Below are 217300 nucleotides of genomic sequence, written 5' to 3'. Positions count from 1 at the left end.
CAGTCGAATACGACGTCGTAGGTAATGTATATTAAATGCACCACAATGTAATATTTATTATACAATGTATATTACATGCATTCGAATCCGTTACGTAGCATACAATGTGCAGGTTATCTTAAACGTGGCGGTGTTATGCAGTGCGCACATCTTTCAGAGCGTGCAGCCCTGCTCCTCAATCCGCTTCAAACAAACACCACTCGCAGATGTCACCGCCGAGCTGACGGGAGAGACAACTGTCGTGTTTACATGTCAACTTCTCCGCCGTGATCCCACCGGACACCAAGCCCAGGCACCGGGGCTCCCTGGATAAAGTGGAAAGGCACCGGACCTCAACCCCTATCTCCCACCCCCTTCCTGAAAGGTGACCACGGGACAGAAAACAGCAGGTGGCACCTGAGACGCGGTCTCAGCGTGTGAGGTGACACGCTGCCTCACTCTCACAACTTTTTGACCGTCTCTTTAATTACACGAACCTGTGTGTTACGTATGTTGAACTTCTTTCACACCGCACGTGGCCGACGGCGCTAATCGGAGGTATAGCGGGATGCTTTTTGTGTATAGTTTGTTGGCATTCTCCACGCGCACCTCCGATTAGCACGGTTCAACATCATACATACATACATCATATATACAGCATACATACATCATGCATACATGCAGGATGCTGTTGTGTTGTAATGGTCAGCAGACTGGATTCGCAATCCGCGGGTCACTGGTTCGATCCGATTTCTTGGTGCGGCAGTTGTGTCTGCTTATTCTTCTTCCCACTTAATATTTCGCCTGTGAACTCGCCAGTATACACGGGTATACCAGTTGGGCTATCGGAAGACCCTGTGGTGGGGCAAAGTGTGGGTAGCCCCATCTCTGCAAACGGATATCGTCAAAGAGTGCAGTGTGATGAAGTATGGACAAATAATCCCCGCGGCCCGCAGAACGTGAAGAGGGCCTCATCCAGCAGTAGATTGACAAAAAACAGCACTCGGTATATTACCGTACGACAAGGTTTTTGTATTATACATGTCTGGCTGTCCGCCTGATGATGCTAGTTGTAATTACTGGCGAAACGTCGTACTCAGATTGTAAATGTTGTGGATTTGCTCTCCAACACACCGGTGTGCTGTACTCTTGTAGTGACGTATATTGGGTCACTACGGCGTTTAGCGCCAGCTACTGGAAGAATAGTGCAACAGTGCGTGTTAGAGCCTCTCTCTGGCATCAGAGTATGTGTGGCATGGTTCTGGTGACAATCAGAGAGAGGGCAGTTTAGGACGTGACAGTCTAGGTGAACCCGTGAGGGCACGTGACCAGGACAGGATAATGAGGGGGGGGGGGGGCAAAAGGTGGCGAGAGGGACACGTGATGTATAGCCCAGAACCTTCCAGTTGGATCTGTAAGGGGGCGTGGCCGAGGGCGGAGCCAGGCCACGCTCAGGGGCATAAAAGGGAGGACCCGAGAGCCGATCGAGGCTGTCTTCTGGAATCAACCCGTCGGTGCTACGTCTCTTCGATCCTCGGTCTTTACGCTCGTCATCGTGGGTCAGGCAGTGTGTTACTGACTCACCCGGTTATGTAGTTACCCTGTTGTGGTCTAGTTAACCAGTGTACGTTTATGTAGTTACCCTGTTGGGGTGTGAGAATAAACGTGTTGTCTCCAAGTTCGAGTGTATGCCTCCGTGGAGCCCACTACACGAGTAACGAATTGGCACGTTCTGTTTACGTGACAGACCTTACGAATTGGTTGTGTCGGGTGGTGGCCGGTTTAACGACACATTTATATTTACGAGATCTAACCCAAAACAAACTTGTACTATGGATGATATTGGTCGCGAAAGCCTACTTGTTAAACTGTACATGTAATTACATATACTGTATCACAATATACGGACAATCCTCTTCCTGCCCCTTCAGCGGGTCCTACAGACTTGTCAGGAGGAATCTCACGTCAGTCGTAGCCGCGTGGATTTGTTTTCAGATCACCGTTCGATGGTCCGATTGGGGCAGTCGTTCACGAGGTGTTTCCCGGTCTGAGATGTCGCTCCACCACCACCACAGTCACAAATTGGGCTCTCGTTAATTTTCCATTCATGGAGAAAGTGACCCACATCTTCCATGGAGTGTCCGGATCCGATTGCAGGAGGACCAGATCTTCCTCGGTAGGTCAGATCCGGGCTGGAGGATTGTGGGGTCGCTGATGATGGATCTGCTAAAGTTATGCCACCTTGGGTGGTACTGACGAGTGAAATATCTGGTCTATAAATATCTGATCTCGGTTAAAAAAAAACTTTTTTTTCCGGATTATCCGACTGCGTGTCGTTAATCTCTGACGACATGTGCGTTATAAGCGGCGTGAACGAAGTTCAAGATACTTACACACATGCATGAACCCAAAGCGACATTAATGAATGATTTAGGTGTGCGAGCCGGCAATGGTTTTCCCGCGATATCTTGTTCCATGGTACGATATGATTTTCTACTTAGTTGGATTACATAAAAAATGTGTATCGATAATGTTATGTTATATGGCTTCATTCATGCAAGCTGCAGGTCAAAACGCAGCAGTAGAATGGGTTACGTGCTGCACGGAGGAGGTACGGGAAACCAGAACCGGCAATACCAACAGTTGCCCAAGCTCTGCGAACCTATATTGGGATACATTTTGATTTAAAGCTTTCGTGACTGCAGGGATTCATATTCTCGGTTCTTTCGGTAAAGTCACCACGTAGAAGGGAAAAATGGAGTGCCGTTTCAGTTTTATATTGGGATGTTTGGCCAACTCGATCTGTGGGAGAAAGCCGGAGCACCCGGCTCAAACCCAGGCGTGCGAGGTGGGGGCTGGGGGCTGGAGGGAGGTAACATTCAGCATACAGATGGACATTAACCCACTTGCTGTACTGACAGCATCCCCTGGCATGCCAGGGGATGCTGTCATGCCCACGGGTGAGGAGTTTCAATGATCATCACAATTCTAAAAACATTACGGAATTCAAGTTCCCCGTAGCCTTGAAATTGTGTTGTTTTTGAACTGTAGTTAACTCAACAAACGTAAGCCTACCGTAAGTATCTTCTAACCGTTACGACTTCACAATTTATAAAAGCTTATAACGCACATGTTGTCAGCGATTACTGCCACGCCGTCGAAAGCACTAATGGATAAAATAAAATGTATTCAGAACAAATATTATTTCGTAAATGTGACCAGTAAAATCTTAAAAATGAACAAAAAATCGTCATCACACGAGAAAATAAGATGAACAAACGATAATCATCATATCACGATATTTTGCGCAAATAACGATACGATTCGCGTGGACCTAATATTGTGCGATATATCGTAATATCTCATTATTGTGGCAACGCAACGACCAATGCTTTTGTGAACGTATGTTTGCCGTTTCAGGTTTGTACCACCAGGTGTCACCGCAGCCTCGGATTTGAAAATATTTGAAAATTCATCGGCACATTTGACTTCTGTGAACGTCTATGATTCTAGATTTGAAGCTTTCGTGACTGCAAGGATCCATACTCTTTGGTTCTATTCGGTAAAGTCACGTAGGTAAAAAAATAAAACAACAAAAATCACGACGTTTCGGCCACAACACAAGCGGCCTTCATCAGGTGAAGGGACCAGACTGTCTCGAAGACTGCGCTGGAGTGAAAAAAATAACGTCGTGATTTTTATTATTATATTCTTAGCTCTTTCGGTAAATTCACGTTGAAGGGAAACAATAAAATAATAAAAAAAAATATATAAAACAATAAAAATTCTCACGACGTTTCGACCATAACACAAACGGTCGTCAATTTAGTCGTGATTTTTGTTGTTTTATTTTTTTGACCTACGTCACTTTACCGAACAGAACCAAAGAGAACGTCTGTGATGTTCATAATATGGAGTTTGTTTTGAGTTAGATCGTGTGAATTTAATTGTGTCGTTAAACCCGTCACCACCTGACATAGCCAATTAGTAAGGTTTGTCACGTAAACAGAACATGCCAATTCGTGAGCCCAAACATATCCTCAGAATGTCTATTGGTTAGCTAACTCTGAATGGATTCAGACGGTCTGGGTCTCATCAGTTGAGCCAGGCTTATTAGATGCTGCTGGATTTACTCAAGCCTCACTGATTACCAGACTCAGAAGGTGGGTCGAAGCCACTTCAGAGTTTACTTGCTAAAACAAATATTGCTGGCTAACAGTTATTCAAGAATATGAATATAAATATTCGAAGACTCATATGCTGATGGACTAAAACGTGTTATTCTCGTGCAGAGAAGAACGACTATCTTAGAACTTAACGGCATCGCTATGTCGGATGGTGGAGGGTTTTACGACACGAAAAAAAGGTCAGATCAGCCACATGGCCTCACTCAGGAAAAGTGGAGGACAATCTTTAATAAGCGTAAGTAACCGAAGTAAAAGTACTACGATGGAGCATAGTGCACGTATCAGGTGACCCTTACAAAAGAGGGGTTGCTGACAACAACCGCTAAACCGGTAACCGTTTGCACAACAGATTTCCAAAGGTCAAACAACGGTTATCGTTTTCAGTGGAATGACTGGCGTGAAGGCGCCTATCGGCACGTGCCAAACCCTCAAACGGCACGGCGCCCTAAGTCACCTCGTGGTACACCCCCCCCCCCCCCCCCCATTTTATAAGTTAAAACAAAGACACAAAGATCGACCCGCTTAGTTAAAGCAGTTTAAACGGCGTCCACAACCCCGCAAGCTCGCGGAAGAAGGGCATCCGCTAGAGGGAGCTCTTATGGGCTTAGTTTGGTCTAATCTTCAACATCTTGGAAGAGTCTTCTTTGGTTCTTTCGGTAAAGTCACGTAGAATGAGAATAAAATAATAAATTGATAAAATAAAATAACACAATAATATTCTCACGACGTTTCGGCCACAACACAAGCGGCCTTCATCAGGTGAAGGGGGCGAGACTGTCTGGTAGGACAGCGCTGTCCTCCAGACAGTCTCGTCCCCTTCACCTGATGAAGGCCGCTTGTGTTGTGGCCGAAACGTCGTGAGAATATTATTGTGTTATTTTATTTTATCAATTTATTATTTTATTCTCATTCTACGTGACTTTACCGAAAGAACCAAAGAAGATGAATCCTTGCAGTCACGAAAGCTTTAAATCGAAATCTTGGAAAAGGTGGGAGAACGGGGCCGTGCTTAAATGACGTCACGCAACTGGGGGGGGGGGTCAGACATTTGTGGCAATGTGTGACGCGGGGGGGGGGGGGTGAGAAATGTGACGTCACATCAAAATGCGCAACTTTAAATAAATATAGACAACACGTTCTACTTAATTAAATAGACTTTTTAATAAATGTTTTCTCCTACAACATCAGAGCAGAGTGCAGCGCCACATTAAATACGCACTACAATGACAATAGTTTAAAGTGACTTGAAGCATGTTTTTTGGGGGGGGGGGCAGCTTTGTGACGTCATATTTGAGGGGGGGTCTGACTTTTTGTGACGCCGTGTGACGAGGGGGGGGGGGTCAAAAATCGTCCAAAATCGCGTGACGTCATTTATGGACGTCCCCTACCCATATTTTGCCAATTGACGAACTGGGGCGCGCTCATTGAAACTTTTGGGTGGAACAGAGGCGGCGGAGAGGGAGGGAGGGGGATGATTTAAGAAACTTGCCTCATTGTTTCATCCGCCGTGCCAGGAGTTGGATCAAACCCGGGTTGCAATGGCAGGCATGAGGCCCGCGTGTGTGTGTGAACTCTCTCAATTGCAACCACTGAGGGCAAGCTCCCTTCGTTTCTCAATTAAAGGGCTGAAACCGCTACGTTTATTGCCGGACATTCTTGTACGTGCAGCAAACCGGTAACCGTTTTTCTTTCTCTCTCCCCATGACGCGATTACCGGTCACAAAAAAAAGCTAATCTATGTTAACAACCCAAATGTATTTGATCTGGTTAAATAAATACATTAATGCAAACCAGCCATTTGTCAACACCAATCTACTACAATCATGACCGTAAAGTGCCTCATATGTATTCCGAATGTACATATAGTTGTACATTCTATGCAGTTAACATGAACAATGAGGTGGGTTATGATTCACCGCTCACTGTTACCTCGCAACGTTTTCGTCTGACGCCGATATACCCTGTGGATATTTTGAACATTATTATCGAGTTATGGATTGTTATACCATTACGTGACTGCGTATATGATAAGCCGCGGGGGGGGGGGGGGGCTGAGTGCCGGGTGTAACAATGGGGGTGCCTATGATTCAACGCACACACAAACTTGTTGCGCAATGTTGAGCGACGTCTGTGGCCCCACGGTGCGACCACGTTGAAGGGAACTGCTAAATTGCGCTTCTCGATAACACTTCGCAAGTGGAACCTGGGACATCCATGGGGCGGGAAGGTCGAATTTGAACAGCACAAGTAAACATAACACGCGTGTCCTCCCCACCTGCACACTGACACACGGGGCGTTAGGTAATTCCAACACAACGAAGACAGCACATTTAGATGTACATAGTGGCTCGACACGCCGCATAGAAAAGAATGTGTTTATTTAGAGAGAGAGAGACAGTTAGTCGTAGGCAGAGGGAAGGAACTTATTACTATCGAGCCAGGCCCTGAACAGAGACGGGGAGTCGACAGCATTGACGGCTGGGGGAAGTTGTTCCAGACCAGGGGGTCGACAAACAATACCACAAGAAGAGACGCATTTTGCGAATAACGTCACCAAGCCGCCTTTGAAGAGACGCATGCGGCCCTCTGGTCCAGACCATGGGCACAGCATTGGAGAATCAATGATGTGTGGAGTATGTATATTCAAGTCCATTTGACAACTTTACAGCGTTTGTGCATTTAGCCCTGTCCGTTTGTCTATTTGTCCCACTATCCTTCTGTCTGTGCCGCTATTAAGAACTTGCCCAATAGAAAGCCGGCGAGATATTAATGAGAGAGAGAGAGAGAAACAAAACGATCACCCAATTGATCAAAGAGTCACGCGCTAAAAAAAACCTGGCGAGAATAAAACCAGAGCTAGAAGGCTCGCCCTGTCGGTCGAGGCGATGGCGTCATTACGTGTGACATCTTGCGAATCCCCACGTTGTGGGACGACGGTACAGTCGTGCACGGTCGTGTTTCTGAGGGGGTAACAGCATCGATCATTATAATTCTTACACACGCCCAAAGTACAAGAGCGTGCTGAAAGCTTTCTATGCACAGAATCCATGGGCATGCATTCGTTTTCTCTCTTGCCTGCTTGTTTTATCCATCACATTATCCATTGCATTTGTTGGGTCAGCAGCGAAAAGGAAACATAGCCACTGTATATAACTTTGTGACATCCCAAAGTCCACGAACGGGGACCTCAAACTAGCTTGGACTTGTAGTGGGTGGGTGTGTCAAAGGAGTTAACACGGGCAGCCTTTTTTTTAAACAACTTTATAACACCATTACCTTCCAAATCCTGTACTTACATCATCGTCATTAATCATCAGTCATCATTCTTGAACAAAATCGCCCTGAATGTGTCCGAATCTGCAGGATCTCGGAAGCTACGCAGGTTTGAGCCTGGGTGATACTTGGACAGAGCCTGGATGGGAATCCCACGCATTGTAGGCTTGGGCTGCCAGGTGGCCAGTGGATGGAAGCACAGCAGATAATTATTGAATGTCTCTGTGCGCACTTTGAGCGCGATCCTCCTGTATATGTAGATTTTCTCCAGATACTCGAATTTCTCTCCCACACATAAAAAAAACACTCATTACTGGAAGTGGACAAATATCCCATTGCAGGACCTTCTTTAAAAATATTTCTAAGCCTCGGGAAATCCTGAACGAATCACATTATGAGTGGTACTAATCATGCATCACAGCACTTAAGATCCCAAAGCGTCCCAGCCAAATACGTATGTTTTTTTTTATTATGTCATGAGCAATGAGAGAAACTACCTAATGGATAATGTATTATGGGTAATGTATTATTACTTTTTACAAGTGGCCATCATCTATCAGAGTATTTGCATCCCGATACAAACGTCAAACAAATGATTACAGTGGTACTTTTAATTGATGCAATTAAAATTAAACGGTCATGCTGTGACGTTGGCAAACGTGACAGTTTGAATTATTTTTTTATCGATGTTTATATTCTCTTGTCAGGTGGACTTTTTTCCCGTGTGCCCTACTAAAGCGAGTTCCCCATTTTGAGAACGTACACGAAGATCTGTTCTGTCATTCCACTGCTGGATGTGGGGTCTACCCCGTGTGATAATATGACCACCACCACCACGCTGATCAGTGCGGGATTGTGGAAGGCGGCACTCTCAGAATAGATTAATTTTGTACTTCTTTTCCCACCGTACGTAGCCAACCGCGCACATCGGAGGTGCGGTGGAAGGGAAACAAACCAAACGTTAAAAAAATCATATTCTTGGTTCTTTCGGTAAAGTCACGTTGAATCAAGAATATGAATCACTGCACCATTGGAAACCTCATTTGCCAGTAACAAAATATAATAATTGTTTTATTACCCTTTTATCTGGCAACAAAACTGACACCTTTTTTTACAAGGAGTCATGTTTACATTGACCACAATACCTGCGGTCGGAACGCAAACAAAAAATAACAACTCTGAAAATGTATGAGGCTCTAAAGAAAGCTGTCTCGGGTGTAGACCAATCAATTTCAAGGACAGTGCCACATACATTATCAGAGTTGTTATTTTTTGTTTGCGTTCCGACCGCAGGTATTGTGGTCAATGTAAACATGACTCCTTGTAAAAAAAGGTGTCAGTTTTGTTGCCAGATAAAAGGGTAGAAAACCATTATCATGAATCACTGCAGTCACGAAAGCTTTAAATCAAAAGTAAAAAAAGCAGTTCTACATGGAGGTGGGAGCACAGAAGAACAGGACAACCGTGGCTATTGGAGCTCTGCAATGCACCAGCCATGTTTTCCCGCAGCCAACTGTAGCACACAATCTGCCATGAAAGAATGTTCGTGCCTTATTTCCATACAGAAGTTGACATCCGTCATGAAATATAAAGCGTACACCGTTGTTAAGAAAACAGGGACGAATGACTGATTGGAAAGATAGCAACTATTGAAGACTTATTCAAATACAAACCTGACCAACGAGATGGGACACTCGATAAAAAAATTGCTCCTTTGAACTTTGGTGACATGGCTGCAAAACGTGGTATGCATAAGCTACATTCAGTGGTTTAATTTTGATTGTAATAAGTCCAATGACTTAGACAAACTATTTGGTGGTGATTCTGCGTTGGCAGTGGTGCACACGGCACAATTAACAACAAAAATCAACAGATTTGTCAAAAATACCGTGGCCTTAAAAGGGAAATATATATCATAGCTGACGTTTCGGCCAATGGCCCTTCTTTTACGTGCTATGTAGGGTGAAATGTTATTGCTGAAACTTCGACTGTTATATATTTTACTTCAGGTCTAAGTCCGTAGTGTTATTGACGAACGCGTTGAGTTTTTTTGAGTAATTTACACACGAGTGTTCCCAAAACCTCAATCGCATCTCTTTAGCTCCACCTGCTGGCTCGGTGTGTCGCGACCAACGGGTTGCTAATACAGCACGCACACACACAACTGCCTGTGATTGCAGCAATCTGTCACGTGCAGCTTTCATTTTAAAACCTCATTCATTGTCGTGGACGTTATCTGCACAACCTAATTCAGATCAAGTCTCCCGTAAATCGCGTGACTTACATGTTGGGCCACGCCTACCGTGAATCCCTCCCCTCCTCGCCCCGCCCCCTGTGAAAACAGACACTGTCCCGTGCGGCATCGTGACCTTCATGTCGCCACTTCCTCGCTCATCTCATCTTTCCCCGTGTTTCAGTTCATTTTCCATCCCTCTCCTCTTGTTTTCCATTCTTTCTCCTCTCTTTCCCCGTTGACGTTCCGTCCCCCCCCACACACTTTATAGCATTAACTCTACTCAACTTCGCGCTGGTGTCATCACGGGTACAACGTTGCCAGTATTGCACGATAGATTATCGTGGTATTGCTACGAAGTAGCAACCATAAGCTACCGCAAATCCACCTCGCTCCTGCACACGGACCGATGTCATCGGCTCGTCTCGCATCGCAGTCGCGCAGCGTGACCTTGTTGATGAAAGTTTTCAGTTTTCGTTTATTAGGTACCAGCTGTACTACCCGGCTTCGCCCGGGACTTGGATTCACCACGCCCGCCGTCTTTGTCTCCCCACTGGCGATGTTCACACACCACACCAGTTACTGATATGAGGTTGAGTCGACCTAGGGGAGGCCCAGGACCAGTTGAAATAATCGTCACCGGTGGTGGCCGTGAGCGGGACTCCAACTCGGGTCGCCGGATTTGTAGCGCGGCGCGCTAACCGCTACGCTACAATGCGTTACGCTTCCACATGCGTGGGTCACGTGACAGATTTGACGTCACAGCTCACTTGCCGTGCATAAAAAAATATGCATTATTAAGCTCCCCCTCCCCCGCCCAAAAAGTGTATTTTAATAATTTTTGCATGGTGTACAGTCTGGAAAGTACCCACATGGCAAATTTGCAATTTGTTGCATGTCGGGAGGTACACTAAACATTTTGAACAGACACACATAATCACAGCTTTGCCTTTTATACATATGGAGATGGCCCTGTGAGCCACGCGGCTCTTGACTCGGGTGCAACCGCAACAAACAAAAAAGACCGAATGTCGAAACGAGTCAGGAGTTTGCTGGTGCTACGTCGATTCTGCCCAAATGTCACGCACCCCCACGCAGAAGACTGGGTGGCCGGTGCGATGTGTGATCAATACTCTTATATTTTTGTTTACCTGGAGAGACAGTTATATATGAAGGAAAATGTCTGATTATATATTCCATTTAAAGTGGGGCGCGGGGAGGGGGGGCATGAACAACTTGGTGGGGCGTGGGGGACTGTTTACCAACTTTAATTTAACACTTTATAAGGGTAACAGGGGCTGCTGTAGGGGGCTGTTAACGTAGCCCGTGAGTTTCACCGACTGATCCACGACTGCAGGTCACAGTACATCATGTTGTATATCTTCCCAGCTCGCACTGCCAGACTTTAGGATTATTCCCCCTCCCCCCCATCGCCTCTCTATCCCCCCCCTCCAAAAAAGTATCTTATCACCTAATTATTCAATGCAAGTAACGTACGAACACTTATCTATTTACAAAGATTTAATTTAAAACAAAAACGCCAACTCAACACATTCCTCAATAGCAACGTGGCCTTAAAGGTCAAATAAAATGTATAATAGCCGACGTTTCAGGCAATGTCCCTTCTTCGCAGCACTTTTTTTAAGAGTGCCGTTTGTTGCTGGCCGTTTGTTGTTTTTGTGGCTAATGCCACTGCAGTGCTCAGCAACCACGATATATTTAAAAAAACACACACGCACAGCCGAAACCCCACGCAGACAGCGAGGCTGATGTCATTCTCCGGTCCGGACTCGCATTATCATAATATATTCATCATCATCATATATTCATTATCATAATATATTCAGAGCGAGGCTGCAGGGAATTTGCCAAAGTTCTTTGCATTTTTCCTCTCGTGTTTGAGCCGAGCCGCGCTGCATGCGGCAGAAGAGGGGCGGATTGTGTGCGTGGCTGTAACCGAGTACTGCATGACAGTCACACACACACTCACACGCGGCTCGCTTGCGCTGTTTGCTTTAAAACCCACACAAAACCAACTCGAACCAAAGCAGCCTCCAAGTCGGGTAACCACATCGACTCTACCAGTCAACAGTAACGATCGTGAACGAGGACGGGTCGACAGCGACGTTGCCCGAATACCGGTCGCCTAACTTGTAAGTCGCGATCAGACTTTCGCGTCTCGCGATGGCATGTCGCCGTCACCTGTGACAAGACGCGTTGCACAGGTAAGTCGCGCGCAACACGTGGAGGGTGGGATGGGAGTTTGCGTGAATTGTTTGGCGCACATGCGGAGTCGCGTCGAGCGTTGAAATCGGTAAAGTTGTGCTTCGTGGGGTAGTCGGTTGTGGTCGACAGCTGTTGGCGTCGTCGTTGAAGAAGTTATCTTGTGCGTATTGCGTTCGTAACATCGTCGCCAGTCGTTCTGCTTTCTCTTTCGGAGCCAAATTGTTGTTTACAATTGATACATCCCGCGTATATGTATACTGTATATCGATGCGTGTGGCAACGCTTTCTTTGCTGATGCACTTGCCCGCAGTCATAATAACAATGATAGACCGTGTCAAGCGTAATATGAGAGGGGGAGCGGTGGCGCAGCGGTGAGCGCACCGCGTTCAGTTGCCGGCAAACCCGAGTTCGATTCCAGGCCACGGCGAACATCAGTGGTGGTCCAGGATATCTGAATTGGGCCCGGGAACCCCACAACCCTACCCCCGTTTCAACAGCTTGTCCTGATGTGGTGAAGTATGGTCGACCAACCCCCATGACGTGCGCTTCAACAGCAGTGGATTTCAATGTAGCCTCATGCGGGTCATCGTCCAACATCTGTCCACTGCTGGATGAAGGCTTCTGCAAGACTTTGCCTTCTCTCACGTAACAATCCGACCCGGTAAAGCTGGCACGCGGACTGCTGTAGTCCACCGCTCCATCTCCCGTTGAGAGGTTCTCATCCAGCGGTGGATCAAACAGAAGGGGGCCAGTGGATCATAATGAGGATAACGTAAAGTGACTTAGTGCCGCGAACAAAAAAAGTTATTTGCCTGCAGTGATCTTATCAGGTGCACTGTCCGATTTTGACTATAACCCATGTAGACCATTTTAAACATATAAGTCAACGTGTGTATGGCATATACTGTGTCCTCTTGATTATCCCTGCTAATGATGGGGCGAACGGATTATTCAAAATCGCGGTTAATCCAAAAAATGACATCAAACTCCGCCCCATGGTTGTAAAGATATTGCAACTACTGTACTGTAGAGACGATCACGTAGATTTGGGATTCACTGGTCGACATTTGTTCGGTTTAACTCCGTGTGATTTGTAATTAACATTTTCAAGAATAACAATATATAACCAGTTTTAGATTCTTAATTTGGGCTTAAGGGAAAATCCACGAGTGATAAATTCATATAAAAATCTCAGGGTGCGCGGTTAATCCGCAAATCGGATAAACCGCACACCGATCATTATTGAGAGTCGACTGTACTGTAAGTTCTGACTCCACAAACGTTTGACTCCACAAACTTAAAACCCCAAGAGACTTATCCCCAGGCGAAGTCTTTAAGTCAATGGCTTATTAAAAACACGTCACTCAAAAAGCACCGCTGAAAACAAAAGTCACGACTTAAAAAAGTACAGCAGACACCGTGGCACGTTGGAAATGGTGTCAGCTTATAACATGTCGGTTTTACACACCGAAGATTACAAACGAAAGTTAGCCAAATTAATACCGGCCAGATTCATAGCAAGTCAAAACGGCTGATATGTTCTGTATTGTGCTATGAATGGGTTTTTTTTGCATCCTAGTTAATACTTGCCATCTTAATACACATGTACACTTGCACCTTATTCCAATCTGAATTGTATTCTACATTTGCCTAAAGAAAGTTTGTTTCAATCAGTGTGTAACATTACCTGCTGTGACATGAGTAAGAAATGTGGACAATATGGTGCAAAAGCTGAAAATATTGCAGAGAAAGCATTGCGATTTTTAAGGATGCTTGCATTGACATTGCAAGAGGCACACGCGGATTCGAGAGTTGTGAAAAATAGAGACATCGTCTTGACCTCAGGCTGGCAAGGCTGATTCTTGGACAGAAAACTTCAACACCATCCATTATAGTTTAGTTAGTTTCATAGTTTCATTTATTTGGTATAGCCCTGTGAGCCATTCGGCTCTTGAATCGGGTGCAACCGCAACAAACAAAAAAACATGAACAAGAAAACATCTTAAAGTGATTATGTGACTGTGCAAACAGAAAATACAGGAAAAAAATATCAAAATATTCCTGAAATAGCACCGTACACCAACGCTGTGTGCAAAAATCCCAGTGGGATGCAATTCAAACAACAACAACCACAAGACAACTAAGATTAAGGCCATCAGTGTAACTCCGTACTACAATAAACAAACACATGGCCAAAACAAAAAAAACGTTTTCGAAATCACCAAATAAAAGCTATGAATGCAATGTAACAGTGATCATAGGGACTGTGACCGAATTTTTTACAATAAACTACATACATAAATTATAACACCAAAATCTAGAGCCATATTTTAGGCCACTGAATAGCAGTGGCAGCTAGGGTTGTACAACTCCTCTATAGCAGTTTTGAGTGAAGATCTCATAGGTAGTGATTCAAGTTGCAGTTTATTGGCAATAGCATTCCAGACCCTGGGGGCATCAATAGCAAAGGCCCTTCCTCCAGTTTTTGTACGGCAATAGGGAATGTGAAGCTGGTAAATGAGCGAAGACCTGAGGTCAAATTTGTTCTTTGAAACAGAGAGGAGATCCAGTAGGTAGTCTGCGGATTTTTTTGTAAGTACATCGTGAATAAATAAGATCTGGTGCACAAGCCGTCGAACATTAAGAGATGTTAAGTTTGACCCAATGAAGAGATCACAGTGGCGAGACCTATATGGGCAGTTCAATGCAAATCTTAAGGCCGAGTGATAGATGGAATCAAGCTTCTTCAGTACAGTACTTGGGGCTGATTTATACACGATGTCACAGTAGTCAAGTAGAGGCAGTATGGTAGCTTTTATCAATTCCAAACGGAACATTGGGGGGAAGCAGTGCTTGTGTCGATACGGAAAACCAATTTTAATTTTTGTCTTTTTACCAATATAATCAATGTGATCTTCAAAACTAAGTTTTGAATCCAGGATGACCCCAAGATACTTATAGATCTTGACTTGCTCTATTTGACAATTATTCAAGTAATGTAATTGGGGAAAAATAACTTCCTGCTTTAGTCCCGGAGAGAAGCATAGCTCCTTGGTTTTGTAGGTATTCAGGACTAGTTTAAGAGCAACTAGCTGATGTTGTAGTTTGTTGAAATCACCCTGGAGCTTAGCAATCACGTCATCCGGAGAGCGGCCAGCAGTAATCAGTATCGTGTCATCTGTGCCCCTGCCGCCACGGCCGCCTCGAACTCTGCGACGACGTCGCTGGCCGTGCCCCAGGCCTCCGCTACGGCGGCACGGCTCAGCCAGAAGGCGGCATGGGCACTGACGCCGGGGAAGTCGCTCTGGAGGGCGGCCACGCGGCCACGCGCCTCCTCCTCCTGCAGCACGCCCTGCCGCAGGGCCTCTTGGAACCCGAGGATTCCGGCCCTCATGGCCTCCGCCACCTTGGCCTCCTCCTCCGTGTGGGAAAACCAATTGGGGAAGCCTCCATCAAGCAGTGGATAAGTCCGTGTCGAGGGGCGCTAACGATAAGAGGGTTTTTTTTGGGTTAGATCGCATAAATATAAATATGTCGTTAAACCCGCCACCACCCGACACAGCCAAAGTATGGTTTGTCACGTACATAAAACATGCCAATACGTTACTAATTCAACACACGGGTATGTTGGAGAGTAGACCCACAACATAACCAATTGGAGCACGACGTTTTGCCGTTAACTACAGCCAGCTTCATTAGGCAACACCCAGAGTCGTGGACAAATCCTCCTGTTTCCGTCTTAAGTAGAGGGTCTCTAGTGGTTGGAGGGAATCGCATGAACCCTTAAAATGCGACAAATCCGAATTGAAAAATGCAATTGATTGTTAAACACGTGGTCTGAGATGCGCTTCGAGCAAAGGCAATCAAAGTTAATCACGATGCATTGAGTCAAAGAGCCAAACGCTACATCGGCTTGTATTCTGTGTTACATGCTGTCAGTAGTATCTGCATCAGCATACGTAAATAAAGCATGCCCTCTTTCCTGATTGAACTTGCCAGGTGATATAAGCAGCATATACCAGATGTATTGCACAAGTGATTACGGTCCCCTGTTCCTCCATAGACCTCGAATTCACCCATTGTACAGCCCTCAGCTGTGCAAAGAACTTGAGATTGCAAAAGTGGTAATATTGCATGTTTTTTTTCAACCATGTTGAGAATGCAGTGGTGTTGACGTGACATTGGAGTTGAAATTGCAACGGTGTTGAGATCGCAGTCGCGTTCAGATCTCAATCACGCTGAGATTGCAGTCATGTGGAGATTGGAATGACATTGGGATGGCAGTGGTTTTGAGATTTCAGTGGTGTTGAGATGGCATTCCTCTCTTCGGAAATATTGCTGAAATTGCACTTGGTTATTTCGACTGTCAGTGTGTGCTGTGTATGGTGGTGGGGGGGAGTGGTAGTGTGCTGGTTATCACGCTGCGCTGTACTACGAACTCCGCGAACCGAGTACGATTCCTGCTAACGGCCAACACCAGTGTAAACCGGTCCCAGGACTCCCCTAGGTCAACTCAGCCTCAAATGAGTACCTGGTGTGGTGTATAAACGTCGCCACGAGGGAGACAAAGGCGGCCGGGCGTGGTGCTGGCCACCCACCCTTTCGTGTGTAGCGCCGGCCTTCATAGGTGCTCGCTAACGGCACTTGAACCAACAGTTTGGTCGGGCTACACGTGGGATCTTTGTTGTGTTAACGTGTCAACGTGTGCTGTGCGTGTTTGGATCCTACGGGATGGACATTTGCAGTGAAGACAATGGAGTCTCCGCTGGATGTTCTGTCACGGGCTGCCTCCCTCGTCAACTCCAGAGCGAGTAAGTAAACATTCAACCAATAATTGAACTGCCTTGACAATCCCACTTGCCGCTGTGGGCGGTCGTGAGTGTTACGTGTCCATAACGTCACTACGCTGCTCAAATGGGAGTGAGTGAAGACTGGATCCACGACTGATTCAGATGGCATTCGCCACCGACGTTATCCGTTGGCGATAATGTAACTGGGGTAGTCGGGTTCGTACTGCAGTGGGCTAAGCATGGTGTCACCGCTCCGTGCCAATTAAAGATTACTCTAGGTCAATTAAACACACTCGCTCACTGTGCCACTTCAATGAAATGCCTTTTGTTCAACCAGGTGCGACAGCTTTTGAAATGCAATTTTCTCTTACACAAGGGATGTCTTCTGTAACCATGGTAACTTTGGTGAAAAGAATATTCGGCCAATTACAGTCTTACACAAGTAACAGCCATGAATATTTAATAAATGTTCAATAAATGGATATGGCCGTGGTGTAATTATTTGCACACTGGACTTGCAATCCAGAGGTCACTGATTCTCCTGGCATGGCAGTTGAAAAAATGGTGAAAATTTCTCGCATCCCCCGTGCCTTTTGTCCACCTGGCAGCCGTGCATGGGTGCCTCACATTCACTCGATTGGCAGGTCATGTGCTAATTGGGGACATGCAATTTCTCCAAGACATCTGGCCAGTGTGGAAGAGTAGGCCAAACTACCCTCATGAGAGGCTCTCTAGAGCTTCCTGTCGTGCCAGGTAGTGGCATGAGCAAACAATTGCAGGGCTGTACCTTTTCACATTCATGTGTGACGGTAGCCGATCTCTCAGCAGCAAAGATGACCACCGTTAAGTAAAAATAAAAAAACTATATTTTTCTTCTTATAGCATCGGGTGTTTGACGAGCATGAAAGTGCAGGCCAAACAAAGTCTTTAAGAGGAGGGCTTGCGAAAGCTTCTTCGAGTGGAGACCCTTCCATCAGCAGTGGCATGGCCAAGCAATTGCGGGACAGCACATTTAAAAAAATAAATGCACCCTGTTTTGGTTGCATAGACATAGTGGATAATTTGAACCAAAAGGCAGTGACTCAGTTGGTAAAGCGAGTAAGCTTATAATGATGAGATTATGAGTGCCAGCGGTACAGGGTTTATATCTGCACTGTTTTGATCTGATCATGGGGTTTAAATTGGGACTGCTATCCACCTCTTGATTTAAAGCTTTCGTGACTGCAGGGATTCATATTCTTGGTTCTTTCGGTAAAGTCACGTAGAAGGGTGCTGTGGTTTTCACACCTGATGATGATTGCTTGTGTTGCAGTCGAAACGTCGTGAGAATTTTATTGTTTTATATATTTTTATTTTATTATTTTATTGTTTCCCTTCTACGTGACTTTACCGAAAGAACCAAGAATATGATACTATTCATATTTCCATGGATCGAATCAGTTTCAGTTGATCCAATTTATTTATGTAATTGGATTGTCATGATTGATAACATTGCAAATTATTTTTCGACCACATTGACTGTTAGGAGAAGGATGTCGGTTTGGGCAGGACACATCTCTCGAATTGATGATGGCCAATGGTCTAGACTGAAAATGGAATTGCTCCCAGCAGGAGAGAATGCACCCAAGAGGGAGACATCCATGGAGAAATAAGATAGGCTCATGATCATGAGCTAGATGGATCGTTGCACGATAAGATCATGGTGGAATTGCGAAGACTTGGAGCAGTCCTTCCACGTGCCTACAACAAATAAAATTACGACTCCTGCAGCTATTTTTTAAAATTCTATATGATCAGATAAATAAAAAGTAAATCAGGATGGGATCTGACGTTGATCGGGTCATATTCTTATCCAATCAGCTCGATTCACCGAACCTCTGGCGATTTTTTTGCTGCAAACATTTGGTCGGTCAGACTCGGAATTCAACAGAAGGCCCTTCCGTGTTATTTGAGGTCAAATCCCAGCCGCGGCTGAATGAGCACCATCTTTGACAACCGTCACCTGGTGGCTGCCCTATGAACATTATGGTCCCTGCCATAGAAATATGGATATATTTTTGTTACACCAGAAGCAAGACCTACCAGACCGACATGAGCACCGCCTGCTGTCATCTTCAGCGTGGGGCCACCTTTTCTTTGAAGCAGCGGAAGTGAGCAGAGAGAGTTTGTGGCTGAAAAAGTTTGTTTTAATGAAAGTATTTGTGATGCCTGCGTGCGTGTGTGCGTGCGTGCGTGGGAGTCACTGTGTAGTGTCGTGGTTAACGCCACGCCCCGTGCTTCGAACACGGCAGCTCGAGTTCGATTGCCGCTCACAGCCAACACCGGTGACGATAATCTGAACCGGTTCTGGGCTTCCCTTAGGTCGACTCAGCCTCAAATTAGTAGCTGGTGCGGTGTGTAAACATCACCACTCGGGAGACAAAGGCGGCCGGGCGTGGTGTTGGCCACCCACCCCCTTCGCGTGCCGTGCCGGCATTCATAGGTGCTCGCTAACAGCACTTGCCCCAACAGTCTCTTAAGGCTATACGGGGGGTCTTTGGCTTTTGTTTTTGTCTTTTGGGAGCCACTGTAGCACACCTTGGAGACACACGATACTGCAGACAGCCACGCACGTGCGATGCGGAGCAGTGAAGCTGTCAAAACAAATACAATCCACACGCAGCTCGCTTGCCTAATGCCGCCAGGCAGCTACCACCGTCGAACCTGGAGACCAGTTTCATACATTCCAGCGTCGTTCTCGTGAGCCTGTAGCAGAGAAGGCGTTCCACCTTTAAGCGAGCAATTATCGTACCCGCCACACCAGCGAACGATCGTGAAAAAAAAAAGTAGTGACTTAATCCTCCTCGAATCAACGATTACTGTATTGGGGCTGGGTGGATTATGCACATTGCTCAACCGTGTCATTCATGCTTTTGTGTTGGCTTAGGCTGTGCAAAGAGGGTGTCGTTTTAACACGCTTGTGTTCATCCTTTTCAAGTAAGCATTAACAATTGCATTCGTACGGTACTCGAGTTAATGCAATTGTTAATAATAACGACCACGAATGTAACTTCTGTGGCCCTTCCTTCGACAGTCCACTGCTGGACGAGGGCCTCTCCATGCCCTGTCGGTCGTGGAGGTTATTTGACCACACTTCGCCCCACTGGTCAGTGCGGGTCGGTGAAGTTGACACGTTGGAGCACAGAAATACCGTACAACAATGGATGTTGCCACACTGCTGCCCACCATGCAGCCCCGCAGCAGCTGGAAACAAACCACCTGCTGTGCATGGACGTCGCCCATCCGCGCACTATCCAGGCTCACCTCTGCTTAACCCCTGAGATCGGACGCATTCCGAGTGATTTGGTCAAAGGCAATAATTACAGTACGTAGTTCCAGTGTTAATACTAGTTGACAATCTTGTGTCAAACTACTGCTGGATGAAGGCCTCCTCACACTGTATTTGTTGTATTTTTTACCATACTTCACCATTCTGGTCAGTGCATATTCGAGGATTCCCAGGAATTGTTCAGATAAAAATCCCTCTCCCCCCACCATGATCGCTGTGGCTGGGAAATGCCCTCGGATCACCCTCGAATTCATAGTGCAGTGTGCTAACCGCAGCACCACATCTCCTGCTATGTATTTCAGGAAAGAAATGTATACAATATGAGGAAACTTTGCCTTTGAACTTTTTTTTGCTCTGCAACAGCCACCTGCTGACACTTTGAGATTACTGTAGCCCATTATTATCGACGTCTGCACGCAAAGCACTTCTCAACAAAGTATGTCTCGTGTTCTCTCTCAAAAAAAGAGAGTGCAATAACTTGGCCGGCATTCCCAAGCATCGGTGCATTGTCAGTATTACTTTCATTTGCCTGCTGTCCTACGTGTGCAGCATATATATAGTTACATGAAATACAGTTTATATGACGTTTAAATAAGGCGATTATTGTAGAAAAGTGGAATTCTGTGAAAAGAAGGGACCTCGCCAGCCACCATTACCCCTGGCTTTTCCCACCTCCCCAATTTTTGCTGCCACAAACGAAATCCTGGTTGACAGGTTTTTACAACACAGTGGCCTCCCGTCAGCTGCCAAATTACAGTAACCATAATATTTTTGGCACCGTTCTGAATGCCATGCAGGCTCCACAAGCAACGGCCTGGGTCGAATGTAATTGGGCCAATGCATTTGTCTCCACAAAGACGTTGGTCCAACCCAGGATAGGGTTGCCAGTTGTCCAGTTTTTCCCAGGATCGTCCTCCTATTGAAGTAGTTTTCCTGATACATTACAAGTCTCGTTTTTTTTCAGTGGTAATATAATGATACACCACAAAAAAGACGAGTCATTTACATAGAGTTCTGTAATTGGCTGAATATCCATAATGTCCCACTTTTTATGTACCCCAGAGGTGGCATTCCTAACCGTGGACTCATCATGGCCAGCAGGTGATGAAGGATTGTAGCTGTGTTATTGTGGGCCCTCTTTGGTGAGCTGGCAATAAGCCCGGTGAAGAAAAATGTGGTGCCCCAGTACATAACAATCTTGGCTGGGTGCCAACATCTCTTCCCATCCCCTATCACCATTATCACAGAGAGCAACTTTGCCCAGGCCTAAGATTGTAGCCAAACTCAGCTTCTGAATTCTTGTTTTTTTTATTCAATGTTTTTATTTTGGATAAGACCAGAACGAATAAAAAAAATATATATAAATGGAATAGGTGTCTGATATATTTAATCACGAAATTACATCGCGATGCACCCGAACCCTACACAGAGTCGGTTTGATATTTTCTCACAAAACCTTGCCCTTAAATAAGGAAAAAAACATTATTTTACATTGTTGGACCCTCCTGAGCTTGGGGCCCTAGTACAGTTGTGCCTCCTTTTCCACCCCCTGGCTGGCTGGCACCACACCAAGGTAGTCCTGGCACGGTGGGTAATCCAGGCCTAGCGTGAAGCAGAAAATCAATGGTAGGCTCGGAGGTTTATTTTGTTCCAAAGACTTATTTGACTTCTCAGCGTGACAAACAAAATAGCGGCAATGCAGTGGGGCCAATACGCCAACACGGCTCTCTGGAATTTGGCTCCTTTTGACTCGAAATGCTGTCCCTCTTACGCACACTGTTTGGAGAGCACACACATGCCCGTAACAAAGCCACGGGGTTTGATTTTCATTTAAAGTGCAATCGGTCTTTCCACTTGACGAGAACCCTCATTGTGGCTATACAGTGAGTGGTTAGGTGTGCTGCGGAGGGATCTGGGGGAAAAAAACCTGGGCACGCGAATGTTGCCGTAGCAGTAACGCTGAGCAGCGGTCAGTGCTTTTCCGTTCTAAATTCAGAAGTAACGTATGTTGAACTTCTTTTCGCACCGTACGTAGCCAACCGTGCTTATTGGAGGTGCGGGGAAGGTAAAAAAAACTAAACACAAAAACGCACTTCTAAAGAAATGCGTTTTCAAGCCAGATGACTTAAAAGTGCACAGCTCCAGTGGCTGCCTAATATTTGAAGAGCAGATCGAGTTTAGTTATGTTGTAATGAGCGTCATCGGGTGCAGAATAAACTTTTTGTTGATCCGCGGGACTGTTCACGACGCGTCCCGGTTGTGTCAAGTTCACCCGGTGGCTGATCGTCTCGAGGTAATCACCATCAGCCAGCCACTCGTGCACCAGGTGCCAATCCACGTCGCCCGTGGGAAGTCCAGGCGCGGTTTACGACCGCACCACTACTGCCGAAAGTGCTGTTAGCGAGCACCTATCAAGGCACGCGAGGGGGTGAGTGGCCAACACCACGTCCGATCGCCTTTGTCTCCCCAGTGGTGACGTTTACACACCGCACCAGCTACTAATTTAAGGCTTAGTCGACCTAAGGGAAGCCCAGAACCGGTTGAGACCGGTGTTGGCTGTGAGCGGCAATCGAACGAGGTTTGGCCAGAGGAGTCTTCGGTTAGGATCTGCGCTGCCCCAACTGGTGCTGCCAATTTTCATCTAAAGTTATGTTCGATCCCAGAATATCTATTTTTATTAGAAAGTACCAACCCGTACTGCCGCGCGTGGTGAGGTATGACTGGCATGGCATGTGGAGGCCTCACTCCACCAACGGAATGAGAAATGCTGGAATAAAGATGTATAATTTGTACTATTATATAGCCACCCACACTGACCAACACAGTATGGTTAAGTATGGATCTTCAAACAACCCCCATGACCGGACTTGATTTGAAGATTGACTGACCGTCTGTGTTGCTTTACATGGTTTCCAAAATTTTGCTAAACCCTGTTTGTCTGGTATGCTTCTCTCTCTCTGTGTCCCCTGTTGTATGCGTCAGTTCCCCCTACTTGGGTGTTTGTATATACATCTGAGGTTATATGTTTCCCCTCTCTCATAAATTTAGCTCTTCTGTACCTGATGATGGCTGCTTGTGTTGCAACCGAAACATAGTACGCTATTATGCTATTTTATGATTTCTTATTTATACGTGACTTTACCGAAAAAAGCAAAGAGTAACCCCCATGACCGACATAGCGGCGTGGGGAGGCTTGCATCCAGCAATAGATTGACTAAGGACTTCACATCATGAGCATATTCTCCAGATGATACGATGCTCTGGAAAGTAAGAAGCACCCGGGGTTAATCAAGTTTCCCCCGCGCCTCCGATTATCACGGTTGGCTATGTACGGTGCGAAAGAAGTTCAACATACATCCTAAAGTTATGAAAAAAATATAGCCATGCACGCACACATACCGGATTATAGGACACACCTCCAACTTTTGCTTTAAAATTACGGGGGGGGGGGGGGGAAATTGCGATCGTAATCCTGAGACTTCCTGTATTGCGATCACGGAATTCATTTGCGTACATGTACCATTACTCATGTGGTACTCATGTGGCCCATGCAAGTTTACCTATTATGTCAAGTGCTTTTGAACACAAAGAATGGACGTAAGTCCCAGGGCGTGCTGTGTGTGTAGTTATTGTCTCGCGTGCCAATATCCACAACTTTACAGTACATTCCGCCGATGAGTAATTGCTTTAGGGCTGGGCCAATTGGAACTGTAAGAAGGCGTTCTGTTAAGTGCTCATTGCGGTGATGTAATGATGACATTGTTTTTTGATCTGACCCGCGGTGAAGGGTACTGTAACGTATTACTGGGACCAGGTAGGGGTAAGGAAGTATAAAATCGATTGACTTGCTGTTTGGATGATAATTTTCTCGATTTCTTAATTTCAAATTCATCCAGCATGCTGCGAAAATTTGCCTATAAACGGTGAAGTGATATTTTAGTAATGGTCCTTAATTTACCCAGAGAAAAAGGCTCATTGAGTCTCAAGAATCCTTTGCACGAGGGTGCTGGATTCAGTTGTTTGGCCAATTACATTATTTGAGTGTTTAGTTTTAGCGGTGAGGAATCGAGAGTACCCGGGTAAAAGCCACAAAAGCGAGGAGTATAACACGCTGATCGACCACTGGTCTACTGCCTTCTGTCGGCCACCTCATAGCCCCAAGTCTGGTGTGGTATTCCGTAGTAAATCATCTCTTAGCCAAGCATCAACGAAGCGTATCTCTCCCGTGTTCGGTGCTTAAACTGAGCCAGAGCACCGTACTGTAGTTCAACGTATTGCTGCACATATCGTAAAGCGGATGTGTGTGCCAAGTTTGAGACAGACAAATAAAAACCCGCCCCTGTAAAAGCTTAAAACGCAACACATATACGCGACTGCATTTAGATTTATATTAAGTACAGTATGGTGATTATGGGGTGGTATTTGTTAACGCACTGTGCTATTAACCTGGGGAAAAAAAGCTGAGTTTTGATTCCTGGCAATGGCTAACGTCAGTGGCAAAAGTTACGTCTGAACTGGTCATGGAGCCTCCTTTCACGAACCCAGACTTACCGGGGTGGTGAAGTATAGCCAAATAACCCCCCTCCCCACAATCTAAAGGAATGCGGAGGCCTTCACCCACAATGCGTTGACAACGGACCGTAACTTAATATTAGTTTAACAGCAATAATATGTGTAACAAAAAAATATTTATATTTTGTTGTTCCTGGGTAGTAAGTATTATTTTGTGATTGCTTATGCCTCAAAAGTACAGAAAATGGCTTTTATTCTCCACAAACTTTGCTTTTGTGACCAGGACAGTGAAATTTTGAAATGTACCTATTTTCAATGAGTAAACGTGGTGTGCATTTGTGTCATTCCTTCACTTAAAGTCCTGGTCACAAAAGCAAAGTTTGAGTGGGCAATAATAGCCAGTTTCTATACTCTTGAGGCATAAGCAATTAGAAAATAACACTTACTACCCAGGAACAAAAATCGTGTTACATATGATAATTAATGAGTACATTTGTCATTCGTGCCATTTTTTTTTGGCAGCAACAAGTCGGGCCAAGTCCGCAGTGTGACCCCCCTCCCCCCCCACACCACGAGTGTGTATTTTCACGGCTCTTCATGAAGCGTACAGGGGAGGGAGGGGCCTGTGCGTCGGCCCGCCGTCGCAAAACTGCTCCGCTGTGTTTGAGAGAAGAGCGACCTTTAAGCGCGCTAACGTTTCCCGAGCGCGGGCGTTGTTTTATGACCAAACAATCGATGAGACTGTTTGGTTTTTTTTGACATTTTCTGGCCGTCACGTCGCCCACCGCCCCCCCCTCCCTCTCCCGCGTGTGCGGTGCGTGCTCTCACGAACGACTGGGAGCGGCGCACGATGGCTTTGTTCAAGTCATGCGTGCGGGAGGCACCTTTGCGCGTGGGATCTTGAATCAGAATATTTATTTACACTGGAGGAATCCAATGAGCTATGAAGCTCTCTTTTTTTCACAGACGTCAACTTGGAGCAGGTTCTAACGTTACAACAACAAAAGTATAAAAACGCGAGAAGGGATTCCTCTACTTACGAACTAATTAGGTTCCAGAGGTATGTTCGTAAGTCGATTTGTTCGAACTGTACTGTTAATTCCAAACACGTTGTGAGGAATGTACACTAAACACTGGGAATGGCTTTAAACGCTGTATAATCTCATGTAGATGCCACTGGTTCTTCACGTTTTGCAGATGTAGATCCCACTGGTTATTCACGTTCTGTAGATGTAGATCCCACTGGTTCTTCACGTTCTGTAGATGTGGATGCCACCACCGCCATCTATTGCGTGGTGGTTGAACTTACGGCTCTTGGTCCGAACAGGAATCTTGGACATACGGATGTGTGAGTGCAAAGTACAGGAAAGGAAAACAAATCACCCAAAAACATACAGGCAAAAACTAAACCATCCCCATCCTACCAGGCAAAGCCCACTGAGGTACTAATCTAGTTTTCAGAAGCAAACTGGCCGTGGTGGAATGGTTAGCACACTGGACGTGTCGTTTTGCTCATGTTTCCTCCCTGTGCTACCATTGCTGTAAATTGTTTTTATCTGGTTTCCTTTTTGTAAATTTGGTGACCCACCAGTCGCTCTTGCAAAGGAGACTTTACCTGGACTCTGAGTTCTCACCTGGTTAAAACAAAAACAAAATCTTGACTCCAACTTCCAATGCATAGCTTGATGGTTTGAATCAATATTCTGGCATGGCTGTTGAAACAATGGAAAAAATCTTCCTTCTAAAATCCTCCTGCGTTTTGGTAGGGGTAAAGGTAAGTGTACTCACACTGGATGGCGATCGTTGAAGAGTAGGCCAAATACATTGCAGAGGGTCTCCCTTAAGCTCCTTTCAAATGGAAGCAATCGCGGGCTGCCCCCTTTAACGTTTTACCACCAGCTCATGAAGTGCTCGCTTCTGTACGTACGTTGAACTTCTTTAGCACGATACGCAGCTAACAGTGCTAGTCGGAGGTCCAGGAAATCGGGAGGTGCGGGACGAGAAGAATGACGAGAATGATCTCAAGGGGGATGATGTTTACACGAGCCCCAACTCACTGCCCCTGTTATTAATGTTTGTGTTTGCTGCCATGGGTTGCAGTCATGCATGACAATGCATAACAATGTGGATTCATTTAGCGCCTGATTGTGACCAAATCTCATGACGCCGTACAGAAACAGAGGGCATATTTACTTTAGTGAGAGGCGTAGGGAAAAAAAAGGTCTGTGTTTGCATGAACGTCAGTAGTGGCAGACGAGTTGATGGCATTGGTGGCTGGGGGAAGGGAGATAAATCCAATTGGGGGCAGCAGAAGAGAATGAGCGACCTCCCACTGAGCAAAGGTGGACTGGGGGCTTTGACAGAAAGGAGTGGAGGATACGTGGAGATTAGAGTGAGATAATAGGGGAGAAGTAGGAGAGTGCGTGGGGGTGAGTAGAGCGAGATCAGGGGAGAGGGGTAGGAGAGTGAGATGAGAGGGGAGATAGGTAGGTAGGGGGGGCGTGAAGATGCGGTCGAGTGAGATGAGGGGAGAAAGCTAGATCGGATCTTGAAGTCTGGATAGGAAACCCAGTGGAGGAATTGGAGCCAATCAAGAAGTTGAGACAAATGATGACTACGATATACCGAGACTGCTTTTCCGCACTTTGTTGCTGTGCGATGGGACTGATGAAAGATTAAAGCAGCGTAATGGCGAGATATTACTTTACCGTACAGTAATTGGCAATAGGTGAATGCATCATGAAGATTATTTGGGATTGGTCTCCAAGTGACCGTGTATAAATAGACCCCAATAATAAGTGGAGCTGAAGTGGAAAGAATGGGTCACGTTTACTGAAAGGACCTTACTTGTATCGGCCACTGGGAATTAGCGAGTAAACGGTACGCACAGCCCCGGCCAGTGCAGCCGTCATGCCACCTAAATTATAGCCAATTATGAGCCAACGCCTTGTTTAGTAACTCATTAACGAGAGGCACAGCGATCACAGATTGACGGTGATGTCATATGGAAATGGCTCTGGGAATGACCAGTCACCACAAGCTTAAAGGGTTTTTTAACGTGCTGACGACTTCTATCCATAGAGCTAGGCCGACATTTTTTTTTAATAACAAACCGAAAAAAAAGATAAAGGCGCGGCCCTGCAATTACCTGCTCATTCCACTGTTGCAGCAGGGCCTTCACTAGAGGGAGCTCTAGATAGCCGCTCTAGAGGCTATTTTGCCTATTGGCCAGACGTTTTGGAAGAGGTGGAAGCATCCACACGTTAAACCACCGCACACAACCTTGCCTGATGCACACCATTTAGAATACTGCTGCGTGGACAGAGGTGGTGGTGTGGCAGGGGTGGTGGTGGGCCGAGCAGGGGCGAGGCGAGAGATTTAAGAAACGTGCCCCATTGTCTCTCTCCTGCCGTGCCGGAAGAAGATCGAACCGAATCGGTGAGCACTCGATTGTAAATCCAGAGCTGCGATGACCATCACACCACACACTTGTGTGGCAGCTTCCCACAAGATCGAAAACCGCAAAGCACCGTGCCGTGTGGACATGCGCACGCGGCTGTGGCTGGCTGGTGGCGGGTGTTGGCCGCGTTATTAATCACCGTGTAGACTGAAGGAGCAGTTGGGGGTGGCGATGCCCGCTGCTCTACGAGCGCACAGTCAGTGTTGCTACGCCAGCCGTAAGCTTCCCCGCGCCCCGTCTAACGAGCCATTAAGACTCAGGATAGAATGCCAGCGGCGCACACACTCAATTAAGGATCTTATTTACGGACCCCACCGAACGTAACGTCGCCACTGCCAGCCTCGGCGGCGGCGCGACACGCGGAGGCGAGAATTCTGGGCCAGCGTTAAAATAATCTGGTGACAAGAGCCGTTTAATTCGCCATGTCCCCCCTCACACCGAGTTGCTATGGGAGCCTGGACACATTCCCACAGGTTTGTGATGTGCGCTCTGAGAAGCCTCCCACACCCCAGACTCGCCCCCACCCACCCCGCCACCACTTTACTCTGTCCTCCCACCGCCCCAGTCTGTGTGTGTTTTTGTTGTTTGTTGTTGCTGTTGCTGTCGGCCGTTAATCGCACGTGACCTTTGCTTCATTGCAGAGAGGCACAGTCGCTATCAACAATTTACACAGGTGCCAGTGAGCACGACACGCCAACACACGCAAGATTGCTTCGATTCCTCCTGCTCCACGGGAGGTTTCAATGTCATCTACACTACATGCAGCATTTGCTACGTGGCAGACTTTTCATCGACTGCCTGGATACGAGACGTAACTTGGGCTGCTTGTGTGCATTCGGGACCTCCGATTAGCACGGTTGGATACGTACGGTGAGAAAAAAAGTTCAAAATACATTCGTGGCTGTTACAGCTTCGAAATAAAATGTACGGCCCTCTTGTTAAGCCAGTCGCTCGATGAAAGTGCTCCTCCATGCCACGCCAGTTATTAGGGGTTCATTTCAACATATTTCACCTTGCTGCTCAGTGTGGATTGGTGAAGGGAGGGCAGCATAGACACATGAGCATAGAATACAGTACAACAATGGGAGTTTTCCGAAACGGCTGTTCAAAGTATGCCTTTTTAAAATTAAATATGCAATTTACAGCCCCTCGTCAATCCACTGCTGGATTAAAACCTCCCCATGCCACGTCGATCGTGGAGTTGTGTGATGATATTTCAACGCGGCGGTCGGTTGTGCCAATTACAAAGGGTGGTGGCCCACGACCGCTTTAGATATCGCCTCTGATGTTGGCTCTGGTGGGAAGCTTAATTCAAGTGGCCGGGTTCATAGTGCAGTGAGTGCACTAACCGTTGCGCCACTGGTTCCATCGCACGCACTGTTTTACTGCGCAGCAAAATTGGGAACACGTGCATGCCAAAGCACTTAATGTGACCCACGTGGACAACAGGCTCGTAGAGTTAATGTCACTCGAGAGAAAGATGTATGTTTGTGACCATTATAATAGATTTACGCTGTGCTGTGGAATAGATAGAGGACAAATATATAATAGGCGACGTTTCAGGCAATGGCCCTTCGACATAGAAGACAGATAGGCCAGAGAGATTACGGGAATTATAGTTGGAGACTGCACTAAACACCATGGGGCCCTGATAGAACTTTAGCCTCATAGCTATCTCTCCAGCGGAGTGTTTCTCAACTCCAGTCCGCGTGACCCCCCCCGCCACCCCTCCACGGTCCAGCTTTCCGTGGTTACCAACCATCAGGTGCGTGTAGTGTGAGCAGAGGCTTACGTTGCACGTGAACATAAAAGTTGGTGATCACGAAAAGGATGACGGTGGAGGGTCGGGGGAAAGTTGAGCCACACTGGGCCAGAAGGCCTTTTTTTATTTTGAATCGCTGTCTAGATTTCCATTATACATGGCTCTGGTTGTTTAATAGCCATGTTTATATATATAAAAAAAATCCCTGCTTTTGTTCCATGCAGCCTCTGTATACCCTCGCTTCGCCATGTAACATGCGTGCTACCGCAACGGCTGTTACGGCTGGTTCGCCATTGACAAAGCAGCTTCTAAGTTGATTGAGTGGACCTTACACCGAAATAAACGGACCGCTTTACCGACTGACTTTCTCAGGTGGGGTTTTCACACAAGCCAGGGTAGAGCAAACTCAGTAATGCATACTAAAGCGAACTGTTAAATAAAGCTCATAAAATTCAATAAAAAAATGACGATAGCATAGCATGGGTATTAGGGACCGTGGGAAACTCACGCAGTAATGGACTGATGAGGGCATGCTGATGTCAAGGGTCACTTGTGGAAGATGCCTTTGACAAGACGAATAGCCTACGAGCAGATCACCTTAAATGCACCCATGGTCACCAGATCTCGGACGCTAAGTGGGCTTGAACTTGGTTAGTATTTGGATGGGTGACCAGGTGTTGAACGCAATGCTGCAATGAGGTGGCCAGGAGATGGCAATGAAGCCACGGCTTCTTGGGTCTGTGTAGAGCTTCATTCACCCCTCCTATATGGGGGTTCTCTGCTTTCTTTCCACATGAAGCCAAACACTCATTATATAATTGGCCAAACATACCAGTGAAGTAAATGAGTCTCGAGTATCAATAAGGATTTCCTGAGTTAATAATTATTCTCATATTTCCATTTATTTGGTATAGCCCTGTGAGCCATTCGGCTCTTGAATCGGGTGCAACCGCAACAAACAAAAAACTAAAAACACGAACAAGAAAACATCTTAAAGTGACTATGTGACTGTGCAAACAGAAAATCCAGTAAAAAAACATCAAAATATTCCTGAAATAGCACCGTACACCAACGCTGTGCAAAAATCCCAGTGGGATGCAAGTAAAACAACCACAAGATATCTAAGATTAAGGCCATCAGTCTAACTCTGTACTACAATACACAAAAACATGGCCAAACCAAAAAACGTTTTGGAAATCACCAAAATAAAGCCATAATGCAATGTAACAGTGATCATAGGGACAACAGTGATCAATATGCTATCAGTAAATTCCTTCAGGGGGAAAATGTATTGAAAAAGCCGAATCAATATTCAGGAAATATAGGCAAAATACGCATTTTGTCTTTATTTTAAATAATTTATTTCAAGAATTAAAGAGACATTTTAGCTGCAACTCCCCACCAACAACGGAGTAAACGGCGGTCAGATTATCTTTTGTCCTTTATCTCGACGGTTTTTCTTCCCACCCCCACGCCCCGCAACAGATCACCCGTGTACCATATAAAAAGCTGCGCCCGTATCGCTCACACGCTGTTATCTTTTCCTTAGCTGTTGAGTCATCTGGGGGGAAATCCCCCACCCCCTCCTCATGCGATAATTACGTACACGTGACTTACTGCACGCCACACACACCCTTCACATCATCCTGTGGATTGTTCTCAGCTGAAACGGACTTTGAATAGAGGGTACGGATATGGTAACCAATTCATCGGACCACACGCCGTTAGCCAACCCATTGCGGGCAGTATGCGCATCTTATGGTTGGGTTGATTGAAGAAGGATTGAAGCTCTTCAGGGTGAAATGGTGGCAACAGTGGTTGGCGCACTTCATGAATCCGGAGACCTGAGTTCGATTTATACGCGTGACTTAAAATAATTTTAAGTTATATCTGAAACGGCACCACCACCGTTTCACCAATCCAAATTGACCGGCGTGATGAAGTATGCTCAAAGAGCTCCCCAAGAGCAACACGATGTGGAGAGGCATTCACCCCACAGTGGATTGTGAGCAATTGTGGTGCTCAGTGGCACCCCCCCTCGTATTTGTGGATTTTCTCCAGATTATCCGGTCGCCCACGAGCCCAAACACTCGTCAATGGTGTTGGCCAAACATCCCGATGTCACGGCATCCTCTGGAAAAATAAAAATAAATGTAGTGAGGCTTTCCTGGGTAAATGATTGGTATCGCGGTATTATTTAACAGTATTAACACTAATAACGTACTTAGTTTTTCATATTTCAATGGAAATATATAATATGTTCATTTAACATTAACACTACTCTATAAGCTGATATGTTGGACAGAAAGTTTGGGTTCGCTCCCAAGAAGGGACATTGCCATGCAAATTCGCTCCCAAGAAGGGACATTGCCATGCAAATTCGCTCCCAAGAAGGGACATTGCCATTCAAATTCGCTCCCAAGAAGGGACATTGCCATGCAAATTCGCTCCCAAGAAGGGACATTGCCATGCAAATTCGCTCCCAAGAAGGGACATTGCCATGCAAATTCCACTGCAAAAGTGATTGAAAGCACTTTTGAGGTCTTCATCCACTGCTGGATGAAGACCTCATCATGTCGTGCCAGGCATTGGTATTGTTTGACCATACTTCACCAAGCTGGTCAGCTTCATCAAAGCAGGTGTGGGAGGTCAGGACCGGTTCAGACATCGCTCGCCATTGACGTTGGCCATTGTTGGGCGTCAAACTCTGGGTGGGCCCGGGTTTGTGGGCACGGCTTTGCCGTAATGACCATGCCAATACTGCGTAATTGTTCAGTTATGAACACTGCCATCGTAATTAGTACAGTTCTGACAATTAGCCTCCCATGCTCAGTAGCAAACCTGTGAGGTTTACTGGTACAGTAAATTGACATTTGTGTAAACAGCGCTTCGGCCAACAGTTGCCGAGAGCTTCAGATGAAACGGGAACAAAAACATGAACGAGCGTGGCCATTGGCAGTGCAATCTGCGGGTACAATTTTTCAGAGGAGCCCCGAGGCGAGTTTCGAGTAGCTCCGTACGCATTTGCGAGGTTCGCCGCCTGCAATTGTTCAGTTGACCTAGTTTATAAAGTTTTGCGCGCGAAGCCAGAGTTCGTTGCTGGGTGGCGTCGGATCAAAGACGCGATGCTGTCAATAAGTAATGTGCAGTGGACTTGTGTGGGGCGGGTTAGTCGTAAGGGTGTGTGTGGGAAGAGTTGGAAACTTGGGGGACATCGAGTGTGCGTGGAAGAGTGTTGAGCGGTGGTGCAGCGGTAGAGCGCTACGAATCCGGTGACCCGAGTTCTATTCCCGCTCACGGCCAACGTCAGTGACGAGTATCTGAAACCGATCTTCCCATAGGTCGACTTCCCCTAGGTCTACTCAGCCTCAAAATGAGTACCCGGTGCGATGCGTAATAGATCGCCACTGGGGGGGAGACAAAGGCGGCCGGGCGTGTTGCCGGCGCTGCTACTCGCCAACAGCACTCTGTGCCCCAAACAGTCCGTCGCAGGCCTACACGGGGGGGGTTCTTTTTTGGTGTTTTTTGGAGTTTGAGAGACTCGGGGTGGAAGTGAAGCGAGGGGCATTGTGAGCGCGCGCGCGAGATTCAGAATGCACCTTCATAGGCGGCTCGCCGACAGCACTTTGTGCCCCAAACAGTCTCTCAAGGCTATCCGGGATCTTTAGTCTTTGAGTGCACAAGGCACACAGGCAGGTATCATGTCAGGGCTGGTGTACGTATGGGGAGGGGGGTGTTCATGTGCTGCGGGTTGCCAGGCCACTCATTGCCGTACTGTACGTACATCCTGTTCCACTCGGGGGCTTGCCGAGCAAAGGGATGACATCATTCGACCCAGCCCCTCTTGTTGGCTCATTGGAGCAAGACATGAGAAATGCGGGGTTTAAATTGGTTAAAGCTGTGTAGGGGTTGTTTTTTTTAAGGCTCCCATGCGTTAGAACTCATCGGCGATGTGGGAGCGGCGTGGTAGTCGGTGGAATTTTGCGTAATAATAACTACAACCTCGAGTGACTGTGTTCGACATTGACGGGGCGCTCCTCTGGCGACGGGCCCCGCGTGTGACTTTGTCACGTAAATCCGTCTCAAAAAAGTCCGCTTGCCTTCAACATACCTTGCGCATTATCTTCAACGTATCGTGCGGCACGCGCGCGTTAACAATGTTACGTCGCGTTACCGTAGGCAAGGTTTTCAAAATACTTCAACCCATACCCAACGTGGGATGTTTCTGATCAGCTCTTGCTGAAATGTGTTGTTAACCCCACGGTGGATTTGCTTCTTTAATTCCGGCCTAATTCCCCGCAGTGTTAATCATCAAACTTTGAACCGCATGTGCGAGCATAGATGCGGCCGTTGCTAGCGTGGCTATGGGGGTCAAAAGTCGCACGTGTGCACCGTATGTTGAACTTCTCTCGCACCGTACGTAGCCAACCGCGCTCGTCGGAGGTGCTAACACAGCACTTGCCTGCAATCATTTATTTGGTGATGCTCCTGCTGCATTGACAGTGGTGCATGAGCACCAATTAAAACAAAACATGTAAACATTCATCAAGAACACCCCGACCTTAAGAAAACATAAAGTACGTGAAGTTTCGAGCGATGGCCCTTCGTGGCAACATACAATGAGGATAGGGGTTGGTCATGTACTAACATACTAATTAGCAGCGGCTTCGTCACGGCACTGTTATATGTAGGCCTTCCCCACACCGCATTGTCGTAGGGGTTGTTTGACATGAGTTAACCACACGTGACCATTGCAGGTTGGTTGGTGAAGGAGGGGTAGTATTAGGCCTGGTTTAGATATCACCCACCCATATTTTTGCTCATGACAATATATTCGCCACTGATATAGCCATGGCCCGAGAATTGGAACCCAGGTGGCTGGGTTCATAGTAAAGGTTGCCACCTGCCCAAGTTTGACCCCCAAGTTGTGTGGGAATTTGCTTCAGTGTTCAGGTGTTTCCTCCTTTCCCTCCACATTTATAAACATGCTTTTGGATCCGTGGTCGGTAACCAAAATAACAAGAAGAGCAATTTTTTTCAAATTCGGTAAAAAAAACCCCCATCAATATTTCACGAGCCGCAATGCACGTGAACACGAGACGGTGATGGCCCTCAATAGGTTACGCGCCACGACGCCCAGCCACTTAAAGAGCCGCTTGCCGACCCATGATTTAGAGTATTTGGCTGCAATAAATTTCCACACAAACCACTTGGTTGAGCTATTATTTGTGGCGAGGTCACTTCTGAAAAAGAAGCTAATAGCTAAGTGGGCTTTACTTGGTGAAATAAACAAAAACATTGTTTTGGGGGTGATTTGCAAGCCTTTCCTATACTTTGCACTCCCATCGTGTATTCATATTGTTTGTTGTTCTTGTAACATTCTGACCCACCCCTACTGGACATCGGTGAAAAAGAGCTTTATAGCTCATCGGATTCCTCCACTATAAACAAAGATTCTGATTCTGTACTGAGATCTGGTCCTGGTATTGTGCTGAACTATATGACAGTAGACTGCACAGTTTTGATACAGCTAGGCTGAGTAAAATATAATGAGTTTTGTTTGTGGAAAAGATGGCAAACCATAATACGATTGCTCCAGTAGCAGGGTACAAGGCACTGCAATGCATTTTACATTATACCCTGATGTTTTAATAATATCACGGTATGATGGCCCTGCGATGTTTTACCGAGCTATAGAATTTATCATTATTATTATCATCATGGCAAAAATAATAGCCCACATGACCTGAAGAGGAGATAACTCCATTTCAATGCTTCATCTTGAGCGGTGTGTTAATACGTAACTGACATATAAATGGGACTTTTAATGTCCTGATAAGGGCTTTCAGATTTCCAAGGGGCAGCTGCCCCAAAAACAGAATACTTCTGGGAAAAGGAGGAACCAGTGGCAACCGCAGATCCACAATGTGATCTTGCTGCTAAGATTCAGAATACACTGTGCGGCTTCGGTCGTGTGTATATGTACAGTAGTTGCGTTCTGTATGGGTTGAATACAAAGTGTTCATTCAGAACAACTCAGCAGGTTGTGACAAATACAAATTAAAGTGTGTGCATAAGTTGGCCTGTTGTAAATGCCTTACTGATGTTGTTATTATTGTTGGAAACACGCGGTGACGTAAAAACACATTAACGAACATAAACAAATGACCGTATGGTAATTTGTATGGCGGGAGCATATAATATATGCCTTGTATAATTACCATATTATATCTTTTGATATATTGCCTTGCTGAATTTGGAAATATTTTACAGAAAGTGCTGTTGCACGTGCCATTATTAGGAGATTAACGATGCATTGCTTGAAATGTGTTATTAGACTCGCAGTGTGTGCATCGACTCATGCGTGAGGAAATAAATTATTTTCAAGTTCTGCATGGTGTATGAAATTAGCGCCAGTGGACCCTGCAGCCACAGGAGACGCTATATTCACAGTTGATAAAAAAAACGGATAAAAAACTCATCGTTGACCTACCGAGCACATAGGTAAACATTATTTAGCGGTATTGCTTTGGCAGTGGTGCAAAAGCACGCATCATAACTCAACACATTCGTCAAGAACACTGTGGCCTTAAAAATAAAAATATAATCGGCGACATTTCGAGTAATGGCTCTTATTCACAGCACATCCAGAAGGGCATTGCTCAAAACGTCGTCTAATCGATGTTTATTTTTCTTTTACGGCCGCATACGTAGTAATCTGCAACCTTTAGATTACAAATGCATATCTTAATGACATTGGTCATTCGAAAACTCCTACCCAACTCGGGTTGCTGCTGAGGTACCATACAAAAAATAATTTCAGGTCATATCGTATAAAGAAGACCATCTCATTATACCAGAAAAGCAGAGAACTTCATGTAAACGCTTTGTTTTTATTGGTGTGTACCGTAGAGTATCGTTGTGATACGCATAAAAGCCGGGACTTTTAATCTCCCCGGGAAGACTTGCACATTTCCCAGCACAGAAGATGACGATCTTGGGAAAACCAGAACACGTGGCAGTGCTACCCATAACCTTTAGATTCTAAATGCATGTGTTTTTCAAACTTTGGTCGTTACAAAACAAAACTAACCAAAAACTGAAAAATCAAGTAGGCCACTGGTAGATTACCAACTCGAGAGAATACCGCGTGTGCGAACTTAGTGGGGAGTCACACCTGATGGCTTGGTTCACCCCGTGAGCCCAAGTGGCCCCCTGGCGTTGGTCTTGGATCAGCAAATCTCTCCACAAGCCTCTCCGCTTCCACTATCAAACCCCATAAAGCCACGACGGCCAACTAACGACATCAGTGGGGCAGTACCGCCGCCGGTGAGAATGGCTCTCTTAAACCAGTGTTGTAAGGTCGCGCTCATATAACACACAAAGCGCTTGCCACAAGTGAAACACCACAATACCTTGCTGATCCTCGTCAAGGACCATAAACCATCATCACGTGAACTCCGGTCACACTCGCAGAATCGGCTTTTGGCTGCGAGCCGTCGAACAAAGACGGTCACTACGTCGCGTGCTTTCAGATGCGCTTCTGCGGCCGTCTGGAACGCCTCTTCCTTCCAATATTAGGAAGCCACTGGAGCTATGCACTTTAAAATTGAGATTGAAAGTACATTTTTAGAACTGCTTTGTGTGTTCAGTTTGTTGTCCTTCCCCCCGCACGCAGGATTAATTAGCATGGTTGGCTACGTACGGTGGAAAAGAAGTTCAACATATCATCATCATTAGACCTCCTTTGCCAGTACCAAAACATAATAATAGGGTTTTTCTCCTTTTTTCTGGCAACAAAACTGAAACCTTTTTACAAGGATTCATGTCTGCATTAACCACAATACCTGCAGTCAAAATGCAAACAAAAAACATACTATGATAATTATGCATTGTCCTTGAAACTGATTGCCAGAAAAAAGGGGAAAACCCTATTACTAAGTTCAACATATATACGTACGTAAAATTAATAGCCCAGTGTGTGACTTGCAGTCACCAATCTCAAACCACGGACCATGTAGTAAAGCCACTGCCCGCTTCGATCACCCCCCAGCAGCATCGCAGATATTCACCATGAGGCTACTCCTGAAGTTGCCCATTGGCTCAATCACCAACCTGAACGTCGGTGGTGAACTCGCTACCACACGAAAGGCAGCAAATCTGGATATTTTTGCGTTCAAGTCAGTCAAGTAGATTTTGTCAAATGTCAGGTGAAACTTCTTTCATATCGTCTCTGCCGATAGGGGTCACAGGAAGAAAAAAAATTCGTGGTGTGTGTGCTTGTATTTTTTTTCCACAAGGTGGCTGCATTGTACAGTTTTGATGCGCGTCTGAGAAGTCACCCGAATTCCCTGCTCTGGTGTTGCGCACATCAAAGGCATTGTAAAGGTTAGGGGAATTAATTCGGTGGCTGGTGCTGAAAGGCAATTGTGTGCCTCCATTAATTAAGGAGGCCTGTTGAATGAGAAAGCATAGCAACACCACTCACCCCTGAACTCATTATGGCAATTTATGTCAAATCATAAGTGTGGGCACCTAACCACTGGTCACATATGTAAAAGATATACTCTACATAATACATATATACATTCTAATTCGTATAGAATTAATGTTGGATGAAAAAACTACAGCTATGTTTATCGTGATATTTTATACCGTCTTATTTAATACGGTGCAGCATTTTGTTATGCGGAAGTATTTAAAAAATACAATCTTAAATAAAGACGTTTACCGATAAGGTTGACTTTTAGCATCCTTGCCCAAGTATAACGAGCGCTCTTACACACTGCCACATCGACGGTGCAGGTGCAATGCTGTGGATTATTGAAACGCTGAAAGGTCACCCAAACACCAATGACCAGGAGTTCAAAGTAGAACGGTAGGTGTGAGCTTTGTAGTTGAAAATGAGGCGGATTCATTTTGAATGCAAACAAAACTTGGAGATTCTGCACTGCTTTAATAAACGGTTTATTCACAGGGAAACATGGCAAATGTTTAATGCCTTTCAGATGTGATTGCAAGTCCTTTGAACATGGCAATTGTTGCTCCACGCTCCGTACAAAGCGCTCTTTTTTTTCGAAACTGACGGAACTTTTGTTTTCTCTGTAGAAAATGAACTATATTGTTTGCAGATGCTTCAATTACACAGCCTTGCGTTTCAGCTGCTAATGACTCGGTACACATTTGAAAGTAATTTTGTGTCATTGCGCGTTTATTGAGAAGCGGGTTTTTGTTTGTTTAGGAAATTGTTTTATGCTCCAGAGGAAAGAAAAAAAAACTGCACAAAAAAATTTGACCTCGTTATTATTTCACGAATTGTATCATATATTTCTGATGGATGTTTTGCGTGCGGGACTGGTTCGAAGTGGTGTATATATAGCCTATTCGTAATGATCTAATAGGTGCATGTTTAGCTGGAGGGTTTCTGCTTGCTTTTCTCTGACATGAAGGCAAAAAAGATCTATGTAAAAAAAATATTTTTTATATTATCGTTCTAATGATGAACTTTATGCACACTTTATTTGAACAAAGCGTTCACCAATTTCTTACTAACCTGGTAACTCTTGCCGCTGCACAAACAGAGGGATATTGCCACCTTAATAGGAGTAAAATGTACTTGGGCTCACGCGCACACCGTTTTGCGAGCACATCACACCTCCTCTATTGTTTTTGCGTTGGCTGCCAGTCAAGCAAAAAGAGGATCCTGCTGCTGCTGACCTACAAGTCTCTCGATGTGTTAGCCGCAGAATATTCGCAGAAACTGATCCATTTTTAGACTCCAACGATCTGCCTGAGATCTTCGGTTCGCCTTCTCCTCAGCACTCCGAGGCCAAGGCTCCGTTCTTGGGGTGATCCCGGCTTTTGCCAGTGCAGCTCCCAGACTCTGGAATGTTTTGCCTTTGCTAATAACAGTCAGAATCCATTAATATATTTTAAGTCTGTCGTGAAAAATCACCTATTTAAATTGGTCTTTACCCCCCCGCCCCGCCTAGTTCTTGCCGTTTACCCTGCAGGTTCTGTTTATTTCCTGCCTTGCATACACGGCGACGCATTGGGATCTACGGATGAAATGCACTTTAAAACAAACGTTAAATAATAATAATAATTATTATTAAATCGCGAGACGAGACGATGGTCGACGGACGACGGCAAGGGTGACGGATTTGAAGCCAAAGGAGAGAAGCGCGAACGAGCGAGGAGATGGAGCCGAGATTGGTTCATGCGCAGGAGTGAGCTCTGGGCCGTGAGGGATGATGACGGAGTGGGCAGGCCTTCGTCCAGCAGTGGGTAAGCAAGGGCCGATGATGATGATGATGACACGGCGTAGAGTTGTTTCAGATTTATTTTGTTTAACCGGGTGGGAGAAACCAGGACGAAGTCTCAAGTGCAAGAGTAGCGACTTGGGCCACCAAAATAGCAAAAGCAAAATAACAAAAAAGTTTAAATAAGTATAAGCAATGAAGCAAATAGAATCCAGAAAGAAAAACAAAATGCCAGGGGGAGGAACTCCAAATAACAACAAACGACCGATGGCCTGGCCAGTAGTGCCCATGCACACCTGCAGCAGCACAGTGCGAGGTAATGCTGGTTGCGTAATGCGAGAGAAGACGCCACAGCGGTGGCAGGGGCAGCGCAGTGGGGACATTCCTCTCGCTCGCGCGCATTTGGAATAACGCGTTTGGAATACCAGGAATTGCCGGCGTATTTGGAAGGCCACAGTTTGCGGGGTAGGGTTAGTTGGTTTTGGTGGGTGGTGGTGGTGAGCGGGTCTACAAGGGGGGGGGTAGGGGAGGTGTTTGTCATTCAGCCTAACCCTCTTGCCCTTTTCCCCACTCCTCCTACTCTCACTCCCCACCCCGCCCCGCAGTTTCCCAAACCTCATTTTTTTCGAGCAAGGCTCTCCCTTTCTGGCCATCCAAGAATTCATTAGCTTGCTCTTAAAGAATACCTTTTTGTATGTCTGTAGAAAGGGATGACATCATGGGTTTGTTCTAGCTTTGTGTTAAGTGTCTCTTGTTCATTTTTAGATCAACGAGGGGGGGGGGGGGGTAAGTGGTTGTCTATTGCATTCTCTCTGGCGTGGAACTCGAGTTTTCGTGCAGCCTATCAGAGCGTTCCCCGTCCGTTTACCACATGTCATATCCATTCTCCGAATGGGTGAATCCCGTCTAGTTATCTGCCATGCCCCTTTTCTCCGATGCCTCGAAGATGCACTGCAAGCGACAATGACGAAGACGACGATGATATGCATGGACGAATCTAACATGTGTCGTTAAACTCCGCACAGTGTCAGAATCAGAATATTCATTTCTAATGGAGAAATCTGACGAGCTATAAAGCTCTTTTTCACATGTCCAGTAGATGTCCCCGCGTCGCATGATTTCCACGATGAAATTTGCAAACAAAAGTATTGGTAGCAAAGTGTGTTCCGCTCATCATCCTCAAGTGGAAATGATATGTCCAAGCAATCCCAGGAAATAACAAAACATTATCTCGGGTTTGTGCTCTGAACCTGAGATTATAAGTGCAACTTGTTTTGGTGGAGGGGGGGCTCAGAAGCACTCAATGTGTGAGGACGCTGCATGTGTGACAATATGGGGAGCGGTGGTGCAGCGGTTAGCGCGCTGCGCTTTGAACACAGCGACCCGAGTTTGATTCCCGCTCACAACCAACAACACCAGTTATGATTATCCGAAACGGTCCTGGACCGCTCCAAGGTCGACTCAGCCTCAAATGAGTACCTGGTGTGGTGTGTAAAAATCATCGCCACTCGGGAAACAAAGGCAGCCGAGCGTGGTGCTGGCCACCCACCCCACTCCCTCCCCTCGTGTGCATTAATAGGTGCTCGCTTACAGCACTTGCTCGGACAGCCTGCCAAAGCAGTGTTCCTCATTGCAACGCCCACGGCCTTGAGTGCTGCCCCCGACAATACACAACATGTAAAAACACCCCCATCGCCATCGTGCTGTTCAACCCCGAATGGTTTCAACATGGTGTGGCAAACCTTCACACACTGATGCTGTCTCATCGGCAAAAGTGTCCCGCCGTCCTCACCGCCCGCCCGCCCGCCCTTCTGAAATTGAGTGAAGAACACTTCGCTAAAGGCAATATATAAGAGGGATCTTTGTTTTGTCTTGGTATCCTTAAGAGAGGCGTGTGTGGAGGGAGGTGGATGCAGAGAGCTGCCCGTGTCACCCCCCCTTTCTTTCGCTCAGCCAATCGCGCGCGCGCTCCTCGAGTCGCACGGAATAGCCCAAAAATCTCAACGCAGCCGCTCCGCTCTCTCAATGCCCGATCCTTCTTCCACCCACACGGCAGCTGGAAAGAGGCGGAGTGAGACTGCAGGACCGGGGAAGACACTTGCAAGACCAGGGAGCGGGTGGTCGAGGGGGTCACTAATGCAGTGGTAGTGCGACAAGGCTCTAAAGGGAGGGGGTCGGGGGCTAACTCGGTTTCTACAAAATAATTCGTGGGGAAAAAAAAAGTTTGATATTTTCTCCGAACAGTCGTCCGTGCGTGGTCTTTGAATTAAAATATTTTTTGTCGGGGGGGGGGGGCACAGGCGTCTCACTCCATTCTCGGGCTGTTGCCGACATGGGGGGGCGGTGATGGTTGTGAAGACTGAAGAGTGAACAGTGCGCGACCACCGCTCTTCACGAGGCTCCCTCGTACCGGGGCTGGCGATTGGCCACGCTTTCAAATCTCACGAACAACGTTCGATTTTTTTTCTCACGCGCGCGCGCGTGTGTGCGTGTGCGTCGGAGGCGGCGGCGGGGGTGGGGGGTGCGGTGTGAAAGCAGCGGTAGTAAGACTGGAGATTGGTGGCAGTTCTAGCCACGCAGATAGGGAGTTGAGTGGCCGGGGACGGCTGCTCCTCCTGCAAGGTGACACGCTGGCGCACCTCCAGGACATCCGCTGTCTCTTTGAGGCGGCGCGCTGCACCGCCAAACTGCCCGCCAGCCTCGGCGACATGGACATCTTGACTCTGCTCGACACGATCAAGAATGGGAAGTTTGCCCTGCTCGGATGCTCAGGTGAGGTTGTTTGCTGCTGCTCCTGCTGTTGTTGTTGTTGTTGGGGAGCGGTGGTGCAGCGATTAGCGCGCTGCGCTTTGAACTCGGAGACCCGAGTTCTATCCCCGCTCACGAACACCCAACACCAGTTATGATTATCTGGACCGCTCCAAGGTCGACTCAGCCTCAAATGAGTACCTGTTGTGGTGTGTAAAAATCATCGCCACTCGGGAGACAAAGGCAGCCGGGCGTGGTGCTGGCCACCCACCCCCTCGTGTACCGTTCCGGCCCTCATAGGTGCTCGCTAACAGCACTTGCCCCAGCAGTCTGTTAAGGCTACACGGGGGATCTTTGTCTTGCTGTTGTTGCTTGGGAACACAGTTCGTATAGATCGCGTCTCTCCACTCCCCCTACTCATCCCCTCGTTAAGAACCTCGCAGGAGCGGGGCAGTAATGCGTGATGATACGGTGTTTGCTATCACATGTGGACAGCTTGATTTGGACAATAATCGGCGCCCCCTGCAATAGGCAATGGACGGACATCGCGCATATAATAGAACCTGAGATGTACAGGGTGGTCCGAATGTATTGTGACCCCAAATGAAATGACCTCGAATTTCGTTTTACCTTTGCATATTCATTTATGTTTTGAATAAACCGTACTTAAATTAGTTTCGAGTTTTTAGATAATTGGGGGGGGGGGGGGGGGGCGTCACAAGACATCTGGACCACCCTGCACGTTCCACCCACAGCGCCGTGTGGAAGTCATCCGCGAATTTGCCCCACTCGTCTGCAGAGGAAAATCGCAGATGAATCCGCGGGTACGAGGATGAACTTGCCGTGCCACGCCGCTTGTGAAATGAAATCGTCGTTAATCGGACGCCGCGCTGCGTTGCGGGACGGGAGCAACCACGGATGATTGCGGATAATCGGGAGTTTTCACGCTCCCCGAGAGTTTCCTCGGAAAATGAGTGACGGGTAACAGGGTAGCGGATAGCTTGCGTATCATGGGCCGACGCACACGAGCAGGCCCCGTGGTTACTGCCGATTGTTCCAGCAGCTTTCCGCAAACCGTGGACCACTGATGGAAATGAAAATGCGATGCAGTCAATGCACCCCGGAGTAAACCCGTCAGCCTCCCACACGTGACAGACAGCACACCACCCATGGCCCCGTGACCAACCAAGTGTGTGGCCTTTTGATGTAGTTTGCGTTCAAAGTGTGGCCACGGGCTACGGGTTTGCCAGTGGATATCAACGCTTATTGGAAGTTTCTGTGTGTTTTTTTCTCGGAAAGGTTTCAGTCTTTGAAGCGCCGTGTTGAAGATGTTTCCTTTTGATGAATAAAACAATACAGTGTACAGTAACGTGCGTGTGTGTGTGTGCGCGCCTGAGAAAAAACAAATAGTGAATCCGTGCCAAGTCTATTGAGTGTCATGGCGAATTACGCTGATGCGTGTTGTTACGGTGAAATTGGCTAATTGGAGGTAATTGGCGGGGCTCTGCACCCCTTGGGAAAGGGATAAGGGATGATGTTGATGATGATACCATCGGTAAGGTGGAGAGGCACAACAAAGGGTTCTAAGGAGTGGTGGACACGTTGATTAATCTTTTAGACAATGTGGAGATGCAGACCGATGCCGCCCCCCCCCCCTTCAAAAGCCAGCCACAGGTGGTGGCAAGCTTGCCCGAGGACAGGAAGGTCTGCCGATCAAAGACAGGAGGCTGTGCTGCACTGTGGCTTTGAAAACCCTTCTGGTCTGCGGATGAGTGTGGGCGGATTGGCTGCACATTAAAGGTTGCTTTCAGTGGCTTCAAATATATATTTTAAATGTTACGGAAAATTGCAGTTATGCGAGTTGCCGTCTTCCAAAAGAGGACATTTCACCATTGTGTTGACAAAAATACACTCGACGGAATGGAAATGCAGAATGCAAGCAAACGTCGTTTAAAGTATCCCACATATGGTGACTGTATAATAATTATGACAGTGAGTTCCGTGATGATGGACTCACAATGCGATGAGATGAGGAGGCCTGTTTGGTGTTTATCATGCTCGCGCACCACTGCCAATGCAGGCCATTAATGTGTTCATTAATGATGCAGCCGGGGACACTGCCGCGGTCTTAACGGTTAACACATTGGACTTGCGATCTACAGGTCAATGGTTGGATCTCTCTGCGTGGCAGTTAGAGCAATTGGCAGATTTTTGTCGCGAAATCCCCGTGTCTCTGTTCGCCCAGCGGTGTAAATGGGTACACCACCGTTACGTTCATCTGCAGGTCGGGTGTGGGGACTGCCACTTCATCCAAGACGTCTGTCCAGCTTCGAAGACTCGGTCAGATACCCACGAGAGCGAGCTCCCTCGAGAGAGCTTTCTCGAGTGAAGACCCGTCTGCCCAGCAGCGCTATGAGCACGCTCTTGCAGGGCTGCGCGTTTACCCTTGCGACGTCACTTGCCCTCGAGTCGTACGTGGGCGTCGCGTGCGACTTGCGTGGCGTTTCGCCGCTCGCTCGGGAAACCACACGTGCTCACGCCGGCCACGCGTTGCATTTGACTGTGTTGTTGTGTTGGTGTGGTCTGGGACTGTTCTTGCTGTTGTTATGCTGCTCTTGCCGAAGCTTGGAAATTGGTGTACTCATGCAATTCGAACGTTGCACTCCTATCGTCTTTTTGTATTATTTGTTGTTGTACCTTTCTGTCCAGGGTCTCACCCCCCTCCCCCCCCTTCGCAGGACATTGTGAAAAATAGCTTCATAGCTCATCGGATTTCAACCAGGGTAAAATAAGCATTTCTGATTCCGATTCCGTTTGCACCCTCTGCCAGCAGGTCCACCGTTGCCCCTCCAGCGGAATGGCATCGCCATGCCCTCCCGACCCGAGCTACCCCACTTGGGTGACGGCGACGGTGGCGGCGGCGATGGGGTCAGGATGCGCCCTCCCCCGGTGGAGGTGGACGAGGACGAAGTGCAGGCGCAGCCGCTGGCGCTCACCATGCACAACAAGCCCGCGGCGCCGTCCTCCGCTCCCGTGCCCATGGTGACGTCGCCCACCGGGGGAGGCCCTCCGGCGAGCCCCGGCAAGCGCAAGTTCACCAGGCCGCAGGCAGACGGCGTCTCGCAGCAGGGCAGCGTGGAGAGCGAGGACGAGGAGGACCCTGCCACCAAGGCCAGCCGCCTCATGCCACTCAACCTGTGAGTAGTAGCATGGCCGGGCTGTGTTTGGACATGGACAGGCTCAGGGCTGCATGAATAGTCGGGGGCGGGGTGCCAAAGGGGAATGTTGTCCCTGGTCTCACACTATAAAGAGGGCACCACAATGAGCCTGTTGTTGGTTTTTTCGGTCGCTAATAATGGATAAGGAGGTTCCACGTGGCACTCTGCCATGGGCCTCCCAGCCCTGGGCCTTCAGGAACCTCCCGGTGGCCCTCAGTGTTGGGGGGGGGGGGGAGTAACCTTGTAGTGGTTCCAATGCTGGTTTAATAGATTTGAATGCTGGCTGTGGTTTATTCGGATGATTCTGCGAAAACCCACATGAATACCAGTGGCAATTAGTTTGTAAATGTGTCCTAAGGCTTCCCCTAAAGGTCATGATGCACTCGGATAATTTTCCGACAATCGTTACTGGCAATCTTCACCGGCAACAGTTATTCTCGGCAGAGCTCGCATGGCGCCGTTCCATATTGCTTCAAGTTTGACGTAGTACAGGCTTGAATGTGGCCAGCAATTGTTGCCCTATAATTGCCTTAGTTAAGGCTTATGGCTATGATGACTTATTTTTTCAATAGTTTTTATTATTTACCAGGTAAGGCCCACTGAGCTATGTAGCTTTTTTTTCAGAAGCGACCTGGCCACAAATGATAGCTCAACGAAGTGGCTTACCATCATGTGGAAATATATAGCAGCCCAAATACTCTAAACGCATGTTTCTGAATGGGTATGAAGAAGAGACTTTTTTTCTATTCGTGTATTCATGTCACCCACTCCTGTAGCCACTAGAGGCGCTATCTTTCACTGCAATGTCACTGAAAGATCTTGAATCAAATTGTGACACCAAATAATTATTAGGGTGGGGGCGGGGAGGGGTGAGATGTGGAGGGAAAAACCAGAGGACCCGGAGATAAATTCACACGACCACGGAAAGAGAGAGACACGCAAACTCCAAATATACAACAGCTGTCAGGGTCGGGATCGAACCCACGATCTCCTGCATACCAGGTGAGATAGTTAACATCTCGCCACCGTGGCTAGTTGCTAGCTGTGTGCTAAACATTGGCACTAGGGAGGCAAAGCCAGCTGGGTCGCGCAATAGAATGCAACAGAATTAGGGTTTATAAAGCGTATAAACACAGCGGCTGGATCTCACACGTGTGCGCTTTGAAGGTTTCGCGATTTGCTTGCGAACAGCGTTTGTCCCACTGCTGTGATTACCCAATGGTTACAATACTAATAATAAAAGAATAGCTTTTTTTAAATAATTGTATCCAACATGATGAATTAACTATAATTCATCATGTTGACAGATGCGGGTTGGTGACATGGTGGGGGGTTCAGTAATGATTCAGATATCACTTGCCACTGATGTTAGCCATGGCCAGGAATTGAACTCAGGTCACAAGTTGCGCTAATCATGTCCCCACTGCCACCCGTTACGATTTCACGTGTGATCTATAAATCAGTGATTAATTTCACGTTAATGCAGCCGTAAGAAAAGTGGCAGAGAAGGAAGAATCAATGAGCTAAATACCTTGGGTGACTTTAAGCAAGGAATTTTAAACAGCTCAGCCATGCTAAGAGGCCACGCAATATCAGTAGCCACAGCATTGCGGCGCTTCAGTGTGTCCAGTGTCGAATGGCATTGGCCAGGGATTCCTCACATAACTCTTGTCTAAACGCCTCTTCAGTGTCAGCACTGCGAGGTGCCCAGGCACACAATGACGTCTTCCTGAGCGAGTGCGTGTGTTTTGGCAGGTTTGGCTAAATACGCTGTTGCCGCTGTGTTCATGTTCACATCTACTTCTGAATGAGTGCTAACAGTTCTGAATATTGTTGGTACGTCACACGTTCTAATCACGTGCGCACAAAGACACAGACAAAGACCCCCGTATAGCCTTAAAAGACTGTTTGGGGCAAGTGTTGTTAGTGACGGCTGGCATGGCACATTAGGGGGTGGGTGGCCAGTACCACGTCCGGCTCCCTTTGTCTCCCCAGTGGCTATGTTTACACACCACACCTGGTACCCATTAAGGCTCAGTCGACCTAGGGAATGCCCAGAACCGATTCAGGTAATCGTCACTGGTGTTGGCCATGAACGGGAATCAATTGTGCAAGTGCACCCCCCCCCCCCCGTGACCTCACACATTCCACGTGCGTGCGAGTGAGTGCGGGTGAGTGTGCGCAAACGTTGCCCAGTGCGGTGGCGCGTCTTGAGTGCCAGTTTCTCGCCGTAGAAATGTAACGGCGTGCTCCCTCCCATCCACGCAAGCAACAAACAAAAAAACGCGAGGTCCAGCGAAAATATTCTGAGTAGCCATCGGCCGCTCGGCGAAACGCTGCACTGTATCTTACCGCAAAGCGCTCGCCGGTTCTCTGCAGGTTGGGAGGAGCTGTGAGAGTTCGGTAAAAAAATAGTGCGAGTGTTGACGCAATCATTCATACCTGTGCGTTACTCATAAGATTGGGCGGTGGGGTGAGCGATGTCTGAACTGGTCCCGAGTTCCCCGATCGCCAAACCCGCGATGACCCAGCGTGGTGACGTACGGCGCACCGAAACGGCGCGGGAAGGCCTTCATCCAGCAGTGGATTGACAAACGACTGTACCAATTTCTACGCGAGAGAGGAGCGGTGGTGCAGCGGTTAGCGCACCCCGCTGGTTACCCGGTGGCCCGGCTTATGATTGCCGGCCAGGGCTAAACATCAGTGATATATGAAGTAGTCTTAAGTCAGGGCTTCGCTTCACCCTCACTTCGCCGTCGGACGTGGATGCGCCAACATTTTTATTTTTTTGGAATCTCTCGGCTCGAACGCCGGTGAGAGTGCGCCTTGCAGGGCACGCGAGCAGCGGATTACTTTAACGAGGCTCCTTTTCCGCGACAATATTGCGCCTAACAAAACTCCCGACTGTCGCATTCACAAACCATATTCTGTGATAATTAATTTCGAACGGACCTGCACAAATCGGAGGGTTTGGAAAGGCTCTCCGTTGTCAAGGCTGCTGCAAAGCGACATTTGCATGTGCGCGCGCTTAGCTGCCTGTGTGCGTTGGAGCGCGAGCAAAGAGTTTGCAGCGCGTGTGGGTATACGTGTGTGTACCCGAGCGTATGTGTACGTGTGGTGCGAGTAAAGACACATGTGCTTGGAGGGAGGCCCGAGTTTGGCTTGCGGCCCGCAACAAACAAGGCCCCGTTGAGGCTGACATTAGAGAGCTCCTTCTTCGTGAACACCTTTTACATTTCAACAAGTTTATGGGCCACACGGTGGCAAAGTTGGGCCGGTCAGGATTTGGATTTATCGAACAACAGCACCGCAGTTGCCATGGTAAAAAGGAAATTATTTATTTTCTTGGTCTGTAACAAAAATTGTATGAAGTTTATTTTATGACCGGATTTGTTCCTCTGTTTTTTTACTTTTTTTTAAACCATGGCATCGAGTTATGTTTTACTGCTCGGCCGATTTTGGGTTTAGACATTCAGGGGAGTGGAAAAGTGTTGAGTAGTAAAGGCTCCTTTGTTTATGGTTCGTTGAATGCTCAGCCACACAGGTGATTGGGTCATTGCTGTTTGATTGGTAATTGAAGTTACATTTTCTAAAGGGTTTCAATAACGATTTTGTTAACACATTCGTCAATAACACTGTGGCCTTCGTAGGAAAATATAATCGGCAACGTTTCAAGCAATGGCCCCTCTTCATAGCACCAAAGGCCCATCGCCCAAAACGTCACCTATTATATATTTCTTTTGAGGCCACGGTGTTATTGACGAACGTGTTGAACTTTTTTGCCGATTGTATTTGTGTACCGCTGCCAATACATCATCACCATATAATATATGTTTTACTGGTAGGAACGAAGTTGTAAACTGAGTGTACCAGCCTTCAATAGATTAATGTGTCCGTCCATCAGTCCCCTTTCAATACTTTAACGAAGTGAAATCTCGTGCTGTTGGGTGTAAAACAAATTCCAATGTTCCTACCAGCCCACCCTGCAGTGACCTGTTAATGTTACTTGCAACTGTTTACCCAGGAAAGTATCGTGCGAGTCTCAAGATTCGTTTTTAGAAGGGTCCTGCATTGGGACATTTGGCCAGGTATCATGAATGACTGCTTGGCTTGATGTGGCAAGAAACTGGAAAATCCGCAAAGAACCAACCAACCAAGTGTTGGAGGAGTAACGCTCAACACTCCCACCTCCGGGCAATTTGAAAACTAAATCACGAATAGCTTCGGAAATGTTTGTGTTTGAAAACACTGCATATCGTGGAAATAGAATAATCCAAAACGTTAGTGTGACGTGGGGTCCTGGACCGCATTGGGAACCGTGGTGGGGGGGGGGTTACGGTGAGGTGTGGTCAAATTTAGTTTGGATAGTCCGTGGAGCTTCAGCGTAGCTATTATTTTGAAACGTGAGTCACCTAAAGCGTACATAGTTTCCATCACACGGCTACTCACAGGTCTGGCACAACCCGAAGTGAAATAGTGTTTTATTTATTTATGGGGGGGGGCAGCAGAGGGGTTGGTTTTCCTCCTCCCATATTATATTTTCCTGTCAATGCGCTGACAGACTGCTAAGTGACTCAACCTTTTAACAACGTCGAGCACTTTGCGAAGATTAAAATGTCGCCGAAGCTGCGCATTGCGCTGACTGATACGACAACACAGGCGTTTGATTTATTTTTGCAAAATAAAATAATTATTTTAGTCCTTTTTTTGTTTAAAACGTCAGCTTTATGGGTTTTTTTTTAAATGACGAATGAACACGTTTCTGAAGTGGAACAACATCTAAACCGTTAAGCGGCTGTACCTTGTCAGAGCAAGCAGATGATGGGAGTTTAATCCAATCCATGTGTACGTCTCGTCCTGTGCAAAAAAGACGACAAATTGCCTTTCCTGGAGGATAAATGAATTGGCCCGCATAAATGAGTGCGTGTATGAAATGTCCATTAGAGGCTGTGCATCATGTGGCCCTAACTGCTGCCCGGGGAAAGCGGCGCCGTTGCTAAAAAACAAACGCGGAGCGGCCAAGGCAATGCTGATTGTTCACATTCGTCGGGGATCACCAACACGTGCGGCGAAACTTTGCCGCGTCCGTTAACGGTGACGCGAGATGGCGATTTGGCTTGTCGCGTTTGCACAGCATCTGCGCAAACGAAAGTCCCGCTTCGGCGTTTAGCTGAACTCCAAGCGGTATTCATCACAGCGAACCGTGACAGTTGTTCCACTGGCAACCGATGTCTGGGATGTAATTTTTCTTTGTTTGCCTTAGGGTCTCCCAGCGTCTCCAGCCAAAGCAATGCCGTGGCCCGTTTAAATGTGATCTGCACCGTTCTGCCGGCGATTACGCTTTTCCTTGCCGTGCGCCATCTGTACGTGTTTTGTGAGAAGCGGCTTAATGCCGGGTTGTCTAACGACGACACATCGATACACCCATCGATCGATACTGATTCATAAGCTCAGGATGCTTGCATCGATTCAAAAAACACAAAACTATTTTTTATTTTACCAGGTAAGGCCCACTGAGCTATGTAGCTCTTTTTCAGAAGCGACCTGGCCACAAATGATAGCTCAACTAAGTGGCTTATCATCACGTGGAAATGTATAGCAGCCAAATACTCTAAACGCATGTTTCTCAATGGGTATGAAGAAGAGACGTTTTTTTCTATTCGTGTGTGTTCTGTGGGTTCATGTCACCCACTCCTGTAGGCACTAGAGGCGCTACCTTTCACTGCAATGTCACTGAAAGATCTTGATTCTTGAATCAAATTTTGACACCAAAGAATTACTAGGGGGCGGGGAGGGATGAGATCATTATACTCCATGTAGTCCATGCGTCCTGACCAGATGATTCACTTGTGGGTATCACCTGGGGTGGCACCACTTTGGTGGGCATCCTTATAAAAAAGCCGCTTTGCTCCATGGGTCCTGACCAGGTGAAATACAGCCTCGAGTGGTTCCAATTTCTCTCTGTGGCCAAACGACAGTGAATTATTACGTGACAACCATTTGAAACGAGCGGCGTTATCACATCACTCGCTCGTATTGTTTACTACCTTAGTTGGGTACTAAACGTCTGCTCAGGCCCAATGGACGATAGTTGTAATGTAGGAGAGATCCTTCAGACTTAGTGCATTACTTTGGCCCATTAAAAGTAAATTAAACAAATTATACAAATAACCACGGAGCTCACTCAAGTGCCCTTGGGAATTACTGTCATCGTTGCCAAAAAGATGAACCCCCACCCCCCCCCCAGCGAGAATTACAGCAAGTCACGGAGTGCACTTATTTATGTAATTCCAACTGCAATGCACCCAGCACTGAAAACAGATGCCGCTAACTCAATTAGGTTTTCGCGTTTCATTTACTTCTGCAAAGGCCATGTGGTTTTGTTTTCGCCACTTAACGTTGGTGCTGTGTACAGTGCGTGCATGCGTATGGCACCATTCCTGAAGATGGGAGCCAGAAAGGTGCACACACACACACTTTAGCATTTTTTTTTTTACGCCGTTAACGTTTAATGAAACGCATTAACTATTACTTAAGTACACGCTTCCGTGGTGTTTATTGCCGGTCACTGGTGCTTTGGAGCCTGTGCTTGTAATTTTTATAAAGAAAAAAATATATATTTACGTTCCGCTTTAATGGGAAATGGTAAGTAATTTTGTAGGTAATTTGTCCATTCATTAATCGAGCTACAGCCCAATGAGGTTCCATCACCACCTTCACAAAGGATATATTTTGCATATGCTGACGTGCAGAAAATTACTCGTAGAGCATTAACAAAGTGCGCAGTGTCCTTCGCAATATTTTTTTTTCACTTACCCTTATTGACACACGTGGTATAGAGACGTAGAAACCCATGGTACCAGGAGTTGATGGTATGAGGCTTGACTATGCAAGTCACTGTTACTGCAATGACTTGTTCTCTTAATTGTACACAGCTGTCTAAAAAAAGAAAAGAAAAACTCCCCCCCCCCCCAATCGGAGACTGTGAAATCCTTCTCCACGCGCCCTTCTCGGTGGCACTTTCTTGCGGAGTTATGACCGCCGAAACGATCAGGGCTAAATTAATGAACTGGCAAATAAAGCCACTGAATTAGTGGCACGTTTTAGAGCTTTACAAATTAGCCCAATTTCCTCCCCACCCACCACCATCCCCCCTCCACCCTCCAAATTGATTGTTGCCCCTGAAAAACCGCTGACCCACTGTGACCCGTAATTTTGTAACATAATCTCTCATTACTCTAACTGGAGGGGCTTACGTGCCTCATTCCGTGAAAAAAAAAGTAAATAGTCGGGTAAACCCGATTAATAAGTCCACGAATCAATAAAGTGGATGAATTAAACATGTGCCCGATGTGAGCGTGGCAATGCAAGGCTGCTGGCAAAAATATGTCCGCAGTTGCCAGCTTCATAACAAAAAGGGGGCTTTGTCTGCATTCACTGAGGTGTAATGTTGGATTAGTGTTATCTTACCGTTTCCCAAGTGAACATGCTGGGTTTTTTTTTTTTACAAAATGCAATCGCGTTGTGTTTATCAATGGTGTTTTGTAACCTGGGTTGTGTTCTTTTTTTAAATGAAAATTTATCCCATCAGTTTAACGTGCGTGTTGTTTTTTTTTTTAAGTGCAAAACATCACTATCTGAAGATAAATTTAACTCATTTTTAAATCGTTTACCATTGATCACATTAAAATAATTCCGGTAAGCGGAAACATCAAAGGCAACTTCGCCTCGGCATTTGCAGCGGCAAGCTGTTGTTTAAATGACGCGGCAGTCTCCTGTTAAGAAAAAAAAAGAGTAACGTTTGTAAATTTCGCGCGACGTAAGAATCCGCTCGTAGCGGGTTTGCGCGGCAGCACGTTGCGTGGCGTGCCACGAACGGCACCACCGCCCCCCCCCCACTACTCCGCGGAGTTCCCCCGGGCTCCCGGTGACTTCTCGTGCCTCCTCGGCGCTTGGCACCGCGCCCAAGGGGGGCGGCAGTGTCGTGGGAAACGCCATTTTGGTGTGGCGCAAATAAAATAAAATGTGTCTCTCTTCCCAACTTCGCACTGCCCCCTCCCCTCCACCGTAGCCTCTCGTCCTCCCCTCTCAGTCCCTCGGGTCTCACGCCCCCATACTTCGCCAATATTAGCTCCACTGCATGCCCACCCACTACTCCTGCTCAAACTCCCAGCCACTAAACAACAACGACTTACATTTATGGGTCCATAACGTAAGAAACGTCCCACCAACCCAGCCCGCTGCTTTTACCCCCAAAAGCCAGCAGATTGTCCACTGTGTCATGGAGCGGGGTTCCTCTTGTCATGCCCGTCAAGTGTGTCCCCCGTGTGCTCTCTTCAGCATGCATGGGAATGGATATGTGGGGGAGCCGGCCTTTTCAAAACAAGTTCACCGCTTGCAAGGTTATTTTTTGTTTTTATGGACGGTTCACATGTACAGTTTGTCCTCGCATTTGGCTTATGTTTAGGAAAGGTCAAGCGTGTGTGTGTGCGCGTTTTTCTTTGTTGGTGTGTATGCACGTGCGTCAGAATGTATATGTTTTTAAAAGTTGACGATTGCTGTTTAAATATGCCCGGCTCATATTTTTTTATAATTAGTTTGTTTGCTTTACTTTTTATTTATGCAGCCTTTGATGAATGGGGGATCCGAAGTTTTAATAGTAGTGATTATTCGCCCTCCATCTTAATACAGTATTTGTTTACATTTATTTGTGTTTATATATAAGTCTTGTTTATTCACTCTTTGGCAAGCAATACTTTTTTAAATTTGTGGGTTCAGGGGTCGCGTACGATCCCATTCATTGCATACGGCATATACGAATCGAGCATAATCATTGCTCTCACGCACAATTGGTTACTTGTGTCGTGAATCTATTTGATCAACTCATCGTAGCGCCCAAGACACATATCAAACACTTTCATGCCGTCACATTCGCAGTGCGCGTAGCGTGGGTTGGCATTGAAATAGGGCTCCCTAGTACCGTTTCCGTCCTTTTGGTAACCACCTGCGCCTGTTCTTCCCGTGGAACCCGGTGCAGTTTCACCGCCTGTACACTTAGTGACTATGCCTATGGCATCTCCATGCCGTTGTAGGTGGCTGTCGTCAGTAAAGCAACCACAGCAAGTTGTACTAAATGACGCCTTTTCACGAAACAGTTTTTACTGCATTAAATCGCACACGATTGTAAAAAACAAGAAAAAAAACTAATGCCAGTCAGTTCTATAACGGGGTAGTTGCACTCCTGAACAATACCGCGTTATGAAACAAACAGAAATCGAATTTATAATAGATAATATCGAGTAAAGCACAGTCCACGATAACACGAGATGAGTATGCAGGCTGAAGAAAGACCGAGGTGCGTGGGTAGCATCAAGAAGCATCCAGCAGAATCCCGCCTTATGTGATGCTGCACCGAGGCAGCCGTACAATCTCTTACTCCGACTCGCGCCACTTAGTTCTGATCCAATTCGCATCCGCGTGATAAAAATATGTGTTCCCAAATGCATCCGTCGCGTTGCATCCAGTGCGCGTTGTGAAAACCACGCGTGACAAGAGAACAGACAGCGCAGCTGAGTTAAAAGGAAAAAAAAAACCGATCGCTAACGGCCCCGGCGTCCACCCGACCTTTCGGCAGGAGCAAGTCGGCGAGCGTGGACTACATCCGCGAGCGGGAGAAGGCGCGAGGACACAGCCCGCTGGTGCGCAGCGCCTCCCTGCCGCCTCGCCACCTGGCCGGCGCCGCGGCGTACCGCTACGCGGGGCCCTCCAGCAGCCCGGGGCTCGCCGTGTCGCCCAACCCGGGGCCCTCCAGCCCGGGGCTCGCCGTGTCGCCCAACCTGGGGCCCTCCAGCCCGGGCGAGGCGGCACGCTCCGGGGCGCCGTTCCTCCGCGCCGGCACCCTCCCCGCCTTCCTGCTGCAGCAGGTAGGCGCGCATTCGCTGCCACGCTGCCACGCTGCGATATTTAGTTAGGAATTATTTCTATTTATGTAGTAAATACCTCGCCGGTTCAATCCCGACTCCTGCTGTATATTTAGAGTTTTCGTGTCTCTCTCTCTCCCCGTGGTCGCATGTATTTTTCTCCGGGTCCTCCAGTTTTTCCCTCCGCAGTTAGAGTCAACATCACACTTTCAGAGTATGTGGCTGCAATACATTTTTCCCACGATCAGCCACTTTGTTGAGCTATCATTTGTGATAGCCAGGTCGCTTCTGTAAAATAGCTATTTAGTCCAGTTGGCCTTACCTGATAAAATAAAAATTGTTGTTATAGTTTAATAGTTAGTTATAGTATGCTTGTTTTTATTATCGGTCACGATTCGATTCACAAATGACAGTTGTTTGTTTTATGCTCTTGCCTGCATTCAGAATGTGTCACTTGTCGAAGCATATAAGACTTGATTCTTGCATGCATGATTGAATGTCTGCTGGGAGCATAAGAAGGAATATCAATTCATGAGTCAATCCCTGTTTCTAGATGCCTGTGGTGTGGTGTGTTGGTTAGGGCACTGCACTCCGAACACGGCAACCTGGGTTTCGTTTCCCGGTCTCAGCTAGCACCAGTGGCCAGAGTGATGATATCTGAACCAGTGCCATGTGTGTCCCCCCCCGCTCCTACCACCATCAGCAACACCGCACCAGCCAGTGTGGCTAAGTATGTTCAAACGATCAACATGACCGACACGGTACCGTGAGGCCTTCAACCCAGAAACGGATTGACGTCGGGCTGTTAACAACTACTCCTGCGTATTGCATGTGTCGGTGATGAAAAGACCTACGCTGACGTTATTTCCATCTCTTTCGCAGATGAGGCCGTCCGTCATCACCTGCGCCCCGGGCGCGTCGACGCACCGCAACAACGGGCGCCACGTTTCCAGGCCGATCTCCGTCTCCAATGGGCTGAGCACGAGCCACCGCCGAGAGCCCAGTGGTGAGACACGTGTGCCTGTGCACTCCCGTCTCGGAGACGTTCGGTTTTCTCTCTTCCGTGCCACAGCCTTCGTCTATAACCGCAAACAATAATTGCTGCTGCTGTTCGAAGCGAAATCCTGGTCGGGGCACCCAGTTCTCAACTTCGCTGCGCTTGATAGAATTCAGCGTAAAGCAGTCGGGTTGACTGCTGTATCCAGCACGCACTGAATTAGCACCTCCTATTAGCACGATTGGCTACGCACGGTGCGAAAGAAGTTCAACATGCACACGTACAGAATTGACTACAGTCACCCGCTCGCTCGGTCAGTCGCCCGCTCATAAGGCTTCCATTGCTACAACCGTGGTTACTGTTTGTGTGAACTACGCTCGTTGATTTCTCCACCTGTGTTGGTGACTCCTTCTACCAGACATTCACCGTTTCATCTCATCCATACTGCATTCAACCACCACAACACTTCTTTGCTGACCCGCCCATACGGGACGTCTGTGAAATAGAGCTTCATAACTCATCGCATTCCTCCACCAGTTAAAATCAAGATTCTGATCCTGACTTCTCTTTCTGCCTTTTCCCTCTCACCGTGCTCGACTTTGGAATTCCCTCCCCACCCATCTCTTTCCCCAAGTTCTCAGCACCGTTGCTCAAGTCACGCGGCGACACGTCAACCCTTACCTAGTACGCACATTCAACTGCGCCATTTGTTTCCGGCCGCTTTGGCCCTTTGGTGCCTTCGGCCCCGTGCTCAGCAAATGTGCTGAAAAAAAAAGCAAATAAAGCCCCCAGAATGAATGGGGGGTGGGGTGGGAAAGGAGGTCACACGCTCTCATTCGTGCCTTCGTCTCTCGTGTCAAACTGCCGCCTATTTGAGTTCATTTCCATAGTCTGCGCGTGACGCAGCGGAGAGGCAGCACTAATCGGGAGGGCACACAAATTCATCTCGTGGGAAGGGAGGGAAAAAAAAAGCCGTGATCTCCAACATGTAGATTTGCTGCAGGCCGTCGCGTGGCGTAATTGAATAACCTCGCGGGCGATTGAATATGGGTAAGGTTAATGCCGAGGCACATCCGGCCAGTGTGTAAATTCCCAAGTGGTCTTCCCAATAATTGGCGCGGCATGCGCTCTACGCAAGTTGTTAGACTTATTTATTTATCTATTCGGCATGTTTTTAATTTGATGCAATCTGAAAGCGGCACCGCACCCATCTGCGTGTCTGAATCTGTCCAAGGCACCCTATAATTGTTGTACGTGTGGAAAACAAAAATCAATTGACCTCGGCTTGGAAAGGGCTTCCTTTAATTTTGTTGTGGGAGGGTACTTCCTTCCTGCCTTTGAGCTGGAAAAAAATTGCAACGAAGCTTCTCACAGCATTTCGACAAACATTCGGCATGGATCTGGGAGCTGGGAAAACTACACAGCTTGCTCGTACGCCGGCGTGGGACCAAAGTGGCATCGTACAAAAATCACAAGATTGATTGTCTTTGTGCAAGTTAGGTTTTACCGATTGCTAAAAATAAGAACAATAACGATGCAACTCTGCAATTACTTGCTGACGCCACTGCTGCTGAAAGGCCTTCCTCTGGAGGGAGCTCTAGAAAGCCCTTCCAGAGGGTATTTGGCCTACTCTTCCATCTTGGAAGTGGTGGGAGTGCCCACACTTTACGACACCACACGCGACCTGCTGCTCGACAGAGGTGTACAGAGGTGGGGATTATTCATTCAACGTCGGTCGCAGACGCCCTCTGGTTTGGTGCATTGAAATCCATCCTGTGCCGGGCCAGTAGGAGGCCTGGGTGTGGAGATATTGCATCTCGTACTGGAGGGAGCCCTAGGCAAGGCTGGACGCAGCCAGCCCCAATGTCAGTTTAGGCGAGGTTCAGGGCATTTTGGGGACCCACAAGGCTCCCCGGAAGAGGAATAATTAGGAGGGGCCCTGAGGAAGACGTGAAGTGCTCAGTTGAAGAGCTCCCACCCCTAAGAGAGTCATGGGTGTGCCCAGAGAGGATGGAGAATGCTCTTTCTTGGATGAGCCAAGCGCGGAAGAAGAGTCTTTCGCATATGCTCTTCCTGCCAGGGGACGCAAAGATGCTGAAGATGGGGGCCTAGTGGATCGCCTCGGGGTGAAATCCCCGGGCCCCCTCCATCGGAGAGGATGCTTCACAGCTCATCGGATTCCTCCTGCAGTCTTAATAAAGATTCTGATTCTGATAAGGGCAAGAAGCCACCTGTTTTTGTAAAAGCCGGTGGCCTCCAGGTTCGCGGGTGTGCCCATGGACCAGCACGTGCTAGATTTGGTGAGAGCACGCGTGGGTTAAACCAGCTCCGGATTTCACGGTCCCCGAATCAGCGGAGTAGCCGTACGCTCTCACAGGAGATCAGAAGGAAGTCCTGACGGTGCTTCCACTGGTGGGTACTGCAGTGGCGAGCAGAATTATGCTACGACAAGCCTTCGGTCATAGCCAGGTTCGTCAAACTAGGCTTGGACAATGGGGTGCAGGATTTTCTGTTGAGAGGAGGCGTTTCTACGTGTGGTGTGGAAATGGAAGTGTGAGCCTGGTGTACTCTAGGGAAGGGCCCGGTTGCCTGCCTGACCTCGCCGCGGCATGTCCCAAAAGTGCTCTCTCTCCGAGTTGTTCCACGTGAACCAGGAGTCGTTTTTTTATTTTTTTTTGCCCGGACACTTTCCCTACGCTGGCTTTGGATATTCGGTTATGGCATGAGGCTTCTTACTCGAGAGGTCCAAGGCCCGGAGGAAGGCAGGGGCAGTTGCTTGTGCTGCATGGGGCAGCAAAGCAGATGGAAGAACTGCGTCTTAAGCAGACAGGGGTTGGCTTCCTAGGTGCGGGAATGCTCGGGTGGTGAGGTGTCAACCCCACTCGAAAAGAGCCAAAGCGGGCCGGCAGGGCAGGAGTGCCTCGAGCGGATGTGTGCAAAGCAGGAGTGTGGACCTCCCGGCAAACATTCACGAGACACTGTAGGTGGGACTCGTTGGTGTTTGAAGAGGGCAGGTTCGAGAGAGCTACCCTCTGGGCAGCTGTGCCTCTTACAGGGGAAGCCCTGGTGTCGCAGGTCTAGCGGGGAAGCGAGAAAAATATATTTCCCCACCTCCGTCTAAGCTCTGTTGCGGCGTCAATTGCACCAAGCCAGAGCGAGTTGGTGACCAGCTGTGAAAACCGGGCTGAACGTGAGAGTATCAACAACCCCTGTGTTAGAAACTTGCCCAATTATATCTTGACTTGAAGCTTTCGTGACTGCAGGAATTCATATTCTTTGGGTCTTTCGGTAAAGTCACACAGATAGGTTCGACGTTTCGATCGCAACGCAAGCGGTCGTCATCAGGCATGCGTTGCGATCAAAACGTCGTAGTTTTTTGTTATTTCCTTTGAACCTGTCTACGTGACTTTGCCCATTGATCTCAACTGCCGCATCGAAAATCAAACTGGCGACCTCTCGGAATGCGAGGCCCGTGTGCTCGCCATTACACTTTATAGGGCAGCATCAATTAACGTTGTTCACGACGCTTGATTGACACTGCAGTGCTACCCTGTGCTCCAGTGCAAGTATTGTTTACAATCTTGGGTTGCGTCCTGGCCCTTGGATGTCGTTTCTTTGCCGTGATGGCCAAAGGCGGTCTTGTTGATTGGGACACGTCAGGAAACGTAAGCTCCTCCGTGATCTAGTTTTGATGTTGCGTTCACCTCTCTGCCGATTTACTCGCCACAAAATATCCAGATGTTCCAAAAACAAAGCCGTCTCTATGACTTCTTGGTTAGTCAGCGTGCATGTGGGATCCATTTGTTTATAAGCCAACAGCTCCCCTGTGTGCCAGGGTGATAAAAAACAAAATCCAACCAATGCAGCTCAATTCCTTAAAGGGGCAAGGCACGGTGGAAATAAAGGAGCCCTTCATGAGCACCAGCACAAGGCCACCTGGAGTGGAGTATTTAATAGTTTTGAGATGCTGGCGCGGACGATTGGTTAGCGTCACCGGGGTTCGCAATACAACGGTTGTCAGTTCGATGTCCTGGCACAGCATTTGAAAGAATGGGGCACATTTTTTAAATCCCACACGCCGCCTCTGTCCGCCCAGCAGTGTAAGTGAGCTACACCACATTCAGTAGATCGGCAGATCGCCATGTGGTAAAGTAAAGTGTGGGTACTCCCACCTCTTTTAAGGCTGCTGGCCGGCGTGGTAGAATAGGCCAAAAACCTTCTGGAAAGGGGCTCTCCAGAGCACTCTGGAGTGGAGGCCTTTCTGTATGTATCTATGTATATTGCATTGTTTTAGCCAGCCACGCTAAATGGAGGTGCGTCGTGAAGGACAACAAACTAAAAACAAAAAGCAGTTCTAAAGAAATGAGTTTTGAATCTGGATTTAATAGTGCACAGCTCCAGTGGCTTCGATTGATTTCTGTCCACGGCTAGCACCGGCAGTGGCGTGAGAAAGGACTTTCTGAGCTGAACTTTTGCACCTTTACCTATTAATAGTTTTGGGGGCTCCATTTGGATCTCGAGCCCTCGAGACATGTTAATGTGTAAGCACAAAGGGACATATTCGGTTTTGTTTGTTTAAACCAGCCAGAGTAATATGCCGCATACTTGCACAGTTGTGCGTTGCCTTCAATTCCATATTAATGTGGCCAAGAGACACGTCCTCTGCGGAGATGGAGCGATGATATCGGCCCATTTGCATGCTGCTGCATGGCAGGTTCACGAGGGATGGAGACAGCTCGGAACAGCCTTCATCCAGCAATCGTTTGAGCATGGCTGATGATATTGACGAGGAGGATGAATGCGAATGCAGCCAGATTGTCTTTTTTGTCGCATTGATAGTCGGCGCAGAAACGCCCGACCAAATCTTAACTATTCTCTTTGTTGCCAAGCAACCTACAACTCCCAAATGCATTCGCGAGCATGCACAGTTTACAATCGGGCTGCCAGGATCTGCCGTCTGCTCCTCGTATGAGAACGAAATCATCACAATAATATGGGCCCCTGAAAACATGGCCAGAGCCAGGCAAGTTTGGGAGCAAATGCATTCAGCCTGGAGGCACCCAAATATTTTTTTACAAACATCCCAATGAAAACCGTCAGCTGTTGTGTTGGCCACAGTGTGTTTTATATCGCGGGAAGGATTTAATAGTATAAATGACAGTACTCCGAGATATCGCCAAGCTGTAGGAAATTATGTTACGGGAATTATTTCGTTCCCCTTTGCCAACAACCACTTGGCAATGGACGGATGAGCCGGCAGGATAAAGAAGCCGCGTGTGGGACACGTCAAAGCCGCTATTCTTTTGGAGAGTTGCGCCTCACAGCAATCTGTCTCGCGATATGGGATTCTCGACAGGGTTGGCAGCACTCCACTCAACAACAACATCCATGGCTTGTGTATCTTGTGCGTGATATGTCTTACTTGGCCCGTACGAATGCATTACGACTTCCTGAAATATAACAAAATAATACGCTGAAAGTAAAGCGCACAAATGCAAAATTTATTCGGGCTGTAAACTTGACAGGTCATTACACATCATGACCGTTAAACACGGGCCAGAGATGATTTTAACTGAGCGTGACTATAATGACTGCTGCCAACAAAATCTATTTGTGCAGTTAATCTATATTTTGGTATATAACTTAAAAGCTTGTCTACCCAAAGTTGTTGTCGTGAGATTATAAACGGCCTATGAAAATAAGTACGTCTGGTTTCCTGAAGTATCATAGCACAGAGCCACATCACTGAGATATCCTGGGCTAAAATCTGGCCATCCACCCCAGTTCATGGCATCAGTCCGGTCAGCAATAAATGCTCCAAGAACTAATTTTCAATTTAGTTTCCACGAAATTTGGCAAGATTTTAACGACAATTAAAAATGTCGGTTTGGTCGACATTCAGCGAATATTTGCAGGGAAATACAGCGGTCGTGGCCCTTGTGTGGATAAACATGTCCGCTGAAGGGTCTAGTCAGTGAGGGTTCATGAAGGTGGAGGCGACATAGACGTGGGAGCACACAAGTGCAGTACAACAATGGGTTTTTGCCACACTGCACTCGGGTGCCCACATTGTTGCCCCGCACCCTATCACACCTGCTCCTCACGGTGGCGACCCATCCGAACACTGTTCCAAGCTCTACCCTCCGGGTCATTTGATTATCGCCAGTCGGGAAGCAAACCCACAACAGCGCTCGGCTCCGCCTGCCACTCAACCGCGCCTCTCCGCCTTCCCCCTCCTCTCTCTCGCGGCAGCATCCATGAGCTCGGACCCCGTGGTGGAGGAGCACTTCCGCCGCAGTCTGGGCCGCGACTACCGGGATCCGGCGGCCACGGTGACGGCAGCGGCGGCGGGGGTGGCGGCTGGGGCGGCGTCGTGCCGTCCCGGCGACCCGACGCTGGCCTCCAACCGCGTGTCGGTCACGGGCTCGGTGGACGACCACTTCATGCGAGCGCTGGGCGACACGTGGCTGCGGCTGCGTTCGCCGGGCAGCGGCAGCTCCGGCGATGACCAGAGTCCTCACCCGGCGTCGCCGCCGTTCCCCTTCTCGCCGCCACCGCTGCTGCTGCTGCCACCGCCTGCGGTCCGGTCCGAGTCCGGCGTTCGGGCGTACGGGGGGCAGACGGCGGCGGTATCGGTGTCGCCGCACCGTCCCAGCCACAGGGCGCCCTCCCCCCGCGTGCTGCTGTGAAGAGCGCAAAAACGAAATTCAAACGATGACAATAAAGAAACGGCCGCTCCGTCAGCGTTGAAGTCCCGGCAGGGGCATGAACTGTTGACCGAGTCGCCAGTGCACCGTGGGCCGTGTTCTCGCACTCCGCGGTACCGCACGTTTCTTCTCGTTATTTCCCTCGTTTCAGTTTTCTAAGTTTCCTTCCCGAGTCTGAAAATCACTCCCCGGCGCAACGCGCATGGAGGCCACCCGCACCGCATGAATAAAACGCTGCCACGATCGGAATCTTAAATCCATGGAAATGTCTTTAAATCTGTCCTCCACTCACGCCTACCTTCCTTCACCGCTGACTCGCTCGTGGGAGACCGATGCGATTGGAAAGTGTGTTGTAATTTGTTTTTTTTATACTGGAACTTTTTTTTTACATTCTGTACTCTCAAGTAAATAATTATCTGGAATACTCGGGTATTCTATTATTTTTATGAAAACTATCTTCAAGTTTCTTTTAGTTTTTTTGTATACACCCTGTTATGTTCAAGAGAGATTTGGATCTTTACGACTGAAACTTTTTTCGTGGCGATGTTTAAAAACGTTTAATTTGATCGTCACACGATTTGAGTAAACAAAACGAAAACTTACAATAGCGGCGGTCAAGTTTGAGCTTCAGAGGTGATTAAACGGCTTGTTAAGAATATTTAATCATCCATTATGAAGAAAAAGCCCAAATCCGTTTTAATCACGGTTGTGCTGCGCAGCTCTCCGATGTGTTTTTGGGTCATACCGCCTGTTTGCTCTGTTGCTGAAGAAGCTCCCAGCACGTGGAAGCAAAAACGTCGGACACCAGGCCAAACAATGCGTGCGGCTCAAACCTGAAATCGCACCGGAGAGTTGCACCATTTTTTTGTTTAATTTTGTTGTCAAAGGGATGCCTGAAAGAAACGCCGTTTGTACTGCCATCATAAAACTTGTGGTGGCCATTTGCCATCAGACCTCGTTGAGGTTTCGGAACTCTGTACATTTCATTGCATTAAGTGCGTGCTTGTGCTTTGGGTACTTTTGCACTAAAATAAGGGGGAGGTAAGTTATTAATGAGGACGTCTGTCGCATTTCAGAATGTTGTGTACTGCTTATACTGTCAGTTTGGATTGAATTGACGATGCTGGAATTGGTAACCGGCGGGAACTTCCAGTGTCGCACCAGCTTGTCGTCTGGTGTTTGACACAGGTTAAAGTGCGTACTGCCATATACAGACTTTTAAACGAACGAACCAAAACATATACATGCGAGCCGCATTAGAACTAGAGCTGGGCCACCCAACTATTTCAATGATCCGCTACTCAATCACTGAAACAGTTGGGGAGAAGAAAAATGATCACCTCTAGTCCATCAATGCCCCGCTGGACGGAAAGGTGACAGGCACCTTTTGAAGGGGACCCGGGTAAATTAGTCAATTATATTATCCAGTCGATTAATTGGCCAAATTGACTTTGTATCCCAGCTCCAGTTGTACAAACTCTATTGAAACTTCACTTCCAGCCTTCACCTCAAGTATTAGAAAGGGTATAGATGTGGTCCATCATCCATCCAGTCCTCCGTTGGCACTGCCCAAATCCCGTGTCCAGATATTTCATCAGAATTTGGATGCCGTTTTCAACTTTGCCGTTTTAACACGCAGTGCGTGGATGTCGATTGATCTTTAAAATGACAGCCCCCCCTTTCTTCCTGGAAAGGTCACGCAAAGTGAGGACTTCTTCCTTTGGTCCCATTTTCATAGGCTTTAGGTTTGGTGTCGCGATATTGTCGTTATCTGTACCGTATTACACTTTATATATATACCTACGTATTAATTTTCAAACTAATAGACAAACGTGAATGTGAGGCTGGAACGCGATCAAATAATGCTTCCGCCAGATTATCTCATTCATGCGGCCGTTTTTAAAAAATATATATTTTGGGACCATTTTGTCAAAAAACGAACATTCCAACATCTACGCTTCGCGATGTCGCAAGGATGGCCAAGCAGAGCTGTAGCCTTTGTCCCCGAAAGCTTGAATGCATTTAATGCCCTGGATTACCTACCGTTGCCCATCGGTAACTTTTAATCTGTAAATCATTTTATAGCATTTGTAAAATCGTTACGGCTAGGCTGGTGTCCAGCGTGTGGAGTTGATTTCCAAGTCTTGCGTTCCTGCTACGGACGCTTTTTTACTTTCAGTCGAAATGTCATCGGTTCGGTTTCTGCTGTTTGACAACTGCAGGCATTTTTAAAAAATAAATAATAATGTATGTGTTTTTTTGTTTGTTTGTTAAAGCAGCCTTGTAAACCTCTGGTCCTCGATGGGACCGCCAAGATATCTTTCGTTTGTACGGCTGTTGTTGGGTTTTGGGATAGCCGGCGCCGAGCATGGCATGAGTAGCCGGTTATTGTTGTTGGAATAATGGCTCTGTGTGGGCCGGGTTTGAGTTTGGTTAAGTTGGGGGGTGGGGCGCTGGATGAGTGTAAGGGGTACAAATAATTAAGATAAAGGGCGGGGTGCGGGGAAAAATGTTGAACATTTCAAAAAAATACAAGGGGCTAAAAAGTTATGGTTTACATGGCCACAGCTGCGTGTGTGTCTGAAATACAAATGTGCTGAATCCCATGCAACCCTTAGCTAATGCTGGACATGACGAAGCATTACCAGACGTAAAGTTTTTGTTTTTATATAAATTTTCAAGTTTATATTATAATTTGTTTTGTGGATTCATACCTAGGCACATATAGTTTTTTTTATTTTTAGACTTAAAAGTATGGCTGTGTTTTTTTTTTCATTGCACCCTTGGGCAGTTATTCCTGAGTGCAGGAACAACAGAGAAAACTGGCTCATGGTCTACAGCTCTTGTGTACAAAAAACGCACGCTCGTATGCGATTCCTCCGTTCGTTACAGCTCTTTTCCCACTTGCACAACCGAGCCATGCTGCGGCTGTGCCGAGCAAGCGCGGCGTGGGTCAGGAGAGCACGGGCTTTGCTTTTCCACTGCACTAAGCTGAGCTGTGCCGTTGACGCCGCACACGATTCGTGATGCTCGGACGCATCCAGGTGACGAGGTGACGTTGGTTCAAGAGTTGTACCGACCGATGTCACGCGCGCTCACACCGGTCATTAGCACCGCCCCATACGTGGCTTGGCCCTGAGCCAGATTCAGATGTCTTGTGAGGCCAGAGTAGCACGGTTTGGGTCTGTCCTGGCTTGGTGGAAAACTACCCGTCGCCGTTCTGGCCCCCCGTACTGGCATGTGTCGGATGAGCAAAGCGTAAGAGGGGAACTAGTTTAGCTTTTCAAGGGCAGGTGAATAGATTTGATTCAAATGTTGAGAGATGCCCTTACAGCATGCTTTATTTGAATTAGTACTTGAGATGCAAAATCTGCCTTTCTTGATTATTGCTGTCGCTTCATTAAGGGAGGGGGAGGGGTGTGGGTGGCAAAGGGTGACTATTTTTGCCGATACATTCTATTTTTTACACAACGTAATTCTGGGGGTTTGGGGGGGGGGGATCGAAATTGCATGTGACCTGCACATTTTTAAACATTCAAATAAAACTCTGTGTGCGAGCGAGCGAACGCGGGTGATACATCTGCTCGAAAAAAATCCAGACTCCACAAAAGGGGCACATGTCCTAATTTCACATTGGGGCTCAATGGAGCCAGATTAAATATAAATGGGAAAGTATATATAAATTTATTTTTGCCGGTTGCAGAAAAGCCTGGGTGCATTTACAATCACGTTAGCAAGGAAGCGCTACTCTAATGCTTGAATGTCTTCGGTCTTCATTGCGATTCGTTTTATTTTTTTACAAAATGTTGCTTTTTTTTAGTGCTTTGTACATGCAGGCATTATGAACAATAAAGCTCGGATACAAAGGTACTCCCGGTGCGGCATTCTGTGTGCGAGTGGAATTGCTGGGATGGTGTTGAGACCAGCCGCGCACCTTCTTGAAATGCGTTCCCAATCAGTCTATTTCCGGTGGTGGCCCTTTTTCAATTCAGGTGCCATGTTTACGAGTGGTAAAGGTGCAAGCAACACAAAGTGAAGTCCACGATGTTCTTCATGCTGATTCACAAACGGAAAAGTGTATGAAAGGTCAACACATTAGGGAAAGTACCCTTCTTGAGAGACGTTCATTTATCGAAACTATTTATAAACTACAGCCTTTTGTTAATCCACTGCTGAATGACCACACTTCACCATCGCAGAGGTCAGTGCAGGTTGCTGAAGGTGGGGTCCAAGACTGTCGGATGTCGCTCACCACTGACGTTAGCTGCGACTGGGAATCTAAACTCAAGTTGGGCCAGGTTCATCGTGCAGTGTGCTAACCACTGTGCCCAACGCTCCACCACATAGAAACACAAACCCATCCACGTATGTCTCTGTTGCGAGAGAATGTTTGACGACGACGACGATGATGAATGCGGTGAATTATCACCCTCAATAATGCCCGTACATCACTGCCAAAACAGTAATTTGCGTTTGCTTCAAATTGAATTTGAGCAGTGTATTGATGAAGTAGCTCGGGTTGTTAATAAGAATCGATTAACACACAAGAGGGGAAGGGCGGAGTGGATGAGTCACTGTGGCACAACTCGAATGAGAAAATGCCCGTGGAATGTTTCATTATTTTTCTTCCAGATATATTTAATACAAAATAATCCAACGGCGGCGTTACATGGTTACGCATTCCTCTTGTTTGCTGATGTTATTTAAGCGTATTTACCCCGTAGTCTTTAGTGTAAATGGATACTGGCGAGGGACATTCAACCACCATTTCAATATCTGCTCCGGAAAATGGTCTGCTCAGAGCGGGCTCCGTGGGCCACCAATACAAAAAAAACCTTCCCTGACGCGTTTTCAGGTTGTACCGCACGTTGATCGGCGCGAAACGTCGGGCATCGTGGCGCAACGTTGAAAAACACGTGGGAGGGATGGAGACGGCACGGCATGCGACATCAAACGTGGCCCATGATGATGCCAGGATTCGGTAACGTGGCATTACAGCACACTTGGGAAAAACGCCCAATAAATGCCACACACACACTCGCAGGCGAGTGTGTGTGTGGCAGGCGAGTGTGTGTGTGGCAGGCGAGTGTGTGTGTGGCAGGTGAGTGTGTGGCAGGCGAGTGTGTGGCAGGCGAGTGTGTGGCAGGCGAGTGTGTGGCAGGCGAGTGTGTGTGGCAGGCGAGTGTGTGTGGCAGGCGAGTGTGTGTGTGGCAGGCGAGTGTGTGTGGCAGGCGAGTGTGTGTGGCAGGCGAGTGTGTGTGTGTGGCAGGCGAGTGTGTGTGGCAGGCGAGTGTGTGTGTGGCAGGCGAGTGTGTGTGTGTGGCAGGCGAGTGTGTGGCAGGCGAGTGTGTGTGTGTGTGGCAGGCGAGTGTGTGTGTGGCAGGCGAGTGTGTGTGTGTGGCAGGCGTGTGTGTGGCAGGCAAGTGTGTGTAAATTATTGTTGGCAACCTCGCATGCAAATTCTTGGACTTGGCACTCAGCGCTTGGTAGTTTTTGGCACGGTGAGGGCAGCCCCTTCGCTACACTGAACGCATGTGAAAATACATATTTGCCTCCTCATGATATGGCTTTTTTCTTTCTATTAGCTGTAGTTGTAAAGTCAGCTTAAGTGACCATTTGGAGTCCTCTTGGAAAGATGAACTCAGTGAAAAGCAACAGCAATGTGCCTAAAGTAGAGAGGGTTTAATCAATTTATAATATACCTGCCATAAGAAATATGCGTGTATGTTGAACTGATTTCGCAACGTACGTAGCCAACCCTGCTAATCGGAGGTGCGGGGGGAGGACAACAAACTAACACACGCAAAAAATATTCTAAACAAATGTGTTTTCAATATAGATTTAAAAGTGCACAGCTCCAGTGGCTGCCTAATGTCGGAAGGAAGAGCATTCCAGACGGCCGCAGAATCGCATCTGAAAGTATGCAATGTCCGTCTTTGTTCGATGTCGAGCAAAAAGCCGCTGTGAGGATGACCGGAGTTCATGTGATGGTGTATGCTCCATGACGAGATCAGCCAGGTAGTATGGTTCATTTGTGGAAAGAACTTTGTGTGTAATATGGACACTGACACAGACAATGGAATATCAAATGAAGAGTGCACCGAGGTATGTTTGTAATATGGAAGGAACACAGCGGACAAATACTGGTCAGAGAACATTTGCAAGTTTTCATTTAAAAGTTTCGTGACTGCAGGAATTCATATTCTTTGGTTCTTTCGGTAAAGTCACGAAGATAGAAGAATAATAGTAATAAAAAATAAAGTGAATTAAAAAATAAACCAGGACGTTTCGATCACAACACAAGCGATCGTCTTCAGGAGGAAAGACGATCGATTGTGTTGTGATCGAAGCGTCCTGGTTTTTGTTTAATTTCTATAATTTTAATCACTTTATTCTTATTTCATTCACTTTAAGACGTCGTATTGGTTGGTAAGAAAAGTGGGGCTTGAGTGGGAAAACTTCGCGAGCAGAGATGAAAGCTGACGGTCGAGACGAACGACAGTGGCAGTCAAAGTTGAGAACAAAGACAAAGACCCCCCGTGTAGCCTTAACAGACTGTAGGGGCAAGTGCTGTTAGCAAGCACCTATGAAGGCCGAAACGGTACACGAGGGGGTGGGTGGCCAGCACCACGCCCGACCGCCTTTGTTTCCCTAGTCGCGATGTTTACACACCGCTCCAGGTACTCATTTGAGGCTGAGTCGACCTAGGGGAGGCCCGGGACCGGTTCAGATAATAATCACTGGTGTTGGCCGTGAGCGGGAATCGAACCCGGGTCGCCAGGTTTATAGCGCAGCGCGCTAACCGCTACACCACCGCTCCCCACAAAGTTGAGAATACGACCTAGAGGACATTCACCCCTGCGACGGAACGCTTTTTTAAAATATATTTTTAATTGTTTACAGCATCGCCAGCAATGCCAATGACTTGGTGACGGAGGCAGGTGGAGAGACGCTCATCATCCAGCAGCAGAATGATCCTGACCGATGGTTGAAAGCAAATCCCCCTCCGCTTATCCCACGCAGCAGGGTCCGCGCGTAAACAGCTGTGACCGCGCACGTGCTTTGCGGAATTCCTTTTGTTTTTGCAAACAACACCAAGGTAAGTGCCTGAAGCATCTGAGCCACCCATCACAACATGCACACACACACACAAATATTTCCCCCAGCCTTCATAGGCTGCTGGAGTAAGTGCTGTTAGCTGAGCACCTGCTCATGTCGGAATTGGTGGGGGGGGGGCAGCACCACGCCTGGCGACCTTTGTCTCTCCCATGCTGCTGATGTTGTACACGCAGCACTAGGCGCACACCGCACCGGGCGCACACCGCACCAGGCGCACACCGCACCAGGCGCACACCGCACCAGGCGCACACCGCACCAGGCGCACACCGCACCAGGCGCACACCGCACCAGGCGCACACCGCACCGGACGTACACAGGACCGGGCGCACACAGCACCGGGCATACACAGCACAAGGCGCACAGTCGACCTAGGGGAGGTCCAGGACCAGTTCAGATATTCGCCCACCGACGTTGGCCGTGAACGGGAATCGAACTCGGATCGCGGGGTTCGTAGCGCCGTGCGTCAACCACTGCGCCACTGATTCCCATACGCGTATACAAAGACAGAGATCGCCAGTGTAGCCTTAACAAACGTTTGGGGCAAGTGCTGTTAGCGAGCACTTATGAAGGCCGGCACGGCACACGAGGGGGTGTGGGTGGCCAGCGCCACGCCCGACCGCCTTTGTCTCCCGAGGTGCAAAGTTTACACACGCCACCAGGTCCTCATTTGCGGCTGAGTCGACCTGGGGGGGGGGGGGGCAATACCGGTGAAAATAATCGTCGCTGGCGTTGGCCGTGAGCGGCAATCGAACTCGAATCGCCAAGTTCGTAGCGCGGCGCGCCAAACGTTGCGCTTCCGCTCCCCACAACACACAAAGCACACCGACACACAAGCACACACACAAACACACACAAGCACACCGACACACAAACACACCGGCACACAAACACACACAAACACACACACACCGACACAAACACACACAAACACACACAAGCACACAAGCACACATACAAACACACACAAGCACACAAACACACACAAGCACACAAACACACAAGCACACCGACACACAAACACAAGCACACAAACACACAAGCACACCGACACACAAGCACACCGACACACAAACACACCGGCACACAAACACACACAAACACACCGGCACACAAACACACACAAACACACCGACACACAAACACACACAAGCACACAAACACACACAAACACTCCGGCACACAAACACACACACAAACACACCGGCACACAAACACACACACAAACACACACACAAACACACAAGCACACACACAAACACACACAAGCACACAAACACACCGACACACAAGCACACAAACACACCGACACACAAGCACACAAACACACAAGCACACAAACACACAAGCACACAAACACACAAGCACACCGGCACACAAGCACACCGACACACAAACACACACAAACACACACACACCGACACAAACACACACAAACACACACAAGCACACAAGCACACACACACACAAACACACACAAGCACACACACACACACAAGCACACAAGCACACCGACACACAAACACAAGCACACAAACACACAAGCACACCGACACACAAGCACACCGACACACAAACACACCGGCACACAAACACACACAAACACCCCGGCACACAAACACACACACAAACACACCGACACACAAACACACACAAGCACACACACAAACACACAAGCACACACACAAACACACACAAGCACACAAACACACCGACACACAAACACACAAGCACACCGACACACAAACACACAAGCACACCGACACACAAGCACACCGACACACAAACACACAAGCACACACACAAACACACACACACGCACACACACAAACACACAAGCACACAAACACACACACACAAGCACACCGACACACAAACACACCGACACACACGCACACAAACACACACACACAAACACACAAGCACACAAACACACACACAAACACACAAGCACACCGACACACAAGCACACCGACACACAAACACACAAGCACACACGACATACAAGAAGCGAGCGCAGAGGCAGTCAGGGCGCTTGCGTGGGGCTCTGTGAAGAGTCGGCCACGCACGCCGAGCCTGTCCGGACACGCGGCTGCCCACCACGTGGCTTTCTAGCAGGTGGGATGCCCCGGGCAGAAGCGTCGTGAAAAAACTCCCCCCACGAAAAACCCACGGCCAACCCTGCAACCGCCAGCCTCCTCCACTCGCCCTTGTCGCGCTACAAAACACGCCCGCGGAGGGTGACCCGAGGAGTGGGACGTTCATGGGAAGGAAGGGTTAGGGTACGGGTTGCACATATTGTGTGTATGTAGAACTTGGTGGAATTGGCGTGTGATGCGTATCGAGAAACAAACAAAAAAACACAAAAATAACGAATCCGTGTACAGAGGCATGGCCCAGGTGCGTGTCCTCCAGGACCCACTTTGAAAGAAGCACGTGTGTGTGTGTATATATGTAGGTGTGTTGAACTTCTTTCGCACCGTACGCAGTCAACCGTGCTAACCGGAGGTGCAGGGGAATGACAAACAAACTAAACACGACGAACTAAACAAGGTTGCAGCCACTGTGGGTTGTCGTGGGTGTCTAGAGGCTCCCCGAATGTTTAGATGCGGCCAAAATTATAGTCGAGTCTGCAGTCTGCATTTTTTTTTACAAATATTTCCTCTCCTTCAACGAGGCGACATTAAATTTTGATTTAAAGCTTTCGTGACTGCAGGGATTCATATTATTGGTTCTTTCGGTAAAGTCACGTAGAAGGGAAACAATTGGCGTGTATATTTTTATTATTTTATTGTTTCCCTTCTACGTGACTTTACCGATAGAACCAAGAATATGAGGTGACGTTAGTTTTATTTTGCGTAGGAGCGCACGAACGGGAGGTTCATTACTACTGAGTCAGTAGCCCGTATTTGCATTCGTTGTTTTGAATTGTGCAATTGTTTACCAAGTCTGGCTATAGCGATGAGGTCCAGAAGGTCAAAACAAAAATTTAATGTCATGGGACCTCCTTTGCCAGTACCAAAATGTGGCGTCCTCTGGTTTAACACCGTTTGAGACGAGGCTCAAAAGAAAGCTGTCTCTGGTGTGGACCAATCAGTTTCAAGGACAATGCATATATTATCAGAGTATGTTTTTTGTTTGCATTTTGACCAAAAAGCATTGTGGTTAATGCAGACATGATTCCTTGTAAAAGGTTTCAGTTTGATGTTGTAACATCTTGACACGTTTCCCTTCTACGTGGTGACTTTACCGAAAGAACCAAGAATATGAATCCCTGCAGTCACGAAAGCTTTAAATCAAAATCTTGACACCTGTTTTGTTGCCAGAAAAAAAGGGGAAAAACGTATTATCAAAAAAATAATGCTTTGTAACATTGACCGGGAAAGCCAAAAAGGCTGGCTCATGGACTAAGCACACATTTCTGTTCGGTGCCACAAAATATAATTGCCGTGAACATCGTCACCGAGAAAAGGCAGGAGGAGTCCTCTCCTCAGTGACAAACTTTGAAGGTGACATTTGCGGACCCTGTCTGTGATCTAACCAACAACAACCCCTGGGCACCATTCTCTGGTTCAGCGGTCTTCATTGCAAGGCCAGCGGGCAACTGGTGGCCTTTAGTGACGCGCGGCCACAATGCACAAAGCGTGAAAACACAACCCCGATCGTCACCGTGCTGCTGTCAACCCCCCCCCCCCCCCCAAATGGTTTCAAATCTGTGACGGCCCTCAACACCGATGATGTCTTATCGGCGAAAGTGCCCCCCCCCCCCCGCTGAAATTGAGTGAAGACATTGCTCTAGTTGGAGCGCCCTTCAACCTCGACAGTGCGCGGCTGCATCCCTGGCGCGGATGAAGGGAGGCGAGGCGATGAGGGGGAGGTTGGGGGAGAGGGGGGTGGGGGGTTCCACTCGACACCACTTTCACCAACAATGCGAGATTGAGGAGCTTTGGAGGCTGTTGTGATCGAGCTTATCAGTAGGTGAAGGATGGCCCCGGAAGAATGTTTTGTTGTTGTTTTCGTTTGAAATCTCACTCCCCTAGGCCACTGTGTCCTCGCGAGAGCACTTGTGTAATCTCCGTCATGCGTCTGACTCGCGTGGATGAAATGCCGTTCATCCCCGGTGCGGCTGTCCACGTAATCAGTCAATACGCGTTGTTCCCCCAACAGGTAAAACTACATTTGCCACGGTTACTTTAAACTCGCAGGCAAATTGGCACGCCAGGCTGTATACCCGGTGAGTGGCGAATCTGTGGATGGTATCAGGGGTGGAGCAATTGCGGAAATTCGTCGATTAAATAACGATCGTTCAGCTCTGCGATGCGTGCGTGGAGTCTCGCGTGGAAGGATCTATGTGTAGTGAGTCACTTCGGAACCAATATTCAGGAGGCAACGTTTATTCTTCATTAAATAACACCGTTACACACGGGACTACAATACACCTGACTCTTACACTCGTTACACACGGGACTGTAACACGCCTTTCTCTTGCGCACACGGGATAACTATAACCGGGTCAGAGCAACCAACGTGTTGTCTGACCCACGACGTCGAAGACGTAGCACTGGATTTCACTTCACCTGCAGACAGCCCCGATATGCGATCGGGGCTCCCCTTTTATCCCTCTCGGCACGACCTGGCTCCACCCTCGGCCGCGCCCCCCTCTGGAACATTCCCGAAGGTTCCAGACGACCTTGCACGTGCCACCTGCCCGGCTCCGCCCTTAACCACGCCCCCTTCAGGAACTCTCCAGAAGATTCCCGGCTACACTTCCCGTGTCCCCTCGGTCACCTTTTCCCCCCACTCCTGACCCCGGCCCATCACGTGCTTCAACCGATGTCGGGGTGACTCGTCCTCACATGCCCCCCTCCGCCAGCAGCCCTCACCACGCTCCCCCCCGTGACCAAGAATGTGGCAATTACTCGCTGCGCTGTCGGAGTGGCTGCTGTCGGTAGGACTCATCAGCCTCTCTCTGCAAGCACTTGGTACCACGCCCCTAGTGACCCACTGTATGGTACTGCACGGTGTACGAGCCTCTGCACCCATATTTCCTTGTTTGACAGCACTTAGCACTACGCGAAGTAGTGATCCATGTTACATCACTACATATGTAATCGGTTTTATACGGAGCCACAGCCTCCAGGAGGTGAGATAAACCTTCACCGAAATATGACAAGAAGATACCAATCATTGTTCGACAAACAAAACCGTGATTCCCCTCCCCCCCCCCCCCGAAATTCGCCAATTTTGTGAATCACCAGACGGTGTGAATTATTAATTTTGATCGTGCTCAATCAAGAGTGCTGTTCGTTCGGTGTTTTGTGCTTCACAACGTTCAATACAGAAACACAAAATGTATGAGCTCACCGATGGTTAGAAAAAAATAATGTCAGTGGCAACGTGGCCCTCGATCAAGTCCCCAATGAGCTCTACCCAGTGCAGGTGCTGCGACTCCGGTCATCCTCGCAATGGCTGATTTTGGCTAAACCAACGAACAGACGGTCACAGATGCGCTTCTGCGGTCGTCTTCCTTCTGATATTAGGAAGCCACTGAAGCCATGCGCTTTAAATCATCATCTAGATTGAAATACCTAATTTCTTTGGAACTACTCTTTGTTTTTTTCGATAAAGTCACGTAGCTAAAAAATAATAATAAAATAAATGAACTGATTTTTGGGTTTAGTTTGTTGTCCTTCCCCCGCTGAGCACGGTTGGCTACGTACGGTGCGAAAGAAGCTCATCACGAACAAAGAGCCCCCGTGTAGCCTGTAACAGACTGTTGGGGCAAGTGCTGCTAGCGAGCACCTATGAAGGTCGGCACGGCACACGAGGGGGAGGGTGGCTAACACCACGCCCGGCCGCCTTTGTCTGCCCAGTGGCGATGTTTACACACCGCACCAGGCACTCATTTGAGGCTGAGTCGACATAGGAGAGGCCCAGGAACGGTTCAAATAATCGTCACTGGTGTTGGCCGTGAGCGGGAATCGAACCCGGGTCGCCAGGTTCGTAGCGCAGCGCGCTAACCGCTACACTACCGCTCGCCACACCTACATACACCCACACCTACATACACACACCTACATACACACACACCTACATACACACACACGTGCCTCTTTCAAAGTGTGTTCTGGCGGACACGCACCTGGGCCATGCCTCTGTGCACGGATTCGTTATTGGCGCGTGTGCGCGCGTGTTTGTGTTTTTCTGTTTCTCGATACGCTTCTCACGCCAATTCCACCTCCCCAACTATTTGTTCTTCATTCGCATCACAATCCCACCCCTCCTCCCCCAAAGATGCGGGTTTGAAGTGAGGCCGGTGTTTTTTTTTCTTTATAAACCAACGCGGTGATGGTGTTGTGCCCGCAAGCTCGTCCAGCATGTGTCTCGCGTTAACGCAAGGGCCCTATGCTGGTGGTCCTTTCATAAATAACAGCCTTACGGTTCGGGACTGTAATCTGGATAAATATTATTTCAAGCCTTCCCCCCCCACCCTCGCCACCGCCTAACAATCGCAATGTAAACAATACAAACAAACAAATACAAATGCATACGTACGCATTCAAGCTATCTCAGCAGTACGCTCGCAGAGCGTTCGCAATGTTGTTCACAGTCACTCGCTGACTGGCGGTCAGTCGCTTCATTGTAACTCTTCTTTCGCGACTGCTACCACCACTACACTCCCATGGTTACTGCTCGATGGACTTCACTCGTCGACTCCTCCACGTATGTTGAGGACTGGGTCTCCACCAGCCTGTTGTCGCGTCTCACGCACAAGACTGTTCAACCACCACACTTGCAGGACAACAACCCTCACCCATCATTCCGCGTCTTCCCTCGTACATTGCTTGACGTTGGAATTCCCTCCCGTCGCCCCTTTCCCCCCCGAGTTCTCACACGAAGCTTGCTCAATTAAAGAAACGTACTCACTCCGATCCATTTCGACTTCACTCACCAAGTGTGTGCCTTTGGGGCTGCGTTCAGCAATCGCGATACCAAAAAAAAACCCCACCCAATGGCTGAACCAAACTGATGAGTTTGATTGCCTGCAAGCCTTGCTGTGGGGTGTGTTTCAAACAAGAGCGTAGGCGCTGGGGATTGTTTTCGCCCAAGTTTTACGGCGGCGTACGAGAGGGCCTTTTGTTTCCTGCTGGGACCACCTTTGGAGTCTCGTGAACTAAGTGGCGACTCGTGCTCAGCAAACAAATTAGGATCGCTTCTCCAGAGCAGAGGTGCTGAGCGTAGCCGACCTTCGGGTCAAATGTCACCTACTCTGGGCCCTGCTTGAAGGGCGATGTTTGCCATGTCGTTTTTTCCCGAGCCATACATTCATCAACTGCCTCTGCAAAAAAAATATATACTGGTGAGGCAGCATGTTGAATGGTTATTGCTTTCCTTTTAAATAATTATTGAAACGTTCCCATTCACTGATGAGCGGATACATTTTACAAAAAAAGTAATAGTTTTGTTAAGTATACTCGCTAACCCATTTAGTTTTTATCTAAGAGGTCAACGTTTTCCAGAGCAAGATCAACGGATTTGCATGATTAGTTGTACGCGTATTTACTTTATTTGTTCATGTTTGAGATTGTGTTAACACGGCCATCATTCATGCGCGCACAATGCATTCTCAAAGCGTCAAATTCCATAAATCTGCACGAAATAAACAAAGGTGGCGAAAGAATGGGCTGGGAGCCAGTGAGAGAGGCTTTAACAGATGCACGTCTCATGAGTTCAAACAAAGCGACCTCCGTGCAATGATCTATTATCAAAAAAATAATGCATCGCGCGCAAAGGTATGAGAACACCACCACCACATCATTCACACGGAATATGGAGCAACAGATAAATTCAGTCAGAGACGGGCCGCTCTTAAACAAAAGGGAAATTTACAACAATCACACCGAACATACGGCAAGGCCGACCGCATTAAAGTCAACTTACTTCAAGAGTTTATTTTTTCAATATCGCTTTCTGTGCCAAGAGACAGTTTGTACGGCGTCTGGTTTGGTGCGCCGTCAACATATGCAACAACACGAACGTGAGAGCCCTCCGTTACATCCATTGCTGGATGAATGTCTCGCCCCTCATGCCGTGTCTGTCACGGGGTTTGTTTGAACATACTTCACCGCTCTGGTCAGTGCCGGTAGGTGACGGGGGTGGCACGGGACCAGTGGCGTAACCATTGGACCGGTTCAGACATCACTCAGGCCCGCTGTTAGCCATGGCATGAAATAAAACGCGGGTCCTTGGGTTCGCGGTGCAGCGCGCAAACCACTGTGTACCCCCCCCCACCCCGACCCCTACGCCCCCCCCCCCCTCACTTCTAACCAGGCTTAGAATCCCGAGCGTGTTTAATCTCCCCCAGTTTTTCTATTTCAGGCCCGAGTGACAATATTTTTCTAGCAACGGAGCATGCGCGGCCTCCCTAACTCATTCCCCCACCCACCACCACTCACTCGCCCCCCACCACTGACCCGTGCCCCCCCCCCCCCCAGCACCACCAATCATCCACCTCCGCACCCCTGTGACGCGTTGGGGAATACTGCACCGCAGTTCCATCGCCTCCCACTCCCCCCCCCCGGGGGTTGTGGGAATCAATTTGCGTGGGAAAAGGGGGCGCGCAATAACTCCACGTCCGCATCCATGGGGGGGGGGGGGGGGAGGGGAGTTTCAACGGTGGCCTATTTGCTCTTCATGGCGCTGAGAGAGAGGGGGGGGTGGTCTATGAGTTGATCGAAGCGCCCTGGGAATTGCCATGTCCCCCGATGTTCAGCAAATCCAGATGTGAGGCGGCAACATTTTCCCACCCGACTAAACGCACGCAAAAGAAAAGCGAAGACGTACGTCTACGTCAGGGGGATATTGTTGTTGTCGTTAGATGTTATTGTTGCAACACGTTTTGTTCGTTGTTGTTCCTTTTCTGTTTTGGATCGCGGCCGAGAGAGAGAGAGAGACCGTCCACCGAGGAGATGGAGCGACGGAGTCGGCTCGTGCGTGCGCGCGTGCTGGGTGGATTGTTGCGTCGCAGAACCATGAGAGGTGGCGAAGGCTTGGGGAGGCCTTCACTTAGCAGTGGATCGATCATGGCTGGGGATTATGATGATGATGACCCTCACTTTTGGATGAGGGTCTCACAATGTATTGTCAATCACGGCGGTTGTTGGACCGTAGTCCATAGTGTCACTCAGTGTGGGTTTAATTTGCTACTTTCTCTTCATGGATTGGAAAGGCCTAAATCGAGCAGTGGATAGATCATGTGGGAATGACGATTATTGTTGGTAATTTTATTTTGACAATTTTTTTTCTGTGGATTGTTTGGTTCCTTTTTTTTCGTAAATTTCAAACATACAGTAATGAATGATGATACCCGGTGGATATTGGATTGTATGCCAAAGTACAGTTTAATATTAAAGAGTCGACTTGGCTTCGGTACAAAGCCAACCCTAACTTAGGCTCTACATATATATTTCGCCTTTCAAACTCGCTTATATTAAACGTGTAATTTATAATAACGTGGTATATTAATGGAATAATTTAAGTTTAATAATAAACCAGCATATTTTAGATGGTCATGATTTTCTGATTACTCCAAATTGATAGATTGGCTTTTTAATATAGAACAACAAATTGAAACCAGGCCATAGGCCTGCTTTAAATTATGCTTTTATATTTAAAAACAATAAAAGAATGACCATTTAGCAATGGGGGTCTGAAAATATTTCAAATTGACTTGTCAGTCCAAGTGAACATTCTCCCGTGGCGTCAACAGATGTTGTCAATCCACCGTTGGATGAGCACCTGACCATGTATTTTCAGTCATGGGAGATTGTTGGACCATAATTCATCGTGGCGGCCAGTGTGGGTTTATTTTGGTACTTTCCTCTTCATGGCTTGGAAAGGCCTACATATAGCAGTGGATTGATCATGTGGGAATGTTTGATGCATCACCATTGCTTGTAGTTGCTGTTTAGCTATGCGGTAAATCCCCGTTTAACACGTGTTGACACGACATGTTTGCACTTTAACGCGGTTTTTCTTTTGTGGAACGTTTTTCACTTAATGTGCACCATGCTCGCTACGACGCGAGTCTAGCACATGACAAACTACTCGTTATAACACGAGTCTAGCGTGTGACAGACTACTCACTATAACGTGAGTCTAGCGTGTGACAGACTACTCACTATAACGTGAGTCTAGCGTGTGATGGACTACTCACTATAACGTGAGTGTAGCACATGACAGACTACTCGCTATAACGTGAGTCTAGCGTGTGACAGACTACTCACTATAACGTGAGTCTAGTGTGTGACAGACTACTCACTATAACGTGAGTCTAGCGTGTGACGGACTACTCACTATAACGTGAGTCTAGCGTGTGACAGACTACTCACTATAACGTGAGTCTAGTGTGTGACAGACTACTCACTATAACGTGAGTCTAGCGTGAGACGGACTACTCACTATAACGTGAGTCTAGCATGTGACAGACTACTCACTATAACGTGAGTCTAGCGTGTGACAGACTACTCACTATAACGTGAGTCTAGCATGTGACAGACTACTCACTATAACGTGAGTCTAACGTGTGATGGACTACTCACTATAACACGAGTCTAGCGTGTGATGGACTACTCACTATAACGTGAGTCTAGCGTGTGACGGACTACTCACTATAACGTGAGTCTAGTGTGTGACAGACTACTCACTATAACGTGAGTCTAGTGTGTGACAGACTACTCACTATAACGTGAGTCTACCGTGTGATGGACTACGCACTATAACGTGAGTCTAGCACATGACAGACTACTCACTATAACGTGAGTCTAGCGTGTGACAGACTACTCACTATAACGTGAGTCTAGCGTGTGACAGACTACTCACTATAACGTGAGTCTAGCGTGTGATGGACTACTCACTATAACGTGAGTCTAGCGTGTGACGGACTACTCACTATAACGTGAGTCTAGTGTGTGACAGACTACTCACTATAACGTGAGTCTAGCGTGTGACAGACTACTCACTATAACGTGAGTCTAACGTGTGATGGACTACTCACTATAACACGAGTCTAGCGTGTGATGGACTACTCACTATAACGTGAGTTTAGCGCGTGACAGACTACTCACTATAACGTGAGTCTAGCACATGACAGACTACTCGTTATAACACGAGTCTAGCGTGTGACAGACTACTCACTATAACGTGAGTCTAACGTGTGATGGACTACTCACTATAACGTGAGTCTAGCGTGTGATGGACTACTCGCTATAACGTGAGTCTAGCGTGTGACGGAATACTCACTATAACGTGAGTCTAGCGTGTGATGGACTACTCACTATAACGTGAGTCTAGCGTGTGATGGACTACTCACTATAACGTGAGTCTAGCGTGTGATGGACTACTCACTATAACGTGAGTCTAGCGTGTGATGGACTACTCACTATAACACGAGTCTAGCGTGTGACGGACTATTCACTATAACGTGAGTCTAACGTGTGATGGACTACTCACTATAACGTGAGTCTAGCGTGTGACGGAATACTCACTATAACGTGAGTCTAACGTGTGATGGACTACTCACTATAACGTGAGTCTAGCGTGTGACGGAATACTCACTATAACGTGAGTCTAGCGTGTGATGGACTACTCACTATAACGTGAGTCTAGCGTGTGATGGACTACTCACTATAACACGAGTCTAGCGTGTGACGGACTATTCACTATAACGTGAGTCTAGCGTGTGACGGACTATTCACTATAACGTGAGTCCAGCGTGTGACGGACTACTCACTATAACGTGAGTCTAGTGTGTGACGGACTACTCACTATAACGTGAGTCTAGTGTGTGACAGACTACTCACTATAACGTGAGTCTAGTGTGTGACAGACTACTCACTATAACGTGAGTCTAGCACATGACAGACTACTCGCTATAACGTGAGTCTAGTGTGTGACGGACTACTCACTATAACGTGAGTCTAGTGTGTGACAGACTACTCACTATAACGTGAGTCTAGTGTGTGACAGACTACTCACTATAACGTGAGTGAAGCGTGTGACAGACTACTCGCTATAACGTGAGTCTAGTGTGTGACGGACTACTCACTATAACGTGAGTCTAGTGTGTGACAGACTACTCACTATAACGTGAGTCTAGCATGTGACAGACTACTCACTATAACGTGAGTCTAGCGTGTGATGGACTACTCACTATAACGTGAGTCTAGCGTGTGACGGACTACTCACTATAACGTGAGTCTAGCGTGTGATGGACTACTCACTATAACGTGAGTCTAGCGTGTGACAGACTACTCACTATAACGTGAGTCTAGCGTGTGACAGACTACTCACTATAACGTGAGTCTAGCGTGTGATGGACTACTCACTATAACGTGAGTCTAGTGTGTGACAGACTACTCACTATAACGTGAGTCTAGCGTGTGATGGACTACTCGCTATAACGTGAGTCTAGTGTGTGACAGACTACTCACTATAACGTGAGTCTACCGTGTGATGGACTACTCACTATAACGTGAGTCTAGCACATGACAGACTACTCACTATAACGTGAGTCTAGCGTGTGACAGACTACTCACTATAACGTGAGTCTAGTGTGTGACAGACTACTCACTATAACGTGAGTCTAGCGTGTGACAGACTACTCACTATAACGTGAGTCTAACGTGTGATGGACTACTCACTATAACGTGAGTCTAGTGTGTGATGGACTACTCACTATAACGTGAGTCTAGCGTGTGACGGACTACTCACTATAACGTGAGTCTAGCGTGTGACAGACTACTCACTATAACGTGAGTCTAGCGTGTGACAGACTACTCACTATAACGTGAGTCTAGTGTGAGACGGACTACTCACTATAACGTGAGTGTAGCACATGACAGACTACTCGCTATAACGTGAGTCTAGCGTGTGACAGACTACTCACTATAACGTGAGTCTAGTGTGTGACAGACTACTCACTATAACGTGAGTCTAGCGTGTGACGGACTACTCACTATAACGTGAGTCTAGCGTGTGACAGACTACTCACTATAACGTGAGTCTAGTGTGTGACAGACTACTCACTATAACGTGAGTCTAGCATGTGACGGACTACTCACTATAACGTGAGTCTAGCGTGTGACGGACTACTCACTATAACGTGAGTCTAGCGTGTGACAGACTACTCACTATAACGTGAGTCTAGTGTGTGACAGACTACTCACTATAACGTGAGTCTAGCGTGAGACGGACTACTCACTATAACGTGAGTCTAGCGTGAGACGGACTACTCACTATAACGTGAGTCTAGCATGTGACAGACTACTCACTATAACGTGAGTCTAGCGTGTGACAGACTACTCACTATAACGTGAATCTAGCATGTGACAGACTACTCACTGTAACGTGAGTCTAGCGTGTGATGGACTACTCACTATAACGTGAGTCTAGCGTGTGACGGACTACTCACTATAACGTGAGTCTAGCGTGTGATGGACTACTCACTATAACGTGAGTCTAGCGTGTGACAGACTACTCACTATAACGTGAGTCTAGCGTGTGACAGACTACTCACTATAACGTGAGTCTAGCGTGTGATGGACTACTCACTATAACGTGAGTCTAGTGTGTGACAGACTACTCACTATAACGTGAGTCTAGCGTGTGATGGACTACTCGCTATAACGTGAGTCTAGTGTGTGACAGACTACTCACTATAACGTGAGTCTACCGTGTGATGGACTACTCACTATAACGTGAGTCTAGCACATGACAGACTACTCACTATAACGTGAGTCTAGCGTGCGACAGACTACTCACTATAACGTGAGTCTAGTGTGTGACAGACTACTCACTATAACGTGAGTCTAGCGTGTGACAGACTACTCACTATAACGTGAGTCTAACGTGTGATGGACTACTCACTATAACGTGAGTCTAGTGTGTGATGGACTACTCACTATAACGTGAGTCTAGCGTGTGATGGACTACTCACTATAACGTGAGTCTAGCGTGTGACGGACTACTCACTATAACGTGAGTCTAGCGTGTGACAGACTACTCACTATAATGTAGTACTGGTACTGTGTTAATGTAGTACTGGTACTGTGTAATGTAGAACTGGTACTGTGTTAGTACTGTTACTGTGTTACTGTAGAACTGGTACTGTGTTACTGTAGAACTGGTACTGTGTTACTGTAGAACTGGTACTGTGTTAATGTAGTACTGGTACTGTGTTACTGTAGAACTGGTACTGTAGTACTGGTACTGTGTTACTGTAGAACTGGTACTGTAGTACTGGTACTGGAGGACTGTAGTACTGGTGCTGTAGTAGGGTACTGTGTTAATGTAGAACTGGTACTGTGTTAGTACTGGTACTGTGTTACTGTAGAACTGGTACTGTGTTACTGTAGAACTGGTACTGTGTTACTGTAGAACTGGTACTGTGTTAATGTAGAACTGGTACTGTGTTACTGTAGAACTGGTACTGTGTTAATGTAGAACTGGTACTGTGTTACTGTAGAACTGGTACTGTGTTAATGTAGTACTGGTACTGTGTTAATGTAGTACTGGTACTGTGTTACTGTAGAACTGGTACTGTGTTAATGTAGAACTGGTACTGTGTTACTGTAGTAGGGTACTGCGTTAATGTAGTACTGGTACTGTGTTAATGTAGAACTGGTACTGTGTTACTGTAGTAGGGTACTGTGTTGATGTAGTACTGGTACTGTGTTAATGTAGAACTGGTACTGTGTCACTGTAGTAGGGTATTGTGTTACTGTAGAACTGGTACTGTGTTAATGTAGTACTGGTACTGTGTTACTGTAGAACTGGTACTGTGTTAATGAAGTACTGGTACTGTGTTACTGTAGTACTGGTACTGTGTTACTGTAGAACTGGTACTGTGTTACTGTAGAACTGGTACTGTGTTAATGTAGTACTGGTACTGTGTTAATGTAGAACTGGTACTGTGTTAATGTAGTACTGGTACTGTGTTACTGTAGAACTGGTACTGTGTTAATGTAGAACTGGTACTGTGTTACTGTAGTAGGGTACTGTGTTAATGTAGTACTGGTACTGTGTTACTGTAGTAGGGTACTGTGTTACTGTAGAACTGGTACTGTGTTACTGTAGAACTGGTACTGTGTTACTGTAGAACTGGTACTGTGTTACTGTAGAACTGGTACTGTGTTACTGTAGAACTGGTACTGTGTTACTGATACTGTGTTAATGTAGTACTGGTACTGTGTTAATGTAGAACTGGTACTGTGTTACTGTAGAACTGGTACTGTGTTACTGTAGTACTGGTACTGTGTTAATGTAGAACTGGTACTGTGTTAATGTAGTATGGTACTGTGTTACTGTAGAACTGGTACTGTGTTACTTTAGAACTGGTACTGTGTTACTGTAGAACTGGTACTGTGTTAATGTAGAACTGGTACTGTGTTACTGTAGTTCTGGTACTGTGTTAATGTAGAACTGGTACTGTGTTACTGTAGTACTGGTACTGTGTTAATGTAGTACTGGTACTGTGTTAGTACTGGTACTGTGTTACTGTAGAACTGGTACTCTAGTACTGGTACTGTGTTACCATAGAACTGGTACTGTAGTACTGGTAATGTGTTACTGTAGAACTGGTACTGTAGTACTGCTACTGTGGTATTGGAACTCTGGTCATGTAGTACTGGTACTATAGTACTGGTACTGTGGGAAGGATGCACGCCGGTGTGATACACGCCGTGTATTCCTTTTCCTCAGTACTGTGGTGCTGTAGTACTGGTACTGTAGTACTATAGTGCTGGTCCTCTAGTACTGTAGTACTATAGTACTGGTCCTCTAGTACTGTAGTACTATATTACTGGTACTGTAGTACTTTAGTACTGGTCCTAGAGTACTGTAGTCCTATAGTACTGGTCCTCTAGTAGTGTAGTCCTATAGTACTGGTATTGCAGTGCTATCGTACTGGTCTTCTAGTACTGCTCCTCTAGTACTGTAGTACTATAGTACTGGTCCTCTGGTACTGTAGTACTATATTAATGGTATTGCAGTACTACAGTACTGGTCTTCTAGTACTGTAGTACTATAGTACTGGCACTGTAGTACTATAGTACTGGTCCTCTAGTACTGGTCCTCTAGTACTGGTACTGTAGTACTATAGTACTGGTCCTTTAGTACTGTAGTACTATAGTACTGTTGTACTATAATACTGGTCCTCTAGTACTGTAGTACTATAGTACTGGTCCTCTAGTACTGTAGTACTATATTACTGGTACTGTAGTCCTATAGTACTGGTCCTCTAGTTCTGTAGTACTATATTACTGGTACTGTAGTACTATAGTACTGGTCCTCTAGTACTGTAGTACTATAGTACTGGTACTGGGGTACTATAGTACTGGTCCTCTAGTACTGTAGTACTATATTACTGGTACTGTAGTACTATAGTACTGGTCCTCTAGTACTGTAGTACTATAGTACTGGTCCTCTAGTACTGTAGACTATAGTACTGGTCCACTAGTACTATAGTACTGGTCCTCTAGTACTGTAGTACTATAGTACTGGTCCTCTAGTACTGTAGTACTATAGTACTGGTCCTCTAGTACTGTAGTACTATAGTACTGGTACTGTAGTACTATAGTACTGGTCCTCTAGTACTGTAGTACTATAGTACTGGTCCTCTAGTACTGTAGTCCTATAGTACTGGTCCTCTAGTACTGTAGTACTATATTACTGATACTGTAGTACTATAGTACTGGTCCTCTATTACTGTAGTACTAGTACTGGTACTGTAGTACTACAGTACTGGTACTGTAGTACTGTAGTACTGTAGTACTATAGTACTGGTACTGTAGTACTATAGTAGTGGTCCTGTAGTACTGTAGAACTATAGTACTGGTACTGTAGTACTATAGTACTGGTCCTCTAGTACTGTAGTACTATAGTACTGGTCCTCTAGTACTGTAGTACTATAGTACTGGTACTGTAGTACTATAGTACTGGTCCTCTAGTACTGTAGTACTATAGTACTGGTCATCTAGTACTGTAGTCCTATAGTACTGGTACTCTAGTATGTAGTACTATATTACTGGTATTGTAGTACTATAGTACTGTTCCTCTAGTACTGTAGTACTATATTACTGGTACTGTAGTACTATAGTACTGGTACTGTAGTACTATAGTACTGGTCCTCTAGTACTGTAGTACTATATTACTGGTACTGTAGTACTATAGTACTGGTACTGTAGTACTATAGTACTGGTCCTCTAGTACTGTAGTCCTATAGTACTGTTCCTCTAGTACTGTAGTACTATATTACTGGTACTGTAGCACTATAGTACTGGTACTGTAGTACTATAGTACTGGTCCTCTAGTACTGTAGTACTATATTACTGGTACTGTTTTACTATAGTACTGGTACTGTAGTACTATAGTACTGGTCCTCTAGTACTGTGGTACTGACACTGTGGTGACTGATGAGCGCCGTGACTCACGGGGGTGCATTTCTCTTCCTTATCTGCGTCGTGGTCATCTCACTACCTCATCTCTTTCACTCGCCAAAACTCTCTCTCAAACACGCGCTTCACATTTAAATACATTCCTGTCACACATCGCATTTTTATGGAAATGAACACGCAAACAAAACACTTATTTTAAAAAGAGACATGTAAAGTGACTGGCTGGAACGGCGTCCCCACCTTAACCTCGCCACTCCACGTCAAGTGGTTGGTTGGGTTTGCTTGACCATACTTCACCACTGCGGTCAGTACGTGTTGGTGAAGCGTGTTGCCCATTATAATAATGTCGCTTGCCGTTGGAAGGGTTAATAGCGGAGAGCAGTAACCGAAGCGCCACCCACCGCTCCAGCCTGTTTCGCATGTATTTACAATTCCATACGATTTTAATTTATACAGCATCGTATGCTGTCACCAGCATCTCAGTACGCCGTACTCATAGGGGCAACGTCCCATGCTTGAGCGTTCAACGAGGGGTGGTTTTAATTAGAGCACGGGACTCCGGGTATGATTGTAAAAGGCTCCGGAGGGAATTGAGATCAAGATCATGATCATGGAAGTGTGAGAGAAGGAAGGAGCTTTTACATCGAGGCACAGCCGGATGCCGAAGAGGAAAGCCGCGAGCCTTGCGGAATCTGAATCGGAATTGTTATTTATCACGGAGAAATCCGATGAGCTACAACGCTCTTTTTCACACATGTCCAGGGGGGCGGGTGAGAACGTCACAACAACAAGCAGTACAACGACACGACAGTGCTGAAAATAACAATAAATGTCAACAAATCACCCCCAAAACATTCAACTAAACCATCCCCATCCTACCAGGCAAAGCCCACTGAGGTACGAACTTATTTTTCACAAGAAACCTGGCCGCGGGGGAATGGTTAAGCACACTCGGCGTGTCGTTCTTTTGCTCATGTTTTCTCCACGTGCCTGGCATCGCTGTCTGTTATTTTATTTGGTTCGCTTTTTGTAATTTTTGGTGTCATTTTGGTTGCAAACAACAACAACAACAAGAGGCGTCGAGTTTCGGCAGGAAGGAGGGCAGCCATAAGAAGAACATTCTTGTCACGGGTGAAAGTTGACGGAGAGCTTTGACAGGAGGCCTCGGTTTCTGGATTCGAGGGCAGGTGATGAGCAGTGTGATGGGAGAGGTAAGGAGATTGTGTGGAGGGGAGTATAGTGCGTGGACAAGAGCGTGAAACGAGATGCAGGCAGCGGAGTGTTCACGGATAATCTATTGGGCATGACTACTTCTCTTCTGCGTGAAATGACTTTAAACGTGCGTCTGTTTAGCATTGCGGAGTTAATCTATATTGCAATTACAGTGGCCAGCAACGGAAGATGTGAGGTAGAGATCAAGGCCAGCAGGATTCATCAACATGAAGTGCCTACTGTTACACCTGGTCTACATTTGCGGGCAGATGTGTCGGAAGCTGGCTGGAGCGGTCTTGCTTTTGCAAGCAAGACCGCTCTTTAAATAAGTACAGAGAAGTAGCAAGCTCATGGCGATGCGTAATCATAACGGCGTTTAAAAAGGCATTTGAAACAAAACTATATATTTCTAAACGATTAATTATATTTACTTAAATATATTACAATAGAATGGGCGTGGAGTGGTGGCAACAGTTGTTAGTGCAATGTGCTATGAACGCGGTTCGATTCTCAGCCACGGCTAACATCGGTGATGAGTGACGTCTGAACAGGTTCTGGGCCTCACATTCCCACCAACCCACAATAACCAGAATGGTGAAGTATGGTCAAACGACTCCCATGGCCAACACGGCGCGATTCGGCTTTCATCCAGCCGCAGATTGACACCGCGCGATATAAAAGAATAATTTCCATTACGAAACATTAATTATTAACTTGAAGAGAAAAAAAAACCCTACATACTCAGGGAACACATCACGATCATTTAATAGACCCGAAAATATCTGGAAGAACAGGAAAAGCGGAGCGGTGAGACAGCTCATTTTGCTTGGTTAACGCCAGCATACCAAACGAGTTCGAACATGCGACGAAAAGGGAAGAGTTCCTCACTCTATGATCATCATTCTGTCGGTCGGTAAACATTTGTGAAAAAAATGCTTTATTGCTCATCGGATTCTTGCAGTTTAAATAAATATTCAGATTCTGAACAATGGCATCTGTTTTGATTTAAAGCTTTCGTGACTGCAGGGATTCATATTCTTGGTTCTTTCGGTAAAGTCACGTAGAAGGGAAACAATAAAATAATGGCCTCTGTGCTTAGGCTGATCACTTCCAACGTTAAACTAAACTATACGCTTTTTTCTTTTATTTTGACCAGGTAATGCCCCACTTAGCCATATAGCTCTTTTTAAAAAGTGACCTGGCTATCACAAATGATAGCTCAACGAAGTGGCTTATCGCGTGGAGATGTATAGCAGTCAAAAATTGTAAACGCGTGATGTTGATTCTAAATTTGGAGGGAAAAACCGTAGGACCCGGAGAAAAATCCACTCGACCGCGGGGATAGAGACAACGCAAACTAAAAATATGCAGCAGGCGTCAGGGTTGGGATCGAACCCACGACCTCCTGTTTACCATGCGAGGTAGTTAACATCTCATAACCACCGTGATGATGATGAGAGAGAGAGACGCAAATTCCAAACATGCAGCAGGCGTCAGGGTTGGGATCGAACCCACGACCTCCTGTGTACCCGGCGAGGTAGTTAACATCTCCTAGCCACCGTGATGATGAGAGAGAGAGACGCAAATTCCTAACATGCAGCAGGCGTCAGGGTTGGGATCGAACCCACGACCATCCTGTGTACCAGGCGAGGTAGTTAACATCTCCTAGCCGCCGTGGCGCCCCGTAAAGGCGGACAGCGGGAGTTGTCGCACGTCTGGCGGCTCCGTGAAGCCTGCGGAGATGACTTTGTTGAGAAGACTGCGTGACAGAATCAGAATCTTTGCTTCGACTCGAGGAGCCCGATGAGCTATGGAGCTCTTTAGCACAGACGTCCAGAGCGGCTCCTGTCGCCGAGACAGCGTTGCAGTCAAATAACGAGGCCGCTCACAGGCACAATAAAAGTCCACCCTCGTGCTCGATTGTCCACTGGGCTTTTGTTCCACCTCGTGTGGAAACGGAAGCAGAGGATGGCACGTGTTGTTGTCGTCAAAAACAGCAGTGACATTCAAGCGGAAGCGGTATGGCGACGACGCTGATCCTATTTTTGTCGGGCGTGGTAGCGGCGCACACACGATCCAGAGACCTGGAAGCAGCTTCTTAGTAAGCGTTGGGGGGGGGGGGGGGGGGGGGGCTGAGCTCCCCCCACACCCCCAATAAAGGCTTAGCTCCCACTTCTGAATGCTTATTGTCAAGTAAGGAAATGTTTATATACGCTTGTTTTTGGGTCAGGCCACGTGGTAGTTTTATGACATTTGTCTTGTCACTTGTCATTAACCCCTTCCGCCACCCAACGAGATTGTTACACTGATATCATTGATACGTGCCACGCAACGATGACATCCTGACCGAACAAAGCTCCTCACCCGGTTGCTTGAGACGTTCGTGTGTGTGATGTTTGGCGCAAGCGGCTTTGAGCTTCTTGAGTCAGGCAGCGAGCTCGAAAATGCAGTGCACGTCGGAACGATATCACTCGCAGGGGTTTTTTTTAATCCTCCAGCCTTTCCTCGAGTGCACAGAGGGCGAGGGGCTGCAGCGGAGTTCACGATACACACAAGCAGAGCGCGCCCGTGCTCACTGTGTTTGCCATTCGCGTTGAAGTTTGTTTCGCGTTCACTGGAATCGGCCAACGATTCCCGCATGCAGCGTCCTCCTGAAGAGAGCCTCAACACTCAACGACGCCGCTGTTGGTAAACGTAGAGCGCACGGCCCTCCCGATGTTGACAAACAATGTCGCCACGCATACCTTCAATCCCGTTGTCATAATGCGCGCTTGTGTCGAACGTACAAACGGACGCGTTGACGCCTTGCCATGGCAGCATAAGCGAGGTGAGTCAACGGGTGACTTCATTGCATTTGGCAATCGGAAACGCGGATCGTTCGTGTCCTCCTGCGGACGCAGGCAGCGGTGGTGGTGGTGGCGGTGTTGATGTTGGTGGGTGCGCGGTGATTCATGGGGAAATGTTTTGTCGCGCCCGCCTGGAATGCCGCCGTGCCAGAAAACTTCCAGCTTCGTTAAAGAGCACGCACCACACGCACACACACACACGCGCACACACACACACAGAACTCGATGGCTGCAGGCGAGGTTGACTTTGCAGCGGCACGCGTGAGCCGATCGCAATAAAAGGCAGCTTCCAAACAAGATACGCACGGAGAGACGAACATATATACGTGTCGCGCAGCCTTCTGTGCACGTGCGATTAAAAAAAAACCCCAATGAGTATACATTTTGACTTGAAACTTTCGTGACAGCAGGAATTCATATTCTATGATTATTTCGGTGAAGTCACGTAGATAGAAAAACATAATAACAATAAAATAATAAAAATGAAGTGAATAAAGAATACAAATATCACGACGTTTCGATCGCAACACAAGCTTGTCATAATGACGACCGCAAGAGGTGGCCGTGATGACGACCGCTTGTGTTGCGATCGAAACGTCGTGATATTTTATTATTATTTTTTTATTCACTTTATTTTCATTTGTATTATTTGATTGTTTTTTTATTTGTATTTTCTGTGTACGTGACTTTACCGAAATAATCATAGAATGCCCAACGTGTATGTTTTTGTTTTTGCATCTGCACAAAACGCCTCCGGTGTTTGTGCCGCGTGTCTGTGCGTGATTTGACACCTACGGCTGTCCACCCTGCGCCGCTATCCTCTTACGGTGGGGTTGGCTTTTTTTTCATATTCTTTTTTTCTCATTTGCAGATTTCCCGAGTCAGACAGCCGCATGCACGCGCACAGCCCTTCTGCCAATCCACTGCCAGATAAGGGGCTTCCCTTAACTGAGAGTCTTGCGGGGGGTTGTTTGACTATACTCCATCGCGCTGGTCGGTACGGGTTGGTGTAGCGGGGGGGGGGGAGAAGTCGGGGTTCGGGGGGGGGGTGCAGGATTAATTCATATATCACGTGGCACTCATGTCGTCCGTCGTTCAGAGCGCAGCGCTCCAACCACTCCACCGTGTTTAGCTTACACTTACAATATCATTACGTTTGCATTGATAAAGCTTCTCTCATTGTGATCGCATCTCAAGCAAGATGCTGTAGAACTCGGAGGGGGACATGCTTTCATACATGAGGACTGCTTGGTGTCAGAGCAAGGAATTGGGGGGGAGAGAGGTTATATACACACAGACGTGGGAGCGCATAACTATAGTACAACGATGGAGTGTCGCCGCATGGCTCTCTGTTGCCCGTGACCCAGCCGCACAGCCACCCAGGACAACCTCCCGGGGAACGGTGGCCACCCATCCAAGCGCCGTCCAGACGCGCACGCACTCACACAACTACAATGTTCATTTCATTCTCAACACACATCGCACGTCACAAACAAGACGCCGTACAACGCGTGCAATGTGCCACTTTTTCCCATCGCTCTCGTCTGCTGGCCAAGTCAACGTTGAAAAGGAGCCGTGAACATATTTTCATGTAGAACTTTGTTTTGTTTTAACTGTGGCTCAATGTGGGCCTTCCAAAGAGGAATTAAACGTCTTCTTATGAACAAGATAACTCCATCGAGCAAAGAGAGCTTTTCTCAAATTCCACAGACATTTTAAACGTCTCGCAATGAGCATACAACAAAACTTCAATGGCGCTCGGAGCATCGGGATCTGTTTCACTTCTCCCGTAATAATAATAATTAGATAAAACGTACAACCGCGCTCGGCTTTGCAGTGTTCGGACCATCTAACGTACGGGGGCACGTGCGAATCTACTGCACATTGTGTGCTCCCCACTCAACAATTTGTATAGTTATGCGACAATAAGAAACATCTTGGATGTTTCCCGTCTGGCCCCGCACGCGTGTCACTTTTGACTTGCATCCCACTGGGATTTTTGCACACAGCATTGATACACGGTGCTTTTCCTGGAAGACTTTTGCTGTTTTTTCCTGGATTTTTCTGTTGCGCGTAGTCACTTTAAGATGTTTTCTTGTTCATGTTTTTTGTTTGTTGCGGTTGCACCCGATTCAAGAGCAGAATGGCTCACAGGGCTATACCTAATAAATACACTGAAATAAATGAACTGAACTTAAGAGTGAGCACGAGTGTCACTCGACAGTGAGCACGCGTGCGCGCGTGGGTATGTGCATCTGTACGCGCGTGGGTATGTGCATCTGTACGCGCGTGGGTATGTGCATCTGTACGCGCGTGGGTATGTGCATCTGCACGCGTGTCTGTAGTGCTGGCCACCCAATACCCCTCGTGTGCCGTGCAGGCCTTCATGGGGTTGTCGCTGACAGCACTTGCCCCAACAGTCTGTCGAGGCTATACGGGGGTTGGAGGGGTATATTTATCTTTGTGTATCTGCGCGTCCCGACTCTAAATCACAGCCGACCGCATCGGCCACGACACACACTCAGACACAAACACACAGAGAGACACACCTGCCATCTCTCTCTGATGCGGCAGCTGTATGCAAATGCGGCTGTATCGCCACGCTTGCTTCGACCTGCTTCGGGAAGAATTGGCCGGGAGGGAGCCCCCCCCCCCTACCCCACCCTCTGCTGATACAAGAGCAAGACAGCAGCACTTGCTCGGACAAGCAAAGGCGTTTCAGCCACGGCACCGCGCGTGCCTCAGCGCTCTGGAATCAGCCGGGAGGTGCGGGTGCCTCCTAGAGGGAGACCAAACAACATTCGTGTTACCAAAGCAGATGCACAAAACATATCACGCGCGTTACTGGCGCTGGGGCTGCCTTGTAACTCATGGAGACGCGCTGTGTTTGCTGTATGGAGACTGTAAACTGTTTGGCGTGAATGGGCAGAATTCCCAGCTGTATTAGTGTTCAACTTCCTTTATTTATTGACGTTTTATAGAGTGTGTGTGTGTATGTTTATACCTTGTGCCTGCACGTATATAAGGGTTGTGACAGCTTGCATGTGTGTATATTTATAGAACTATATATACACACAGTACGTTCTATATTTTTGACCATATCCTAACGACAGTGCTTGTTGTTTAGCAGAATTTGTGTCTGTATACCTATCCATCATTGCTGTTTGAATCCTGCAGAGTGCTAAGCTCGGAGTGTTACCAAATACACTCCGGATTATAAAACGCAATTTTCCTCCTGGAATCTTCAACCAAACGGTTGGGGGGTGCATGAGTTGCGTGTGTGTTTGACACGTGGGGAGTGGTGGCGCAGCGGTTAGCGCGCTGCGCTACAAACCCGGCGACCCGAGTTCTGATTCCCGCTCACAGCCAACACAAGGTGACGATTATCTGAACCGGTCGTGGGCCTCCCCTAGGTCGACTCAGCCTCGAATGAGTACCTGGTGTGGTGTGTAATTATCGTAACTGGGGAGACAAAGGCGGCCGGGTGTGATGTTGCCGTGCCAGCCTTCTTAGGTTGCTCGCTAACAGCACTTGCCCCCAAAGTCTGTTCAAGCTATACGGGGGATCTTTGCCTTTGTGTTTAACAAGTAATATGGTGGTCACATGACATACAATGCAAGGCATTATACGAGTTGCGCCTTTACTGCTGATTACACGAGCTCACCTGCGTGTTATTCAATCGAGGTGTGCGCGTGGGGCCAGTATTTGCAAAACATTTCTTGACACCGGGCAAAAGCTCAGTTTGGGGTGCGTCGTGCTTTTGTCGAAGCGTCTTATAATCTGGCGAATAAGACATCAAGCGTGCGTTCGGAGCCGCCCCTTCTTCCCCGGCACGTGTGCATCGGAAACTTGCTCAAGCTGCAGACGTCCGCGTAAATAAAATTAAAACACATGAACAAATCACGTGCAAAAGTAGAACACTTTAAATAGCCCTGGCGTGCGCTAATCACTATTGAGCCCAGAGGCGATGAGCAACAAACTAGAATTCCGTGAGCACGCTACCAATACTGGCCATGCAAGAATTTGATTAAAAGCCAATGTGCCTTTCAGTCAACGATCGGGCTGCCTCATGCTGCAACTTGCATTGCCAATGGGGCTTTTGTATGGCACAGGATTTAACAAAAACATAAAAAAGATGAAAACCACACGCGCATACACGCGTGCTGGTTCCACACGTTCACTCTTGACATTGCGACAATACTTAAAACCACTCAGAGCATATACCGCGTACATTTAAACACAGTGAAATTATTTACTGCTCAGCGTGTAGATGACGAGATGACGATTCAAAAAAAAAAGTACTTTGCTTGGGAATAATGTGTAAATATTCGTATAAATGTGCTGACAGGGCAAATGTTGCATGCGTGCAGAGGTAACAAACAGCGATGGCTTATGAGCCTGACAAACCCAGGTTCAAATCCTGGCCATGCATATACGATTGGCAAATGGAATAGAAATTTGGCTTGTGGCTTCTCTTAGGTTTTATATATTTACGCGATCTAACAAAAAAAACCTCTTTTATGGATGATATTGGTCGCGACAACCTACGTGATAAACTGGCTTCTCTTAGGTTTTATATATTTACGCGATTTAACAAAAAAAACTCTTTTATGGATGATATTGGTCGCGACAACCTACGTGATAAACTGGCTTCTCTTAGGTTTTATATATTTACGCGATTTAACAAAAAATAAAACAACCTCTATTATGGATGATATTTGTTGAGAAAGCATACGTGTTAAACTGGCTTCCCTGAGGTTGACTCTGCCTAGAATAAGCATCTGGTACAGTGCGCGCGCCATACAGGTCGTCAGACATGGTGCCACACCCCCCGCACCTCTGATTAGCGCGGTTGGCTACGTACGGTGCAAAAGAAGTTCAACATACACACGGACCTATGAAACATGTTGGCGATACAGTGAGGGAAAAAAGTATTTGATCCCCTGCTGATTTTGTACGTTTGCCCACTGACAAAGAAATGATCAGTCTATAATTTTAATGGTAGGTTTATTTGAACAGTGAGAGACAGAATAACAACAAAAATCCAGAAAAACGCATGTCAAAAATGCTATAAATTTATTTGCATTTTAATGAGGGAAATAAGTATTTGACCCCCTCTCAATCAGAAAGATTTATGACTCCCAGATGTCTTTTATACAGGTAACGAGCTGAGATTAGGAGCACACTCTTAAAGTGAGTGCTCTTAATCTCAGCTTGTTACCTTTATAAAAGACACCTGTCCACAGAAGCAATCAATCAATCAGATTCCAAACTCTCCACCATGACCAAGACCAAAGAGCTCTCCAAGGATGTCAGAAACAAGATTATAGACCTACACAAGGCTGGAATGGGCTACAAAACCATTGCCAAGCAGCTTGGTGAGAAGGTGACAACAGTTGGTGCGATTATTCGCAAATGGAAGAAACACAAAAGAACTGTCAATCTCCCTCGGCCTGGGGCTCCATGCAAGATCTCAACTCGTGGAGTTGCAATGATCATGAGAACGGTGAGGAATCAGCCCAGAACTACACGGGAGGAACTTGTCAATGATCTCAAGGCAGCTGGGACCATAGTCACCAAGAAAACAATTGGTAACACACTACGCTGTGAAGGACTGAAATCCTGCAGCACCCGCAAGGTCCCCCTGCTCAAGAAAGCACATATACATGCCCGTCTGAAGTTTGCCAATGAACAAATGAATGATTCAGAGGACAACTGGGTGAAAGTGTTGTGGTCAGATGAGACTAAAATGGAGCTTTTTGGCATCAACTCAACTCGCCGTGTTTGGAGGAGGAGGAATGATGCCTATGACCCCAAGAACACCATCCCCACCGTCAAACATGGAGGTTGGAAACATTATGCTTTGGGGGTGTTTTTCTGCTAAGGGGACAGGACAACTTCACCGCATCAAAGGGACGATGGACGGGGCCATGAACCGTCAAATCTTGGGTGAGAACCTCCTTCCCTCAGCCAGGGCATTAAAAATGTGTCGTGGACGGGTATTCCAGCATGACAATGACCCAAAACACACTGCCAAGGCAACAAAGGAGTGGCTCAAGAAGAAGCACATTAAGGTCCTGGAGTGGCCTAGCCAGTCTCCAGACCTTAATCCCATAGAAAATCTGTGGAGGGAGCTGAAGGTTCGAGTTGCCAAACGTTAGCCTCGAAACCTTAATGACTTGGAGAAAATCTGCAAAGAGGAGTGTGACAAAATCCCTCCTGAGATGTGTGAAAACCTGGTGGCCAACTACATGAAACGTCTGACCTCTGTGATTGCCAACAAGGGTTTTGCCACCAAGTACTAAGTCATGTTTTGCAGAGGGGTCAAATAATTATTTCCCTCATTAAAATGCAAATCAATTTATAACATTTTTGACATGCGTTTTTCTGGATTTTGTTGTTGTTATTCTGTCTCTCACTGTTCAAATAAACCTACCATTAAAATTACAGACTGATCATTTCTTTGTCAGTGGGCAAACATACAAAATCAGCAGGGGATCAAATACTTTTTCCCTCACTGTATGGCCTTAATAGGTGCTCGCAGGCAGCACAAACTAAATTGGTGACCTATTTATTTGTCTGGGATCATTGTAGTGGACAGGCCAGCATCTTGGACACAGAAGCTAGAGTTACTTAAACACTTAATTTGATTCTCTGATGTGATTGCAATGTTGAAAATAACTGATAATAATGCAGTAGGAATAGTAACAAAAAAATGATGAAATTTTACACTTTCTGGCAATAAAACAGGTGTTAAGATGTTCAAACACCAAATATATACATTTTGCATGGACTCAAGTCTGCATATTATCAGAGCATGTTTGTTTACATGTTCACCACAAGTACTGAGTGTGGCTAATGCAGTAACTTGATTCCTTGCAAAATGTTTCTCTTTGGTGTTTGAACATCTTAACACCACCTGTTTTATTGCCAGAAAGGGTCAAACCTATTATTATTATTATTACGTTTCATACGTCGATACTGGGAAAAAGGTCCCGTGATAGGAATAATAACGATGCCCTTTATTCCCCAGGAAATCCCGACCGAGTCTCGAGGCCCTTTTTGAAGGAGGATCATGCACAGGGAGGTTTTGGTCGATTCCATGAACGAGAGTTGGACGCAGATGCAACACACGGGGTCGTTCGTGGAACTTTAATCCTGAAATTGGGCCAAATTCCCGCTGTAACGATTTAAAAACCAAAGTTAATTCCCCACAGAGCTGAAGTTCATTCTGGCAGAATTTTCGTGTATTTTTTTTTACAAACACAGATGTTCGAGACTTAAAATAGAAGACGAAGTGGCTTAAGTTTCATGCTGTAATCGCTTTCACGAGACATCATCACGCCTCATAAAAGTTTCAATCTAACACAGAGACCTTTTCGGATGTGAAACGAACTCATTATTTTTTTCCCCATTGAATCGTGCTGTGATTGCAATATTAACTATGTTGTAAATCTGTTTGTATGCTAACTTTAGAATATAAGAGGTGGCAACGCCAGATCCCTTCAAATGAATGGCTCAAGCCACTGCTGGTGGAAGGGGGCTTCAAGGAGGTTCTCTAGAAGGTGTTAGATCCTCCTCTGCCAAGCTGACATACACTCTGTGTGTTGACAGTTTAGCATTCAAATTATCTAACGTGACAGCTATTATTTGGTAAAATAACCTCAGATCAATGACGGTTTGGAGGCAAGGGTTGGTGGATCACACACGGCATGTGGCAGTACCCAAAATGTAATTGCGAACCCATCCACATGGATCTCTCGGCGTTGCCGCATCTCATAATGTGCACGTTTTCACAAGGCACCTCCAACTCGAAGCAAACCTGCATCAATTAAAAGGAATTTCCAAACGTCAGCCATACAAAATCATCCGACGAAATTATTTTGAGACGCAGTGAGGACTTTCCGCGATTAATTACCTTAAATATGTAAGCTAAATTGAGGAAATGATGGTGCAGTGGTTTATCGGGCTGCAACTATGGACCCGGTGACCTGAGTTTCATTTCTGGTCACGGCTAACATCGGTGGTGAGTGATTTATGAGCCGGACCTGGGCCTCATCTTCACTGACCTGCAACTGACCAGTGAGGCCAAGTACGGTCAAACAACCCGATACCGCCTGATGGGGCAGGTGTTCATCCGGCAGTGGTTTGACAAAGGGCAGCACATCATGTAAATTACCATACTCCGGCCCACTCTGGCTTCAGATTTTAGTCAAACCAGGTAATCATGCAGCAGCCTTTAAACTATTTACAGAAAACTCAGCTTTGGTTAGCATGCAGGTGTATTAGTCCTCGGCGTGCAGCCGCGATGCTTCGTGCGGGCGGTGTTGAGCCGAGTGAGTTGGCGTGGGCTTACAGGCGCGGGGCACACATGGGTGACAAACACACACACAACACTAGGCTGAGGTGGAAAGTCATCAACAATTCGGACAAGTTATCGCAGCGGCAAATCCGACGTGGTTACCGGATACAAATGGATGCGCGTCTCACGCCAAAAAGGAAGCATAATGAAGCTTCCTTCCCCCCCCACCACCCCCCCCTCCCGCCCCGGGCATTTCCTGCGTCGACTTGCAGCTCTCGTGCAGTGTTGCACCTGGCAATGCGCGGCGTTGCGGGGCAGCATTCACCCCTCTGGCGATTCAATTCGTAGCCGCGGCTGTTCAATAGAGAGGAGTAGGAGGGGGCGGGGGTAAAACCCCTCGCTCATCTCTCCGCGGAGAAGGTATGCGACACCTGTCTTGTCACGACAATGGCACAATCAGAGGCACTCAAGAGCACGTGGGCACCTCTCCCCCTCCCCCACACACGGTCAACAGTCCGTGGAACGTGCCGTTCGCATGAACACCCCCAAGCTATTATACTAAGCGACAGCTTGGAAGGCTTCTGGGTAAAGTGAGTTTTGCGTAAAGTGTTTATTATTCCACCCCCACCCCCCCCCCCCCCCCCCAATATAAACGTGTGCGTTTTTAGTTCAGTGCGGTTATCTTGTGACGCCTGGATTTGCCCCGTGACCGACTTTCCAAACCAACTTTCCAAACGTCAAAGTGCACCGAGCCTGGCACAGGCCCGGTGGGGGTATAGTCACCGTCGTATCGGAGAGAATAATGGCCGTTGACTGAACTTAACGCTGCCGGAAGGAAGAAATATAAAGCTGCCACAAGGCCATGTGGGTTCATGGGGTGTGAAAAAAAAAACTATTTTTTTTTGTTAGGTGACGGGACAGACTTGGGAAAGGGCCGTGTGGTCTGTTTGTTTATTTTGTTACTTATATCCTCCAGAACCACGCTCATGAATGTTTTGTGTCAAGAACTTAATAATGACCGAGCTTGAACGTGCCTGAACATGGGAATGAACAACAGCATACCAATGTGCTCAAGAGAACATACTTATAATTTGATATCGCTTGCTCGGAAATCACGTAGGTAGAAATAAAATAGTATAAATCAAGAAAAAACTGCCGATTTCAGCAGTTTTTCCTGCTGTAGTTGTCCCACCTGATGACGATTGCTTGTGTTGCGATCTAAACGTTGTGATTTATATTATTTTATTTCTACCTACGTGACTTTACCGAAAGAACCAAAGCGTATGGATTACTGCAGTCACGAAAGCTTCAAATCAAGATTGCTCTAAAATATTACAGCATTTCCACGCTATTCACGAACTTACTAACCGCGAGTTTGGCTATCTGCGAATCGCATCTGAAGGCTCTACACGATTGCATCGAGAGAGAGAAAAAGTGATGAGAGAAAGTGATGAGATAAAGCGAAGAGGTAAAGTGGTGAGATACATTGATGAGATATATGGATTATTTCCACGTATTGAATAGTTTATTTACGTATTTATTTAAGGTAAAAAATACATATAGGTTTTCGAACGACAATATCATTATTGGAGAAATTTGCTATTCACGAGCATCTCCGAAACGTACCCCTTGTAAATAACGCGGGGACCACTGAGATGGAAAACACGTGCACGAACAACAAACAGGGGGAGGAACCCCGCGAGTGAAAACAAACACAAAGTAGATCATTCATATCGACTTCAGAAAAGTAAGTGGGCCCGTAAGGACATGTCTTGAGGAGGTTTACATTTAAAGACGGTCACTGCATCGCGCGGTTTCAGATGCGCTTCTGCGGCCGTCTGGAACGCTCTTCCTTTCAATATTAAAAAGCCACCGGAGCTACGCACTTTGAAATATGGATTCGAAAATGAATTTCTTTAGAACTGCTTTTGCGTTTAGTTAGTTGTCCTTCCCCCACACCTCCGATTTGCGTGGTTGGCTACGTACGGTGCGAAAGAAGATCAACATACATATATACCCTAAACAAGTGAAGGTATTTTCAGATTCTGGTTGGAGGAACAAATCTGGAACACACACCTGAGGATGTATACGGTTGAACACATTGTTTGAATGTCTAGACACATTTCATTGTTGCTGTAAAACCATTGGCACGTGAGACAAAGTGCATCGAGTCACGTGAACTGTAGATATTTGCATAGCGATAAAGAAATAAAACAGTTTGTTCTGATATACTTTCCATTGTAATGTTTACAGTAGGTTGTTATGCATGTTATACGAAACAATGCCCTAAGATAAAGTTCATTGGAATATATAAAATAACCATGAACCATCGATGTGGGGCCATCCAAACCCTCTGCGAGATTTCCGAATGGATTCTTCATCTCACGTGACGCGATAAGGATGCACACAAATTGAACACATTTTGAGACAAAATAAAGACACGAAAATATTAAAAATAATAATAATATACCTTTTACCCGTGAACTATCCTGATGCGCGTGTAGATCATTTTGTTTGCAAACAAAGAATTCGCGTAAGAAATTTGCGAACGTACAATATCGCCAGAGGTGGCGGCGGCGGCTGAATTCGTATTGACCGAGCAGAATGATCCTCTCTGTAATCAGTCGCGTTACCATCTCCGCACCTCCGATGAGCGCGATTGGCTACGCACTGCGCGAAAGACGTTCAACATTCACACGTACACCACCGAAAGTACTCCTCACCCAGCCTCACAATTCCAGATGCATTCTTTCTCAACCTCTTTGCTTGTGAAAGTGATCAGTAAAACGTTAATATTTTGCTTGCTACGCATTCCACCCACAAAACTCTACCCCCGCCGCCCCCTGCTTCCGCCTCCCTCCCAACAAACATTGGCAGGCCTTCATAAACGCGGGTTCGATGACATCAAAGAGGCCGTGCAGTGTACAATGTGCAGTGTTTACGAGGCTGGTTGTTGCCGATGGCGTGCGCGAGATTCACGTTGCGCGAAACAGTGCCAATCCAACTGGGTCAGGTGAGATATAATCTCAGCAAAACGCGAGCATGTGAACCCACGGGCTGCTTATATGCCGCATCAAACAACACTTACTCACCACCATCATCACCACCACCGTTATCAGAAAATGATCAACCCCCTCTGCTAGATGAAGGTGTCCCCCCACGCGCAAGCAGCCCATCGCCATCTATCACGATCTTGCGATGTAATAAACCGATGAGTCCCTGCACGCGAGCTCATTAGGGGCCGTCCATAAATGACGCCACGCGATTTTGGACGATTTTTGACCACCCCCCCTTCGTCACACGACATCACAAAAAGTCAGACCCCCCCCCCTCAGATATGACGTCACAAAGCTCTGCCCCTCACCCCAAAAATATATATATAAAACATGCTTCAAATCGCTTTAAACTATTGTCATTGTAGTGCGTATTTAATGTGGCGCTGCACTCCGATGTTGTAGGAGAAAACATTTATTAAAAAGTAGATTTAATTAACTAGAACGTGTTGTCTATATTTATTTAAAGTTGCGCATTTTGATGTGACGTCACATTTCTCAAACCCCCCACCCCTCCTCGTCACACACATCGTCACAAAGGTCTGACCCCCCCACCCCCCCCCTAGGTGCGTGACGTCATTTATGGACGGCCCCTTACGTCGCTCCACGCTCCACTGTGGATGAAATTGCAGAGGGAGGTTCCATTCCTTGGCTGCCACTCCGTTCCCGTTGTTCTTGACCATCGGCCACCGTCCCTTGCTGGTCGCGACAACGTCCTTCCCGACGCCTCACACCGACTTAACAGCCTGAATGATGTCATTGTACCCTGCGCATTCTTTCCCCTCTCTAAAACCACGCGTTTATTCTCACGGTCTCTGAACCAGATTCCAAGAACGCATCTCTCCGCGATTTTTATTTTTTTTGTTTTTTTTCGGGCACGTTGCAATGTTTTAATTCCATTCGTCTTGTTCGCGACCGCGTCTTCTGAGCCACGTGCCACAACAGCAGGCAGCAGGCACTGATTCGACACCCTCCTCCTTAGGCAAATTGCTCCGTTACTTCCCAGCATCAAGTTCATCGTATCAAGAGAGCATAGAAATGACATCACGTGCCGTGGTGCGCCACTCTCTCTTTCTCCCACTCGGCAGTGCACAACGCTGCACATTTCGCAGCGTTGTTTAATTTGTTTTCCGATGCCTGAGATTGCGATAGTGTCGAGATGAGCGTGCCACATGACGTGTTGCGAACTTTGAGTCACTGTGTACACAGATTCCTGCGTTGCCAATGGTTTTTTTCTGACAAGAGCTGAACATGTAACGACGATAATAATAACAACAACAACAACAACAACGGTCTGGCTCAACCCACTGCTTGATGAAGGTATCTCAGATTGAAACGGTATTTCTTTAGAACGGCTCTTTGTGTGTTAGTTTGTTGTCCTTCCCCACACCTCCCATTAGCACGGTTGGCTATGTACGGTGCAAAAGAAGTCCAACACACGTACATCCCCACACCGCGTCAGTCGTGGGGGGTGTTTGACCATTCTTGACCATGATGGTCAGTTCTGGCTGATAAAGGCCAGGCTGAGGACCGGTTCAGATATCACTCCCCGCTGATGTTGGCCGTGGCCACGACAGCAAACGACTGCGCCACTGATGAACGGTTTACGATTCAAAGTGGTAAAGTCTCATCTTCCTCTGATTTCCATTCGTACGTACCTATTGCGAGGGTAAAGATGCACCTGCTTACCAAGGGAAAGGCTCAAGACCCATTTGTCAGAAGGACATTTGCTTGTCAGGAGGGTCCTGCATTGGGATATTTGGCAAAATTTCCATCGCTGGAGTTTGGCGCGTGGGAAGGAAACCGGAGTATCCGGAGAAACCCAGGCACGCATCCGTGGGAGTGACACTCAAATCTCCGCACAGAGACAGATCCCACCCCAAAAAATGCATTGCTGTACCGTCATATTTTTGTTACCTCACAGCCCAAGCCTGATGATGGTGGCGATTCTGGCATTCGCAGGCAGTCTCCCATACAAAAAACTGACCGGGCCCCAACCCCGGCGTGGTTTCCAAGGTCTGAAAAAACTGGGTGCATCCACGGTGTGATTCTGTGGGAGGCGAGTCGCCATGCGTCGCTGTTTTTATGGTTACGATATGGCACACCTTTACCTGAGGTTCCGTGTGGTTACGAGTTTCAGGATGTTTACGATCCATTCGGTGCTTTGTCCTGATGATGCTCGTTCTGATGGGGGCCTATTTTATTTTATTTTGGGCAAGAAATCATTAATGTTGTATGTTACGTGCAACAGTCCTTTAATCAAGCCACACCTGACTGAAGGCGGTTTATTTGACCATGCTTCGCCACGCCGGTCAGTTTGGGGGTTTAAGGCGGGGAGCATAGGACATGGGAGCACATAAGTACAGTACAGTACCATAATGGGTTTTTCCGCACTGCCCTCTGCTGCATGCCCACCACAAAGCCACCGTGTACCGCCGTGGTCGCCACCTGTCCGCGGTTCGACCCGGGACACTCCGGGTATTGGCATGCGTGTTAGGGTGGCAGAACATTGATTTGCTACCGAGATCTGGTACCAGTATTGCTGTGCTGACTGAGAAATACAGCATGTCCAGGATCTGGCTGTGGAAAAGGTGGCAAGCCTATACCGAACGCAGTGCATTTTGTATAAATTATGTAAATAACAAGTACTGCAATATAATCTTGATTTGAAGCTTTCGTGACTGCAGGAATCCATGTTCTTTGGTTCTTTCGGTAAAGTCACGTAGGTAGAAATAAAATAAAACAAATCACGACGTTTCGATCGCAACACAACAAGCGGTCGCCATCAGGCAAAAGAACGACCGCTTGTTGTGTTGCGATCGAAACGTCGTGATTTGTTTTATTTTATTTCGAACTACGTGACTTTACCGAAAGAACCAAAGAGTGGTGTAATATAGTATACTTTATGCAGCACATCCGTTGCGGCACTGAAACACACGCGATCAAGACACGTCCTATAGTCGAATGTTTAGGAGCAACAATAACAATTGGTGACCCTCATAGATGTCCCCTTCTAGCTGCCCCCCTTCTCAGCAAAATGACTCTGCTTTAAAAGTTTATACTTGGTCACTGCCCGGCTCCGTCTCTGGCTCCAGTGAGCCGGCCCCAGCGAAGCCGTGCGCTGAACTCGAGCCGCCTCTGAGCACGGTTCAGCTCATTCTCAGGATCCCCCCCCCCGTCCCCACTGAATGAGCTGAGTCGGAGCCCCAAGGCACTGCCGAACAACTCACTCGGCACGCTCTTTGGAAGAAACGAAGCCAGCGTGCCAAGGCGGAGCCGATCTACCAATGCCAGACGTCAAAGCCAGAGCCACGTGCTGAGAATGCGGCGCTAGGAGAATAACGATCATTAAAATGACGACTTCATTTCTGCCTCCCCCTGCCCCGAACCACCCGCCCGAAAGCTGTCACTCACGGCATATTTGTTTTAATTTTTGATTTAAAGCTTTCGTGACTGCAGTAATTCATATTCTTAGTTCTTTCGGTAAAGTCACGTTGAAGGGAAACAATAATATAATGTGAAGACGACCGTTTGTGTTATGGTCGAAACGTCGTGAGAATTTTCATTGTTTTATATATTTTTTTATTTTATTGTTTCCCTTCAACGTGACTTTACCGAAAGAACTAAGAATATAATAGGCATATTTGTTTTCCACTTTTGAGTGGCCGCTGACCAAACCTACAGCGGAGAGAGGTTAATTTCAAAATTGTTATTTTTGTTGTTGTAAAAAAAAAACATTCAACCTCCCCTCTGTGCTCTGAGCATAACTTGGGTGGATTACACCCCGATTGTTGTTTTTTTTCGTCTTTCCGAAATGATGCCAGACTCATCGGGATTGATTGATTGCAATGTTCTAAGTGTGCAGCCGCTGCGGCGATGATTTCACACGCGTTGCTCGCTCGCTCGCTCTCGAACATTCGGGCGCTGCACCGTGTCTGCCAGTGTGGCATACTACGGCGTAGGCATGTGTCAAGTTGCAAGTGTGTATGTGTGTGTGTTCATGTGGTTGAGCGGTAGTAAATGTAGCGGTTTGCGCACTTCTTTGCGCTACGAACCCCGTAAACCCGAGTTCGATTCCAGCTCACGGCCAACACAAGTGACGATTATCTGAAACGGTCCTGGGCCTCCCCTAGGTTGACTCAGCCTCAAATGAGTACCTGGCGCGGTGTGTAAAACTTTCGCCGCTGGGGAGACAAAGGCGGTCGGGCGTGGTGTTGGCCACCCACCTCCCTCATGCGCCGTATAGGCCTTCGTAGGTGCTCGCTGACAGCACTTGCCCCATCAGTCTGTTGAAGGCTACATGGGGAATCTTTTTTTCTGTTCTTCGTGGATTTCAAGCGAGATTGCGAAACCATGTTCATGCCCTCTTAAACGGGGCACGTTTCGACTTAGTTTGTACCCAGTTTTGGTGCAGTAAGACAGGGAGCAGCACACAATGTTTGCCTGCTTGCATTTCTGTGCGTGTGTGGGGGGGGGGGGAGCGTTGGCATGTTGGTGAGGCGCACTGAGCTATGAACCAAGGTCACCCGAGTTCAATTTACTGCCATTGCTAAAATCAGCTTCAAGCGGTATCAGATCCTGTCCTGGGCCTCCACGAGGTCGGCTCCGCCTTAAGCGTGCACGATGCGTAAACATCCAGCACCCGTGAGATGAAAGCGGGCGGGAATGGTCCCGACTGCACCACTTCCTCGTGCATCGCGCCATCCTTGATAGGTGCTCGCTACCAGCAGGTGAGCTCCACATTCTTAAGTAAGGCTATATGGGGGGTCTTCGTGTGTGTGTGTGTGTGTACGTGAGCAAATTCCATGAGCGTCGCCACGTGTGGGTATTTTTCATGGACAGCCATTGCAAATGAGGGTAGTCAAACAAAAACAACGATCCTCCCCATCCTAGCCCGAACAGACTTTTTGGGGCACGTGCTGTCAGCGAGCACCTAAGAAGGCTGGCGCTGTGCACGAGGGGCTTGGTGGCCAGTATCACACCCGGCCGCCTTTGTCTCCCCAGTTGCGAAAATTACACACCACACCAGTGACTCATTCGAGGCTGAGTCGACCTAGGGGAGGTCCATGACCGGATCAGATAATCGTCACTGGTGTTGGCCGTGAGCGGGAATCGAACTTGGGTAGCCAGGTCCGTAGGGCAACACGCCAACCGCTACTCCACCACTCCCCACACACGCACGCGCACACGAACCCGTGCGTTATCGCTCACGCACACACGTGCCGATGTGGGAGTTCGCGTGCGCGTTTGTTAGTGTAAGCACGATGCCATCGGCGAATCCCCATCACCACGCGCCCTCCTTCCTCGCCGTGGAACGAGGAAGGAGCTCGGCACGTGCGCAGTCGCACGACACCGGGATTCCTTTTGAAAAATGAGTCGCGAGCTATCAGCATCAAAGAATAAAGATCCCACCCCCTCCCCCCCCCCCCCCCCGTGTAGCCTGAACAGACTGTTGGGGCACAAGTGCTGTCAGCGAGCACCTATGAAGGCCGGCACGGCACACGAGGGCCTGGGTGGCCAGCACCGCGCCCGGCAGCCTTTGTCTCCCTAGTAGCGATGTTTATACACCGCACCAAGTACTCGTTTGAGGCCCAGGACCGGTTCAGCATCACCACCACCACCATCACCATCACCACCACCATCACCACCACCATCACCACCACCATCACCACCATCATCATTTTCCGCAATGACCTATTCCAACAACTTGTCACAATCCGTCAGCGTCTCAGCATGGAAGAAACACAGTTTGTCGGTCCTGCGTGCTCTTCTTGAATGTGCTATCTCCTTTGGCTGACACTCTTCATCAGTCTCGACCACAGGTCCATCATGATAATCACCAATTCTAGCGATGTGTCCCTGCCCTGCCCAAGCGCGCTTACTTTCTTTAACGCTCGACACGACGTTTCTGCTTTGCACGTGTTCTCTGATACGCGTATTACTCTGTCTGCCTCTCCGGCGTAATTGCGCGTGCGCACATGTTAATTTAGCTTTTGTTTCCATTTCTTGTCAACGTCAAGGCAGGATTTTTACGCACTGACTCAACACGTTCTTCTTTGAGCACATTGGCTCGTTGTCTTACACCATCAAGTTCAAGTTTTCCAAAAGTATCCCGCAACCTGCTCTCGCTCCGCTCTGCGCTCCATCGTTTTGATCACATCCGATTAGCACGGTGGGCTACGTACATTATGCCAAAGAAGTTAGACGTACGTACATCCCGGTGCGTCTTCCAACACTCTCCACACATTTGCAAGACCTAGGGACCACGTGTGTCTGTGCCCCCCCCCCCCCCCCCAACGCAAGCCGTGCGTGTCTGCGCCCCAGTTCGGTGTCCTTTTAAAGCGCTTTGCTACCGGCGTCCGTTTGGATTCTCCTCGCTCGGGAGAGAAAGGTGAAGGAGCCCAGGACGCGTGTTCCAGTTGTGTTTTTTCGTTGCATCGTTTGAACAAAAAAAAACGAGTCGTGACCTTAAGCCGGTTGAAACTGCCAGCGGTGCAGACTCAACCGACCAACGTGTACCTGTCACGGTCCGCCTGTGAGATATGTTGACTGATAGCGAGAGAGAGAGAGAGAAAAAAATGAAGTGACTCATATTTTCGACGAGACGACGGACCGTCCTCCGCTATCTTAAAGCGAGGAGGGGAAAAAAACTATATAGTTGAAAAAAAGGGGCACATTCTTTCTGTGTTCTACCATTGTGCTCCTCCTCGACACCGTTACATAACATTTACATGGAGCTCGAGGCTTGAGAGATTTGCCGCAGCGGTTTCAGCTGCTCACCGGGTCGTGTCGATATCGATCAGCGTCCAGGGTTGGTGCTGGTTTCAGAAGAAATGTTTTTCCTTGACGTTTTGACGTGAACAGCATTGACTCAAAATAGCGTTGTAAAGCGGCGAGTTTTTTTTATTAGACGTGAAAAATCGCACGTAGTCTGTATTTGTTCCACTACGCAAATGCCGCGTGGGAATTCGATGCCATTAAACATTTGAGGGAAAAAATACATGGTAAATTACGCAAATCTTTGGAATATAAAATACGTTCCAATAATTCTTGTGCCTTTAACAGTCCCACATGAAGCCATTTATATCACAAAAACGTGACAACCCTTACTAGTTGGCTGTGTCGGGTGGTGGCGGGTTTTAACGACACACATATACGCGATCTAACCCACAAACCTCTATTATGGATCACAAAATCTCCGCGTAAAATGTGTGCAACGCTCTTGCTCGCTATCCGCATATCTCAAACCGCACCTTGTCGTAAAAAAAAAAACTACCGCGCCCGTGTAACAAGCGGTGTTTTTAAAACACATGCTACCATTATCGCATTATGAGGCAGGATTACCTTTCTCTTATTTAAATGCTTTTTTTTATCCCACTCGTTGAAAAAAGGTAAAACAGCCTCCCCCCCTATCTCGCGATCGTGGGAATGAGCGATCGCAAGCGTGCACCTCAGTCATGGGAAATGCTCCTCCGCAGGAATGACATACTTTCTCTCCGGGCGTATCTTCTACGCCGGAGTAGGCGAGCGGAGATGAAAACTGTTTGATCTAAAGTCGCTCAAGCGCAGCGATCAACAGGAAAAAAAAAAGAAAGCACCCCCTCCCCCCCCCCGCTTCTTCCTTTTTTGTTTGTTCGTCTCGACAGAAATGTTAAAAATCTACGCTCGGCACGAAAAAGGAAGGGCCAAAATAAAATAAGGTGCGAGCCATTCCTGGAGCCCGGCGAGCTGCGACAAGCTTGCCGGTGGCATTTCTTTTTTAGCAAACGCCGTATTAATTCGTGGCATTCGGAGAATCCGCTTGGATTGATTTAAAAAAAAGTTTCTATTCCCTCCATAACTCTGTGAATTTCGCATCGGCCGAAAATGTACACAATCCCCCGGGCCCGCAATCTCTCTCGCCCATTCCATTGGCAACGCTCGCTGGCGTCGTGCAGCACTTGGTGTGGGTCCAAGTGAACATCGCGTTATGAGCCAGGAGGCAGTATATGAAATAACCAAAAAAACGTTGTGGTCATTCTCACTAAAAATGTTGGATTAAAATAATAATAATACAATTGAATTAATCATTGATTTCCAAAGGCTCCTTTTGCAGTACTGTGCTGCATCGGGATGGTCGGTCAATTCCATTCATGAGAGTTTGTCATGGGATGAAACTAGTACCTGGAGAGTATCTACCACTCATGGGAGGGAATAACACTCAACGATTTTCACAGATGGATTCAGGAATCCATTTCCTGTCCAGCTCTGAGCCACCTTGTAGCTGAAGCCGGCATCATCTGGGATTCCCAGTCAACTTCCCATCCACGTACTAATCAGGGTCCAACCCGCTTCGCTTTTAGCATCGGATGGGATCTGAATAATTGTGCCTAATTTGGTTGTAATCATATAATCATTGTGCCCATAACACAGAGTGGCTGCTTGAATGTAATTCAGCCACAGTTATTCACTTCATGTAGACGCACTGAATGATAATGATTAGCGTGACATTTGCAAGCTCTGGCACAAAGGAGTATGCAATAAAAGGATCGGTGGATCACACAAGTGTTGCGAAACTCCATTCCCGCGGGTGTTGAGGTTGATATACCCTGGCTTGTCGCGAGAAAGCGCTACGGCAAAGTGCGGACGAACATAGTCTGTCTCTTTTGTACGGGATAGAGTGTTGCCCCCTTGCATGCGTGGGTTTTCTTCAGGTGCTCTGGTTTTCTCCCACATATATAACAAACGCTCGCTCATTTGGTCCAAAAAAACATCTTAATACATAGAGGACCGCACATCTTGGGCAACCGTTGGTAGCACCGCCTGGCTGCCTGCCAGCTTGTCTGTGAGATGCTATTTTGGGTGAATGACGACGCTACATAAGACCAAACATTAGTATTGCTCTGATTACGAAGCAGGCTAAAACTCTGCATTACAAAGACAGCCGCATGAAGCTCATACCATCGGCCGCAGTCCAGCCGGCTTCGCACCTTTTTGTGTTTGTTTTGCGGCGACGGTTCGAACGTCGACCAAAGGAAACAAAGAAAAAAATTGGCAAACGGCGCGTTCGGTGGATTGCCACGGCACGGTGCAAAAGAGGTAACCAGACGCACACATTCTCGCTCGCTCTCAGCGAGCAGCACGCACGAGCGCCAAGCGTGGGCCACGGCACCGGCGGGGTAATGACACACGGGATGGGTGGCAGTGGCTCAGGGAGGTCGGGCAGGTATTTGCAAAGGTGTAGCGCTCAAAAATGTTCTCACAGTCTCCGCAGAACGCGAGCGAAACGCATTCCATTCCTGGGTGCCGATACTCCCGAGGCCTGCCTTCACCCGGGGAACGTAGTCTTCTCCCCTCATTGCCTTGTTGGCAGGGAGCGGGCTGGGGGGGAGGGGAGATAAAATAATAATTATATAATGATAATAATTAAATATATTTCCCGGCTGAAAGAGTGTTCGCGGAACGGGAGCGGCGCATTTCACCTGGCTCGCTGCTGGCATGCGAAGGCTGCAGACGTATCAGGGCATGTTCGAAATCGCTCTGGCAGACCGGTCCCACCCGCATATCTCAACAGCCTGTACACCGCTCGATATATAATTATTTCCTGATTCGATTTACAAAACAGCACACATCCCGAACGTGTTGCTAGATCGACACTATTTCCCCACCAGTTGCATTCCTGTGTTTCTATAATTAAATAGATGGGAAGTGGATTTTATTCCTGGTCATTGAATTAGAAATGGAGTTGAGTGTGTGTGTGTTTCATCTGGGCAATTACTGGGTGATACATTCCCATTTTAGTTGTTGTTAAAATGAGAGTTGTTTAAATCGTTTAAAAAAAGAACAGTATAAAAAAATGACATGTCCTTAAAATGTAATCCGACGAATGAACAAAACACAAATCTAAGCCATCCTATGTTTTTTTTCCAAAAATGTTTTTTATGACCCAGCGACTGAGTATTCTTGGAATTAGACCGAAAGTGGAACACGTGGATTACAGAACACACACACACAGGTTCAAGGCGTACATCTGTCTGCCAAGACAAGTAAGTGCGGCTTGGGTAAGACACGTCACGGCCGCAAGGGGCGATGGGCCAGTGGGCGAGAACAAGGACAGAATGACAGCCGAAGGAGGGAACGTGCCTAGGTGATGAAGCGATGGAATCAGTTCGCGTGCAGCTGGAGGTGACTTGTTGCACGGTAGTCCCCTGTCGTGGATATAGCGACGGCTTGGGGAAGCCTTCATCCAGCAGTATATTGACCATGGCTGAAGATAAATACTCTCCAGTTGACGTACCATTCAACCTAATGGATTCCATCTGGTAACAGTTATGACTAGGGCGGAACTGAAAAACGCAATACGCGAAAGCCAGTAGCGACCGCTGCAGGTAAACGATTCAGTTTTGAAAGACAGCGAGTTACTGAACTTATACAACTGCATTCTTAACTCAAGTAATCCGAGATTTTTCACCTAAAGTATTTTCGAGAAACAGAATATTATCCTCTGTCCAGCTGTACAACAAAAATGACACGACATTTAAAGGTGGTCACTTTTAGCGGTGTAAAGTGTGTGCCTGTGTTGTACATGTGGTGTGCCTGTGTTGTACGTGTGGTGTGCCTGTGCTATACGTGTGGTGGGCTTGTGTTGCACGTGTGGTGTACGTGTGTTGTACGTGTGGTGTGCCTGTGTTGCACGTGTGGTGCACGTGTGTTGTACGTGTGGTGGGCTTGTGTTGTACGTGTGGTGTGCCTGTGCTGTACGTGTGGTGTGCCTGTGTTGTACGTGTGGTGGGCTTGTCTGTACGTGTGGTGTACGTGTGTTGTACGTGTGGTGTGCCTGTGCTGTACGTGTGGTGTGCCTGTGTTGTACGTGTGGTGCACGTGTGTTGTACGTGTGGTGGGCGTGTGTTGTACGTGTGGTGGGCTTGTGTTGTACGTGTGGTGTGCCTGTGCTGTACGTGTGGTGTGCCTGTGTTGTACGTGTGGTGGGCTTGTCTGTACGTGTGTGCACGTGTGTGCCGATTCAGAGGTCGCAGAACCGTAAATGCGAGACCACGGTCGTTTCACAGTCCCATGGGGTTGTGCAATTTGTTTCGCATTGTATAATTTCATGCATTGCAGTGGTAGTAGCGTCTCTGCGTGACACATCCGTGATGTATTCAAAACTCGACCAACTACGGTATTTACTTTGCTTTGTAAAATATTGGTCGGAAACACGGCAAGTGATATCTTGCTGCGGAGTACGCGGCTCCTGTTTATGTTACGTCCAAAAAAAACAATATTTTGTACATCTGCAGAAGCAAATATTTATTGTAAGGTGTGAAATTTCACAGCTTGATCCCTTCCAGGCTGTGTGTGATTCATGGCTCACTTACCTCTCCACTGCAGCTGCGATGAAAACTTCGATGCCAAAAGTGTGGGGGGGAGGAGGGGGGGGGGAGAGAAAACGTCCCCCTCGCACACATCACTCGACTCGCTTCGTGATCGTGATTCAAATCCATGATCGATTCGACGTTCAACACCGTGGTGAGCATAGCAGCCCCGAGTGGGCTGCGAGGTGGTCACGTAAACCCATTACACTATGTATATACAAATGTATGTTGGACATCATTCAACCCTACGTAGCCAACCGTGCTGATCGGAGGTGCGGGGAAAAGGACAACAAACTAGACACGAAAAGCAGTTAGAAGGAAATCAGTTTTCAATTTGGATTTCAAAGTGTATAGCTCGAGTGGCTTCTTAATATCGGAAGGAAGAGCGTTTAAAACAGCTGGAGAAGCGCGTCTGGAAGCGCGCGATTCAGTGAGCGTCTTTGTTCGATGGTTCGCCAAAAGCTGCCGCTGCGTGGACGACCATAGGTTTTTACGGCATTCCCTCTTCATTCACGAACGTGCTATCCACGATTTTGGCTATCCGCGAATCACATCTGGAACTCTACACGACTGCATCGAGAGAGAGAGAAAGTGATGAGAGAGAAAGTGTTCAGGGGTGGAGCCATAGGGGGGGCTGGGGGGGGGGGCTCAGCCTCCCCTGAAATTTTGGGAAAGTCGGTAATCGGGATAACCGGATATTCGGCTGCTGCAAAATGCTGGCTGCCACCTCGTGCTGCCCTGCAGGCTGCCACCTTGTGCTGCCCTGCAGACTGCCACCTTGTGTGCTGCCCTGCAGGCTGCCACCTTGTGCTGCCCTGCAGGCTGCTACCTCGTGCTGCCCTGCAGGCTGCCACCTTGTGCTGCTGCCCTGCAGGCTGCCTGAGCGGCAACCTTTCGAACTTATTAGCCACATCGGCGGCTCCGACCTATTAATAAACTTCGCGTTCAAATCTAAAAAAACGTGTTTTATACATTTGTGGCGCACATTGGAAAACATTACACTGGATATCTCAGAATATTGAAGTCAGCCCCATCAAAGTCAAAATCCTGGCTCCGCCCCTGAAAGTGATGATAGAACTTCTCTAAAAGAGAACGTCTGGCATGGAGACGTTGCTTCCATGCACGTACGATACACGCACATGTATTTCAATAGTTTATTTACGTGTCTACTTAAGGTAATTCATTAATATATCCCTCGCGAATAACCAGGGGATGTTTTACAAAGTTAATTTAACACCTCTGCGGTGTTTGCTGGTTGTACCGTGTGTTGTTTGCCACTTTGTCCAACATTTTGCTCCGGCACATGGAGCTAAAGGTCACACACATGGAGCTAAAGGTCACACGCATGGGGCTAAAGGTCACACACACGGAGCTAAATATCACACACATGGAGCTAAAGGTCACAAACATGGAGCTAAAGGTCGCATGCATGGTGCCAAAGGTCACACACATGGAACCAAAGATCACACACATGGAGCTTAAGGTCACACACATAGAGCTAAAGGTCGCACGCATGATGGCAAAGGTCACACAAATTGAGCTAAAGGTCACACACATGGAGTTAAAGTTCACACACTTAAAGCTAAAGGTCACACACATGGAGCTAAAGGTCACACAAATGGTGCCGAACGACACGTGGAGCGCCCTGAAAACAAGTCGGAGAGCCATACAGCACCACCGTGAAAACCAACGCGGCACTACAATATTAATAACACTAACAATGACGGATGTCTGTCACAGGAAATGTTGGACAATCCTTCACCAAACTGGTCAGTACGGGTTAGTGAATCTCGGAGGAGGGGGGGGGGCGGGCTGAATTGGTACAGAAGTTGGCCGTGGCCAGGAATTGAACTCTGGGCACAGCATAATGTGCGAACTGACCACTGAGCCACCTTGCGATCAACGCTTGGCGAAGTCACATGGGTGGTTCAATGACAGCATCACAATGGTGTGACACACACACCCCATAGGCACAATGTCCCAGAGTTAATAACGGTGAGGTAATAAAACCAAAACTTATTTTTTGGGTCTTATTTCTTTTTTCTCAAAATCAATTCTGCTCAGTGTATTGTACGATTGGATTAAAACTGACTTACTAAACAATAAAGGGAAATTTCGATTTAAAGCTGTCGTGACTATTATTATGTTTTATTTCCCTTCTATGTGACTTTACCGAAAGAACCAAGAAGATGAATCAAGGGAAAATTCGTTAGCACAGCGGTGAGCATACCCCGCTCCCAACTTTCGACAATTCCTTGAGTTACAACAATGTCGACCGAATTACTCTGAATGTGCCAAGCCTCAAGCCAAATCTCAGAAGCTAAGCAGATTGAGCCTGCTTAGAAACCTGGATGGGCGACCACCACACGGCTTGCCAGACGTTGGAGGCATCGATCAATCGATCTTCATTTGCCGTGACAATGTCGCTCTCAATAAATAAGGGCATCGACGGGAGATTACGTCGGAACGGGAAACGGTACTGTGGAAGGCATAGCACGTGGCACGTGGCTGCGAGGTGGTCACGTGGTGGCGGCGATGAGTCAGCTGATGACCGTGCCCGGTGCTCGTTCGGGGCTGGCACACGTGGGAACCGGCGGCCTCCCGAGTTCGCGATCGAAGGTCCGGTTAGCTCGCCGCAGTTGGCACGGCTGGCTACGTGCAGTGCTGAATAATAGGTTTTCACTTTTCCGGCAATACGACACGGAATAAGGTGTTCAATCACCAAATGGACACTTTTTGCACGTTGTCAAGTCTGCATTAACCACACGTCCTTGTGGTGAACATGCAAACAAAACATGCTCTGATAATATATGCATTGTCTTTAAAACCTATTGGCCTACGCCTCTTATTATTTTTCATACTTTGATACTGGCAAAAAAGGTACGACACATTTATAAATTAACGCGATCTAACCCAAAAACCTTTATTATGAACAATGATATGGCGCTAAAGAAGTTCAACAAACATGCGTACCGACGCATGTTTCGTACGCCTTGTGGCGTCCTCTGGTCTAACACCGTTTTGAGACGAGGCTCTAAAGAAAACTGTCTCTGGTGTGGACCAATCAGTTTCAAAGACAATGCCACATATATTATCAGAGTAAGTTTTTTGTTGCATTCTGACCACAAGCATTGTGGTTAATGCAGACGTGATTCCTTGTAAAAGGTTCCAGTTTGGTGTTTTAACATCTTAACACCTGCTGTGTTGCCATAAAAAGGGGAAAACCTATTCTCATGCGTACATACGATCTACGATTTGTCCGCTTGGTGAAACGTGTGCGCGTGACATGTTGTTTTATGTTTATCTGAGTTCTCTGGTTTTCTCCCACACGAGGCCACTCATTCACGGTATTGGCCAAACATCCCAATCCAGGAGCCTTGTGCACATTAGCCTTGTGACTTGACGAGCCTTCCTCGAGTCAATAATTGTCATTAAATTATTCGATCTTGATTTGAAGCTTTCGTGACTGCAGGAATCCATGCTATTTGGTTCTTTCGGTAAAGTCACGTGGGTAGAAAAATAATAGATCGCGACGTTTCGATCGCAACACAAGCAATCGTCATCAGGTGGGACAACCACAGCAAGAAATAAAAAACTGCTTATCGAAACGTCGTGATCTATTATTTTTCTACCTACGTGACTTTACCGAAAGAACCAATAATTGTCATAATTATTATTCGTGTTTTGTTTGTAAATACATAACTGGCAACTGTTGCACAGAGCAAGGTAAGAACTGCGATTACAATTGATCTAATGCGTTCTTGAGCGCTACAGTGAAATTAATAAAAATCTGCCTCAACTCGAGAACAATAACACGTCGAGGTTCCAGTTTCGCCAATAATAAAACAACTGTGAAACGTAAAAAAGAACGTCACAAAGAGCGACGCTTCTCTTTTGAACGCACACGTGCTTTTTTGATATAAACATGTCACCCATACCTCTGCGAGATAAATAAATAAGTGTGTCCGCACCCAAGTGACTTTGTGTGTGTGTGCGCACTGTGTGTGTGTGCACTTTGTGTGTGTGTGCGCACTTTGTGTGTGTGTGTGCACTTTGTGTGTGTGTGTACGCTTGCTTTCCATCTTTCACGACTGCCAGGGTAAAAATGTAATCGCGTGACCACGGGAAAAAAATTGGAACTGTGCCAGGGCCCCCACCCTACAAAATAAAGAAAATAAGAAGACCCTCAGGTTTATAACTAAGATGGAATTTAAAAAAAAAAACATCTCTTTAAGTGAAATACTAAAAAAGTAAGTCAAAGCGATCGTTAAACTCTACTGTGCAGAAGATGACCAGCTTATATAAGATTATTTGACCCGCGGGTGGCTTCTCTGATCAGCGATTACCTTGCATTGCCTTCCTTGGGAGAAAATAAAGACCTCTTTGGAGTGTTTGAATCTCAGCAGTTGTTAAAGACCAACTTTAACACTCCTGAACCGCCTACAAAGTATAAAAAAAACATGCTCAACACGTTCTTCAAAAAAACTGGGCAATGGCCCTTCTCCATGGCGGAGATCAAAATCGCTATGAAAAAGGACCATATGCTGAAACGTTGCCTACTTAATGTTCTATTTCTTATTAAGGCCTGCATTATTGGCGGACGTGTTGAGTTTTTTGCAAGCGCAGTGGGCTTTACCTGGTAATAAATAAAAGTTTAGTTGAGTGGCACCCTGCTCACCGCTGCCGACGCAGCCGTGTCACACGTTTCGTGTTAAGCCCACGGAGTGTAACAGAGGGGAATTTCCAGAGGAATATTTTGCATGAGTTGGCGGCTGGGTCTTAAGCTTACGAAACACGCTCAGTTGTGCAATCCCATCAGGGGATTTTATCTCACCGTTGTTTAAAAAAAAGAAGAGAGAGGTGAGGCAATTGTGCAGTATATCTCTTTTGGAAGGGATACCTAAATGTAATACATTTACAGGAATGCCATGAATATATAATTGATACAGATATGGCCACGTGGGCTGAGAGGTTCAAACGATGAACTGGCACCACGATGATCCTGGGTTTAAATCTAGACAACGTCCTCTGGTTAAAACGAGTTATCAAGTATAGAGAGTTGATTGTTTTTTTGTAGTAATTGGCTAACGACCATAAAACAAAAACAAAAATGAAAAATATCAGTTTGACAATCATGAGACGAACATCCCCTCTGTTTCAGGGCGGGTGGAAAATGCTGCCTCCTCGTGTGTGGATATGTCACTTGAAGCGATATCCGAAGCAGCTCCGTATTATCTGCGTCTGAGGACTGTTCCTCTCTCTCTCTTTAACTGTAACTCTCCGTGTTGACTCTGCACCAGTGTTACTATCTCAGTCAGCTCACTCGTAATGCAATGCTTTTTCACGTGCAATTTTTTTTGTTTAGAGATTCTGTGCTGCCCGTTGTTTTTCAAGGAAGACGGTCCATAATGACGTTTTCTTTGGGTTAGATCACGTAAATATCAGTGTCGTTGAACCCGCTAAATGTTGTGGGTTTACTCTCCAACACACTGGTGTGCTGTGTCGGGTGGTGGCGGCTTTAACGACAGCTTTATCTTTTGCGAGATCTATGCCCACCCCCCCCTAAAAAAAAAACCTTATTATGGATGACATCGGTTGTGAAAGCCTTACTACATGTTAGACCGGGCAGTGCGGTGGTGGGGGTCGCCGATCATGTGATTGTTGTGGGCACGTTGCTTGAAGCCCACGAGTGTCGACGTTGAGGTTCGTGGCACGCAGAGTTTGTGCCGCCCCTTTCCAAAAAGCAGCTTTGCGAATCTCGGTCGTGGGCGCAGGGATGTGATTCGGATTGGTTGTTATTGCCAGGTTTGGCCAGACCAAGTTGATTGGCAGGCCCAAGTTCTTGATCTTGTGAGTTTAAATCCCAGCGATGGTCAAAGCCACAATTTTCAAAACGTCTTGCCAAATTAGGCAATACTGTACTCGCACATTGCCTATTTATCCACAAAACCAAACATACCATATTCCCTGTGACACGACAACATTCTTAGCTTCCACATTTACACCAATGGAACATTGAAAAAAAATTCCAGGGACACTAACCAAATACCCATTGGTTTTAAGGTTGTTTTCTCTGTTGGCTGGCTGCTTAAATTGAGGCGGGTGCCTACTTTTGCATGGCCTGCTTTCAGAGATGCCTGACAAGTCTGTGCCAGGTTCACAACTCATGCTATGCGCGCCTGTGAATGCTGCCTACAAAAATAACGAATAACAATTTGAGGCGCATGCTGACACAGCCAAACAAAGCGAAAACAACGCTCCACGCTTGGCCGCTGTCATCTCCACGGGTGCCATAGACAGTCCTAGAGACCCGACCCCAACACTGTGTGTGAATACGATGCTCCGTTTAGTGGCGCGTGACTTTGTGTTATCTGCGCCATGTCATGAGATGAAGCGTCCATTTGGAACTCTTGTAGGCCAACCCCTCGTGGTAGAGAGCGGCCCACGGAAGTGGATAGGACAGCGCTACCTCAGCAACCTCCCACCCACCTTGCTGCAGTGATAAATGTTTATTGCATGACAGTCAAAGCGGTCTTTTTTTTGTTAATTCTCAGAGCTGGAATTTACAAAATGTAAGTGACGAACCAAGTTTAACATGGCCGAGTTTTTTTTTACGTGCAGTTTTGTATGACAAGGCTGAGATCAGGAACTCACAACACTGCTTAACCAGTCAGTTACCTTGAATTCGAAAGCACTTTATCTGGCCTTCTGAACCACCCGACAACCTCGGTGATACGACGATGAATCGATTCTTAAGTTCAGAGTACATTAATCGAACCACATATATAAAAATGTATGTTTTAAAAAAATGTGCACATATATAATAATAATGACATTTATAACGCGCCAGATTCTGCAGACAAAGTCAACAACCCAGAGGCGCAGAGCCAAGCTCAGCGCTGCTCGAAGGGCTGACCAAACTGACAGAGGCCTTTAGATGTTTCGATGTTTCTTAAAAATAAAAGTGCATTTGATGTTGCGGATGTGCAAAGGGATTAGAGAGTTCCACACCGAGGAGGCGACAGCAGAGAACCGCAGTTGACGGCTGTAACAGTGTAGTTTAGTGTACAATAGTGTATCGTGTAGCGTATAATCTAGTGTATCGTAGTGTAGTGTATAGTGTATAGTATACCGACGTGAGGCTGTAACAGTTCGAGACCTTTGGTGTCCTAATCAGATTATGAATGACGCTGCGTAGAGTTCTACCATGAGGCTTCAGTGCAAGGCGAGAGTAGTGAGGCGAGGTTTGGTGGGGAACCACCAAAGAAGGCACCAATGACAATCGCGATATGCATACTAAACAGCCATCCCGGCACTGACCAGTGTGGTGAAGTATCGTCATGCAACCTTTATGACTGACGAGGCATGGAGAGGCCTTAATCGAGTGGTGGATTGATGAAGGGGTGAACGTTTATACTTATTTTGCTGTGTGCGTTTCTGTAATGGGTTCAACCCAATTCACGTGACCTCCGCTGCAGTCACTTGTGGGAGGACTGCCCAGAGGTTCCCGCAGGCCCTGAGGCAGAATCCCACGTGGGGTTCTATTATTCATGAGCGACATGAATAAAAACAGGTCCATTGTGGGGCATTCTGTTGCATGAGGCCCAGGAGAAATTGGCCGCTTTTCCCCCCCAACACGCCTCTGGGTGGCCCTGACCAGTGAAAATCTACAATCGCCACTATATAATTTTTTTAAAAAATTATTCTTGCATTCGATCGTGATTATTGGTCGAATTGTTGAGAAGATAAACAGTCTACACCTGCAGTGTCCTCACAGATTGCTGTCGAAGTCTGTCGACGAATTTCAGCACCGCAATGATAATTGTTGTTTTATGCTCGATGTAGGAACGTGTATGTGTCACGCGTGTCGGTGCCCCGTGACAAAATGACCCCCGGAAAAAGTGTCTTTTGAACGGTCAATAAAAAATTAGGGTTATTGTTATCAAAGCAATGTTGATGAAACCAAATGTAAAGACTGAATGCACATGTTGGCTGCGTTGCTTTTATGAGAAAAATGCAGGGCCACTGGCTTGAATGTTGTAAACAAGCAAAAAGAATGGCTTTGATGTGGGAAAGCTCTCCAGATATACGGCAAGGACTTCTCCTGATTAAAGAGCTGGTGCTTTTGATGTTCATAGTGAATAGATTTTCTTGTGATCAACGCCAACCAAGAATACTTCTTGTTGGTTGTAAACCAAAATATTGCAAGCGCTGCCTGAATTACAAATCCCCATGTCTTCATGATACAACATCGCCATCAGCCACGGTCAATCCACTGCCGGTCAAAGACCTGCTTTGAGACGTTGCCAACTCTCATGGGCCTGCGCCCCTATGCACACGAGATGATTTCGTCGTTCCATCTCCACAGTGGCTGTTCTCTCTGACAATCTATAGATCGCTTCATCTGTACTGTGAAGATGGGGGGGGGGGGGGGGAAGTCTTAATACAGGCATAGGAGAAACTTCCCAAAGATACATTTTTGAATCTCTCTCGTGTGTTTACGGGTCGTACCACACGTCGTTCGGCAGGATGTCTTGACACTTCGCTGTATTGTTCTGGGAGCTTATATACATATTTTATTACGGTTCTTGAAGAAGCTTCCAGCACGTGGAGTAAAACGTCGGACACTGTGCCGACCGACACGCGGCACGACCATAAACCACGTCGGAGCATCGGACAGCACTACCTTGAAATGCTACGGGGTCAATTGCTCGTTCGATTGGTGGCTGTATCACCACATCAGATGCAGGTTTCACTCTACACATTTTAGCATTGCATTTGAGTGCCTGGAGTAAGAGAATAGTTTGTTTGTACTGTACACACTCAGAAAGTGTGTACATCATCCTATTATTTATACTTCCTCGTGAACTGTAAGAAAAATATACAAACCCACCGAAACATAAATTACGCAACTGTAGTAAACAAACAACGAGCATACTGCATTTACGAAATTCATTTTATAGCGCGCATGCCGTCATTTTTGTTTTGCATCTTGAATAATAAACGAAACGTGTTTTTTTTTGTTGCAGGTGAACTGAGACATATATATATATAAATAAATAAGGGAGGCTCATAGTTTTCGCCCACATTTTTTTCGCCACCGCAAAGGTTCCCGAAGGTGGCTGGCTGCCTGCCGTCTCATCTCATTGTTTTCTGATTGCATGCTTCCATTGGGGAATTATTGGGCGACTGGAACCGGTTGGGCCGTAGCGCACAAACACCGACATAAAAAGTATATATATAATTTACTTTGAAATATAAAAAAACACATTTTTGGCAAAAACATCAACCTCCAAAAAATCCTCCAGGTGCTTGACATGACATGTGACTCCAAGTGTTTTTTTTGTTTAAGATTTTTGTTGATGACACAATAACTTTTAATCACTTTGGTTATCATTTACATTCAGTATTTTAGTTACAGGTACCTGCATATATGAAGCAATTGGCGGGACCCCGGGGTCCCATCACTGCCCCGGGGTGGAAAAAACCGCGTAACGACACGAGTCTTGCCTTACCGACAACAAAACTAGTGTCAATCGATTGGCCTCGTCGAGAGCTACTCGGGGCACTAAGTTTCGTAAAAAGTTGAAAAATTACATAAACACGTAAAATTCACTGCCTGGGGGGCGGGGCTCGCCTTGGCAAAGAAGCTGAGGATCGACGGCTGACCGGAGGGCGTCGTCGCCGCGCGCGACTGCGGCGGACGCCCCCCGGGGCTCGCGTTTGGCCGGTGGGGTGGCGCCCATCGTGTTGATCGCCGCCTGCTGCTGCTGCTGGCGCTTGTTGTTGGTGCGAGTCTGGGCGGGCGGCGCGTTGCTGTCGGGATCACGAGTGGGCGGACTGAAGAAAAATAATAATTATTGACCTGATTTTTGCACCATATGATTAATATGCTGCTTGGTTTGTGCGCAAGGCTGTGGGGGGGGGGGGGGGGGGGGTCTACATTGTTCCCAGCAAAGGGAAGTGCAGGCAATATCAACTGTTGGACTGTACTCCTATGCTCCCTCGCGTTCGTCAACTCGCACTGACCTGCGTGGCGAAGTTTGGTCAAATAACTCTCCCACGATCCGCACGGTGTGGGAGGGATCCTCATTCAGCAGTGGATTTAACAAAGGGCTGTACATGTACATTACATACGTGTGGTGATGCATCTTATATGCAGGCAAAGGCTGACGTACATTAATTAAAGGATCCTAGCTATTGTAAAACAGTAGCCTAATTAGAAGAACACTCAGTTCCACTATGCCGTGTTTTCAGTAGAGGACCTAAGGATGCAATGATTAATCGATTAATATTATAGACTTAAGCTTGCACTGCGTGCGTCGAATTGCACGAATAACAATAAATAGATTTTTCAGTGCGCATATATAGTGTATACATGGATTTATGTGGCCACCTCAAACCACTACAGGTCACTACATTCACAATGTAAAAAAACACATCGTGAATTAACCTGTGCCAATTAATTGAATTTGCGATGGGTGTGAATCGTTACACCCCCAGTATTGAGTGACCCAAATACCACGGCAAGTGTTGAAGACAATGGGATTGTGGGAATTCACCAGGGCGGCCTCCATGGCTCTGGAGACCGGATAACTGTAGCCTTTGAGCTAAAGGAGGATCAGGTTCACCCGGGGACTTAACCTAAGTCCAACACTTTAGCTACCACTCAACTTCCCGCCTTTGGTTTTGTCGTCAACCACAGTGGCGCACCCAGCTAATGTCGGAGGGAGGCAAATTGTCAAGAATCATGTAAAAAAATTAAAGTAAAAGTGATTAATTAACAACGAGAGCCAGTGGTCGTCTTCAGCCGTGAGCCAGTACGAATGTAAAGACCGAGACAACGGACGACTCTGCCTGACGGGGTTCGTACACAGGCGGACGGTCGGGAAGTGTGTTAGGGGGCTCTGGTTGGTGTAGGGAGGCCTCAGAGAGGATTGGTTACGGTCAGAGAATTAAACCGATTGGGAAGAAAATTCAAGGGGAAAAGGTGGGGACACGAGGGTGGACTGTCGGGGGTGGGGAGAGGGGGGGCTGAGAACCGTTAGGGGGGAGGGAGGGAAATGGGGGTGAGCGAACCTTCGAGAAAGGGGGACGCTCGAGGAATGTAAAAGGGGAGGGAGCACGAAGGGAAGGGACAGTTGGAGAGAAGACGAAGTTCAAGCGTCAAGGACCGAAGCCTGGGCCTAGAATTTTGTGCTGTGTCCAAAACAAATGCTCTTAATAAAACAAGAACGTGTGTCGGCGTCCCTTCGCGAACGTGGGAAACGTTTTGTTGATGGCAGTTTGACACTCTGCGAAGTTGAGGTACATGCGAAGTCAAAAACAAATGCTCTTGATCAAGGAGATTGTGTGTGCTTTTTGCGAACTTGCTATCAGAGTTGAGAAGGCGAATGTTGGACAAAGAAGTCTTACAAGGGCATATTTGTTTTCCCTCACAAACAGAACTCACATTTTTACAAACATTGAGCTGTAGAAAATCGGAACCAACCCAATCTGAAATCTCACCCAGGCAAGATGTGAGGGAAGATAATGGCATTGGGTAAGATCGGTGACGAGTGATACTGGGTGTCATCAGCATAGAAATTGACAATGCCGAAACTGGAAATTGACTTAATACCGCAACTGAAAGTTAAGCGGCAAGAGATAAAATTCGAAACACAGGTAAAAAAATAGAACCTTGTAAAACACAATATCACAGTGGGTTTTGAGAGCAAGACAGGTATAAAATAATGCACGTTCAGGCAGAGAAGCGCCAAACCAGGAGCGACGTGCAGCCGTTATACCCACGTTGTGTTGGAGGGCCTTCGTTTTTTTCGACCCTGGAGGGATGATGGGCTTGGTCAACCCCATAAAACAGGAATTTAACTTGTCACCTTCTGATTGTGATCCACGCGCTCTCCCGCCCAGCCACTATTAAGGATGACCATTTATTTACAATGTTTTATATTCGTGAAAGATCACCAAAATGGTCCATTGCATAAAACGGCCATCAAATAAAAATGTTGAACCTCATCTGACCATAGCTGCCAAAGGCCATTGTTCACGCAGGTAAAATTAAGGGCATTGTGACCATACATAAATTCCGCGTAATATTATATTGTAAACGAAAAATAAAATCTGTTGCCTACAATTTTAACAAATCTGGTCGCTGCTCCCCCTAGTGAGGAGCAGCTGGAATGGTAACTTCCAATCAGATCATAGTCAAGAGGTCACTTGACTACCTCAGATTGTGCTTTGTATTCCATTCATAATTCAACACGCATGACTGCGAGGGATAATTGTCCAAAATTGATCAAGTGTATAGCGGCCTTTATAAACAAGGCCCACAGACTGCAGACCGCTCTTGCTACAAGGAACTTGGTCCCTGACTATTAGGGCTAGATACAGCCTCTGTCACGCCGTGAGTTTATAATGGTCAGTGCTTATATAATGGAGAAATACAATTATCTTTTCAGCCAATTGGCCTTCTGAACCAAATGTTTTCCGACAGCATTTGTTTTGAGCGGACAAACTCTGAGCTGGTTTCATTCTTCCTTCTGGGTCTCGTTATAACATGTGACTGTCATGCAACGGTCATTGTTCTCTGTGGTAAGGTGGTTGGGAAAGTGCTGTGTTCTATTGTGGGGGATCGGGGGTCACTTAGAGCAATTTTAGAATTTGTTCTGTTGGTGTCTACTTTCGTGAGCATGTTCTCTAACATGGAGGGTGCGCCGTGCTTCTAGAGAACCCGTCTTACGGCAAGGACTCCCACAGTACAATTTAAGGTAAAAGACAAAACAACTTTTAAAATAAAAACAACAGCTCCAGAGTGCACTGGCATAGGTGGTATGAAATTTGAGCTATATACCACGGCATACCTGACACGATGGACTATTTGGACATGAGCCAAGTTCACCTTACTCGATGTGTTTACAAGAGCCGAATTTTTTTTAGGCACTTGGCCAACCCTACCAATGAAGGAGCGTGGTTACAGGTTGTTTAACTTCACGCGTCTAACACGAGCACTTTGTTTTCTGAATAGGGGTTCTGCGGCCTTCATTATAAGTGTGCCGATGTTCTTGCAAAGGAGCAGGGCGGGGATGCAACAACAACAACAACAACAAAAAGACAAACACCTGCAACATCATTTACGGCGCAATAGCCTCATAATGTGTAAAGTTAAAAAAAGAGAGTCAAGTTATGCATGCAGTTCAGCATGTTTCTGGTGTCATCTCAGGTTACGGCCACTCTCTCGCGCAGCACGCCAACACGGAACTAAACCGACAAAACCAGATTTAGAAGCTCCTGAAAAAAGATAAGCCATGTCTGGGTACAGTCGGACAAACGAACTTGATTAGTTTCCTTTTCAGTTCTCAGTTTGTTGGCTTCTCAAAAGAAAAGTATTTGAAGAAAATGCCTTTATATTTCTGCACGACGTTGCCCACCTGTGCGATATACGCAATTTTGATTTAAAGCTTTCGTGACTGCAGGGATTCATATTCTTGGTTCTTTCGGTAAAGTCAAGTATAATGGAAACAATAAAATAATATATTTTTTATTATTCAAGTCAAGTATAAGGGAAACAATAAAATCATATATTTTTTATTATTTTATTGTTTCCCTTATACGTGACTTTACCGAAAGAACCAAGAATATGAGATACGCAATGTTGCCTTTCCGACGTTCCGCATTTGAAAGTGTGAACGGGCTCAGAGAGAGAGAGAGATTGTAATGTTTGTTCAAAAACAACAACATCACGCGTCACCGAAACATGGTACAGTGCTTGTGTGAGAATCCACTGCTGGATGATGTCTCCCCCTACCACCCTGCTCGGCACGGGTTTGTTAAGGTTGGGTACGGAGAGCCTGGAGCGTCGCAGTGTGCGAGGATGTTCGAGACATCCTCGCACACAAACGCCGCGCGACCACGAGTTAAGTGTCAGCTGTCACGGGAGGACGCAGTCCGATTATTGAGAGAGGAGGACACTCTGATCGGACCGGTGCGAGAAGGATTATAAAAGTGCGGGAATCTCCGAGAAGGGGATCGACGGGAAAGGGAGGAGACGGGATCGTAAAAAAGGGAACGGAGTTAGAGGATTCGAGGTTGGTTTTTGAGAGTGAGTGGAAGCGTTGGTGTGAGTTGGCGTTGACAATAGAGATCCTTCTTGAGCAGCTCAAAGTCTCCTCGTCAGAAGTACCGTACAACAACAGGTGTCTTCATCTACTGCTCTACGTCCTTATTGTAGCTTACATTAATAATAATAAAAAACTTAGATCAATAGCTCGTCAGGATAAAACATTTTTTTGGTTTCATTCACAACCATGCACCATTCATATATTATAGAAAAGGCAAGATCACAGTGTCACCTTGTGCACTACACTCCTAGTAGTGGTGTTTATATATACAAGGTGATTTATAACACTGTCAATCCACTGCTTGATGTCACAGAGGCCTTCCAGCACCGTGTCGGTTATGGAGGTTCGACTTTACAAACTTCAAGGGCTGATCGGTGTGGGCTCGTGAAAGGTCGAGGATTGGCACTGATGTCACTACCCACTGATGACAGGCATCGCCGGGAATCAAACTTAGGTTTAGTGGTTTGTGCAGCGCGCTCACCACTGCTTAACTGCTGCACCCCAAGTTGCTGTTTTAGTGAGTACCAATTAGGCCTGGCATGGTACACGTGGACAATAGGACCCAGTAACTATGCCGGACTGCAAAAGCGTTGACATGGACACTCTGCAGATGGTCATAATTTTAAGCTCATCTCGCCCGCGGGCATTCCGGGACAAGTTCCACGAGTTAGCGTGGCCAGGAATCCAACCTAGGTGGGAGAGCGATTGTAGGGTGCAGCTATTGTGCCAGCCGCCACTCCTCACACACATAGCTTATGCGCATACACGTGCATGCATGCATGCAGATGCACTTGGCCAGAAGGGGAGCTCGCAATGTTTTTTTTCTTTTAGAATGGGGGAATGTTCCTGGCTCCAGGCCAGCTCCTATGCAAATTCAATCAGCAGACATCACTCGAGGAGGCGGAGGGGGCGGGGTGGTCAATACTTGCCACGGTGGCCTCATTCCCGTTGTCACCGGTCGTGTGCTATCCAAGTCAGAATTTTTGGAGATTTCAGGTTGCAGATATTTTTTTTGTACAATCTCAGGAATTTCAAAAAAAATAATTCCAGCGGGGGCCGCCTTTCGTTTTTTTTTGCTTAACGAAAAATAATAATAATAAAAATGTGGTTCTCTCCGCACCCAAAAAAAAAACTTTCGCGCAAAAAAAAAAAACTACCCACGTCTTCTTGCCCGACAGCCAAGCACAATACGAGAGCACGCTTTGACAATACTAAGCATTGTGCCACCAACCCCCCCTCGCCCCTCCTCTCCACCCACCGAAACAGAACGTCCACACACAACACAAACAGCGGTTACCTGCTGCAACGCATTAGCGCAGCGTGTTTTCCATGAAATGGTAGCATTAATCAGGGGCGCGGGGTGGGGGGGGCTGAATTAAATTAAGTGCTGACGTTGGGTAACAATGCAGCGCTCTGTGCGTCTATCAGAGGGCTGGGAATACAAGAATTCCCTTTGAACTAGAACCGTTTAAATATGCACTTAATCATTTTCGATACGTTCGAATGTGTATTACGATTGTGCGGTCCGTACTAATGTTTTATTTCAGTGCCGTTACAGGTGAAAGTATATGTGTTTGTATGTATGTATGTAGGTATTTATGTGTTGTAGGTATGTTTGTATATATATATTAATATGTAGGTTCGTATGTATGTACTTACCATGAAAATATATAAATGCGTTGGTCATCGTCGTAAAATAGTGAACGGTTATTCGTGTCAGGCGGTGCTCGGGGGCATTTTTTGCGTGAAAAATATTTACGGAATTTAAACGTGATGCGTAATAATAATAAGCGTATGAGTTCACATGATAAATGTCTGTTTTTTTGGCTTTGTCTGGTTTTTTGTTCATTGTCCAACGAAGTTTGGTGCAGGGATTCAAAGTAATATCGCAGTGAGAATGTAAGTCTCGAGTTAATGCACAAACCACAGTTTTATCTTGACATATTTCACAGTATCTACTGAAACAACTCGTGACATCTATGTACTGTAGCGCTACACTCCCTGAACGTACACTTTAATCGCATCGTGTCAAAATGTGAGTGTAAATTACTCTAAGACGCCAAACTTTATCTGGACCGCGCATGTCAGATATTTCCAGCGTTATGACAGAGCCTTGGGTAGGGGAAGGGGAGTGGTGCCGCCATAGTTAGTGCACTGCACTATGAAGGGCCTTGAGGATTAAACTATGAAACAAAAACGAAACTATATTCTTAGCTCTTTCGGTAAAGTCACGTTGAAGGGAAACAATAAAATAATAATATATATAAAACAATAAAAATTCTCACGACGTTTCGACCATAACGCAAACGGTCATAATAAAAATTATCGGTCATAATAAAAATTCTCACGACGTTTCGACCATAACGCAAACGGTCATGGTCGAAACGTCGTGAGAATTTTTATTGTTTTATATATATTTTATTATTTTATTGTTTCCCTTCAACATGACTTTACCGAAAGAGCTAAGAATATGAATTACTGCAGTCACGAAAGCTTTAAATCAAAAACGAAACTATTTATTGTTTTACCAGGAAAGGCCCACTGAGCTATATATCTATTTTTTTCAAAAGCCACATGGCCACAAATGATAGCTCAACAAAGTGGCTTATCGTGTAGAAATGTATAGCAGTCAAATAATATAAAAGGCATGTTTATAAATGTGGTGGGAAAAACCGGAGGAGCCCAAAAAAAAATCCACGCGACCATGGGGCCAGAGACACGTAAATTCCAAATATACAGCAGCAGGCGCCAGGGTCGGAATCGAACCCACGACCTCCTGTATACCAGGCGAGGTAGCTAACATCTCCGAGCCACCGCAGCGATGATGTCAGCGATGGCGAACAAACGGCGGCGAGTGACAGTTGAAGGTCTCCTCATGCCCCCCCCCCACCTTCACCGTGGTGAAGTATGGTTAAACGACCCCCCCACCCCCCCCCCCCGCGTAATTGACAGGGTGTTGTTACAGAGGCCTTCATTCGGCAAGTGGATAGACCGCTGTGAGTAATATAAACAACAATAAAACATTGAAATTTCTTTTCTCAAAATGGCTCAGTGAATAACATCTGACTCTGTGAAATGATGCCAGTTCAACGTGCAGCCTTTCGCGACCAATATTATCCACAGGAAAGGGTTGTTTTTTTTTTGGGTTACATCGCGTGAATATAAATGTGTCGTTAACCCGCCACCACCCAACACGGCCAATTAGTAAGGTTTGTCGCGTGAACCAAACGTGCCAATACGTTCCTAGTTCAGCACACCGGTGTGTAAACTCGGACCATTGGCAATCTGAGCAACGTGACATTCCGCTGGTGATTGCAACCAGCTTCATCAGGCGATTTGCCAGAATTGTGAAGAATTCCCCCGGTTTCGGTCTTAAGTAGAGTATTGTGGGTGTAACGACTCATCGATTCACATCAGCGTGTCACGATACGCGTGTGTCAGAATCGACGTTTTTCCATCCGCATGCGGTTGTGCGCTTGTGGTTTCAGGCGGCAACCTCCCGCCACGAGAGGACTCTGCAGCCACCACAATGTTAAAACAGAGAACCGAGTTCTTGAATCGAACCGTGATGCTGAATCACAAGAATTAATTATATTAATTTAATTGTTGGATGTGGGGGGGGGGGGGGGTAAGTGTTGAATTGTTACAGCCCTGTTTTAGATTCTAAGAAAACGTTACAAGTGATTTCAACGAGGTTTCTTAGTTGTTGTTATTGTTGAGTTACATTAACGCTGCTGGATAATAAATATCAAATACAACTTAAACGGTCTTCTCGTGAGTGGGATTCCTGTGGGATTTGACGAATCGCAAAGCTAAGCAGTCATTAAGTACCATGGATGAGAAGGCAGCGGTGTGGCGTGGTGGTGACATTTGTGCCTCGCAGCAAGAAGGTTCTGAGTTTGATTCCCCACTGGGGTGCCTTTCTGCATGGAGTTTGTGTGTTAGCCACTTTTGATTTACAGCTTTCGTGACTTCAGGGATTCATATTCTTGGTTCTTTCGGTAAAGTCACGTTTACCGAAATAACCAATAATATGTTAGCCACTTGTTCCACATGGATTTCCTCTGGGTTCTCCTATCTTTTCCCATAACTGCCCCCCCCCCCCACCAATTTTTTTTTTAAACCAACGTAATTGGTATCGGTCAAACATCCAAATACAAACAAGTATGTGCATGCTACTCAATTAGGATTAAACATTGCAACATCACCCCCTCCTGCGAACACCTTGCAGGACCATCTTGTGAATTTCTCTCGACACGAAGTGAGGCTTCCCTGGGTAAACAAACATAATAATAATGCAAAAATAAGGATGAAATAACTAACTTGCTCAAAACCACTTTGTTATGATCTCGCTCTCTCATGCTGCCCACTGCCACACTAGAAAGTGATAATTTATTTATTTTAAACCTGGCTCTGTAACGTCGGCTGCTGAAGCCACAACTTTAATCCTTAATTTGATTTAAAATAAAGCCATTTATATATTTTATTATTCGTACCACTGAAACTTGGGACGCACAAAGGAGTTGCTGGCGGTCGGCGTGGAGCAGACGACCTGGGCCAGCAACGCGAGCGAGGGAGGGAGGGGAGGGAGGGGAGGATGGGAGGGGTGAGCGGGCGCTACTCTTTGGACAGACTCGCCGGAGCCTGGCACATGCTCACCACATTTAACAAACACAAGCTGGCAAGCCAAACCCATTGGGGGGGGGGGGGGGGGGCTCAATTCTCTTTCATGGGAAATCAACTCCTGTGTGTTTTCGGGCTCGACTGCATGTAAGGCTCACAGAGGCACATGGCAACAGTGAAGGCAGATGATTGTAACTGCGCACTGATGAGTCCAAGTGAGAACGACGCCGGCACTATAAATGGCGTCTTTGCTTCGCTGCTGCCTGTTGGGGTGAGCCACATTTTCTTAACGCGTTGAGTTGGTGTTTTGAACTGTAACATTGCCACACATTCAGTTCTTTTGAGCTCGTGGTCTGGATAAGGCCGAGAGCTTTCGTACATGCAATGCGTGCCTTTGTGTGTTGATAAATGTAATTGCACGTAGGGTTGCCATCACTGAGATGTAATTAATACAAAACGCTAGGACATATCCTGGGAATAACTGACAAGAATTGCTACTTTTAGTGTCCCATGCCTTGCGAAGACAAAATCTTTTTCAGGACAGCAAACCTTCATAATACATTTTGATTTAAAGCTTTCATGACTGCATGGATTCATCTTTTGGTTCTTTCGGCAAAGTCACGTATAAGGGAAATAATAAAATAATAAAAATTAAACATAATACAGTTTTTTTTTTAGGGTAAAAGCGCGTAAATATATAAATGTGGCATTAAACCCGCCACCACTCGACACAGCCAACTAGTAAGGTTTGTCACGTAAACAGAACATGCCAATTCGTTACTAGTACAGCACGCCGGTGTGTTGGAAAGCCAAGCCACAACATTTGCACTCTGAGTACGACGTTTCGCCAGTAACTACAACTAGCTTTATCAGGCGACGGCCAGATTTGTGTTATGGATGATATTGGTCGCGAAAGCCTACGTGTTAAACTGACAGCAAACCTCAATAAGATGATGATCCTGGGAATGCAGGAGAGGTGGCAACCCTTACCCAGCACTGTTCCGTACGGCCTCCAATGTTTTACTCCATGTGCCCGGAACTTCTTCAGGAAGATAATTTCTGAATCCGAGCTGTATCGTGCTCCATATGCGTTTTCGGGTCATACCGCACCTTGTTCAGCACGATGTCCGACGTTTCGCTCCACGCACTGGAAGCTTCCACCGGTAACTGAATTGAGCATCTTGCGTTCTTGCTGCTGCTGCCCGCTACAGTTGCTGCTGCTACTGCTAGTGCAGCAGCAACTGCTGCTGCTAGTGCATCAGCAACTGCCGAGCAACGCGTGTAACACACCAGAGAGATGCACAGCGCAACCGTGAAAAGAAACCGACGCAGTGGGGGGCTACAGAGCCAACCGAACGTGGAAACCACGCAAACGCACGCGCAAACGGACGCGCGCACATGTTGTGCGCGAGCCAAACAGCTGATCGATCTCATGCGCGCAGACTGCACTGGTATACATGGCATGACGTTACTTTTTGTTTATTTTATTAACGGGCTGTGTTTTTTTTTAAGTAGAGTGAGACGTCATTAAGTGCGACTGTCACATATCAGCTCTGATCAATTAACCACCCCACACATCCAGGGCAGTATTTGTGCACCAGTGGTGTAACTGTCCATGTCTAAGGATGTTCACATATCCGAAATTTTCACATGCCCGCCTAGAACTCCAGTAACCCTGCAAGTCTGTGCTCTGTATTTCATTGCCTATCTTTTATCCAAAGCTGTACAGATGAGGGACAGTGGTATTGGGAAGCCGCGTGCCAGATTTTGTTGTTATAGTGGATATGTTGTGTATTTGTCTGCACACGTGTGGAGTAGCCTCAGACGTATGTACAGATGGACGGCGATCATTTTTTCCCCAGGCACAGCGGTTGAGTGTGGTGGAGCGCTGACGCCGTGGTTAGCGCGCTACGCTATGGAGCCGAGTGCGTGAGTTCCAACGGCTGACGGGCAGTGTGTGAGTGATACCTGAACAGGGTCTTGGGTCACCCGAAATATCGAACAGATTCCAAGGTGCAAACAAAATACCAACGGAAAGAATACCATTAAAAAAGAACACAAATGAAAAAAGCGAATTATTAAAAATACTGCAAGTTTGAAAGAAAAAAAAACTACCATTAGGTGGAGCGCGGTGCTCAATTGTTCGCACACTGCCTGAAGTGTCGAGCGAACCGAGCTTATTTCCAGCCACGGCCAATGCCAGTGGCGCCTGAAATCTGATCAGCTCCCGGACCAGCACCCCCTCCCTGTTTGCCAAACCACGCTGAAGAGCGCGGTGGTGTATGGTAGAACCACCCTCATGACCGAGAAACATAGGGAGGCTTTAATCATCATCATCATCATCATCATTTTCACCACCACCATCAAGCAGTGGATTGACAAAGGACTGTACAGTATCCCCCACGCTATTCACGAACTTGCTATCCATGATTTGGGCTGTTCGCGAATCGCATCTGGAACTCGGCACGACTGCATCGAGAGACAGAGAGTGAGAAAGAAAGTGACGAGAAAAATGCAATGTTGAGAATGTGATGAGATAAAGTGTTGAGATAAAGAGACGAGAGAGATAATGAGAGATAACGTCTCAAAGCTTTTAAAAGCATCTGCAGACGTTGCGTGTACGATATCCAATATCATTATCCGCGAAATTTGCCGTTCACGAGCGCCTCTGGAACGCATCCCTCGCGAAAAACGAGGGAACGCTGTAGACGGCAATAAGCAACCGGTCACCACCTCGCTCAGCAACGCTGGTTCTAGTGCCACTCTCATGTCGTGACGCTGGTTCTAGTGACACCCTGGTTCTAGTGCCACTCTCATGTCGTGACGCAGGTTCTAGTGACACCCCTCGTGTCGTGCGACGGCGGTGACTGCACACCGGTGTCAAACGCCACGCGTGCCAGCAAGAGGGTTCCACGCGTCCAAACGCCCTCCCCCCTCTACGCAACCCGCGTGGACGCTGCGGGCCACGCAATCGGTTTGGCTCCACGTGGGCAGCGTTCGGCAAGTTCGACAAAATTCACTTGGGGGCGTTTAGCTCATCAACGAGCCGTTATAGAGAAAATATCGAAGCGCCTGAGGTCGCTCTGTGACCACCGACTCTCCGGGCCGAGCTTATTTCCCTAGCTTTTATTACCCGCCGCCGAGAAATGTATCTCCGCGCGTAATCTCGCGACTTCGGGTGACGCGGGTCCGACGTTTTGTTTTCCACGAAAAGTTACTTTCCATGATGCAACGTCTTTCCCGGGGGCACTTGCTCTCGTGAGGCAGGTGCGTTGTAACGGCACTTCGGGTGTTTTCAAGGCAACAGTGCGTTATTGTTTAGCCTCCTAAAAAAAAACCCCATTCTGTCACCCCTGTGAGACTCAACATGAGCTGCCGAGCTCAGGGGCTAAAGCGGGCGCCAATGTGACCCCCGGCTTCATAATTTAGCCGGTGTTGGGTTAGGCTCCATTAGTTGCGTGCGCGGGAAAAAATAAAAATAAAACCTCTCTCTTGGGGAGTTAACTTGACATTAAGGACCCGGGGTCTGTGCAGCGAGTTAAGTTGGGGTTATGGGACAGGAACGCGGAGGACATTGGAATGTTCATTGCACAGCATTGGCGCCACAGTGTGATTACCACGCTCTTTAATTTTAATCGATCCTCTGCCTTCATCCAACTGTGCTCTTGGCATCACGCGGCGAGACACAGCGTCCATTCGGAACTCCCGCGGAGCGGTGCATCACCCCCTCCCCCCCCCCCCCGCGTGTGTTCGACAACGGCCCGCCCGCAGAAGGTGATGTCACGGAACTACATCTGAAATCCCTTCCAAGTGACCGCTGTTACCCACACGAGGGGGTTGCTGTACTTTCCAATACACCCTGACACAGAGGAATGTTCATTGCACAGCAGTCAAATGCATGGCTTTAATTCTAACCGAGCAGCTGGAATTTAACCGAGTTAAGTACAATACCATTTTTTTATGGATGTTTTACTATGTATATACAATTACACGGTCATTGGTTTCTGGGCTGAGGCTATCAACTCAATAGACTCGAGGGCCCAGTTAAACCACTGGTGGCAGAAACCCAGCATCTCAGTGGTGCTGGCCCAGAGCTCTGGCCTCTGAGCAGCGAGCAGCAGCAGCGAGCAGCAACAGCAGTGAGCTGCAGCAACGGCAGCGAGCTGCAGCAGCGAACGGCAATAGCAGCGAGCTACAGCAGCAGCAGCGAGCTGCAGAAGCAGCAGCAAACAGCAGCAGTGAGCAGCAACAGCAGCGAGTTGTAGCAACAGCAGCCAGCAGCAACAGCAGCGAGCTGCAGCAGCGAGCAGCAACAGCAGTGAGCTGCAGCAGTAGCAGCGAGCGGCAGCAGCAGCGAGCTACAGCAGTAGCAGCGAGCAGCAGCAGCGAGCAGCAATAGCAGCGAGCTGTAGCAACAGCAGCGAGCTGCAGCAGCGAGCAGCAACAGCAGCGAGCTGCAGCAGTGAGCAGCAACAGCAGTGAGCTGCAGCAGTGAGCTGCAGCAACGGCAGCGAGCTGCAGCAGCGAACGGCAATAGCAGCGAGCTACAGCAGCAGCAGCGAGCTGCAGAAGCAGCAGCAAACAGCAGCAGTGAGCAGCAACAGCAGCGAGTTGTAGCAACAGCAGCCAGCAGCAACAGCAGCGAGCTGCAGCAGCGAGCAGCAACAGCAGTGAGCTGCAGCAACAGCAGCAGCAGCGAGCTGCAGTAGCGAGCAGCAACAGCAGTGAGCTGCAGCAGCAGCAGCAGCGAGCTGCAGCAGCAGCGTTATTGACTGTGGATACCGCACCTCCCATGCAGTGCATCTCGGGGCGAGTGCGTGACCCATTCTTACACGAGTCCGATCGGTCGACGCTGTGGAACCCATCCACCTTTGATAGCGTGAACATTGCGGACGTGCCTAAATACATGATAACAACAGCAACAAAATCAACACATCCGTCAATAACACTGTGGCCTTAAAAAAATAAAACGTACACGATAGGCAGACATTTTGGGCAGGGGTTTTTCTTCAAGGTACATTTTTCTATTGCAAAGGATTTATCTTTAAGATCGAATGTGTTGAGATTTTCTGCTGTTGTTTGTGCTTGTGTACCATTTCCAGCGAGGTATCACCTAAAAATCTGTTAGACAGGGACTCCTACTTACGAACATTCGACTTAGGAACTTTCAGAGATACGAACAAACCTGTCCATATGTCCAGTTGCCTGTTCGGACCGAGAGACGTCGGTTCAACCATCACGCAATACGTGGCGGTGGTGGCATCTACATCTGAAGAACATAAAGAACCAGTGGCATCTACGTCTATAGGAGATTATACAACTTTTAAAAGAATTTCCCGTGTTTAGTATAGATGCCGTACAACACGTTTGGAATCGACAGCAGTAAAGTTGGACTTACGAACAAAGCGACTTACGAACAGACCTCTGGAACCTAACTCGTTCGTAAGTAGAGGAGTCCCTGTATATTCTTGGTTCTTTCGGTAAAGTCACGTTGAAGGGAAACAATGAAACATTTTTTATTGTTTTATATATATTTTATTATTTTATTGTTTCCCTTCAACGTGACTTTACCGAAAGATCTTCTTTGGTTCTTTCTTTCTTTCATCAATTTATTATTTTATTCTCATTCTACGTGACTTTACCGAAAGAACCAAAGAAGATGAATCCTTGCAGTCACGAAAGCTTTCAATCGAAATTTTACCGAAAGAACCAAGAATATGAATCACTGCAGTCACGAAAGCTTTAAATCAAGAGTCCCTGTATACCATGAAGATGTCTTCAAAAGGGGTAGATTTGATGTTCTATTCATGGGTCGCTTTTCTTTCTCAACATCAATATAAAAATAATCGATGTAAAACTAATTTTAAATATAGAAAAATAAATAAAACTCCGGTGGCCGGGTCCAGGGCACAGTGGACTAACCGGTACGACATCGCTCCTGTCCGTACTCCTTTACCTGCCAGAAAAATCAGGTTGAATGGCAAGAAAATAAATAAATAGACATTTCCCAGAATTGATGAACTTCCTTGACTCTCCTGCTCGCTTCACTAAAATTCTCCACGTGTTGCTGCGAGGCATTCACACCCCTGCAGAAGGCTGCTCACTTCCTTGTACCGACAGGCTGACAGGACGGCGAATTGTCAACGTGCAGTAGAACTGGAAAAATCCCTCCTCGGTCAAGGCAGGCAGGCAGGCATCACTTCCTCAAGCAAGCTTTTACCGAAACCACGACATGGAAAAAACACGAGCGTCCGACGGAAATGACAATGCCGTAAATCTTCGTAAATCGTTCTTTGGATGTTTTGGCTTTAGTTACTCAAGTACGCCGCTGGTGTTAGAGACAAACAGACAAAAACATATTTGACCACATTGTCAGTGGTGGACAAGCACAAATAACAAGAAAACTACAAACATTTGTCAATTACACTGCGCTATGAGGAAAACAATTACAGGTGACGCTTCCTTCTTTATACCAGAGAGATATGAAGGACCACTGCTCATGAGATCTCTCTGCTATCAATAAGGACCACAGTTGTACTAATGACTTTTGTTTAAAGATAGCACATTAAAGATACTTATTGTTATCTTATCTTTTTCATTATTTGATAATAAAAGACTCATTAATCTTCAAAATATATACGGTATTTGGTATTTAGTTTCTTTTTTTTCCCCACACTTCTACCTCTGTAACGTGGCTTTCTGTTGCAGTCACCGCTCACCAGTTTGAGGCCATCAACTCGTGGGACGTGAGAGGCCGCCTTGATGGGGCGGCTGGCACCCAGTATCGAGCCCTGGATCTCAGCGGTCCCACGCAGTGCTGACCTCTGTCCCCTGAGCTACCCGGCCACTGGGCAATGTCTTTTTGGCAACTGTGTCATAGTTTTTTAAAAATTAGATTTAAATCAATATTATACATTTTTTATATAGAGGGGTGTGGGGAAGGATCCAGTTTACAATAATTAATTTGTGAATGTCTCAAATCGTTAGGCTAATGTACACGCCAGCAGATAAATGTATGTATGTTGAACTTCTTTCGTACCGTAGGTAGCCAACCACGTTATACACAGTATTATAGAATAATAGTCAACAAGCATTTGGCAATCCACTGATGGAATGTTTGCCCATATCATTTTGGCCATGGGAGTTATTTGACCATACCTCACCACACTGGTTTGTACGGGTTTATAAAGGGTGGAAGAGGGCAGGGCAAGTTCAGACATGGCTGGGAATTAAACTCCCTGGGTGTATAATGCAGTGCGCTAACAATTGCACCATCACTCTAACACATAAACAAAAGAGAGCTGTATCATTCTCTAAATTAAAAATCCATTTAATCATAAAGCAAAGGAAAATAAAATATACTTGTGTTTATGATGAGTGAGTCATGTGAATGTGTGGGAGAGGTGGTGCAGTGCTTAGCATGTGTTGCCATTGGGAGATGTTGAGGTCATTGTGAGATGTTGAGGTCATTGTGAGATGTTGAGGTCATTGTGAGATGTTGTGGTGATTGTGAGATGTTGAGGTCAATGTGAGATGTTGGGGTCATTGTGAGATGTTGAGGTCATTGTGAGATGTTGAGGTCATTGTGAGATGTTGAGGTCATTGTGAGATGTTGAGGTCATTGTAAGATGTTGGGGTCATTGTGAGATGTTGGGGTCATTGTGAGATGTTGAGGTCATTGTGAGATGTTGAGGTCATTGTGAGATGTTGGGGTCATTGTGAGATGTTGAGATCATTGTGAGATGTTGAGGTCATTGTGAGATGTTGGAGTCATTGTGAGATGTTGAGGTCATTGTGAGATGTTGAGTCATTGTGAGATGTTGGGGTCATTGTGAGATGTTGAGGTCATTGTGAGATGGTGGGGTCATTGTGAGATGTTGTGGTGATTGTGAGATGTTCAGGTCATTGTGAGATATTGAGGTCATTGTGAGATATTGAGGTCATTGTGAGATGTTGTGGTGATTGTGAGATGTTGAGGTCATTGTGAGATGTTGAGGTCATTGTGAGATGTTGGGGTCATTGTGAGATGTTGAAGTCATTGTGAGATGTTGGGGTCATTGTGAGATGTTGAGGTTATTGTGAGATGTTGGAGTCATTTTGAGATGTTGTGGTGATGGTGAGATGTTGTGGTGATTGTGAGATATTGAGGTCATTGTGAGATGTTGGGGTCATTGTGAGATGTTGAGTTCATTGTGAGATGTTGGGGTCATTGTGAGATGTTGAGGTCATTGTGAGATGTTGGGGTCATTGTGAGATGTTGTGGTGATGGTGAAATGTTGTGGTAATTGGGAGATGTTGTGGTGATTGTGAGATGTTGAGGTCATTGTGAGATGTTGAGGTCATTGTGAGATGTTGGGGTCATTGTGAGATGTTGGGGTCATTGTGAGATGTTGGGTCATTGTGAGATGTTGAGGTCATTGTGAGATGTTGAGGTCATTGTGAGATGTTGAGGTCATTGTGAGATGTTGGGTCATTGTGAGATGTTGAGGTCATTGTGAGATGTTGGGTCATTGTGAGATGTTGGGGTCATTGTGAGATGTTGAGGTCATTGTGAGATGTTGAGGTAATTGTGAGATGTTGGGTCATTGTGAGATTCTGGGGTCATTGTGAGATGTTGAGGTCATTGAGATGTTGTGGTCATTGTGAGATGTTGAGGTCATTGTGAGATGTTGAGTCATTGTGAGATGTTGAGGTCATTGTGAGATGTTGGGTCATTGTGCGATGTTGTGGTGATTGTGAGATGTTGTGGTGATTGTGAGATGTTGGGTCATTGTGAGATGTTGAGGTCATTGTGAGAAGTTGAGGTCATTGTGAGATGTTGAGGTCATTGTGAGATGTTGGGGTTATTGTGAGATGTTGTGGTGATTGTGAGATGCTCGGGTAATTGTGAGATGTTGGGTCATTGTGAGATGTTGAGGTCATTGTGAGATGTTGGGTCATTGTGAGATGTTGAGTCATTGTGAGATGTTGAGGTCATTGTGAGATGTTGGGTCATTGTGAGATGTTGAGGTCATTGTGAGATGTTGGGGTCATTGTGAGATGTTGTGGTGATTGTGAGATGTTGGGTCATTGTGAGATGTTGTGGTGATTGTGAGATGTTGTGGTGATTGTGAGATGTTGGGTCATTGTGAGATGTTGAGGTCATTGTGAGATGTTGGGGTCATTGTGAGATGTTGAGGTCATTGTGAGATGTTGGGTCATTGTGAGATGTTGTGGTGATTGTGAGATGTTGTGGTGATTGTGAGATGTTGGGGTCATTGTGAGATGTTGGGGTCATTGCGAGATGATGAGGTCATTGTGAGATGTTGTGGCGATTGTGAGATGTTGAAGTCATTGTGAGATGTTGGGGTCATTGTGAGATGTTGGGTCATTGTGAGATTCTGGGGTCATTGTGAGATGTTGAGGTCATTGTGAGATGTTGTGGTAATTGTGAGATGTTGAGGTCATTGTGAGATGTTGAGTCATTGTGAGATGTTGAGGTCATTGTGAGATGTTGGGTCATTGTGAGATGTTGTGGTCATTGTGAGATGTTGGGTCATTGTGAGATGTTGTGGTCATTGTGAGATGTTGAGTTCATTGTGAGATATTGAGGTCATTGTGAGATGTTGAGGTCATTGTGAGATGTTGGGTCATTGTCAGATGTTGAGTCATTGTGAGATGTTGAGGTAATTGTGAGATGTTGGGTCATTGTGAGATGTTGAGGTCATTGTGAGATGTTGGGTAATTGTGAGATGTTGAGGTCATTGTGAGATGTTGAGGTCATTGTGAGATGTTGGGGTAATTATGAGATGTTGAGGTCATTGTGAGATGTTGAGGTCATTGTGAGATGTTGAGGTCATTGTGAGATGTTGTGTTTTTGTGAGATTGAGGTCATTGTGAGATGTTGAGGTCATTGTGAGATGTTGAGTCATTGTGAGATGTTGAGGTCATTGTGAGATGTTGTGGCGATTGTGAGATGAGGTCATTGTGAGATGTTGTGGTGAGTGTGAGATGTTGTGGTGATTGTGAGATGTTGAGGTCATTTTGAGATGTTGAGGTCATTGTGAGATGTTGGGGTCATTGTGAGATGTTGGGGTCATTGTGACATGTTGTGGTGATTGTGAGATGTTGGGTCATTGTGAGATGTTGTGGTGATTGTGAGATATTGTGGTGATTGTGAGATGTTGGGTCATTGTGAGATGTTGAGGTCATTGTGAGATGTTGAGGTCATTGTGAGATGTTGGAGTCATTGTGAGATGTTGAGGTCATTGTGAGATGTTGAGGTCATTGTGAGATGTTGAGGTAATTGTGAGATGTTGTGGTCAATGTGAGATGTTGGGTCATTGTGAGATGTTGGGGTCATTGTGAGTTGTTGGGTCATTGTGAGATGTTGAGGTCATTGTGAGATGTTGAGTCATTGTGAGATGTTGAGGTAATTGTGAGATGTTGAGGTCATTGTGAAATGTTGTGGTCATTGTGAGATGTTGAGGTCATTGTGAGATGTTGAGGTCATTGTGAGATGTTGGGTCATTGTGAGATGTTGAGGTCATTGTGAGATGTTGGGTCATTGTGAGATGTTGAGGTCATTGTGAGATGTTGAGGTCATTGTGAGATGTTGGGGTAATTATGAGATGTTGAGGTCATTGTGAGATGTTGAGGTCATTGTGAGATGTTGAGGTCATTGTGAGATGTTGTGTTTTTGTGAGATTGAGGTCATTGTTAGATGTTGAGGTCATTGTGAGATGTTGAGTCATTGTGAGATGTTGAGGTCATTGTGAGATGTTGTGGCGATTGTGAGATGAGGTCATTGTGAGATGTTGTGGTGAGTGTGAGATGTTGTGGTGATTGAGATGTTGAGGTCATTGTGAGATGTTGAGGTCATTGTGAGATGTTGGGGTCATTGTGAGATGTTGGGGTCATTGTGAGATGTTGTGGTGATTGTGAGATATTGTGGTGATTGTGAGATGTTGGGTCATTGTGAGATGTTGAGGTCATTGTGAGATGTTGAGGTCATTGTGAGATGTTGGAGTCATTGTGAGATATTGAGGTCATTGTGAGATGTTGGGTCATTGTGAGAAGTTGAGGTCATTGTGAGATGTTGAGGTCATTGTGAGATGTTGTGGTCAATGTGAGATGTTGGGTCATTGTGAGATGTTGGGGTCATTGTGAGATGTTGGGGTCATTGTGAGATGTTGGGGTCATTGTGAGATATTGTGGTGATTGTGAGATGTTGGGTCATTGTGAGATGTTGTGGTGATTGTGAGATGTTGTGGTGATTGTGAGATGTTGGGTCATTGTGAGATGTTGAGGTCATTGTGAGATGTTGAGGTCATTGTGAGATGTTGGAGTCATTGTGAGATGTTGAGGTCATTGTGAGATGTTGGGTCATTGTGAGATGTTGAGGTCATTGTGAGATATTGAGGTCATTGTGAGATGTTGTGGTCAATGTGAGATGTTGGGTCATTTTGAGATGTTGAGTCATTGTGAGATGTTGAGGTCATTATGAGATGTTGAGGTGATTGTGAGATGTTGAGGTCATTATGAGATGTTGTGGTGATTGTGAGATGTTGAGTCATTATGAGATGTAGAGGTCATTGTGAGATGTTGAGGTCATTGTGAGTTGTTGAGGTCATTGTGAGATGTTGAGGTCATTGTGAAATGTTGAGGTCATTATGAGATGTTGAGGTCATTGTGAAATGTTGGGTCATTGTGAGATTCTGGGGTCATTGTGAGATGTTGAGGTCATTGTGAGATGTTGAGGTCATTGTGAGATGTTCAGTCATTGTGAGATGTTGAGGTCATTGTGAGATGTTGGGTCATTGTGAGATGTTGAGGTCATTGTGAGATGTTGAGGTCATTGTGAGATGTAGGGGTAATTATCAGATGTTGAGGTCATTGTGAGATGTTGAGGTCATTGTGAGATGTTGTGTCTTTGTGAGATTTTGAGGTCATTGTGAGATGTTGAGGTCATTGTGAGATTATCGGGTAATTGTGAGATGTTGGGTCATTGTGAGATGTTGAGGTCATTGTGAGATGTTGATTCATTGCGAGATGTTGAGGTCATTGTGAGATGTTGAGGTCATTGTGAGATGTTGTGGTCATTGTGAGATGTTGAGATAATTGTGAGATGTTGAGGTCATTGTGAGATGTTGAGGTCATTGTGAGATGTTGGGTCATTGTCAGATGTTGAGTCATTGTGAGATGTTGAGGTCATTGTGAGATGTTGGGTCATTGTGAGATGTTGAGGTCATTGTGAGATGTTGAGGTCATTGTGAGATTTTGAGGTCATTGTGAGATGTTGAGGTCATTGTGAGATGTTGAGTCATTGTGAGATGTTGAGGTCATTGTGAGTTGTTTTGGTTATTGTGAGATGAGGTCATTGTGAGATGTTGTGGTGATTGTGAGATGTTGTGGTGATTGTGAGATGTTGAGGTCATTGTGAGATTTTGAGGTCATTGTGAGATGTTGGGGTCATTGTGAGATGTTGGGGTCATTGTGAGATGTTGGGGTCATTGTGAGATGTTGTGGTGATTGTGAGATGTTGGGTCATTGTGAGATGTTGTGGTGATTGTGAGATGTTGTGGTAATTGTGAGATGTTGGGTCATTGTGAGATGTTGAGGTCATTGTGAGATGTTGAGGTCATTGTGAGATGTTGGAGTCATTGTGATATGTTGAGGTCATTGTGAGATGTTGGGGTCATTGTGAGATGTTGGGTCATTGTGAGATGTTGAGGTCATTGTGAGATGTTGAGGTCATTGTGAGATGTTGTGGTCAATGTGAGATGTTGGGTCATTGTGAGATGTTGGGGTCATTGTGAGATGTTGGGGTCATTGTGAGATGTTGGGGTCATTGTGAGATATTGTGGTGATTGTGAGATGTTGGGTCATTGTGAGATGTTGTGGTGATTGTGAGATGTTGTGGTGATTGTGAGATGTTGGGTCATTGTGAGATGTTGAGGTCATTGTGAGATGTTGAGGTCATTGTGAGATGTTGGAGTCATTGTGAGATGTTGAGGTCATTGTGAGATGTTGAGGTCATTGTGAGATGTTGGAGTCATTGTGAGATGTTGAGGTCATTGTGAGATGTTGTGGTCAATGTGAGATGTTGGGTCATTGTGAGATGTTGAGTCATTGTGAGATGTTGAGGTCATTATGAGATGTTGAGGTGATTGTGAGATGCTGTGGTGATTGTGAGATGTTGAGGTCATTGTGAGATGTTGAGGTCATTGTGAGATGTTGAGGTCATTGTGAGATGTTGGGGTCATTGTGAGATGTTGAGGTGATTGTTAGATGTTGTGGTCATTGTGAGATGTTGGGTCATTATGAGATGTAGAGGTCATTGTGAGATGTTGAGGTAATTATGAGATGTTGAGGTCATTGTGAGATGTTGAGGTCATTGTGAGATGTTGCGGTCATGAGATGTTGGCGTCATTGTGAGATGTTGTGGTGATTGTGAGGTGTTGAGTCATTGTGAGATGTTGGGTCATTGTGAGATGTTGGGTCATTGTGAGATGTTGTGGTGATTGTGAGATGTTGGGGTCATTGTGGGGAGAAAATATATAAAGTTTTTTTTTTTAAAACTGCTTAATAGTCAATGGCAGGACCCAATAACAGCCTCATTACCGAAGTAGTAATAAAAAAGCCACACTTAACAACCACAAGGTCACCACCCAGTAAGCATAATACTTTGTGCCAATGTTGCAATGTGGTTTGAACCGATGGGCCAACGTTGTTCCAATCTTGGTCCAACGTTGGCCCAACTTTGCACATTTACTGGGGACTCTGTTTAAATAATCAATACGTTTTTACAATGCACTTTTTTGGGCCATTCATATTATAGCGTTGCTAAAGTGGACTGGAAAGATCGTTGACAAAGATTGATTGCAGTAGCACATTAATAGGGCTTTTTAATAATGGGAATAACACAAATAACATTGTTTTCATTCGAACATACACGTGCAAGCTTGGAGGGAGCAGTGGTGCAGTGGTTAGCGCGCTACGTTACGAACCTGCTGATCTTGATTCGATTCTCATCCACGGCTAACATCCTCTTCGCCGATTCACATTGACCAACAAGGTGAAGTATGGTCAAGCAGTCCCCATGACTGACACTGCACGGTGAGGAGCTTCATCCAGCAGGGGATTCACCAAGGGCTGTACATTATGAAAGGTATAAATGGCAAAATTGATGGAATCACCCGTAACGTCTCTGATCTTGTCAGATCGCAGAAGCCAAGCGGGGGCTGCGACTGAATGGGCGACCCTCATAGGCTGTGGGGCTACAGAGGGCCAGTGCGGCAAAATCCAATCAAAGATTCCTCCACGTGCCACCAACCACGATTTCGCAATCTACCATTTCAATCCACCGCCGGATGAGGGCCTCCCCTCCATATGTCACCATACTTCACCGGCCGCACAGACTGCGAATCGCAGACGATCGATCGGCCATCGGGCAAAGCTCGCATCGAGAAGGCCACCAAGAATCAAGTCTTGCTCGTCCAGGTTTGATGGCGCTGCCTCCTGGAGCAGCTGGGCTGCATTGTTCGCCCGTCGGAGAGAGCGCAAGCTCCGGCACGGTGCTCGCTGCTTGCTCTGAGCCGCGTAGCAGTGAAGACGTAATCCTGCTCTCTCCACCCCGCCGCCCCCAGCGCCGGCATCGCCGGAGAGGCGTGCGCATCGCTATCATTGTCCGCGCAACATCTGCTTTCGTTCTCACGCTGTCGCGTTACGGCACAACGCACAATGGGGGACGATGACCGCTGGATTCCCCGGCCCGCTTCACACGACAGCAGTTTTACGCGCGTTGCGCGCGTTCATCCCTTTTTTGCCAAACCCACTGCCGGACGAGGGCCTCGCCACGGCTTTGTCGGTCACGTGGGCGATTTGGTCATACTTCCCCACGCTGGTCAGATATCGCCGACGTTGGGACCTACCCCAAAATATGTTGCTGCACAAGCTTGGAGCATTACATCTTGGAAATTAAATTGCAGCGTTGTTATTACTAATGGCCGTGACTAAATCAACAGGAATGCACCCGCGGTCTTGCAAAGATCTCGAAAGTAAAGCAGAGTTGAGCCTGGGCAGTGCTTGGATGGTTACCCTTCAAAGCACTCGGCTTTGGCGGTGACATGTTGTGAGCAGCGGAGGTCAGTGCACCAACGTTCACTTTTGTGTCACACTTCTATTCTCCCACGTGCACGCGTCCTGCCTTCACAGACCAGCACGCGCCAGCGTGGTGAAGTATGGTCACATGACCCCCACGACTCTCGCACGGCATGGGGTGGCTCTCATTGAGCAGTGGATTGGCTGTACGCCTACAAACGATTTAATTTAATTCTGACAAATGCAGTTCGATGTATTCGTGAAGAGGCAGCTGGAGATTTGGCTCTCTGTGGTGGCGGAGGTGCTTATTATCGGCGCCATTTCATGTTACATCCACGTCGCATTTCGAATGAACAAAAGTAAAACGTTGGCGTGCGATGCAAACGGCCGGGGCGTGGTCTCGGTGGGAATCAGTCATCGTTGCTGACGGGTAACATCATGGATCGTATTTTGACTCACGCAAATGTCACGGGGCTGCGTACAAATCCATAATGTAGCGAGCGGGGGGGATACACGCGCTCACTTGAGCGATGGGTGCGGTCGTATTAAGTCGCCCTGTTAGGAGGGGTCATTTGAGTGGAACCCCAAGTTCCAAAGTCAATGTCACAACCGCTCTCACACCCTCCAAGTGAAAGTGCCAGTGGTCACGAGGCAGCAATTAGAAGCTCCTGGCTGGCCGGCGATCTCATGGGAGAGGCTCGGGGCTTAGGTTTGGCTGTCGTGTGCTTGGCATGGGAATAAGTGGGGCCTAGGCGGTTGGGAGGGGGGCAGCTATCACCGCCCCCCCCCCCTTCTACCACCCCCAACACCCTCGGGGGAAGAGCCGTCAGCAAAGTTTGGCCACCCCTACTCGCCCCCCCACCATGAAACCACTCACATCCACTCACCCCCACGACAAGTCCCCTGGGTTCCAAAAGGGTGACCAGATTGCGATCGGATGGGACAGGTTTAATGTTAAGAGTAAGACGCACGATATGATGACTGTCATTGTCACCGTGAGGCAATGTCTGTCCACTGCCGGGTGAAGGTCATGGTATCACAAAAGTCCTCGCAGTCCTGTGATGCCACCATCCATCCCACTCCTGCACTGTCACATTGAATAATTCAAAGGCACTCGATCCAACTGTCACTCACCCACTCGCCTCTCTATGTCACCAGGTTGTTGTACGTTCATAGTCGGGAATCCCGCCTGCACCCCCACCCACAGAGACACTCAGAGCTCGCATCTCGAGAGAACCGACGCGGGACATCGCAAGCTGGGGAGAGTTCCATCAACCGGTCACGACGGCCCCAACATCCTCCAGCAGGCAGTGGGTCGCTTTGAGGAGAATCACTTTGCCCTCGAAGCTGCTGAGAGAGAGAGAGGATGAAGAGAGAATGGAAAGAAGATAGAGAAGGAAGATCGTAGAGAAGGAACAGAATGGAGGGGATGACCATGACAGCAGCTGGGATCCGATCCGTGAGGCAACGTGTGGTTCCAGGATCGGACTCCCGAGTCATCTCAGGAACCCATATTTATGTAAACCTCTGGCAGAGCTCATTCTCGAATCGAGGGATCGCCGATGATGATGATGATGATGTTATAGTTGTGTTCCTCCAAAATAATTTAGTTCCGGTGCAGCAAACTTGTTCAGCAAATTTGTACGCAAATTTATATTGAGCACCGTTTTTGCAACCTTCTGAGACGGTTCATAGACTCGCCAATTTTTTTGTTTATGACTTTCTTTCTTCAATCCCTGCCTTTAGAAAACAACCTCAGTGTGACCCTGAATATTCTTGGTGAGAACATAACTCCGTACATGAATCCTCCACTGACTTGTATCTTTGTTATTTTGTCTACACAGCCATCGTTATGAATGGTTTTGATAATTTCCACGTTTTTTTCATATTTTGCCCTTGGTTTTTTCAGTTCCACTTCAGTTCCACTGAAAAAAGCCTTTTCATAGTGAACAAAAGCCAGACCTTAGTGGTACTTGATATTCACTTATCACTTAAAGGATCTGATTGATGTGTACGTAGTGAGGGAAAAAAGTATTTGATTCCCTGCTGATTTTGTACGTTTGCCCACTGACAAAGAAATGATCAGTCTATAATTTTAATGGTAGGTTTATTTGAACAGTGAGAGACAGAATAACAACAACAAAATCCAGAAAAACGCATGTAATTTTTTTAAGAAATTGATTTGCATTTTAATGAGGGAAATAAGTATTTGACCCCTCTGCAAAACATGACTTAGTACTTGGTGGCAAAACCCTTGTTGGCAATCACAGAGGTTAGACGTTTGTTGTAGTTGGCCACCAGGTTTGCACACATCTCAGGAGGGATTTTGTCCCACTCCTCTTTGCAGATCTTCTCCAAGTAATTAAGGTTTCGAGGCTGACGTTTGGCAACTCGAACCTTCAGCTCCCTCCACAGATTTTCTATTGGATTAAGGTCTGGAGACTGGCTAGGCCACTCCAGGACCTTAATGTGCTTTTTCTTGAGCCACTCCTTTGTTGCCTTGGCCGTGTGTTTTGGGCCATTGTCATGCTGGAATACCCATCCACGACCCATTTTCAATGCCCTGGCCGAGGGAAGGAGGTTCTCACCCAAAATTTGACTGTACATGGCCCCGTCGATCGTCCCTTTGATGCGGTGAAGTTGTCCTGTCCCCTTAGCAGAAAAACACCCCCAAAGCATAATGTTTCCACCTCCATGTTTGACGGTGGGGATGGTGTTCTTGGTGTCATAGGCAGCATTTCTCCTCCAAACACGGCGAGTTGAGTTGATGCCAAAGAGCTCCATTTTGGTCTCATCTGACCACAACACTTTCACCCAGTTGTCCTCTGAATCATTCAGATGTTCATTGGCAAACTTCAGACGGGCATGTATATGTGCTTTCTTGAGCAGGGGGACCTTGCGGGCGCTGCAGGATTTCAGTCCTTCACGGCGTAGCGTGTTACCAATTGTTTTCTTGGTGACTATGGTCCCAGCTGCCTTGAGATCATTGACAAGATCCTCCCGTGTAGGTTTGGGCTGATTCCTCACCGTTCTCATGATCATTGCAACTCCACGAGGTGAGATCTTGCATGGAACCCCAGGCCGAGGGAGATTGACAGTTCTTTTGTGTTTCTTCCATTTGCGAATAATCGCACCAACTGTTGTCACCTTCCCACCAAGCCGCTTGGCAATGGTCTTGTAGCCCATTCCAGCCTTGTGTAGGTCTACAATCTTGTCCCTGACATCCTTGGAGAGCTCTTTGGTCTTGGCCATGGTGGAGAGTTTGGAATCTGATTGATTGATTGCTTCTGTGGACATGTGTTTTTATGAATTTTTTTGTTATTTTTCTGTCTCTCACTGTTCAAATAAGCCTACCATTAAAATTATAAACTGATAATTTCTTCGTCAGTGGGCAAACGTACAAAATCAGCAGGGGATCAAATACTTTTTTCCCTCACTGTATGTAATCAATGGTAGAGAAAAGCACCTCCGATTTTCATGGTTGGCTACGCACGGTGCGAAATAAGTTCATCGCAGAAAGCATTGAATAAAAACAACTTGCACTCATGGTTGGTTGGCTCTCCAATTGACCGGTCAATGTTTGATTCTCCATTATGCTCGTGAACAGCTTATGTATGTGTGACAAGAGGCGAATTGGTCTGTAATTCTTAAAATTCAGATGCGTCTCCCTGCTTGAAAACTAGAATGAGTGTGGCAACGTTCCAGAGTTGAGATAGTTTTTCTCTGTTTCAAAATCTCATAAATAAGCCTGCTAATTTTGTTACAACTGCTTCTTCAATGACGTTCACAATTATTCTGTTTGTTCTGGTCGATCATGGTTTTTCTCTCCATATAATTTTTTTCGGGTCAGTGATTACTTCTTCAGGTATGACATTTCCAGGATCAGAAACTAATTAGTCGGTGACACGGCAGTGGTGCACACCCATAAATAATAAACTAAACACAAAACAACTCAACACATTTGTTAAGAACACTGAGGTCTTAAGAGGAACTCTATGACAGGTGACGTTTTGGGCAATAGCCCTTCTTCACAGCACATAGAGAGGTCCACGAGGTTTGGGCTCGCTAATTCCAGAAATGTCACCTGTTATATTTTATTAATTGTTTAACCAATCTGTCTGTCTCTACTACGCGTTATGATTCCATATTTTTCTCCAAGGGCTACTATATCTATTGTATTTATTTACGTATCATCAACTTCCTTTATGCCGCTTTAATGCTCACAAATGCTTGTTATGACATCTTTGGTCGTTTTTCATGCTTTATTCTTTAATATCCTTCCCCATTCTTTAACTAAATGTTTTCACAGCAATATTGCACATTCTGGCGTGCTTTGCTTGGCATTCTCATTCCTTTCCATGCCTTTCCTCTTATTCGACATGCCGCCTGGGGTTTCAGATGACTTCTCCTCTGCGTCTACTAAATCAATATTCAAAACACGTTTTACGGTTCTGTTTTTTTTTAAATGGAAAACAAACGATGCAATATACTTCAGCTTATTTAAAGCAATGTAAATCACTATAATTAGTTGCTATCTGTCCACTGCTAGGTGAATATATCCCCCCATGCCGTCATAATCTATCACGGTCTCGCGACGCAACAATCCAGCCATCTCCTGCATATGAACTGATACCATCGCTCCGTCTCCACGGTGGACGTTCATTTTGCCGTGATCCTTCCGTTGGCTGCCGTTCCGTTGCTACTCTCGACCACCGGCCATCATTCTTACGAACACCGTTATCATCCTTGCCCAAGCCTCCTGACTTATCTTAATCATCAAATATGACATTGTTTCTTTATTTGAGCGTGTTTTCTCATGCATGAATTCCACATACGGATAATTGAAAAAAACAAAACATAAATTTCCAGATCTCAGATCGATTCGATATATATGCTGTGAGATTAAGAACCCACTGATGATGACGATGATGATGCCGATGCGTGTAGCAGCTGTGAGTAGACACTCTCCGGCTGCATGGTGGTGCACACCGTAAGTGTTGTACAACATTGCCCCCTGTCGTCAACAGCGCGCTGTGTCCAGACCATTTCGCGACAGAGATTATGGACATAATCATGACGTTCCTATCAATTGAACCACGTCGGTCCAGATGATGTCAATATTTTTCCTTATGAGATGGCAACAAGATAATAATAATTTAATATCTAAAATGTTGAATGTTCAAAAATTTGTTTTTTTTAAATTAAGCTTATATATATTTTTATAACCTCATAACCACAGTGGCACAGGAGTTAGCCACTGTACGATGAATCTGGTGACCTACATATGATTTCCATCCACAGCTAACATGAGTGGCGAGTGGCATCTGAACCAATTCCAGGCACTCACCAACCCGCACTGACCAGTGTGGTCAAGTATGATGAAACATGACCGACATTAGCGTGGGAAGGCCTTCATGCAGCAGTGGATTGATGAAAGTGCAGTGGGTTCCACGGTGACTATTAACGTCACTACAAAAGGAAGTGAACCGCCTTTGAATTTGACAGGGAGGGAGGGGGCATGATAAAATCACCATCATCACATCGAACATTGTTTTTAAACTTTGTTCTAATTTTGGCTGAAAAAAATGACTGAAACCAACCGTAGCAGCACAAAAACAGCAAATAAAATTAATCGGCCGTGCAATTGACGTTACTTCCTCAAAACAGTGAATAACAATTTTGATTTAAAGCTTTCGTGATTGCAGGGATTCATATTCTTGGTTCTTTCGGTAAAGTCACGTAGAAGGGAAACAATAAAATAAAAAAAATATAAAACAATAAAATTCTCACGACGTTTCGACTGCAACACAAGCAATCATCATCAGGTGTGAAAACCACAGCAAGAAAATTTGAAAAAAGTGGCGTTTTTTTAACGTTAGTACCAGGGAGAGCGATTTGGCAGTTATTCAGATGGACGAGTCCATCTATGTTCAGAAAAGAGGAGGGGGGAGTCGAAAATAATGGATGCGGTCTGTAAGCCACCTTAAGCGTGATCAATCAATTAAGACCCGAAATGGTTTATCAAATCCTTCCAATGATTGCTAAGCCAGAATCCATCTTCCAGGTTGAAATTGTCTCTGTGTTTGTATATGTGGATAGCCTCATGAACGAATCTCTCATGGTAGCCAGATGGCTTGCAAAGAACCTCTGTCTTGGAGAAGTCAATGTCATGTGAGCCTACTGAATTATGACAGTGATCTGCCACGGCCGAGGTGTTGGTCCTACCGTGTTTTAGGTCTGCTTTGTGTTCACGAATGCGGTCCGAGACATGTCGTTTGGTTTCTCCAATGTAACTACTACCACAGAGGCAACTTAGTTTGTAGACGCCAGGGTACTGTATGTCCGGAATCACATCTTTTACAGATGGAACCAGATGACGGATATTATGTAATGTGTTGAATCGGACCTGGATCTTGTGTTTATTCAAGATTTTGGAGATCTTTTTTGTGATCATTGAAGACTTGGTTCATCAAGGACTAAACACCGAGGTACCCCCCCTAGTGAGGCACTGCTTAACCAATACATACTTCACTTGGAATGGAACTTTCTGCAAACAAACTGAGGGCACCCCAATGGGCTCCCCCCTATCTCCGGTTGTAGCCAACATTTTCATGGAGAAATTTGAGACTGACGCCATCCAGACTGCCACTCTGCGCCCAACCTTATGGAAGAGGTATGTGGATGACACTTCTGTCATCTGGCCACATGGCCGGCCTGCTCTAGACCAATTCTTCGACCACATCAATTCCATACACCCAGCCATCAGATTTACCATGGAAGTCGAAAAAGATGGCAAGCTACCTTGTTTGGATGTCCTAATAAAAAGAGACCTGATGGTTCAATGAGCCACTGTCTACAGGAAAGCTACCCATACGGATGCTTACCTGAAACCGGATTCCCACCACCATCCATCCCAGAAGAATTCCCTCATCAAAACTCTACACCATAGAGCCCAATGCATATCCGACCAGGTACACATAGCCAGTGAACTCAAGCATGTACACCAAGCTCTTAAGGCTAATGGTTACTCCGACTACACAATCCGCAAAGCTATCACTCCAACCATGAAGAAGGACCCTCTTGAGGAGCCTTTCAAAATCATCACTTTACCCTACATTGCGGGGATCACAAAAAAAATCTCCAAAATCTTGAATAAACACAAGATCCAGGTCCGATTCAACACATTAAATAAAATCCGTGATCTGGTTCCGTCTGTAAAATATGTGATTCCGGACATACAGTACCCTGGCGTCTAAAAACTTAGTTGCCTCTGTGTAAATAGTTACATTGGAGAAACCAAACGACATGTCTCGGACCGCATTCGTGAACACAAAGCAGACCTAAAACACGGTAGGACCAACACCTCAGGCGTGGCAGATCACTGTTATAATTCAGTAGGCTCACATGACATTGACTTCTCCAAGACAGAGGTTCTTTGCAAGCCATCTGGCTACCATGAGAGATTCGTTCATGAGGCTATCCACATATACAAACACAGAGACAATTTCAACCGAGAAGATGGATTCTGGCTTAGCAATCATTGGAAGGATTTGATAAACCATTTCGGGTCTTAATTGATTGTTCACGCTTACGATGGTTTTCAGACCGCATCCATTATTTTCGTCTCCCCCCTCCTCTTTTCCGAACATAGATGGACTCGTCCATCTGAATAACTGCCAAATCGCTCTCCGTGGTGCTAACGTTAAAAAAACGCCACTTTTTTCAAATTTTCTTGCCGTCGTTTTCACACCTGATGATGATTGCTTGTGTTGCACTCGAAACGTCGTGATAATTTTATTGTTTTACATACATTATTTATTATTTTATTGTTTCCCTTCTACGTGACTTTACCGAAAGAACCAAGAATAGTGGATAACAATGTCATTGAGCGTCCTTTGTCAATCCACTAGTGCGTGACAGCCTTTGCATACCATGTCAGACGTGCGGGCTGTTGGATGGAACTTCATCACGTGAGTCAGCGCGAGTTGGTGAAGGGGGCTCAGGGCTGGTTCAGCCATCTCTCACCGCTGATGTTAGCCATGGCCAGGAATTGAACTTAGATTGCTGGGTTTGCAGGGTTGACCAAGCAACGTGCTAACTACCACGTGACCACTCCGATACAGTGTATGCCATGGGTTTAAATTAAGTTTCAATGTTTGATTTACACTCAAAATGACTTACGCTCGTAGTGGCCTTGATTTCCTGCCTGCCAAAGGACGTGCTTTCCGTGATGCTTCGGTTGTTGTGCAGCTATAAGCAGGATTCATTTGTATCCAGAACTCAATATGATCTTGGAAATGACTTTCTTGCTATTTTCCACTGGAGCATCAACCTGGAGAAATGTTAAACAAGCCTAACCCTTTCTCAGCATCGCATTTGGAGAACTCGTACGGCGGCATATCTACCTGCTGGTAAATATAGACGAGGATTTCCATTTTCCTTGAGCACTTAAATTCCACAGCACCTAAAAGTACGTGACATAAAATAAAATACCACAATGCAATATTTGTGAGGACAAAAACACAATTATATACAGTAGCTGGTGGGGAAGACGAAAAGCAAAACAAGTGAAGGATATCAATGAACGATGACTTATGTCCATATTTTGGGGGGCATGGCAGCAACAGAAAACGTGAGAATCAGCAAAATTCCAGTGAAATTCACTGCTGGAAACAGGAGTGGATTCAATCATGAATAATTCTAAAAAAAAAAAATACATTTCCTGCTGAAATGAGCTTTGAGGTGGTGCTTATCTCCTATGTACAATCTCGAGGAAGGAGTGGAAATTCCACATTCTATTGCAGGAGCAAATTAATAATAAGGTCCTTCAAATGTCAATCAAGCCACAGGTAGAGAGAGGGCGGGGGGGGGGAGTGACAGAGGCATTAATTTTCACACCCACGTGCAATTGGCAAAGAGGTGCAAGACACTGTGACACATTGATGCAAAATACTCTGCCAAGGGTGGGAATGATATACGGTGATATTTCCACACATGCCCACAGATTGCTTTCCCTTTCATCTGAGTGATGGGCACCAATAACTGTATTTCACGGCCGCTTCCATCGGAGTAAAGCCCCGTGACTCGGAATGAAGGTGGCACAAATCTGCACGGCCTGTCGAACCAATATGGGAAAGCGCCCATGCTAGGCACGAGCGAACTATGCAAAGGTTAGGGGCCCAAACATCTCAAGCGCTCCCCAGATTAATGAAGAAAAAAACCCCAACAACATTAACCGATATCCCACAGGCTCCAGCTACACTGAATGTCAGCATGACAGCAAACTAAGAAACGCCGGAGGGTCGCGCAATGCAGGCCCTGCAGCATTATTTGCACCAACCACGTGGATAAATTATACGAACAAAAAGCTAACGCCTTCCTGGACCGAAAGCAAACAGTGCAACCTTGACCTGCAATACGGATTGCGCACTCTCTGTGAAGCAGGTTTGTCCATGGCCACGAATGTAAACCCAGGTACACGAGACTGGAACGTAGGATGGATCTATATGACCACAAGCATCATCCTGGGTCTCAAGTCCAAGGAATTCCAACATGTTGACAGCAACAGGAATCACTGTAGATGGAAGGACTGAGCCGGTTGCTTTTTTGTGTATTGTGAATATCGAAATTGGTCACGGGAATCTGTTGTGCAGTTCCATTGCTCAGAGATTAAAGGCAAACATGTTTTAATGAAAGTATAGACTTCAGTATATATTGATAATAATGTTTTCCCATGCCTATGGCCAAATCACCCCGGAACGCGCCCGTCCTCGTCGCAAACCTGGGAAGCCAAAGAGGGTCGAGTGGACATGGCTTGGATGGGTGACCACCATGCATAGCAGCTTGTTATAGGCTGCTGCCAGGCTTCACGGTGGGTCAGCGAGATCAGTCCATCGAAATTCATCGTCGCACCGTACTTTCTATGCTCCAACATTCACGAGAGCCTTGCTCCCTAGGCCTGCGCCTGACCATCTCGGTAATGAACTGTCATACGACCCAACATGACCCGCACACCATGGGAAGTCCCACATCCAGCAGTGGCTTTACCACAGGACGCTGTGTGTGCGTGTAAACAGCCAGTGGAACGGTAACTTTCAGACGTTGTGCTGCGCAGAGCGACTGTATACTACGTGCGGTCTTACGCGCTGTGGCTCCCATCAGACACAATCGCGCTCATCATCATTTCAGACCCTTTTGCGCTAACGAGGTATTGACTTCCTGCAGTCAAGATAACACAATCATGATCCCCATTTTCCAGTTTTATCTCCACGACTTTTCGTAATCTGTGGGGTTTTTTTTTCCCTCTCTCTCCATTGGCATTTTCATCCATCTGAGCTAATTTACAATGAAGCCCGATTAATTCTGCGTGCTAATCTCTAATTGTGCATTCCCAACCCCCCTCTCCACCTTCCCTCCCCGGCAACCTCTTTCGCCACAAGCTGCCTCAGAGGGCGGTCTGTTTACACCAAACTCTCTCACGTCAAACGGCGGAGAAAGCCACGGCTTATTGGCAAGGCTCAATTGTCTCACCCGCCCCCCCCCCCCCCCCAAAACAGAAATCTGATGTTTAGCGAAATATAATCATAAGCCAGCCATCAATTATACTGACACCGATCTGCCTTCCGTTCAAGACTAGGATCAAAAGCTTCCTTGTGTTCGTCTGCCTATGGCTGACTCTCTCTCTCTCTCTCTGGCAATTATACAGCGTGGCCCAAAAGTCAGGACACGTAAGGTTTTTTTTTACACTGGCACGAAACAATTTTAGTTGTTTATTCTTTAAGTCAATATTGTATCTATCATCATGATTTACATATGCTTTTATTAGTTCTGTGGTGGTCACCTGAAATGCGTCGTTAACACAACTCGATAAGGAACCCGGAATGATTTGAGACAAAGCAGAACTGACGAATGTTACACCTGTAATCTTAAGAAAAAAAACGTTGTAAATTAATTTCAAAACATAATTGATGCATGCGTTCACGTTAATGAAAGTAAGTTTGAACATTTGATCATATAAATGAAATAACCCTATATGATTTGTTAAAATAAATATACTGATCCTTTGTCCTGACTTTTGGGGCCACCACGTATATTAATTCGCGTTGTTTCTACGCAGGCTCTTGAGATGTGCTTGGATTTGTAATATATAATGACTTATTTATAATAATGACTTATGTATACATGAAAGCCACGCTGAGTCCAATGACTATTTGTTCAAGAGGGTCCTGCGTTGGGTTTTAATTTTAATCTGTTTTCTTAGCAAACTAATGTTGAGTATTTATTATACACATGGGAGGAAACCGGAGCACCTGGAGAAACCCCACGCGCACGAGGGGGGCATTTGGATGCCATCATTCCAATTAATATTTTATTGTAATGCAATGTAAATTGGAAGTAAATATAAACCGATTACATTGTGATTATGCACATATACAGTGCAGCACAAAACAGTACAACATGTGATTATTTAATATTTCCTTTGATTGCCAATGTTTTAAAATTCTGTTGTTTTACATTTCGTTAAATGATCCTTTTAAAATCAAGTGATTATATGCATTTATGGACATCACTAACACGCAGTGCGTGCTACGCACTGTGTTCACAGACTGGCATGCAAGGAACAGAAAGCGTCCGAGAGGCGGAACGCCGAGGAGATGGAGCGACAGGAATCAGCTCCGTGGCACGCAGCCGCTTGGTGAATCGTTTCGCCGCAGGATCGTGAGAGGCGGCGACGGGCTTGGAGAGGCCTTCATCCAGCAGTGGATTGACCCTGGCTGATGATGCTAATTACGACGGCGACCGCTGTTGGTGCCTGTAACGGTGGTACATTTCACGCCGTAATTAAAAGTTGTAATTGAAATGAGAAATCCTGTAATGTGTGTTGTTTTAATTTTTAAATAACATCTGTCGTGGAAATGTTTTTTTTTTTACTTTTAAGAGATGAATATCATCATTACGAGTTGTACAGACACTCCAGATGCAGTCCAATCTCGAGACTGTTCTTATCTCCGTTGTTATCCGTCGGGATAATGACCACGATGGCTTTCTCGAGGTGCTCTGTTGCGCTTGAGTCTGGGCTGGAGAGGACAGATGATTTCCCCCCGTTTTTGGCTGTGGGATGCCTTTTGTTAACACGATGGAGGCATCACAGACGCTACACCAATGGGACACTTGCCTGCATTGACACGATCAATCAGAAGATACAAGCAGATCCACACTCTGATTTCCACTGGAAGCCCTTGACACCAATTATCTTTGGGATTTAACTTTTGTTTTTGCCCTCGAAAATCCGAGCGTTTACGCGGGTATATTCGTACAACGGAATGCAATTTAGATTTATACAGCACATAAAATTCGAACGAAATCTCAAGACGCTGCGTAAAATGATGTTACATGGGTATGACGGGGAAATGAAGTGTATTTAGCTTTTTATTTTATACAGAGAAAGAGGCAGCCAGTCATATGCAGATTTAAATATGGTCTGAAGCCTGGTCTTGAACAGGGGGTTGACGGCACATCTCAGGGAAATGAGTGACCACCCACTGAGTGAGATGAGAGTGGAGAGGTAGCCAGAGGCGAGTGCACAGATGATCTTCAAGATGGTGGGTGATCTTGAAGTTGATATGGGATTGAATTATGAACCAAGGACGTATGGCAAGTGTTATGCAATACTAACAAATATTTACGTATTTAATTAAAAAAACCCAATTCTGCGTAAGGAAAAATGAAAGTGCACTCGTTAACATTTTGACTCTGAAAGAAATCCATTTCCTTGAAATGTCAGTCTATTATATAAACGTTGGTCTCATGACACGTTCTTTTCTATAATGATGAACGAGGCATTGTTGCTTGTGTTGATATTGTGACATAGCTGGCCTACGGTACGGGCTGAGCGCTTCGCAGCCAAAACGTGACAGCGTTCCTTATATCCTCACAAAAAAGTTTGAAAATGTGACTTTTTCCAACTAAGATTGAACGCGTTCATGCATTATCCACGTCTGTCTATAACCGAGAGGGTCATGACGCTCGGAATAATGGTCCAATATGTACGAAACTTTACTTTAAAAAGAGTTATGCTACTGGCTAGGGAGATGCCTTGCAGAAAAGCGGCCACGTTGATCAAACGGTTCCCTAAAACGCGGAGACAAAACCAGCGCTAAAAGTATCGCTTCCACGTCTACGGCCTGGCAGCAGAGGTGCGCCCTTGATCAAAATGGCAATTTTACTCTTGGGTAAACACCCTCACGTTAAAACAACTGTGAATCAGATATTATTTTAAACTGGATTATTTTTTTACGGGAGTTGACGTTCCCCCTGGACTCTAGACAGACAGACAAACAGCAATAACAGCTTTTAGTCTTCGCTGCAAAATCCCCAAAAATGAAGCATCGTAAAAACTACCCTGAAAAGTTCGTTTACTCCGGAATATTTTTCAAGTGGGCCTTTCTTCCCCATTCCTGAAAAATACATGGTCCTTATTTCATTGAGTTTTATTAATAATGCATGTGAGAAGAACCCCCCCCCTCCCCCCTCGAGAACTTGGCACCAAGCCCTAGTTGTTACACTGCAGACTTGCACGAACGACACCAATTGGGATAAGCTCCGCCCCCCACACCAGCCTTCTCCAATGTTACTGAAAGTGGACCCTTTCACATTCATTTCTGAGGGCTACTTTCCCCGTTGGGCCTCAAGGGCCAATTCCCAAATGGGCCACGTGGGCTGGCTCCAGAGTAAGGCGATGGCTTGCCTTAACGATCTGGCCGAGCGCGAGCGGGAAATGAGGCCACGTTAAAAATAAGACGCAATCCACGGTGCCCCACAAGTTGAGGGCTTGCAAGGCACTCTGGGATCTCTCAGAATACCTCACAGCTTCATTGTATTGTTTGACAAACTGCGCGAAAAGGCTGAAATAGCCATCATCAGCATTTTCAGCTACGATCTATCCACTGCTGGATGAACATCTCCAGAATCTGGAGCACTTCTCTCACGGTTCTGCGAGGTAAAAAAAAATCCACCTAGCACACACACACACACGAACTAATATAAATGATTACTCCAATCTCCGTGGTGGACATCCTTCTTTCCCTCCCTTGGCTGCCACTCTTGTCATTATTCTACACCAGGCTTAAATGCATTCTTGTTTTCGAGAACCAAAATAGCGTTCAAATGCGCACGACCGGTGTACAATTACTAGCGGTTTGTGAATCCACTGGCGGATGAGGGGCTCCCCACACTGCCACACTGCTACATGAAGGAAGTCAGGTTTTTAACCATATTTCACCATCCTGGTCAATGCAGGTTGGTGGGAGAGTAATCCAGGACCATTTCAAGTCTCACTCGCCACTGCCGTTCAGCGAGTCCAGCAATCAAACTCAGGTCGCTGGCTTTATAGTGCAGTGCGCCAACCGCTGCGCTAACAAATCCACCCCTTTCGTGGAGACAAAAGAAATAGCTTCGGTATTATTATAATAAAAACTCACTTCATTACCCTTCGCGATGACGTCGTGTTGGCAGTCTCGAACCACGATGTCGGGAATTCATACGCGGGGGAGGGGGGGGGGGTTAAAATCACAGCAGCAATTCTGTGCCTACGAGACAGCAGAACGCCCCCCCCCTTTAATTAAATGGGTGCCACGAGGATTTAATTTGGGAGAAAGGTAGCCGAGCGCACACTTCTTTTTTGTAATCTTCCCCCTCCACCCTCCGCTTCACGGCCCATTCCCGGCAGCTGCGGAGCGGCTAACGAAGGCGTCGGGGCGGTTTGAGTTGAGTCGGATGGGGGATGTGGGGCCCTGAGGGTACAATTAGCGAGCAGTCAACTTCCCACCGGCCACGAGCAAAGGGCGCCGCTGCCTCTCTGCTCCGCTGCTCAAATAAGACGGCGTCAGCGGCGGCGGCGGCTTGCTGACATTCAGGACGCGCGGATGGCTTTTCTCCACGAGGGGGGTGGGGGGGAGGGTGTTTATGCAGCGCACATTACGCGCCTGCATAATACATCAAAACTGCGAGAGGAAGAGCGCCCGAGTCGAGAGACAAATGGACTCTGCCGGTTGTCCTTTGTCGCCCCTGTGAGCGCGGAGACAGCCCTCGAGTGACCCGCTCGCTCGCTCGTGCGCTCGAGCGCACGAACTGGTCACGCGCGCACGCATGGACGCACGCACGCGCGCCGCACACATGCAAATGTCGCAATGGTCCGCTCACAGTAATATTCATATTCGTGGGGGGGAAAAAAATGCCTTGTGTCAATATTGATTTGAAGCTTTCGTGACTGCAGGAATCCACCTGATGACGGACGCTTGTGTTGCGCCCGAAACGTCGTGATTTATTTTATTTTATGCCTACGTGACTTTACCGAAAGAACGAAAGAGTGTGCCTTGTGTCAATATAAGTCAAGGTAAAGGTGCTGCTGCCACGGCTAGCAAGATTTCCTCCACTGGAGCGGGAGGTGGTCAGGAGGAGAGGGGGGGGGGGGGTGTGTGTCTAGGATGCCCCTCTAGAAGGTGAACGGCCTACTCTTCCACATTAGTCAGCCATCTTTGGAACAGGTGGGGGAGCTCACACTTTACCCCACCACACGACGTGTTACCTGCGTTGTATTCACGAAGGGAGTGCTGTATTAATTATAAATACATTTTTATATTATTAATTAACTGAGATTCGTATTTCAGATTAATATGTTGAAGTTTAACGCACTTTTTTATGTGCGGGGCAAACCACATTTTGATTCCCGACCATGACGGTTATCAGTGGCGAGTGTTATCTAAACCTCCTCCTTCACCAATCCATAGTGCTTAGGGTGGTGAGGCATGGTCAAAGCACCACCCTTGTCCGACACGGGGCCTTCATCCAGCAATGGATCAATAAAGGGTTGCAAATGAATGAATGATGGTACAAGTTTCTGCTTTGAATATGTCTGGATTTCGATTTAAAGCTTTCGTGACTGCAGGGATTCATCTTCTTGGTTCTTTCGGTAAAGTCACCACGTAGAATGGAAATAAAATAATAAAAATAATAAAAATATAACATAACATGCTAATTCATATGTTAACTCCGCCCACACAGCTCAAAAGACGCGGTCCTTGCTTGACAGCGTTCATTCAAGCTCTGTCTTCTGGACAGACCTGTTTCTTCACCTGAAGAAGGCCACTTGTGTTGCGGCCGAAACGTCGTGAGAATTTACTTTATTTTGTTTTATTTGTATTATTTTATTTCCATTCCACGTGGTGACTTTACCGAAAGAACCAAGAAGATATTTCTGGATTGATGAGCATTTGTATGATGATCATGTCGGCAAGTGTGTGGTATAACAATGGCATCGTTACGTCTCAATCTCGAGAGAACGCATCACACAAATCGACTCAAAAGGATCGCCCACACAATGCGCAATGGATATTTGTCAATGTGTAACCTATGGAACAGTCGTAAATTATGGTTCAGGCCCGTTTTACTTGACAGCAACTGCCCTACCAAAAAAAAAATCATACATCAAGCATTATGTACACTTAATATGAAGGATAGTGTGGGCGCATTGATTTAATTAGGAGCCCTCAATCAGTATTGGATAATGTTAAGCACATTCATTTCGTGATTTGTTCTTTGATTTTTGCTCTCTCTTTTTTTATTTTAATAAGAGCACATGATCCTTATAGCGATACCCCGGGGTACCAAATAATACAAACTGGCCGAGGCAATTAAGTATATTTTTTCTGGGACACTATTTTTTTCCAGGGGTGTACTTAACTTCCCGCTTGTCCCCCAATCATTCTGAAATCAGTGATGCCACACTCCGCGATGTCAAAACGCAGCGAGGGCGATTGTACCGAAACCCTGAACGCTCGCACGCACCGTAGCGGTGCATCGCAGTGTACAGCTCGTCGAGATGAGTCGATTGCCGCATCGCCGACCATCAACAGACTACACATGACTGCATCACGGACTTTATGCGAGAGCCCGGGGTACTATGGTTCCCCTGGGGTACCGCCATAAGGTTCACATTAACTCCTATGACCGATGGAGAAGGGTGGCATCGGACATTGACGATTAAATAAGCGCTGGAAAAGCGCGCAAAGAAGCATGGGCAGGTGCCCGTTTGTAATGTGTACTGAGAAAGAGAATCGGGGGAAGAAAAGTTAGTTCGGAGCCAGACTCGCCACGGCTAGAAGGAATGACGGCTGGTGGTGGTAACTAAAGATGACATGACAGCCAAAGGAGGGAACACGCCTGAGAGCTAAAAAAAACTATTTTGTATTTTAGCAGGTAAGGCCCACTGAGCTACGTAGCTCTTTTTCAGAAGGGACCTGCCCACAAATGACAGCTCAACGAAGCGGCTTATCACGTGGAAATGTGTAGCAGCCAAATACTCGAAACGGATGTTTGTAAAGGCGGAGTGAAAGACCGGAGGACCCGGAGAAAAATCTACGCAACCACGGGAAGAGAGACACGCAAACTCAAAATATACAGCAGCAGGCGTCAGGGTCGGGATGGAACCCACGACCTCCTGTATACCAGGCGAGGTAGTTAACATCCTTCCACCGTGGCTCTGCTATGGATGTGGACGGCTTGGGGAGGCCTTCATACAGCAGTGGACAAATCATGGCTGATGGCGATGATGATAAGTGAAGCACAGTGTCACTACAAGAGCGTTGAGTCAGGCTCATCGAAAGCCAACCATTCGTGACTAGAGACTCTGCCAGTTTGCTGTATGGATCGGAAATCCTTTGTCACAAACCTGGCAGCCGTCTCTTGGTGAAGCTAAAAAAAAACTATCATTAATTACCAAAGGTCTAATTGAATCCTGCATTAAAAAACGGTTAAAGACTACGTTGAAATTAAGTCAAATGGTCAATGTTGAAAGGTTCAAGCCTGTTGGACTAGAGTTGTGGTTATCTCTCTCTGCAAGGCACGTTACATGGCGCGGCTTTAACGTGCAACTTAACATTCTGCAAGGTTATTTATTATAACCAAACAATAATGAATAGCTGCATTAAAAAATGTCATTGAGGAGAAGAAGTTGCTCTTGCCTTGCATTCACGATGTCCCAGGTTCGCCGTGTTTTGTTTGTGTGCTCGCTGATGACCAGTGCTATTGCTATGCTGATGCTGTTTGCAATTGACTCCAGTTCATATAAGCAGTGGGTGAACGTAGTACATTACCACCTGCCATCGTTGTCATTAACGCTGCCTTTTAACTGAACAGTGTGCTGAATAAGAACTCGTTGTTTTACTAAGGGGCCATGTTTGTGAGACATGGTGATGGTGGCAGTGAAGGACGTTCAGCCTGCGCTTCTAAAGCATTTGCAAAACGCAGTCACAGAAATATTACTTTTAAATCTTAACTAAAAACATTATTTAACTTGGGGGAAGAGCGGTGGGCGCCATGGTTAGTGCACACTACGAACTCGTCGACCTACGGTTGATTCAGTGGCGAGTGAAATGTGAACTGGTCTTAGATCCATTCTCCCTTCATTAATCCACTTTGAGCAGCATTGTAAATTATGGGCGGGCAAGCAACCAACATGACTGACATTGACCGAGGAAGGCTTTCATGCAGCCTGGAGTTGACAAAGCTCTGTAAACTGAACATAATTTAACTGTATTTCTGGTTAGATGGGAAAAAATATGAATATCCAGGGAGAGATGATTTACAGAAACAATGTTGTTTAGGCGGGAAAACCCCAACGCATAATGGATAATTGTATATTGATCAGAATATTTATTTATACTGGAGGAATTCAGACAGAATCTGGCTAGCATACATGTGTGGACGTATCTCCATATTGAAGAATACAAATTAGTATTTGCATTTCTAAAGTGCTGCCCAACATAAACAACGCACATTTTAGTGTAAATGTTAAAAAAGCATAAACCCCCATGCTATGCTGCATTAAATGGTAATCCAAAATGTTGAATTGGACTTTAACTTTGTCAACTCAAAACAACAACAGTTAATAAAAAAAAGCATAAACCCCCATGCTATGCTGCATTAAATGGTAATCCAAAATGTTGAATTGGACTTTAACTTTGTCAACTCAAAACAACAACAGTTAATACACTTGCTGCGATGCCACTCAACTTAACTTCCATGCCCAGGTTATTGACTCCATGCAGTCCTGGAGCCCTCAATCAGCCCCATAGCCCCCAATCAGCCCCGGAGCCCCCAATCAGCCACGGAGCCTGCATGAAACATTTGTAGTTTAACATTGACTGGCCATCGAACAAAGATGGTCACTGCATCGCGCGCTTTCAGATGCGCATCTGCGGCCGTCTGGAACGCTCTTCCGTCCGAATTTGGGAATCCACTGTAGCTATACACTATTAAATTGAGATTGAAAACTCGTTTCCTTAGAACTGCTTTTCATGTTTAGTCGAATGTTCGTCCCCCGCACCTTCGATTAGCACGGTTGGCTACGTATGGTGTGAAATAAGTTCAACATACATGCATACGACTGTGCATTGCCAAACTCCCCCCACCCCCAACATCCCACCCCTTGAGTTTTTAAATGCCCCCTCCGAACAAGGTAGTGCAACAGCAGGGTTTTGTCGGTCAGTCTGTGAGGACAACTTGACAGCTCAGGCACACTCTTCTCTTTCGGAAACCACACTTCATCTTTAACGATGCAACTTTGACCCTGATGTTCACGCAACTTTGACCCTGATGTTCACGCAACTTCGACCGTAACAAGAGGTCACCAACGAACACCTCGTCAGAGGTCACGATGACGCAGAAGATTCCTGCTGGTGTCGATCTTCCGTGAAGCTTCTGGGCCACAACCCCTAAACCGCGTGCGCACAAAGCACGGCAGCCACACATTTTATTTTAACTTTTAAACTTTATTTTCTAAACTATTTATTTTATTTTACTAGGTAAGGCCCACTCAGCTATATGGCTCTTTTTCAGAAGTTACCTGGTCACAAATTATAGCTCAACGAAGTGGCTTATCGTGCGGAAATGTATAGCAACTAAATTCTAGAAAAAACATCTTTCTAAATGTAGAGGGAAAAACCGGAGGACCCGGAAAAAAATGTCACACGACCACGACAAATATACAGGCGTCAGGGTCGGGATCGAACCCACGATCCTCCCGCATAGCAGGCGAGTGAGATAACATCTCGCCACCATGGAAAACTTTAAACTGCCCCACCAGTGTTCGGAGACTGTGGTCACCCAGAACAGACCGTGGGACGCATAACATCGACTCGATGCCCGATTCACAATCACGAAGGAAGCATGATCGCAGCGGTACACTCCGCCACACCTGACGCAATTATCTGGCTCAACCACCTCGATGTACATTCACAGCTGTCGCTCTGCGCCAACGTCAGCCACGCGAACAATGAGACGTACATCGTTGTAACGACGAGCGTCGTTTGCACACACGTCCAGTGACGTCGCCGAGCTGCATTGGCTTCCGGTTGCCGAACGAATCCACCGTGAGGTCGCACTCATTGCGCACACAAAGTGCTTGCCACAAATGGACCACAACACCTTGGCGATCTCGTCAAGGAACGTAAACCACCAGGCGATCTCCGGTTATCCTCGCGACGGTTTTTGGCTGGCCAATACCTTGCTGATCTCGTCATTGCATCGCGCGCTTTCAGATGCGCTTCTGCGGCCGTCTGGAACGCTCTTCCTTTCAACATTTGGAAGCCACTGGAGCTACGCCCATTAAAATCTAGATTTAAAACTAATTTCTTTAGAACTCCTTTTTGTGTTTAACTTCTTGTCCTTCCCCCACCCCCGCATCTCGGATTAACATGGTTGGCTACGTACGGTGCGAAAGAAGTTCAACATACATACAAGGTGGAGGTTGTTGCTATGTAAGCACAAAGCTGTAATCGCTGGGAGGCCCCCCCTCCACATCCCCTTCACAACGCAATCGGCGCAAGACTCGTTTATGCATGGAACACCCCACCCCTCTCTTTCCCATTCATCAGCACGGGGCTCCCTTTAACCCGTATCAAGATTTGGTTTTGTTCTGCCCATGCATAATGCTGTCAGGCAGATATGCGCCGCACCTGCGGGGGAGAGTAGTTAATCATTATCCGTGCCATTCACCACCCTGTCACGCGCAGAGCAAAGCACTTTGAATATCGCCTATCTTATCTGCAAAGACATCCGACCCAAATCCATCACGGGAGGCCCACACTGGTAGCGAGGTCTTGAATATGCTGAGTAATTGTTTTTATTTATTTCCGACGCACTTAATATGGAATGCTTACCGCGCTGTCTTTTCTGAATCCAAAGGTGCAATACTGGGCGTGAACAGTGGGAGTCACCAATATCCCTTTTTGTTTGCTGTGCGCGCGGGTAAGTGTGGCCTCTGGCCGTAACCCAGTAAACGTGGAACGATGGGGCCAACGTTGGTCCAAGGCACATGCCAGAGCGGGCGCAACGTTGAATGTTTTACTGGGAATGTGCGCAGGAGGTGGTTGTAGAAGGCCGTAAGATGACCGACTGAAGAATTATTGCACCGTTGGAAGCGACTCTCATCTTAAATCTCTTGTATAAGCCACTGAACCACGACCGTGCATGTCCACTGATCGAGATGAACCTCTGGGGTAGGGGGTCTTCAAATGGCGGCCAACGGGTCGGATTTGGCTCACGAAGTTATCTTGAAGTGTCCCGCTTAGCCCACGAAGGCTCTTCAAGGGGCCCGCCATGCCATGGATCAAGACACCAGACGATGCGATGAAAGACAGATACGTGATGGAGGCGAGCGAGCTCGACACAGGAGGGCCTGGGTAGAGCTTGGATGGGTGACCACGATGCAGAGCAGATTGTTAGAGGCGGCTGTAGGGCGGCACGGTAGGCAGAGGAGAGCAGGCGCTACAGAATCCATTGTTGCACTCCACCACTACGTGTCTATGTTGAACTTCATTTGCACCGTACGTAACCAATCGTGCTAATCGGAGGTGCTACGCTTCCGCATCTATGCTTTACACCTTCACGAACTGGCACCGACGGAGTTGTGAAGTATGGTCAAATGACCTCCAGCAGATCAAGTCCAACGTGTTGGAGCGTGCTCCAAAGCAACTACAATGTAGAAACACTCATTAATTGGCTGATATCACCTTCATATATTGAGGATCGCAGAGCTTGGGATAGCATTTGGTGCCCGCTCACATGCCCGGCCGCATTTCCCGTTTTGTCTGCGGCTTCTCGCACCGTGAGGCACGCTACAAGTTGAAACAATAATAAGAATGATTATTTTCACGACTAAAAATCCTTGCGGACTATCTCCCAAACTGAAGGCAGCGTGCGCTGCCCCAAGGTGCGCTCGCATTGCTCGCAGGATGGCTGCGTCGTGAGAACGGCATAATTACCGAGTGTCCCTGATTTCGACAAAGAGGTCCGAGGGTTGTTCTCGAGGCCACCCAACGCTCTCCGCACTCCGCACTACTCTGCGCTGGACAATTCAATCTGCCGAGGTGCAAGAGGAGTTAACTTTAGTGGCCCTTGCACGGATGTGCGAGCCGGGTGTTTCGAAAAGATGCCAACGGGAAGGAACGTCCCGCGAGTTCGCTATCAAATTTGCAGGGTACAATTTTCCCCCAGCTTAGAAGCCTTCACCACGGGGCCACGCTGCAATGCAATCGGACGGCGCAGGGCCGCGGCTTCGCAAAGGGGCGCTGAGATCAGTCAAGGCGAGGAGGGAGGTGGGTGAGAGGGGGGTGGGTAGGAGAGGCCCTGCAACGAGTGAGGTTCAAAATGAAGAAAACCTTGTGGCCAGTGAGGTTCAAAAAGGAACTATATCTTGTAGCCAGTGAGCCCTACAATTGTCAACGTGTCATTCTGGCGAAGTAACAAGGCGTATGATAAACAAAAGCCGCCGGAGATGCGCCGTTCTGTACGAAACCTTTCCCGACTTACGAGCGTCGTATTTACATATCCAATTTAAAAGTGCGTTTCCCGTTTACCGCCGTCCTTATTCAACCACGATCGCGTGCGTCTCGATCGACAAAAGCGACCACCCCAAAGGCAAACACGCTCGCCTTGCGCTCGTGCTCCGGCGCTGGAACGTTCGCCGGCCCCTTCGCTTCCCGGTGGCTCTCGCGAGAAGCGACGGGGTCGCAACGTTCGCACCGGCGGCTGCTCGGAAGCCTGGCCAAGTCAAAGCGGCCCAGAGGAGGGCCCGACCACCGCCGCTGTAAAATAGACGATATCGCAGAGGTCGGTTGTTTTTTTTTCTTTTTGTTACTTTACAGCCAGAATACATCATAACAATAGCCATCGGGAGAGTCGTATTTGATCGCAGCTCTAAAAAAAAAAAATACCTGCGAACATTACCGCCGTAAATTTGGGATTGCATTCAATCTGCAATTACTTGCCGCGGTTCGAGGAGCCGCCGCGCCGTCGCTAAACAGCATGCGGTAATTCATTTTCTGTTGACCGTTAAGAGGGAATGAACGGCCACTTAAAGGTGCCATCGTTTGAGAAGGTGTCTCCAGGTGGCCGTTTCAGGGTTTATTCCCTGGGGGGGGGGGTTGTGCCATGAAAGCATCGACGTTATTTTCTAATGGCTCGTGCACAATGGGGCTTTTATTTTGTTTGTTTCCTTGAATTGATTTCAGATTTTTCCGACCGGATCAAAGACAGAGTTGATCAATTTTTTTTTATTCCATTACCAGTAACCGTATATATTTTTTAATGGTCAAAACCGGTTTTCCGCACATATAAACGTCTCGTAATGAATGTGACAATTTTACCTTTTAACCGAGAAACGAAGGTAGCTGTCACAGTGACCGTGTGTGGTGGTGTAGGCGTGTAGGTTCGTGCGTGCTAATCAGTGCATTCGTGGAATCGGCAACAGATTCCGACGTTTAGAAATCGGTAAGCGATTCACGTAAAAATGTCCTTATGGCTCTACCGGCTGTCATCAATACCAAACGACAGGCTGCAGTTATGTACCGCAATGTTCTTGCGGAAAGCTTTTCTCATTAATGGAAAAAATTGATTCTTAAAATATTTCGGCTGCCCGAAGATTCAATTGCATTGTGGAGCGATGAGCTGCACCAGTGAGATGGATTCTGTCACGTCGCACAACCGTGAGAGGGGAGGCCTTCATCCAGCAGTGCATAATCCACGGCTGATGATGATGAGGATGATGTTGTTTCCGTGTAAACAAAAACAAAATTCAAATAAGGGATGGAGGCAAGTTGGTTGACGAGCAGCGTGGGGGATATTTCCCACTCTTGTGAACTTAGGTAGCACGTGTTGTGAGGTGAGCATGTCACGCCCCTTGACCCCTGAGCATCCCACGTGTTGTGAGCATACCCAGCAGTTGCTTCATTAATGTGGACATCGCATATACGATTCCAAGCAGTTGGGAGAAGGGAGGAAGGGTCTCCCGGAATATCAATTGCTATTGGCATTTACCGGTAGCAATGCGCTTACACACACGCAGATCTGTCTTACTCTACAGGAAATCGCAATAGCTTAGGCAGCCCTTTCATCCAGCAGTGGATAGAGCAAAAAACGTGGCGATAATAAAATATATCTGCAATCAGTCTGGTAGTAATCAGTCGGTGGTACATTTATGGTTTGGCCACAACGTAATTTAAACGTCGTAATCATTGCACCCTCTGTAGGATCAATTCCGTGCATTTTGTTCATTGCATTCAATAATTCGCGTGTGCGTAAATCTGCGTTGTTTTTAAATTACACTTTGACTACGCGCAGCGGTGAGCAGACGAGCGTCGATTATCGTTCACTGGCCTGCGGAGAGAGGGTGTGGTGCGTTTCCTTGAAGTTCTTTGATGCCGTGGCGCTCAATAAAGCACTCGGCAGTTTCGGCAACAAGCAAATCTACGTGGCTGTGCCTCAGCCGGGAGTGATTTGTTGTTGTTGTTGTTGTTTTGTTTTCTGTCCGCAGCACGTGTCGTTGTCGAGGCGCGCGCCGTTCCGACGCTTCTTCACGGGCCCCACCTTCTCGACGTCGCTCCGAACACCGCGCGGTGCCACGCGGACCACCGCGGCGCTACCGGCGGCAGGACTGAGCCTTGATGGCGCGAGGATGAGGAAACCACCGTGCGTGACAGACCAGGTGTGGGTAGACGCTGCGGGCAACAGAAGGCAGTGCAGGAAAATAATGCATTCCTCTGCAATCCTTCCCCCTCGCATTCGGCAACCCGCACTGAGCAGTCGAGTAGCCTTCACGGCTCCGCAAAGGACGGGGAGGGCCTCGTCAAGCTGTGGATTGACAAGAACGGGCAGCTACGTGGTCACGCACATGCTCATCGTCGGATGGGTTCTTTTTAGAATGTGGCCTGGCCGGCGCCTGAGGTCGTAGCGACACCGCACTAATTGGACCGCATACAGAAGTCATTGGAGCTGAGCTTCCTCCTCCTTGAGAGTGCTGGCTCGTAACCTTCACCTCGTGTGACCCCGCCCATGCACTTTTCACAAATCCCCCGCGTGTGCGTTCATTTGGGACATCCGCCCAGGTCAAGAGCTCCTAATCCCTCTTCAGAGCTGTTAAAACAAAGTTACGTCTACATATTTTTTTTAATTCCGAACAAATGAGAAAAACTCAGAACGGTTAGTGTGCAATGTGTTTTTTTCATTTCAAATTAAGAAAAAAAACAGAGAGGCTTACTTTTGTTTTATTTTTTCCAAAAATAATTTTGCAAGGCTTAAAATAATGAGCTGCAACATTTTCTAAAGTGAATTCTGCTCCAATCCTGAAGGCATTCATGCAGAGCCGTGTGACCGAGAGTGAGGTGTCATTTTCAGAAACATTCTGCCGCTTTATCTGTAGTGGCCACAGAGAAAAGTTCTGCAAAAGGCTTTTATCCGGCAAAACGCACAGCGCATTAATGGCAAGCAGCGGCAGCAGCAGCAGCAGCAGGGCATGCCAAAGCAAAATAACAGCACATCAGTAAAGTCAGATTTATGAACCTCATAGGTTAAATCCATTGAAATACATTCATCCGTTAAATATTTAAAATATTCCGAGGACCAAAGCACGACTGAACATTTTGTGAGAAACCCCCCCCTCCCCCACCCCCGATATTAAAGTCTTTGTTTTATTTATTTGTTTGATTATTTATTTATACATTTATTTTTACTGTCGGGGCCATCGGAAGGTGAAATACTCGGATGCGTTAAAGAGGTGTGTAGGGAGAATGTTGAGTTGCAAAGGCTTACACACAGACGGTGCTTTTTTATACCAAAGCCAATGAAAAAAATATTTAAATAATTCAAGCTGTACCTGACACAGCTTTTAAAATCTAAGAAAAAGGTCCAGTGTGTTCGTTTACAGTCTGACCCCCAAAACACATCATTCGTAGCTACTGCCAAGGTCCCCCGTCCCTAAAAGCCTGAGGTTCACGAAAGCCAAGGAAGCCTGGTCATCAACAATAAACTGTGGAACGTGGGCCGTAATAATCACATTTTTTTCCCCTCATACACAATTGCCTCAGCCCTTGGCAAGATCGGCCAGAATGCGCCCCGATCTTTTCGGATCTCGGAAGCTAATAGTGGGATTGGGTCTGCATAGCGCTTGGACGTTTGACCGCTGTGTAGAAAAGCAGGTTGAAGTTATGAGCTGCGGGGTGGGGGGACACTGTGTGGTAGGCCGTGCTTCTACGGCCATGCCCTCTCTATATCTTCACCAACGCGTCCTGATCAGTGTGTTGAAGCGGGATAATATAACCCCCGTGACCCACGCAGCCCGGGGAAGCCCTCAGCCAGCAGCGGGGGCTGTGCCTGTACAAATGCTTAAATAGGAACATTCACCAATGGCAGATGGAGTTGAGATATCAAGTCAAGAACGTCGTCGGATGAGGAATGAACTCAGGTCGTCCCGCTGAAAGCGAATGCACGGGGCGACTGTTCACGACGCATCCCGGTTGTGTCAAGTTCACAGCCACGGTGGCAGATCGTCTCGTGGTAATCACCATCAGCCAGCCACTGGTGCACCAGGTGCCAATCCACGTGGCCCGTGGGAAGTCCTGGTGCGGTTTACGACCGCCCCGCTACCGCCCGGGGATAGCGCGAAGCCACGAGGTTTGGCCGTAGGAGTCATAAAATAGGCTTCCTATTCTCTGGCATCTCCGATGAACGCGGTCGGCTATGTACGGCGCGAAAGAAGTTCAACATGCATTGCCGTACATCTGCATTGCCTCAATCGGTGCCGCCACTTTTGCTCCGGAGTGATGAATGGCTCAGTGGCTTTTTTTGTAGTTGTATAATCACATCCGCTTTCCCTGCAAAGTGTGGGCCTCGGCATTCGCTCGCCGGCCGCAGCGGACTGGGAACTTCGGCGTCAGCTGTCGTCGATGGTGGCTGCCTTGGCGGGCGGCTGCCAGGCAGAGAGAGCACCCGGCCCGCTCGTTGCATTGAAAATGTTAGCGGTGTGTTCAGCAGGGTGCGGGGATTGTTGGTGAATTGGTTAATAGCAAAAGTCGATGATTTATTGTGTTTGCACGCGTGGCTATTTGGCCAAGAGGGGGAAAAAATGCGAGCTTTCTGCTGGGTCACACAGTTCTCTTAAAAGTTTATACCATTTATTTTACGCAACTTGAAAAAGTAACGTTTGAGGATGTTTTGCACTTTTTTTCTAAACAAAAAAATATTGAGCTGTACATGCTCGGAATGGATGAGGGAAGGAAAGTGTTTTCAGAATGTTGAGATTTACATTTAAAAGAGGCACGCGGAAAGCATGCTTCTGTTTGTGGGAAGAGGCTGCTCACGCCTAATTCTGCCACTGAGCAGGCATTATTACTTACAACGGAGGTTTTGTGTTGGGGGGGGGGGGGGGGGTAATTCATTACATCTCAGTGGTTTTCCAAACAGTTGTGTTGCATTTGAAACTTTATCACTGTTAAACATGCTTCCCTGGCCCACATAAAGCACACGTTTCTGTTTATATTAAAATAATAAACACACATATAAGCTTACACAAATTATTCCACGCTTCTTATGACAAGTTAATTTCCAAAAGCTCGGAAGTAGACTTTTTGCCTCCATAAAAGTACAGATAACAATTTGAGAATACAAAAAACGTGTCCAAATGCGCATGGGTGCAGCGTTAAAGCACACTTGTGTAAACAGACAATCAATCATTTTGAGAGAGAATGCAATCTGTATCATAACACAGAGTCATTGCTATTCCTGCTATTCCTCACTCGCCTATCGCTACGACTGTGGAACCTCACTCGTATATTTCTCCACCTATTTTGAGGATTCGGTCTACCAGTCACTGTTTCGTCTCATCCGAACTGTGTTCGTCCAGCGCACTGCAGGTCACAACATCACACCTTCACCCACGCACTCACCCACCCAACCTACTAACCTCGGAATTCCCTCCCAATAGCTTCTTTCCCCAAGCTCTTAGAAACCTCGCTCAATCCAAGAAACGTATTAATTGTTATCCATTGGAACTTTATTCGTGCTGGTCGTTGCTGGCCACTTGGAATTCTGGTGCCAGCTATTGTGATGAAACATAACAACAATCTCCAAACACTTATTTTATTTCTTGACAACAGTGCAGATTGAGTGGCCGTTAATTGCAGGTCACGCGCAGGTCACAGACTTGATTAAACCTGAGCGATGATTTACATTATGAGACCTCCTTTGCCAGTAACAAGATATAGTAATAGGTTTTTACCCTTTTATCTGGCACAAAAACTGACACCTTTATACAAGGGATCATGTTTGCAATAACCACAACACGAGTAGTCAAAATGCAAACAAAAAAGACAACTGGGCTCTAAGAAAATCCGTCTCGGGTGTGGACCAATCAAATTCAAGGACAGTGCATATTATCAGAGTTGTCTTTTTTGTTTGCATTTGACTACTTGTGTTGTGATTATTGCAAACATGATCCCTTGTATAAAGGTGTCAGTTTTTGTGCCAGATAAAAGGGTAAAAACCTATTACTGAGCGATGATTGTTACCTCTTACTGGGGTTGTGTTCACACACAGGGCTGCCGTGACGTGGTAATTGTCATTAACGCTGCCATGAATCCTGATGCACATTCTCATTTTTAAGGGAGCTGATATGCCACTATTTCTTGCCGTGCCCGGATAATATTCGACTGAACTGCGACGTCGATCTGCTCTGTCTGAAAAATCGCCAGAATTTCACCACGGGTTAACCAAAAAAAAACCACCCAAAGCTTTCGCCATGTACGTACGTAGCACTTCTTTCACTCCGTACGTAGCCATGAAAGTGACCGCACAGTTACCACGGAGGGTGTTTGTGGATGCGCTGCACAGCCCTCTGACTTGTCTCCTCGTTGTGATGTGACACATTCACTCCACTGTGCTGCGAGCGAAACTTCTTCAGCAACTAGAGGGAAGCTCTACGGCACAGCGGAGCGAGATGTCGATGGGCAGATTCCTGAATCCCCCGTGCATATGGCGCGAAACGTCGGGCGTCACGTGTGTTAAAGCCGAAAACACATCGGGCATGAATCACAAAATGTAATCCTACGTACAATACCGATGGTTCAGACTCTTGAGATTTAGCGTAATTATCTTTAATATCGCGACGCGTATTGCTTCACTGCCGACTTTGTTTCTTCGTGGGAAATGATCCAGCCGATAGAAACATTGGATTTGTCGAAGGGCCGCTCTAGAAATGAAAAGAGCCACGCTGAAAAAAAAGAAAGAAATGATACTGCTGAAAAAGCACGCTCATTTTTCTGATTTGTCTTCAACAAAGCAAATGAATTTGCACCATTGTTTTGACGTTGCGTGCATTCAAATTACACAGCTTTGTGGAAATTCCAGCCCGCGGCTGGAAAAAAAGGCTAACCTTCCAAACAACTAAAATAAACAAATATATTTTAAAGAGGACGACGATGCTTCCTGACAGACTGCTAAAGCCATCTGTGGGAAGAGTTAATAGAAAACGGGGGAGGGGGGGGGCTCTGGCAAAACAGCATGCCTGAGAAATATTTTGCGGAACCCAACTGAGAAGCTTAGACACGAAGTAAATACTCTACCGTACTACACCAGACTGGAGAAACAAGTTGGGAGGCCAGGCAGCCGTCCATCCACTCGTCCCTGTCCTAGCTCACGGGACTTCAACATCAAGACGTCAACATCCCAACTTTCCCAAATTGCACCACCTAAAGCCTCCTCCCTCCCCTCTTCGCCCCCCCTCCCCCCTCCCTCCTCCTCCACCCCAAAGTCTCCCAACTCACGAAAGACCTTCAGAAGCGTCTTACCAGTGTCGATTTAATCCAGCACAGTGCGTACTGCGTGTTGGCACAGATTCCGTGTGGATTTTCATCCCTATTTTTGGTTTAACTCAAGGGCAGCCCCGTCTGATGGCCGGGATGAACTGACGCGTTTCATTACGCTCGCTTTGACCTTCGTTTGACATTCACTGCTCGCTCGCTCACTCACTTGGCAACCGCCGTTCTTCAACTCATCTGATACCTGCCACCCACCTGTATACAGTCATATATAAAATATACTTGGCAAGTCTGTGGAGATTACGTCCACTCACTCCCCATTGATATGCGCCGATCCGTTATATGATTTTGGGAAAAAAAACCGTCACATCACACCGCGATATCGTAAATGACAGAGTGGATAAGCAGCGCCAGGTCGGAGTAGCCTATTTATCTGGTGAAATATATTTTTATTTTGTAAGATTGACATTGTTTGCACAAACTGCATACCATAATCTTTCGAATGACAGCTCATTCATTGACGTTGGTGGAACGGTCTCAGAGGAAGTCTCTGGACAAACGCTTGTTCCAGTCATACCTTGATTTGAGAACATTCGATATACGAAGCTTCAGTAGAACGAACTTTGGATGTAAAAATTTAGTTAAATAATAAATAAACACTGAAATTACAAAATTTATCATATATGTATCCATCTCCGGTACTATATGAAGAACAATACAATTGTTTTTTTAACTATATATATAAATGTATGTCAGTTTCCAATTGTAATACTGTACGGTATAAAATAAGTGTTTTTGTTATTTAAATTGTCTTTTGATTTAAAGCTTTCGTGACTGCAGTAATTCATATTCTTAGTTGTTTCGGTAAAGTCACGTTGAAGAGAAACAACAAAATAACAAAATATATATAAAACAATAAAAACATTCTCACGACGTTTCGACCATAACTCAAACGGTCATCATCAGGTGTGTTGGTTTGCATAAATTTATTTTTAAACGGCACATTTATTTATTTATTTATAAAAAAACGTTGGCGTCACGCGCAGCGATTGGCAGTTTGCCCAGGACTAGTCCATCTATTTTTTTGAAAAGAGGAGGGGGGAGACGAAATTTTTTATAATGTATGCTGTCTGAAAGCCACTGTAAGCGTGAACAATCAATCAAGAACTGAAATAATTTATCAAATCTTTCCAATGATTGCTAAGATAGAATCCATCTTCTCGGTTGAAATTGTCTCTGTGCTTGTATATGTGGATAGCCTCATGAACGAATCTCTCATGGAAGCCAGATGGCTTACAAAGAACCTCCGTCTTGGAAAAGTCAATGGCATGTGAGCCTACTGAATTAGAACAATGATCTGCTACGGCCGAGGTGTTGGTCCTACCGTGTTTAAGGTCTGCTTTATGTTCACGAATGCGGTCCGAGACATGGCGTTTGGTTTCTCCAATGTAACTACTACCACAGAGGCAACTTAGTTTGTAGACACCAGGGTATTGTATGTCCGGAATCACATCTTTTACAGACGGAACCAGATCACGGATTTTATGTAATGTGTTGAAACGGACCTGGATCTTGTGTTTATTCAAGATTTTGGAGATCTTTTTTTGTGATCCCAGCAATGTAGGGTTATTTTGTTGTTTCTCTTCAACGTGACTTTACCGAAAAAACTAAGAATATAAATTGTCTTTTGTTTAAAATATGAATGGTAAGTTACGACGCGTTTATGGAATGAAATTCTACGTTACGAAGGATGGAAACACATCCTCATAGGACTAATGTTACGCGTTATTCAATACACGGGGCTTCAATATACGAACGAAGCTCTAGGAACGCATCTACGTCGTATATCGAGGTATGTATGTATGTTGAACGCACGCGAGTCCGCCAGATCAATGCTGCCTTGCCGCATTCCGCATGCATAATTGAGCAATCGCTGTTGCAGCACCCCGCCGCGTCTTTCGACAGCTTACGTGTGTATTCTTGGCTCTTTCGGTAAAGTCACGTAGAAGGGAAACAATAAAAGAATAAAAATATTAAAAAAAAAATCTTACGTGTGGTTTAGCGCCCTAAAGTGTCAACTAAAATATGCAGTCAGTCGAATGTTTGCCGAGCGACGCAGCTGAGCATTCGCGCAGCTGACGCGAATCGATCGGCGCACGAAGCAACGGTGAACCTCGACGAGAGGGCTCGCGACACCGTGGTGCTGGATCGCGCTCTTCTTGGCACCTCGAGCGCTTGCGCGTGCTGGTGGAGAGCGGGTGACGAATTCCGCTGTAATTGGCGCGCGCTGCTGCTGTGTGCTGCTGTGTGTGCTGTGCTATGTGCTGCTGCTGTGTGCTGCTGTGTGCTGTGCTATGTGCTGTGCTATGTGCTGCTGCTGCTGCTGCTGTGTGTGCTGTGTGTGCTGCTGTGTGCTGCTGCTGTGTGCTGCTGTGTGCTGCTGCTGTGTGCTGCTTCTGTCTGCTGCGCTGTGTGCTGCTGTGTGCTGCTGCTGTGTGCTGCTGTGTGCTGCTGTGCTGTGTGCTGCTGCTGTGTGCTGTGCTATGTGCTGTGCTATGTGCTGCTGCTGTGTGCTGCTGCTGCTGTGTGCTGTGATGTGCGATGTGCTGTGCTATGTGCTGCTGCTGTGTGCTGTGTGCTGATGCTGTGTGCTGTGCTGTGTGCTGTGCTCTGCTGCTGCTGTGTGCTGTGTGCTGCTGCTGTGTGCTGTGTGCTGTGCCGTGTGCTGTGTGCTGTGCTGTGTTGTGCGTGCGTGGCCCACAATTCCCGCCGATATTTTGCACGCATGTGACTGAACATCGGACGGTGTGTACAATGCGAGCGGTGTAGTTGTATATATATGTGTGTGTATATAAAGTGCGGCGTGACGTCGACAAAAAAAAACGTTGCGCCCCTGGTTGACGCAGACGGACAGCACGCACATTGGCTGGCAGTCGTCAGCACAAAGACGCAGATAGAGCTTTTCACAGACTATGGGGGCAAGTCCTGTTAGCGAGCACCTATGAAGGCTGGCACGGCCGGCACCATACCCGGCCGCCTTTGTCTCTCTAGTGCGTATGTTTTAAACACATCACACAATTTAAGGCTGAATCGACCTAGGGGAGGCCGAAGACTCGTTCAAATATTCGGAATCGAACTCGGTTCGCTGAGTTTCGTGGCACAGCGCACGAACCACTGCCCCACCGCTCCCCTCGGTCAGCCACGCACACGCGAACGCACGCACACGTTCACACTGCCAGCACACACACACACACATAGCCACAACACATGCACACAGTCAACGCAGTCAGAAGACACGCGCACTCGGTATGACACCCGCAACTTCAAACGCGCGCCTGCACCTCTGGGCTAATGTCACCGTTGCGGGGATTCAAGGGCCAGGTTGATGCAGCTCTCATCCAGCTCAGGAGGGCCCGCTAATCGAGCCCACCGAGCTCCACGGATCTGGTGCCAACGTGCACCGCGATTACATTGCAAGCGCGCAGCCCCTGCTGCTGCTGCTGCTGGTGGTGGTGGTGGCAAGGGACTCGCTCGCTCGTGAAGACGGCAACGGGAATGACGGCTGTGTCCGCCAAGGATGCGACGTGCACCCAGTGGCGCATTCAATAAGCCCGCTCTCGCTGGAGACGTGGTCGTATCTGTTAGCAGCACCCAATCACGTTTTTTTTATATTTGCCTAGACTCTAGATGTAGGTACGGAATTTTATTTAGGACGAGGAAATAGCTCTTTGGGAGGTCGAGTGGCGGTGCAGTGATTAGCCGAGTGCACAGCGCTAGGAACCTGGGCAACCTGAGTTCAATCCCTGACCATGGCTAACAGCAGTGGGGAGTGAGATCTCACCTGGTCCTGGTCACTTCCCGCTCTTCCGCGCCTCTTCACCAACCCGATAGTGCTTAATAATAGGGTTTTCCCCTTTATTTCTGGCAACAAAACTGAAACCTTTTTACGAGGATTAATGTCTGCATTAACCACAATTCCTGCAGTCAAAATGCAAACAAAAACATACTATGATAATATATGCATTGTCCTTGAAACTGATTGGTCTACACCAAGGGACAGCTTTCTTTTGAGCCTCGACCCAATTGGTGCTCGACCAGAGGACGCCAAAAGGCTTCTATGGGGGATCACCATGCATAATTAGACATATAGATTGTGGGGCTACATTGTGGGCAGCAGAGAACGGTGCAGAAATATCCTTTGTTGAACACTACTTCTAAGTTCCAACGTCTATGATTTGTTCCAACGCCCGGTGTGGTGAAATAACAGTCAAACAAGAGTGACACTGCAGCGGACTTACAAAGGGCTGAACTTGATCATCATTGTTATTACCATTTTGAAACTAGCAGTCTCACTTTCCAAGGGAGATAACCTAACTTGCACGTTGTAAATTCCAAGCGACGATCCAAACTTGCATAGTTTGCTTGAAAAACCAAGGCCCTATCGTTTAATCTGTGTGCATGCTGCGTTATATACATTTAAAAAAGTTACAAAGAAAAATTGGTCGGTCGCCTGGGAAAATAACATTGCAGGATGTCAATGGCCAGCGAATGAGTCACATCAATTCCTTTTTACAGCTCCGTGGCAGATGCATAAGGCATGGGAAAGCAGACGGCCATCAACATGGACACGCGGTGGATGAAAATAAAGTGCGCGTTGATGACATCGATGGTAAATAGCAAGCGGGCATGGAGGTAAATTATCACCAAGTCATTAAAGTCACAAGTCTTTTTAGAGCAGAGCTCATTAACAGTGGAGACGAAGAAAGGGTTTAAAGCTTGTGCATTAATTGCGCCCATTACGTGAACTTACCGCAGATGCTAAATAAGCGGCATTATTGACCAAATGTGTAAAAAAATCGTGATTTTTTTTGGCTATAAAAACGATCAGAAAATGCGGAGCCAAAGGAAAAATTACAATGCAGCAAATTAAAACGTGATCAATTTACGCTTTGTATACTTGGTAAAGAGAAAACTAAGCTCTTTAATGGTATAATTAAAATATCCAAATTATCTTGTTAATTTCAGTGATATATGTTGCATGCCATTTCAAATATAATTGAGTGAAAAAACAAAACCCAGGATTAATATTCTTGGTTCTTTCGGTAAAGTCACGTAGAAGGGAAACAATAAAATAATAAAAATATAAAACAAAAAAATTATCACGACCTTTTGACTGCAACACAAGCAATCATCATCAGGTGTGAAAACCACAGCAAGAAATTTTGAAAAAAAAAAACCCGCCACTTTTTTCACATTTTCTGAAAAAAAGGCACTTTTTCACCTACGTGACTTTACCGAAAGAACCAAGAATATGAATCCCTGCCGTCACGAAAGCTTTAAATAAAAAAAAAAACCCAGAATGTTTTATTTTCTTCGTCACAGCTTTAAATGATTTACAAGTGCAATAATATTTACACAACTACACCGCTACATCCAGAGTATGCCCAAGCAAGATCCACACGCGTTGTTGCCCGCAACAGTGCCATCAGAGTAGGTTGGAAGCAACACTGAGTTCACATTCAACAATATAAGTAAATCCTGCGTGAATGATGGTAAGTTTTTGTGAAATAATGCAGTCGAGTGTCTTATTGTTTCCCGTTTGGTGGCACGTATATTTGGGTCTCTACCAAAGCAACAGCAGCAACATTGGTCTCTATAAATGCATTTACGGACTGGAGGAGCAATATCTACCTTGTGTATGCAAGAGTATAGGTTTGTGCGTCTGTCACCGTGCATGTGTTGGCAGCAGTAGCCCAATGGTTTCTGCAACGGTTGGTTATACTACACATTTTCAGCAACTTGTACAAGACGAAAGATCCCAACGCATGGCGGTGTAGACCGGCGAGGCAGCCGCTGTTAGTGAGCGCCTATTAAAGCTGGCACGCGCACAAGGATTTGGTCTAGTCAGCAACACGCAAAAGCCACTCGCCTCTGTCTCCCCAGCACTGATGTTTATCCATCACTCCATCACACCCACGTACTCTTTTCAGTCAACCTAGTGGGGGGGGGGGGGGGGGGGGGAGAACCGCTTCAGATCATCACCACTGATGACTTTATGAGCTGCGGTGGAGATTATTCAAACTAATCGCCACTGGGTTTGTAATGGAGTGCACCAATCATTGCCCCACCGCTCTCACCCTGACACAAACGCACCCCAATAAAGCGGAGAGGGGATGGTGGATTCATCACTTCCAACGAGGTAGCCAGTGGGCCCTCCCGCGGTGAACATTATACAAATCGAGATGAATAATCACACGGGCAGGCAGTACCGCACATGCACAATCTGCGGCCGCCTGGACACGCGGCGAACTGGGAAGATGAATGCGTCGAGGTATGTTTACAACGATGACATCAACAGCAGCAGCGGGTGGTTCGGAGGAGGAGGAGGGGGCCGTGCAGGAATTTGCAATGCACGGACGGCACTTGAATATATACGACCGGACCCCCATCCCCCTCTAACATGGCTGCATTATCCAGAGTCTTAGGGCTTGCAGCAGCCACGAGCGTTTGCCATTGTTGTGCTGCGCTGGCGGAAAGGCCTCCACACGAAGAGGGATTATCATCTGGTGTTGCTGCCGTTACGTTGGCGATGGTGCACTCGCCACGTATTGAAACAAAAAAAGAAAAAAACCTCAAACACATTCGTCAATAACGGCGACCCTTCTTTATAGCACAAGAAAGATGCGGCATTTTTTCCCATCAAGAGCCATTGCCTATTATAGATGTTTTCCCCCCCCCCCTTCCGATTAAGGCCACAATGTTATTGACGAACGCGTTGAGTTTTTTGTTTGTTATAGCCTCAAGAGGGAGCCCGAGGGAGTTCCTCTGGGGAGTATCTGGCGGAATGCGCCCACGTGCATTTTAAACCACACTTTAAACAACACTTTAATTAAATTTCGATTTAAAGCTTTCATGACTGCAGGGATTCATCTTCTGGGTTCTTTCGGTAATGTCACGTAGAATGAGGAAGGCTACTTGTGTTGTGGCCGAAACGTCGTGAGAATTTTACTCTGTTATTATTATTTTTTATTATTATTTTATCTCCATTCTACGCGACTTTACCGAAAGAACCCAGAAGATGAACACTTTAATTACTTTTAATTACTATGCACGTACACACTACCGCGCCATCGATTAGCACGGTTGGCTACGTAAGGTGCGAAAGTAGTTCGACGTACATACAGGGTACGATATTAACCATTAACCGCTTACAACCGTTTGCCAATCAAAAGCTAGATGAAGGCCTCCTTACTCCGTGTCAGTCATGGGGGGCGACTTGACCATACTTCACCCACCGTAGTCAGTGGTTGGTGAAGTGGTGGGGTTGGGGGGGATAGCATTCGCCACTGATGTTAGCCGTGTCCGGGAATCAGAGAGTATACAACAAAGACAAAGATTCCCCGTATAGCCTGAACAGACTGTTTGGGCAAGTGCTTTTAGCGAGCACCTATGAAGGCCGGAACGACACACGAGGGGCTGGGTGGTCAGCACCACCCCCGGCCGCCTTTGTCTCCCTAGTGGCGATGTTTACACGTCGCACCAGGGTACTCATTTGAGGCTGAGTCGACCTAGCAGAGGCCCAGGACCGGTTCAGATAATTACATAGAGAGAGGATATACTCACGCACGCACACACACACATACAACAATTACATTTACCATCAAGTGGCGGTGATGTCACCATGACACCTGTGCCAAGGCCACTTGGACCTGTCACCAAAGGGCCCGGGCGGAAGGCCAGTCAAGTGTGAGTCTTGATTTATGGGAAACAAGCAGGGTCGGGGGACGCGACCTGACCTAGATGGCCCAGCCGTTATTTAATTATCTGTGTCTACGAATTGAACTCCGTCCAATGTGCCGCGGGTCTCCGGCTGCGAAATAGAGGAGGCATCCCACTCGTGTAAGCGCGCGGGCGAGTGCATCTGAAGCTGGCGGAAAGAAGCCCTGGGGATTGAGACGTTGCGCACAACTAACCCCCCCCCCCCCCCCCCCGGGCGCCTCTGACTAACGAGAAGCTCTCCAGCTGCAGTCGCAAGGCGGCTTCCGTTTCCACCCCCCGCCCGACCCCACCCGCGTTATTCCGGCTCGGCGAGTCCGTCCCAACGAAGGGGTCAACGCGGATCCCGCGGGTTCGGTGTCTCCGCGAGCGCTTCCCTCCTCCTTGATGACCGTCGTCATGGACGGAGACAAACATCAACGTCCCTGCGTGTGGCCCTCCGTCGTCAACGCAAAAGCAGTGCTAACTTTTCATATATATATTTTTCACATATATTGTTTCACAAATATTTTTCACACATTTTTCATATATGTTTTTCATATATATATTTTTGCACGTATATTTTTTCATATATTTTTTCATGTATATGTTTTCATATATATGTTTTCATATATTTATTTTCATATTTATTTCATTCTCTGCCTCGAAGCTCCGACCGACGGATGAATCATTTAATGCGCAAGTAGCCCTTTGGGAAGGAATTAATACGACAAAATAATGATAATAATGTCAACGTATACAAGGCCGTAACGTGGTAAGCCATTACGAGAGTAATGCACAAAGAACAATAAACAAAACAGATTGAGATGTTATAGATGTGTTCAGCAGGAAGGGCTCAATGAGCTGTTCGGCTCTATTTCATGAGCGTCCTGCGACCGTACCGGAGTTGCACCGCACCTAGTGTAGTCACACAAAGCACAGTTGCGTGCTTTGTGTGACAGCGAGCATTGGTACGGGCGCTCAACACGCTACAAGAATAGGGCACCGGTCGAAAACGTAACAGTTGATTGGCAGGCGTTGCGTGGCAGGGTAAAGTGGGGGTACTCGCACATCTCCGAAGATGTGTGACGAGCACGGGAGAGCGGGCCAACCACTTCTTGATATTCGTCGAGTGGAGGCCCACTCCGCCAGCAGTGGCGTGAGCAAGTCATTTTAGGGCTGAGCTTTTAGCCTTTCGCGTAATATCACGATGACAGAGCCTATGCTTTTAAGTTTTTCTTTTTTTAAAATTACACGGGTGACCCCGTGTAGCCTGTTGCCCGATTACACGGGAGACCCGTGGTGTTAGGTGAGCGCAGCAGCAACAACCACGAACAAATATCACGGGACCTTTTCGCCAGTATCAAAGTATGAAAATACGAATACTTCGATAATGGAAAAACGGTCCCATGATATAGCTGCTCACCCCGATTTTAAATGCTCTGATACGTGCATTGTCTTTGTCCTGTTCCCCTTTGGCGTTCTCTGGCCTGACACTGGTGAGACTAGGCCATAAAGAGGGCTCCTCTGGTGTTGGACAATCAGGTTCAAAGACAATGCATACATTATCAGAGGATGTCTGTTTGCATGTTACCCACAAGTACGTGTGGTTAATGCAGACTTGAAAACTTGCAAAAGGTCTCGATTTGGTGTTTGAACATCTTAACACCTCTTTTATTGGCAGAAAGGGTGAAACCTATACAAAAAAATCCAAAACGGGATCATTCACGATGTGCCCAAGCTCGTCAGCACGCGACACACCAGGTGTCACAGGCTGCTGCGAGGCCCCCGTTGTCAGCAAAGAACAATGGGGGGAAATCCATTGTTGTACTGTGCTATTCTTCAACATCTATGCACCCCCATCTTCACTAAACCTCGAATTGATCAGCTTGGCAAAGAATGGGAGAAAAATAAATCCCCCACGACCTGCAGAGAAGGTGGTCATCATCCAGCAGTGCATTGACAAACAGCTGCACATGCCCATTATTGCAGTGACTTAGGTAATGCAACAAATGATGATGATGATGATAATGTAAACTACTTCTGTCGCTGTCGAAGAAACAGAACGACTCAGAGAGGCGTGAGGAAGTAAAGACAAGCGGGAAGGCAACCACGTGGTGAGCTGGTGCCAAATTCCCCCCCCCCCCTCACCCACAAGCTCTGCGATCCTCTATATATTCAGGTTTTTTCAGCCAATTAATGCGTCGGTACATGGGAAGAAAGCCTACGTGTGTGAGGGGGAGACCCTCCCATACAGATGGAGCTAATCCCTCACGTTAACATCATGCTAATTCCTCACGTTAACATCATGCTAATCCCTCACGTTAACATCATGCTAATTCCTCACGTTAACATCATGCTAATTTCTCACGTTAACATCACTAGCTCCGGCCACTTCTTTATGACCCTTGAGCTACACCCATTTCAACCTTGTAAAACAGTCTGCCTCAGCAGCAGACCATGCTTTCCCACCTGATGACGGACGCTTGTGTTGCGCCCGAAAAGTCGTGAATTATCTTATTTTATTTTAAACCTACGTGACTTTACCGAAAGAACTACAGAGTAGGAAAGGGAGAGTTTCGCAACATCTTTTTGCGACCCACCAAAGAGTCGCCTCCTCATCAACGGACTACAGGCATGCACCACCATCGCCTGGAGAGAGAAAAAACAAACCAGGATGACGACAAAAGTGTCGGCTTGATTTTAAAGAGACTGGCTGGGCTGATTTCATCACTCGCGGTGCAATGCGGCCTACATCCTTAAGGATGCCCCTCCAGCCCTGTCCCCTCGCATGCTCTGACGAGTATCGGTGTGCAGGGTCGATGCCTGGGAACTACCACCCGGAATGGCAAAATGTTGCAATATACGATGTGAGGGAGGATGTGGAATAACACTATTGAAAAAAAATATATATAATTATAAAGAATATACACCTGCTACTTGACAGATCGTGATGGTTCAAGTGTGCGATGCCCATTACAACGGGTAAGCCGCCAATCTCCAGGGCACACACAGCAGCAGCAGCAGCGCTTCCAGTTCTTCACGACCGCCAGCCATGATGAGCCCAGGGCCAGGACAAAACCCTTGTGAACAACCATCTTTCAGGGCCTCCTTATTACGCGGCAGCGAGAGCAAAGAGGCAACTTGTCCGCGCGCCTCTGAGATTTGGAGGGAGGCAAATTGCACGCTGCGCAGGCATCGACGCCTGGGTCAGAAGGGGTGAAATATTGTCCTGGATTACGGACTCATTGTATCCTGAAGGCAAAACCCCGTGAGCAGAAAGCAGAAAGAAAATCAAAGAAAAGAAATACACTACGCGCGTCCCTAATTGAATGCACAAGCAGCACTTAGGGTTGTAGGAGGAAGTAAGGTGATGGATAATTTGCTCTCGTCTGCCGAAATATAGGCTGCCGTTCTGCAGGGAAATAGCAAATAATTACAAGCGGATTGCTGAGGTTTGTGCTTTTGCCAAATGTAAGAAATTTAAATGAAATGTGCATCAGTGAAAATTGCTCAATTGTTTTGGTTGGAGATTACAATGTTAATAAACAAACAAATGCATTTCTTCGGGCACTTGCCAACCTAATTTAATATAAAAATGAGTACAGTAATGGAAACATTAAATGCATTGAATAGCGATGGCTATATCATTTTTAGAAGGTCTTCGCAGCAATGGCATTGGTTTGATTCTTACGCGCGCACAGCAGAATGAAAAGTTTAATGATTTTTTTTTCACTCAGGGCCACCAAATTGTATGAAGTGCTACCGCATCCATAATAGAGGTTGTTTTGGGTTAGATCGCGTAAATATATAAATGTTGTGTCGTTAAACCCGCCACCACCCGACACAGCCAACTAGTAAGGGTTGTCACGTAAACAGAACTTGCCAATTCGTCACTCGTACAGCACAGCGGTGTGTTGGAGAGCCGAGCCACAACATTTACAATCTGAGTACGACGTTTCGCCAGTAATTACAACTAGCTTCATCAGGCGACAGATTTGTGGAGAAGTCCACCCGTTTCGTTCCTTATATAGAGGCGTAGATGTGGTGAACACGCTTCTGCGCTCTTGTGCTAAGTGCGGGGGGGGATTAATGAGTCTACGTACATTATGCATGCGCATTATGCGTGCCCTTTGATATTGTCCTTCCTGTCTATTGTGTTAATTAAAATAGCCGTACCAACGGTAATCCCTATTGAAGTATGGTGCCATTTGTAGGCATGCATTTAAACACTGTGTCGGGTGGTGGCGGGTTTTAACGACACATTTATATATTTACGCGATATAACCCCCCCAAAAAACCTTTATTATGGATGATATTGGTCGCGAAAGCCTACGTGTTAAACTGCTACCCGCATCTTTACACATCCATCGCCCTTTTTGTATAAAAAAGATAGGAGGTCATTGTGGGTCAGTGAGCCTAAACACATTTTACATTCGAGGCACATTTTGGGAATAACGTCTCCGCAACCGTGTTTTTCTTTCTGTTGTTGCAGGAATTCAGGTTCACGTAGTCCGACCGTGTGTACGTACGCCATTGATGTACAGTCATTTATTTGAAGAGGAAACAATTCAAGTTAGACGATTGATTGTCTACATCGCCTGCTGCGTGGATCGTCTCCTCTGCGTCTGTGCTGGCGCGTGTCCTCTTCACGTGGCACTTGTTCGCTGACAGAGTGCTCGGCTCTGTGTGCCCAGAGCCTCCGGAAAGGCCCTCCAAAACTTACATAAAAACCTCGATCAGCCTGAGGTGGCCCGGGTGGCTCAGAGCTTTGGTGGTGGCACTGCTGAAATATTGCGATCGAATCAGGATGACTGCCTGGGCTTAAAACCATGTTCTCGAGTACAGCAAGATGATGGTGTCAACCCAGTCACTATCCACTGCAAAAGCAAAGCACCGTGTACAATCAGATTTAGCACTGGCTAAATTCCAGCTCGGCACTGACGAATGCATCAAATAATCTCTGTTTGTTATCTCACAATCTCATAGCGGAGCTCATGCAAATGCGCACCCCATACTGTGTAAAATAAAAAAAAATAGGCCACCGATGTGAGCCATGTTATGTCACATGGGGCCCACTGCTTTTGTGAGTTTTCCAAATGCATTGCTTGTCTCGTGATCCGATGACGAGAGCACAGTTGGACAAAACAACGGAAACAATTCAGAGACCCTCCATTGGCTTCCTATTAACGATGCCCGGCATCGCACAATTTGCCTCTCCACACAGGCCATGCTATTATCCACGCCGAGAACCACTCCGCAGCTTGCGAGAGAGTGGCACGTAAACACGCAGCTCAGCCTTCCGCTCGCCAACAGTTTTGTGCTGTAAATAATGCCTTGACACGCCCCGCCTTCGCTAACTCGGGGAGTATCTCGGCGCTCGCCGTTGTCTTACACGCTCTCACCAAGGGGGCATCGAGTCAGTCGTGGTGGACAGAATTCATTTTCTCCCAGCCTTTCAGCAAATAAAAATCATCCTAGAAATGCACGCATTCCCAGGTAACCAATTATTTCTGCTTGTGTCTGAAGTAATGTTGGGGCAGCACGTTGATTGATGCGCTCCGCGCTGCTGTATTTCCTGGTGGGATAAATGTTTTCCTTTTTTCCCCCGAACAGTTTGATACTATTTATATAGTGGTAAACACATTAATTCTGACAGAATTAACATCTCTGGCCGGACACCATATCATTTTAATGCTGTTATTGATTTCAATAAAATAGAACTATGAGCTGGTATGGCAGGTTAATTACGAACTTGGCTATTAACAACTAGTTGCGTACTAAATATCCCATTGTACGAAAACTAAAACAGCACTAAATATGAGTTAAGTGGAATTTGTTTCACAAAGTGCAGTGCGTAAATGCACCACGATGCTTGTGCATTAAATAATAAACGTATGGCTACTTCAATTGCCACCACTTGGCAGTGGGATTTTCGTGGGCTTGATGGACTGTTCATGACCTCCTGGACTGCAGAGCAGTGCCACATTGGTTCTCGCATTGCACCATCAACCAGGTGACCTGGGGTTGATGCTCGGCCACAAACCACATCACTGACGAGTGGATAAAGAACTGGGTGACCAACTCGCATTGACCAAGCATGCTGAAGACCACTTTGGGTCATTGGGGGTTGTTTGACCATACTTCATCATGCTGGTTAGCATGGGATGGTGGTGATTATAAGGGAGGGGGGTGGTGCAGAATCTCTTCAGATAGTCATCATTACCGATGTATCTATGTACATTGAATTTCGTTCGCAGCGTGCGTTGCCAACCTTGCGAATCGGAGGTGCAGGGAAAGACAACAAACTAAACACATTTCTATTTAAAGCTTTCGTGGCTGCAGGGATTCATCTTCTTGGTTCTTTCGGTAAAGTCACGTAGCAGGGAAATAATAAAAGTAAAACAAAATAAAAATATATGTTGTAGTAAAACATAATAAAATAAAAAAATATTTTTATATTTTATTTAAAATATTTTATTTTATTATGTTTTATTTTTATTATTTTATTAGTTCCCTTCTACGTGACTTTACCGAAAGAACCAAGCAGATGAAACTAAACACAGAAAGCAGTTCTATAGAAATAAGTTTTCAATCTGATGTCAATTTTGGCCAAGAATAATTCTGGCCACTGGGTTTACAGCTCAGTACGATAAACACCGTGCCACCACTACACCTAATTAAAAAAGTGTATTTGAATCAATATTGAAATGTAGAAAATCAATATGTATGCACATAAACATTACATGCGATCGATGTTTTACCTATATATTTATTTAAATGTTGCATTGTTGTAGTTTCTTTTTCCGATGTCAGCAATTGAACGAGAATACTTTCGCGCATATATCCAGGGCGTGAGGCTTAGGCCTAGTTGGTGAAGAAAGTTCAGCGAGCAGTTGGTTTTGGCGATTCTCTGATGCACATAACGTGCCATCTGAAACACATGACCCTTCACGGAAGCAAGGCAAAATCAATGCGACTATATTTATGGCAATTGTCCACGGTGCTGCAAGCGAATAAAGGAAATAACCGCTTCACCGGCGACTTTTTTCCACGGCAAAAAAAACAAATAAGTCGATAAATAAGCAACAACAACAAAAAAAACCTCAAACAATCTGGACGCAAAACGTAACGCCCAGTGGAAGCGAACGGCAACAAACCCAATAGCATACGCGTTCAATGAAAGAATACGAAAGAGAAGAAGAAAATCCACTTTAGAAAAATCTAAACTAAATTAGATTCAGATGGATGAAGAGTGAAAAGATATTCTCTCGCCTGCGGCGCGCGTCGAGGTCTGCGGAGATGAGCTGCCCCCAGCATCCTCAGATGTTGGTCATGGTTGAGAGCCCAACTGGATTGCTCCACGTGGATCCGCAATGTCCCTTCTGATGCCGAGGTCACGCGAAGCGTTTTAAACCATCAACTCGTCCCTCTGCACAGTCGGCCAAAGCCGAGAGAGACGAGCCTCATTATGCGACTGGAGAAGAATGCTTAAATTCTGAAATGCTTGCCATTTGTTTCATTCTTTCCTTCTCTCCTACGGATGGATGTGCTCGCGTCACTCAAAATGAACGGCGGGTTTTGTTGTGATGCGGAGGATGGAAATTAAATTGAGTTTTGTGTCCGTACCCGGAGCCTGATACTGTACATAAACGCAATGCACGCAAGGTTCAGGGCTCGCTCTGAGCAACACATGGCCGCGTCAAGAACACAGAGGCACGAACAAGTCACGCGTTTAAAAAAACGAAACGCTTTTCGTACACAAATCGTTGGGTATTTCTTGACGGCTAATTTACTTATTCGCAATTTGAACGCGCGTCACTGCGGTAATTCCAACACACAAGCGGTGTTGCTGTGCTAGTTACGAATTGGCGCGTTCTGTTCACGTGACAAACCTTACTCATTGGCTGCGAAAGCCTACTGACGTGTTAAAATTCCAATAAAATTCTGAACTTATCAATTCAACAAGATGTCATAGAAATTATCCATACAGTACCAGTGGTAATATGCTTAGCACATTACATTTTTCATAATGCTCGATAATACATGAAAACATCTGACACAGAAGTGACATGCTCTCTGGTTATTTTGTTCATTTATGTATGTGTTCGTTCATTGCTTAAATATTCCAGAATATATCAAAGTCCTCATCTATAGCAAGCGCACCTCGCCCTCTGTTTAAATTTAGCTCAAATTATTAGTCAATTGCACGCAATTTTTTGCTTGATTTGCATTTATATCGAATGTTTAATCACGTAATTAGCTGCACTGATACAATGAAACCAGTTGTATGCAAATTATGATTGTGTGAAAACTGATATCGATGGGTACAAAACACGTTTTAAATCACGATGCTTTTCTTTGTAAATGATGTGCAATGCAAAAACTCAGAATATATATACACACGTAGCACCTGTTAAAACAATTTTGTTGCTACTTTTTCAATCCTTCAAGTCTAAGTGTTGAATCAAGAGAAGATTTTATTTCAAATAAACAAACCGATATTTTAATTATGCCTCACGTGAAAACAAAAGGGTTTTCTGGTTATTTTCCACGTCGTTTGTAGGCCGTTGTCAATCAACTTCTGGATGAGAGTCTCTCCAAGCCATGAAGTTCACATGAAGTGTTTTTTAAACCATAATTCCCCACACGAATCAGTGCGGGTTGGTGAAGGCGGGGAGCATGGACGGTTTAGCACAGTACGGTACAACAATTTGCTTTTGCTACAGAACTCCCGTCTGCTGAGAACATATGCTTCGACACTCCTTGCCGTTTGAGGTCTGAAAAGAATAGGTGAATTCCCGGTGCTTTGGTCTCGGGCTTCTATTGCCATATCTATAATTATTATGATACATACTACAATTAGACTAACTGAAGATATGACTAAAATTGCAAATGCAGTGCTTAGAGAAACTGTTACTTTGAAATGTTTTTTTATGTAAAGTAGGTTAAATGTTAAAAAATCATTGCTTCAAAATGCTTTACACTTCTTGCAAGTTTAAAGTCTCAGGAAATCCTTGTGCCCGAGGCCGCACACGTTTTGTGCTTTGCAATTAAGGCCAAACAGCTGATGGACCTACAACTTCGCCTACATTTCTTATGACCACCATCATTAAAGCGCCGCTCCCATCAATAATATTCACCTCTGGGATCGCGGGCCCGGGTAATTTATCTCCGCAATGAGCAAATGCGGGGTGCAACATCAGTCTGCGCGCGAAGCAGTTGGGAATAAAGATGGATTCGCCTTTTTTTTTTGTCCGAACCGTCAAGGCTGAGCAAGTGTCCGTGGTTTGTTTGCACGGTGCCGTGCCAGCGGGCGGGATCACACGCAACCCAGCCGCGGCTTCCCCATCACAGCGATGGCCCATCGACACCGCGCACGCAGCCCCCACTGATCGATAGAGCGTGCACTCGTCAAAAAATCACGCGGGTGAGGCTCGATGGTGTATATATATATTTTGGAGCTCTGGCGGCTACGGCTGACCGCTGCCTCGTTTGTAAGAAATAAAATTCCAGAACGCGTTACGGAGAAAACTGAGCGCGCGCTCGTTAATTTTCCCCCTTCGCACTCGTGAGCGAGCGGGGAGGATGGGTGAGTGGCTGGGAGGGGGGGGGGCGATTATTCATTTCGTTGCTTAGGTCGTTCGCGTGCGTATTTGCCGGCTTTAATTCGTGCATTCAAAGTCATTAAACCGGGACGGAGGCGCGGTGATGGGCAGAGTTATGTTTGCATCGTTTCGCGATATGACCTCGGGAGACCTCTCCCCGCGGGGCGAGATGGTTTGTAAATAAACCAATGGCTGGACCAGTTTCTGAATGAACCCATTATTCATTATCTTTTGAGACATTTCGCGCGCATTCAGCAAAGCTTAAATAAAAACAGACCCTGCTCCAATATTTAAGGATAAATATATCCTCGCAAATAAGCAAAGGCATTTCTTTGGTTTGTCCTGCATGGATGTTTAGTTTTATTTTGCTAACATGGACGCATAAAGAAATGCTTTGACACGAGCCAGCGAGTTCCTTCTCAGCACAGAAGGGTTTCCAAATGCTCAATTCTCACCCATTGTTCAAAAGTCTTACATGAAGAAAAACACATCTCACCTTCTTCTGAATGGGGGGGAAACAAATGTGCTTGTAAATCTGCAGTAAAATAACTACGGTAACAAACACTTTGAATTCACTACTGTGAGAACATTTCGCTGCCCGATGTTGTTCTGCCTATCCATTGCTTGACGTATTTGCTTTCTCATTGTTAAGCGTTTTCTCGATAACATGTTACACTTGACGTTCCCATTGTGCTTCCTTTGCTTCTTCGTTTTTGTGTATCTTCTATCATGAACAAGACACCCCGTGGGCTCATTGGATTCTCGTCTGGTTGAAATAAAGGTTTAAATCTCAGCACACTATTTCCAATGTTAACAACAACAACCCTCCTTCCTTTCCAAGCGTCATTCTGTCGCAGAAATAACACGTAACGATACACGTTGCGTCAAATTGTGTAAACCATATCTTGAATGATTTTCTAATTCATAAAAATTCAACAACCGTCCCCTCCCAGTATAACCTTGTTGGACCACATCTGACTCTCTTGAAGCCAAACCTCCTGAGCTGGTGCCTTGAAACGCCAAGCTCCACTGCTTCGACTTGCAGAGATCCAAAGCGCCATTGGAAACAAAACAAAAAAGTCAAATCTTAAGCACGGTTGACACCCCTCAAGCTATTAGCGGCTGCACTGGAAGTAGCTCCACAATGTGAACCGAACGTGATATGTTCCGCTGGGTATATTTCGCTTCGTGGGACATGACAAGCCTCCGAGGCTCTTGGAGGTCATTGCAAGGTCTTGCACAGGTCAGTCCATAAAATAGTTATGACGCATTAAGTGTGCAATACGATTAAGAAGAAAACAAATATTGTGGTGTTGTTGTTGTTGACTCACGCGGAATTATTTTGCAATGTGTATTAGATCTTCAATGAAATTACCGGTGCATAAAAATTGGACGTAAGTTAAACATTTTTCGAGAGTCCTTCTTTTGTTCTGCTAAGAAAAATCAGCACCGAACAAGAAATTGCACAGAGGCCATCTGAAAGTAAGTGCAAATCTCCTCCGCACAAGAGGAACTAGTTTGACCGTTCACTCCTGGGAAGATGGGGAATTAATGCACTTGCTCACTGTTGCCTTGAATATCACAATCCCGTCAGAGCACCGATGCAGCCGCATAGCTCTGCACCCCATTGTGAGTTTTTTTTCATCTGTTGGAGCTGCGAGGATTATCCCACCGCCTCACTGACCATTGTGAATTTATCGATGCAAGGGGCAGTTCCGTCCGGCACCCGCCACGCCGCGGAATTGAATTTCGCGTAAATGCGACAGCCCCCCTTGACACGTGGGGCCCTGCAAGCTTCGCCGAAGACCGAACAGCAGAAGTAATGTCAGATTAGATGTCCTATTTGCCTGCACCTACGGTGAATGCACAGCAGACACGTGTAAAGTGCAACAGTACACGTCACGCCAGATAAATACCCACTAAGCGTAACATCTTTAATATCCGCTCGTGGCCTTTGTAAAATAGGAAACAAGCAAAACAACACGTATTTTGGGCAATTATTCTGCCTCGTTTCAAAACAATCCCCCCCCCCCCGCTCCACCATTCAAAACGCGCGCGCATTTGCAAATGAACTGAACTGGCGCTCTTTTTGGCCCGCGTCTAAAGAGGCCACTCTCTCTTTTTTTTGCGCGGGCGCGAGACCATTGTGCGGACAAACAGGAACGCGTCCCGTTGTGTTCCATCGCCGCGCTCGTGTGCGCAAAACGGCGTGCGACGGACGGTCGGGAAAAAAGAGCAAACGTGGGCCCTCCACGCCGGGACCACCAGTGGCCTATACCCTCACTGGCCCCAATTGAGCCGTGCCGTGCCGAGCCCATGCATTGCCTTTGCGGCAGCTTCACACACACCCGTGCTCGATGACGCATCGGAAGGAAGGAAAAACAAAACAAAAGATGCTCTTCGAAAATACGGAACGAGATTTGCGCGACGAAAATAGATTTTATTTCTTTTTTTCTGACGCTCGCCCAAAACACCACGCGCTCTCATGACGTCACAGTGGGGGGGGGGGGGGGGGCAGACCTCGGCGCAGGCAAGGCCACGAGAAACTTAAAGGGGCCGCCTGGATTTATTTATTTAAAAAAAAATATATACGGGCACGTCAAATATCGCATCGCCTCAAACTCAAATCCTAATGAAACAAACCAAAGGCTTTAAAATAACACACCCAATTAATCTGAGCCACCTCCATCTTGTCTGCATCCCTCTTATCTCATCTCGCCGTACGTCTATTTTTGTCTACATTTGTATTCTCTCCCAACTTTATATAGCCCTTGTTTTGATCTCTTCTGTCATCTCACTATGAACTTCTACTCCACATTATCCTGAAGGTGGCGGGGGGGGGGGGGAAGACACCCAAAGTAATATTTGCAATTGGCTTGCACCGCTGGGGGTCTACCATCCCCATATTTGGCAGTCGTTGAAGTTGAAACAATAGATTTTAGCCCGTACCACCACCCATAACGTGTAAACAATGTATACTGACACCCACTGAATGTTATAACTGGTGCGGAGTTTTCTTGTATTGAACCAGTGCTACTGATTTGATGCACTCCCAGGAGGTCGTGCAGTCAATGGATTGTGTAAAGAATACTTTTTTTATGTGGAGAGATTAACAATAATAAAAAAAATATGCCGACAGAAGAAGACATTTATTTCAGTTGACAGATGGGTCAGAAATGTAGACATTGACAAAGAAAATGGAACAACTTCTTTGGTTCTTTCGGTAAAGTCACGTAGAATGAGAATAAAATAATAAATTGATAAAATAAAATAACACAATAATATTCTCACGACGTTTCGGCCACAACACGAGCGGCCTTAAATCGATATAAAAACGGAACAAATTTGAAAATCGTATAAACAAGCATGGAGGGGTACAAACAACATGCAAATGACATGCAAAGCACATGAAAATGACATACAAAATAATCATAATATCCAAACCCCGTACTCATTGCTACAACAACCTACAGGCACGATTCACTGATGGGCACATCCGGTCGCACGAATCGGATCCCCAAATGCGATTTCCTAGACGTGACAGGCCTACAAATGTTGTCATTTGCATTGCATTGGATAGTCTTGTGAAAGTTGGGAGAGAAAAAAACCTAAAAACTTTAAGAAATCAAGTTTAAATTTATATTGTTCTTTAGCCCAATTTAATTGACGCAATCAATCAGGTCTGTGCCAAGTTGAAAAGGTGAACGGTATTTAAAAAAAAGTGTGTGTTCGAATGTTTAAAAGTCTTTTGTATGTAACTATGAAGGTTTTTTATTGGGCCAAATTATGAGACGTGGTATGCAGGCAAGAGTGGAAGACATCTCAGACGGGATGAGAGAAGGTCGCCTCACATGGCTGGGACGTGTCGTCAGAGGAGAACAAAAGCACAAAAAATAGGCGCCGAACATCGCTAACACAGGGCAGAAACTGACAGCAAGGCCTTGAGAGAGATGGTTCGAAGTGGCATCGTGCCAGGATGTGAAAGACTGTGGAGGGGATGTGGAAGATGATGGCCGTGGGCAGGAACGAGGATCCAGAATGCAGCTCCCACAAAATGAGAACTTTTTTCAGGATGACGACAGGAGAGAGAGAAAAAAATGTTCAGAGGGCTTGGGTTTCACTTTGCCAGCACCGTGCGGGCGTTTATGACTCTCGGTCCTAGGGTTATATATGATTAAAGTTTCATGCTAGACACTCAGCGGCCGGGTCACTCTAATCAGCAGATGTGGACCCTACCGGAGCGCACCCCCCACTCCCGTGCATTCATCACTTATTTACTTGCATGCACGTGACGAATAGCAATGCAGGCCACGTTTCGAGAACTCTCGGTATCTTATTTGCGATGCCACGGAGTGGCTTGTCGTAGAGGCGTCACATTATTCCACCATTAACCATTTCTGCAAATAGCGTCATTAGTTTTGTTGGAGCCCCATTTTTCTCATCTAATGCCGAAGTGTCCATTCCACTTGTCCTTATTGTTACCATTACTGCTACTTTACTACTATGGGGGGGAAATATGAACCAGCTGTGCTGTGACCACCAGATTTCTCCAGTTACTTTGTACACAACAGGACATGAAATATCCGCAGAGGCGTTTCACATTAATTTGAATTGCCCCACTGAAACGCTGGGGCATAAATTTCCCATCGTGGGTGGCTTATCTGGCCATGACGCCCCACACGTAATTGCTTGTGGCACCACTGAGGAATACTTTCGCGACCGACCGTGGAACGGGGGGGGGGTCCATGAGTTTAATGTTCGCCGGTGAGAACGGCACGTCCAGTGGCAACGTGCTCAACTTGTGGCATAAGAATTCTGAAGGCGTTGCAGCCTTTATGCTGCACCGTAATGACATTGTCTGCTGCAGTAATGAAGCTTAATAGCTGTTATCATCATCATCAATATAATTCCCCGTTCATTTATCCCCGATGCTGCCACGGTGTAGAAATGTTTAACACACTGGACTTGCAATTCGATTCGATTTCCCAGAGCAGCCGTTGAAACAATAGGGCAATTTTCTCAAATCCTCCCACCTCTGTCAATCCAACAGTTACAAATGGGTACATAACAGATAGTCGTTTGGCGGGTCGCGTGTAGGGGAGGGGGAGTGATATGTGGGTTACTTCCACTTTTTACAAGATGTCTGACCAGCGTGGAAAAGTAGGCTTTCTATCGAGAAGGCCCTCTCACGAAACCCCTTCCACCAGCAGTTGTGAGAGAAAGCAAATTTCAGGGCTGCACCTTTACCAAATTCACAATGGGACGCCACAGTGGCGAGATGTTAACTACCTCACCTGGTATGCAGGATCGTGGGTTCGATCCCGACCTTGTCGCCTGTATATTTGGAGTTTGCACGTTCTCCCCGTGGTCGTATGGATTTTTCTCCGGGTCCTCCGGTTTTCTCCTCCACAATTATAACCATGTGTTTAGAGTGTTTGGGTGCAATACATGTCCACATGATAAGCCACTTCGTTGAGCCATCATTTGTGGCCAAGTAAATTCTGAAAAAGGGACCTTTATTAAGGTGGACCTTACCTGGTAAAATATATATTTTTACATTGAAATATGACCGTGGCTTCAAGGCATGAAACACGGCCAGCTCGTATGACATTATACCCAGGGGTCCTTTTATTCAATGTGGGGTAGCAGCGAGTACCCGTGCCTCATAATGAGCCGTCCTGGCTCTGGACAATTTGAGATATGTCAATGGATCTGAACTGGACACGCTGACATCACAGGCAACTATACTGGGTCACATACCTGCACCACGTGTCCTGACGTGTCTCCACTTAATCCCTGAATTTTGAGACACGGTGGTGAAGGGGTTATTCTCTAAAGGTTCCTTCAAGTTCAACCCTCATCCCCACTTGATGTTAACCCGACGCACATTGAGTCATCATTTCCACGTAATAACATTCCCTGTGGGACATCATGGGGGAAAACATAATTAGTGTTTGAACTTTGATCACCGCCAATGAAATCAATTTGTGTCCATGAAAGGAAACAGCTCGGGACACGCGTGTGCAGCTGAATTCAAGGTCGGGTCACGTGTGGACAGAGAAGGCAGCGCTAGCAATGGGGCAGCCTTGTTTCAACAATACCCAAAGGCCCCTTTCTGCCTCGTGTCAATCATATACTGGTGCTTTCTGACTTCACACGTCCACTTGATAGCCAAGGATCCTACGCACACATTACTTCGTAAGATGCAATAGATGTCCGTCTCAGAATGAATGCACGCGCTCTTCTTTGCGGACAGAGTCAAAAGGCAACAACCCTTGATGAACACAACCCTCGATGTTGTTTAGTTCAGAGGGCATGTTAGGCACATTGGCCAGTCAGATCTCTAGCGGATGTTGTATTTGCCTCCGCCCCTCCGTGAGGTTTAAAAAAGAAATAAGTAGGCCGCAGTTTTCTGCTGTTAGGTCACATTATTCATCGGCTTGAAAACAGCATATTTCCTCGGACAAATAAATGTTTTTTTAAAAATCTCCCTTTGAGCAGGCCTGGTGGATTTAATAGACAACAGAGCCCAGCCACTCTTCAAAGAAAAGACTAATAAGTTAATGTCGCATTTCGCCAAAACTTAAGCCTTTCAATGCATATATATTCCAAAGCTGCTTGAAAGAAAACTACAAATAATGGACACTGCCTTGTGTGTTAGACCAACCAGCACGCAAAAAAAGTGTCGACCATTGCGGCCGCATTGTCTAAGACAGCAGCAGGATAATGAGACGACTTTATACACCCTCCTCCTTGCTGGGGAATCGTCAGCGTGTGGACAGTTTGGCACCGTCTGACGGGGCGACAATAAGGAAATTCTGACACCTTCTGCAAAAGGTGGGAAAACCCCCTCTGACGGAGCAGTCTGTGTTGGGGTTGGAGACAGGAGTGATATGGAACACTCAAAGGGTGAAAACGACGCAGCCAAACACAACGCAAGACTTTCTCTCGCAAGTTCATACCCGGGCTTTTTTCAATTGAAAAAAAGTCATTAGACTCGTGTGTGTTTTTTAAGAGAGAGGTGTACAACATATAAAATAAACATGATTTACATGTTTAAATGCGACCGCATCTACAAAAAAACATTGCACGGAAACAGTGGGAATGTTTATTTTAGGGAAAAAAGGATGGTCTGGCGACAAGACTTTAACAGGAGTAAGGGAATGCGACATCACAGATGGCTGAGGGAAGGGAGTTATAGCAGAGGAGAATGAGTGACCTCCCACTGCGTGAAGGTTAACTAATGGACTGGGTGTATATTGTGTCGTCTCGAGGGTTCAGTTTGATAGTCTGCAAAATGGAGTGAAATAAGACGATAGCTTTTCCAAAATGCGCCCCATCATTCTTGGCCAATTTAGCGTTAATTAAATTATTGACGGTTGTTCGTGCTCTGCACATTAAGTCCGCTGGCCACGCCTGTGACATTAGCAGGCAATTAAGATTTAAATTCACACCCGCTCATTTCTCATCCATAACGCGCAGCAAAAAAATTAAACCTCTGATTGGGTGGCACTGTTAATTGGGCAAGTTGTAACACTGTATTATCCAGATTTTCAGATTAAAATTGCTTTCGGGCATGCATCTTGTGTGTGGCAAGACACCTGGGCACCTGGACATGCAAGTCACAATCTATATGTAGCCACTCAGCCATCATGTCACTCGGCCATCATGTCACTCGGTCATCATGTCACTCGGCCATCATGTCACTCGGCCATCATGTCACTCGGTCATCATGCCACTCGGCCATCATGTCACACGGCCATCATGTCACACGGCCATCATGTCACTCGGCCATCATGTCACTCGGCCATCATGTCACTCGGCCATCATGTCACTCGGCCATCATGCCACTCGGCCATCATGTCACTCGGCCATCATGTCACTCGGCCATCATGTCACACGGCCATCATGTCACTCGGCCATCATGTCACTCGGCCATCATGTCACTCGACCATCATGTCACTCGGCCATCATGTCACTCGGCCATCATGTCACTCGGCCATCATGTCACTCGGTCATCATGTCACACGGCCATCATGTCACACGGCCATCATGCCACTCGGCCATCATGCCACTCGGCCATCATGTCACTCGGCCATCATGCCACTCGGTCATCATGTCACTCGGCCATCATGTCACTCGGTCATCATGTCACTCGGCCATCATGCCACTCGGCCATCATGTCACTCGGCCATCATGTCACTCGGCCATCATGTCACTCGGCCATCATGTCACTCGGCCATCATGTCACTCGGCCATCATACCACTCGGCCATCATGTCACTCGGCCATCATGTCACTCGGCCATCATGCCACTCGGTCATCATGTCACTCGGCCATCATGTCACTCGGTCATCATGTCACTCGGCCATCATGTCACTCGACCATCATGTCACTCGGCCATCATGCCATTCGGCCATCATGTCACTCGGTCATCATGTCACTCGGCCATCATGTCACTCGACCATCATGTCACTCGGCCATCATGCCATTCGGCCATCATGTCACTCGGCCATCATGTCACTCGGCCATCATGTCACTCGGCCATCATGTCACACGGCCATCATGTCACTCGGCCATCATGTCACTCGGCCATCATGTCACTCGACCATCATGTCACTCGGCCATCATGTCACTCGGCCATCATGTCACTCGGCCATCATGTCACTCGGTCATCATGTCACACGGCCATCATGTCACACGGCCATCATGCCACTCGGCCATCATGCCACTCGGCCATCATGTCACTCGGCCATCATGCCACTCGGTCATCATGTCACTCGGCCATCATGTCACTCGGTCATCATGTCACTCGGCCATCATGCCACTCGGCCATCATGTCACTCGGCCATCATGTCACTCGGCCATCATGTCACTCGGCCATCATGTCACTCGGCCATCATACCACTCGGCCATCATGTCACTCGGCCATCATGTCACTCGGCCATCATGCCACTCGGTCATCATGTCACTCGGCCATCATGTCACTCGGTCATCATGTCACTCGGCCATCATGTCACTCGACCATCATGTCACTCGGCCATCATGCCATTCGGCCATCATGTCACTCGGTCATCATGTCACTCGGCCATCATGTCACTCGACCATCATGTCACTCGGCCATCATGCCATTCGGCCATCATGTCACTCGGCCATCATGTCACTCGGCCATCATGTCACTCGGCCATCATGTCACTCGGCCATCATACCACTCGGCCATCATGTCACTCGGCCATCATGTCACTCGGCCATCATGCCACTCGGTCATCATGTCACTCGGCCATCATGTCACTCGGTCATCATGTCACTCGGCCATCATGTCACTCGACCATCATGTCACTCGGCCATCATGTCACTCGGCCATCATGCCACTCGGCCATCATGTCACTCGGCCATCATGCCACTCGGTCATCATGTCACTCGGCCATCATGCCACTCGGCCATCATGCCACTCGGCCATCATGTCACTCGGCCATCATGTCACTCGGCCATCATGCCACTCGGTCATCATGTCACTCGGCCATCATGTCACTCGGCCATCATGCCACTCGGTCATCATGTCACTCGGCCATCATGTCACTCGGCCATCATGTCACTCGGCCATCATGTCACTCGGCCATCATGCCACTCGGCCATCCTGCCACTCGGCCATCATGCCACTCCGTCCGCCCAGACAAATTTGAGCAATTGACTGGTGAGAAAATATTTTGAATGTATGTTGAACTTCTTTCGCACCGTACATTGCCAACCGTGCTAATAATCATTCTTTTAACTTACATGTGGAGACAAAGAACGGAGTTCTGCTTCTATGTGATTTCACCGGTACTCTTAACAGGGTTGGGACAAGCAGCGTAAACTACGGTTCATAAGGCAATACGAGGTGAGCACCGCATTCTGTACCAAGACCCGTAGCTCGTGACATGTGCTAGGGGATGCAATTCCACTGTTTGGATTCAACAACAATATCTATAAATCGAGCACGGACACAAAATGTCTTGAAAAAAACAAGTATCGGATTGTTCCGAAGTGACGTCACTTTCATGATGATGTTTACATGGCATTGGGTGACATTGCTATTCTAAAATCTGGAAATCACAAAAGTTTTCAATTGAAATGATTCCCGAACTTGATTAGGCGCTTTCGTGACTGCAGGAATTACTCTTTGGTTTTTTCGGTAAAGTCACGTAGAAATAATAAAAATAAAATAAAATTACATAATAGCATACGACGTTTCGATCGCAACACAAGCAATCATCATCAGGCAGAGGAACACATAACCGCAGATATATATACAGACCTTAAGTAGGGGGAATTAACACAGACACACCAGGGGGACACAGAGAGACGGAACATCACACTAAATCAAACAGGGTTTAGCAAAATTTGGAAACTATATAAAGCAATACAAACGGTCAGTTAAAACACAATTAACGAATTAAAAATAAACAAAGAGCAATTCCTGCAGTCACGAAAGCGCCTAATCAAGTTCGAACCACCTTTACGGGAAGGTATGAATTCTGTTGTCTTTGTGTTTCTCTGCTGGTGTGCCTACCTTTGTGTCTTGAGTTGGATTTGTGTCGCTGTGTTGTCTCTGCCTATGGTTGTGTGCCCGGGGACCTCTAGGTGTGCGCTGCTGCACATTGGGTGCCTGACAACTGTGTGCCTGATAACTTGTATCATGCAAATTTGTGCCCCATTGTCTGTGGACCTTGGCCCTCCTACATCGCTCGCCTTCTTAAAGCCTCGGGACAGATTTACTTTACTCCTTAACTGTGCGCGTGTCTCCCCCCCCCAAAGGTCTCTCTACGGTAAGTATTCTATCACTATCTTAAATTTCACACTTAACTTAGAATTTAACAATCTTTGAAACAGCGTATTCAACCAAACCATGCGTTAATTGTGTTTTAACCGACCGTTTGTGTTGCTTTATATAGTTTCCAAATTTTGCTAAACCCTGTTTGATTTAATGTGATGTTCCGTCTCTCTGTGCCCCCTGGTATATCTGTGTTAATTCCCCCTACTTAAGGTCTGTATATATATATCTGCGGCTGTGTTTCCTCTGCCTGATGATTGCTTGTGTTGCGATCGAAACGTCGTATGCTATTATGTAATTTTATTTTATTTTTATTATTTCTACGTGACTTTACTGAAATGATTTCCCTCACTTTGTTATATTGTCACGGTGGCGGGATGTTAACTACCTCGCCTGGTATGCAGGAGGACGTGGGTTCGATCCCGACCTTGACGCCTGCTGTTTATTTCGAGTCTGCGTGTCTTTCTCCACATGGTCGCGTGGATTTTGCTCTGGGTCCTCCGGTTTTCCCCTCCACATCTTGAATCATGCGGTTTAGAGGATTTGGCTGCTATAAATGTCCACATGATAAGCCACTTCGTTGAGCTATAATTTGTGGTCAGGTCGCTTCTTAAAAAGAACTACATAACTCAGTGTGCCTTACCTGGTAAAAACAATAAATACAAATTATTTAATGCATCATTTAACAGTTTAAAATAATTGCCATTTACCCCACGTCGTATTGAACTGCATCATTTTTATTTTTACAACGACCCAAAAATTTGGAGGTGTGTCTATTAATCTGGATAATATGTAAATTTCCCGACAGTGCAGCTCGTCTATGCGGTCTGAGGTGCTTTCGGCCTCTCCACCGAATCCTAAGAGACAACAACACAAGGGGATCACAAAGCCTTCAGCAACTGACAGAATTCAACGGAACCTTATTTCAGAGCTTCTGTGATCTTGATGCATGCGTTCGTTGTTGTTGTTGCTGCTGCTGTGTCCCCATAATTGTTGGCCCTACGGCTTCAAGAGGAAATGGAGACCCACGATGATAATCGTAAATGCCCGTGTCACATTGCCTTCTCTCACTGTGGTGGTGTTCCGCTTCACACCCACAACTAAGGACCTTGCATTCAAGCGCTTAAACGGGTACATCAGAGGAGCACATGGGGTCGCACTGCCTATTTAGTCAGGGCCATCACCTGGGAGTGTAAAGCTTTAAGGTTTGCCAAGGATGTGAGAAGAAAAGTGGATGTGATGATAATGGCATGGAGGTACTATTTTCACAATTGACAAAAAATCTAGCTTGTGGGCTAAGGTGAGGGCATAGCCTTGCAATTTGCGAGTACATGCCACTGCTGGTGCTCCAAATCGATAAAGGACATCTGTTGAGGGTTATTTGGCCTACTCTTCTACGCTGGCCAAAAGTCTTGCGAGAGGAGGGAGAGTGCTCACACGCTACCCCGACCACTCACGATCTGCCGATCGACTAACCGCGGTGAACCCACTTGCTGCCTTGCCCCAAGCTTGCATTCAGTGTGGAAACAATCAGAAGGAATGTATGCACTTATGCCATTTGTATTCATATACTTTGTATTCATTTATTTTTCGTGACCCACTTACCTTTTCTCTATTTTGCAATCCAATCGTTTTCATTGTTTGTTATTGTAACTTTCTGACCCACCCCTCACTGGATACCAGAGAAAAATAGTTTCACAGCTCATCGGATTCCTCCAGGATAAATCAAGATTCCGAATGTGACATACTGCCGGGAGGACAGAGGAAGGGTGGAATTCAAGAGCCTTGCACCGCTGCTCCCATTGCCACAGGGGGATATCGAATTGGACTGAACTGGCGACCTCCGGATTGCAAGTCCAGTGTGCCAGCCATCGTACCGCGGGAGAGCCTGCCGCCTCGCGAGTAAGCTGGGGGCGAAATATAAAACACGAGCGGAGAGCCGCCAACACAAATAAAAAGTGGTGATGAACGTTTTTTGTCCTTTTCATACTTTTTCGAGATAATAGACCAGCTTTAGAATGTGTGAACATCCCATGATGGACTGACTTGTTTACGCAGCTGCAAGTGAAGCGTAAATCTCAAACGCCAGCCCGTGTGAAAATTCAAGAAGCTTTACAATTTCACAGTCGGGTTATCTTGATTCTTGTTGATTGTGGAAGCCAGACAGTTTGTTGATATCGGCTAAGCGCCCTATTAAGACCCAGCAGTATAGATAGGTTCACTGTTGTTCGTCGATTGACAGGCCCCTTGTCGCGCGGTACAATGTGGGTATTCCCACCACTTCCAGGACATCTGGCTGGCTGTGGAAGAGTAGGCCAAAATGCCCTCTAGCACTCTCTCCAGTGGAGGCCCTTATGGCAAAAGAGGTGTGAGCAAGCAAGATCATAGTCTCAAAATCACATGAGCACACCAGCGAAACGGTTTTTTTTTAAATTGCTGATGAATGTTTTTTTATGTCATTCGTCAGAGTAAGATTTTAAACAATAACGAATGTAGAACTCATTAATACTATCCCTGCTGGCTCAACTTAAGTACACACTGGCAAGTGCAAAATTAATCTTAAAGCCAGTCTAATGATAAATAATCAAGTTTAAAAATAACCCATTCGCTTGATGTTGATTGTATAAGACAGATTAGTGCGTTGATTGCAGGTCGGTAACCTATTATCGCATTCGTTGGTGTCACATTTGTGGACGGACCGATTCCCTGCGTGGAATTACGGCAAGCTTAGTGGTCGTTTGTGCCCACCGGGGCTCTTTCACCCACCTTAGCCGAGTTTCAGCTGCATCCTCCGGCCGAGTCGAACGAGACAGAGGCGCAGATCATTGCGCCCGCACGCGCCTCGTCCGCTACCATGGGCGGGGCAATCTAAATAAGGACGGAGGGACCACGAGTGGCGATGGAGGGAAAGTAGCGACTAAACAAAAAATAAAACCCACCCAACTTGCAGGAAATGCCAAACCTATTTCACCGGAAGGAGGCGGAGTTTTTACTGCGCCCGCGTAAATTAAAATCGGTGGCGGCAGCGGCGGCGGCGCGTTGTGAGGTTAATTAAACAAAAAGAAAAATATAATACTGACGAGCAAATGCAAAAAAAAAGGCAACAGCCGAACTTTTTTTGTTTGTTTAAACCGACACACTTAATAAGCGTACGCTTACGCGGCGCGAAAGGTCTGCAATCTCCAATTAAGAGCGATTGAATGCGGTTCTCAAAAAGAGAGGCAAATGAGAGTTAAACGCGCGATACGCGGGGCAATTTAAGATCGCCGAGCAATGCTTAAGGCGCGTTGTGCCATTTTGGTGGCTGTTTTTTTTTACTCTCTCCTTTCGACGCAGCTTACAAATAGATTTGGGATTTGCTTTAGAGACACCGTTTGCTGATACGACGCATTGCGATAGTTTCCATAACCCCCCGAAGTCAAGAGTTTCCCATTAGTCCCGTTTGTGAGCCATTGCTCTGCATATGACCCCTTGCTATGGCCTTCATTTTTCTGATCGTTTATAATGAGACGCTGTGGGGGGCGGGGGTTGTGACTCACTCCGGTCGCATTGAGTTTATATAAATACAGTATAGTAAAAAAAAATCCATTTCGTGTCGACATGTGGAAATTCCCTCGCGCAATGTCCGTGCCCCGTTGCCGCAATTCACTGCAACAGCCAGCACTTTGTGCTTTTGTTTAAAAAATAAACAAATGCTGAAAAAAGTAATACAACATTTACTGAAACTGCTACAATGGTAGCATAATGAGTGCTCTGGATTAGTCTTTAAATGGTGGACCTCTCTTACCCTGTTCTTCAATTACAGTGATGGATAATAAAGCGTGTTTATCATGAGAATACCTTAATAATGACCAATATTTAAGTTGGTCGTGATTTATTGTCTGATCAAATTTTAAAAGTGGGCTCATGAATCACATGCAAATGATACATGGATTCAAAGTACATATTTTATATTTAGCACCTCTCAGACGATGTAAGGTCACAACTGATCTACCATCTCACAGGCTCCTAATGTATAATGCATATGTACACCAATAGTACCGAGGATTTACATACAGATGCACGGTATGAACTTTACATACAAATGTAACAGAGAGGTGCGTTTCTTTGGGATTGAAACGATTTCTCTCCACAATTATATTACACTCGTGACGTCGGTGTCACATCACGAGACGAATACATTTCCATTCAGAACTCTAGCAGCTAGCAGTGCATCACCCTGTGCCAGAGAACGGCCACAGGAAGTGACATCACATACACTATTTCTATCGGCCCATTTAACCACTTCAGAGGCACACCTTTTAATGCCCGACAGAGATCGTTGTTCATTGTCAGTCAATTAAAACCTGTTTTTTTTTAGCTCTCTCAAAGTGTCACAAAACGAATGTGTCCAAATCAACAAACTACAATCACATTAAATTTTTATTTAAAGCTTTCGTGACTGCAGGGATTCATATTCTTGGTTCTTTCGGTAAAGTCACCACGTAGGAGGGAAACAATAAAATAATAAACGATCTAACGAAAAACGTGACTTTACCGAAAGAACCAAGAATATTCAATCACATTGCGAAGTTGTTGCTGCACGCACCGAGACGATCTTTTCACGACACTTGAGAACCCGGTTTACCCATGGCTGGTCACCTGGATCCGAACTGAGCCTCTTAGCGTTGCAGGCTCAGCACTCTGATCCCGGAACATCCGGAGTAAAAACCTCCCCCATACATCACTAATAGCGGGGTTAGCACACTGCGCCGTGAACCAGGCGACCTGCGTTTGACTTTTGGCCACGGCTAACACCAGTGGCGAGTGATTATCTAAATCAGTTCTGCCACAACCCCCCCCCCCCCCCCCCTTTACTAACCCACAATAACCAGTGAGGTGAAGTATGGTCAAATGAATCCCACGACCAACAAGGCAGGATAAGTCCTTCATCCAGCCGTGGATTGACCATGGCTGATGATGATGCTTTGATGCGCTCTGCATATGAATGCATGTAGGAAAGCAGAGTTTTTGTCTGCTAGCGTGCATCAAGTATGTATGTGTATGTATGTTGAACTTCTTTTGCACCGTACAACAAATTGAACACAAAATAAAGGTCTATGGGTTAGATCGCGTAAGTATACACGTGTCGTAGCCCTTCACCACCCGACACATTTATACTTACGCGATCCAACCCAAAAAAACCTAGATTATGAATAATATTGGCCGCGAAAGCCGACGTGTTAAACAAACTAAGAACTTCTCAAGAAGTGAGTTTTCACGCTGATGAGTCACGACGCGACACTGTTCACATCCGCTCGGAGGAGATGACAACTCGCTTCGGGACCCAATTCTCGTTCATTTTCGCGTCGCAGGAACAACGGAACTCTCGCGCATTTTTGCTTTCGTTTAAGAATCCCGCTAATATCTTTTTGCGCTCTTTTGATTTTTGTTTTCCCACGGAGGAAGCTCGAATGCGGTTCTTCGTGCCACAGAACGACAATAGGAAATCGTGACACATCTTTGCCTTAGCCTCACGCATCTCCGATTCGCACGGCCGGCTACGCGCGGTGGATGAAGGAGTTCATGAACCTACATGGTGGCACAAATGACAGCTCATCGCGTGGCAAAAGTTCGTTTTGTTTTCTTTCTCTCTTTCCTGCAAAAGGAGGTTTAACAAAAAAAAAACACGCGAACCGGTTGCGAGGGCTGCCGCACCGCCTCCCTCGCCGTCGAGATGGAGGCCGATGTCAGGAGGGCCTCTGGCAGCGCCGTTCAGCGTCGCGGTCCGGCACGCCGGCTCGGAGCCGCTGCGGTTTGGTGGGGTTTTCCTTTTGCATCGCCGAAATCCAAACGCCGATGGAGGCGTGGCCGCGGGCAGTGTGCACGGCCGCGGGTTTGGTGACACGCCCAGTGGGGATATTTATTAGGAAGCGGGACATTCGTTGACGTGCAAGTGGAACGATAAGGAGGGCAACGAGATTGACGAATGGACTTCGTCAAATGCCGCGCGATCGTTTCAGTGGCTGGGGGTTACACTCCCACTCACCCGCGGACTCTGAAACCCTTCGATTGGGACAGTGCTGCTAGACTTGCCATAGCAATAATAATAAAGTTCAAATAAATACATTACAACCATTCTCAATGCACCAATGGATGAAGGCCTCCCCACACCATGTCATCGTGTTTTTCTTGTTCACCGTGCATGAACCATGCCGGTCAGTGCATGCTGCTGAAAGGAGGGAGGGCCGGATCAGTTGTGAAATCACATTCCACTGATTTTAGCTGTGGCAAAAAATCCACCTTGGGTCACTGGGTTCATAGAGCATCGCACGATAAACTGTGCCACCCCTCCACTTCTGCAGCAAAAAAGTTACTTTATTCACCAAATAAATCGTCACTGAATCTGACTACTTATTTTCAAGAAGGTTTGACATTTGGATCTTTGGCTAATTCCATACAGGTGGTGTACAGATACATTCAATGCACATACAGTCCTGCTTCAGTGATCCTCTGTGTGGAATGCTCATATTGCTGTCCTGCCATCTCTTAGCCACCTAACACCCTCACGCATACAACACCGGTACCAGTGACGTGGCGTGGTTGGCTTGGACCCTTGTGTAAGGAATGAAATTGGCCCTCCAACTCATGGGCTGAGTGCAGTTACACCGCCTGCACATTTGGTAGCCACGCCACTGCCTGGTACTCAATGCACGGATGGGGGTCCCATCGCAACTCCCAAATCTAGGCAGGCACAAGCCCTGCCTGGCTTTCGAGCCCCACAGTAATTACGTGGATTCACGATGGTTTGGTCGGATGCTTTGCCTCCGCGACGAGCAATGCATTGCTTGAGGGCGCGTGCGTCCACGTGTAGAAAATAACAATTCATGCTGATTTCAATAACATCACGATGCCCGGGCCAGGCCAGGCCAAGTGCCACTCCTGTAAAAGCTCTGCCAGGGGAGAATGGGACACGGGAACTTTTCCTTCCCAGAGTGAAACACAGGGCAGTGTTTGTGAGGCAATCACAGAGTGACTTAAGGCGAATGAATTTTGGTGCCGGGAAAATTGCAATGCATTGATCACCGGGATGGCGATCGCTGGCGTGAGAATGTTGTGAAATATTCAGGGAGCTTGGCAAGCTAGAGTATTTATTTTTAGTGCTAGAATTCATTTCAAGAAGACTAGTAATCATTTCAAGAAGGCAGAAAATGGGATCGCATGACTGAAAACGGAGCCTTTTCTATAAACGTCCACAATTTTTTCACAAATATTCCATGCGATAGTTATTTTTTTACCAATATTCCGTGCGATTTTTTCCCCCCGTGTAAAGGTGAAGCTCTGAAATGACTTGCTCAAGCCATTGCTGGTGGATGGGGCTTCACTAGGGCAAGCCCTAGAGAGATCCTCCAGAGGGTATTTGGCCTACTCTTCCATGGTGGCCAGACATCCTGGAAGAATTATTTTGCAGGTTCTGACATGCAATTATTTAACTGCACGATTGCAGTATAGTATCACGCTATGGGGAGCAATCAACAGTGGTTGTCCCACGGAAATACCTATCCCTGGCATAAGAATGTGGGATGTCCACTGCTGGTCCAGGACTGTATGCAAGAAATTGGACACTGCCGAATGCTCAATTGAGCAGGGAAGTAATCTGACTCACCACAAAATAAAACAAAGGTCAATATAAAATAGTCCAGCAAATTTGTGTTATGGCTTTATTTGCCCAAAAGAAAATTTCCCCCCACGCAAATAAAGCCAGAAAACCCCCACAAACTGAAAGAACCCACAGGCTAAATATAAGCTAACCATGCCAATAACACTCCTATGTTCTGTAATTGTGTGTTGCAGTGAGACCGATGGTAGTGTTTTGATTTATGTCAAATAAAATCAAGACAGTGACATATGTTTGTTATTTCACAGCAATTCCATCATGCTCTGCAAACACGATGTTCCTCTCAACTCATTACAATCTTCCGTTATGCTCTATTGTTGAAAGCGAAATATTTCTACAACTACCAAGGTCGTGCATGCATGCAGCCAGGACCACACACACATTGATAAAAGGCACCTTTGCATTGATTAAGGCGTTCCGAACATGTTTATGATAGGGCAATAAACTTTAATAACGGTTTGTTTGTGCGAATGTAATGAGAAATAATTCACCGCTGTTTAAACGCATAGCTATCAACGTGTCTGATGGAATGCCCAACCTAGGATAACTTTTTTTTTTAATCCAGATGATTATCATGTGTGGCTCATTGCAACCGCCACGGAGAATACTGATGCATGTGCAGAGGAAGACGCCCGTCTTGCTTCCTCATTGGTAAGCAGTTCGAATCGATGCGAGCAACAGACATTTTTATTTTAAATCACAGTTTGCTCAACGCGGGCTCAGAGGCCACAAAACACCCAAAACGGGCAGCAACGAACAGCACACACGTTGAAAGTGAAAGCACAGTTCATGTGTCAGCGCGTCTTCGACATCGCAGGCGGAGTCAAGGAGCGAAGCTCACGTGGAAGGGTAACCACGGTCACGGCAAAATAGGATTCTGGCTGTCGTCTGGTTTGGCTGGTTATAATTACCGGCGAAACGTCGTACTCGAATTGTAAATGTTGTGGCGTTGCTCTCCAACACACCGGTGTGCTGAACGAGCAACCAATTTGCATGTTTAAATTTACTCGACAAGCCTTACTAATTGGCTGTGTCGGCAAGTGACGGGTTTAATGACGCATTTCTATTGACGCGATCTAACACCCCCCAAAAAACCCCTTTATTTTGGAGCGATACAAGAGCGATAAGGAGGCGACTTACTGCCTGGTGAGCGACTAGAGTGAAGCTGCGAGCGCTGGCCCATCAATAGACCTGACTGCTCTGTGCTGAATGTAGACATAATTTGGTGCAAACCCATGTGACTCGTCGGGTTTGTAGATGTTTCAGTGCTACTGAAGGGATTAGCATTGTAATTGCGAAGACTTTTTACCCATCTGCGCTCCCCTGCCTTCCAAGTAAAATGGATGCCCTGCTTCCCTTAACGTATGCAGACACAGACTCCGTCTGTGATAGCAGTTGCCAAGGATTGCAAAGTGGTTTGATATATCAGGTTCAGGAAACAAACCGAGGCATGTAATTTAACACCATTGGAGAGGACTTGTGTTGACATTAAATGAAGGTTTATGTCAGAGAACACGGAGATTGCATGTTGACTAGAATGGCTAGCCCTTTTCCACCATTGTACAGCACGCTGAAAAATCATAGAGAACATTTTCCGGTCCTCAGGCGAACGGCGTTTATCTTTCGGGCATGTTTATTCAGCCACAGTTTGCAGAGACAAATGTATTGCGCTACTGCGAAACCATGTGTCACGGCTGAGACATGTTCATCAGACATAACTTAGCTCACTAAGGCCCTCTGAGAACACACCTACACGATGGCCGTAAATAAGGCCCCGTTAGCCTAATGCAGGTCCTGATCTGGCCAAGAAACTGCACCAGGGCCCAAGCTGTGCGTCCTCAAAGGCTTTTCGAAAGAAAATGCTTTTTCTGAAGACGACCGCTTGTGTTGCGATCGAAACGTCGTAGTTTTTTGTTATTTTTTGTTATTTCCTTTGAACCTATCTACGTGACTTTAACGAAAGACCCATGGATATGACTTCCTGCTGTCACGAAAGCTTTAAGTCAAGATGGGTGAAACTGGTTTAACACGTAGACTTTTGCGACCAATATTATCCATAAGAGGTTTTTTTTTTCGTTAGATCGCATAAACATAAATGTGTCGTGAAACCCGTCACCGCCAGACACAGCCAATTAGTATAGTTTTTCACGTCAACAAAACATGCCAATTAGTTACTGGTTCAGCCCACCGGTGTGTTAGAGAGTCAACCCACAACATTTACAATTTGAATACGATGTTTCGCCGGTAATTACAACCAGCCTAATCAGGCAACAGCCAGAGTTCTTGAGAAATCCTCCTGTTTCGGTGTTAAATAGAGGAGGTATTATGTGATGTCGTCACTGTGAGACAATCAGGTGCAAGGACCAGAGCGGGGGAGGGAGAGGTCTCAATGTAGTCATATAACTTACAATGGATATCTGTTATTGGTTTGGTGACACTCAATAGCAATGTCACCCCCTACAAAGCCAACTCTACTCGACTGTGAAACACGGCGCCTCTGTAGTCGCATTGTGCTTCAAGGATGGAGCGAATAACAAATACGCAAAATTATTTCTGCACGATTAAA

The 217300-nt window shown here is 46.6% G+C and overlaps 1 protein-coding gene and 2 long non-coding RNA genes across 7 annotated transcripts; 2 read left to right on the top strand and 1 right to left on the bottom strand.

The window, feature by feature from the left end:
- The first annotated feature begins 11425 nt into the window (after positions 1-11425).
- Positions 11426-67472, top strand: LOC116942420 (transcription cofactor vestigial-like protein 4). 4 transcript variants are annotated; one of them, XM_032954328.2, is made up of 6 exons: positions 11426-11897; positions 16644-16709; positions 45594-45957; positions 55613-55901; positions 56781-56904; positions 63148-67472. In XM_032954328.2, exons 2-6 carry the CDS (start codon positions 16652-16654, stop codon positions 63582-63584), a joined length of 1272 nt encoding a protein of 423 aa, XP_032810219.2. In that variant the 5' UTR covers positions 11426-11897; positions 16644-16651; the 3' UTR covers positions 63585-67472. The 4 variants fall into 4 exon arrangements, with proteins under 4 accessions (XP_032810219.2, XP_032810218.2, XP_032810216.2 ...); XM_032954327.2 differs by having other exon boundaries at positions 11427-11897; positions 45591-45957; XM_032954325.2 differs by lacking the exons at positions 11426-11897; positions 16644-16709 and adding an exon at positions 41905-42784 and having other exon boundaries at positions 45591-45957.
- Positions 62380-163655, bottom strand: LOC142924568 (uncharacterized). Its single transcript, XR_012941679.1, has 2 exons — positions 163237-163655; positions 62380-63578 (listed from the first exon to the last, which is right to left on the bottom strand). It is a non-coding gene; the product is annotated as an uncharacterized LOC142924568 (long non-coding RNA).
- Positions 133778-160623, top strand: LOC142924567 (uncharacterized). Of its 2 annotated transcripts, none has more exons than XR_012941678.1 (2): positions 133778-133946; positions 160362-160623. It is a non-coding gene; the product is annotated as an uncharacterized LOC142924567 (long non-coding RNA). The 2 variants fall into 2 exon arrangements; XR_012941677.1 differs by lacking the exon at positions 133778-133946 and adding an exon at positions 156676-159483.
- Positions 163656-217300: the final 53645 nt, after the last annotated feature.

Source organism: Petromyzon marinus, chromosome 14 (genome assembly GCF_048934315.1).
Source record: "Petromyzon marinus isolate PM22_M1 ecotype Great Lakes invasive population chromosome 14, UKy_Petmar_22M1.pri1.0, whole genome shotgun sequence".
NCBI classification, from domain to species: Eukaryota; Metazoa; Chordata; class Hyperoartia; order Petromyzontiformes; family Petromyzontidae; genus Petromyzon; species Petromyzon marinus.
The sequence above is the reverse complement of the archived record's forward strand: the minus strand, read 5'-3'. Positions and strand labels throughout refer to the sequence as shown.

Excerpts from the sequence above, each read along its gene's own strand:
- LOC116942420 (XM_032954325.2), top strand. The coding sequence starts at position 42,721 with ATGGACATCTTGACTCTGCTCGACACGATCAAGAATGGGAAGTTTGCC. Across the intron at positions 42,785-45,590 it reads TGCCCTGCTCGGATGCTCAG|CAGGTCCACCGTTGCCCCTC; the intron begins GTGAGGTTGTTT and ends ACCCTCTGCCAG. Across the intron at positions 45,958-55,612 it reads CGCCTCATGCCACTCAACCT|GAGCAAGTCGGCGAGCGTGG; the intron begins GTGAGTAGTAGC and ends ACCTTTCGGCAG.